At 41.9% G+C, this 288,358-nt stretch overlaps 4 protein-coding genes across 14 annotated transcripts in view; 3 read left to right on the top strand and 1 right to left on the bottom strand.

Annotated features, from left to right (window-relative positions):
• The first annotated feature begins 89,459 nt into the window (after positions 1-89,459).
• Positions 89,460-214,541, top strand: rxraa (retinoid X receptor, alpha a). Of its 2 annotated transcripts, none has more exons than XM_049603511.1 (11): positions 89,460-89,834; positions 120,123-120,236; positions 162,243-162,481; positions 182,763-182,913; positions 184,872-185,051; positions 193,045-193,229; positions 200,099-200,228; positions 202,238-202,370; positions 205,180-205,271; positions 208,417-208,522; positions 209,530-214,541. In XM_049603511.1, exons 1-11 carry the CDS (start codon positions 89,807-89,809, stop codon positions 209,675-209,677), a joined length of 1,506 nt encoding a protein of 501 aa, XP_049459468.1. In that variant the 5' UTR covers positions 89,460-89,806; the 3' UTR covers positions 209,678-214,541. The 2 variants fall into 2 exon arrangements, with proteins under 2 accessions (XP_049459468.1, XP_049459469.1); XM_049603512.1 differs by having other exon boundaries at positions 89,462-89,834; positions 193,060-193,229; positions 209,530-214,540.
• A 1,237-nt stretch (positions 214,542-215,778) lies between these two features.
• wdr5 (WD repeat domain 5) lies at positions 215,779-223,006 on the bottom strand. The gene is made up of 14 exons (XM_049603521.1): positions 222,822-223,006; positions 221,135-221,244; positions 220,934-221,042; positions 220,469-220,542; positions 220,152-220,241; positions 219,651-219,740; positions 219,402-219,485; positions 219,257-219,312; positions 218,635-218,681; positions 217,778-217,853; positions 217,597-217,630; positions 217,378-217,452; positions 217,166-217,253; positions 215,779-216,987 (listed from the first exon to the last, which is right to left on the bottom strand). The coding sequence occupies exons 2-14, from the start codon at positions 221,210-221,212 to the stop codon at positions 216,887-216,889; spliced, it is 1,002 nt and encodes a 333-aa protein (XP_049459478.1). The 5' UTR covers positions 221,213-221,244; positions 222,822-223,006; the 3' UTR covers positions 215,779-216,886.
• Positions 223,007-225,677: 2,671 nt separating this feature from the next.
• LOC125905512 (bromodomain-containing protein 3-like) lies at positions 225,678-235,690 on the top strand. Of its 6 annotated transcripts, none has more exons than XM_049603504.1 (11): positions 225,678-225,773; positions 227,524-227,854; positions 230,017-230,154; positions 230,239-230,374; positions 231,808-231,932; positions 232,026-232,352; positions 232,441-232,569; positions 232,661-232,858; positions 233,611-233,735; positions 233,821-234,095; positions 234,232-235,690. In XM_049603504.1, exons 2-11 carry the CDS (start codon positions 227,660-227,662, stop codon positions 234,345-234,347), a joined length of 1,764 nt encoding a protein of 587 aa, XP_049459461.1. In that variant the 5' UTR covers positions 225,678-225,773; positions 227,524-227,659; the 3' UTR covers positions 234,348-235,690. The 6 variants fall into 6 exon arrangements, with proteins under 6 accessions (XP_049459461.1, XP_049459465.1, XP_049459463.1 ...); XM_049603508.1 differs by lacking the exon at positions 225,678-225,773 and adding an exon at positions 225,782-226,025 and having other exon boundaries at positions 232,029-232,352; positions 232,661-232,843; XM_049603506.1 differs by lacking the exon at positions 225,678-225,773 and adding an exon at positions 225,782-226,025 and having other exon boundaries at positions 232,029-232,352.
• Positions 235,691-243,660: 7,970 nt separating this feature from the next.
• The window catches only part of vav2 (vav 2 guanine nucleotide exchange factor), a 291,900-nt gene continuing 247,202 nt past the window's right edge, over positions 243,661-288,358 (top strand). For 4 of the 5 annotated variants that reach the window (XM_049603491.1, XM_049603489.1, XM_049603490.1 and 1 more), the window contains exon 1: positions 243,662-244,939. In XM_049603491.1, the coding sequence (XP_049459448.1) occupies positions 244,736-244,939 (204 nt within the window). In that variant the 5' untranslated portion in view covers positions 243,662-244,735. Of the gene's footprint in view, positions 244,940-288,358 lie in introns of all 5 variants that reach the window. The other variant, XM_049603492.1, reaches the window with a different exon arrangement.

Genomic DNA, 288,358 nt, shown 5'->3' with positions numbered 1-288,358 from the left:
CAGTTCCCAACCCAAGTCCCTATGGACTGAGCTACTGCCGCCCCAATACAAACATGTCATCAGCACTGCTTCAGGCATCAGAAATTATATTTGCTAATAAAATTCAAGAGTTTTATCTGTGTTCTAGCTTAGTATTTCACAAATTAATGGTACAAAATAGCACCACATTCATATTTATTAGAGCATATTGTCACCGTGGAATTGAAGGTCTAGCTCACATTTTTGTTAAAATTGAGTTATTCATGTATTATTATTCTGTGATGACTTGTTAATATAGTGTGAGGTGTTTTTATCATCATTTATGCTATTAAAATGCAAAACTTTGCAGTTCAATATCTCAAAACTGCTCAGAATGCAGATAAAACCTTGTACTTCTGAGGTAGCAATAAGTGGACCCACCTCTGCGATTGTGAAGATGATATACACACTCCAGATAGAAGTAAAGACTTTCAAGATGCTGTCAACACTTTCCTCTGCTTTGTACTTTTCCATCTACCCCTGAAAATGACTTGAAATTATGTGACTGCAAAATATATTTATACATATACATTCAGCGGTTATGATCTCTGTTGGAGGAATCCTTTCTGTTTATGTTGAATGCAGCAACATGTACGGTCGATCTTAATGCTGATCTTGGTACAAAGCCACGCTGGTCAGGAACTGGGCCATAACACAGGCCCTGTTTACGCTACAGAAAAATGGGGCATTTTATCTTTGGCTTTCAAGATGATGAAACATTTTATTAAAGTAAACACAAAAATGGCAAAGAAGCACCATTTCAGTGGACTAAAGCTGGATTTAAAGGCACATCCCATTTGTTTACACAGGTTGTTTACTCTGGACAAATGGACCATTGGTCACTAAAGCTCCCTGCACAGCTGTATGTGGCACTGCTTCAGCGCACAGCTGTGGGATGATACATGTTTATGAATGGGGTACTTTATACAATATACTCTGTATTTCTTTCATTATGATGAAATTTAATTGTTCTTGTCCTCATCCTCAATATACTAATTGTGTATATACTCAATGTACTCAGTGTTCAGTAGCTGGATAGAGTTAAGGAATATCATGCTAAATGGCAAGAAGATTCAGATTAAGTTATGATTAGGTTATACGTTTGTGTCTGTGGTCGTCTTATGCTAAACTTAAATATTACATTTTTTTGGGTGGAGGGTTGAGATGTGGTTGAGATTCTCCCAATGTCACTGAGAATCAGAAATGGAGAGCAACCTTATTGTCGACATCTGTGGTCACCCAGAGCTCTACCGCTTAATGTCGGTACTATGTAGAGACAGAACAAAAAAGGAGAGGGCTTAGAGAAAAGTGAACATAGCCATAGGACTACATGTCATGTTCTGAAAATATGCATTCGTCACTTGTGTATGTTATTTTGTTGAGTTGCCTCTTAGCTAAATTTAAAGTGGAAAACCATCTAAATTAAGAATTCCAATATGTTATTTCCACGGCCTATGAAAGTTCAACATATGTGAACATGAGCTATCGCCTCTTAAAGCCAGTAACCAGAGAAGTTAGTCTCAAGCTTGTGATGTCATAGGGTAAAGTCTAGCGCTGCTCCATAGACAATGAAACTGAATAGACCAACAGAAAGTTTGTTTTCCTTTTAAAACACAAATGAGCTTTATTGTATTTTAGTAGTCTCAATTCTGAAACAGAAAATGTACCCATATACTCAGAACATTCCCCTGAGTGATCTCAGTGTCATCTAGAACAGTCCCAACTGGTCCAGCCACAGGGTGCAGATTTCTCCTTTGTCGTTAGTTCAAGGTCAACACTGTTTATTATTTTTTAGCGTCATACTTGCATTTGGCCATGTCATCAAGCTAGTTTGCTGTCTCCATAGAGTGCCGAAGTCACGCCCCTTCCGGTAGAGCTCATGGGGCCTTAGATCGGAAAAAATATGAATGGCAGTGAATGAGGAGAGCAATATTATCTTTTGTTCACGTTTGAGTTGCGACATGAAATCTAAATATGTTGTTAATGAATTTAAAACATAAATTTTAAGCTCAAGAAAGTCATACTTTGTGGTAAAACTGTTGAGATATGAGCTTTTTAATTAGATAGACTCAAGAGTTTTATGATTAATCGATTTATGATTGAAGATGTCTGTGTGTTTTGTGCCAGGCTGCAGTCGCTCCAAGCTGCAGGAAGCGAGCGAAAGCTATGACGTCACATACGCAACCGCCTCCTGTGTAGTTTTTCTAATTAAGTTTTTTTCAAAAGCTTGTCATTAATGACATATTTGGATTTCATGTCGCAACTCAAACGTGACCAAAAGATAACATTTCTCTCCTCATTCACTGCCATTCATATTTTTTCCGATCTAAGGTCCCATGAGCTTCACCGGAAGGGGCGTGACTTCGGCTCTCTATTAAGTAGCTGTCCAATATTCACTCACTCTACAGCAGGAAATGGGACTTCAAAATAAAAGCTTTGTGCTAATAATTCACTGTACGTTAGAATCAAGTGTGTTTTTTTTTTTTGTTTTGTTTTGTTTTGTTTTTTACAAACGTTAGCAAGTCACTTGCAGTCCATTCAAAATGGACTTGCGGCCCACCAGCTGGGCACAACTAATCTAGAACATCTTTCCAAATTAATTTTCTATGGAGCAGCTCCAGACTTTATACTCGATGACATTCCAAATTTGAGTTTTAGCACTCTCGTTGTGGGATTTTGGACCTGGTTTGGGATTTGTCCAAGTTTACTAATGACTGTGGGTTTCCTTAGACGGAAAAACATGTATTCATTTTGAAAATGGGCAAAGATCCCTTTAAAGGTGGTCTTTTATTTTTATTAAAGGTAAAGAAAAAGTACAGACACTGGTTCAGAGCACAGGGCCTCCGTTTTCACCATGTTCATATCACTTGATTCCAGCTGTCAGTTGTACTTTACTATGAACCAAGTTAATATTAATGTTAGCGTTAGCTGCCTTCCCCAGTTAGTTAGCACAACTGTTAGCACAGCTGTTGAGGGCGAATAGTTGAGAGTTTCAACACACTCAGCCGTATCCGCATGAGTAAAGCAAGGCCAAAATTCGTTTAGCATTTTGTGTGAACACAGCATAACTCAACCTTATAACTATGGCTACATGAACACAATCTTTCCTTAACCTCCATCATACCATAGTTGATATGCAGATATTGTGGGAATCGAGAATTTGTAAAACACTAGCACTGGACTTAACACAGGGTTTTGCAACATTGATCAATATTGACCTTCTTGTCTGAGAATAGATTTCAAGTGAGCCTCAGCCAACGGAGCATCATTGCGTCTCCATCCTCCGTGTTCTGTCTTCTCTCCCACTTCCTCAGTTGCTAGCTCGTTCATATATTCACTCACTAGATACATTTCCATCCACTAGTTTTTAGGCCCATCTGGAATTTGCACATAAACTAGGCTTATTTGTGCAGGTACATTAGTGTTGCAACCATGAAAGTGTCTTTTTTCAAACTGAAATGTGGAAATAAACAAAACATAAAAACCTTCACAAAAACAGCAGAAAAGATTTTTTTGAAAGGCAGAAATATTGGGGGAAAAAAGAGGAGGATGTGATAAATAAAGGCTGATGGAAAGAGATTTTCCATCAGTAACAAGAGAGCCTCATTGCACCGAGCTCTTTATCACCATAGCAGCTGATGAAAAAAACAACAGGGTAGAGATGAATCAGAAGAGAGAAATTTGTTCATAGGAAAAGAAAAACACACATATTAAGTGCTTTTCAATATATTGGCACAGAGGAAGTTTGATGGATACATGCAAGGATTTTATTCTGCTTAAAACCCAGAGCGCAGTGCATCTGGTAGCCTGCATCATAGCGCCAAACACATTGTGGATTTCTATGAATGCTAATTATCCATGCTCCTCCTTAAGAGCCTTAGTGGGATGTCATTTCTGAATGCACACAGACCCCCCTCCTTCCCATGCTCTAATCTCAATAATGTCTCATGTATTTGATGCCAGTGCTTGTAAGTGCAGCTCCTCAGGGGGGTGGATGTCAGCTCCCCAACACTCTGCCCTACATTTGTTGAGAAAACAAACATTTACCATGGGGAGCAGGGAGCTGTCTGGGGGCATCGGAGGGTGGGCCGGGTGAAGGAGAATGATGATAACTTCATCAGCGTCTCGCAAGTAGGATGCTGTGAGAGGATGGATGGTGGTAAAATGAAATGAAAATAGATTGTGAGGATGGGAGACTGGAGGAAGAGACAGAACAAAGTAGTGCGACATGATCAGCAAGCCCGTCTATAGTATGGTCATGAATATGTGTACGTTGAAAATGATTTAAAAGTTAAAAGTTCTGGATTTGACACTCAAAACATTAATATAGCAGTACAATAATATTTGCTATGTAAATATATAGTGGAGTAATAGCATCCTGAGCAGTGATGAAGTCTGGCTACGTCTGTGTGTGTTGTAATTAGAGCTTCTCTGTGGGTTGCTGTGGTAAGCCAGTCTGGTCACGTGTGCATATTAGTGCATGTGTGTATCCCAGTGGCGAGCTCATAGCAGCTGCTTTGCGCATCATTTATAGGGCAGTTACTGCTGATATAGGGACAGTGTCACTGAAACATGGCATCCAACCTCCGGTTCCACCCCTGGATATCGAGCCTGGTCTCACTCCGAAGTCGTTGAAATCTGGTGCTTGGGCAGTGGCTTGCAGCGTAAGAAGCCAACGAAAAAGGGGTCCTTTAACGTCGGCATGATACATGGCTGCACACCGACTTTGACCCAAGAGAGCGTGTTCCCGTAAGATTCTAAAGCCAAACCCTGTTCTTTTTTTCCTAAACCTGACCACCGGATTTTGTTGCCTTAACCCATTCACTTGTGTTTCTTGTTGAAGCTAAAAAAAATGTCAGTTTGCAGTGTTGTACCGATGTAAATGTCCCTTGAAAACGGAAGTGTATCTTGAAAGAAGACAATGCATGTAACAGGCAGAACTTGACATGGTGTCACCATGGCCATGACCAAAGTCCATGACCAAAATATGTGATGAGGTTGAAGTGAGAAAGTGTTTGGTTAACACTGTCAGCTCTGTCGGCACAACACATTCTCACATCGACCTCGTCACATATCGACTTTCCATGCCCAGATATGGTGCACAAGGTACTGTGAGTGCATTGCTTGTTAACGTTCTGGGATGCTGTGTCGAGTTACATGCATTGCCTTTTTTCAAAATACACTTTGGTTTTCTCAGGAAATGTACCGTCTTTCAAAATTAACACCATACACTACACTGCCGCTACCACTGGGAATTGATGTGTTGTTTTTTTTTTCCTTTAACAACAAACGCACATGGATACGCTTTGCCAACACACACACACATGTGGTTGGGTTTAGGCAACAAAAGCTTAGCTGGGTTTAGGAAAAAATTACAGCATTTGGTTTTATAATCTTACAGGACACAAACACTGCTCTCCTGGGTGAAAGTCCATGATTTTTTTGGACCCATCTATCACCCCTTCTGCCTTTCCGACCCGGACTTTCGCCGCCTTAATTCTTGTCTTGCATTTCCCCTTGATACGGGAAGGGAACACCAGCCTCCCAGGTGATAGTAGTCTGTGGTTGTTGGACCCATACACCACCACTCCCACCCACCCACTATAGTTTAACAGTATCATGCTGACGTGAAAGGACACCTTTTTTGGTCGTTGTCTGACGCTGAAATTCACTGACCAAGCACCTGATTTTGACGACACCAGAGTGAGACCGAGTTGGTCAGCACTGTTAGACACTTGTGCTTTTTTGCATTGTATTTTTGCATTTTACAAAGAGCCTCTTTAATGAATTTATAAGTTAATCAACAGTAATTTAACTCAAAAATAAGTGTTCAACCATTTATAAAGGAAAAGTATTTGTTGGTACCAACTTCTTGAAAGTTAGGATTTGTGGATTCTTCTGTTTTATATCATGCTAACATAATTATTGGGAAGTCTGTAGCTGGGAAATTGCCAAACGCAATTCTCACAATCTCTGACATTCTGACACACCAAAAAATGAATGATTAGTAATAAAAATCAGTGATTGTAGGCTAACATTGGCAACAGATTATCTTTGTCTCACTGCAATTTGTTCTCATTCCCAGGTCGTGAAATACTGACGCTTTGTCAGGCACCCTTTAGCGTCTGTATGAGACACTCAGCTGTCTCCTGTGTGAAACGATTTTTTTCTAAACATAACCAAGTAGCTGTGTTTCCAAAACAACATTTGCTCTGGGATATGTGTTACTGGGTTAAGGTTAGACATAACCTACATGACTGAGTGACACAACAGCGTAACTGACTATGTAAAGCATGGGTATTTAATGACCTGGGAGTGAAACCAAGCTGTTCTTTCTCTTTTTTCCCTCCCACTCTCTTTTTCCGCCTTATATATTTTTGATTTCTTTGATCTGCTCTGCTCCTCTGTTTTGCCGTAGTTATTTTGCTTCCTGCTGTGAGACCAAGTCCCAGTGTTAACTGGCTGTGAGAATTATCAAATTAAAACTAACAAGGACAAAATAGCCTCATTCTGGTCAAGATGGCAATTAATCTCAATTTAAGATTTAAAAGAGATAATAACTGGGGAGCAACAAATACTCAGTAGAAGGGAAAAGTGGCCAATGTCTCATATTGTGCTTGTGCCTCGATTGCAAATTGGTTTTATGCACTCATTCTCCTGTGCACCTCTATGAATTTAAACAAAGGACTAAATTAAACAGTGAGTGTTGCTCTACCACTAAAACACAAAGTTCTCACATTCAACAAAAGCCTTTTAAGCTAAATTATTGAATTGAAATTTTGCAATAACCTCATAACCTACTCTTTGTAATGACAAGTTTAGGTCATGGAGGCACAGAGGAGTCTTGTTTTTCAGTGATGCGTAACAGCACATGAATCATTCAATCATAGTAATCAACCACAAAGCTTTGGCCATCCCTCCTTCAGCAAACCATCCATCCACTGAGTGAGAGCGTACGAGTCTGCCAGTCTGGTCCCATTGGCCAGTGTTTACTTATTCAAGTAACACTCGCGGTCCCGAAAGGTGTGTGACCTGGCATTGTGCCTTCATAAATTCATGCTGCATTCACATGGAATCAGGCAAACGGCAGACGGCAAACCAGATGTCATGTTAGTGGACGAGAGAAGGACGGTAAAACTTGGGCGAGGCCGGCAGAGAATACCCTCCACGGTAACGGTAGACGACAATGCCGTCCAAAGTTAAAATATTTTAACTTTTACCATTCACCAGCCACGGAATACTCAACCGGATGTGACGTAGTTCCAAAACAGAAAAGAAAACATGGCTGAACTCGACAACGAAAAGCTAGTGCTTTTGGTGCAGCAGCACCCAGAATTATATGACCAAACTTTAAAAGCCTACTGTGATACTTCCAAGAAGGTGTACATATGAGACGTGATTAGCGCAGAGCTGGGTGGAATACCAGGTACGTAATATGAAATGTAACGTTATGAATGGCTTTATTAGCTTAGCGAGCTATCTGGCTAACGTTAGCTTTCTGTAGCCCAGAAACATCGCCATAGCAACAATCACTTGTCACGAGTCACATGTGTCTCATTTTGCCGTTGTGCCGTTCCATCGGACCGCTTGTTTATTTCTCCCGTTCCGTCCAGCAGATGTCTCCCGTCTGCCGTCTGCCTGATTCCATGTGAATGCGGCATCAGTCTGACGCTCTACACTAAAATGAGAGCCCTGTTGGTCGAAGAAATGGAGGGTTCTATTTCTCCATGAATTAACGAACAATTAAGTCAATCACACATTCAGTCTGCTTGGTGCTCTGCTGCTGTCTCCACAGACAGCGTGGCCAGAGAGTGCGGTGCTCTGGATGACCTAACAGTACTTTCAAACAGCGCTCCGAATTTATGAACAATCTAGTTTGAGACCAGTGTGCTCCAGCACTTGGAATGAGTATTTCTGAATGAACCACTCATGTCATCTGCTTCCATTTTCTAAAACAAGCCAACAGAACTTGCTAGCTAGCAGCAGCTAACATCTGTGGAGAATTGTTTTGCCTCTGGCTAAGCCCCACCCACCAAAAAAACATCATACTGTTTACGAACAGTAAAAGGGTCTTTAGCATGAATGATAAAATTATAGTCCTTACAAACATTCTGGTAAATTACTATTTTCTTTTAGTAAATGCATTAATCATACTGTAAGTGTCGATACGTTAAAAGCAGAATACAGGCTGAACTGGTTCAGACTTGTTTAAACCCAGAGAAATAAAAAGACATGAGAGCTTTCTAAACAGAAAGTATAGCAGCGCTTTAACCCTCCTGCATTTGTACCTGTAACTTGACACTATATAAAGAGATGCAGGTGATGGTGCAGCGGCTGCAAACGTCAGTCCTTTGTAACACTTGCAGACTCCTCTCTGCTTGCACTGTAAAAGACGCAAGAGTATGAAAGGCAGAGAAGGAGAGGCTTTGCACCCAAGTGAGTTAGCTCTTTATTCACATTTTCACCCCACCCCATCAACCTCCCCTTTTTAATGTTTTTTTTTCTTCCAATCACTCTAGGGTGCTCAGGCTGTCACAGCCGCAGCATGGTAGGAATGAGGTTTTTCTTGGCAGCTTTTCTCATCCCTCTCAGCGCATCGGTCTCACTCTGCCATCACCTGCTCCAGCTTGTTGGTCTCCTTTATGTCTGCCCGCATGTCTGTCCGTCTGTCCTGTTTGTGCGTCTGTCAGTTTAAATCGCTCCCTTTCACTATCACTCTGTGTGCACACATTGAACTTTGGAAGCACAGCCTGTAATATGGGTACACCTGTAGAGAGAAGTTTCCAGAATGGGACACCTTTAAATAAATGAGAGGCTAGATTTTAGCTGCTTTTATGAATCATCCACAGAATAACAGCAGATACTTTGCTCCAATTACTCTCCTTACTACAGCCACCTCTCTAGTTTAACTCCTTTTGTGTCTCTTCTGTCTTGTGTGACCATCCTCTTCCTTCTCTCTCATTACCTTACCTATTTATTTTCCTTGATTCATCATTCAGTATAACCGCACCAAAATTACAGGCTTTCAGGATCGCTCCTGTCACGCTTTTGACATCCTAAATTGAAAATGTTATTAATGTGAACGTGAATAAACAAGACTTAAGGTCTACAGCCGTGCTAGGGGCTCTGTGCAGCTGTACTTTTAGCCAAGCGCTAACATCGGCATACTAACATGCTGAAATGATAATGCTTACAACTTAGTTAAGATGGTTACCATACAGCTAAGGGTTAGGAGGATGTCAGCAGTAGGCATAAGGTGAAAAGTTTAGGGATCACCAAAGTTATTACAATAAACGTCAACATTTATGACTGTCCATCCGCTCATTGTCAAGACATTGGTCTCTCAAGAGAAACAGTCAAAATAGTCATTGGGAGCCCTTTCACACCTACCTCATTTGGTTCAGACATTCAGACCAATTACAGGAAGTTGTGTCAGGCTGTCATCAAGTGATAAGAATAGTGTAGACCAATGTGCGTAGTGTGTGGTTAAGGGACACAGAAAGTGACAATGGCTGTGCTAGGAGCAGACAGGTGTTGGCAATCAGCAATTCAGTTTGTCCATGGACAATGCAACATAACAAAATGAGACGCAGTAGCACATGGGGAGAGTAGAAGACGACTTTATAAAGACTCAGCTCAGAAAAACTCACCAAGACTGATGCTTTTAAATTATTTTCCAAAAGGATGAGACAGAGAGGGTGTACAGGGGCATGGGAAAGCCTGTCTACAAACCAATCACTGTCAAGTACAAGGAGACGTAGCTCACATAGGCAATAAAAACAGACCTTAGGTATGTCATGTATAGTTCATTAGTGCATTGGTACGATTGCAATGTAAAATCAAAACTAACCAGATGAAATACAATGCACAAAAATGCAAATCTTGGTTCGGACTTTGGTGAAAATCCCCTAAGATTTATTTGATCGTGCCAATCCATGTTTTAGACTGGATAAATGGAAACTTTTACCTGCTGATGGCACGCAAGGAAAAGTCAGGGTTACCTGGTAGAAGGTGGAAGTTGGAAGACATTGTCCCCTGTGGATCACAAATCTCTGTACACAATGTCATGGTAATACGTCCAATACTTTCTCAGCTACTTCAGTCTGGACTGGTTGTCCAACAAACTAAAACTTGGAGAGAAAAGAATAGTAAAATACCAATAAAGATTGAGTTAATAGAGTGACTGATATACTGTGTCATGGAGGTCAATAGCCAAGTTTCCATTAAAGTTTAGCTCGAATTTAAAAATTATTTCAAGAAATTGGCCCGCATTATTAACTGAATAAAGCTTACAGTTGACTTTTTCGTGAACAGAGATTTGATGGTATTGTCTGTGGACATTTAGCTTGCATACTTTATGTTCATCATTATTCAGTTGTAAGTCTGTTTCAGTTGAAGTTGCTCACATTTTGCTTTGATCGATACAATAAACATTTTCACCTCAGCCAAGCGTAAAAGCATTTTTGCAGTGTAAAAGTCCATGGTACAGGCAGGCAGTCTAAAAATGCATCATGGATACATGGACAAAGCAACGCGGAAAAACGAATGAAGGACTTTTAACTACAGTCAGAGTGGCTCGAATGCATTTTTTGACTCCCATGGACTTTTACAGTGAGTGAGCTAGCCACTCGTTTTTTGTCTTTATGTGACTATTTGCCCCATCCCTGAAGAGCACCTGATCTTTTATACCTAACTACATAGTGCCTTAACCCAGTGCCGCACTCCCTATTTGTTCCTCATGATCAGCATTTTTGCACTATTAGACTTTTTTTTTTTTTTTTGTACGTTTCTGGCTTTTACACTTTTACACTCAAATTGAAAATGTGCCCCACAATGACAGTGACACCACAAGCAAAAAATTAAAGGTTCAACAACATCAATTTAGATGACTTAGTTTAGAATTTCAAATTAAATCTAGAAAGACAATAGGTAACCACTCCTAGCGTGAGGGTTGCAAAAACAGCAGTGACCCCTCCACCATGACATTTAATCACTTTAGTCTGTGTTTTCATATTAATAGGCAAAGCATCTAGGTAACACTGGATGAATTATAACATGATGATTAACTCTTCCCCTCTGTCCTACATTTGTATTTTGTCATCCCTCTGTCATTTTCCCCCTCTGCCCGGAGTTGGAGAGAGTCCAAACCCTGTAAAAAAGCCGGCTGCCTCACATGCAGAGATGACTGTTGGGGTGTTTGGAAAACAGCTAACTGGTGACGGATTAAGAGATTTTAGAAGTAATCTTCCAAAGAGGAAGCGCCTCAAGTCATGGATATGCTGTCATCACTGTTATTAATAAAGACACAAGGGATTAAATCAGCAAAAGTTGGGCTGCATTTCACTGCACAAAGCAAGCAGTTGTTCACACAGTATCCCCACCCTGAACAGTGCACCATTGTGTCACCTTTTTGTTCTCTAAAAGAGAAATGGAAACTTAGAAATGTTGTTACTTCCAGTTCAGTCGTTTGTTTAGTAGTGATTCTCCTTAAGACTGTACCAGTGACTACAGTGTATTTTTTACTTAACACTCTCCGTATGAACTAATAATGTTTAGTTGTTTTGATGTTGTGGTTTTTTCTAGTGGAGATGAATCGTAGGACACAGGAAGCAGCGTAGGAACCAGACCATTTGGAGAGCTATTTGTAGCTCATTATGTGTTCATTAGTGTTCACTAGACTCATCACGGTGTGCCCCCAGAGGAAAATGAAAGATTCACAGAACTTTGGCAGATGTTAAATTTTAATCAGAGAGGTCTAGACTTACACCGTGTAAGAGTCCTCCTGAGTTTGGGGAGGAAGAGGTTGGGGTGTGTGGTTTCAGTGTGTGAAAGTAGCAGAGACAGACCAATGGGAAAATGTGTCCTCATATAGTTGGTGTGAATGTGAATACATTTAGTGTTTAGACCAATAGAGACTATTTAACACACCAGATTACACCAAAACGATGATGTTGGTGGTTGTTGCTGAGCCCTGGTTTTGTTTACCACCGTCTGAGAGCGACATCTGGGTCTCACTGATATACTTTTATTTGTGTGCATGTTTGTTGTGTTGTGTTTTTAATTTTCATCACCAGCCACTTGTTTTTTCTGGTCTCAGCTAGGGGTGGGTAACTCAAACACATTCTCACTCCGATCTCAACACATCTCGATGTTTGGTCATGGACTTTCCACGTCCAGATACGATATGAAAGGTACCCTGGATCAGTTGGTCGTTGACGTTCTGGGACACTATGTCAAGTTATGCCTGGTGCATGCATTGTCTTTCAAAATACACTTGCGTTTCCAGGGGAAATTTACCATTTACATGCAGTGTCTTTCAAAATAAACGCACTACGTCTGTACAACACTGTATGTTGACTTTATTTTTCCTTCAACAACTAATGCACATGGCTGGGTTTAGGCAACAAAAGCATCTGGTTAGGTTTAAATAAACAAGGTTTGGCTTTATAATCTTACGGGACGCAAACACCGCTCTCCTGGTTGAAAGTTGGTGTTTGTTGCACCCATCCACCATCCCACCTGCCCACCCAACTTGGACATTCGTCACCTTAACCTTCGCATTAAAGAACAGCTTTTTTGCGTCAGTGTCTGATCCCACAAGTCAATGCCCAAGAGCCAGATTTCGACAACTTCTGAGTTAGACCAGGTTGGTGAATTCAGCCGCTTCTCATTACGAAGTTGTCAGGTATTTTGGTGTCAAGCCACCTCTTGTGGTGGATGCATGGGTGGCAGTATGTATTTGTTATGAAATGCCACTGCTTGGCCTGATGGCACCTGTCACAAGAGTATGATACACAGCTGGACAGTGTCAGGTTGAAACGCTGCCAGTAACAACGTAATATAAGGAGCTTGGTGTTAGCTTCACAAATGCCAATCTGAGATGTTTCTTTCTCAACCTAACCATGTGCTTTTGTTGACATCCCAGCGTTGGTTGCACGTCCTTGAGCGTCAACAACAGATGCAGAGGGTTACCTAGCACGCATTATGTAGACATGAAAGGCCACAGACAAAGCGGCAATATGTGACAACTTGGGATGAGAACATTTTGCATCATCAATCCCAAAGTATCAATACTAATAATCATAAGTATTGTTTTAATAATACCAACAATAGAATTAATGCCAAAAAAAGGACCCATCTCACATTGTTAGCACTCTTCGGTCTTCACACAATAAACATTTGGTCCTTGCCATTAGAACCTGTCTTGTGTTATAACATGCATGTGATTAAGTAATAAACAATTAATAGTAAAATAAAATGACTATCAATATCAACACTGATATTGGTGATTCTGGCCATGATATTGCTTGGTAATGGATCAAAATCAATTATTAGACCATGGGTGGATGATAAGACAATGGGCCCCACCACCTCTCCTACATGGCGGCAAGACAGACTTTATAGTTGTTAAGCCTCTGTTTTCAGTGTTGTTTTGCGTCTCTTTGAGGTCATCATGCATTTTGCAGTAGTCATTATGTGCGTCTTTGTGGTTTTGTTGCCCTTTGTAATAGTTATTGTGAGGCTCATTGTGTCTCTTTTTGCGGGTGATTTGCATCTTTTAGCAGTGTCTCTTTGTAGTCATTTGTTTCTTTGTGGTTCTATCAAATCTCTTCGTGGTTGGTATGTGTCTCTTTGAGTGGCATTTTGCAGGTGGAGGCCAATGGGCCAATGCTCAGAATCCAGATGGCTCACTGATGAATCCATCCATGTATTCTCTACTCCATCATACTTTGCAGGTAGCAAACAACCGACTAGTGTGAGTCTGTGAACTGGGAGCCAGCAAGTAAATATGGGTGCTGGTACAGAAGCAGTCAAAATCACACCCTGTATTCTTTCAACTCAGGATCAAACATTTGGAAGCTGGAGTGCGCATCCCTTTCTTCTGATGGAACCCCTCTACTTCCTCTTTCTGTTTGCATTGTCTATCTGCTCTGACTTGCAGCATACAGATTGAAAATGACAGGTGATTGTGCCCCGTCTTGAAGCCGGGATGGGGGCCATTACCCAGCTGTCCTTGGGTGGGAGGAATCCATCTCCAGTAAGAGGCGTGACATGGCCAAGTGAAGGTGATGATGTTATGAATGAGGCTGGCTGGCAGCACAAGGTAAAGCTGGCCACTCTGTCACTCAGGGCAAGAGTTGACAGGGTCTTTTGCACAAAGAGGGAGAGGGGCCTTGGGAATGCAGGCAAGGTTAACCTGACTGATATCTGGATCTGAGAGGAAAGTGACCATACTCTGAAAGGATGATAGATAAATGAGTGGTACGAGGCTAAGTCCGCTATGAAGTGACTGTGGAATTCTTGCAATGTGTGTTTACCTGTATGCCAACTGTGTGACAGGTCAATGCTTGTTTCACATTCCGTACCCTGGCCGTCATCTATTACAGATAATTGGCATGTGGGAGAGTCAGTAAGCAGGGAGATATCCCTCAGCAGAAAATCCTATTTTGCTTTGATGCCTCACAGGGAAGTAGATTTTAGTCACAGCAAAGCGGCGTTTGATCTGCTATGTCCATTCGTTTCAATGCTTCCTCTGCCAGGGGAGCTTAGATGAGCTAAACTGGTGATGATGCCACAGCAGGCCAGAATTTTTCACCAGCCTGTCCTGGAGAAAACTGCCCAATGATGGATGCCATCTGGATAAGAACAGGGTCATTCACTTCAGCAGCCAGTTCCCGACGTAAAACTGTATATTTAGGTCATATGGCAGGAGGAATTAGATGTCAAGAGTCTGCACTGTCAAACGCTCAGGGGACAGGCTCTTGCTTCTTCCCGTCAAATGTCCAGCACTAGAGGTCCTTTGAGGTTGGATTGCAACATCTGAATAGCTATCACGTGTTGGGTGTGGTGGATGGAGGCTAGTCTGAGGCAAAATGGGCAGACGGTGCCTGATTCTCTTTTCAGAGAGCCCGTGGCTGATGTAATTGAAGTGGGCAGAGTGAGGACGGGATGATCCCCCCTCGCAGAGACATACTCATCTCCCCAGCTCTTCTTCCCTCCGCTGGCCTGCTAGGCAATAGAGCTGTCGAGTAGTGAGTCTACTAATGGAACACCCAGCTGGCTAGAGACTTCATCACGCTGCAGTGAATTATTCAGCTTCCAGAGGGTTCTCCCCAAATTATTTAAAAGCCCGCTTTGGCGTTAGGAGGAACAAGGCAGGGCCCCAAAGAAGTGCTCAGAGTTTGTCTTATAGGTTTCCATGACTTTTTACCCAAGTCCTTTAAGGCCTGAAGGATAAACTGCAAGTCTGCCCTCAGCGAAAAATGATCTGATGATTCAAGCCTGTTTAATGAAGCTGCTCAGAATTCAGATTGCTGAGTAAACCACCACTATGCATATTACTTAAGTGTTGACTTATTCTCATGAGATCATGCAGTTGGCACTGCAAAGTTTAGCACTTAACGTTTCAACAAGGCACAGTTGCTTTTTGCAGAGAAAACAAGCAGTGCATGGCAGTTGAACTCAAATAGATTCACTGCTGTCTTAACTTTCATGTCACTGGGTCTGAATGATGTCAGACACTTTGGGTGAGGACAGAAACCAATCTGCATATACAGTCGTTCATAGTGAAATATCTTTTCTAATGCAGGATGTGAGGCACACTTTCATCCTGTTGCAGGAGACAGCCCAGATTCATCAGTCCTTCTGGGTAGGTGTCCTGGCAAGGATGACTGATAGGAATTCCATGTCCATATACATCACACTCGATCCTCGTCCACTCAGCAAAGAGTGGATAAATCACTCCGTCTGGGCCGTCCCTCAGCAGGCCCCAGAAAGCCTTTAATAACAGGCTCAAGCTGCCTGCAGTGCCGGCCCCTGATTGTTTTGAGTGAAAACAGATGTGGTTGCTTGCTTCACAGCACAGCACAGCCTGCTTGACAGAGGTTCTGAACAGACCTCTGTCACAAGGCCCTCGCCGCCATGTTGTCTTACTAAAACATCCGGCACCAATAGGAGGCCACCTGAATTCCCTCCCCACTCCCTATGGCCTCCGTTATTCCAGCAACCTCCCCGTTTCCGCGCCCCATTGCAAGAAAGGAAGAAAAAAAGTATTTCAAACAAGGTGGAAACAGGCTTCCCTCTCCACCCTCGTAAAGCCCACTTGAGAGTCTGGGTGAACACATTCATGCCCCGAGGCCCTGATGAAATAAAACACCAGCGCCATGCCCTTTATGTGAGCCAAAAACACTGGCCATGTTTATTACATCTGACCATCTGGGTTTTACATGTGCATGTCTGCTGGACACAGCTCCACACAGCCGTGCACTCACACATAGGTCAAAGGTCCTGCAGACAGCCGACAGCTTATTAGCTGCGTTTGACTTAAATGCCAGTGACATGATTGCCATCATTTTTTGCCAGAATGCTTTTATGCTCACAGCAATCATGCAGGTACTTTCCATCTTCTTGCGTTCAGAACCATCTCTCTTCCTTTCTGTCTTTTTACCGATGACAAAATGGTCTCTCAAGGGGAGACAAATGCCTCTGCAGCGGGGGAACAAACCAACAGCATCTCCCGCAGGGTCCTCGGTGACTGATATTCTTCACTGATTTGTTTAAACAGTCTCAAATGTCCCCCCCCAGCAGTCCCCATCCCCAACCCAATCTCCCCTCTCCCCCCTCCCCCATTTGCACATGTGGTGTGTGTCCTGCCAGAGCCCTGAGCGGTGGTCGAGTTCCCCTTCAGGCCAGAAGTTCTAATTAAAGCAGGATGGACCCGTATACTATCCCTGCCTTTTAAGATGATAGACATGTGGAGGCCCGGCTTGCCCTAATCGCCCCTCCCCCCTTCCTGGCACACATAAACCCACCAGCCAGCCCGTATTTCCCCTTTATTCTCTTCTTGTCTAATTTGTCTCTCACACCACGTCTTTCTTTCTGACTCAGCTGCTTGAATCCAAAGCTAGTCTGCCCCACCCAGCTCAGTGTGTTCTGTTAAATCAGGAAGGAAATATTTACCCAGTTCTGGTGTGAAGGGGTTGTGACCTCTGGGTCACACTGGAGGTCAGGATGTGGGCGGCATAGGTATGGAAATGTTTAAACACGTCACTCATGGGATGGCATAATGTAAGCAACAGGTTAGAGCGTGGGTTAATAAGATTCCTTGTGGTACTCTGAATCACTGTATTGTGTATTTATTGGTGTTAATGGTAATTTTGTGGTTACGTCACCTCATGGGGGAAAGAGAGAACTGGCTGCAGAGGCTCTTCTAAAAAGACTAAAAACTCCTAAGCCATCATGATGATATGGTGAAAAGAATAAATTGGTAGAAGCCACAAATTCTCTTAAATCACTCATACATGCCACTTAAGGAAAATCTGATCGTACGAGTGGTTCTTGCATGAAGCCCATTTTGCCTGATAACCACAGCCATTAGAGACCAAGTAATTATACTGACAGTTCAGACACTCAGGGTCAGAAACACAATTCCATATGTGAGCATGACAGTTATGGTACCATGAGGATTTTTAAGATCCATTTGCTAATTATTTTCATCTTTTCTTATGCATCCTACAGATCTGTCCAATGACATAAAAGGGAGACTGTTTAAGACAAGAGATATGGTACCACTTCGAGCTGTTTTTTGCTGCTATGATGTGCAATTTCGTGGTTTTTTTTGGGTTTGTCAATACACCATAGCCAACATGAAATTAATATAAATTCTGTGTGGCTTCTCACATGCCACACATTTGCAACAGTGGAAGGTGAGGACCTCGTTCAGTGTAAACTGCGATGAAAATGTCAAACAAACTCTTGCATGTTGACATTAAATCCTTTTTTTTTTTGGATCACATTTTTCAAGAAATCATACTTCTGTTGTACAAAATGTTGCAGCTCACTGGTTACCTAGAACATGAATATAACATAGCGCATATTTTGCATTTACGTACGTCATATTAACAATGATAGTCCATTACAAAGATAATTGGTCAGCAGGAAATGGCCATGACCAAAAGGTTAGGTTGACTGAACCACCAATCTATTTTTTTTCCCCTTTGTGTGAATGAGTTCTGGAAACAAATTTCTCCATCAACACACACACATAAAAACTTGGTTCTGAAAATGAGCAGTACAACAATGAACATGAGCTCCAAAAAGACATTATGAACTCAGTGAATTGGCCCATTACAGTCCAGCAACTGAACTGCTAACCCTGAGATGTCTAAATATCAGATAGGTTCATATATGTCCATGGCCTCGTGTCACAGTGTGGAATGATGTTATAGATCTCTCCTTGGCTGCAAATTCATCTGACAAATGTCCTGCTCAGAGGCTCAATAACAGCAACACCGGCAGTTGACTTCTGTCAGTCTAAGCTGTGACTTTTGGTGTTGAACTGGTTATGAGCGATTTAGTAATATCTTTGTAAAGTTGCAGAATGGCTCAAATTTTGAGCTTTACTTGTAATTGGTTCTCCTGTATAGATTTGCACCGCCTCTCGTCTGCCAATCAAATCAATGCACATTGCTCTGAGCCAGTGGTTTCCAACTGATCAAGCCACAGATTCCAGATTTCTCCTGTCATTATTCAAGGTCCACACAGTTTAATATATTCAGGCTCATACTTGCATTTGGCCATGTTGTTGGGCAGTCTCTGTTAAGTAGCTGTCAGTCACTCACTCTGCAGCAGGAAACAGTACTTCAAAATGAAAGCTCTGTGTGGGAAATGCACTGTACTTCAAATTGAAGTGTGTTCTTTACAAACTTGACACATTCACAGGTCGCTTGCAGTCCATTCAAACTGAACCCAAGACCCACTTTTGGACCATGACCCACAAGTTGGGAACAACTGCTCTAAGCAACCTGAGTCAGCTGTGTATGTGACCAGCCAACCACACCAAGGCAGGTTGCCAGGTTGGACAAGACTGCCTTTTAGTGCTGAAAACACGACAACAATAGTACTTTTCTCAGGACGTTTCAGTTTTATTGGCCAGTTTAAAACATTTGTTAGAAAAGTACTTGAATGTCATAAGTGAGATTACTTTAATAAAGTAATTAAAATATTAAAATATTGCATTTTTAACAGGCTAACTTGTAATTTGTAATCTATTACATTTCAAAAGTCCTTCCCAACATATTTATCATAGAAAGTTTACGTGCATGGTGTTTTAAATGCTGTATGGGAACAGGTGTGTCATTTGGTCCAGACTGAGACTAGACCACAAGTCCTCCTACAAGTCCTCACACTCCTAGTCGCACCAGTATTATTTTGTGAAAGCAATTAAAGGAATACCTCACCAATTTTCAGCCAGGACCAATCTGGTCTCACCCCGAATTCATCGAAATCCAGCACTTGGGCAATGACTTGCCTTGTCAGACACTGTCGAAAAAGCCGTCCTTTAATGTCAGCATGACATGTGGCCCGTTGCCATTATAGTTTAATGGTGCTAGGCAGCATCAGGGGGAAACATGGTGGGACACAAACAAAAGTGAAGGCTATGAAAGTCAGAGAAAGGTGGGTGGGAGTGGTGGTGGAAGGGTCCACCAAACACCAACTTTGACCCGGGTGAGTGGTGTTTGCATCCCGTAAGATTCTAAAGCCGAACCCTGTTTGTTTTTTTTCCTAAACCTAACCACGTGCTTTTGTTGCCTAAACCCAACCACATGTGTTGATGTGAGTTGTTGAAGGCAAAAAAAACCCAACAATTTGTGGTGTTTTACCAGCATGGTGCGTTTATTTTGAAAGTGACTGTATGTAAACAGTAAATTTCCTGTGAAAACAATGCATGTAACAGGCAGAACTTGACACGGCGTCCCAGAACGTCAACAACCAACACACCCAGGGTACCATGACTAATCGTTGATGTGTGACGAGGTCAGAGTAAGACTGTTGCCAGGACACAGAGCTGGTTAAAAATCAGCAAAGGTTGCCTTTAACAGCGTCATGTTTGGGTGAAAAACTATATAACCTGCTAATAACAATACATGACTTTCATGAATGTCCATTGGTTCTCAGCTGTTTTTTTCCTCACTTCTAAATGTTATCATAGCTGGAGAAAATGAAACTTAAATTACATCACAAAATTAGCAATTTTACAAAAAATAGTTAGAACCAGTGGAATCCACAATAACAGTAATCTGTGAAATAATCTTTGTGTAGTGCTTATTGGCTTTTCCATTGTGATTATACGTATAGTGAAGCTATATATTGCACCTGTTCAAACAGAGATGGGGCTTGAATTATTCTAGTTATCACACCTGTGTCATACTTTTCATTAGACCAATTGTCTCCTCTTGCTGCACGAGATAAAATAATGGTGCTCAGTCAGTAAAAACCAAATATGAAACACAGTTTCAGGATTTATGCTCTGTCAGGCTAATGTTGCTCTTGCTACCTGCATGTGAAGCCCTGATAATATTCATATTCCTGCTTTTGAATAATTCCCTGCAAATCACAGCCATGAAACAAAGTAGTGTTGAAGCCTCCAAAACAGTAAAAACAAGCAGAAAACAAACCTCTAGCAGCAGTGGCATTGTCCTGGAAGGCACCAGCAGCATGAGAAAGTTCTGCTCAGGAGTTCAGCCATGCACTGCTCTCTTTCGATTGCCTTACAACAAAAGAAAGCCAGGATTTCCTAATGCCCAGAATGGGGAGCTCTCAACAGATTGATCTGCAACAGGGGACTGTCCATTCTTTGGAAGTGAGCTGGCTGGAAAAAAAAGAGGAAAAAAAAGTTTGGTGGGAGAATAGTCTGAGATAGACCTCGTCTGATCTCCAGGGCAAGTTGCACCTGACAGGGGGAAGACATAAATCTGTGGATCTGCCAGAGGTAACTCAAGATGGACCCCTTCTGTCTGGACGTTAGCATGGGTGAGTCAAACACATGTTTTTATTGTGAAACCGGTAAAACAATATACAATATTTCACTTAGTAGCTTTTTTTATTGTGGGCAGCTGTGCTTGTTATGTTAAAAGTAATAATAATAATGTTGGCTTGAAGAATTCACTTGTGACCATTGACAATATCACAGTTTATATTACTGGAATAAGAGACTCTTATTTCCATAATTTGGTTAATAGATGGCAGCTTTGAAAAACTGTGTGTTAAAGGTAGTACAGACGGGGCACAAGTGGTGTGGACCTGATCATAATTCAGATAAAATTTAATATATCTATAACTTTGCCTCAGTTCAAAATCTGAATCCAAAATAGTGAAATCACTAAATGTTCTGATACTTATGACTGACAGCATATTTTGGGATTGACCCATACACAGTTTTTGTGCTTTTGTAGATTTTGTAGATTCTGTATGGTAGAATCTGAAGGTACAGTGGAGCAAAGAAGGATTTATACTGTGTCTAAGCAATGTCATACCTTCGGCATAGGCTCTGCGTCAACGTATGCCGTAGCCTGACGTTCACCTCCCCAGAAATGTAACTACATGTCGCAGCGATGCAGACTTCCTGTCTATTTTTGTAAGATGAAACCATTTCCCTCAGTCGAAACAAAGCTTTTATTTACTTTAATGTTACAGATAAGAAACAATACATTGTGAAGACAATAAAGCCTCCACAAAAATAGCATTTTAAGTCCTGTGTGTGATTTATCCTCGCTTCATATGACCAGAGGAAATCTCCTCTCGTTGCTAGGCTAATTTAAGCAATTTAAAATGCCATAAGCTTGTGCTAATAACATTAGCATGTTATATTTGTGTGGAAAACATGTTTAGTGTAAGACAGTTGTTTTGTCAGTGAACCTTGTGAGCTGTAACGGAGCAGAATGTTGTAACGTTACCTTTGTTACATGTTGCTGTTGTCCCTGGCTTCATATGAGTAGAGGAAAAGTCTGCTAGCCGCTAGGCTAATTTATACAATGTAAAATGCCATTGGCTTGTGCTAATAACATTAGCATGTTGTATTTGTGGGGAAAATGTGTCCAGCAAAAGACACAATAACTCGCAACATTCACAAATGCTGTGAGTTATGATGAAGCCAATTTGTGTACTTGTGTTTGAAACTGTCACTACTGAGCCATGTTTAATGTGTGTTCTGGGTGTATTTTGAATCAACCAAACTTTACAGCACTTCACAGAAACCCTAACCCTGACTAATGTTTTGGAGGGGTAACTGCAGAGTGACACACACACCACTGCACAAGTACAAATGCTCACACCGCATAGGCATGTGTGTTGGTTATGGCATAAGCTCTGCCTGGAGCTGAACTTGGAGTTCCCCCTCCCCACTTAACACCATTAGCTTTGTCAATACTGTCGCTGTTGTTTAGCATTTATTGTGGAGATAGCTGCATTAGCTGCTAGCCACTGGCTTAGCCGCATCCATGTTCAGAGCTGCTCATACACAGCTCATACAGTCTGACTTTCACAAAGAGCCCCTTTGAAGATTCCAGTCCAGTGTTGTAAAGCTCTGCAGCTCCTACAGTATACCCACACTATACACATGTTTGTGTATGATGACTGAGGTCTGGTACCATACAAAGGCCCTGTAAGCAAACTCTTGAATTTCAGACATCAAAAAACAAAAAGTAGATTAAAGTTGATTCAATTTTGTACACAAGTCTCAGACCGAGTCTTGGCAGGACGGAAAACCCTCATACCACAGAGAGGCTCTGGTGTGTTTGTTTGTCAAGCAGAGCCGAAGATTATTGATTTTGTAAGTGTGACTGTGTGTGTTGTCTAACTGTATGTGTGTGTTTGAAGAGGGAGCTGGAACATACCCCTGGAAAGCAAGCAGTCGCTGTTGCAACAGCTATGGTGATTTAGAAGGCTGGCTAGACTACACCCGCCAACTTTTATGATTGTACTTTAGATTTCTTCATACATATTAAGTCTCCGCAGACACTTTGTACTGTAGGTCAAAGGTCTTTTTCACTTTTGTGCAGCAACTTCCATCCACATGTGTACTGTTGGGGGTGGTAACTTTTTGCCATTGATTTCCATCATTTTTCACCGTTTATCTGTCCTACCTTGTGCAGCTTTAGACTTTATTAACATACAAAACGGACAAATATTGACATCAGCGTCTAAAAATCATGATCTTATCTTATCAAAAAGGTCTCACCCATTGATCACCCAAAGTTCTGCTGTACTCACATGGGTTTGCCCAACTTCCAGCTCTTTGTGGAAAGAATCAATAAAGTGGTGAAGGCTCAACTCTGCTCCAGTGGTCCCTGCAGAAAAAGAGATACCAACACTTTCAAATAAAAACAGGGGTATTAATACTGATTTGTTGAGCTGGTCTCAGGCAGGAACGGTTTCATCAGCTTATAAATAATTCAAAATAAACTTGGCTCTGCTTTGTTTGAGACGTGGAGTGTGTAACTCAAAATAAGCAACCGAAATCATCCAAAATAAACCCATACTGAGCGTAAAAGAATCAGGATATCTACTGCTTTAAAGTACTGCATGGGCACATCAGTGTAATAACTAGTAAAGCACTGCAGTGTTGCATGTGTAGCATTTACTGTATAGACTCTGTGCCTGCGTTTCCTAAGTTGAGCTTTATTTCATAACTGTTTGGAAAGCCGTCAGCGTTCAAACTCCGAGATATAAATCATGGTCTGTGCAAGAGTTGCTGCAAGAACTTGTAACGCTTGCAAAATATCCCTGCTTAGCTGATGAGGGAAAATAAATGTTCCATTTGTGTGGCATCTTAGCTGAAAGGCATTTTTGAATTCTTAATTGTTGGAATTTGTGAGAGCAATTCATTGAGCAGAACACTGTTACAGAAAACTCTGAGTCTATTTAAAGTCCACACTGTGGCAAATATGATGTCAACAAAAGGGGAATAGATAGAAAGGTGTTCCTCGTCATAAAACCACATATTTACGTTCTTTGCTTTCTTTCTTCTGTCTTCCTTTTTGCGATTAAAGAGAGAGAGAGGAGTGTGTTACGCTAACACACTCTGTCAGGAGGCTGTAAGGTATTGATCGCAGGAGTGTGTGATGATGATGGGCTTTGACAGCACCGCTGCACAGACCTGAGCTGAGTCAGACGGAAGCCTGTTCCGTCTTCCGTCTGCAAGGGCCCGGGGTCACGTTGACGAGGGCCTGCATCCCTCTGTGCGCATGGATGCCCGCGGACATGAGCCGCAAGGCTGCGGGGAGATGAGAGCCCAAAAAAATATGCCTTCAATCTTTAACATTTAGATACGAGCATCAGCTAAATGTCGACCTCGCAGAGAGACGTAAAGCAAAAATAGTCTACCCTCAAGTCGTCTTACACTCTTAGATAGCAGCATTTGACGTGTGAATACATTTGGTTTTAGAAAATTAGATTGAAGTGTTGTTTACGTTTCTATGTCATGAACTTCTTCCTGATTTCTTTCACTTCCTAGATTTTCCCACACATCCCACAACACTTTTAACAGTTGAGAAAACTGGATGTCAGATGTGTGTAATTTTCTTGCTTGTGTACAAACAACCTAAAGATTTTCCACTTACAATTACATAAAATAGAAACATTTAAGACCAAAAAACATTTCTTGCTTGCAGCTCCACTGGAAACATCTCATTTTGGTCTCCATTTGTCCGGTTGTCTGTGGGGAAAAACGAGTGCGCGCCACAAAATAACTCTATACACCCAGACTTTGCCTCCGTAAACAGTTTTAATGGATTTTCAGAAACATCGGGAGCCTTTGGTTTCTGGGAAATTACCAGAAACCTGCTGTTGAGCGGACGTTAATGGCCTCTGACTGTAGTAAATGCATTTGGGTTTAGGCTTTTTCGTGGGCATTAATGGCAGCAGGAATAATCGTTCGTTGGGGAACAGCGTCCCTGCGATGACGATTATGGGCAGCATGGGGCCAGTGTTAGGACAGAGGTAGTCTTCAAGCGTCTATGCCCTGATGAGGTGTTTGTGAGCAACACGATGAAATGATTAATCTAATCTCTCTGCGGGAAAGCTGACAGAAAGTTTCCCTATTAGGATTTGGATATCACAGTTATAATAATGGCATTATTGTGAGGCGAAGGCTTGTGTGTGAAGCAACATAATGATCTATTGTATGTGAAATGTAGCATGGCAGAGTTTTTGAATGAGCTCTTATCTCGTACTCTCTGTTTTTGATCCTTGTTAAATATATCAGCTCTGTATTAATTCTTGCTCATATAAAATCCCCTTCTGGGTTTACAATGGACCACAGTGCTCTTTAAAGTAACAGAAAATTGCTTGTTTCTTATTTTTGCTTTCCATATCAGAAAAACATTTATGTTCTTTGATTTTTAAGAGGCATAGCAAAATGGATTTAAAAGTGCTTTCAGAGTATACCATTCTGGGTCCTTAATGTACTTGCATGTACTTCGCCTTCAGAACATATTTTCAAATCCTGTCCGTGTATTATTTCTCAAGCAGAAGGCTGACATTGTGGGCATGTGCTCAGCTCTCTGGACACATTATGTGTTCTGCTTTAGATTTGTGTTTCTACTGAGTGATTTATGTAGAAATAAATGAAAAGCAAACCTCCTGGCATTGGCAGCTCAGCGCAGGCCCACAGTGAGTAATCTCAGAATGTGTACTATCCAAGGCTCAAACTAATGAGCTGGACTGAATGAAAGCTTTCATCAAATCCACTTTAAACACTGTAAGCAGTGTTTCAGCCTGTAGGAGTCACTCAGCATGACTGACTCCGTAATGACCTCCAAATGTGTTTTGTGTGATTGCTGCCTCAGTCTCAGTCCCTCCCTCCTTTCTCTCACACCGACCTGATCTCACAGGAAATTTGTACTTATTTGTTTGAAGATAAATGTTGCAGGATGATCTGACTGACAGGTTAAAAAGGAAATGGGTCCGACAAGGTGCATTTTTTACATACAGTAGAACATGATGCAGTGTCCAAAACTTTACTTTAAACCTTTCTAAAACTATTTAACCTGAATTTTCCTGAAACAATTAGTAAATGACAAAGACCTCCTGACAAAAATCTAAAGGTCTAGTATTTCAGATACAGTGGCATCTAGCTGTGGGGTTGCAGAACTGAAAATTTACCTGTGTACCAAGCGTGTAGAAGTGTGTATAGTGGCTGGCGCTAATGCACGACTGGTCCTATCCAGAGTCGGTGTTTGATTTGTCCTATCTGGGCTACTGTGGAAACAACATGGTGGACTATTTGGGAAAGGATCCACTCTGTATGTGGATATAAACGTCTCTTTTTAAGGTAACAAAAACACAACAATTCTTATTTTCAGGTGATTTTAAACTAATAAAATCAGTTATGAACATTATATGCCGTTTCTGCCAATAAAGGCCCCTAAATCCTACACATGGGAGCTTTAAATAATCAGCTGATGTGTGGTGAGTATAATGGATCCAATGGTCACGATCGTAGTTGATCAAGTTAGCATGCGAACATTTGCTAAACCCAAACTAAAGCTAAGGGTAATGGGAATGTCATTAGTCTTACAGGACTTTGGTCATAAACCAAAATATCAGACACAATTTTGACTAGGTGATGTTGTTAGTCAGAGGATTAACAACATTATAATTCATCCTAAAATGGCCATGAATGTCTTAATCAAATTTCATGGCAATCCATCCAGTAGTTTACAGTAGAAATTTCACTCAAAATTACATATTTCAACTTCATGGTGGTATATAGAAAAAAAAGAGGGTGTCACCAAAGTTAGGATTAGGATAAATCCTCCAGCAACAATTAATGTCTGACCTATCATTGTGCCAATCCATACAGGAGACCAGGGCTGCCCCCTAATTGTTGACCAAATGTTCGTCGACCAGGAAGTGTCCACGCTCAGCAGTCAGACAGGAATCAGGTTAATTTCCACGCTGGTACCTGCGGTTATTCCACAGGCTAGTTAATAACATGTCGGGCAGGAAATCCAAAGTGTGGGATCATTTTGAGAAAGTGAAGGACGAACCCAAGGTGATATGTAAACTCATCTTCATTGGTCGACTACAAACATGACGTATCATCTGAAACATGGAAGTAGCTACATGCCCATTAGCCCACAGCGTCATTAACAGGCGGCTCGCTCAGTGTGTGACGTGCACTTGTAGATAAAATATAGGCCTATATTAATGAAGGTTCATTAGTACGGTTTGTATTTCTCTGTAATGTAGCACAGTGTTAACAATGTTACTGATACTATTCTTTCTCACACCTTCAACTCAAAACATTGTGTTGCCCCGCCCAAAATATATCATTAAATTAATATTGTTAACATGCAGGCGACTAGTCGACTAATGGCCCTAAATGACGATTGTTAGTTGATGAGGAAAATTCTTAGTCGGGGGCAGCCCTACAGTAGATGCTGACATACTTTACTTTTGATCCACTAAGGGCACTAGATGGAAGTTCAGGGGATCACTGCAGTTTGTAAGGTTCATCCGCTGGAGATCAGGAATGTCTGCACAAAATTTCATGATAATCCATCCAACAATTTTGAGATATATCAGGGGGTGAAACTATACCATGCAACTCTTTTTTAGTCCTATGACTGCCACAACATTTTACATAAATCCAGAGCAGCATGTGGATCAGCATCATCTAGTGTTGTTTGGTTTTATTGAATTGTAACTGCTTGTGATCAAAATGTCAAGGAAGGGGCAAGCAGGCAGTAAAGAAGTACCAGCCACAGTTAAATGGTTGCCCATCTTCAAGATTGGCCACACCTTTTATGTTTGTAATTTTATTAATCTACCTGTGGATTATTATTTGCAGTCAGAAAATAGTCATATAAAACATATCTTTGTAGCTTGATAAACTCAATCATTTGCAGTTTGAGCCTTTCAACAAACGTGATGGATTCAAAGTACAAGCAAAAGCAAGTTTTTGAAGAAACCAAACTGAGTTTAGTCCAAGAATAAACAATATGTCACTTTCAATAAAGATGCTCACTCAAGTAGAGTGTTAGTCTTTGACAAGATGTTATCGATCCATGAGAGGCCATCACGGCCGAGGCAAAACATACCGTATCTAGCTCTGCTGAAACTACCACCTCAAGGCTACAACACCCCTGCTCATGCTGTAAGTGATTATTGCAGCCGTGGCAAGTTGAGCAGAGAAAATAAAGAATATCATTCCAAACTGACAGCAATCAATAGCAATAATGGAGGTAAAGAGAAGTGAAGGACAGGCAGTTAATCCTGTCAATGGGCTTGATGAGGGGGATGTTTATTAGCTGATTTATGGCCTCTGTCTTTTTTGTCTTTCGGTATTTTTATTGGAATAGTGATAAATAATGCATTTTAGAAAATTAGACTGTGTCCTTGGCTTCTTTAGCCAGCTGGCAACCATTGTCACCACTTACAAAAAAAGGCCCAACTAAATTCTATATCCCTGTGCAACTATAGACAGAGATAAGGTCGTTAACACAGACTTTGTCCTGTCAGTCACTGACCCAGTGTTTGACATTGTTTGTCTAAATAGATTTTCTGCACAACCAGTGGATCTTTCCCCCAGCAACATCCAAATTTAGCTTCCTGTGGAAATGCAATATTATACACCTAACCAGGGATGATACATATCTTTTAATGACAAAACCCAAAGGGTGGAGAACTGGTTTTTCCTAATTTATCTCCCTGCCTCATCGGCAATGTGCGGTAAGGGTGGAGAGCTTTAAACCTTGACGAGAGAGAGAGGCATGAGGGTTGTTTGAAGGGGGAAACTTCCCATTGAACAAGTCCCACAGAGATTCACTGTATTCCCACAGAACCATGGAGCAATTAGTCACTGCTCATTAATGACTACAAGTCCCACATGGCACGCCCCAGCTGCCGCTACACCACTGATCCAATCTTTATTTGATTTAATAGCCTGACATTACAGGAATGTTGAAAATTCACCGAGCATAGCAAGGTGGAGACTTCTCTATGGGAATAACGTGTGGCAGCCTGGGAAGGGAAGAAGAAGAAGGAAAGGAGAAAATATTATATCCAAAGCACAGAACTGGAACCTGCTATCATTCCTAAATTCATAGATTGAGGATTAACTGTCAATAATAAACATTAACGTTACTATGGCAAGTCCTTAAAGGCATACTCCTCCATCCCACCGAATGACCATTTGTATTTCAGTTACTCACCCAGTGTTATACTGAATTCGTCAAGAATCCAAAAACTGCAAAATTTCTGGATGAATTAAAGTAAAGAAGGGCTGCATTTTACAGCAAAACTCCTCGTATGTCAAAACATCTGTTTACAAACTTTCACACAACTCAGGCATTATAATCCAAGTCTCATTTATAAAGCCATATGCTCAGTACTGTCCTAACACATGCATTTTCGCCAAAAACATACTCATCAAAATATTTCCACATTTACAGTCTCAGGCACGACTGAGTAGCACGCCTGTGCTGTTTATGCATAAGTATTTTAACCCTTTGTAACCCGAGCAAATTGGCTTGATTTCCTTAAAAACATAGGAAGAAGGCAAAACAGGAAATGACCCAAAGAAAGAAAGAAAGTAAAAAACAAACAACGAAATTAAAAGTACTTAAAAATGTTAACAATTATGTAACATAATTTTAGAATGCAATAATAATACTTATTGTTATTGTCATTATCATAATTAGTAGCAGTAGTATTATTATTAGAATTATTATAAATCTTTTTGTTTGTTTGTTTGTTTGTTTGTTTTTGTTTTTTTCCCTATTTTCCTGAGAACATTTTTGAATTTTTTTTGTTTTGTTTTTTTGTTTTTTTTTTTTTGTTTTTTTGTTTGTGTGTTCGCAATTTGTGGGGCATTTCTCATCAAATTGCTCATTGCCTTTTTCCCCCATGTTTTTGAAATAAATCACACCAAGGCTGCTCAGGGTTCAAAGTTCAGTTTAGGCAGTAGCTCAGTCCACAGGGACCGGAGGGTTGCCTGTTCAAGTCCCCGTCCGGACCAAATATGGAGCGTGGACTGGTGGCTGGAGATGTGCCAGTTCACCTCCTGGGCACTGCCGTATGTGTGTATTTCGGACTTGTGTGTAATTGACAACGGAGGGAAAACATTTAATTTCCCCTCAGGGGATTGGTAAAGTATATAAAATAAAAAATACATTTCAAAAAGACATCTGAAAGCTGCACAAAAAAAAAGTGATGTCGTCCCAGGTTTCAAAGTGTTAACTAGTAACGTTTTGGGGAAAATACATATGTTTGGAAAGTGCTGAGAAACAACTGGATAAATGAGACTTAGATTATACTGCACAAGTTGTGTGAGGGTTTGAAAACAGATGTTTTAAAATAGTTTAGTTGTTAAAGTCGTTCCCCTTTACTACAGTTCATTAAGAATTTTTGTCATTTTTGGATTCTTTCTTTACCATGGAAACATGTGAGAAAAACACATTTATCTTTACGAAGTCAGTGTAACATGGGGTAAGTAACTGATATGCAAATGATCATTTGGGGGTTGAAGCATTCCTGTAACTAGACTAAGAGAAATGTGTGACTGACTGTGCTTGCTGTGTGCAATATGCTTTCTGACTCGGGAATCTCAAAGAGCATCATAAAAGCCACTTGATTTGGCCAAATCAAAATGTCAAAGCCTAATATTAGCCAAGACCTGCGGGTTTTGTCCCACATCATTTACACTGGACTTACACAAATAAGGGCTCTGCATGGCCAGTATGCAGAAGAAGAATGGCTGACCAGAAAGATTTCAACAGCCCAGTATTGTAGGGATTCAGGTCCAGTGCCAAAGTAGGAGGTAGTCTTTACATGTAGTGACTTGGATGGACTTGTACAGTGACAAGTCAAATTGTCATGCAGAGAGACAAGACCTGCACTTAGTCGTTGCCTTTTAATTATTCGTAACCATGATTTTCCCAAGTGTTTAGCTGCCTGACCTCAACCATACCTCTACCATAGTTAAACTGTCGCAACCACAATCTTCCCCTGACCTTAAACGCACAGTAAAAAGGAAACATGATCAAAGAAATACACAAAACATGATACAGTTGTCAAACAAAGTCACTGCAGTATATCACTGCATTGTATTCAGTGTTTGAAAGTTCTCATTTCCTTCACACAGGTGAAGTTGGTGCATATACAACAGCAGCAGTTTTGCTAATGCCCAGTTTGGCAGAAAGATATTTAGATATTTAATCTACAACACTCCCATCTTTCCTCCTGTTAATGAGAAGATCTTAACATGAGACAATGAAACAGCCATACAAATCTGACAACACGTTTGTGACAACACGTACATAAGTCTATGCACGTTTTTTGTTCCCCTGTAAATCCTGCCTGGCTTTATTCCTGTTTGATCTGCTGTTTGAGAATACACCACGTAGGGACCACGTCTGTTAAATAAAGCAGTCCACGCCGTCTTTTAAGAAATGGGTCACCTTGAAAGTTTCTAGTTTTGTTACTTTCCCTTTTCTGCTCAGTCTCATGGGTCCTCGCAGCCTTTTTCCTGTTTCTGATCCTCTGTGAATGGAGCAGGCAGTAGGACACATGAGCACCTCTCCAGAGATCTACCCCCGGCGCTCTCAGGTGATCCGCCTCGCGTGGATCCGTTTACCAGCCGAGCAGCTGCCGCGGGAGGTTTGAGCCCTCTTAAAACTCCACGTCAGGCTATGGTTACAGTTTGCAAAGTCTGAGGCATTGGTGGAGAGAAGGGACAGCTTAGGGCCAGGGGGTGCTGCAGACCTCCTGCCGTGAGTTCAAAGAGAGGTCCCCAACAGCTGTGGCTCTCAGGGGAGGTTCAGAGGGCTGTTTGAGCCGTGAGGAGGGCGGGGGGTTAGGGTCACATGGCAACTCAATCTGACCTCAGAAACCAAGTAACTGTGTTTGTCTTGATTTCCACATTTTCAGAGAAATATAAACTCCTTTGATTTCGTCACAGGAGGAATACAGTTAGCCCTTTTCTCATGACACAATGTATTTACTACCTCTTGACGCCTTCTTGAAATTTAAAGTCTAAGCGGTTCTGGATTTGACATAAGTGGAAGATTTGCTCTGGCAATTCTCAAATTGATGATGTCGGGTTTGAAATTTTGGGTTGGAATTGATGCACAGCATTCCCTCTATATGAGCGCAGGCTCTGAGATGCAACCTGGCAGGATTCAAGGTTAGTTTAGCAGAGACAGGAACAGACTGTTAATGTGGCGCTGCAGAAAATGTTAATGAGCAACTGGGAACACAGCAGAGTTAAAACAGCCCAGTCTTGAGGGAAAGTTTTGCAAATTTTAACCCAATTTTCACTCAGTTCTGTGTATTAGTCATTGTGGCATTACTGTAACACCCACAGCACTTGCCAGTGTTCTCAGTATTGCTATATGGAGCTGTGTAGGGACTAGTTTACGTCTGTCACCCTCGGGATTTGACAGCATTTAAGATTTTCTAGAGGTTCAACTGGGGAACAAAACCTTACTAAGACCTCATGTTGAGGTTTTCTTGTAATTTGTCCTCCGTCTCTATGTCAGGATACACTACAGTATGTGACAAGAAATATTAGTTGTGTGCAACCTCAAAGCCACACTCTTTGCAGTGTCATTAATGCTGACCATTTCAAGATACAACCCCCACAGCACCTTTAATAAATGCTTCTGTCAGAGAAAAAACAAACTATAAGCATTATCATAATCCACAGCTCTCATCTCTCACACACTCCCAAAGGTCAGGACGATCCAAATCCAGTGAGATATTTAGTCCAAAGACGTTATTACATCTATAGGTATCTACAAACTGCTGTTGCATCATTTAAATCATTAATATTTCTCCATAAATACTCCATCATTTCTCTGTTATGCATGTAAACAAATTGGCCGAATGAGACCTCAGCTTCTGGGGTTTCCATAGATACCTCACTTTGGTCAATAGGAGCCTCCAGTGCTATTGATATGGGCTAATAACCAACCAGAGCCTGAGCTTAAGGGATGTACATCACTGAGATTTCCTGTAGTTTCAAGTTAGTTGAAGTGCCAGCGACTGGCCGAGGCTTATGGGTGTTGTAGCAAATGACGCTACTTACTTTCAGAGAAGAGTTTTGAACCTGATATTGTCATCATGGACTGTTATAAATGTACAGAAATTAGAGATGCACCGATCCAGCGATCCACCGACCCCGATGCTGTGGCTTTGAGGATCAGCTGATACCAGATACAGATCCGATACCATGGTTGCCCTAAAAAGTTATATACCTTTACATGTATAACAGAAAAGACTAGAGGCATCAGGCACTGATGACTACATAGTTCTTTCCTAAGATAAAATGAAACAAGATGAAACAGATTAATGCAATGATGAACTATCTTTAACAAAAATAAACAATTGTGCAACAGCAGTTGAAATAGTGTGAAATACCTCCACACAGCAGATTCTCTCCTTCGCTCCGTGACGTATGACGTAGCTCGCATCGCAGTAGATTTAAAGGGAAAGGATTGCCTCAGGTATAGGTTGCATTTTCCGATACCCGATCCATCTATTTTGATGATATCAGGGCCGATATTCGATCCAGATATCGGATTGGTGCATCCCTAACAGAAATGATAAACAAATGGCTCCTATGTTGTCTTGAGAGGGGAAAAACAGTCTTTCTAATCAATTTAGGTATTATGTGTTCTTATGTACAGTAAGCTCAGTGGCAGTAGCTCAGTCCATAGGGACTTGGGTTGGGAACCGGAGGGTTCCTCCTGTTCAAGTCCCTGTCTGGAGTGTGGACTGGTAGCTGGAGAGGTGCCAGTTCACCTCCTGGGCACTGCCGAGGTGCCCCTGGGCAAGGCACCGAACCCCCCAACCACTCGGAGCGCCTGGCAGCCCACTCTGACATTTCTCCACTTAGTGCATGTATAGGTCCAGTTTGTGCACGTGTGTGTTTGGACCTGTGTGTAATTGACAACAGAGTGAAAAATTGAATTTCCCCTCAGGGATTAATAAAGTATATGCAATTAAATTAAAATTAAATTTAAAAAAAATTAAAATTAAATAGATATTTCTGTCTGTGTTGTTTAAAAAGCATCTGCAGCATCTTTATTCAAGAAAATATTCAGGCAGGGATGAAAAAAAAAACTTATTACAGTGTGTTGAAACGTATATATAACTCAATGACAGAAGCAGTTACAGTGATTCTGACTGTTGGGGAAAAACTTCAATAACCTTTCAAATGAGATCGCGCACACATATATGTACATGTACTAAAAATGGAACAAGAACAGCTCTCTATTTATTTTGGGTATGCCTAGGAAAGGCGTTTTAGGGGAATTTAGGTGAATTTCACAGAACCCCTTAAATGTTGCTGGGAAGATTAACTGACATGTAGATGTTGGACTGTGAGACGGGCTGTCTAAACAAAGGACTGTCAGTTTCTATCATTTTTAATCAGTGTGGTCTGAGTTTTAACAGACTATCACCACCCGAGAGTGGATGGTCAAATACTTAACAACGTGTATTCAGGCAAGGGGACAAGTTTTCGTGTATAAAAGATGATTATTTGTGACAGCTTTGGAATAATTTACCCCACAGTTCGCACATGTTGCTTTTGTTACTCTCAAATCAAGGAATAGCTGTTTGTCAATGGTCAAACATTTTAAACTATGGAAAATCCTGAGATTTCAAAAAGCTAGTCCTTGGGATCATTGATACTTTTGCATGTTTTGGTTGTACATTGGTATTTGTTTAACCACAAATGTTGTGGAATGTGGAAACATATAGAGCTCCCAATGGAAGGGTTGAGGACACTAGTTTACATCCCTATGAAAAATGAGATGGGGATACCAGAGAGCAACAACTAAAAACTATTAATGCATGTTCAACGATGGGAGACAAAATCCAGGTTTAGGTTTACTTCCTTTGGTGTAGAAAACAAAAGTACAGGTTTAGAAAAAGTCATTGTGGTATGCCTTAACATACTTATTACGTAACAACATGTGAACTAGGCCACATACCTCACATGACATACATCTCAAGCATACCATGCAAGACGTACCAGCATGCTACAATACATAGCTTGGTTGACCTTTGGTTTACATGGGACACTAACAGTGGTCTCCAAGGAGTTTGTTTGACCCATCCACCTCCCCTTTCACCTTCGGGTGGCAGTAGCTCAGTCTATAGGGACTTGGCTTGGGAACTGAAGGGTCGCTGGTTCAAGTCCCCATCCAGACCAAACATGGAGCTTCGACTGGCAGCTGGAGACGTGTCAGTTCACCTCCTGGGCACTGCCGAGGCCCAACTGAGCAAGGTACCAAACCCCCAACTGCTCGCAGCCTTACTCTGATATCTTTCCATTTAATGCAGGTCCTGTTTGTGCATGTGTGTGTTTTTCGGGCTTGAGAATTGAATTTCCCCTTTGGGAATAATAAAGTATATCTTCTTCCACCTATCCTGTGCAGACTTCCTTGCCCTTTAGCACTCAGAGCGCAAAAAATGCCACCTTCCAGTGAGCCTCATACCAACACAGAAGGTGCCTTGGCGTGTCAGTATCTTAGGCCTAAGGGCGTCGGTATTTGACGAGTTGGGGGTGAGACCAAGTAGGAAAGATATCCTCTTGGACTGTCCAGCTCTGGACTATCGGATTTAGTTCCCAGTCACTTGATATGAAAGTACATTAGGAAGGCATCTTTAATGGCCAGTATGAACAGGAGGAACGACTACAGCAAGCAAAACCTGTTTCAAAGTCCATACGAGCACATTTGTTTTGAGACAGGCTTAAAAAATTGTGACCCTACCCATTAGTCCCTTGCAACAAACATAATTCTATCCAAGCTTTGGCAATCAAATTTTGACCAAAAGAAAATTAAATAAATGAATATTTGAATAGATTTTGGGTCACCCTTTTACCTTTAAACTGTGTCTAAGTTTAATTTCTAGATAGCATATTTTGATATTACAATATAAAATAAGTATAAGTATACGTATTGTAATAGAAGATTTTGCCCACCTCCCAATATTTACAAGTTTAACTGAAAATATTAGATACGTTTTAGAGAGTGAAATACTTCCAGAATTCATCATAGCATTTCAGAATTATATCTCTCTCAGCATCCGAAAAAAAATAAACACTCTTAAGTATGAGGAGCCCCTTTCATTATTGTATTTCCTGAGCTTTGATCAGCGAATGTTCCAATAGCAGATCCTGAGATAAAGTAGAAATGTAGTACATGTGTCTCCGACTTTTCAATCACCCTGCCTATTCTTGTCTCCTCTAGTTAGAATGTTCCAGTAACGTGACACTGTATAAATATTTGTCCGACATAACTGCAGACCCATTCAGCTGATCCTGTGGCTTCAGCTCCGGCACAATGGCCCCTTATCCCAACCAAGTAACTCGACACTCGCCTCCATGGTCATTATTGATGGCCTAGTAAGTGTTACAGTTACAAACCAATTACTCTACCATTAATGTTAGATGAGCTGCTCTACAAGTACAGCTTGATGCTTATCGGCTTTCCTCTGTTACGTGCCTTTTACTTTCACTAAATTGCACACCTTCTCCCCGCTCTTGGTTTCAGTCTGTTAATAAGCGGGAGGTGAGAATGACAGCTGGCAGTCTTAGCCCTACATCAGGGGAAATTTCTCTCAGTTCAAGAGGTAAAGAAGTCAAGAGGTGAGCAACATGTCCCCTCGGTGACTCTGGGAAATCTGGTGACCCAGTAAAGTGATATCACACCACCAAAGAGGAGGAACGAGGAGGGAAAAAAAAGAACAGCAGAGAGGTGTAGGGATCGAATGAGTCGTGCTGCCACCTCCACATGTGGTTTTTTTACCCGCACACAGAAACGGTGTGTCTTCAGGTCAATGAAAGGTAGAACATTTGAGTGACACACACACACGCTCACGCACAAACAGTAGTTTTCTCCCCACCAGATGGGTGTTTGAGATGTGCCAGACAGGTTTGCACGGAGGACAGAGAGGAGAGACAGTTCACAGATCAAGTCAACACCTTTCACATCTCCAGAAACAGCATCTGCTGAGGGACATCTATTAACACATCCTCTCAGAAACAGTTATCTTTCTCAGGAAGAAACTGAAACTGAGTATTCGGGTTTGGAAGTTTTGCACCTTTCTGGGCAAAATACTGATCTGTCTGTGCTTTGGATGTATAAAATATTTGAGGCTAAAAGGGATTTTTCGACATTTTTTGAAGGAGAAATACTAGTTTTTCGGGTTTTTTTTTATTTATTCATTTTTATTTATTTATTTTCCAAGCTGCATTGGATTCATAAGCTTGTTTTGCAAATTACAAGTAAGTCTCAAGTCTTTGCTCTCAAGTCCCAAGTCAAAACAGGCAAGTCCCAAGTCCTAAACTTTGAGTTTCAAGTCCGTAACAAGTCATAATGTACTCCTCACCACAAGAAATGCCATGCTAACGACAGATTAAAAATTTATTTAAAACAATTGTGGATGCTTATTTAAAATTTGAATTTATTTGTAAAAACAATTTCATTCAAAAAATGACGTAACTTTCAAGCTTACGTTAGCTAAGTGTAATTACTGCACACATTATGTTTTTTGGGTTACTTTCATTACTTAATGTCCGTGTTATTTATTAATGGGTTGATTATTTATGTTAGATTTTTTTTTTTTTTTAATTGCTGTTGTTGCTCTCTGTAAAGCGTTTTTGAGTATCCTGAAAAGCGCTATATAAATCCAATGTATTATTATTATTATTTAAGTAGTAATAGATTCAGCATTATTGAGTTACTGCTAAATTATTATTTCATTGTCATTTCGAGTACTTTATATATATTGTTTCATTTGTATTGTCATTTGCAGTGTTTAAGTGGAGCCATAGTGTTACCTTGGTTATGAGCTAATTGGTTCCTACCTGTGCTTGTTTGTGGGGAGAGGTATGAGCGATACACAGAGAGAGTGAGGGCCTCGTGCTTAACAGTGAAGAGAAGTTGGGATGTGTTAGTACTGTTTGTCATTTTAAGAGGAAGACACTAATGTTGTAGCCCGCTTATTAGCTTATTAGTGCGGAAGAACTGGGGAGCAGGAACAATCAATAAAAGATGGTTACATAAGCATCACCCCGCTAACCATGTTATATTACCCTCGACTTACCACTCTTCCTGCATCTTCAAATGTCAAACAAAGTTGTTGCATGTCAAACAAAGTTGTTGCATCCCTAGTTTTTGACTGGCACATTTTGCAAATTGCAATTCCTTTTCTGATGATTGGCTTTTGTACATGAGCAAAATTATCTTTGGTACCATTTTGCCAACTGGCGCTCAGTAATGTGATAATCTTCATGGCTCTCTTCTTCCTGCAACTTGATTGGATGCTCACAGATTGGTTCAAATAAAGTGGCTGATTCAGGAAATTATTGATTCTTGGCTCATTTTCGGAATTGTCGCACCATGTGTGCACATCACAGAGCATGAAGCTAGTTTGGAAGATGGAGACGCTTACCTTAGCGGCTGGAAATATTCCCATTACTGTGACTTTGTCAGAGGGAAAGACGATAAGAACATCATTGTTCAAGGTAATAGTGAAACTCTTTCCACTGCAAAAGTCACGTCCTCAAACCTCCAGTATGACCGACAGCACAACAACGGAAGGCTCCAGGAAATACACCCCACCAAAGTTGAGACCATAGAGAATGGTTGTAGCCCTGCACTGGCCCAGCAACCAAAACTAGATTTTAATCTTGGACTGCTGCAGGCTACACACGACAAAAAACTAGTGAAGCTTGTGGCTTGATATGTGGTGAATCAAATCTTTCTTATCTCTACGATTGACTCTCAGTTTTTTAAACAGATCCTTGGGAAAATACGAGTGACAAAAGACCTCAAGGTAAAACATAATTTGAAGCCATCCAGCCTTGGCTGCATTTACCAAAGATTACCCTAACATTAACACAGAGGGCAAATGTGAAGTCTGTATTGTGAGGGAAAAGGATACAACTACCAATTTCTTCTGAAAAGAGTAGCAAGTATTGAGTAGCTTAATATATTACATTTTTGGAGTAATAAGCCTGACACTGGTCACACGTGAGTGGTGTTAAAGTCTAAGCCAAATCGTCAAGTCATTTTGGATTTTGTCAAGTCAGAAGTAATGTCACCAGATTTGTGTTTGGAAAATCACAGCTATGTTACTGACTGCAGTGTTACTCTCCAATTTCCCACACTGGAGAGACAGTTTCTTTTCTCTTTCCCACACAAACACACACAGACACACCTATGTCTCCGTAGGTGGCGGTGGTGCTGATTCCATACATCAGCAGCTTTGCAGAGGAGCATGTCCTCAAGAATATGATAAAGAGGAAGCAGGCATTTCCTCCTCAAGAGGGATGTTTTCCGTTGCACGTCCTGTCTGATTAGTGAGAACAGTGCTTCTTCCCCTGAACTGCACACCGCTAGACGATCCATGACTGCACACTCGCAGAAAAAAAAGGGGTTCATGTTATACAGCATGCTGTGAAAACGCTCTCCGTTGCATTGAGACGGAAAGTGTCTCTATTATTCATAACCCCGCTCCAGCTCGCACTCGATCATGAAACTGTCATAAGGCTTTGTATTGACTCTCACGTTTCAACACAGCTGATACATCATATGCTTCTTTTTAAAATGGCTTCTTTTGGTTTGCAGATTTACATAAACACCGAGCAATATAAATGGGTAATGTTGCCAAAACCAGAAAAACCCATGGTCATAACATTTTTTTGCAGCCCATAAGTATGGCACCATGAGTCATGGCCTTGACTGCAAAGGAACTTTGAGAAGGAGCTGCTCAGTTGTGGGAAATAAGGGGATCGACTTGTCTCCTCTGGAGCCCGTCTGGGAGCTGTTGAGAAGGAGATGCATTATCTGAGTGTCCAGCGAAAGTGGGGGGAGAGTGGCTCGCTGAAGTTTATGGAGATTTATGGCTCCTTCTCCAGGCCTTAATTGCCTCCTCCTCTGTGGGTAGTCCTGGGAGGCCCGCGGTGAGCAGTGACCAGCACCGGGGCTCCTGCAGGTGGGCCCACCAAAACGCTGTTTACTGAGACTTGTTATGGAGACAAATGGTGTCACGGAGCGCCCCGAAAAGCAGATGACAAACAAAGAGGAGGAAGAGAAAAAAGCCAAGAGACAGACAGCTGGTCACTGAAAGGGTTCACGACTTCAACTTGGCCTTCAGAGACACAAAAAAAAGAGTTATGGGAGTCTTGGCTTTACTGGCACCAATTAAATATCCATCAGTGAGGAGTGCAGTGATTAAATCATGACAGAAAGAAACATTTGAACTTGATCTGTAGACATTAATTTTGTGATGACAAGTCCAAAACCAGAAATGGGTCTTTGTCTTTGATGAATAAATCTTTGATGAAGATTAAAATGTCTTCCTCGAGAGAGACCTGGCCAGAAGGCAGCATAAAGGCATTGTTACAATAATAATGCTTAGAAATACTCTAAGCCCAGTTATGATGCCTTTCCAAGTACATCATTTTTCAAGAACCATCCATTGAGGTATCATCCAAGTGCTCCAGCTCCAGTTCTCCAACTAAATCATGAGTATTTTGATATTTTTGGCTGCATAAGGGAAAAAGCAACATCAAATAATTTCAAAACTAGACCTTACTTTTTACTTATCAGGGTATTCATAAAAGTGCCAGTTAATAACAGAGTTGTGGACTCAAGTCAGAGGTTTGACAACTTAAGACTCTACTCAACAAAATCAAAACGGACCAATGACTTGTGAGTTCACTTGGACTTGAGTCTTTTGACTTAAAAATACTTGATATCTTCCCCTAAGCCCCTAAAGAAAAAACTTATTGAAAAAGTGTGCTATGAATCAATTAGGCCTACATACCCTTTATTTCTTGATTTCGGCTAACATTAACGCAGTTCATTCCCTATAAGTCAACGCTTAATTCTCCAGATCCACTCTGTTTGGACAAATCTGACAGCTTCCAACCAAGTTGCAGAAGAAAACCAATGTACTGTTAGCAGTTGCAAAAAAGTATTTAAAAAACATACCAAAAATAATTTTATTTACATGCAAAAACTACACATGGACAACCTGCAGATCAAAAATTATAAACAAGGATGCAACAACTTCCAATTTGTTTTAACAAAAAGGTACAAATTTTAAAAAATTTTGTCAATTAAAGATATTATTCTGTTGCTAAAAAGTGGCTTTACGTTTAGTGAAGAACGCAGTTTGACTCGTTTAGGACTCAAATCTCTGAGTTTAGGCGTTGGGACCTGACTTGAGGTTTGACAACACATTCTCTCTCATCACATAGTGAAGCGTGGTCATGGACTTTCCACGTCCAGATACAACGTGCAAGGTACCCTGGGTCGTTGGTTGTTGAGGTCCTGGGACACTGAGTCAAGTTCTGCTTGTTACATGCAAAATACACTTCCATTTTCACAGGAAATTTAACATTCACATACAGTCTCTTTCAAAATACACGCACTATGTTGGTACAGCAATGCAAATTGACTTTTTTTCCCTTTAACAACTAACGTACATGGTTAGGTTTAGGAAAAAAGGATTATAGAGCCAAAAATGGATTTGGCTTTATAATCTTTTAGGACCTGAACACTGCTCTCCTGGGTGAAGGTCTGGGTTTGTTGGACCCATCGACCACCCCTCCCGCCTGCCCTATTCAGACTTTTGCCACCTTAATTTTTGTTTTTGTCCCGCTGTGTTTCCCCCTAACGCCGCCAAACTAGTGTTGTGTCGTTCGCAAACGAATCTGTCGAGTGAACATACTGAACTGAATCACTTCCGGAACTGAGTCGTTCATTTCTCAGTTCAGTTGAGCTCAGCAGCGAGCGTGCAGGCCAGGAGTGGAACTGTTCCTATAATTTGGTCCGTGCAAACAATGAATCACACGCGAGTCACGAGGCAGCCAGGGTGCAGGGAGGGCATGACGAATCACTATGTGAACGAATCACTCGTTGAATGAATCACTCGGTGAACGACATAACCCCGATCCCTGAGTGATTCATTTCTTCTCAGCGATACACTTTCACAAGGACCGTTTTCTCCAAACTAACGGCTAATGTAGCCAGGAGTCACCTCCCCATTGTTGTAACAGACTTAGTTTCCAGATAAACAAGCTTGAAACATTAGGTTGGCCAGTAATGAGACTCACCAGTGCAGGGCAGACACAGGGCTCCTCCCGCCAAGCACTGAGCAATTCGGTGAACGAATCTCTTGAACGAATCTTTTTAATGAACCGATTCTAGTGATTCAGTAACATATAAAGTATTGCTTTGCCCATCACTACGCCACCAATTTCATTGGTGTCGCAAGTCACTGCCCAAGCGCCAGATTTCAATGACTTTGGAGTGAGACTGGGTTGGACTTGAGTGCAAAAACGTGAAACTTACTTGTGACTTGCAAAACAATGACTTGGTCCCACCTCTGTTTGACATTGCAACAAACATACACAGCTGCTTCCTGATGCAATAAAAAGAAAGAAAAGAAAGAAAGAAAAACTGTTTACCATCACATATCAAGGATAGCTGTGTCAAAGCCTTGGTTGCTTTTAAAATCATTCTTTACCTGACTTGTTTATTGACATCCTCGCCTTGTGGCTGAGGCACATTTTATAGGTTCAATCAATACGATGATGACATTCACCTGGTTTCACCCCGTGAGTCAATGCCATACTCACAGCTTCACAGAGCATGCCGCTGCAGATTTTTTTTTTTTTTGCATCTAGACCTCTGCTTGTAGGTGTTACATTTTAACCAGCAACACCATGTTCCAGAGTTGCTTTTGAATAAAAGTTAGAAGTGCATTAATTATTTTATTTATTTATATGTTTGGTCTAAATATTCATGCAGTAGTACCTTGAATATTTGGAGTTTATAGCCAAGCAACTGCCACTGCTGAACCCTAATCACAGGTCAGTCAAAATATTCACAGCTTAACAAAGTCCTTATAGCACCTTTCTCAGTTTTAAGGAACTAGTAGATGAAAAAAAAACACTTCCTCGTCAGGTGCTGGGTTGCGTGGGGTGTCGGGACCGTTGCAAATGACAGCCTCATGTTTATTGCAGGGGAACACGTCTTGAGTGACTGGCTCTGTGATGAGCCTCGGAGTGAGACGGCAGAGAGGCAGTAAGTGCACTAATGACTGCGAACAGTCTGGCCACTCAAACCATGAATATTGGATATGTACTGTGTGGTAGCGCATTTACACCACGCCACACAACCCCCTTCCTGTTTCCTGTCGAGCTGGGGCTGCCGCTCGTTGAGCCAAGCTTACCTACAGAACACAGGGGACATATGTTGTCATGAGGAAGGTGTGAAGTGGGAGAGAGGATGGAAACTGTGACTGCGTTGTAAGCGAGGGAGAGGAGAAGCAACACGGCAAAGAACTGCAGCACCCAAATTACTGCTTAAACGCTGAAACCTGAATAAATGTATCAAATTAGGTAACGAGGAAAGCACTAATATGCAATATTTACCTTCATTTGAGCACGAATAACTGTGCTTTTTCTAATGATTACCATCTTTAACATTATTACTTTCCATCAGCTTTGTTCCACCGCCCACCTGCCCATTAAATCTCCAGCCCTGCGGGAACAGCACGCTATTTTGTGTTGCAAAATTCAGTAGAGTAGTCATTAGAAGATTAACCTCTGCCATTTTGTCATTATTGTGCAAAAAAACGTCCAGACCAGGTACCAGGCAACAGGCCACAATTAATAAATGCAGTAGGTTTTGTGAGCCATCTGGATACTTTTTTTTTTTCCATGTGCTTGGAGCTGGAGACACAACTGACGCTACTCCATTATTCTGTAGCCATTATTCTGTGGCTATCTTAGGTCATCATCTCAGGCCCATTTCATCAGTGACTCACCAGCTGCAAGAGACTCTTATTGTTTCCAAGTAAAAATGAATACTAATAGGAAAAATACATTAGATTTAGAATCATTAATTCATCTGTTTCCTAAAAGAAACATGTTTGTACCAAATATACCTCAGTCCTATTCATTATAATGATCTTTGTCTATGTTATGTAACTGTTATAGCTTTGCAATGATGACAGGCAGCGTAGAGTTAACTTTCTATGATCAGTGTCCGTGGATAACACCTCTCTTTAAAAGGAACATCTAAGCAAATTGACCAAACGCTGTGACCACTTCTGAGTGCAATATTGATTTTACTTGCTAGCTTTTTCCATTCGTCACCTTCAAGTGTTAAACCATATTTTCTGGAATATTCAGGCAAAAACACCTCTCAGCACTGTACTTCCTTGCCTTGCTGGTGTGTATAAATGTCAAACTACTTCCTGCATTGGTTCGGTTCAGACCACGACTTGTTGTCTTGATCACAAGTCCTTCGACTGTCAAATGTTCAGTCGAGAAATGAGACACCAATTCTTCCTGGGGTCTCATTTATACTTTAGAACAATGTGTAGGATCCATATTGAAAATGCACGTATGGACAAAAGCCAAAATAGGCTTCCAGCTTCTGGCATCCACCTCACCATCTGCACCACCAATTTATTGTCTCCAAAATGTTCATAAGCATGGGTCAAACTGTCTCCCATCAAGCCCAGTTGAGTCTAACTGCATTTCCCAAATCTTAATGGTCCCTAATGTTCAGATGTCACTTTCCTAAAGGCATCTGATTTGATTTTATTTGTGAGAAACGAAGAACAGTTGTTTGGTTCGGGGGTCTTGTTTTGCTACATGCACAGTTCAAAGCTTAGCTATAGGTGGAAACATTTGTGCTCGGAATACATGACATACTATGTGTGGTCTCATACATGCCAAACCATCTCTAAATCATCAGCTGTATTTCGAGTGCAGTCACATCATATTTAGAGCTTGTTCCATTTGTGATCAGAGTTTGGGTTTGACAGCATTCAATTGTCCACCCAAGAAAACGAGTCGGTCATTTTAGCAAATGCATGACGGTATTAGTTAAAGTGACAGAGCCCTCAAGTAGCCACAAGAATTAAGTGTCGGTTTGTCTGATCTGAGGAGCTAGTGCAACACTGTTTTAAAGCCACAAAGTGCTGAGGGAGGTCACAGTGGATGGAAGGGTGAACAAATTGATGGACTTTGTAGACCACTGATTCTGTTGACTTTGACCACAGTCTTTCCTTCACCTTAACTAAGTGGACGAATCTCCCCCATCTGTAATGACATAGTTATTTAAACTAAAACTGCAATATTTCCTGAACCGTAAAGGTGCAGTGTGCAAGATATGGCCAGGATTTTAGTTGATATCATTCAAAAAATGAACCAACATTATCAACAGAAAGGGAAGAAGTAACAGTCTGGGCATTATTTCATTATTAGAGACGTCCATGTATTGTATTGCAGAGACATCTACTGAATTGAGCATGCTAACCAGCTAGCCCCAGCCCGTCCTGTCTCGTAATACCAATTGTGCCTTGAGAGGCAATAGCAAGTCACTGTAGCATCCAGTCTGCCCACAGGCCAACATGAGAGGACCAAGAAGCCAGTTTGGTCTTTGTTGTTTTGAGATACCTAAGATTTCTTCCGACGTAAAGTTCAATGATGTTTTTATGTTCTAGACTTCCGATGTAATTGACAGTCGCACAATCAGACAATCCGAGGTTTGAATCCATGATACTGGTGCAGTATCCGAAATCTGTTGTTTTTAGGCAAAGGCTGTTGAGCACAGAGTGTGAAAGTAATGGCAACACACGTGCTGAAATACATTTCAAATGGCATATGGTTTCGATGTGGCGTCTTCTGCTCTGCTACTATGGTCTTGTTGAAACTTCCATCCATGAAGATGATTCAATAGATGTTATTCTGCGTGTACTTGCTCTGCATTTAGTCAGTAGTTGGCTTGGAGGTGAAATGCTGCTCACCATAAGTCTGGAGCATGAGGTCAGGTATCACAAATTGCACCTTTAACCAGTGGTTTATTTTAACCAAAACCACAATCTCTTCCAACCCCTAACCAAGTTGTTTTTGTGCCTCAATAGAATTAATCCTTAATCACAGCGGTGTCTGATCAGACAATGGCTTTATTTATGCGATAATGACTTGTTACGGTTTTGAAGTTACTGAAGAAGGCTGGGGTCCTGCTGACACTGTTTAAAGTTTTGTCTGTGTCTCTTTGCCAAGGAAAGAATAAAAAAGAACTGATGAGAGATTTGTTAAATTCAGCAACTGACAAATCCAGATGTTTGACCAGCTTGAAAAAATGAACTCACCCTGCTTGTGATTAGATCACCCGAGACACATTTTACTGCCAAGTGCAAACAGGACTTTCTCAGACCTTCAAATAGAAAAACACAGCAAACACTAGTGCACTGCTATGAATCAGGGCCCCTAATAATGTAATAATGTATACAGCAGGCCAGGGTTGCCAGCGGCTCCACTCTGCCTGACCCAGTTGCTGGGAAGTGGAGCTCGGAGCGCTGCAGTCTGCAGTGGTTACAAACCCCCTTGCCTTACCCCCATTCCTCCGTCTAATGAAGACCAGAGGAGAGGATATCAGCCCCTCAATCAGCCACAAGTCCACTTCACATATGTTTTGATGAATCTCCGCTCATGTGCCGAGCCCCTGCCAGCTCAGGGGATTGCGCCGCTGAGCCTTATCAGCATTCCTCAGAGGACACAGTCAACAGAACCACATGGGCAATCGCTGACAGGCAACGCCTTCACACAGACAGGCAACACCTCAGTGTTTGATCATGTGATATTCCAGGGAGCCGGGGGGCTGGATTGTTTGTGCAGTCATGATCACATACTGTAATTTGTCGTGAAGCCTGAACACTCCTCGAGAACTCAGCTGCTGCAGTGGAGTTAACTCAGAGCTTTGGGTATTGGGGGTTTTGCATGTGATTGACAGCAGGGTTTTCTAGAGTGGAGGGTGCAATGTGAGGCCACGCGAGGTCTTTTCCCTGTCAGCTCTGTAGTTGTACTGTATGTTCCTATCATGTGATCATCCTCTGTTGTTTATGAGCGGTGCAGCTGGTGGTATTGAGTTGAAATGCATGTGTGTATCTATAGTAGTGCTAATTATCTGGTTCCAGCTCCAAAACAAGAAGGATCTGATGTTTGTTTGTTTGTTTGGAGGGGTCTGTTTTATACTATTGTAAATTAAATGTCTTTGGGTTTTGGACTGCCGATTGGACAGAAAGAGCAATACAAAGATGTCACTGCTGGCTCTGTATGGAATTCCTGAGAGCATTTTTTTTTTTTTCTGGAGATCTTTTTTTTTCCATCTGTGAAAACAGGTATTTTTTTCAGGATAATTTTTTTTTTCTATTTTTTTTTTTTTTATTTTCACATGTGATAAAAGAAATAAATTCAGAAAAATAATCCTGAAATAATCCGTTTTCACATGTTTAAAAATAAATGTAAAAATTATCCAGAAAAAAAATGTCACCTATTTTCAGAGACTTTTTTTTTTTTTTTTTTTTAATTATCCTGATTTTTTTTTTTAACCCATTTTCACAGATGGGAAAAAAAAAGAAAAATAATCCAGTAAAATTTCTAAAAGTAAAAAAAATCCTCACCTCGTTTCTGTAGCTCTGGGAATTTGTGACAATTTACAAAACTTCTGGATTCTTTTAATTTATGATTAAATCAAATAACAATGAAACACCCAATCTTGCTCTGAAGTCGTTGAAATCTGACACTTGAACGAGACTTGCAGCATCAGGCACCGATGAAAAAAGACATCCTTAAACTTCGTAATATGCGGCCGGTCGCCGTTGTATTTTAACAGCCAACAAACAGCAACTTTCACCCGGGAGAGTGGCGATTGCAACCCATGAGATTGTAAATCCAAACCCTGTTCTTTGTTTCTCAACCCAACCAGGTGCTTTTGTTGTCCAAACAAAAAACGTCAATTTGCATTGTTCCGATGTAGTGCATTTATTTTGAAAGAGACTGTATGTTAACAGTAAATTTCATGTAAAAACAGAAGTGTATTTTGAAAGAAGACAATGCATGTAACAGGCAGAAGGTGACACGGTGTCCCAGAATGTCAACCACCAACACACCCAGGGTACCTACCTTGCACGTCATATCTGGACGTGGAGAGTCCATGACCAAACATCGACATGTGACGAGATCGGAGTGAAAATGTGTTGCAATGAAGGAACCAAAAAATGACTTTTTCACATGCATGCCATTTCTTTTTGAAGATTCATATCTCTGCCTTTGTGTTTTCATCCATGTATATTTGCTCTGTGCGTGTCTCATCAGTGTCTGTGTGTCCGTTGCTGTTTCTGAACTCACAAGCTAAATACATCATAGTCGGGAAGAGGAAAAACCAAAAAGCAGCCAGTGAGTGAACACACCAAATGATGATTTGCAGTGTGTGATGCAAGCACACAGTACAAGCTGTACTTCAGCGGTACACTGGGAAAGATGAACTAACACCATGTAGTCAGATGTTTTCGAAAGGGATTGAGTGTGCGTGTGTGCAGGTGTATATGTTCAGGTGGTGCTGCAGAGTATATTTTTTTAATCCCTTGAATCCTGTGGCTGTTACTGGAAAAAATGTACACACATATTTTTGTGGTTCATGTTTTCATTTCTCTGCAGCCTGAATGTGCTGCAAGTTCACATCCAGAGTTTTGACAAACTTATATAAGATTTTTTCTTCAAGACTGTTGTTTTGATCAAGTCTTTCACAGTCCATTGACTGGAGTCATGTTGTGAACGTTTCATTTTAACCTATTTAACTCAGATTTTTTGCTTTGAAGTCGCTTCACAGATCTTTTTTTTTCCTCTCTTGCTGCTTGACATCACATATATATTCTGTATCTACTTGTTCAAACTCTTTGCTGAAACTATATGATGCTACAGTCCTGCATGAAATATTCAAACACATGATATTCTGAGCATTTTATATACATTTCCCTGCAACCCAGCAAGACGTGTTTGGCATCTTATGAAACTCTGAACTTGCCAGAACATTCAACAAAAGTTTTGTTGAGGTTTGAGATATGCAGCGTGCATTTTCACTGAAGAGGTGAAGAGGTGGCTGGTGGTGTGTAAAGGGCATCATCAGAAAATCTGCGACAATGTGTTAATTGACATACACGCCAGTGTTTCATCTCACCGTGACGCACTTCAAACTAAACCCACAAGCTTTCACATTAACGCGATGATTTATATATTTCATCAGCAGTGTAATGGAGGGGTAATAAATAGGAGAAGAGAGCTATTAAGAGAATGATTGAGGCAAAATTGGGAGGATGAGAGGAAAATGCCGAGTACACACTTGAACTGCCGCTTCCAAACTTTCCTGGAAACGAGGGGCATGTTCTTTCTCATGAAATACTCAATATAGTTTCAAGCCATGTGAAAACACTAACTTTAAAAGCTCTCAGAGGTGCAATCCGCCGAAGCACCGACAGCGCACCACCACCAGCCGGTATACCTTTCCTAGGTAGGAATGAGACTGACGCTGGAGGGGGGGCGGACGAGGAAAAAACACACGCTTTTTACTGTTAGTTCCAAACCTGCCTGGAAAAAAGTGGCATTTTCTCTCTTGTGAAATACTCAATTTACTTTCTAGCCATGTAAAAACACACATAATGGCTTGAAGAGCTCTCAGGGGTGCATTTTGTTAAATCACCCATGTAACACCAGTGCAATATATACAGTATATATGTTTTTTTCTACTCTAAAGTAGCAGGCACCATATGAGAAAACAGGAAGTTGGCCAGCTGAGTGGTTTCTTTCTTTTGTCTGCACCGCACTTTAACCCATACACGGAAATAGTGCTATGGAAAGTGTGACTTCTGCCACACAGAAAAACAGACTGCTCAGAGCGGGTGAAAAAGATTTAGAAAATCGGCAACCTGCAAACAAGCTGAGTGTCTGGTGTGGGTGAGAGGTGAGGTGGCTTTCCTTTAATTCAACACATTGACTGAAAGGATAAAAAAAAACAAGGTTCATCACAGACACTTCGACCAGTCTGGAGGAGAGCTGAAGCGAAACCGCTGTCTCCAGCACTCTGCATGACTGTGTGCTGTTGTGCAACAGTCTTACACTATTTACTCGTGCTTCCTCTGCCAGCTTGTTGTTTTTACACTTTCAACATCCTGCACGCGGGGTGCCACGAGAGGCTGACACTGCTGTTTGACTACTGCTTCATTTACAGCATACACCTACAGCATGTGATAAAAAAAAGTACAGGCAGGGGGAAGTAAAACATGCTTTAAAATCACTTTTATTAATAGTAAGATCTCGTGTTGTTGCTGCCACATGCGATTATTCACCGTAGCAACACTGAGGTGGCAGTTTGATGATTATGTCACAGCGTAATAACCCACCACACGCACACACACACTCGGGGATAATAGGGATGAGCGCATAATGGAGAGTAAGGGTCCAGAGAAAGGTCAGACTCTTCTGTAAACAAGTGGCTATTTACCCACAAACAATTCACTGTGCCTTTAAGTGAGAGCACTGACGGATGTTACCTCAGGTGACATCTTTAAGTTGGTTTTACGTTTCCTTATACAAACAAAGCATTTATTATCTGTAATGTAGAGCCCAGTTATGGACTTCTAGTGTGAGGACACTTTCATCCACTCAGATTAACATATCGCCGCCAACTCTGTGTTCAGTTTGTCCTCTGTGAAAAATTTACTAAATTGCCTTTCTCAAAATTGCACACAGCTATTTACTCTCAGGCTGTAAAGAGTTACAGCACTTCCTGTGCAGCTTTGTGAAACATTTATGGACCAAAGTCACACAGACACGATTGTCACGATCTTAAAATAGTCCGCAGCAATATCCTGCGACTTCAGGGGAGTGGCGAGCGTGTTGAGTGACTCGGTTCCATCGCGTCCCACAGATGATGTCGTCTGCCGGCAGGATTTATAACTGTGCGTCTGCGGTCGTAAGTGTGCTCGTGGGGGTGTGGATTTGAATGAGGCAGCGCTGGTGGTTTTTCTGTGAATGGAGCAGTGAAAGGTTGAGGCTTGGAGCTGTGGTCACAGTGTATGTTTGCTGTTTATTTTGTTCTGCTTGACTTAGTGGACTCCTGGGTATGAAAGAGGGGAGGGGAGGGGGCCACGGGGTTAGGAGGTCAAACTGAAAAGCAACACCTACAAATGTAGTTAAATCCTTGCTTTGATTCTGAGGGTGTGAGCTGTAATGCAGAAAGAAACACGGTGGACAAGGCGACTATTTTACTTCACTGTTCAAAATTGCATGTCACATTCTTGTCCTGTGTGTCCCACGTCATCGTCTGAGAATCCACAAGAGGTCCGCTGATTTAAGAACAGTTAGTATGGCTATCAACTGTGATATACCATGTAATGTATTTTCTATATTTTCTACAGCTATCAGAGGAGAAAAGAAAGCTGCACATTCATAATTCTGATTTATTTAGACTTCTAAAGATGTACGTTTAGACGAATCTTCAGGATAAGAATGACAATCCTGCTGGCAATGTATTTATTTGTGTTACAAATCAAGGCAATCAACTTGAGACCAACTGGAGGCCTACTAAATGTCCACATTGTCCAGAATAGAAGCACAAAGCAGGACAGAAACAGGACAGAGGCCAAAACATAACATCAACATTTTTACAATCAGATTTTGTGGAAGAAGAAATCAAAGAAAGTCAAAATATCAGACAGTTTCAAAAGGTGCACAAAGTAATTTTTGCCATGTACAGAAATGAGGACAGAGAACGGAAAGCATGCTCATGGTGATATTGCTGTAACTGGTTTTCTTTTCACATTCTTGATTGGGTAGTGTTGCTGATTATATATGAAGAGCGTGAATAGAGTGGTTTAGTTGTGTGGATGGATGCTGGAGAGAAGAGTGTTGGGCTCTGTACCAATACGCTCACACTTTCCCTCAAAATTGGTCCTAGCCCTTGTTTTTGTGTGTTCCCGCAAAGGGCTAGGGTGTCCCAAACTTTAGGGAAGTGCTTTTAAGCTCTTAAAATCCCCACTTAATTTGAAAGGCCGTGCCATGCGCACTTACGAACCCATCTCAGCTGAGGGGAAGATTGAATTTCCCAGGATGAATTGCAAAGTCACGATGTAGCCGACATGAATATCTACAGAGTTCTCCATGCGAGATGTGATGTAGGTGAAGCTAATTTGCATAAAGTGGCGTCTCAGTTCGTAGGTAAAATTCTCTACCCCTCAACACTACCCCTTCGTCGTTGAGGGGAATCTATCTGGAGTGCACTTGAAACCAAGGGGTAAGGTTAAGGGAAGAGAAATGGGATTGGCCCTTGGTTTATGAGACTGATTACTTTTGTTTTGTTTTTTGCATTTACATCTTTAGAAAAAGTCAGTCAATGAACAGTTATTTTGATCCTAAAGACAGCTGCTTGCTGGAACGTTAGTCTTTATAAACTGGGCTTTAAATTATGACGTACAGGAAGCACACGTTCATGTCATCTTTTAAAATAAAGGCGGGGCCTCGGTGGCTTAGTGGATAGAGCAGGCGCCTAATGTACAAGGCTGTTGCCGCAGTGGCTTGGGTTCAACTCCAGCCTGTGGCCTCTTGCTGCATGCCTTTCCTTCTCTCTCTCTCTCTCTCTCTCTCTCTCTCTCTCTCTTCCCCTTCACACTTAGCTGTCCTATCAATTAAAGGCAGAAATGCCCCAAAAAATATCTTTAAATTAAAGGAATTAAAGGCCTTTGCTCACTGTTTTTTTTTTTTTTTTTTTTGGATGTGTTTTTTTTTTTAACCTGTCATTCCAAAAAAAAAAAAAAAAAAAAAAAAAAGGATTCGCACGAAATCTTGCACACTGACTGTGATGCGTTTTATTGTTCCATTCATTGTGAAAATTCACAACACATAACAAAATGAAAAGACACATTTCCTCCTTTGCCTCTCGCCACTGGAGTTACCTATCTGACTGTCATCACTTCCTCCCACTGCACTGCAGCTGCATGAAGGGGCGGAGCTGTCCTCCACATTCTGTGTGCTGTCCACATCCTCCCCTTCGTCATCATCATCATCTACCTGAATGTTTCTAACTGACCTGCTGAATGGTAGCTGTTTGAGTTATGAAATGCTTCTGTGCACCCTGCTCCTATGTCTTGCAACGGCTGTGTCCCACGCACACATTTTCTTCACTGATTCTTGGTCAAACGTCTCGAAAGGCTTGGACGAAAGTTTCGGACTCAGTGTGCAAATGTGAGTGACACAACGTGAGGTGGTATTTATTTTTAGACGTGAGACAATTTTGGATGAAAAAATGGACTCAGTGTGGAAAGGCCAGGGCTAAGTCTGAGCTAAGTGATGGCAATATAAGGAAACACATGTGACACTTTCTCATTTCAGTAACAAAAACTGAACATTGCCTGCTTGGATGACGTAATGTCAGATTCTTTTTCTTGTCTTTTGCACCACAAGAATATGAATTTTGTCTGGTGGTAGCCATCTGGTTATCCTGCAGTGATGTATACCACATTCATTTTTTGATTTGGCAGATTGTTTCAAGTCACATCTGGTGTGTCCTGCAAATAACTAGTCACATTTTTCTGTTTTAGGGATCTCTCTCGAGGGCTCTCTCTCCTCAGTTGATCCACCACTTTGGCTGAAGCTGAAATATCTCAAATAATGGATGGATTGCTATAAAATTTACAGCAGTTAGTCATAGTCCAAACTAGGGACAAGGGGGTACGTCATCGCCCTTGTTAGCAAAATGACCAAAACATGTTCTCCTTGTTAACCTGCCATCCCTCTCCATCCCCTGGGTCCAGACCTATAACCGATAAATTATTAATAGTTATTAAATTTTGACGAAGAGCCTCTATGTGTATTCATAGCATCGACAGCACTGGTTTTGAGACCAGAAACTTCACGGACACACTGCATGCATGAAATCATCTCACGTAAAGTTACTCATAAATTATCTAAACAAAATAGCTTAACAGGAGAAATGATTGTCCTTTGACTAAAATAACAGTACAATCTCAGACATCACTTCCTTCTTTAAATCACAGGGCTAAATAGACATTGAGAGCACATCTGGAAACATAACCTTTTCTCTGTGGCTGTGTTGTATAGTCTAGCCTGCGTTAGCTTGACACACTGAACCCATTGTTTTGACCTTGCAGAGGGGGAACACAGGCTGAGTACATATCTGCAATGTCATAGGAAGCTGAATCTGTCAAGCACTGCAGGTGTATGCAAACTTTCTTCAGGGTTAAGGTTGAGGCTGGTGAGGGAAGAAAACTTTTCTCTTTTTTTTTTTTTTTTTTTTTAAGGTAAACAATGTACTCATGCACAATACATTTCTTTTTAATTCTCTTTTGACTCTGGAAAAATAAATACTTTGGTGTCACCTCCCCGCTGGAATCTGTTCCTCCTGTATTTGCATTTTGTTGAGTTTTATGCTTCAAGCCCAAATATGTCCCCTTTAATTTTGGATAATCATATAATATTTATACTCCATAAACAAAAACAATAAAACGGAAAACAAACTCCGAGACCCCACCCCGGAGGTGTGGAATTAAACAGTAAACAATGAAAATATAGTTACCATGCTTCGCACTAATTTCTCCTTCAGGCAGTTTGCCAAGCCATGCTTGGCCCGCGTTCCGCATTGTCAGATGAAATGAGTGGGACGACACTGGCGCTGATATGACCGTGCCGCAGGTTTTTGCAGTCTACAACAACATCATGAATCAACCACCAGAACACTGAACAGTGAGAATTGTTGTCTAAGATTCCCACTCAGCCCCAGTTTTCCGCCTGTTATCGTATGTGTAAAAACATGCGTTGCTCAAGTGTGTGGGAGACGTGAATCAGTGCGACTACTGTCCAAAAGTCTGGGGGATGTTGTTGTTGTTGTTGTTGCTGTTGCAGTTTATGAAGGGTCTGTTCTTGGAGTAGTGCAGAAAGTAGAGAGGCACTAATGAAATGTTGTAAAATGAGCATGTGGTTTTGACACATATCTTGAGAACATGCTGGGAAACATGTTTCTCCACCTTAAAGGCATTGAAACAATCAGAAACAGGCTGGTATTTGTCAGTGAGATAGTAAAAGTAAATTGGTGATTATAATCCACAGACAATGCAACCCATCCTCATTCCCAGGTTGTCAAATATATCAGTGTTTTGTCACGCCCCTCTGAGTCTCATGGTGACCCATGTATATCAGGGACATAATAGCTAAAAATGTTCTTCAATTATTTCATAACTTACATGTTAAAAAGAAGCCAAGACTGTTGATAAGCAGGTTCCAGCAGGTGAAAGACAGACATTTAGTCAGCACAAGAGCAGCTAGCACAAGTGATTATGTTTTACCCAGGACTAGGCTTGTAACTGGTAAAAGGATGTTTTGTTTTCGTGCTGTGAAGTTATGGAATGGTTTACCTGATCTCATTAGGAATTTACCAGAAAAAAATATTTTAAACAAAACATTAGGGGTATTTTTAAGGAGTATTTGAAGTTTCATTGTAACTGTATGACTGTGATTGAGGGTATAGCTTCTATGTAATATTATCTGTATAGGCTTTGTTGTGTGTGTATAATACCATCCATGTGTTGTATGTATGTTTTTTGGTTTGTGTCTGTTCTATATTGTATTGTGTTTCAGTTATACTGTATTGTGTTTCTATTATATTTTGTAATGTTTTTATGCTATGGACTCTTGGAAGAATAGCCCAAGTGGGCTAAAAGAGATCCAAATAAACAAACAAACAAACCCACAGGGCATCCTGTAACGTAACACGCTGTAACTGTGGTTAGGTTTGGGCAACAAAACTTCTTGATTGGGGTTAGAAAAATACATGTTTGGGATGTAAATAAGTACGTTTGTTACATTATATCAGTTGATGTCGGTCATGAATGTAAATTACATAATGTTACACTTAAACAATGTCGACTTTTGATTTTAAATGGGACACAAACCTGGGTAAAAGTCTTGTTTTTTGGACTTTAAGAATGGCCACAATTGCCAGAAGATACAGAGAATATACTAGAAATCAGCATCAAGAAATCAACATCAGCAGTCACCTTGAGGCGTCCTGTTCTACATGTCTACCAAGTTCAGTAAAAATCAATATGGCGGTTAGGCCTAGATAAGAAATGAGCTCTCTAGCGCCCCCATTTTGTTTGATGGGGTCAGTAATGGAGGGGTCCCCTCAGATTATGTGTGGTCATATGCCTACAAAGTTGCGTGGTGATGGGTGAAACCCTTGAGATGTTATACACCTTTATGTGATGAGCCACGCCCTCCGCAATATTCATTGCCTTATAGAAGCTCAGTTTGAGTAAGTTTTCCAACTTTTGCCAAGAGGGAACTTTAGATATTGGTCCCTAGATTATGTTCAACCAGTTTCATGCAGATCGCTCAAACTTCTAGGAAGAGATCGATTTCAAGTGTTTTTCAAAAAATTCAAAATGTTGGAAAATCTATATAAGCGGAAGTTATGGGTTCTTGAGGCAAATGTGTTCCTCATGAAGAGAGGCATCTCTGTGCAAAGTTTCATGTCTCTACGACATACGGCGCATGAGATATGCCCATTCAAAGATTGCCATTTCAATCGGTTGCTATAGCGCCCCCCTTTGGCCAATTGATGTAATATCGCTTCATTGGCATCTTCCCATGACCCTCTACCACTGTGCCAAATTTCACATGGATTGACCAATTCAGTGAGGAGAAAAACGTGGAACAGACACACAGACAGAGTTTTTGTCATTATATAGTAAGATCCTAATAAGCAGATTAATCGATAATGAAAACCATTAGTTGCATAAAAGTTGTACAATACATGTAAAAAAGTAGAAAAAACTCTCTTGAAAGTAAGGGTGTGTCTCAGATCTTAAACCAGTTCCCTATAAATTATGCTCAGACTGCATCAGCGATTATGTTTCCCATCTAATAATGTTATGCATAATCACAGAACAGCAGCTTTTGTAGGCCCTTTTCCATGACTGTGTATGTGATGTGTCGATGGTGCTGACAACATGTAGGTTATATTCAACAGTTTATAAAATTCACTTCCATAATGCAGCGTTTATTCGAGCCATTTAAGTTTCCTAAATGTCACCATGCTTTTTGGAGGAACACATGGAAAACACTGGCTGTGACTATGATCCAAGTGGTATTTTTCCCAAACTGTAATTGCTGAAGTAAATTAGTTGCACTGCAAATGAATGCAATTTGTTCGGATACAGATGCATTTCCAGCATTTATTGAGGCACTTTCCATTGCACGTGGAGAATTGGGTCAAAAAGAGCTGAGCATGAGCAGTGGCAGGAAAGTTAAGTGAGCAGATGAGAAAGTAATTTATCCAATATGAATTCATCAGGAGCGAGAAGTTGACTGTTGTTGAATTTTGTTTTTTTCATTAATGAGTCAACCCACCAGAGATGTACACTCTTAAAACTTTTAAGCCATATTTTGTGTTTGCAGCTTCGAACCACATCTGTTGAGACTGTGTTATGAGCAATGGAGCCCATTCATATTCACATTCTGGATAAACTGACAGATTCTTAAGTGCTTCCAACGAGACTAATATTGAAATGAATACCACATTATCATGAAGCTAATCAAAGCCAGTGTATCACCACAAAAGATTCCAGTCGTTTCCTGAGCTGCAGCATGTACGTCTCTGATCTTACGACTTCTTTGAAAGAAAACATTTTTGCCATGAATCAATTATCGCTGGCACAGTATTGTGTCAACTTTTTATCTTTCTTTATCTCTCCACTGGGACGCTCTGTAATCACCATCCAATGAGGGCATTTTTCTTGGCACGGCTGCCTGATTATTGTTTGAGGCGGCAGTGCCACGTGTCAGAATGAGTCTGAATCATTAGAATAGTAAAGAAGATGAATGAAGGTCAAACAAACAGGTCGCTGCCTCTTGATCGTTCTCTCCGACCATAAATCTTTTCAGGACTAGAAAAAAAATAACACAAAGACAGTTTTTTGCGGAGATGTCTGTGTGATTTTCAGCTTCAGAATGATCTCCCCAGCTCCAAATAATTCATTTTGAAGATGAATGGAGATTAAAATAATGATCTTTATTCATTCATTCATTAAATGCACTTTTGGTAATATCCAGCTGTTTTTCATTCTGTCTTCAGTCTTATCCGTGTCGCAATTACATAATCGGAGCATGCTCAAATAACACTGCATATGAATGGTTGTTTTCATAGCACCAGGCTCATTTCTGGGGGAAGTGAGCTTCACATGAAGGTAATAAATGGAGTTTCCTTTCTGAAATCCACTCTATGCCGACCTGAGTGGATGACAACCCCTGATAAGGTTAAACAAACACCATGGCCTATCCGCTTCAACCCAAAGGGCTACTGGAACTCACATACTGTGCGCACACACACACACACACACACACACCATGTGCCATCATCTGTAACTGGTTGTATTCACTGCCACTTTCTATAATCTGCTTCAGTCCTGATAGTCATCGTTGTACTGCGGATCTCTGTTTACTGCACAGCCACAGGTGCCTTACGCACTGTGTGTGTAGATGTGAGCAAGCAGGCAGGAGCCAATACTGTAGCACACAGTGAAAGAATTTATCAGTTTAGCTACTCAGGAGGATGTGGTGTAGCTTGTTTTTCTCCTTCCTTTTGATTACTAGAAAATTTCTCAGCTGGTCTAATTATTGAGGAGAGAAATGTCCTTTAAATTGCTGGGATATGGTGTGTTCTAGCAAAAGGAAACATACTGTAGCAAACGTCTGTGTGAGGACGAAGAATCCTGATTTAGGTCTGTTTCTTTTTGAATAAATGGGTAGTTTTTGGTGAAAATCAGTAAAAAAAATTCTCAAAGTGAGTTTGTGCTACAAAAGTTTAGCGCTGATTTTTGACTCACCAACAGTTTTTGGAGAGGCTTTCACAGACGTGATCTGAGAGATGCATAAATTAGTGTGTGAAATTTGTTTGACTGGGAATGACTGCAGCGATGACCTAAACCCAATAAGAGCAAGATAAGGGGCGAGGGAAATATGAGAAGGAGTAGTCATAACACCTGCAACATAACGTCAGCTAGCATAGCTATGTGAAAGAGTCCTTTGATGTGCTTTAACCAAATAAATGGAGGAAAATTAACAACGTTTCTTGCAGACATCCATTTCTGGTGAAATGATTTGTCTTGCACTTGGTCTTATGTCTTTTCCCTTACCACTTCTCTTGTGTCTTGTTGACTAAACATAGTTTAGAAGCCAGACACACTTGTTTCAAACTCCTCCTTGTGAAATTTCTTGTAATGTATGAGCTCCTGTCGTCAGTTTCTCATGTAATATGCAAACTACAATAACCTCAAAATATCCCATTAAAAGGCAGACTATCACATATTGTGATTAGTACAGCATCTGGCAACGTTAAAAATCGTACAGTGAGTAGGGGACTTGTCTGTACTCGCTAACATCAGTATGCAAACATAATGACAACGACAATGCTAACTTGCATATGTCACTAGGTAATGTTAACCATGTTTGCCATCTTAGCTTAGCACATTAGCATCCTTACATGTGCTAATTTGCACTAAACACCTTGGTTCAATCGCACTCAAGTTCGTTTGCCCCCTAAGTGCGGTTTGTTTGGGCAGGTGTGAACACAGCAATCACACTTGAAAGCGCACCGAAACAACCAGAAAGAGACCTTCTTGAAGAGGTGGTCTTGGTCCGGTTGCAAATGAACTCTGGTGCGGTTCGTTTGTGGTGAGAAGGTGTTCAGACCTGGATCTGAACCACCTGCAGTCACATAACACATTGTTTGGGTTAAACATGAGCATGTTACAGTCCTGGAGGATTATTAATGTGCACCTCCTCCTGTACTGCCTTAATATGCACATTCAGCACATCCAATGCATCAAAACATTGTTTTCTAGTTGGTGCCGCGCCTCATTTTCAAACTGTATGCTTTGACTAAAATGAACAATGACAGCAATATAGTCCACGATGAGCAGCGCTAAAATCAACCTGCGTAGTTGTCCCTCCATTGTGACATTAGAAAGTGTCACATTTATCTTGCAAGTGTACTCTTCTTCAACATTTTGTTTAATTCCTGGATTTTTCCCACATGGAAATTCTGACCAATCAAGAGCAGCTTTCTTGTGCAGGCGTTTAATCTGGTCCACTAGTAAATGCTGCCGTGAGAACATGAACCAACTCTAGGCAATTATACAACTTTGTAACAAAATTAGTTCCTGATTCAGACCAAAGCAAGACAACTCTAGGTCTGAAAGCACCCTAAGAGTCACCAATTAACCTTGCCTGCATGTCTTTGGCTGGAAGAGCAGAGAGAAAACCCACACTGACACATGCAAACTTCACATAAGCCAGTGGATTTGAACTCTGAACTCTGCCTCTTGCTGGGAGGCAAAAATACTAACCACTGAAACACTGTACCGCCCATCACTGTTGCAATTCCTCCCAAAAATTCCATGACAAACATTTGCTGAGACATGTCATTGGATCAAAAACCTGCTAGTAGCACTGGCAGAAAAGTCAGAGCATTTCAGAAGTCATTAGGATTCATCCTCTACAAAGTAGGAATGTCTGTGCAAAATGTTTTGCCAATGAATCCATGATGTAGATGGTCAGATATTTCACAGAATAAGTGGAAAAGTTGCTGCTGGTGGCAATACAGGAAAAGCTCACCAGAGGCATTAAGTTTCATCCCTTTGGTACCATAGATATCTGCACCACATTGAATGGCAACCCATCCAATAGTTGTCAGGACATTAAAAGCCACAAATGTCAACTCCATGGTGGCACTAAAGAAAATGTCAGGGAATCACAAAAGTCTGTGGCTTTCATCCAGTGGTGAACATGAATATCTGATCAAAGTTTTATGGATATCCAATAGCTGTGCAGAGACCAGTATTGCTATCCTAGAGCCATGCTGCTGGCATGACTAAAAATGAAAATGTTTTATTTTGGTATAAGTTACTTTCGTGTGCAATTGCAGCAAGATTTCAGGTTACTTCCTTCCTGGTAACTGTTGTAAAAAGCCTCAGCAAATTGGTGGAAGTAATAGCCAGTACATAGTCACAGGAAGAGCCAGGATGGCAAGCATGGAAACATGAGGGAGATTTTGGCAACCCCACTTCTTCCCACCTCCTTCAGCACCGCAGCCTTCTTATAAACTATCACACCTTGTTGAGAGCCACTCCAATCTGGCACAGAGAAAGTTAGAAAGAGGAAGGGAGGGTGGGAGGGAGGGAGGAGGGGGAGGATGGGCAGAGGCTTCCTCACAAAGCCTGGAGCTGTGACTGTGAGAGAAGACGGTTACGCTATCTTCACAGAACCCCCTAGACCGAGGAGGGATTTTATCTCTCGGTCCTCTGGGACTGGAAAAGGCAATAGAAGGTTATTTCCTGAGAAGTGAAGCAAAGAGGAAGAGAGTAGGGAGAAAGAGAGAGAGAAGAAAAAGAGGGGAGAAAGAGGTGGGTGAGGAGACTTTCTGAGTTTGCCGGGATCCAGGAGGGGGGAATGAACAGGAGGAAAAGCAACAACCCAAAGCGACAAAAACACAAAGCAACAACAAAACACAAACACAGCCCATCGCGGTAACCCACCGTCCCACCTTTTCACACTGCGATTTCCACAACAAAAACATCCACACGGCATCTGAGGCGCCTCTTGGTCACAGTCAGCGATACACAGAGCAAGCCTCAGTGAAAGAGATACAGCACATAAAGCATTTGGAGACTTTAATGTCCTGCCTCCTTCATACACAGCTTTTTCCTTAGTCAAAGCCACACAGAACAAACAGCTATCAGAGGGGAGTTGGGAGGCAAAGGCATAACTCGGTGATTGAACGGGAGAGCACAAAGAGAGAAGAGCCATCAGAGAGACCTGTGTGAGGAGACCCTGCTCGGGATGTGGGTCAGGCAGGGGTTTTCACCCACTCCTCGATCACTCACTTCACAGAGAGCCAGTGGATTCAAAGAGGATCATTTTGTAGTTCATAATTAGCCACTCGTGCAGTGTTCATTAAGCTTCTCCGATAAGACTACACGATTTCACCCCTATTTGTTATACTTTCACGCTTGGGCAGCCTTTTGCATCATATCTTGACGCAAAGGGGCCAGCAGTTGGGTTTAGCCAACAAAATTACTTGGTTAGGGTTAGGAAAAGACTCTGGTTGATGTAAATCATGTCAGTTGACTGACGACTCACGTGGCCAACGACTTACATGACCAAATAACTCAACATTGACTTTTCGGGCATTTTCATATTTGGTACAACTGACTTGTACCCTGCCAAAGTACGATTACCTCCCATCCACTCCCACAATGCTCAGCTTTAAATTAGTAGCATTGATCTGTGCCCAAGTTCACTTGCGTCGTAATCTTGTGACATTTTTGTTGCCCTACAGGGAGAAATAGGTGTAGCAGACGAACACTGCTGCCTTGGGGATCGTCGTCAGCGGCGAGACAAAGCTCTGCTCCTGGACTACGAAGAAGCCACTGCTGGTGGATGTGAAGCTCTCTGACTGTAGGTTGAAGGTGGCAGCGAAGCCGGATCTGGGTTTGTCCATAGTGGGCTGCGCTCTTGTCTGATAAAGATGCATTAGTATTAAATCGTAAGTGCTATACCGTAGGCAACTGGACTTGCTTGCGTTTCTTGAAGATGTTTCGCCTCTCATCCAAGAAGCTTCTTCAGTTCTGAATGTCATCTCATCTCAAGTGAGCTCTGAACTGAAGAAGCTTCTTGGATGAGAGGCGAAACGTCTTCAAGAAACCCAAGAAAGTCCAGTCGCCTACGATATAGCACTTACGATTACCATGACCTGGATGACTGAGAATCTTCACCGACAAATCAGTATTAAATCAAGAGTTTCACAACCAGTTAAAAACTCCCTGTAGTTGCATTAAATAGCGGTTTAATTCCATGTTATGGTACACCTGGTGTTCACACCTAATGCGTGTTGTACCAGAGTACACATGAACTATACAAGAGACCACCCTTCCAAGTGCACTCTGGCATAGATCAGCGTACTAGTGTTTACACTATTCAAACAAACTGGACTTTGGGGTCAAGTATGCTCGGATCCAGGCCCAGGTCCTGTGAAAGCCCCTTTAGTTTAAAATAGGACACCAAAACCAGTCTCCTGGGTCAAAGTCCAATGCTTGTTGTACCCTCCCGCCCTAAGCGGACTTTCTTTCCCTTTGTACTATCCATTGCTCTGACCACCTAATAATGATGGGAATGGGTTCACACTGGGGTTGGTTTAAAGTGCATTTCATAAAGACGCTTAAGGGTGCATTGTGCGTCCATATCTGATGCCAAGGGCCACTGCCCAAGCATCATTTTTTGATGCCCAAGGAGAGAGCAGGCTGGATTAGAAAGCATGTCCTAGCTGAACTCTTGCCTCTGAACATTGAGTAAACAAATAATAGTTTTTATTACAGAATATTCTCTCAAACACAGACTTTCAGACTTTCATTGATCATTGAATCAATGGATTGATCCAGATTGATGGATTGTAACACATGCTTCATATGAAATTGCATTGCCCCTAAAATTCACTTTCTCACATTCTCCCTGGTAGCTCATAGCATAGAGTTCATCCCATTACAGCTGACTCCTCACCGCAGTGACCCAGGTTTGAGTCAAGCCCACGGCCCCTTACTGCCAGTCCTCTTCTTTCATATCTGTTTCTCAATAAAGCATGAAAAACGCCCAAAAATATCTCCACCAAGAAGAATCGCTCCACATTCAGTATAAACACTGTCAAAGTAATACATATTGGTGCTTCTTTTACGTTTAGAGGTATCATCTTTCTTAATCCATTGTTGTCAGTGCACCTCCTCCATTGATTTATAGTATCTGAAGAGCTTTTCTAACCTGTCTCCAGCAGGTTAATGATAGAACAAACACGCACCAGTGACATTTTAGGTGATAAAACATAGACGGTAGAATGTTCATTTAATTCCCCGATGTGTTTAATCATGGAAATACTTCATAATTGAAAGAATCCAAGACCTTGCACCTCGTTTGCAAAATGTCATGTGTGCTGACATTTTTAAACTGCTGGCACCTGTGGAGGTTATTTTGCTTGTTCCTCAATCTTCTCTCACTCTGAAACATGATGCTGAAATGCAAAGAGCAAGACAAACCACTGTTTTCGACATGAGTTGCACTATTCCCCAACACGAACCACTTGTTTACCCAGCATGTTGTGAACTCAATGTCCCAGGCCCAAAATATGACATCAAAAATCCCCTTCGAGCGTTTTTTTTTTTTTTTTTTTTAATTATTAGATTTAAACTTCTTGTGACCGATTTTGTCACTTGATCTTAAACCGTGCCCACTTTGTGGAACACAGTCTATCTTCTGTGTCCTAAACAAGGAAAAACTGTTTCTGAGAAAAGAGCTACAAGACGCCATAAATTTTATTTTACAGTGCTGAGCGTCCCAAAACACTGACGACATTCACTCTCAAAGAACTGAACAACATGTCCTCTGGGGTATCTTTGTGCCAAATGTAGTTGATGCCTCTGCTTTTAATGTCACAATTAGGAATAATGTTGAAATGCTTGAGATATTTTGCAACACCATTTTGTTTATTCACTTAGAAGAGCGACAGAGAAGTGAGAACGAAATACTCCACAGTGTGGTATATTCCCATGTGGTAGAATCTACAGCAGTGTAGGTCATGTGTGTATGTGAATGTGCTCGGAGGGGGGAAGCACCTATCGAGTCCACAACCTTCCCCCTTCCATCTCACCACACGCCTCCCCTTGCCATCTCGAAGCAAGGGTGACTTTGAGCGGGAGATTTACTGTTGCCGGCGGTAGCACGGCAGCAGATGACAGGGTGCTGTCTCTCTCCTCGTTCATCAGAAAGAAAAATGGACTGGGAGCAGTTGGGCGCGGACAGTGACTGAGCCATCCATCTCGGGCTGTAATTATGCACAAAGCCGCTGACATGTCTTGTTGTCGTACTTCCTGCTGTGCTGGGACCACGGACTCGCGAGATGGACAGAGTTTATGCTGTGGGTCACCTCTTTTTCAAACATGACGTGAACCCCTCCCCTCTGCATAACTGATCGGTCATTAATTAGATAACAGAGGTGGAAAATGGATATGATGGATGGATCTCAGCTCTAATTACCTGCTCTACGATATCTATTACAGGGCGAATTTTCATGTCTCACGCAGGACTACAACTAACAGATATCAATCAGTCAATTGATTAATTGTTTAGTGCATGAACTGTCATAAAATACTGAAAAAAGGCACAACACAATGTCCTGGAGCCGAGGAAGGCGTTTTCAAATTGTTCATTTTGTCCAACCAACACTCCAAACCGAAACATATTTCATCTACAATGATATAAAACAAAGAAATACAGCTTATCCTCACATTTTAGGAGCTGGAGCAACCAAATGTTTCAAGGATCTAAGCTCCTCTCAATATGTCTTTTTGTTTTATTGTGTAAGAAATGCAACCAAAAGCTTTGCCTTTCCTTGAAAACAACTCGCTGTGACACTTTCCTTTCTCTGTCCTTGAAAAATTGCCTTTTTTTCTGTGAGATGCATGAGGTGGTGGGCACCCAAAAACTCCCCTCCCTGCCCCCCTTCCCCTTATGTATACTGTACTATATGTGACAAGAGGCTTTAAAGGCTCCCGGACAAGCAGTTTTTACAAGACCGAGACACCGCGCTGCTTCACGAGGGCCTCCGCCTCTGCACACACTGCTCTGTCTGTGCCCCATTCATTGGTGCAGGCTTGCTGGCCATTTATATGTCTTCTGTCACACTTTGGAGGAATTTTCCATATGTTCGACGTGTGATTGCAGAGAAAAAAAAAAAAAAGAACGGAAAGGCTCTTTCTGCGTGGCTGCTTTTTTTTTTCTTCACACAAACTTGCTCCATAGGTTGTTACATGCGAACAATGAGCAGACGCCGTGCAGCAGCAGACAAAGGCCCGAGTCAAACTGTATAGGAATTTAAATAGAGCAATCCCATAGGGTCCGTTCTCTGTTCAACCCCCACCCCCCCACCCCCCTCCGAAGCACAGTGTTTGGAAAGAGGAGAGCGGGAGAAAGAAAACGAGTTAGAATTCTGTCATGCGGTTCTGCTCTCCATCCCACTGTGGAAAACATGATTAGTTTTTGTCCAGAAGTCCTTGTGCATACATTATTGTTCCTCTGTATTATGGCTGAACTTCTTTTTCCACTTCCCACCATTCTTTCAAGACATGGGAACAAAGGGAGCATGATGTAAAAACTATTTTTTTTATTTCTGCACTTTACATTTGTGTTACAGAGGAGTCTTTTGAAATTCTAAGAAATTTAGAGGTTAAAAGCAGGTGCTGTTCTTGTCATCATTTTACAACTGAATCGTGTTGCTGGGGAAAAAATGTGGATGCACGTACACATACGTTGACGGAGATGGGTGGAGGTGGGGATGTAAAGGCAGCCCCAGGCTTCCAAGGGTTTGAGTCATCATCAGTGCACAGAAAATGGCTACAGAGGCTCATTCCAACCAATAAAGGGGAAATTGCACGTAAAGAGTGCTGTAAATAATCCATTTATCCAATAGCAGACGTACATTTTGAAGTACATACATGTGTATGAGTCTCTAACTTCCAGTATGCCACCAGCCTAACAAGAAAAGTGGAAATAAATTATGCAAGCAAATACAGTTGTTGGTATAGCAAAAAAAAGACCACAAAGAACTCCAGCCCTGTTAGAATATCTCTACAGTCTCTGACTAATTTCATTGTTTCCAGACAAACCAAAACAAAATATAAGAATAAGTCCGACTCCCTCCCATGTGCACACAGCAGGCGAGCACGAGAGAACCAGCAGCGAGCCGTGGCCTCCCTGACACTTTTTTTTTTCATCTTTTAAAATTAAATATTCTCTCTCATCCTCGGTGTGGAGCTATAAGCGCTTCAGGTTGGGAGGGGGGGAGGAAGAGAGAGAGAGAGAGAGAGAAAAGAGTGTGCTTTTTTTTCTTCCTCTCTTTAGGAAACTAGATATATTTAGAAATAGGCACATTAAAGAATAAAACCCCCAACCACTAAAGACACAACGAAGAAGAAGAAGAAGGGGAAAAAACACTAAAGACCCAAATCCCACCCCTGATAAATCACATTATGAGAAAACAGTAAGAGGAAAGAAAATGAGGAAGGATAGTGATACACAGATGGACCGGTTAGTCCATAACTGTTGAAATATTTACAGCAATGTCTGTGCAGATGGTTCAATTATGACTTGTTCTCTGAGAGCCACTGACAGAGCGTTTGTCATTTATATCACCTTGCTTCAGAGTGAATCTGCAGATAACTGCTCGCCGTTTGAGCTGAAATCATTTGGGGGTCACAATGCAGTTGTGTGTAATGGATACCTCCCTTTGTGTTTCTTTTTTTTTTCTTTTGTCCTAAAATGACTGCTGAATATATTTATCCACCTTGTACACATGAAACTGACTGGTGTAGTGACAAGCTCAATAAATTCAAAACAGCCCTCTGATCTACCTGCACGGGTGAAACAACTTACAAAGAAATATGATCACATTTAACAATATTGTTGCTTTTTTAAAAAAAAAAAAAAAAAATTAGAGCATTGTTTTTTGCATATAATTCATTTGTAGTGTTTGGTACCATGCCAACAGTGAGTACAGACTGAAGTTGTCATTTGTGTTGCATAAGGTTATGTAAGTCTGTAACAGGGCTATGTCTGTGATTTGTTTCACTCCACCATACACCATTTTACACTTCTACGTCTTGGTGAAATAACATACAGAGACAGAGCCCATCCATCCATCCCTTCATTTTCAACCGCTTATCCAAAGTCGGGTCGCAGGGGCAGCAGGCCGAGCAAAGCATTCCAGACATCCCTCTCCCCAGCAACGTTTTCCAGTTCCTCCTGGAGCGTTCCCAGGCCAGATGAGATATGTAACCCCTCCAGTGTGGGTCTACCCAGGGCCTCCTACCAGTAGGGCGTGCCCTGAACACCTCATACAGGAGGTGCTGAGGAGGCATCTTGATCAGATGCCCGAACCATCTCAACTGGCCCCTTTCGACGTTAAGTAGCAGCAGCTCTACTCCAAGCTCCTTACCCTACCTCTAAGGCTGAGCCCAGCCACCCCAAAGGGCAAACTCATTTCAGCCACTTGTATCCACAACCTCATTCTTTCAGTCATTACCCAGAGCTCATGACCATAGGTGAGGGTGTGAACGTAGATGGACCAGTAAGTCGAAAGCTTTGCCTTCCGGCTCAGCTCTCTCTTCACCATGATGGTCTGGACACTACATCAAACCGCCAGTCCATCTCATGCTCCATCCTACCCTCACTCGTGAACTGTCCCTTGTCCGTTCTCTCCGACTGGGGACCTCAGAATCACATCTCCGCTTTTTGCAGGTGATGTGGTTCTGTTGCCTTCATCACACCATGACCTCCAGCATGCACTGGGGCGGTTTGCAGCCAAGTGTGAAGCAGTTGGGATGAGAGTCAGTACCTCCAAGTCTGAGGCCATGGTTCTCTGCCAGAAAACGGTGGATTGCCCCCTCCGGGTTGGGAGTGAGTTACTGCCCCAGGCAAGGGAGTTCAAGTATTTGGGGTAATGTGCTCATGATACTGCTGAATATGTAATGGTGCACTAATAAAGTCCATCATCCATTTTTTTAAAGGTCCAGTGTGTAGGATTGAGGGGGAAATACTGACAGAATTGGAATACAACATGTTTTTTTTAGTGTATAATCACCTGAAAATAACAATCATGTTTTGCTAAAACGTGGGCTAATGGCCCATCTCGGACATGCCTAACAGTGTCAGGAAAACAAAGATTTTTGACATAAAACTGCATCAGTCACTGGATCTGTTTGTTTAAGAGAGGAAGAAACCTCTGTGGATAATTTGGCTTATGAGCTGCCCCTCTGCGACACGCCAAATAGCATGGGAGAAACACTGAATTGTAATATGAAACAGCTTTATTCAGTGTTTTTATTGCTTGTAATTACCTGCTCTGTTTGTTTAGGAGAGGAAGAGACCTCTGCAAATAACTCAGCTTTCGGTAAAAGTCTCCCAAATAGCAAATACTGAAGGAATTCTAATTGGGAGAAGTTTCAGCTGGTTGAAATCTGCAATCCTCTCCTCTACACACCACTGACTCCCCCTTTTTCTTGCACACTGTTCCTTTAAACTTGACATTTTTGTCAAATAAAGACTAAAGTTACTCACTTATACTTAAGTTCATTATAACATGTTAAGTTAGCATTTGTTTTTTTGTTACTGTTAAAATGTTGTGCAAGGCCAACTACTGCAAAAAATCTGCCAGAAAAACAAACATACATGCTTTCTGATACATAACACAAGACTCTACAGAAAGAGACATGACAGAAGCAACTCTCGGCTGGTGGACATGCTCCACTGTGGACATATTTGTCCTCTGGCAGCCCTTATTTGCTTTCTATTAAAAATCCTGCATCTAAAGAGTTGGGGGATGACCTATCACATTACATAATTCATGCATGGAGCTTGTGAATAATGAATGTTTTCTGCCCCAGTTGACGCGGTGCCAGAGGTGGAACAACACTGCTCTGTGTCCAGCTTTTGCATCTCTACAAACTGAATACTGATGCAACAGGTAGTCATTTTTTTTGTCCTGCATGCCTGAGTTGCACAGCACAAGCATTAAATAATGAGGCATCAACGCGACAGCATGCTGTTTTTCATTAATGTCTTGTTGTTTTTCTCTGTGAGGACTTTTTTAAAGCGAGAAATCATGACAATGAATTTTGCCTCACAAAAAAATTGTGCGTCATCTTTTAATCTGTGCGGCTCTTCCCATCGGACCAACTGTCCATGTTAATGTTTTATCAAGCCTTTTAGGCTCATTCATCACCCTCCTTTGTGTGGATGCCAATGAGGCATCAGGCCATGGGAACCCAGTGTGTCTAAAGAGCCAGCAGCTACTTGCTGCTGGTGACTGCATGAACCTGAGCTTTATTAATAAACAAAAGCTGACGTGTTTGTGGCCTGAGAACCTACGAGTGATGAGACCCACATTAGAAACATACCAAGGCAGGAGCCTGAGAGTCCAAGCCACAGTTGGTGTCATTAGCAGCAGAGCAGTGGACCCCAAACCAGCCTGGGGCTGCTCATCAGTACTTGTCACCAGGCTGGCTTCATTAGTCACTGTCCAGATGACAGGGGCTCTTGTAAAGGATATCTCACCCCCTGTGGAGAGCCAAGTGTCCTCGCAAATAGGCTGCTGACCTCCGGAGCGTCTCTGGTCTTGAGGGGGCAGAGTGGGGGAAGCCGAAGATGAGGACAGGCCAAGAGTGGGATGAGGGTGTGCAGACCGCAGGGCATAGCCAGGCCAGGGCCTCTCTCTTCTGGAGAATCCTGAGAGCCGACCTGCCCCTGACCTCATCTGTACAATGAAGTTAGCCGACTGGTGACTCCTGCACGCTCTGATGAAATGGCAGATTCCCCAGAAAAAGAGAGAGAGAAAAAAAAGAGAAAAAATAGTCTGGGGCCCCTCTGAAGGAGAATGGGATACCCAGCAGTGACATGCTAATCCGCTTGGTTGATGATTAGGAGTTGGAGGGGGATGGAGAGGTTGGAAAGGCAGAAATGAAATGATGAGAAAAAAAAATTCTTGGCAGCTTTTTGATGTCTCTGCCTTTTGATTCTGTCTCTCTGCTGTGCTATGTAAATGACAGCAGCTCTGTCAGAGTGGAGGTATCCGTCCAACATGCGGACGTGTGATGGGTGATTACGCTTTGATGTTGTGGTTCTGCCTGGATCGTCAGTGAGACACGATACACAGGCGCTTTTTGATATTCATTTAATGCATCTCTTTATACGCAAATTCACTGACACTGAATTAGAAACACTTTGATGATTAGATAAAATCAACAGCTTTTGAAAATAAGTGGGTTTGAGGGTGCTCACTTGTAAATCATAAATCCCACTCACAACGAAGCCAAGTTTTTTCTGTTTTTTTTTTTTATACATTGTATCTTGACCTGTGTCAGAGACTTTTAATGTTCAGAAACACGTCTTATATTTGACCAAACAACCGAACAAATACGATTTTCTGTTTTGTTATGTATGTGAAATGGCATACACAAAACAAGTTTCTGAAAATAAAGTGAAATAAAATCTGCTGCTGAGTTAGAATAGCTCAATGGAAGGAGGAAGAGTAATACTTTAAGAGCCGATCAAAAATGTGTCCTTGGAGCAAAGTATTGAAAAATGTCAAATAACAAAAACATTGAACGCTTGGTCAGATTCAGATCCCAGATTCGAGTTGGTCACAGTCAGCTTCGGTGATTATTTAAATTCCTGCCGTGTCTTGGCTGGGAGACATGTCAATTTACAGGTTAAGCCATGACCAATCATAGCCGTGCAATGGTGATTGGGCAGAAGGGTCCAGAGACAGACTACGATCTGGAATCAGTGTCACAGAGAATATTGCAGACATTGTTAAACTATTGACAAAAGTAGCACAAAATAAATGAAAGTGCTATTATTACAACTGGCCTGATTTGATCAAATTGGGCTGTTACTGTAGCATTAGTCTTGATTGAATATTTTGCCATCAGATATTTTCAGATTTAAAGCTGCTAATCAGTATTTTTACACTTCAATGGCCCAAATCAGTCAAAGTGACTGTCCTCCAAAGTACGACCACATAGTTTGTTTTTACAAACAGAAATTACAACACATATTCACTTTTTAATGTTGCTGTTGTTAGGTGCCAACCTCTAGTGGCCTTAGTAATTTTTACTGAAGCAAAAGAGGAAATTGTGCGATGTCATATAAAGAGCAACAAAGTCCGCCAAGGGTGGGAGGGAGGAGAGTGGGTGGACAGACAAACAACCACAGGACTTGCATCCAAGAGACCAGTGTTTGTGTCACATGTGAAACCAAAAGTCACTTGTGAGTAACTTCACAATATACTGTAATATAGTATGGTGTGGTTTGTCATATCACGTATATCATGCAATGAACATAATGTCACGTAACGTGTGTACTTATTTGAAGCCAAACTTGGGTCTTTTTTTTCTAAACCTAAAAACATAGTTTTGGTGTAATTGCAACCATTTCACAACATTAATCATGTGTTTAAAACTGCCTCCATAAACAAGAGCTATTCCGTCATCCACTGGTCTACAGAGAATTGAGATACTGCGCAACCCGGTCTCACTCCGAAGTCGTCGAAATCTGGGACTTGGGCAGTGACTTGCGGCGCCAGACACAGATGCAAAAAGCCACCCTGAAGCGTTGGCATTATACGCAGCCAGTAGTCGTTATATTTTAACGCAGCATCAGGAGGAAACATGGTGGGACAAGAGTGACAGTTTCCTAAACCTTACCACGTGTTTTTCTTGCCTAAACAAAAAACACCATGAGCAAAAACATGTGCGACATATTGCATTTATTTTGAAAGAGACTGTATGTAAACAACAAATTTCCTGTGAAAACGGAAGTGTATTTTGAAAGAAGACAATGCATGTCACAGGCATTGTTATTTCAGCCAAAGCTAAAAGTGTAAATATTGGACTTACAGTAAACTCATTAGGTGGCTTAAATCACAGCTCCAAATAAATCCCCCATATCCTCTACATGTATAAACGAGCCACTGTTTGCGAGCAAATTTGCCATGTTGAGGTAAAAAGGTAAAAATTAGTCACTGTTGTGTTTACAGCTTGTTTCTGCTGCCCCCATTGCAGGTTTTATTGACAATGTTTATTTATTTAGCGTCTTTATCCGCTGTTTTTTTGTTAAGACCATATTAACACATGTTTAAATTCTTCAAGGACGGTATCAAATAAAGTATTGCTTTAGCATCAGGGGTGAAACATGATACCAGTCCAACATGAAATACTACCATTGGTTGTTTGGTTGATACAGTAAGACATTTATGAAGGACAAAATTAATTAAATCCTCAGGGATTCCAAAGGAAGTTGCGTAGGAAGTATTGTCTTCTACACAGGAGATAATCCATATTTAGGAGATAAAATCGGCAAACATTACCCAAAAAAAATTCACCTAGCCTTTCAGGTCTTCCAGAGACTTCTCGCTGCATGCTGGGTAACTTATGCATCACAGTGTGAAGCAAACAATGGCGAGTGAGAGTGACACAATGTATGCAATAAATACCACATGTTGACAGCGATCCATCAGCTACACTCATACATCACGGCAGTACAATAGCTGACTTCACCCACTGAAGACTTCCATATGGTGTGTGATCCATTCACACACACACACACACACACACACACACACACACAGCAGATTTTACTCTTTCCATGAGGTACAACATAATGTATCTACTATATGAGCCTGGGGAGAAGGAGGCTGGTCCTCCTGATCATTCGCACTTTAACACCAAACCTCCTCTCGTTCATGTGCCCCTTTGTGCGCGGCACAAACAGTGTGCTCAATCGCATTATCATTACAGAGCAAATCAGTCATATTAAGCCTCTGCCGCTGTCACTTGCCCCGCAATCTCAGCTGTGCACTGCCAAGAAAGCGTGGCAGGACATAAGACGCATGTGAAATGAGATTTGCATAAACAGTGTTGCTCCATCACTTATTTATTTTCTCCCCTCAGCTTAAAAAAAAAAAAAAACTAAATGAAAGATGCCGACTGCTTGCTGAATACATCCCTGTGGTTGCGTCAAACAGGTGTCGTTACCGCAGTCGGGACTTCATTAATGGGATTATTGTAATAATGACATAATGACCTCATCGTGCTGATCATCCTCATCATGGGAGGGGAATTGAGGGCAAAAAGAGCACAGGAGCAGGTGGCAGCTCCGTCACAGGTCTTTCTAGTGTAAATCATTACATGGGTAATGGCCTCATGACATCAGTGTTTTTCTAATAGGTGGTAAAGTTGGGGGAAGGGTGAGTCTCGTCTGAATAATTTCTGATCACACACCCAGCCGGCGGAGGAACATGTCTCTGCCACCCACAACACACAGAACCGAGACCTGTTTACAAAGAAAACAGGACATGAGGATTAGTCATCAGGATGTCTGCGTGACACATAGAGTACTATTGGCTTTCACCTTCTGCGTGGTTGTTGACTTTCTATTTTGGTGTGCTATTAATATCTCTAAAACCTGGAATATTTGATTTGCTGGAGTGCATTCATTAGAGGCCTCTGTAGCTTGAGAGCCAGTAGAAACACACACTTCAGTTTCTGTTTTAGTACTTATAATGTTATTTTATCAGTGCATGTAACACTGTATAATTAAGTTTATTCTGGCCATGCATTAACTTATATCTGCAAGAAGCTAACATTTAGGAGTGCTAGGCGAATTGTATACATACCCTGTGCGTTCTCACAGTATATACAGGATTTCCCTTGTTGATGCAGGATGCAGATGCATCATCATTTAGCAGGCATATAGACACAACTGTCGCTTCACAGCTACTTCACATTTCAAATGCAATTTTATGGACATATTTCAGAATTGCAAGAAGTTCAGCATATGCCCGCACCATGAATTACTGTAATCTCACAATCTTATTAGGGGAAGTCAGAATGTCAACAGATACAGGAAATGGAACCAACAATGCAGTATTTCAGCTATGAAATGAAACATGCACACGTGTTTAGTCCCAGCTGGCACCTGACATCAACATGGTGTGATGTCAGGAGGATGATGGACCCTTACATCATTAAATTTTGGTTGGAAAGAAAATCTGGTTAGCGATATTTTAAATGTCTTAAGGTGTTAGAAATTCAACTGATATATCAACTGATATTGATACTTGATATGTATTTTGAACGTGTAAAAAAGACTTGAACATACAAGCAAGCAGACAGACAGCAGGAGAGTCTTTGATTTACACATTCAACAAGGAGTGGGAGGAAGTATAACCTTCATACCCCTTCTCCATAAGTCACTGAGTGAAATGAAACTTATAGCTTCCTTTTATAGATAAACCTATACCTATGACTTTTCTAAATATACCATTATTACGAAAAAAACTACAAAAGTAATTACTGAATATCTGTCTTACAAACCTATCTTAGTATGTAATAGAAATTACCAGTTATCTATGACTTACAAGTATAAACCAGTCCAAATGTATGATATATGATTCCAAGTGTTTTTGCCCTACATGAAAAACATTAATATTGCATATATATCCACAGCAACTTGTCCTGCTATCGTTTTATATTTAAATAAATGAATATATGAATTATACAAAGTATGAATATATATAATTCTACCAACATGTGTGTGCACCCACATACTCATAAATTAATAATTAATTATTTACATATTAATACACTCTTAATTACAGAAAATATTGGATATACACACACACACACACACACACACACACAAACATATATGTATATATATAAATATGTACGTCAAGGGGCGGCACGGTGGTGTGGTGGTTAGCACTCTTGCCTCACAGCAAGAGGGTTGCCGGTTCGATCCCGGGCGTGGGAGCCCTTCTGTGTGGAGTTTGCATGTGGCACTCCAGCTTCCTCCCACAGTCCAAAGACATGCAGATTGGGGACTAGGTTAATTGGTAACTCTAAATTGTCCGTAGGTGTGAATGTGAGCGTGAATGGTTGTTTGTCTCTATGTGTCAGCCCTGTGATAGTCTGGTGACCTGTCCAGGGTGTACCCTGCCTCTCACCCGATGTAGCTGGGATAGGCTCCAGCCCCCCCGCGACCCTCAAGAGGATGAAGCGGTTAGAAGATGAATGAATGAATGTACGTCAAGATGATGTCGGCGTGATATGTCGAAAAGACAGTGGATTTTAGTTACTAAACAACACAACCTGAAACTAATTAAAAATGAACATTATCAGACCTCAATATTCTACATCATTTTGAAGTTGGTATTGGACGTCGTCCTGATGTGACACCCCAATGTAAATATAATCAAATTTCAATGCCAAACACTGTGGTGGCCAGCTGGGGTTATTAATCAAGTCTTAAGTTCAGGACTACACGACCTGCATCGTCAGCGCTTATTCATAATTTTTATTTTACTATAGGAAATTATAGCTACAAAAACAAAGTGAGTGGTTGGCCAAATGGGTTATCTTGATAGCACGGTCCTCATGTTCCTCTTTTCTTATATTTTCTTAAAAAAATAATAATAATAATAATTAATTAATTTAATTTAATTTAATTTGTTTAATTAATTCTAATTTTAATTTTTAATTCTATATACTTTATTAATCCCCCTTCACTCTTTTTGTCATTAACACACAGGTCCAAAAGACACACACATGCACAAACAGGACCTATGCATGCACAAAGTGGAGAGCTGTCAGGGTGACACTGGTTGGGCGCCCCGAGCGGTTGGGGGGTTCTGCGCCTTGCTCAAGGGCACCTCGCAGTGCCCAGGAGGTGAACCATCACCTCTTCAGCCACCAGTCCATGCTCCATATTTGGGCTGGACAGGGACTCTAACAGACGGTTCCCAACACAAGCTACCCGAGCTACTGCCACCCCAGAGGTCAAACTCCTTCACGTCATGCTATCAACATGATTTACCAGCCAACCAGTCGCATCACTTGAAATAGTTCAACACTCTGTATGAAAATGTCTTTTTTGCATCGACACTCAAAGAATTTGACTGGCTCGGCTTGATTGGCCATGTAAAGTTTTTCAGACAACGTTACATCAGTGTCCTCAGCTGGAACCTAGAATAAGAGCCTGACTGAGAGCGAGGAGATCAAGCATCTGTGTTTCTCCGTGTGTGTGTGTGTGTGTGTGTGTGTGTGTGTGTGTGTAGGATTGTTTTTTGTGTCTATGCCTATGCCTGTGTCTTTGTGTATGTGTGTGTGCACGTGCATGCTTATGCTCGTGTCTGTTTATAGAAGTGTGCGCAAGTAAGCAGGTTGATAGATATGCAAGACTGCATGTCCTTTTGTGTGCATGTGAGTGATTATGGGTGCGTGTTTGTGTGTTTCGAGTGTGTGTGTGTGTTTCCACCGGGCAGGAGCAGACTGTACAGGCTGGGGCTCCAGCTGAAGGCTCATGTTATAGTCTGCTGCCACAGTTCACTGAAGGACCCGCTCTCCACTGACAGCACACCTCCCCACCCCTCCACACCCCCCCTTTTTCATCTGAAATTTCATAGATGCATTCAGGCAGCTCAATGACAACACGTCTCTATTGCTGCTCTAAACCTCCCAGCACCAAGCAAACTTCCTTACTAAGCTGCAAATTGGCATTCTGGGACTATCGCTTCACTCATCTTGAACGAGTCTTTTGTGGTTTGAAAGCCTTTTGAAAACTTTTTTCTTACTTTGTCATTGGGAGGAGTGAGGCACTTTCATAAAAACTTGAAGAAAAAAGCGGCAGCGTTTGTACTTAGCATATTGTGGGGGTGGAATACTGTAACTCCTCGCATGAACTGTTTTGTTTACTTTCACACTGTTTTTAATTTTTTTATTTATATACGTTGTAATACAAAGTCGAGGTTACATTTTATTAGTTATTTCCTGTGTGGGGAAGGAATGGTAAATCTCCTGGTAAAGCTCCTTGCCTCGGAGGTGTGAAGGAGGTGCTGTTTTTTTTCCCCCTGCAGCATGGCCTCTTGTTGGGGGGGAAGGAGGCTGGTGGTTGGAGGGTGTGCGCAGGGGGTTGTGGACAGAGAGGAAGAGGGTTAATCATGTTTGCAACAGGACAGGCTTCCCCTTGAAGTGGGAGACAGTGGTAGGAAGTGTCCAGATTTATGGTTCTTCGTAGCCGGCCATTGTAGCCGCCTTCACCATGGCAGTTGACCAGCAGACAGAAGGGGAGAGTGTGAGAGGAGCTGTAAATCACAGCGAGAGTGTGGCTCAGACACACACACCCACATACACAAACACATCCAAGCCCTATGCTCTCAGTTCACAGGCAGATAATGTGTGAAGGAAGGGCGGCTGTCTGGTAGGCTGCTGACAAGATAGAGCTGTTCTGGCATGAAAGGTTTGGCAAGGAGTTTTTCTCTCTTTTGTTCACTTTGCGTGACTTTTAAAAGTTTGGAATTCAAAAGATCTTGAGATGTGTTGAGTACGTTACATGTCCCCAGTGCAACAATGACTTCTTTTGAAATACATCCTTTGATTTTTGAAAAAACAATCCATGGTCATCCATCAAATAGAAAATAAAGAACTAAGAGGTAACTAGATAGTGCCGATGTTTTTATTCTAAATGTAATTAATAGAAAGCGTTTAATTTTTCTGCATTACAACACGTACACGACAACCAATCACACGGATTGGCATATGGAAAACACAGAAATCCTGTCTGAGAGAATTACGATAAATTGTGCAAATTTTTAGGTTAGTCGGACTCATGGCTGCTGACTGACTTCACATATTTGCAAAATTCTATCAGCTTTTGCAGAAAGGCTTGTGTACATGTGTCATCAGACTTTGCTTGCAAGGGTACAATGCTTTTGAGATTTGTGGTAGTTTATGTAAAATGAGTCACAAACCAGAAGACTTTGGCCATGACTCCATGAACATGTGAGGCAGATGTTCATGTCTTGTTTCCCATTGACAGTCATTGTAATGACAGCAATAGCCATATTCTTGTTATCGTAACCACACGGAGCACCCCAAAGTTTAACATGGTACTTACTAAGGCTTTGTCTACACATATACAGAGATGTTTGAAACTCTACTCATCCGCAACAATCCCACTCTCAAAATTGTCCCACCGTCTGCTGATTTGACCAGGCCTGATCCAAAATCGTTTGTGAAGTGGTGCAGCAATACAAAGTTTAAGTGCATAGTAATCAGACCGAGCAGTGCTAACAAAACAAACTGGTAGTCCACTATTTTAATTGTTGCCGGCACATGCTCATTGCAAAGCAACAATGGGCATGTGCCAGTTGAGGAGATGATATTATTGTTTCCCAAATGTTCCATTTTACATGTCCAAACAACCTGGTCTCACTCTGAAGTCGTCGAAATCTAGCACTTGGGCAGTGACTTCCAGCATCAGACACCAATGAAAAAAGCTGTCCTTTCATGTCAGCATGATGCGCGGCCGGTAGCCGTTATTATTTAATGGCACCTGGCAACGTCAGGGGGACAACAACCAAAGTTAAGGTGGTGAAAGTCCATGTAGAGTGGGTGGGAGTGGTGGTGGACAACCACGACTTTAAGCAAGGAGGCTAGTGTTCGCATGCTGTGAGATTGTATGGCCAAACCCTGTTCTTTTTTCTGAAACCCAACCACATGCTTTTGTAGTCTCAACCCAACCGTGTGTGTGTGTTGGCTAAATATCACCACAAGCCTTTGCTGTTGAAGGAAAAAAGATAACGGTACATTTCCTGTGTATTTTGAAAAAGGACAATGCATGTAACAGGCAGAGCTTGACTTGGCGTCCCAGAACATCAACAACCAACACACCCAGGGTACCTTTCATGTTGTATCTGGACATGGAAAGTCCACGACCAATCGTCAATATGTGACGAGGTCGAGTGAGAACGTGTTGGTCGAAACACAACCTTAACCAAAACCATGATCTCTCCCTAAACCTCACCGAGTTGTTTTTGTGGCTGAGCCCAACTAAACTGTGACCATAGCACTGTGATGCCATCATATCTTTTTTGTAACAGTTTTGGGAGACGGAGACATATGTCATCCTGCTAATAAGGGTGTCAGATCAGGAAATGCTTCCAGTGTAATCTAGAGAGAAAACAGTGTACTTAATTGTTTTATTTTGAGGATTTGTTTTTGGCAAAAGTCAAAGTGGAAGCCAAATTGGTTTTGGTAGGAATGGAATTGGCGTGTAATGTCTTTAATTGCATCCGTTCCACGAATACCAGGAGTCATGGGTCAAAATAAAAGCACTTTATAGGTGCTCACATGACGGGGCTGTCTGCACCTAAAACGAGACTCTGTATTTCTGGCCAATGGACTAATGTTCACCCAATTTTAGTTCTATAAAAGATGGAGAATGTGGGATGTCTGACTGGCACCAACATGAGCTCCTGTGAAGATGGGTTAATACAGACAAATGGCATCACTGTGGCTCTCTGCATCCCCTGAGCTAACTGGGCCTCGCACACATGCGCATTAATGTCTAATCCTGATATCTCCATAGACATCCTTTCACATACAGGAAAAATGACTTTGATATCAGCGAAGGAAAAATGTATTATCTCCATCTCGTCCGCCATGTCTGACCCACAAAGGTTTATTATTAGCTACGCTCTTGCATGCATGTGTGTGCGACTGTCACCGCCGGTCTGCAGGTGTCCTGTTACTCCACTTCACTCTAATGTTCCTCTCAGTGAAATGACTCTCAGGCTCTTTCAAGCACCATTGAGTCTATTTCCCTCACAGGCGGTCTGAGGGTTGCTTAACATACAGCGCGTGTGCATCTTTGTGAGGCACATGTGTGGAAACACAACACAGCCACAGCCTAAACCAGACTGGTATCTGTTCATCAGAGCTTAATGGTTTCAGCAGATGGGGTGGTCTCTTGTCATATTTCGACTGCTGTGCCCACATGGACTCTGGCCTGGTTAGACCATCCATCCTTGTGGCGGCTGTGAGGCCCCCCTCGCTGAACGTGCGCAGTGCCCTGTGTGTACACAAGATCTCTGGCCTCAGTGGGGAATGTTTACCCAGCTGAAGTCCAACAGCCTTGCGCTTTCAGCTGTACTGTACCGACTGGAGAGGAAGTCACTTAGGACACATCTATTGACCAATATCAGATATGTCCAGGCTTATCTGAGGTTTATAGCTGTATTAAAGCTCCTAATGTGTCATTAAAACAAGTAAGTTCCAGTTATAGACCGATATATTATTGCATTTTCTACCTTTATTATTTTTTATTAGTAATGTGTCTTAATCTTAATGATCTCAATCACTCTAAATGCACAATGTGCAGCCCACTCACAAGAAGAAATGTTGCCACTGTATACGTTTCCGCAGTTAACGAATACATTACATTTGGTGCATTTCATACATTTTAAATAAGCATTTCTAAGTGACATAGGAAATGAGCTGGCTTTGTCTTAGGGAGGTGGAGGGGGTGGTCCATAGTGTAACAGCTAGGCAGGATGCCAAGCCGCAGAACACTATTCAAGACCAAACAACAAAAACAGTTATTTTTTAAAGACCCATTGCTGTTCTCCCTGCAGCATCTTAGCCCCCACATATAGGTGTTTTCTTTGCATCCCATTGCTGTTTTTCCTGCAGCTTTTTAGCCCCAATGTGTTCGTTAGGAACCTGTAGGTCTGTTTGCAGCTGCTTTTCGGGCACTGAACGTGGTTGTGTTTTAGGGATTCATGCCTCTTTTTCCAGTACGAATAATGCTATGAATAATCTCTTTATTGGTTTTTGTGCTTAAACCTTACCACACATTAACCACAGTGTACATAACAACATGCACATGTAACATTTTTGCAGAAACATTCAATGCCAACATTTCTTCTGGTGATTGGATTAGCATTTGCAGCTGAAGCAAATTTAAGATTCCGGGGCATTTATACAGAAGCAACCCACTAAAGATGTAGGAGAGTAATGGCAGAGAATGAAGTAACACTACCTCAGTAATCCGAGCTTCTCTGTGGTTTGTTGTGGTAAGCCAGTACGGCTCAGTTCCCCCACGTTAACACCTTTAGCTCTGACAACTCTGGTGCATTCTTTAGTGCTGTTTATGGGGTTAGCACCGTTAGCAGCTAGCCACCAGCTCAGTCACTTCAACCTGGTCTCACTCCAGAGTTGTTGAAATCCAGCGCTTTGGCAGTGACTTCCAGTGAAAAGCCATCTTTTTACATCTGCATCATACATGGCCGGTCATTGTTGTAGTGTGATGGCGTCTGGTGGCGTAAGGGGGAAATGCGGGAAAAGTGAAGGTGGCCAAAGTCCTATCAAGGTAGGTGGGAGGTGTGGTGGATGAGTCCAACAAGCACAGACTTTCCCCCACGTGTCCAATGTTCGCTTCCTGTAAGATTGCAAAGCCAAACCCTGTTCTTTTTTCCTTAACCCAACCAAGTGCTTTTGTTGCCTAAACCCAACCACGTGTGTTTGTTGGCAAAATGAAACCATGTGTGTTTGTTGTTGAAGGAAAAAAGACACGATTTGCGGGGTTGTACCAACGTAATGTGTTTATTTTGAAAGAGACTGTATGCATTTGTATTGTGTATTTTAAAAAAAGACAATGCATGTAACAGGCAGAACTTGACACGGCATCCCAGACCGTCAACAACCAACCTTGCATGTCGTATCTGGACATGGAAAGTCCATGACCAAACGTCCACATGTCCAGATAACTCATACGCTCTGAATTCGCTTGTCAGTTATCCCACCTCCAAATCTTTCAGCCTGTGGGATTGTATTGGGACCACTGTTTTGTTGCAAGATGCGTTCTGATTGCAAGTCACAATGCTGCAAAGCAGAGCAGGATTAGGAAGCAGGATCAGCAACAATGCAGCACAAAGCAGCTGAGCTTTGCATGGGAGAACTGCAAGCCAAAAATATGCCTTCTGTAAAATGTAAATGAGTGACTCAAATGAATCTAGACAGTTTTTGGCACATTTTGGCCTAAAATATCTGCACAGAAATGTGTAACATTCAGGATACAATGGGAAAATCAATAGAACTAATAGTTCGTCTGTCATTTCAAAACAGACAAAAATGGCTGTGGGAATGGGGGCTCGGGATAAGACAGATCTTATGTAATATGCTGTAGACCTACTTAAATTTAAGTCTGTGGAGGGACCGATCACGTGTAATGGTATTGCAAGAATTTAATAATAAAAAGTGTGATCAGGCAAGTGTATTTTGTTACTACATGCAGATTTTTCTACAAATTTTGGTGCAAAAATAATTAGAACTCATTATAATCTGAAAACAAAACTGAACTGAGAAATATTCTGCAAACGGTTCATCCCCAAATTAAATCAGTTACATAAATTCAATCCCACTCTCAACTTTCCAACATGAACTTTTGTCAGCCGCCCTCTCTCAACTCCAGACCAAAAAAAAAAAAAGAAATGTCTGACTACACCTTCAACCCTTTGCGCTGCCATAATTCAGCCCCTCAATCTGTCGGCTCTGGCAGCACAGTAGCTCCATCATCGTGCAATAATGCTGGACTCAATCGTAGGTAAGAAGATGATGCTCTGCAGGGACGGTGATTCTCCCCTCCACGATAAAAGCAGCTTCTGCCAAGTGCCGGCGAGATTTATCGCCGCGTCTGTTTAAATGTAGCCAATTTCACTTTAATATGATATTAAAGAATGATGCATGCCTGGGCTTCAGATGTTCTCATTCAGGGAGTCTCGTCTGCCCATGGCAGCATTCAAAACCCAGCAGATACAGCTGATGTAATGTTCAATATTGATAACAGCCCTGAGCGGAATGGGCTCTGATCATTTAGGAAAATATTGTGCAGGGGTTTTTTTTGTTTTTTTTCCTCCTCTTTTTTAAACTACCATTTCCTGGCCCTGCGCCTAGATTCATGTCATCCATCAGTCGGATTTGATGGGCAGATATCCAGAAAGCTCTTATCACCTCCGATGAAATGAACTCTATCTGTGAAAACAGAGCCGAGCAAAGTGGTGCCGTGCATGTGAGGTGAGATGTGCTTCACGGGCACTTCGTTGGAAACCAGGAATTGTTTCTGAGATCTTTATTTAATAGGTTTATGTTTTCATTTTTACTGTGTGGAATAAGAAAGAAATGCCAGAAGCCCTGAAGAAAGATGTAATCTAAGACATGGCTGCTGTCAGTGAGAGTGTTTTAGTGGATCATACCAGTGGGGCTGCACGTTTTAGCCCATTAAATACAACTCACTTTTAAAAGATTTTGAAATATGCATGTATTTTTTTTAATGATTACACAACCTAAGACTCTAATATTTGACTTCTACACTGTACAGAAATGCAGGGGTGTAGGTTTCATTTCGATACTGAGGGGAAAAGATATGAAACGGAAGAAAATTTTGAGCGTCAAACACTTAATTTCCTCCATTCTGGTGATTTTTTAATGCACCGATTTATGCCCCCTCTGCATCAATTTATGGTGTTACATCTGCTACAAATACTGAAGAGGATGTGTCACCTGCATTCCCCCAAAATCAGCGCCAGTGCAGAAATGAATGGAAATCAATGGCTGTCTTAAACAGATGGAAAAATACACCTAAAAAAATCTAAATCTGTACAGCATACACTGGTCAGCAATGTATGAAAATTGTATTTAATGCACTATAAGCACATACACTTGCACAGTGCTTTTATAGTTTCATCGCTTTTCAGACAAAATAGCTGTGTTTATGACCATGTGTGCGGTGGTCCCTTTTCCTGCCTCTGTGTGCGTCTCCAGCGTTCAGTGTGTCAGCTCTTGTTGATTTCCGCAGGGGAAGTTGCCTCAGTGCTATCCTCAGACAAAGCCCTGACCCCAGGGTTAAGGAATGTGAACCCAGGGCTGTGACGATCAAGACTTTCCCTCGGGGCGGACAATGCCGAACACCTCAGCAAACGCCCTAATGATCTCACACGCTTTTGTGTTCCTCGCTGTAGCACACCTTCTTCCTCGGACCTCAATCATGTCCACATTGAAGTGGAATAAGATAGGGTGAAAAAAACAGAAACTTCAGGTATTTCCTCTGAATAAAAGCCAACACAGCCAAGTGTCTGACCACTTGCTTTGAGCAGTTTCCTTTATTTCGTTAAGAGGGTTGACTTAATATGGAATTAGTCCTTTAACCTACAACAATTTTGATAATAGTCATTTATGAAGCAACAAGGTCATTTTTTTGCTGGATCCAAATTCTCAAATTTGAAAATAAGCTGTTTTCCTCCATTTCATATGCTTGTAAATTGAATACCTTTAAATTTAGAGCCTTTGATTGGAATCAACAAGCTATCTGATGCTGTCAACCAGACCCTGGGAAATCAAAATGAGCTTTTTTTTTTTTTGCTGTCTTCTGGCATTGTATTGATTGTTTACGTGCCTCAGTAAATCTTCAGTAGCTCGGCTTCAACTTGCACAGACTGCTGCAGCTTGTATTTTAACTGGGACAAATCGTAGGTCACGTATCACCCCAATTCTCGCCTTCCTCCATTTGTTCCCAGTTAACTTCAGAATTGATTTTAAGATTCTTTTCATTGGTTACATAGCTGAGCGTCTGACTATCTATGCTCCAAATTGTGACCTGAGATCTTCAAGCCTACGCTTACTAGTCATCCCGAGATCAAGTCTGGTAACTAAAGGTGACTGGGCTTTTGCCATCAAGGCCCCGAAGCTCTGGAATTTATATTTTTATAGGAAAGATTTTCATTTTAATGCTTGATTTGTACTTTTGTGATTTGTAACGTTTGTGTTTTATTAACTTTTGTTCTATTTTTGCCTCTGTACGCACTATTTTCTTAGCTTTTACTTAAGGATGGTATTATTTTTATACACTTTGTGAAGCATTTCGTGACATTGTTAAGATAATTGCATCATAATTTCTACAAACATTTAATCAAGAAAAAAAAAATGATTCCAGTGTATATTTGTCCGTACATTCCTCAGGATTGGACACCATTGTCATTGCCACTGAAAGAGGCCATAATCGCTTTTACGGATAGGCTTGTTGTGAATGGTCAAAGTACAAAGGAGACCAAAAGGCCCTTGTCTCATTTATCACCCACTTTAAGAGAGGGCGAAAGAGGAGGAGGCTGGTTGTCAAAGCAAACCATAGCAGAGTGTATCGTAACGGTGGTCTCCCATCCCTTGAGGCCCAAACATGTTGCCCAGAGTGGAGAAAAAAGAAAACGCAGCAAAAGAGTAAGAAGGAGGAGAATAAAGCGAGCCAAGAGATATAACAATTTAGAGTTTGATTCTAGGCCTGTGCCAGCAGAGGTGTGAGGTGCTGAAGACAACCAAAACAGCCTCTAGAGAATTTATATGGATGGAGGTGAAGGGTCAGACCGCTATTAATCATGGCGTGGGATTAAATAGCTCGGTGTAGCGGGCAGATGAGAGAAGCCGGCCTGATCGAGGTGTTTAAAAAGGCCGTGTTGTGTCTGTCTTCTATTACAGAGCGAAGGCCTAAGGCAAAACAGCCAAACAGGATGAATAGGATGTCCAGTCGCTGCTCTTCCCTCCTTCCCCCTCCTCTGATGAACATTTACCAAGCCAATTAAGTCACTTAACATCATCACGCTAACACGACACCGTTGGACAATTGATAAGTGTTTACTCGGAAGGACGTAGTCACAACAACAGCAAAGCCTTGAATGGAATAATCAGACGTTTTTTTCCTCTCCTCATCTGCACACCTAACACTCACACATAAAACGCACGCACTCTCACACACCTTGAAACAGTGCCCAGTCAGACTTAACTTTTTCTTTTTTTTTTTGCACAACTGCCTTTGATCTTTGATGTGCCATGCATTGCATTAATTATGTATCTCGCCTCAGTACAAACGTGGCGAACACCTCCAAATGCTTAATAGGAGCAGGCTCATCACAGGGGCCTGGAGGATGGCTGCAGGAGGCGTATGTATACCCTACACCGCTCCTATAATGCACCGCATAAGGGATTTTTTTGACAGTATGTAAAGCCTGCATCTGTGGTACTCTCCTTCAATCTGGGCCGGAGACGGGACATTTTTCACTCTCCTGAAACATGTGTTCTCCTCTGTGTGAGCAGGGCTGTGTGTTGAAGGGGAGGAGGTGCACACAAGATGGATATGGCTTGGATTAGGCATTTAGCTGTCATGTCCAGAGCAGATAGCAGCGAGAACAATCACAGAGATCTAGATCTAGCAGTGAGAGTTATGTTAATTGAGCGTGCTGTAAAGCTGGCTGTGGGGCGCTTACGTGAATCTGCCCCAAACTTTTACGCATCTGCAATAAATTCATAGATGTTTCTTCTTTTGTGTCGCAATGGCAGATCACAGTGTGAGTTTAGTAAACATTAGCAGATGCAGAGTGGGGACTTTTGGGAAAATTATTGATACAGTGACTGTGTAGCATTTGGCCCGCACAACTTTGTTGGTCTGGGTTTACTTTTGTTGTTGTTGCTGTTGTTTTATGCAGTGTAAACACAATATCTCATTGTTAGCAGCGGAGGCAGATTATGAGACAATGGGCCCCTGGACACAGACATGTAAAAGGGCCCCTCCACATCTCCTCCGCAGACTTTGCTCTGTTGTTTTTTTTGTTTGTTTGTTTTTTTTTTGCATCTCTTCATAGTTATTTTGTGCCTTTTTTGGTCATTTTGTGTCTCTTTGAAGTAATTTTGTGTCTTTAATTGTCGTTTATTTGTCTCTTAATGGTTTTTTTGTGTCCCTTTGGTTGTTTTGCCCATTTTGTAGTTATTTTGTGTCTCTTTGAGGTAATGTTGTGTGTTTCTCTGATGTCATGTGGTGTCTCTTTGTGGTCATTTTGTGTCTTTAATGGTCATTTTTTTGTCTCTTAATGGTTATTTTGTGTCCCTTTGGTTTTTTGCCCCTTTTTTTGTAGTTATTCTGTGTCTCTTTGAGGTAATTTTGTGTGTTTCTCTGCTGTCATTTGGTGTCTTTTAAGGTCGTTTGGTGTCTCTTTGTGGTTATTTTGTGATTTTCTTTTGTTGTTTTGCACCTTTTTGTAGTTATTTTGCATGTCCTTTAAGTCATTTGTGACTTTTTTTGGTCGTTTGGTGTCTCTTTGTGGTAATTTTGTGTCTCTTTTAGTTTCTTTGCCCCCTTTTGTAGTTTTCTTGTGTCTCCGTGCGTCTTTTTTTGGTCATTTTTTGTGTCTTTTTGGTTGTTCTGCCCCCTTTTTTTTTTTTTACTTGTCTTGTGTTTCCTTGAGGTCATGTGTCTTTTTTTGTTGTTATGCACCTTTTTGTAGTTATTTTGCATGTCCTTTAAGTCATTTTGTGTCTTTTTTGGTCGTTTGGTGTCTCTTTGTGGTCATTTTGAATCTCTTTTGGGGGATTTTTGCCCCCTTTGTAGTTTTCTTGTGTCTCCTTGATGTTATTTTGTCTCGTTTTTTGGTCATTTTGTGTCTCTATTTGGTTCTTTTGCCTCTCTTTGTAGTTGTGTTGTGTTGTGTTTCCTTGAGGTCATGTTGTGTCTTTTTTGTTGGTATGCATCTTTTTGTAGTTATTTTGTGTCTCTTGGTTGTTGTTTTGTGTCTTTGAGTTTTTCTTTGATGTCACTTTGTTTCTTTTTTGGTCTTCTTCTGTTTCTATGTTGCCTTTTTGTGTTGTTTTTTGTTGTTTTGTGCCTTTTTGTAGTTATCTTGTGTCTTCTTGAGGTTATTTGTGTCTTTTTTGTCTTTCTATGTTGTCTTTTTGTGTGATTTTTGTTATTTTGCACCTTTTTTGGTCATTTTGTGTGTCTTTGTAGTCATTTTTTGCTACTGTTTTTAGTTGTTTTGCACCTTTTTCTAGCTATCTTATGTCTCCCTGAGTTTATTTTGTGTCTTTTTTACATCTATGTAGTCTTTTTTGTCGTTTTATTGTTGTTTTGCCCCTTATTATTGTTGTCTTTATGTGGTTCTTTTGGTGTCTCTTTGGTCATTTTTTGTGTCTCTTTGTAATCATGTTGCGATTGTTTTTAGTTGTCGTGCGCCCTATTGTGGTTATTTTGTGTCTCTTAGTTGTTTTGTGTCTCTTTGAGGTAATTTTGTGTTTTTGTGGATGTCATTTTGTGTCTCTTTGTAGTCATTTTGCGATTGCTTTTAGTTGTTTTGCACCTTTTTGTAGTTATCTTGTGTCTTCTTGACGTCATTATGTGTCTTTTTTTTGTCTTTGTCTTTTGTCTCTTTGCATCTGTTAGTCTTTCTGTTTTCTCCACTTTTCACATCATCTCGTATCTCCTTGCTATCATTTTGCATCTTTTTTGGTTGTTTTGTGTCTCTGTAATCATTTTGTGTCCTTTTTAGTTGTTGTTTAGACCCCTTTTAGTTATTTAGTGTGTCTTTGCAGTTTCTTTGCATCTGTTTGAGGTTTATTTGTTTCTCCTCCTGGTGGGCATGAGTTAATGTGAGTGACATTTTGCAGGTGAAGGCCAGAAGGGGCCCTGACACTTTGAGCCCCTGGGCCTGTGCCCGGTTGGCCCGTTTAGTAATCCATCAGTGGGTAGGAATAAGTTGTGATAAACAGTTTCTTTTTAAATGTGGCTACAAGTTGGTAAAGTGTACATTTTTTTATCTTACTTGTTTTGTTAGAATATAGCAATGCAGTGTTTTTTCTTAGAAACTCATTTGTGATGCCCAAGGTTGAACAACAATTGATCTGAATGTGCATTCAGGTAGTTATAGTCAGGTAAACTTGAATGCCAGCCTTGGATTTGTATTCATTTATTTAGTCTGTGTCAGACTCACTAAATGTATTTGATACCAGATTCAGACTGGATAAAATGATATAAAATCCAAACACCTCTGTGCAGATCAGTGTGTTTATTTGATTTTTTTCCATGTTGTAGCAGCTTCTAGAAATCGAGAGAGATATAGGCTAATTGCTAATGCAGTCGAAACATCTATCTACTGAGCCAACAGCCGTGGTTCAACAGATGTGACCAGGTTAAAATAACAGGAGATAAGCAGTGGAAAGAATAAGTAGGCTGACTGCTGCTCAGCTGAAGGGGCTCCGTACGATGTGGAAAAACCTCCACCTCAGGGAAACTTGACTTTATTTAATAATCCGCGATCAAATGCGCTGCGTGTTTGTCTTTTTGCGTCGTTAATTTCAAAGTTCACGATAAGACTCCCCGCGTGTGCGTCTGCGGTGTCGCTGCAGCCCGGCCTACGTTGGTGGGAGTACCCCCTGCACAGGTCCCCTTTGCAGTGCAGATCCAGTAGTTGGAGTTGTTGTACACCGAGCGCGAGAGGGAGAGGAGAGGAGCGCGAGCGCAGCAGCTGAGTGAGCAAACAAGAGGTAGAAACATTAGGTTATCTATCTGAGACTACCACGCGTCGACCTGTCACTTTTTACCGCTTCGTGCCGACACTCTACTTGAAGAGGACCCCAGCAGCAGCAGCAGCAGCAGCAGCAGGACCAGCAGCAGCAGCCCCGGCACCAGGACCAGCAGCAGCAGCAGCGCCCTGGTCTGGTCTGGTCTGCTCGAGCAGCCGCCTGTGAGAAAACTCCCAAACGCGGTCGTCTCAGCTGGCATGAGCTAACCTACCAGGCAGACATGGAAACCAAACCGTTCCTGTCATTGGGTAAGTTTGTTTGTTTAATGACTGAGCCATGTTCTGGTATAAGCGCGAGGGGGTTATGATAGTGTGAAACGTGTCCTCGCGCTCCTCTTTGCCATCTTTTTCTCTTTGACAGCGCGTGCAGCGAGTTGCCAAACGCATCAACATGTTTGGAGCTGTCGACGAGCCTCAGCGGACGTTGTCTTCTTTCGTTTTCCCACTGAAATAAAAGCAGATAATGTCGTCTTTATGTTGCCAGTGTGGTGTTGCTGTTCGAGCCGGTGACATTTGGCTTTGATACGGTGTGACACCTCGCTTGGGATACGCCGTGCGCTGTGCTCGCGTGCGCTGCAGTTCAATGTAGTTGCTTTAACTTTGCTTGAAAGTTTAATTTGCGTCGGTTACATAAGGAAAAGTGTATTTTAAGCGTGTGCTACGACAAAACTGGACTAAAACAGTAGTGAAGCAGCTGGAAGAATTTTAATTTGTACAAAGAGTTCTTTTTTTTACTTTGTGAGCACGTGTTTGCATTAAGTCAGGCTTTTTTAAACTATATGGTGTTTCACGTGACTTGGTTTAAGTTGCTTCCGTTTGACTTGTGCAGCAAGTGTTCCTAAATGAACCCAAGCAGCATAAAAATTTGATTTAAACTTGGCTGAGTTGCATGCCTGCATGTGAGAGACTGTTGGTCTCCATAAAACTGCACTCAAGTTAGGATCAAGTCAGAAAAAGTGACACAGGTGTGCAGGATGTTTGTGCTGAAGCCTGTTTTTGTGCATGGAAATGATGCAGGGGTCACAGGTCATCGAGGACACTTGATGAAGGAAGTGAATTTGGCACTTTGTGTGTTTTTAAGGAGACAGAAGAGCAACTTTAATATGAATTTTTCATGCTGCGTTCCCCCCAGAAAGTCTTCAAGGAAAAAGAGGGCATTTACACAGCTGTCATAATTTTAAATAGCAACGCAGGATGTGTTTGAATTTCCAGAGCAAGTTCAACAATCATTTGAATAATGTTTATGACTCTTGTTTTGAAGCCATTCATCTTAGGCTGGAGTTTAATCTTCATTAAGCACTCCTTTTAATTTCCACTTTAAACACACGCTGTCACACACAAGCACACCACACTGTAAATTATTAATGCCGAAGCCGCTACTGTGAGTTTGTCAAAGTGAACAGAGCAGACCCTTGTCCCCTGCAGCAGAGCCAGAGACGCAGCACAGAGCTGTAGGCGAGCCCTGTTATTGTGTCTGCTGCTCTTTCATGAGGGCGTCGTGTTACACCTCGACACGTATCATCAGCTGCCTGGATGCACCGAGGAGATTCACGGGGACTTCTGAGACACCGGGGCGGCTTTCTTCTGTTACAGGGGCCCCGTTTGCTGACACTGTCGCCACAGCGCCCTTTATGTGGCTTCCCAGAAATACTCCAAACCGCCAGTGTTACACACACACTGACAGGCTGTTATTACAGGTGCACCGTATTGTGTGTCCACGCTGAAAGTGATTCAAGTTTCACTTGCCTAAATGTGCACCAGAGGAGCTCATGCAGACACTTGACAGCGTATACAAGCCTTATCTGAAAGCCCCTTTGGTTGGTGTAAGGCTTAATTGTTTAAATGAGGAGGAACACTTCTCCAGCAGTGTTGGATGTCATCTTTTACCTCCCAGCCACACCACATGCTGCATCAGCAGCTTTCTCATTGCCTATAGTCCTAATCTGCGGGGCCCCTTAAATCGCCATTTATATTTAAACTTGCTCCATCAAAGGTCCACTTGAGTGCTGATTGGTAATTGGCCGCTTCAAGGACGCCGCTATCTGTGAAGTCCTTGAACGTATCGATTAGCCGCTTACTCAGTGTAATTATCTGTCGTGCTGCATTAGAAATTCTGACATGCAACTGTTTGAAATGACAGCAGTACATTTTTCAATTATAGATTGGTTGTTGGCTGTGATGACGACACCCCCCCTTCTCCTCCTCCTCCTCCTTTGGCACCGTACGCTCTGTACTGTATGGTGATGTGCTGCCTGATCTCACTATCAACCCCCCCAACCCTGCCGCCATATCTGACACTAAGCTATGAAGACTGAAAGGATGACATTGAAAGGAGAATGTGTCCTTTTGTCACAGCAGTATGAGGCTGATCATGACGGTCTGTCAGTGGGATAAACAGTGCGGCTGTGAAAGGAGAGTGTGGAGAGTGTAATGTGGAAAGCTCTCCCTATAAGTCAGTCAAATGATAAGATAATCATTTACTATTCGGTGTATCATTTTGTGTCACCTAAATAAGGTACCCCTAGGTGATTTTTGCAAGTCTTTTTTTCTTATCTACGATGAGAGGACAGTGTGTTGTGGGGATTGTAAACCCCTTAGAGACAAATTTGAGCAATTTAGATCAAATCGACGAGACTGAGACGACCATGTGAGATGCACAGCCATCATTTGTGATTAATAAAACCTTTTATGTTCACGTGATTTGTTTCCGGAATGATTTACATGACTTTTTAGGGAAGTGAAACCAGTTTTTCTTTTGAAATGAGAGCAAATGATTTGATATTTACACATTAAATAATCTGATTTTAAAGATTTTTTTGCTCAATTTCAGCCTGTGTTTAAGTAAACTTGACTGAAGTTGTCACGATTTAGAGCTCTGTGAATTAATTTAAAACAATTGAGCTCTCCCCAAAGGCCTGTTTAACCACCTGCGATGTGTGTGTGTTGATTTTCCTGAATCCACTGGATGTGAACTCTGGTGTATTCTGTTTGAGGGGACTATAAAGTACCCCACAGCACAGACACACACTCCCAAAATCAATGAAGTTCATGGTCTTTGATGGGAAAGTGAGATTCATGGTGGTGTGTGTGTGCGTGTGTTTGTGTGTGGGAGAAACTGACATTCCTTTTCTGGCAGTAACTTGGGAACAAAGGTAATACAGGGAGAGGGTGTGTGTCTGCCGGGAGGGTTGTGTATGTGTGTGTGTGTGTGTGTGTGGTGGGAGTGGGCTGGTGGAATTACACCGCCAAAAGCATTTGGCCAAGTTTGTCTTTTACGGCCGTCCAGTTTTGTGTTCCTGATGTGATGCCTTTGCTCCCCTTTTGAGAAAAGGGGGCTGCAGCTGTCATTTTTATTGGAGGAGTTTTATAGCGAGACTTAATGGCTTAAAGTGACAGCTCTCTCTCTCCCCCTCTCTTTTTTTTCTCCTCTCTCTCTCTCTCAATCTTACCCACGAGGCCTTTTACTCGAGCAAATCAAAGAAAATTTGCCTTCCATGTGCCCACCCTCCACTTTCTCACCCCTCACCCCTGCCAATATCCAAACCAAACTGTACTGGAGAAAAAAAAAAGATTTATGCTCCAATTATGAGCACAGCGGGAGTGTGTGTTTTTTTGATTACAGTAAACTGGGATGAAGTGTAGACCAGTGCTTTCCCCCCGTCCTATATCTCTGCTGATCAGTATAAATCATTAAGCATTGGCTTCAGATAAAACAGGGAATATTTTAGCCTGTCAAGCTTTCTCTCCCCTCTCCTCCGCAGCCCACGCTTGATAGCGATCTAAATAGTACGAATCAGAAACTGCTGGAAGGCTCTTCGATGCCCGAATCATGGAGTGACTCCAAGGCTCGTTAATTATTTGTGCGAGGAGCTCCTCGCCAGCGTGAGGTCTTTATTGATAACGGATGCGCTGAACTTTGCACCTTAAACCTTGACCTTTGCTCCTCGTATGCTCAATCATTTCAGGAATTTGCCTTTGGCGTTCAATCTGTTGTTTGGAGTGTTTAAAGACAGTAGCGTGTCGTTTTTCTCTATCGATATGTTGCTTTCCTTTTTTCTATCCTGTCTCATTCCACTTTATGTCTACATTGTGGGATTTGTGATGCGAAAATCAGGGAAAATGGCGTTCACAAGTCAGAGCCCTGGGTGACATCTGTACATTGCTTGTTAGATCTGATCCCAAATATTCAGTTTACAATACTATAAAACAGAAAAGCTGCAAATCTGAGAATTTTCAAAGCTGTACCAAGGACTGTTTACACTTTTTACTTGATGAAATTGAAAATGAACCCGTCTTTTCAGCAGTAATTTACACTCACATTTTGGATTTGCCGAAGCTCGGTTGTTGCTGTGAGCACTTTCACCACTCAGTGTTGGAATCATCTGAGCACTATTAGTCTCAGGGTTTATTGCAGGTCCTCTGAGTGTCTGAATGGCTTTTCTGTGGGCTGGCAGTATTCAGGGTGCGTACAGCCACTCTTTTGAAGTGGAAACGTAGTCTCTGTGGGGATTTGACCAGATCACACTCATAATTCGCATTGAGATGAAGGTCGTTTTGCCCTACTCGAGCCAGAATGCTGTGTGCTGTGTGCTCTGTGTTCTGCGCGCATCACCACGCAACACGGGGAAGGACTGAGAAAGAAGAGCGACACTGAGATAGAGAGAAATTATATGAGTGAGAAAGAACACAGCGTATTGTGTTGTGAAATTAAACACTTGCCAAGACACCGAAAGAAACAGTACAGACGTGAACTACCCTCATGTTGGCATGTTTTCAATAATAAAACCAACTGCCATATCTTCTTCTGTGATCGTGGTAATGCGTGAAAGAATCTCGGCTGTTTGGCGGTTATGATGTGTTTTGTAATTAAGTTATGAGCACACAGGCTTTGATGGGTATTCGCTGGAGAGCGTTGACGAATCGAGAGAATCCTAGATATGCTACGCTCCTTCATGTCATTATGTTTCCTTATGCCCACATTTTTTTTCCACGCTAATTATAATTGGCCACATGAGAATCACAGACGTAAAAAAAAATGTTGATTTATTTCACATAAAGTGTTGAGCGATGCAGCAGGAGTGAATATAACGCTATTTTCTGCATCCGGATGATAGGTCACGGAAGTGAGATTAGACTACAGTGGATCATTGCTTTACATGTTGTAATAATATGTATCTGTTACACTGGCTGTGATATCATCAGTGTGTAACATGATCAAAAGCCGGGATGATTTGTTTGATGTTTCTGCGCTCCTCAGAGAAAGCAGAAGAATTAGATTATGCGACTCCAACTGTGAGGTTGTTTTTAATAAAACTGTATATTCAGGTGCACACACAGTCCTCTCCCTGTCTGTTCCACACACACACATACTGAAAACACCCCACATGTGCCTGCGTGTATGTACATGTAAACACTGGCCGCCGCAGCAGAAACAGAGTGAGGTAATTAAGACGGTGTCTCTCGCTGCTCCATCACAGTTTCTTTTTGAGGTCAGGGGGAACAAGAGGTGTCCCAGTGTGCCCCACGCCTTCCTCCCTCCCTCCCTCCCTCCTCCGCACCACCACCGCTGCTGCCGCCCCGCCGCCGTTATGTTTGTCTGTCACCTTGCCAGATGCCGGGGGGGTGGGGCTTCCACACACTGCTGGGCACAGGGCCACGGAAATCCCACAGCATGCAAAACACCTTGGTTATGTTCTGTGTGTGTGCATGTGTGACTGTGTTTGAGTGGGTGGGTGTTTGGGTGTAAGCAGAAGGCAGCAGTTGTGAGAGCAGAGGGTGAAGGGTTACGTGCATTAACACCTGCACGCCAACAAATGCATATCTTGGCTTTATATTTTCACGTAATAAAAATGATTACTAGCTCCCATTTTTAAATACCCATGATTAAATGCTTTATGTGCGCATGCTGGTGTTTTTAAGATTAAATGAAAGCAGTGTGGTGGAGCAATAAAAAGAGTATTTCTATTAATACTGTGGCTTTCACTGTTAAATGGAAGAGCTGTCATTATGTTGGTGCATGTTAAGCCAATTTTGAATGTTTTTTTATATCTGTAGAGGAAAGAAGATTTCGAAAAACCTAGTGGTGTGCCAAGATATACTCAAAACTGGCTCCCCGTATGTCTTACCCCGCTCAGGTAGAGGTTTGCACAGGCATGAAAGTGAGGTCTGACCCCTGTGAGTCGGCCTCACACCGTCAAATCTGAGACCAGTCCCTGGTCAGTGTCAACTCAGAGCTGAAATGTAGTTATTCCCCTTTCAGAGCAACAGAAATATGCTTGCTTTGGACACACAGAAAAGCTTTTATACCCAGAAAAATAACTTGAGAACAGCCGTAATTTAAATCAGACTACAATCAGACATGGTGGCCCGTGGGCACAAAACAAAAGTAGCTTGTAATAGCCAGTTACTCACTTCTCTCAGTTATGTTTTTACACTACACACACTTTCAGTCAACCTACAGATGTGATAAAAATATTTGTTCATTTCAAGCTTAATGAATTACCCAATAACAAGCTCGCATTTGCCAGTATCGGCCAGATAAACCTGTCACGATCGTTGGTCGTAATGTTCCTGGAATGAGCATCACATCCATTGTCTTTTAATGGAAGTCAAGGTGTGTATATCTGGAGGGAATTAAATAAAGTCTTCAGTTGTAAAATAGCATTAATGACATAATAGTGTTGATTCATTTAGTGTGTAACGCAATCATAGCTCTGATGAGATCACATTCAGCTATAAATATCAAATCTGCAGCGACTCTGATTCATCATTTGCAAAACTTCCCCCCTTCATCCATTTCCTGCAGCTATTTTCTCCCCTGCTTAAGAAACTCCTAAGCTCCACGAAAAGTCCCTCTCCCTACTTTAAACACTTCTTCACCTTAGGAGCTCCGGCTAAGATGCTTTGTGAATTGCTTTTATTAGGATTTAATAGGGGAAATTGTAATGGCATCACGTTAAGAATCTCCTAGCGTTTAACCGCTCCAACCAATGGGAGCAGTAGAGAAGTTTGTGCATACTGCTCTTCACCTCCAAGGACATGCCATTGATACCCGTGCTTGTTAAGGGTAAATAACACGCCAGCTGTGTCGGAGCAAGTGTTTCTGTTTACCTGACAAATGTAAGCCATGTAATCATGGCTGCTTTGTGTGGGCTCGGAAGCGGCATGTTGTTTCCGTTGTTAAATCTGCTAATAACGAATGCCATTAAGGAATACACTCTGCATTTATAGCAACCATAACTAGAAAATTGCCACATCGCTGATAATAACACTCATACAGTAGCCACCCTTTTATCTTGTTCCTGTTTCTATAGTGACCGTTGGGTTCTGCATATGTTTGTACAAGTTTCAAACCCCTTATTCCCACACACCAGGTTTCCATATTTGCATTAGCGTCTGTCCTGTTGTTCAGTATCCCTGAATATCTCATCGCGGCATAAGTTTGACAGAATTAAAACAAATTGTCTCCTGTTATCCCGCACATTCCCGGTTGCTTTCATTTCAGCTGTTGAGCCGTTTTCAGTTTTCCCTTCCTCGGAGTCAGCCCTGCAGGGATTGAGGACCAGATATCAGTGAGAGTATTTCTAGATCCTATAAGAGCAAGCTGTCAAGACACAGGCATTGGAAAGTTTGTCCGACTTTTACGTCCTTCTCACAATAAAACGGCAGGATTCTGGCTCAACTTTGGCGAAGCAGCCTTTTGATTAGAGGCTACGACTGCAATTATGATAAACAGGAACTCCATTAAAGGAGCTACCAAACTGATGAGATGAGGGATATGGAAGGACGTTAGCAGATACCAAAGTATTGACGCAGGTCACCTCAGAAACATACACGGCATGAATAAACATGTGCTTAACGAGTTGTAACTGTCAAATTATTTCCACAAATTACCATGCATGAGAGAAAAGAGGGATAATATGTGAGATAACAGGGTTCCTCTGTGGGTTTTTCCTCCGCCTGCAGTAGAGAAAGAGTGATTAACTCTTTGTTGACGCCTGCAGGTCTAGCATGTTCATACATCCGCCCAGACTGTACGGCCCCTCGGCCCTCTGCGCACACACACCTGTATGCATGTGCACACACGGGTTAGACATGCGTACATACAGAAAGTCTGCACAGAAGTCTGGAGGGCTTTGTCACCTATGCTTAGACACCTTGCAGCAGCTGTCTGGTTTTCGGGAATGTTCTCAACGGCAGGAAGGGTGTTAAGAATAGAGACAGGGAGGGGCTTTCAATCTGGAAAAACAACACCGGCAACTTGGAGGCTCTTACCCTTGATATTGTTAGATGAAGAGTTTAACAAGCACCGTAAACAGCTAAAATTAAAATTCTGGCGCGACATCCTGCTACATTTAATCTATATGAGTTCAACGTTTTATTGCACAGTGAGGGAAATTTGCTTTGCAGACACTGAGTGCAGTAAAATGGCACAGTAGGGCCATGTACAAAACAACGAGGCACCATACCAATAAACAACAATGAAACACATAATAAACTGCTCCAATATAACCCAATTTTGACCATGGTAAGACCAGAAAGCAGGGTATCTTTTTTATTAACTTAGCACCACTACTTAGTCACTGAAAGTAAGAGGACTGTGTGAATACAGAAAGCGCATTAAGCAGCCACTTTCTTTCATATTGGCTATAGAACGTGTTAACCTGCTTATTAGGCTGAGAAAACCCTCGCATTGTGCCTCCAAGGAAAATGTTCCCAGAGTCATGTAAATGGATTACACACATGGCTTTGTATCACAGTTCCATGACAGTGTAATTTCGCCTTGACTCTCCACCGTAATGACTTTCAGTGCAGATGCAACCCTGCCCGTCTTGTCCATATAAATCTGTTGTTCACGAGAAGAAAGTTGAGCAACCAGGTTTACTAGACAGACAGAGACAGGCAGGCGCGCAGGTGCCGGCCATGTCTTTGTCATCAGCGCTCCGCATACCAAAGCGCTGACAGTTGCCTGCGCGAACGGCTCTGACAAGTTCAAGTGTCACATTTAGGATGCTTTCTTCTGTTTCAGCTCCGAGTGGGAAACAGGAGACGGGTGCAGATTAAACGGGACAGATCTGAGCGCAGAGTTGTTGGCGGAACAGGGCCGTTATTGGCAGGACTGAGTGCAGCTGTGTGGATTTATGTGTTTGTGTGTGCGAGCATTCACTAGAGCTGCAGATATCTGTGACTTTCACAATGGTGTAATGTGTTTTTGTATTTATCGGTTTATTATTTCATCTATTAAATGCCAGAAAATACTGAAAAAGGCGTAAAACAATTTCAGGGGCCAAGGTGATTTCTTAAGATTGGTTGCCTTGTGTAATATTCAGTTTACAATGACACAAATTTCCACCTTTGAGGAGGCATTTTTGCTCAATGAATGACACACAGTTATTCGGTAAGCCAAAAGGAATGTTGATTAATATTCTTGTGATCAAATAAATGATCTATCCTCTAACTGTTTCAGCGCTTATAGGCACATTTGCATGTATTTGACTATCAGATGGCCGTGTGTGTGTGTGCCTGGGCGTGCATATATGTCAGCGTGTACAGACCTACACATGTATGCTTTCATGTGCCATGTGCACGATTAGCTGATGCTTCAACATGTATGTTCTGAACCGCTGGTGGTGGCAGTGGTGGCGTTGGTGGTTGGGAGTACCCGGCACGCTGATTCATGAAGCGGCGTATCTGGAGCAGTGTTGAGCGGAGCAGCTGAGAATCAGCGCGCTGTCTGGGAGAGGGAGGGTCAGGGGTTGTGGCTGGGTCACGCTCTGTGGGAGAGAGGAGCGGCGTTTGTACGGGAGGTGAGGAGCAGCGATGGAAAAGGGGGTTGAAAACAAAACTGGATCATGGTGGAGGCTTGCGAAAAAGGAAGCAGGAAGCATGTTGTTTTCATTTAGGTCTTGCTTCACTGTGTGCGCCGCTTCTTTTTTTTCTCCCCTCATTGCATCAGTGCAGCTATTGTTAGTAACAGAGTTAATTGTTAATTGATCCAAAGAGCGATAAAACAAGGCACCTAATCTCCCTCTCTCTGACACACACACACACACACACACTCTTACACACACATGTGTGCTGTGGAGAATGAGAGTGGATGTTTATTACAGGATCCTGGTGGATGCTAAGGTGCCCTGGGGGCTATTAAAGCCCTCACTTAAAAGGCACTATCAGGGAACACTGATGTGGGCTGCCTCAAGGAGGGGGGGCTGTAGAAAGAGAAAGAGAGAGTGAAGGAAAAGAAAGGGAAGAAAGAGAGGTCCTTGGACCAGCGAGCAGAAGGAGGGAATAAACAGAGTGAGCACATCTGGATTGCCTCAGCAGAATATTTGTGCAACATCTGGAAAAATTCCCTGGAATTTAAGGGTCCCCTCCTTTCATTTCGGTTATTTTTTCTCCCGTCTTTTCACTTCTTTGTCGTCTCCGTCCTGTTTTCTGCATCTTCAAAGTCTCTTGCCCTGGTGCGGCAGGCACGTAAATACTCCTGTAGTAATGCATGTTGAGCCCTCGCAGACTTTATAGCGGGCCAAATTGGGCCCATGTGACCAACTCCCCTTTGTGCGGGGCCGGGCTAATTAAGTGGCACAGAAGTGAGAGGGCACCCGGCTGTGGACCCAGACCTCGACCAGTCCTGGGCCAAACACAACCCCTCATAAAAACAGCAAAAAAAAAAAAAAAAAAAAGAGCGAGAGAAAGAATTCCTGCACTTTCTGCAGACAGTAAACTTTAAATCATAGCATGGAAAATAACCTCTTTGTTTTGTTTTCAGCAGAACCAACACAGACGTTTCTTGTACAGCATGAAAGAGCCATTGTATATGATGATTAAAACAGGCCACCTTTGGGCTATTTCAAAAAGAATTTTAAGCTTTTTTATGTATTATTTTGTTGTCTCTGAAAGGCACGTACAAAGAGTGTGTTCATGAGCCTCCCTTTGAGATCTAAAGTCCCATGAGGGTTAAGAAAGCCTCCGTATTGAATCAACACCTTCAATCAATTTGTATCAGTCAGCTTTCACAGGGAGCACAGCGCTGCGCTCGGCTACGGGGGCCCTTACAGTACATTACAGATGTACAGCGAGGCTTTTGTCCGTCTCTGTAGTGAGATCACGAGCACAGCTCTCACTCCTCTCATCAGCGAGCTGGCGTTCATTAGCGATTAAGATTCGGACGAGCTCCCAGCGCCTTCTGTCTTACCTGGGCGAGGCTCCTCGCGGGGCGGCAGCGCTGACAGGCAGGTAGCTCACTTGGAGCAGAGGGGAGAGCACAGAGAGCGCAGAGGTACATGCTAATGCGGCGACTGCGCTGATCAAAAGAGATGCATCACGGTCTCCCTCTGATGGGCTTACTGATGCCGGGCCCCCCTGAGAGCTACAGTACGCACGGGCAGGAGTAGGGCAGCGATCAGAGGGAGAAGGCGAGGGGAGTGAGAGAAAGAGAGGAGGGAGGAGGAGGGGAAGAAAGACATCCTCGCACAGAAGGAGATAGATAGATGACAGTGAATGAGAGACACATTAAACATTATTTGTCAAACAAAAATTGCCAAACATCACAAGTTTCCAATCTAGTCTCCCTCATTATCTGCTTATCTGACTGAGTCAGTCAATCATCTCTCTTTCTGTGAGGACACCGAGCTGATTTATTTTTTCCCATGTTGCTCTGCAGTTGGCCTACATCTTTCTGCATGGCTGAACTGACAAGTTGGACTCCTTTCTAGGAATGCTGATGTTGATGATATAGTTCGCTGTGTGTGTGTGTGTGTGTGTGTGTGTGTGTGTGTGTGTGTGTGTGTTGCTTGCTCATGTATATACAGCCTGTTTACCTGTACGAGGATGTTTGCTAGTATCTGTTCAGGTCAGCTGAGTCTATGTGGGCTGGCATGCAACCATGATTTCTTTATTTTATTTAGATAAAAAAATCCAGCTGACAGAAACAGAATTTGCAGCAGAAGCATCAAACTAAAACATAAAAAAGATATTAGAGCTGCTACTAACATGACTTTTTTCATAATCAATTCTTATAATATATTATTCGTTTGATCAGTTAATCAGTGCCTTTTCTCTACATGGCTGCACACCGCTGCATATGCTCTCTCCTCATGGGAACAGTTGATAAAAGACGCCAGTGCTGAGGGAAAAAAAAAAAAAAAACACTGTGTGGACACAGGCCTTAAGTCCTGCACCTTATCATGGCTAGACGGAGGGAGAACTCAAATATATATATATTGTGCAGCGTAACACCATTTTAGTGCCATATATCGTCAAAAGAAAAAAATGCAAGTTAAATTCCTTGGATCCAACAAAAAATTGTCTGCTCCATGTAAACAGGTTTTGCTTTCACTCTCGTCACATGGCTGTCGGTCTCAGCCGAATCATTCATGTCAGTGTTTTTAGCAGGATCTGGTTATTGCATATGGTTTATTTTAGGGAAAATCTTTAATGAGACAAAAGTAACTGTGATTACATATCGCTATTTTAAGCTTAGATTTATATTTTTGTTTGTTTGTTGTTGCGAAATCCAACAACAAATTCTGTTTTTACAGTTTCTGGCAAGGAATAATGGGGATTTCTGGCTTTTTTTTTTAAGAAAACATGCTTTTAAAACCCACCAGCTGGTTTTGAAGTTCAGATTAAATCAATAAAATGTTAGAATATAGTGAAAAAAAAAAAATAAAATGAAGGCCAATATAGTTTTCCAGAGCCCGTGTTGTTGTTTTCAGATGTTTAGTTGTGTGCGAGCAACAGTTCGGAACCCAGAAATATTCAGTTTAGATAATAAAAAACAGAAACGAACAGAAAGTCTTTTATTTGAGAAGCTGGAACCACTTCTGGATAAATGACTTCAATGATTATTGATGATAAATTTTATGTCTGTCTTGTTTCAGCAGATTCACACACCAGCACAAAAGAGGATGTACACTGGCACAGTTTGATGCAGATGCATGCCGGATTATTAATATTTGCATTCTTAGAAAGAGCTCTCTCACAGCCAGGCTTTGTACTAAAATCAGATTATGACGGCGTAGGTCTTGCTGCCTTTTAAAATGTGAATCCGAGAGCCCGAGGGCCGTGTAATACCCCCGACCTCTACACCGTGCTGCACTGTGAAGCATTTTCCCTGTGCCTTTAGGTTATTGTGTATGCAGACATCTCTGCGCGGCCCTGCAGAATGACCTTGCTCCGGCTCGTCCTCTTGCCTGTCCCTTGATCCAAATTAACTTTGCTGTTTTGGACTCTACTTTCTGAGAGGATGCACCATTGCTCAGCGCTAAGCCGATCTGACGGTCTGTCTCTCTTGGTCAGTAATTGTTATTTGAGATAAGAGTTTTTGCCCTGGAAGGCAGATTTAGTATTTTTGGAGCAGTCTTATGCTTCGCTGGCTCATCTTATCTCGGGGCATCTGCAGGTAGACGTGCGGTGATGTCATCAATGTCATTTTGGTGGAAGGAGTATGCTGCGAGTCCTCGAAAGGTGCCTCACCTCTTGACCTAGACCTCGATAGAGTATCAAAATAAACCAGATTCTCATAGCTGTAGTTATTTGGCTTTTATGCACCCTAGGGCTTGTGCTCTCACTCCAGGTCTGCACAGTAAAACTCAAATAAATCTCTATTCATATTTTACCTTGTAAATGCCTCTAATAAATACCAAGCCAAGTAACTGTTTACATTTGAGGCAAGAAAATGGTCATAAATCTTAAATTCTGAGACTGCACACACAGTAAGACCATGACGAAATGCCCTAAAAATTAACAACTCCAGTTATATTCAAAGAAATCAGTATCTGACACATAACTATGGTGAATGTAGCTAGGTTTAAATCAGTGATAATCATCATCATCATAAACCGGCTGTTGGCAGCTACACATATAAACAAATTACCTTTACACTTGTCTATAATGCTTGAATAAAAAAAAGGAACAAAAATCAGTGTTAAATTTAGTTTAAAATGATCTAAAAAAGGTCTTAATAAGCGTTAAATATAAGTGTCTGATACCGAGGGCTCTGTAGATCTGATCTTCACTGCAGCAGCTTCCTAGTTTATCTGCACTCTAAAAACACAATGATCTAAATGCACTGTGGTGGGCCCCGTGACCCTGAAAGCCCCAGGGTCAAACTGATTGGAGAGAGGAGCCACGTGTTGGTCTGGGTCTCCAGTGGCATTACATCACATTGATTGGCTCATATCCGGAGAGAGATCTCCACTTATTGAAATGACGAGTAGCGGGCGACGGATTTCGGTGCGGTGACCAGCGCTGTAACAATCATACACTGACACACACACATATACATTTCCTGTGTGTGTGTGTATCTCGGTCTCAGCTGTGAATGAATGATTGATATTCCTCTTGTCGGGCTCCAGTGGGTTTACTGAGCTTATTACCAGTTTAGCCTGTAGTCGTCCGCTTGATTGACAGCTATAGTTTCCTCTTTCGATGGGACAGGGTGGGTGGCGGGGGAAGGGGTTGTGGCTTTTTGCATCTTATGACATGTTGCCCTGATTTATGCTCAGTCATTCATTTGATATTTCACTCAGATGGACGTTGAGTCACAGGAAGAGTTATCAGTCACAGGCACCAATGAACTGCCTCATTGTCAGCTAATTTTTACCATTCAGTGCCTTGCCTATATTTAATTGATTTGTTTGTATAGTAATATATATTTTTTAAATTTTGACCACTGTTGTAGTGTTGACTTCTACACTGTTACCACTCCTCACAGTATCTGACAGTATACAGGCATGGTATTTTATGGCAGCACAAAACATGACACAGGTTTTCATATATATTGAAAAATGAAATGATTGAAGGAACATGGCGGCCTGTCTGCATGTGCTTCTTGGCAATAACAAGGCAGCAAAGTTATTAATTAGGAGTTTAAGAAAACATTAATACACTTTAGGACTGCAGCAATTAGTCAACTAATCGATGACTAATCGACTATTACAATAATCGCTGACTATTTTAGTCGTCGACTAATCGCTTTGAGTCATGTTTCATAGAAAAGTACTATAAAAGTACCCCAAAATACTCTTATCGCAGCTTCTTACGTTCAGATACTGGCAGCTTTACACACTCTCCCATGACGATGAACTAAAACCCTTTGGCGTGAGTATGAAACAAGACATTAGATGATATAATTTTGGGGTTTGGGAGAGACAGACCGACATTTAACAACATTTAACACATTTTTTGGTAAAATGATTGTCGACTAATCAAAGAAATAATCGACAATGAAAATAACTGTTATTTGCAGCCCTAATACACTTATGTATTGCGATGTTATGTTTTCTGATACTGTATTGGCTCTCAAAAACAGTTTCATGCAAATATTTGGTGGTTCAGTTTGTGTTGTGTTTTCACCCCCAACTGTTACATAGCAGTGTTGTAATCTATATTCAGCAGTTTGAATCTTATGCTCCTGCGTAACACAACGCTAGTAGGGCTGCCTTCTAATAGTTGACAAAACGTTCGTCTACCAGAAAGGTCATTAGCCAGGCAAGATTCATTGGTCGCAGAAAAAAACAAACAAACGTGAAACTCTATAAGGAGCTGCACCTTATAAAAATAAGTCAAAACCTTTATGACTGGATCATGTGGGATTTTAATTTGATAGGACAGACAGGAAGTGGCCATGGGTTAATTTCCAGGGCTGGTACCTGTGGTTATTCCACAGGCTAGTTAATAACATGTCGGGCAGGAAATCCAAAGTGTGGGATCATTTTGAGAAGGTGAAGGATGAACCCAAGGTGATATGTAAACTCATCTTCATTGGTCAACTACAAACATGACGTATCATCTGAAACATGGAAGTAGCTACATGCCCATTAGCCCACAGCGTCATTAACAGGCGGCTCGCTCAGTGTGTGACGTGCACTTGTAGATAAAATATAGGCCTATATTAATGAAGGTTCATTAGTACGGTTTGTATTTCTCTGTAATGTAGCACAGTGTTAACAATTTTACTGATACTATTCTTTCTCACACCTTCAACTCAAACCATTGTGTTGCCCCGCCCAAAATATATAATATAATAATTAAATTAATATCGTAAACATGCAGGCGACTAGTCGACTAATGGCCCTAAATGACGACTATTGGTCGACTAGGAAAATTCTGAGTCGGGGGCAGCCATTGTGACATTTGACATATCATGACATCATTATCAGGAAATAAAGGCCTAGTCGCACAGTAGCGCTCTACTGCCCAGACATTACGGCACACTTTTCCTGTCACTTTGTAAGAAGTTCAAATGTGACATCTTTGGTTTTTTTTTTACCATTTCCCTGTCCTCTGCTTTCACTGAGGATAATGGACAGTGTATGATACAGCCATTAGCCTGTCACAATGGAGCTATCTCATACTGGAACCGTGTTCCCTCCTGTTATGATCATTTTCATGCTATCTCAGGCTCCGGCTTTGTTTCCTGTCTCAGAGGGAACGGCTCGCTCGAGTCTTTAATGCTTCGTTTTTGTGCTCACTGAAAAGCCTCGCTTCCAAGCAGAATACAGCGTAGCATCACACTCGCTATGCCGAGCCTCATCCCCCCCGTGGAAGAGAAATAATTTATAAAATGAAAAGTACATTTGTTGTGTAAATGACCACATGCTGTAGGATATTTAATCCTGCCTGCAGTCGATCCCAGTCATGTGACTTGACCTAGTTTTGTCTGCCTCCGTCTGTCTCTCCTCTTTTTCTCTCTATCACTCTTTCTCGCTCTCCCTCTCTCCCACAGTCTCCAAGCGTTGCTTTGCTGTCCTCTTCTTCCTCTATCCCTCTTTCACTCTCATTTCTCCCTCTCCATTCTTCTCCTTTTTGTTCGCCCCCATGCTGGCTGCTGTCAGTATTTCTGTTCCTTTTTTTTATGACTGATCCAAGGATTTGTCTTCTTCCTCCTGGTGTGTTCATATCTGTAACAGTGTGGCCAATAACTCTGTCCTTGATTATGTACTGAACACAGACCAATCTCAGAAATAAAGTTGTCTTTCATATGAAGGAAGTGACATTCACTCACAGAATGCCAGCAGAATGTGCTTTATTTCCGAAGTCATGAGTCATCTCGTCATCCTTGGCTTGCGCAAAACTTTAACCCACGACTTATAAAATGACAGTTACGCAGAAATGTCTCTGCACAGCTTTTGCAAGCGCCTTTTTATTTTTGTTTTCATTAAGCAACAGTTTGAGATATTTCACAAAGATTGTTAGCTTCCACTATTCTTTTCTTCTCTGCTTTGTTCAGGCTCCATACTGTGGTCCTGACTCGTGAGCCAACACTTCTTTTTTCAGTCTGTTTACTGATTCCTCGGTGTTGTAAAAGACACAGCATGAGGTACATATTCAGTAATATAAGCGTCATAATCCTGAAATGCAATTAAAGATGGATCATTTTGATTATTTCAGTGATTAGATTATATGTTATGGGTATGATTCTACACAGATTAGTGTGATTGGGTTCAGTTACAGCACAGTTTTTGTTGTGGTGTCTTAAAAAGACATGCCAGATATGAAGATAAAATATTACCCAATCAAGTGCATTTTACTGTCACATGTTGGCCTTGGTTTGAGTTTGCTCTGGTGTTTGATAGCATATTGTCCTCTTTATTTTACATTGATTGAGGATTGTGAATGCTATGAATAACCCACTGAAAATCAAAACAGGTTAACAGGGCTAACGCTCCAAGTGTAAAGTAGTGCATCTGAAAGGAGCCTCATTCTCTAACTGTGTCAACCAAAGACTTAAGTTGCATATTCACACTCAAAGACATCTGATCTGAAAAGACTTATTTTAAATGTAGATGTCTGACATAGACATCAGATTTATTTCTGATTATTTTCCTGGCAATTTGAAGAATGTTTGGTAACATTTTACTTGAAGGTATCTACATAAGAGTGACATGACACTGTCGTAACTATGACATGACACGGTCATGAACCTGTCATGAACATTATGTACATGTCATAAACGTCTGTGACTGCTGTCATTAAGTGTCATTAGGTTTCTGTAATGACCTGTTGATATTGTTTGGGTTGTCTTGATTATGACAACTTGACATTAATCAAAGTGACATTACCAGAAGTTGTCTTTGTCATGACAAGTTGACATTAAATTTGTTTGGGATGTCCTTATCATGACAACTTGACATTAACCAGGATGACATTACCAGAAGATGTCCTTATCATGACAACTTGACATTAACCAGGGTGACATTACCAGAAGATGTCTTTGTCATAGCGACTTGACATTAACAAGAAATGCACCTCTTTTTGTGTTAATGACAAGTTGATGTAATGATTATTCTTATTATGACAAAGACATCTTCTGGTAATGTCATCCTGGTTAATGTCAAGTTGTCACAATCAAGACAACTCAAACAATGTCAACTTGTCATGACAAAGACAACATCTGGTAATGTCAATTTGATTAATGTCAAGTTGTCATAATCAAGACAACCCAAACAATGTCAGCTTGTCATGACAAAGACAACTTCTGGTAATGTCATCCTGGTTAATGTCAAGTTGTCACAATCAAGACAACTCAAACAATGTCAACTTGTCATGACAAAGACAACATCTGGTAATGTCAATTTGATTAATGTCAAGTTGTCATAATCAAGACAACCCAAACAATGTCAGCTTGTCATGACAAAGACAACATCTGGTAATGTCAATTTGATTAATGTCAAGTTGTCATAATCAAGACAACCCAAACAATGTCAGCTTGTCATGACAAAGACAACATCTGGTAATGTCAATTTGATTAATGTCAAGTTGTCACAATCAAGACAACTCAAACAATGTCAACTTGTCATGACAAAGACAACTTCTGGTAATGTCAATTTGATTAATGTCAAGTTGTCATAATCAAGACAACCCAAACAATGTCAGCTTGTCATTACAAAAACTGAATGCCATGTCACCCTTATGTAGATACCTTCAAGTAAAGTGTTACCGAATGTTTTTACTTGCATCTGAGTAGAGGAGAGATTTTGAGTTATTCTGTGCTTATTTAAGAGTGCTTCCTCAACTTTTTGTGTTTGGTAGTCATGATGCCACTTGCCACAGCCACCGTGTCTTTGACATACCTTGCAGGAAGATCAGAGGAGCCAGGCTAAGTATTGCTGTCACATATGCTCATAAAGAGAAAAGAAAGGGGAGTATTTTTTGTGCGATGCAAAATATAGCCTTTTAGGACATGATAAACGGTGAAAGAGATAGGTAAATAGCTATGGATGTCCCTGTAAGAGCAGCTGCAGCCTGCTTGGCAGAGTCTCAAGTGTAACGATTTGGTCGCCTCTTGGAATGCGTGGCATGTATCCATTCCTGAAGAGCACAAGAGAGATCACTCAGGCTTTGGAATAAGACTGTAACCCATAACAAGCCTCAGCCTCAGCTGTCTCACTCTCCCAGCGAGCACTGTACACTCCACATGTGGGTGATTTTTACACATTTTATATTTGTATCCGCACAAGCCATTCGATGTGTCGCCATAACAAGTGGTTTATAGGCTGTTACTGGCTATTATCTCTCTGCAAATACTAATTAGCAGTGAAGCCTGGGTGTTGAATCTTTCGGTGTCAAGGCTTTCTGTAAAAGAACCCGTTGTTCAGTGCGCGGTTGCTTTTTCTGAACAAATTATAATGAAGATGTCACTTCTTTTTTTGAATTATTTTCCTCTTCTCTAAATGTAGAACTGCGGCACCAGAGCCGAAGCACATCGTGATCACATACAGTAGCACTATATGCAAAGTATTACCTTCACAATTCAAGGTTGGACAGCTACATTACCATGGAGAACAAAGTGTTTTTCCCTCGCTGAATGGCATTTTAGAGGTGAAAAAAAAAATGTATGCAAGATTGATTATTATAATCATCCCTGTACAGTTTTTGAAAGTACGACTCATAAAGTTTAATGAAGGTCTATTATCATTAACATTTTTGCAGGATTGGCCCATCTTAAGAGTCATTATTTTACTGCTGACTTAAAAGGCGCAGCGATGTCTGGCTCCTTCTTGTTGTATTTCATAATTTTTACTTAACAATCATAAAGAGCCAAAAAGCAAGTTGAGATATGTAGCCAGAGCTTTCCTTACACCTTCTCAAGCCCGTGCTAAAGACCTAAGCATTAATTAGGCCTTTGCTTTTCCACAACCACCTCAGATGTTAAGTTTTGGGAGGAATATCAATGTCATCTCCAAGGTTATTTTTTAAAATAACATGTTTATGGATAGAAATTTATGTAACAGTCTAATTTGGATTCCCTCAGTCCTCACTTTCTTTATATTTTAAAACACCCTGGGTAAATAAATACAGTGCACTGGGGAAAAAAAACTGTTTACACCAAGGAACAAAATGTGTTCTACCTTCATTCTCACACAAATAGACGAAATGCACTGCTGAGTTTCCTTCACAAAGGATTTGCGTGGAGCTTAGGTGCCAGGTTGAGGTTTGTTTATTTTCAAGAGTTAGTATGAAAAACAGCTCCTTTTCAAGGTACAGCAGTCTCAAGCCATGTCATTAATACGGGACCCGAAACGCTGATACTTGAAGGTTTATTCAGTGAGAGAGCCCTGTTGTCTCCATTCATTATCTTGGCCCAAACTCTTCATTCCAAAGCTTGACTTTGCTCTGTAAGCACCGTTTTCCTGTCCAAGTCCTTCGCGGTCCAGCCTGGCTCGATGTCACACAGTGATACTGAATCAGAGGTGTGCACTTTACAACCAATTTACTGTAGATTTGAAATCCCGGGCAGGATTATTTCAATATTTTCCCCTTCTGGAGTCTACTCCCTAATGGAGCTTTGCAGTCAACAGGCTGGAATGAACATTACTGATTTTAAAATCCCCCTATTCATATTTAATGCCTCCAACTTTAAGAGGAATTTCAGCCAAAGAGTGCACTTAATCCCTGTTTTTAAAACTGTCCTGCGAGTGGTCTGTCTTGTGTAATTCTTATTCGACTGTATTATGAATTTTAGTGTTTTTATTGTCGTTCTGCTGCACAGTGCACACCCATGCACAGCAGCTGCCGCTCCAGATGTTTTTAATTCAGGTTTTGAATTATGTACCACTTCATAATGATGTTTCACAGAACAGTCTGAAACACACTGTTTCCCATGATGTGTATGTCTGTGTCTGTGTTTTAATCAAGCGTTTAAAATGTAACAGTATTTCCATTTTAGGAATGACACGTAATTACCCAAAAAATATTTATTGGTGTCGAGAAATGTATTAATTACTTTGATTTTTATATTACAACATTTTTCATAATCAGTGCTCAACGTTTGCTGGTTCCACCTTCTGAAATGGATTTAAATTTGATTGTCATTTTCCCAATTTTCGTAAAATTGAAAGTGCTATGTAGGCTATCGTGCATTTCATAGATGACCAAACATATATTACACAAGCACAGGCCTGCATTTTCCCATAAAAGCCAAAAATAACAATACTCGAGCCCCTTTTTCACTGCATGAAACAACCACTAATACCCGCCAACATCTAGACTCACAAGTCAGTCTTTAGACTCTTTGCTTAACTAAAGACTGATGACTTTCTCCCTGATTTTGTGTTTAGATGGGCAGATACAATTTCAGAGTTTAAAAAAACTCCCTGCGTTGCAGAATCAATAGTAAATCTGCAGGGCGGTCCTTCGGTGGCTCGCTGAGCTGTTGTGCTCCTAAACATAGTCCGACTGCATTAAAAGTTTTAAACAAAGCGCTGTAAGTCCTTCATTTCCACAAACTTGTGGACTGAGCACACGTTTGATAAAACGGAGTTAAATGTCTCGGCATCCATTTTCTTGCGGACGAGAAAAGGGGGAGCGCACATTTCTGGGAGGGCATGTCCTTTTTTAAAATGCAAGGGGCGTTGCTTTGTTGCCAGCCGTTTTCTCTGGTGTGTTAAACACACTTTAGAAAGGAGTGTCCCCAGACTGTCAGAAGGCGGAGATCTCTGATTGTCTGGTGGCGAGACCAGCTAACATCCAACTTTTTTATTTAATGGGAAAGGTTTTAATCTGCATTCACCCCGAGGTCAAATGACTGCAGTAGTTATGAGTGTAAATCAGCTCTAGCTCCAATCGCCTTCGATCGGCAGTGATGGAAATACAACACCAGGGTCAACGCACTAATTTTAGCCCTTTTGCCAATGACAGACAACCACAAGATGGCGTCCCTCTCAGTTCAAGCAGTGCTCAAACATTGTCCCTAATGTGTCTGCACCCATTGTAAGAGGGATTTAGTAAGAAATATAAAAAAAGAAGTAACTTCTGTGACATTTTCACTGGCCTCCATGCTGCTTTCTACTGTTTACTAACCTATTTTCTAACCAGTCTGTGACGTTGAATGTGACATACAAGAACACAGAGAGGCATACTGGTCTGCTGCAGATTTTTTTTTTACACAGCTCTGGTCTATTGGCAAGGGAAAAGGATTCTATCACTTATTTTAATGTGTTTTCTTATTATTCAAAAGTGCATACCTGCCACTTTTGGTGGAAAAAGAGTATTGTAGAGACTAGGCTTTTAAAGTTGAGTGGTTTGAGCATTTGTATATATACCCTGCTGGCTCGTGTGAGAGTATGTATGCAGAAGGTCTGACAACAACAAAGCCAGAGTGAGCATGCCTTGACTTTGTCATGTGTTGACCTTGATTGGTGAATCTGGGGCAGAGTTACAGGACAAATTGTTCGGAAGAGAAGAACAGAGGATGTGGGTGGCAGCACAAGTCCTTCGTCCTGTTTTGTCCTTGGCTGTTTGTACATATTTACATCCTCAGTTCGTGGATTCAACATGTACTACGCTGAGGCTGCAGGAGGAGGTTAATGGGAGACTGTGCTCCTGTAGAGATGGGAGCGTGGGCGTGTGGAGTTAATTTAGCAGGCTAACAGGAAGCGTGCTCGGGGACCTTCCACCAGGACTCAGGCAGCCTGCGAGTGGGGCACAGGTCACCATGCTGTACTGTACCACACCTCACTTTATGCCTCGGAGCCCCTCTGCACTGCTCTTGATGCATTAGATTTCCCCCCGCAGAATATTCATCTCCATACTGTGAAGCCAAGCTTTATTTTAACATCAGACACTGGAGGTAATTCTCTTTGATCACTCCAAAATGTCAGCTACGATCAAGGAAAATCGAGGCCATGAACTTAGGCCAGAACCGTATCCGATTGCAACCATTAATCAAGGCTAAAAATAGCAGTTTTGACGCAAGATTGAAGCAGTGCAATCTTGGTTGAATCCTACAAAATATTGTATGAATTTCCTCCCGAGATCCATTAGAGGAAGCCCATAAAACAAAGTTTTATCTCTCCCTTTCTGAGGGTGATAATTCACTGCCGAGAAAGGGCCAGTGTGCGCTGTGCCAAGGGCTGTTGGCGTGTGCAGATAGTCCGTCATGTGAACGGCTACTGTAAAGATCGGCAGAGGGATAGTAGATTTTTAAATGCTTCCTTGTGTCCGTTCCTGGGTGAAAGGAGCCTCTTTTAGCCTCGCAGCTCTTTCTGAGTCCAATCACACAAATTTGATTAGAGTCGTTTGCCCAAGGAGCTGCTGTGGCTGCTGGGCTGCAGTGAGGCCCTTGTTCCCCTATTTGCCCCGGAGAAAGGTTCTGACGTGCACAAGCAGCCTTTGAACCGGCCCCTTCTTTTCTTCCCCTTTAACCTCATTTACCACACTCTTTTAGTTTCTCTCCCCCACCCCACCCCTCTCCGTCTGTGGCTGCTCACTAGCGGCCTGCCTTTGGCTTCATCACATCACAGCAAGTGAGACAAATGACTGTTATAAATTAAGAGGAACCGCTGCTTTGGTGTCGTCTCAGCTTAACCCCAGCACTGCGTAATGTTTTATACAATGCTTCGCGAGTGGGCAGTACATCTCTGTGGGAAAGGTGAACCTGAGCCACAGTCAAAATACATCCATCTGTCATTAAGTATTGAATACTCCAAACAGACTTTATCCATAACCTCTACTTTACAGCCATTATGTTTGCAGGTGTACTGTATGTCTGGAAGCCGTCGAATTTCGTTTTTGCAAAGAAGCGTGTCTGTGGGGGAGAAATCAAACCAAGACTGAAAATTTCTATGCCAACCAATCGAGTGACTCGTGGAGGTGGTGGGGTTGGTTATTCACACCAGCAGTTGCAACGGAATTGAAAGGAAGTGGGCGGAGCTTTGACAGCGGCAGATTTTGCCACAACCACAACCACAATTTCAGCTAGTTGTCTCCAGACGTGTGTCCTCTTTACAATGTGACAGAGTTATGTCTGGCTTTGCGAGAGTAGTCATAACCTCAATGTCAACAAGGGCAGTGGAGCAGCAGCGTTGTTTAATAATGATATCTTTTTTCTTTTTTTTTAACTGAGAGGCACATGAGTCAAGGTTTTGTAGTTATGCAAAACTGTATCAAATAGGGTTGAGTTGATGGTGTGTCTGTTTGTTGTCTCTTGCTGCCATTTATCAAGAAATCCATGCTTTCCATTTTTCACAACCTTTATGTTGCTTAAAGTTAACTTAAATTCAGCATGAATTAAAGTTTTAAAATTTGTCTAATAAGGTCTAAAAGAAAGTTGTGAGAACTGCCCATGGTTTGTAGACGTAGAACATGTGTTGCTCAATAATAACAGTCTAAAAGTTACGGTTTTTACAAAGGTCATCTTTGTCAGCTCTACCTTTTCTACAGATGCCTTGCAGCCTCAAATGCCACACCAGGGCAACTGCTACTTTCATTATCCTGAGACTGTGTGAAAGTGCAGACTCAATTTCAGACAAAGTAGGAAGGCAAGGTTCTTTTTTTGTTGGTGTTGAAAGAGCCGTTACAGAAAGGTGCTCTTGTTCAATTCAAAAGCGCCTCAGTTTAGGTCTCGCAAAACACAGTGGCTTAATAAGTCATTCAATAAAGCTGTCCAGTTAACTTTTTATTGCCAGCCCAGACCTCAAACAGCGGTTGGTTTTGTGACTCACAACTTGAGTGACAAATGCAAGTTGCAGATTTTAGTCACTGTTTGTTTTCCAGTGTAGTGAGGACTACTCATAGCATCGACCTCCTTGTCATTTTGTTAACCTATTAAGGCAGGATGCAACGTATGTGTGTATAGGAAGTTTTGCAGCAAGTGTTCTGGTTTGTTGTGGCTGAACCTGAGAATTATGTCTTCCAGTCAAGGTCTTCATGGGTATCTGTTTCTGCAGAATTTGTCTAATCTTCCATTAGGGTTGAAAGAAGCCCTCAGGTGGCTGATTTTGCCCCAATTCATCCAAGGCAGAGGCAACTTACGGCTCTTAAGAATCTGTAGCTACAGCAAAACGGTTAGCATTTAGTTTCACTACGTATAAGCCACGTTCCTGGTTTGGTTTGTTTGACACAACATACCAAAATTGAATATGCAACATACTGCAGAGTCCTGAAGCCCTTGTTTATCTGAAGGGTTGTCTTATGTCTTCGGACTTGGTTCACCTGCTTTCATTGACCAGTCTTGTATCTGGTTTGGCTGCTTAGGGACCCTTAAGGTCTCAGTAATGGGGTCTAACTTCAGGTGGAATTTCAACCCAAGGATTGTGTTTCTGAGAGCAAAAGAAGGCGTGTAATCAATCCACATAGGCTTAGAAACATGTAAACAACAACAAAAGGATTTACATGTGTGTAAAATAAGTCTATTTTTCCGCAGCAAGTATAATAGTATGATCAGCATCTAGGTATTGCCTCCAGTTATCTTCATGAGGTTTGCTTTGTTGTGGTGATAGATCTGCTCAAGCTTTGTTCTGGTTGAGATAAATAAGAGCTTAGAGGCATGTTTAAATTTGGCTCTTTTCCTCAATGGGTATCAACGAGGGGGTGGGAAGACAGTTTGCTGATGGGGCAGATATGCTCAGGAGCAGGTTTGGACGCTCTCCATGCTGTTGATCGGGATCAGAGAGGGATGCAGCGCTCAGATGAGAAGTGTTTGATTGTCAGCTGATGGGTCCTGAAGTGTCTCTTCGCTCCACACTGAGAGCTCACTGAAGTGAAGAACAGGGCGAGTTGTTTCAGCACATAGGCTCTGTCAGAGTGGTAATTGTTGGTGTAATGAGACGGTGCTGCATGGGATTAGCTCTCTTTAGGGTAAAGCAAACATCAGAGGATCATTAAGTCTTCTACGTGATGCCTTTCATTTATAGGAAAGCGACATTGCATGCATGGACAGAATGTGCTCGACGTAGTTGCAGAAAGCATTGACGTAGTGGTGATTAGGGCTGCGACTGATTATTTTCATTATTGCTTGTTGTGTCTGAATAGTTAAAAGAAATCTGTCCAATGATTTAAAGCAGAAAAAGCAGCAAAAGTAACTGGAAACAAATGGAAGGCATTTTTGCTCGATGTTTCAGTGGTGAAACAATTATCTTGAAATCATTGTCATGTCTGATTCAATGTCATAGATATATCAAGAACATGTGGGCAAGCACTTGAGGAACACACTGGAGTCTTCAAGGTCATGTCAGAGGACGGGCAGGAGGAGGGGAGAGAGTATTGAACTGTCAGAATCATGATCGGCTTTATTGGCAGAGCACGTGAAAACACACAAGGAATATGATCCTGGTTTTTTTGCATTGCTCTTACATACTTAGACAGAAAAATACATTACAGCTAGGAGCAAGGACAAGAAAGCTGGACAAATAAAGGTGAAGAATATGTCTTACATAAGTTTCCTTTTTCTTCTGTGGGGTTCACAAGGGTGACCCTGGCGATTGATGGCTCCTCTGCTGGTCCGTCCTTCTGCGCACTCTACCAGGACCTTAGCCCCTGGAGTCACATGTGGGAAAGGCTTTTTTTATTGCACCTGGGAGATGCATTAAAGGCACAATGATCTTTGACCTTGGGCTTCATCACCCTGGCAACACGGGACACGAACAATCGTCACACTTAAAGAGAGCTGGGCTGCGTTCCCTTAAACTCTCGTAAACGCTTGATTGTATTTCATTCAAAAGGCTCGAGTTTGTGGGATCTTGTAAAGTTGGAAAGCGCTGTCACTGATGCATCTGTGATAAATGAGAATCGTCCGTTAATGAAAATACTTCTGCTCTTATCAGTGAGGTTTGTTATAATGGCAAATTTACACACCTTTGTTTCATTAGAACCTTGTCATTAGGCCTTTCTTTTATTAGCCTTATATCAATAAAAACCCTTCTTTCATTAGCGGAACATCTCAAAGGCTTGCCTTCATTAGCACAAGGTTGTAAATGCTGGATGCGATTTCATTAGCAGCCTATCTTTAATGAGGAAACCCCCAGCGTGTTTACGTTGCTCTGATCCCCCATGATCACTGGTAAGGATAATGCTGATTGGCTCCAAGTGGGGGGAAGGTTTGAGCTTGTCCCCCGAAGATTGGAGCATACACTTATTAAAGCCAATGAGATCCTTGCTGCTTAGAAGTGAAGAGCAAGATCAAACATTCCTGTAATCAAGGTCCTACTAAAGTATACGTGCCAAGACGTATCGATGCAGTGCGATAGGGAAGATTTAATGACAAGACATGTACCAACCTTACCACTCATGACAGCGGATCCTGAACCTGCACGTACATGTCTGAGCTGCTGCTGCCACACTTTCATCATTTAGTTCAAGGCCTGAAAAGTAAAGCCCTTCACTGAAAATGATTTATGCTGCCAATAGGAAAAAGACACGTACATGCCTCTGAAATCCATAGCTTCTCAAATATTTGTACAACTGTCAAGTGGCTGAATGTTTGATTCATTTTTCATAGCTTGATTTCTCTGAAAATGACAAAATGTAAATTACCAATCTATGTATTTACTTTGAAAATAAAAAAAGGATAAAGTGTCTTTTTCTTCAGGTGAAATTCCGAGTGTTTGAACACCATATTTGAGTATCGCTGCATCCCGTGGGAACATAACTCCAGTGGATGGCTCGCAGTGTTGCGCTCTTTTCTGGGGGGGGAGCTGCTGTCTGCTCAGTTTACTCCTGATTTTGGAAAAGTCCAGCTTGACTGGGAGCCTGGGCTCATATGTTAATGCCTTAATCTTCAGTGACATTGCTCAGAGCTTTATACCATGTGTCATTGTTTGCCCTTTAACCCCTTTGTACAACCAGGAATGTGCTGTGTTACTGGAGAATTGATTCGCTTGGTAAAGGTGGGGGGAAATGCCGCTGATTGTAATAGATTGAGCAGGACTTTGAAGCGGAGTTTTACAAGATTCTAACAAGAAGAAACCAGAGTTCATGGACCTCATACAGGAGTACTGAAAGAACTCCTTCTGCAATGAGATACTCGAGCAGGAGCAGTACTTTTTAGTGTAAGTTCTTGAGGATAGCAAAGCATCTTTAAATATTCTGGTGTACTGATGGAATAGTTGATTGATTTTGATTTTATTTGTCTTTTAACGTTTGGGAAATTAGGCAAGATGGACTATTTAATTAGTATTTCTTCAATAGTTGACAATTGCAAATGGTCTATCTGTCATTTATAGTCTTTGTGTAGACATAAATGTCAGTTATATGAATTGGTATTGTTTTTTGTACCTTTTGAAGCATCATTTGAAATGTGTTCACGACATTCTGGATCTGGATATCATTTATTACGTTAATACTAGCTATTTGCATGTACGACACTGTTAAGCATCATCATCACCATCTCCATCATCGCCATTGAGCTCTTGTATTGGAGTCGATGACTGAAATGATCTCAACTGACAAATTGCACCCAAGCTAAGAGGAAAAACATGTTTATTAGTGTTTTTGAACTAATCCCTTAAAATTGACAACAAAGTTTTTCAGAACTTAATCACACACACAGTCTTGACTCAAAGCCAGTCATCTCTTAAGCTGTCATTATGTAGAATCAAGCATAGAAACATAAATTGTCATTACGCTTAGCTAATGCCCTTCCAACGTCTTTACACTTAATGATACCCATAAAAAGAGAGTTTTAGAGTCGCCGCTATTGTTTTCTGTTGACTTTTCCCAACGTCTGATAACAACAATCGCATTATTGTTCAGCAAACAATGAGATATGGCGTACAAGGAGAAATATGTTTACTTCTAGTTTAATGAGACAGTCAAAATGCCCTGCGCATCTGTTTTATTTAATTCACAATGTTCAGGATGATCTCAGTCTGCCTGCGTTTGCTCCTGCTGGTCCAGACTTGCTTTGCCCTGTCAGTCCCTGCTTCATCCATAATGCTAATCAAAGCTTTGAAGGATGCATCGGACATGTATTTGCCGCCCACCCCCCCCCACTCCTTCCTCACACGTCCACGTATCTGCACACGCACATGGCACACACTCACATTTGCACACCCTTATAAGCAGAACGTATCAGCATCCCAGACAGCTTATCATGGGGAACTAATTCAATATCCCTTTGCCTGTTTTAAATGTCATTCTCTGAGCTCATCCGGAGTGACATGTTTTTCATGGTGGAAATAAAGGCGCTTTATTGAGCTCAGAACGCAGAGATGTGTGTGGGGGGGGCGGGGGTCCTCCGCCTGCTGCTCTTGATGTTTGCTGGAAATCTAAAGGTCCTCATGAGGAATGAATAAAGTTTGGATTTGCAGAGATGTGCTGATGCCAATGAGATCCGCATGAGCTACCCAGTCGATAAAGACGGAGAGAATCCTCCTCTGACTGAGGAAAGTGAGGTTCACACAGAAGTTTCTACTCTGGCGAGAGGCAGAGTATCAGTCATGAAATGAAAGGCCACCCATATGCCACTTTAAGCCAACAGTATTCAAGGGATATTCAGGAAGGTTGTTCGTGTTAGGGTTAGTGCTACAGGATTAGAGTTTGGAACATATTTGCAATTCATGGTTTGATTTATGGTGCATTTGGTTCCACCTTTACGTATTTTATACATCCTGCTCCAATGTTGAATATTAGAGTACTGTTATTCAAGAAATATTTCAGCAAAACATTTCTGCTGTAGGTTTATTTGTTGCTCTTCCTCTTTGCTGGATAATATCAGTGACGAGTGAATGCTGGTCTGGAGGGGGTACAGCCTACTCAGTTGCTTCATTGTGCCGGATAATGACTTCCCTATTGAAAATGACCCCTGTGACCCCCAGAGACAGACAGTAAGACGGCCCCGTCCAGCCCCTCGAGGCACCTCGGCCCGATCTGGCCGTTTGCCCACACAGAGCTGGTAACCTCAGTCCCCTGCCCAGGCCGCTTTTTGCCTTCCTCCGGGCCAGCTTTGCCCAGTATTCTGCAGGCTCTGTCCGCCCTCTGAAGCCCTCGCCCTGGGTACAGCCACAGGGCTGACATGAGCAGTGAGCTGGTGAGGAGGTTAGAGTGAGGGCCAGCCGGCCACAGAACTGTAAATGTGAGAGGTTGGCAGGGTCTGATGGTGGCACGATGTTGGCAGGAATACATTTTTAACTCTCTCCTCACCCAAAGAGCATCAAACAAGGATTCCCTAAAGGCATAATCCCATTTTTGGCATTTGCAGGCCTTTGTTTCACCAGTGATGTATGCTCACAAGAGTCCCGTTCATTGTCCACCGGACGCCATATTTCCAATCTATTTCTTTCTGTGTCTAATTTTTCCTCATGTTTTCCATTTCAGGGTTCCTGAAGCCCCAGTGCTCGTTGGCTCCTCCCATGCAGCGAGGTCGCTCGGGCGATGCCTGTTCCTGTTTCAGTGGCATGTGTCCCCTCCACCAGCGTCGCCTATCCTCAGGTAACACTGACTGTATAAACAGACCTGATGTACTTGTCCTTTCTTGAGTGAAATGTAGGAGAATGTTTGCCTTGCACTTGCAATAGATCTTGTTAGCTTCAAGTCATGCATTTGTGTCAGACCAGTCAGCATCCTATGAGGAACGACTGGCAGCTGCGGGCGTGGTTTAGGTGTGTGTGTGACGAGAGATGGTGGATTCTAAAGAGGTTAGAATAGATGCTGCAATAGATGCTCCATCGTTAATGGAAAAGATGCTTCGCTCTTTTCCTGTCCCGACTGTCTTAGGCTTCTGTGATTGACGGGTAAAGACAGACGGCTCATCTAATCACCTGCTAAGTGTATTTTTTGAAGTGCCTGCCCGTTTCTAAACAGTTTGAATGACTGGAAATGTGGCGTGTCAGATTAGGAGTATGCACTTGTCCTCGGTGAACCACCAGGTGGGGAATGGTTTTGGTAGTATTGTTAGGTAACTCGGATTTGCAACAGCAAAATGAGGATCTGTTTTTTAAAAGTGCATCTCATCTTATTTAATTTAATCTGTGTCAAGACATCAAAGGCAGATCAAAATATTTTTCAGAGACCAGTATATAGTTGCATAGTTTTAGTTTATTAGTTTCGAGAGATAGTTGAAATAGTTGTCGTGTCAAAGTAAACAATGATATTTTAGGAAAACAAACAGACAAACCCTTTCTAAACACATATATTTTCATTGCATTAGTTTGAACTGGTTTTGCCATACAGTGGAAATTTTTGCTCTCTGACAAACACACATGTAAATGCCAGTGCCTCCAGCAGAGGTGTGGCTGGGGGCCTTTTTGGAAGCAGTGTTCAGTCTGTTTTTCATGCTTAATGGTATCTTTGCATGTTACGGACATGTCAACAGTGACAGTGTGAGACCAGCCCCTTCCTCCAAAACACCTCGGATCTCCCGCCCCCCAGCAGGGTCTGACATCAGTGGACATTCTGAACGAAACTGTCTGGTACTGTATGTGCGTAATGAATAGGGGACGAAGCTGTGCAGAACATGTGGCTGCTGCTAATACATTTATCACTCTATCCCTGAGGCTCGCTCCCTCTGCCGTGTCAGTGCTGTGACCAGCTGAGCTGCCTGTCATGTGAGGAGAGCATGACTCGTATGGCAAGACAAAGTCACATAAACATGTAAACAGCTCAACGAGAGCAGTCGTTTTATTTTAAAGTTTGATGCTTTTGTGTATATATTTATCCTTGAACCAGAACCTCTCAGTACATGAAGGATGTAGGCGTTCATTCAGGCTTATTTTTAATGTTTTGTGTTAGTTCTGAAAAGATGTCTTTGAGCAGAGCATTAGTGCACATAAATATAGAAGTCCTTTTCTTCATTTATTTTTGGAGAACACAAGCATTTCCTAATAAAAACCGAGTGCTTTTCCTCTTTGTCTTGTTCTGAATTAGCTTGGAGTTTTGTCTCTTTGTTCCATTTTGCACAGCACTACAAACTAATCACTCCTTTCTGGTCTGCTTTATTAAATTCATTTCTACCCTACTTGAAGTGCTCTTAGCTGCATCAGTGTAATTGCTCGTTGAAGCGGTTCGTTGGATTTGAAAAGGTACAAGTAAATATTATTAAGTGTTCTGTTCAGTCAGCCCTCCAGTGCTCACGAAATTTCGTAATCTGTTTTCTAAACCAGGGCAAATTAGGGAAAACACTTCAAATATTGAAGAGAAGACATGGAAAATTTTAGCAAAGAGGTGCAAATACAACCAAAAAAATTCAATACTCTGTCTCATAACCCTGTTCAGAATCTGGTTATAAGCAGAGTATCTGCATTTGATAAGCAAACAGAATCCATGCATGTTTATTTTTTGTCTTTATCAAGTCTGCCTTGAGGTCCATAATTGAAATCATTAAATTTTACCTGCCAGTATGTGATTAAATATGGTTTCTAGGGGTCATTGAAATCCTCATAAGTTGGAGGATTTAAGGTAAAAAAAAAAAAAAAAAAATCAAGGCTTTTTAAAGTGCTTGAATTTATATTAATGTGCACGAATAGAAATTGCAGTTATTTTGTTTTTTTTTTTTTACTTAAAATTAAATCAGCTGTTTTTAATTGTTGTCCATAAACTTCTGTTAAACCTGCCAGTTCTCAATATAAAAAATTGTCACTGTTGTAACAATAACTAATCTTTATCCAGGTCTCAAACGTTGCCATTATGGATCCTTGAATTTAAGGGAAGTGGGCCTGGAAAGTCTTTGAAACGTCATTGAATTTAATGCACAAGAAGGTGTGGGAACCCTGGTTTAAAAAAAGATGTAATGAAATTTACCAACATGATTGCACTGATCACATCCGTCACTGGAAGCATGTATTAGTCATTTCAGAAACATGGCCTTGATACTTTGAAAGAGGTAATCGAAAGGGAAAGTGAATTGAAATGGATAGTACTGGTATATAATATATGTTATTCAGACAGTGTAAGTATTTTTGGTTACATTGCCTTTTTATTGCATGAACCATTCTATAAATGCAAAGTGAAAGTTCAGAACAGGACACCAACCACTGAGGCACATGGGAATTATGTCCCTGCTGCAGGTTCAGACGTCTCCAGGGAAACAACATGTACATGTCTAACAATTATGAAGAAGCAATTCTGTTGTACTGTTTTCTACGCTTAAAAGAAAACAGTGTAATTCTGTATATCTTATTGTTGTCTTTGGAACAGTAAGGGTTTTTAATGCTTGGTGGAGTCAAAATAAGAACCCACTACCCTCTCTTTCACAGGCATACTATTTCACGGACAAGTTTCAGCACGATCGACGAGGTGCACAATTTTTTCCACCAACCTCACCCCCATCTTTGTGTATTTTACAGAGCTATCTTGATTGATTGCAGCATTTTTTACTGTCACAGCCTGCAGTAAGGGTGTACGTGTTTCCTGAACAATTAGGAGCATCTGGATTAGAAGTATAGTCTTGCTGAAGTATGTCGAAGGTTTTCCTTCTTTGTGTTGTGGCTATTTTAGGAGCTGGAGCGTGCTAGGATAGGAGGCGCAGTGGATTATTTTGTCTACCTCAGATCCAGGGGCAAATGGAGAGGACAGGAGGAGCGAAAGTGTTGAAAAAGGTGCAATAAGCTATCTTCTGTTGTTGTAGTTTTGCTACAGGAGATGTTAAACAAATTCAGTGGTGTGTTAAGAGCTCCCTGAGCAGCCAAGAGCAGAGTGTACTTGTACAGAAAGTGAAGTAACTGTTAAGTCATAGCTGCAGAGGTTGGACAGCCGCTCTGGAGTCTGAAGTTTATAGACCCTGTAATAATCATGGGTCTAATTATGGAACGTGTTACTATAAATCCACCAGTGTCCCCAGATCGTGTGATTGTCCTCCAATCTCGATGTTCCAGCCGGCCGGCTACGGCCACAATGACAAGCTGCTGTGGGAGGTGCGAGGCGTGTAGCGGTGACCAAGCAGGAGGTTTCTGGGAAGGCTTGCTAGCCTCGCCCGGGGAGCCGTATTCAGCAGCGATCTGCTGAACTCCAGGCCGCACACTGATGTGGCCAGGCTCCGGTTTCAGTGGTTTTACATTGTTTGGGCTTTTCAAAAACAAACTTACTGGAATGGGACTGTGAGAAACGCAGCGTTCGGGACCTCGCTTTTCCGCAGGAGCATTTCAAAAAGGCAATCATTTAGTGTTTTTTATGAGAAAACGGAGTCATGATGGGAAAAACATTTTTTTCTTTTTTGGAATTGTGGTGTATGAGGTGAGAGAGAGGGAAAGCATAAAAGAGAGACGGCATTGAAAACAGGGCTTTTTGAAAAGGCCCTCACAATGCAGGCCTTGTGCTGTGATTTGGTCTGTCCTCACCGAGCTGAGCAGAGGAATGGAAAAGATTATCCGCAGGAATGTCTGGGGTGCCCTCAAACGGAGCGGGCCGCGTGACTGGCCAATGGGAGCGAGGCCTGCAGAGCGGCGGGCTAATTTTTTCCTGATGAACTCAGCCGCCTGCTCCACAATGCAGTCTGATTGCCAGGGCTGAACCCACATATGGTCTGTGTTTGGAGGGTCCAAATGACAGGACCAATTCTGCTTGGAGAGAAAAGGGGGTGGGGGTGTTGGACGTAGATGATTATTACTGGCTCCCCCTCTTTTTTATTTCATTAGCTTTGGATGTGGCTGAGCGGTGTGCCGGAAACCCACCGACATGATCTGACTGTCCCACCCGTTGTTTCTCACTACCTGCTGTGGTTAACCCACCAGGTGTTTTTGTGATTCATCATCTCTTTACTGATGGTGTTTTGTACAAATAAGTAGCAATTATGCCCAAAGCCAAGCCACATAGTGTTCACGGCCGTCCCACTTCATTACCATGCCTCAGAATTATCTCACTGCCTCACAAATCCTGCCAATTAATTTGGAACCCATTTACTATTCGGAGGACTTGGACAGCGGCTCCATAGCCCGTCCACCTCGACCAGGGCCAGAGTAAACTACAGGGAAATGCAAGTGACACAGCTCCAGCTCCGTGCAAGGAATGTGTGCGCGCTCACTGTTTTTCTGTGTGGCGCTTTTTAGCATCAATGCGGCAGTAAAAAGCCATGTGGTGGGCCTCCGGAGAAAGGCAGCATGTGTTTGCAGACCTTGTGGTCACACAGCAGGGTTTGAGTGTAGAAATTGGGGTAGGGAGACGAAGGAGGCTAAAGAGAGAGGTTGAAGGAGGGGGTTAAAGTGGCTCCCGGCTCCTCATATTTCCCATCGCGGGGTCCTGCAGAGGTGAGGAGGGTCACAGAGAGGGAGCTCGTTAGCCTCAGCGTGCTCCATGCTCCTAGCGCTCTAATTGGCTGACCGGAGTCAGCACTCTTGCTGGCTGCTTCCTGTTAGGTCAGGAGCCAGAGGGGCCGGAGGACGGCAAGCTGCCGATTATTGGCCCTGGCCCCCATTCATTCAGGACACTACATGGTTTTTTTAACGCACAAACTCCCAACTTTCCAGACTCATCTTGAGCAGCAACCAGCCAATCTCTGCAGTTGTTTAAAGGAGAGGGGGTTTACTGGAGGCCAGAGGACTGGCGTTTGTCATAACTGGGATAAGAACTGCCAAACTCTTCGGTTAATTGGCTTTTTTAATTTATATTAAACTAACCAGATACTGTTAGAAGTGAAATTTGATTCCTAAGATATACAAGCTCTTCATGCTGCTCTTTGAAATCGCTGACACTTGAAGAGGGTTTGTACATTGCAAAAAAATGAAATGGGATGGGACACAGAAATGTAGCCAAATGAGGAGATTTGAATGCCTTTCCTGGTCCCTGAAATGGAAACACGAGAACAATGATAGCGTGATAAAATCTGGCCTGGTTAGTATCTCTCCCTAATGTGATTTAACAGAAGAGGGCTCATTGTTGAGAAATCTGTCATCTAATTGAAAACAACTTTGTTGTAGCATATTTACAACCTCACAGCTGTTGTTGCTTGGTGTCAGATGATGGATGTTATTTAATACAAATGATGGTATGTTGTGAAGGATGATTGATTTGTGAAATTCAAAAATTGAGGACAATATCTGTGTGTGTTAATATAACAAAATTCAATTCAGTGTTAAACTAAAAGTGCATGGTGGTGCAGTGGTTAGCATTGTTGCGTCACAGCAAGAGGGCTCCAGGTTCGGGTGTCTGGGGTCCGTCTGTGTGAAGTTGTTCTCCCCACGTTAGTGTGAGTTTTCTCCGGAGTCTTCAGCTTTCTCCTCGGTCCAAACACATACAGGTTAGGTGAACTGGCGACTGTCTTTATGGGTTGATCCCAATACCTGGGCTCGCATCCACATTTCCCTCACATAGGCTTACGAGTCTTTGACATTGATGGCTTTATTAAACATTTGAAATTCAGTAACCCATCAACCTGACATGCAGGATTATAAGCCTCACATGTGGCTGAATGGAAATGATGATCACTGATGTAGTGTTTCTTGCAGGCAGACAGACTCTCTCTGACTTTAACTGTATCAATAGTGAAGTTGATGAGGGAAGTAACAGATCGTGGAGAGACATTTTTTTTCTAATGAAGAAAGAAAGTCGTTTGTGAACCTTTTCTTGCTCCAATTTTTTAACTAGATGGTGGTGAATTAGAAAGCAAATAAGATATAAATTTGGAAGTGACACACTAGTATGAAACTCCAGTGACGTTATACTGTATTAGATCAAGTCTGATCGGCTGTCCAGTCAATAACCTGCTCCTTGAGATGTCCCACAAGGTGCCGAGTCTTGATAGATTTCTGGGTCAAGTGATTGAGGACAGGGGATGGAGGAGTTCAGGGGGGATATTGGGATGAACCCTACGTGTTAGCCCTGTGATAGTCTTTTGACCTCTCCAGGGGTGTATCTCCCCACTTGCGCAGTTTCGGCTTGGATAGGCTCCAGCCTCCCTGCAACCCTGGAAAGGATAAGCAGTTAGGGATAAAAAATAATATGAATAGGCCTAAATAAAATAAGATACGAGCCTCCCTAACACCATTACATGATGACACACACACAAGGAAATAATGTGATTAAATCGCACATGAACTGTTAAACTGAACCACAGCAGTAAAGTTGTGGACTGTAAACTTGACAGACTTCATAGATTGAGTTTGTATGTCTTGATTTGTCTAATAATAGGAGTTTTACTGTATCTTCACATTCTTTTTTGTGTCTATTGGCACTGTTCTCTGAACAACAAGTCCTTTTATCTAATGGGGATTCACTGAATACCCATAATACCATCCATCATATCTGCCAATGGGATTCCCCCAAGCGACACAGCCCCTGGTGGCCAGCTGCCACCGCAGCAGCAGCAGCAGCAGCAGCAGCAGCGACGAGGATGCATCTGCAGAGATGGAGGTCTCCGTGCTGGCACAGAGTGACGGCAGCCATCCACGGCAGGTCACTAGAAATCAGAGCGACTAAGCCTTTGATAACTCTCTGAGCCTATAATCCCCCAGCAGCACCATCAGAGTGAAATGCTATCTCATTGTTACAGCTCAAACTCAGCGGAGAGCGAGGTGAGCAGGCAGCCAGGGGCACCAGGGACAGGCAGGAAGTGGTCGTATCTCTGTCACTGTCATCTCCCTGGTGTAATCCGGGGTGGTAGAGTTGAGGGTTGAGAGTTGAACTTGAATTTTTAAGTGAGCTCAAATTCTCAAAGGCTATCATTACGAGGTTAAATTTGAATCATGGTAGCGCAAAGGAAACAACATTTAGATTTAAATTATCAGGAGTACAGCATAATTTAATGCCTAATGAATTTGTGAGCTGAATACAAATTTACCCATTGTTCCTTCGCCTCTTAAAATCAGAGAGAGCTCTTTGTCTTATTTCAAGCGGAAAACAGTCGCTTTTGTTTTAAACTCACTCTCTGTCCCGTCCTTAGTTATATTTAGCTCGTCGATAATGTATTCTCTCACAGGCAGTTTACGCAGATGAGGTGAAATTTCTCTCTGCCACAGATTACAGCTCTCCCCGGAGTTGATCCTGACCCCTTGAGTGAGGTTTACAGTACAGTGTGTTTGAGTCTTTGCATCTGGAAAGAAGAAAAAAAAAAAAAGATCCTGCATTTTTTATTAACATCAATTAAACATGAATAAGCAAGTTCTCATTCTTCAGGCCCCATGTTGCCTAACACAGAACAGTATGTTAATCACAGCGAAGCACATCGGGTATGCCGCTGAAATATATGGGCAAATTAACGAAAAGCCATGAATATAAATGAATGTGTACGTCTTAACCCAGATACTGCGGTCCCGGTTCTATCTCGGCGACGGGCTCGCGCCAGCTTTCCTGTCTGCTTAAGCTTGATCTCAAGTGCCGTGTTTATATCAGTGAGGCTGACTAAGTGTTGACGATCACTGGCCTCCTCTAACCGCAGATAAACATCAGAGGATTGGGATGTGAAAAAAACTGCACATGTGTCACATTTGCTAAATAATAGCTAGGTTGGCTCATGACACACTGAACTTCACTGTGCAAACAAACAGTGGGGGAATGTGTTCTTCATGTGCGGAAAAATACACCGCAGGCAGTGATAAATCATGGGAATAAAAGAGGGAGAAAATTATTTACTCTCAATTTAAAAAAACACCCATAAGTGTTGTGATAGATGAAGATGATGAAGAGCAAGAGTGCAAAGTAAGATGTGATTTTTGGTAAACGCCATCAGTTACGGTGCCTCTTTTGTTTTTCCTCTTCTCACTGAAATGATGGAGGATCCCAAAAAGTTTGAACATCTGGATCGGCTAACGGCAGCAAGGCCAGATATTTGGACAAGGCCAGACCAAAGGAAGAGGCCAATTTCTGTGATTTATTTATCGTGTCTTATTTCTCTCGGAACCATGCGTTTCCTGGTCGTTATGCTTCGCTTGCAACATCCGATGCTGCTTTGGTAACTATGAAAAACAGCAGCACAAGAATGCCGGAACATTTTTCTTGGCCTTGGTAGCTTGTAGTGTCACTTCAGCGGTTTGGATATTGGGTCACAATGTTTAATCACATGGCATCCTTATTTGCTTTATTATGTTGTCCCCCTCTAAACTACAGTGTCAGCACAGTTTTTAATGTCCACCTTAGTCCTCTTCTTGTTTGTTCATTGGCCTGTGTGTTAAGTGGGTGGTAAGGGAGCTCAGGTGTCCTTTCAGAGTGGCCTGGGAGCTTGATGCTGTCAGCGGCAGTTCTGGCTGTTCCTCTTCTCACTATGGTCAGTTGCCTCTGTCCTCGTCGATGGGAATTTGAAGGGCAATGGCAGCTACAGATCATCAGACTGTGCGCGTCCCGTCTGCCCCAGGAGGAGGAGAAGCAGGAGAGGGAAAGAGAGAGCCGCACAGTCAGGGATGTTGGACAGACAGACAGACAGACAGACAGACAGACAGACAGACAGACAGAGATGGGGTGAGGACTTAGCAGAGGAGAGGGGAGGGGGGTTGGGATGTTGGAATTTTGATACTAAAGTGATTCGACACGCTTGGCATTATAGCTGGCTTGGCGATGAAGGGGAGGGAGAGGTAGCGCACCAGAGCCCTCATCCGAATGTCACCAAAGCCGATCTCATGAAGTGGAAGGTCAGAAACGTAGCACCTGCCACCCCAGCTTGTAACAGGCTCCGCCCCGTGTGCTTCCGCAAAGGGCAGACAAGGAATTGAGGGGCGTAGGGGTTGAGGAGGAAGGGTCAAAGAGGAAAATGTAGACATGAGTATGGTTGGGGGGGGGGAGGCAGGGTGCAGGGTGGCAGAGTCCTGACCTCTCAATGTCACATGTCTCTGCTGCACAGCAACAGGCCCACCCGAGTGTGCTAATGCAGGCCAGTACATGCTGGGATGTGAGAGTTGGAAGTGGGGGAGAAGTGTTTGCAACTCCCACGTGCTTTCTCCTCAGAGAGCTGCTTCTTGAGGTGCACGGAGAAAGAGAAGGGGGGGTGAGTGATGGTAATTCAGCAGCTAATGGAAATATCTTGTCAGGACTCGGTGTTGGTTTGAGAAGCTGGCAGCCCTGGAGGAACTGGCTGCGGCTGCTGTGGTGACACTTTAAAGCTTTAGAGCCTGTTTTACCAAACAAACAAGACGACAGTTGAGAAGCAGGAAGTCTCATCGTCTATGTCAGGAGCGTAGTGTTTGTTTTAGGTAGGGGAAAAATGAGAAATGTATAATTGTAGTCGTTTTACTACAACTTAGATCTTGTCATCACCATTTTTTGCAGTTATGATAGCATAGAGATCACAAATCTTAAGCTGGGATTCTTCAAGTCGAGTGGTATTTTGGCTTCTAGGGACGTTTTGGTCCCCACATTTAGCTGTAGAACAAGCGCTCCTCGCTTTCATGCTGCTCTCTGGTACAGGCAGATGTGGATCCAGACCTAGGGTGAGTCTGAGTGAGACAGAGGCAGCTGCTCAGAGGAAGAGAGACTTTGCCCAGTCAGGCTCTGAGATAACACTATCTTCTACCCTCTGCTTCGAAGTGGTGAATTTACAGCTCATAGCACTGAAATACAATACAGTCTGTGGTTCTTGTTTGATATCTAGTGTCTGCAAAAAATGTTGCTCATTTCTAATCTGTCATCAGTTGGGATGGGTACTGAAACCTGGTATTCAACGAGCCCTGGGGCGACATTATCAAAGACAGTAGTATCAATAAGCTCTGACATGTTGGTGAAGGTTGTCAGACATCTAGGTCATGCTCCTAAAAGTGCTATATTGTAAGCAACACGTATTAGCTTAGAGGGCTGACTTGGTTTGTGTACTATATTAAGTGAATGTTACTGTCACGCTGGAAGTTCTGCCAAACCCTGCTCAAACCCTATATAAGAAAAAAGGGAACAGATAATCAAATATTCAATTCGATTGACATAATTCTGAGTCGGATACAGGCCTAATTACCAACATAAATGGACTGGAATCATCCTTTAACCCAGCCACTCTCCACTGGCTCCCGGCGCAGGGAGGCCTGGGGCGTTGGCGGGGGGAACTGTTGCAGAAAGTTGACCTTTAGTTGTCTGCCCATGCAGACGGCTTAGTCAATGGGCCTGTGTGATGGAGTAGAGCCTCTGTGAAAGAGCGCACCAAACGCCACAGGGGCATCATGTCCACAAGTCCATTACAGTCACTGACATTGAGCTAATTGACTATCGTGTTTGTGCAGCAGTGGTGGCTCGACTTTGAAATGAGGATGGGGAAAGAGTGAGTTATATCCAGAGAGGGTGGTGTGGACACTACGAGATTGCAGAGGGGGGGAGGGCTCAAAGTCAAAGTCGAAACTTAATGGGTCAGCATTGACACAGTATCTCTGGTTGTTATTTATCAGGCAGTTTGGGCCAGTGTGGTTCAGTTCACCAGACCTTTATGAATCATACTGGTAAGATTTCTTGCTTCACAAACCTTTGAGGTGACCAGAGGGGCAGCGTGATGTCAACAAGTACTTTAAACATGTGAAGCCAAACAGAGCAGGACACAGTGCTGACAGGTGTTTCATTTAGAGTATTGCTGAACTGAGCAGAAAACCACTAACTGTGATTATTGATTGATAAGTTGAAAGAAGTCACTCATTGAGCCAAAATGCAAACAACAAGCTATTTGAAGACATCACCTTGACCTCTGTGAAATTGTCCCAGACATGTTTCTCTGTCATTTATGTATGTCGCTCACACTCACCTGCCTTGCTGGCTTCCCTGCGAGGCAGCAGGAGGCTCGCCCAGGAAGGAGTTAATCAGTTACGTGACAGTTTTGCACTAAATATTATGAAACCGTCTGGAGGCCCTGGAACATTTAGTTCCTATCTGTTAACGCTCTTCAAGTTAAGATCTCATATCCCAGGGAGACAATGGCATCAGGACCAGGGCTTAATGCCACAAACCATCATGGGGCCTAATGTCTTTTGCTTTTTGCAGGAGCAATCTTTGTATGGTTAAGTGTGTAAGTGTGTGTGTGTGTGTGTGTGTGTGTGTTTGCTAAAATCTGCATGCATGCATCTGTGTAGGCTGTGATCTCTTCATCAGAGTCCTGCAAGGATACGCATTTATATATTTTTTACCAATTAATTTACTTTTCTGGGGCACGGGACTCCACTTTTCATCTCTGCCCTTCATGATAGTGGTTATGATTAAGCATTAACCCCCCTCCCGACCCCCCGAAAATGACTTGGGCTTGGTTTCTGCTCTGTGATTTGTTTTCCACCCTCCTATGTAAAGACTTCATCAGGGTGTGATTTTATAGAACGTCTATGTCAAAGGCAAAGGAGCAGCAGCAGCTGGCTGTAACCCAAGCTGATTATGAGCATGTATTTATGTTTATTAAACACCCTCCCTGCCATCTGTTCCATGTATTGTGATACACAGGCAGGGCACGTGTGTATGAGCCTGATGATTACACAACAGCCGGGCCAGTTTTGTGGTGGCGGCGGTGGCAGCAGTGGCGGCGTCTCACCCGACACCATTGCGCCGCCGGCTCCATTATTCAGACTTTGCCCAGCGGCAGGGTGCGGGAATCGAAACGAGACAGGCAGACAGACACTATCGAGTGTCAAATACACATGTATCAACAGAGAGTGACACAGAGGGGCTCTGCACAGTGTCATATCTGTTGTTGATATGTGTGCAGATGCACACACAGCACTTAGAGGAACGTGATTAACATGTGAACTGAGGCATACGTAGAGGATGGCGCCTGTTGTCATCATTATGCTTAATACAACAAGAGATTGCCATGTTTTTCTGCCCTCCATCTGTCTGCCAAAGGTCACAGAGGTTAAAAGAGCATTTACAGCTTGTGGAAAAACAAACAAGTCTGTTATCACTGATGATACCTGGGTGTTACGTGATAATTAAGCATTTGTTGATTTGCCTCTCACTACTTGTCTGCATAATCGCTGTTTGTGAACCCAACACATTTAGTATGTGGGAGTGCAAAAATTAATGCCCGAACACAGCAGCGCTGCAGATTACATAATGATCATAACCTGAGAAGTACACCATTCTCCAAGCAGGGCGCTAAAAACAGTATCATAACACAGCTTTACAGCGCCTTGTTATCTGACTGCATGAGTTATCGCTTAAGATGTTGATACTATCTGAAGAAAAGAGACGGAGGAGTTGACTTTGGCCTGTTTTAATGGCTGGGAAAATGTCTGATTGATCTTTTATCTCTCAGAATGTTACCCAATGTTTAACCACATTGTCGGCAAGTAATGTTTGCATGTCAGCAACATTCAAAACAGAGATATCGATTTTTCAGGGGTTCTTACACAACCTGTGAATATGTACTTTTTTTTAATGATGGTTATGTTCAAAAAAAGATGTACTTCTTGCATCTCTGTAAACACCAACTGATACACTGTGCCTCAACTTGGTTAATATCCTTGATAGATATATAAAGAGGAAGACGACAAGTTACAAGGTACTAAAAGCTATGGGAACACTATGCCTGATAACATGATTGTGGAGGTGCACAGAGAACTACAGATCCATTCAGTGCTTACATTTCCTTAAAAGGGGTTCTCCACTGATGTATAATTGCACCTCTGTAAAAACGGGTGACCCACAAGAGACACATTAAAAACAAAATGGACAAACAAAGTCATAGGATAGGATGCAAAGATTCTGTTAAAGTCAGAAAACACTGGATCCTACAGGTGACAAAATGCACTAGAACAGTGTCTCTCATGATGCCCCCTCTTCCTCCTAAATGACCACTGCTTTCAAACCCTACCCCATGTTTTTACTACAGGATTTCTGTAAAATAAACAGGCTAAGTAGTACTTCTTGTAACAAGTAAACTGTCTAAGTTTCCTTTTAATTAGCAGCTGCTAACAGAAAGAAAACAGGAAACTGCAAATCTGAACAATCAAACTTTGGCTGCACACATTAAAACATTACACATTAAACATTTTTAACCTCACCTTTCCAGCTCATTTCACTTGTAAAAAATATTTTGATTGGCTTGGATTTCTTGCAGTTCCATGCATTGATTTGTGAAGGGGAGCTCAAGCCAAGTGCTGATTTTCCCTCCAATGGTCTGTGGGGACTACTTGTCAAGCCATGTCTTGTCTGTACAGGGGTGATGTGATTATTGCGACTGTAGTACTTTATGGATGGGCAGGGCGATATGGCCCATATGGTTAATTGTGGTTTTAACTAGTATTTATTGTGCGAGCATGACAATCATTTGCCAAACAGCAGGACATTTCACAAATCTGAGGTAGATTCAAAACTACTCAAAAATAGGGCTTGTCCCAATACCGACACATCCCCAAGAAATACCCACTTGCACTTGGTTGTGCGTGTTCACGCTTAGGTTAGTGGTGTCCCAAAACAGAACTGAGGTAGTGGAAGTGGTTTCCAACACTTTAAACCCACCCTAGATTACAAGGGAGCCCCAACCCACACTTTCAACGAAGTGGAAGATGAAATTTCCCAAAACACCTTGCGAAGTCAGCAACTTCGGCAAGTTTTGGAAAACAATTTGAGATTTAAGGGGTAGAAATGGGACAGGCCCATAGATAAAGAAATCTCAATTCTGGTTGGTTTAAAACACTTTGTAAGTAAATAGCTGAAGTCTCAACTGTGGTCAGTATTTTCTGTACAAGTTTTAAATGCATAGCATGTAATTTCTGCCATTTCTCAATCAATACAGTACCAAAAGACCAACTTTGATGATGTCATGAAGTAACGTGTGGTCATTTATTTTGGATGAAATCAAGTTTACAGATGTTAAAATGAATTAAAGTTTTATTCACGTCCCATTTAGTCATGTCACATTACGTCATTTCATTTCAGTGAAACAGCCACAAGTCAGTTACATTAGCTTGCTAATTTATCATTAGCTTTGAATGAGTCGACTACACAGAGCTACGTGGCAACTTGGACCATGCAGTAGCCTCACTGTGCTCATTAACTTGGTGGCTGGTCTAGTCTTCTTCTACCTCTACTACTTTTTCTGTTTAATGACAGGTGGCAAACAATCGTACAGGGTGTATTAGCACCCTCCTCTACTGGTGTGTGGGTGGTTTAGTGATGTTGAACATTTGTTATATTTCTATTGAGGGAAAATATATCAAGGTGTTATTTTTTAGCACTGCTTTTGAGTTATTTGATCATAAAATTCAAGGATTTCTAAAGGCCCTTTTGGACACCAAAATTCTATAAAACTTTAGAATGACTGATGGATGTACAAAATTTTTGACAGGATGATGGGCTGGACACCTGGCCCCAGAGATCCTCCAGTTTGATCTCCTCCATCTCAGTCTGCCTGTGACATGCTGTTAAAATGAAAGCAAAAAACAGTTAAATTATGAACGTGTATTTATGAGTCTGAAAATGATACAGCCTCCGATGACAGCTGTCGAGATTTGGGCTCTCTGTCTGCCCTGCAAAGCTCCCCTAGTCCCCACAAGAACAAAGTCAGCTACATCAAAACAGTATTAGACATTACTCAGAACAATAACATGCCTGTCAGATCTGAAACACTCTCCCATCGGCCATCAAAAACGGAATCTGACGGGTGCCAGGATGGACACAGCAGCGGTAACATATCAGGACAAGCAGGACCACATAACGCCTACTTGGCCGTGTGTCCTCAAAGTTCTTTTTCACGTCTGGATGACATTAACAACAGCAGGGGAGTTTTCACAGACGGTGCCATATCAAATATTGAAAGATTCCAGGAAAAATTCACATACAAGAGCATGCGGGGAGGCAGAGCAGCGTCCGGGTTACGGGCGGAACAGATTTTGCTGAATAAACAGGGAAATCTAAGACCCAGCGCGAGGAGAGACTCTCCTGTATTGAGGATCTTTGTCAAAATATTCTGCGAAGATGCAATAACTGTGGGGCAGTGGCTTCAAGAGGAGGAAAAGGTCTACATGAAAGTGACTGTAAACAACATCCTCATGTTTTTGCCTCACCAGCAGCATTTGCTGACACTCATAAATCCTTCAGGATGTTTTATCAGCTACATCATACTGTACATCAGACTGCACTTACAGTCTGAGTGATGCAAGCCGTTTCCTTCCTTTCATCTCTGTCAGAGGAGGAGGAGGAATGTGTGGAGGACTGTCTGGTCTCATTGATTAATGTGGATGTCAATTTTGTGTTGCGTGTGTCTTACTAAAAGCTTCAGTCTTTCATTTCGTGCACTTACAGCATCTATGTTCTGTTGTTGACTCACTCTTATTTGATTTTTTAAACTTCATTGAGTTTCAATTGTAGCTGAGTTTAGGGGAATTTAAGGCCACCTGTAATTTCAGATACATTTTGCTGGAGTTAAACACAATATTTATTTAATTTAGTCATTTTGGATGCTATTTGTTTGGCAGATATAGGTGTGCTGCAGCTTCGATTATTCAAACTTAATGGATACATGTGTGTTACATAGGGCTCGGTATCCATACTCCATACACTCCAACAGATTATCTCTTCGACTGCCATTTGGTCTTCTTCTCATCACTTATTAGATTCAAATCAGGAACATCTACACCTTCAAGGTATCGACCAAAATAGCCCTAGTATTGGTAGTATCAAAGTCAAATGATACCTGTATTCAATCGGTTTTGTACCCAGATCTCGTAAAAACGACTATTTGTATGGTTGTACCCGCAGCTAATCACTGCAAGTGTTCTTGAACTTAATGTGACATGTGATCAGCCCACTACCACAGCAGCTACAATCCGCAGTCTTTGATGTGGTGAGTTGGCAGTCCAATGCCACCAAATTGTTTGAAAGTATGGCTGTACTACACGACTATCTGGTTTTTGGTGGCAATGTCTACACAACTGACTGCTTTCACTCTCATGATGGAGTATTGAATGAAGTAGAAAAAGAGAGCATCAAATCAAGTGCTCTAGTGGTGTTGTTATCACTTTAAGGGTACTGGTATTGGTACTGGTGTCATCCTAGCCCTAGTGTTATGTAGTCCAAGCTCAAACCTGTACCCAGAGCTGGGCATCGGCACTTGATACCTTCAAATTACTTCGACTTCTCCAGTCAAATGATACATGCATTCGATCCTTTTTGTACCCAGATCTTGAAAAAGTAATGGTTTTGCTTGCAGCCAATCACTACAAGCATTCTTTAACTTAATGTGACATATGATGTACCCACTACCACCGTAGCTACGACCTATAAAGACTGTGGTATGGTGAAGTCGGGTGTGGCGTATTTGAAGAAGTTGGCAGTTTAGAGTGCCATGATGCTGCCAAAAAGTAGTTAAATGAACCATTCACAAGATGGATGTTGAATGAAGAAGAAGAAAAACTATCAAAGTATTCTATTCAGCAGACAAATTCATTTGATATCAGTAGTGTCTACTGCACTGATATTGTTACTTTTACTGTCATTTTTCGAAACGATTCCCAGCCCTACCCGTACCTGTGTACAGGATAAGACAGTGTGACAAAGTTGTAGTTCCCCTGCATGTTTATTTCCATGATCTATATTACAAGTCCCTTAGCGCAACAAACCAGGAAGGCAAAGGGCCCTGCCTTCCTGTTTGTGTGCTGCTGGGAAGTCGAAAGGGAAGGCATGCCTAAGAAATGAAGGGAAATTAGAAGAACACACAGTGAGCATACGTCAGAACGTGCAAACCTGGAAATCATACATGACAAGAAACCTTTGTGTTATTTATCTTCTTTTGTACCTGCTTTCGGTCTCATGTTTTCACATCTCCAAGTGCCAATTCTGTGAAGTGTGGAGTGGTTGATCGTCCCTCCTGTTTTTTGTGAATTGCAGAGCAGTTTTTCGCTGTAACTAAGAGGCCAGACTGCTGATAAGGTGCATCAACCTGATCTCTTGCTTCTCCTCTTTCATGGTCTTTTTCCCGAGTTGTATTCCCATGGAAATGTTCCCTAAGTGGGATGCAAATTCGTAACATTTCTGCAAAATAAAATCTGAATGGCTGCATTTTAATCAACTACATTTTCTGTGAAAATAGTCAAGAGGACAAACCAAGATTCTAGTCAATCGAATGCTAGTAATTCTCATACATTGTGGCAGTTCCCCACCTGGAATGAATTGTAATATTCTGCCTTTTTTAAATCAAATTTCTGGCAGTTCTGCTTTGGGATAAATTGAAATTATGCACAAAAAAAGATGGATAGAAAACACTTCCCTCCCATTTCCCGCTTTTCCCATCTTTTTTCTCTCAGTGTTTGACTTCAGTTTCCTTTTCCCTCCTCTTTTTCTCCACACGATTAGTCCCAAATCATGTCCCAGCAGATGTACTTCTTAGGCCAACTAAGCCAATAAATACGATTGATCCTTCTGCCTGTCTTGTTTACACAGTCTGTGCTTGCCTGCGCCCAAAAGAGACACTGACCTTTCACGCCCAGGGCAGCTCACCCTCTTTATCTCATGTCATTGTGCAGCTGAAGATTCAATCGCAGCTGATCGTGTGGGGAAGGTTCCACTGACGACAGCGGGGAGAAACACTCAGGTCCGTGAGTGGGGATGATGAGGGAACATGGGATGTTTTCCTCTGATGTTCATGTTCATATAGTTTCATCGCCTGTGGCGGAGGGCTTATTTATTGAAGGGGGCCATGTGTGCGAGACAGAGGCGGCTTTTTGTAGCCACTGTCTCATGAATCAACTGCTCTGGTGATCTTGTGACCCGCTGCTCCAACCCGTTCAACTCTGTAGGTCAAAGGTTGTCTCTGAAGCTTGTCTGTAATATGCACTTCAGCATAATAGAGGAAAGGTGTAAATTGGCCCTCTATTGGTGGTAGACTGGACACGCATGCCCTGGATCATGTTTTGTTAAGTGTTGTGCTTTGCACATCTGATATCTCTCAATGTTTGGAGCGTCAGCACTTTTATTTTCAGCTGTTCATCTCTTTACTTAGTTCATAGTGTTGGGTTGTGATTTGACATTTTCTATTGGCTTTTCAAGCGTGAGGATTTACTGTTTTTATCAGTGGAACTTCAAGGCATCATCTTGGCTTCTGTAGGCATCTTACATTGTTTTATTGTCCAAACCAGAGGTTGCATCAGACTTTCTCGGTTGTAAAAATTCTGTCATAATCTATTGTTACCCGACATTGTAAGTTTAGCTGCCGTTGGCTAATACATGTTATTAGTAGCTTGTTATCTGCTTGCCCTTTACCCTTAATGTGGCTCAGGAGGTAGAGCGGGTCGTCTATTAATCAGAAGTTTGGCGGTTCGATCCCCAACTACTCCAGTCTGCATGTCGAAGTATCCTTGAGCAAAATTCTAAACCCCAAATCACTCCCGATGGCTGTTCAATTGGTGTGTTCAGGAAAAAACTGAGTGGCCTCAGCCACCTGTGTGTGTGTGTGTGTGTGTGTGTGTGGGTGGCTGAATGTGACTTGCAGAACATTTACCATTTAATCCCTCTTTGTTCTATTTTTTTAGGCTCTGTATCTTTGGTAACTTTAGCAATCAACAGTGAATGTTCGACGCTTTAGCTGTGGAGGTATTGTTGAACATGACTCCTCTTTTTTTAACTATTTAAAAGTGGGTATAATCTTATCATCATTATCTAATCATTTTGCCCATCCTTGCCCAGCTTTGCTCTGTTTATCACGAGACTGCTGCAGGAGTGTGAGCGCTGCACCAGGAAAAGCCTGTGAGAATCTGCCCGCACACACGGTGACAAGGCTAACTGTTAGCAACACATGGCTAACATCACCTAATGGTTATTAATGGATTTAACAACAGAATTGAGCCTTTTCGATGTTGGTTTGAGTTTGTTTGGAAAATTTGATGGTTCACCGTATAATGTTAGCCGCTGCTGCTGTGTTTGCTCATGCAAATATTTAACTGACAACGTCTTCTACTTTTCTCACCTTGTTTGTTAACGCCGTCACAATTATTAAATGTACGACACCCAGCTGCTGTGATATTTTGCAATGGTTTGTAGCGATAAAGCCAACCATTGTGATGGCTAAAACGTCTTTGGCTAAAGCCAGTTACACAACAACGTCATGTACGGGAGATCAAAGACAAGTCTCAACAATAACTAATTAATATGCAGACGCCACCAACTGGAGAGGGGTGTGAATGACATAACGTCACAGTAGGTCACCCTCAGTGCTCAAAGCCTTCAAATTCTTTTTCAAGTAATCAATAAATCAGTTATAGATTGTGTTTACTAATTGTAAACACAACCTGAAGTGTCCCACTTAAGTGCATAAGTGGTCAGACCATGGGTGCTGCCAAAACATTTGTGAGAACACAGCACTTCTCTGGCTGAACAGATCCTTTGTAGCAACTGAATGATAACTGCAGCTGCTGTTAACACGCTGCTTTCAGTGTAGACAAAGAGTTAACCTCTATGATCATGTGATGCTTCCCTCACTTTTCTCTCCACTCTCTGTAGATGACGACCAGTTGACCCTGTGGCCCCTGACAGCCTATCCCGTTCACCTGCTAACTAATCTCCCCTTCCATAATGAACTTTTGTGCTTGGCTTATTATAACCACAAGGATGACTGGTCTGGATAGTTTGCCGCTATGCTGTCGAGCAGCGGAGTTGTGAAAGGAGTTGACCTCCTGCTCGTGGCCCTGTCCATTAGCGTACTTGTTCAACTATGTTTTCCCATCTTTTCTACCATCCTCCATCATTCTCTTTTGCTTCTCTCTTTTTTTCCTCCCAGCGCTCCCTGAGGAAAAGGGGAACTGGAAAGAGGGAGTGGAGCAAAAAAAGAAAAAAAACAAAAAGGAGAAAGAGCTGAGATACTCTACAGGGGATTGTGGGAACCCACTGATAAAGGCTTGCATCTTAATCCATCCTAAGGCCTGTCTTACGGTGTACTATGAGCTTTTATGTGATCATTAAGAGTGTGAGCTCGCACGCACATCAACGTGCACCCTTTAGGTATGAGCGTGTGTATGTGGGTTTGCGTATTTGATATGTTAATGTTTTCTTTTTGTGCAATCACTGATGCAGAAGTTCAGTCCTTTGAATCTCGCATTTCAAGGCTCTTAGAGATATCTTCAGTGGAAACACGGCACACCTCCTCACTTTGACAACAAGGCAACGCTACTACACAGTGAGTGCATAACGTCTTGTTTTATGACTCATAAGTGTATTAAAAGCACTAATTAATGCGCCGCCATTCTCCCTCTAATGCAGTACACTAGGTAGGGATCTCTCTGTCTCTCTCTCTCTCTCTCTCTCTCTCTCTCTCTCTCTCCGAGCTTATGCCTTCATCTCCCTCGCTCCTCCTTGAGCTTTAGTGGAATTTGGCTGATGTGCGCCGAGGGGAGGAGAGGAGGGAGGCGCTCATCTTGTTTCAGTGCTTTATGAGTCTGACGTGTACGTCTGTAATTGCGGTTATGGGTGATTAAACTCCCGATGCCCCTCAGGATCCACAGCCAGCTATCAGTCAGCGCCAGGCCAAGCCGCTGCTTTCAGAGCTCAGATTGGCTCCTGTGAGTGTCTGTCCCTCAGATGACGCTGCTGCATGTCACTCTGTACCATATTCCATAGTGGAGCTGCAACTGCGATTATGATCACAATCAGCGGGCCGACTGAATATTTTTGTTTTGATGTTTTTTGTTTACTATTTTCAGACTTTATAATAACAATTATTAAAATACTGAATTGATTCTTGTAAATCGACAAATATTCTCTGCGTAGCATCCTGCATGGCTATATGTTTCGGATGCTCAGTTACAGGAAGCAAATAAGTGGTGAATCATATTTATTATTTACGTGCATGTAAATATGTATGTTGTGTGTGGGTGTAGGAACTGTGTATAGGAATGAGGAATGATCCATGGTATCTGTGTGTTTATGCATTCATCCCTGTGCGCGATGTGCTTTCATGCATGCCGTTGTATCTGTACGGTGTGTTTGCATGTGTTTGAATTCTATTTACGGCTACAAAAAAGGCGGGGGGGAGGCCTTGAGGCCCGCTGTTTCCTGGTCTAATTGGCATGTTAATCATGTCTCTGTGGGTGGGAGATCAGTTTGTATGTGTGTTTGCGAAAGATCCATGACTTATCTCCAGAGGCAACATGCGACCGCGGGAGTCCTGTCCTCCTCACCGTCCTACTTTGACACTCCCATGGCAAGAGTTTGTCTCGGCTGAAGGGAGAGAATCTGAGCCTCGGCCTATCACATGGGTTTGAGTCCAAATAAAACACTTCAGCATGTGTGTGGTAATGAGGAGCTGTGTATTTGTGTGCGAGTTATCTGTCAGTGGCCTCCTCCCATTAGTTTGCTGACTTGGCTGAGCCTTTCTCCTCTGTTGATGTTTGGATGTTTTCTCTTGTTCCCCCCGCCGCCGCCGCCACCGCCACTGCCGCCCCCACGCTGTACCCTTGAAGGAAATAAGGAAGAGAGGAATCCCACACCCTCTTTACCCTAAGGACCCCTGTTAGTCATGGCAGAATGACCTCATAGAGGAGGAAGCAGGGTCATGAGGGCAGGAAAATAAGTTATGTTAAAACACAGCAAGACAGAGACGTCAAAAAAAAGGGCTGAAGATTAGAGGAGAAGGGAAGAAAAAGACTTAAGTGGAGATATAACTCTTGTTGCACCACATCTGAAGCCTTTGCCTTGATTTAACTGAGGCTGAGTGTCTGGGTCAGCCCAGGTCAGCCCTGCTCTGTAATGTAAAAGGCCCAGTCAGGAGGCCAGGGAGGAATGACAGAAGCTAGGGGCTGATTAATGTGTGACAGCCCACGTGGACCATAAACGGCACGAATACACTGAACGCTTTCAACGCTGCCATGCTTCTTCACACACTTTTAGAAACACAAACTCCATTTTGTCCCAAAAGTTTTTGTTTGTCTGCACTGAGTCATTTTGGTAACGAGGCTTTTAAGTGTTCTTTAAGGTTAATGTAACCTGTTTCCAGTTAAGAACAACTTGTACAGTAAGTGTTTAAAATTAGGTTTCAGTTACATAATTGCAGTGCCACATTCTTTATTTTAAGACACAGCAAATCATTTCTAAAAAATCCTTGGACATTTTTTTTCCTCCTTGGATTTTTACGTCTCCGTTATAGACCAAGATGACTCAGTGAGATGTTTGTTTTTTTCTTTCCTGAGGTTTGCAACCTCAGTTGCTCCTATATTAGTTTCGTCAAGTAACAACTGAACATGACAAAGTCCCCTGAAGGACCAAAAATCTTTCCATTCTTGGTGCTTTGAGCCGTGCAATGTACTGAATTTTTACACTGGACAGCCCCCTTAACGTGATTGAAAAACCCAAACTGAAGCTTCTTTTGGAAGTTGTGCAGACTTTTGGGTGACTCTCCTCACCATCCACCTGTGTTCCATTATTCAATCAAGACACAGCACCAACTTCAGGATGTTTAAAAATGGTCAAACGTCTGTATTTTTTTCTTTGATATACCCTCATAAGGACCTACAAAGGTCAAAACTAGCGATTTTTCAATTGTTTCATTAGCAAGCTGTGTAACTACTTACGGCTATTTATCGTAACTTCAAAACTGCAACCCTGTTTTCTTCAAGAGCAATGTTTGTTTCTTGAGTGCATCCTTTGATCACACAACTATTTTTTCCGACTTAATTATGATTCTTGACTATTCTTGGTGTGTTTGAGCCTTTTGATCTACTTTCTCTTTTCACTGGGCAGAGTAAAGAAAAAAAAATCCCCCTAAGTTGGTGGAAAAACCCGAGCTGAAGCTCCTTTAGAAAGTTTTGCTGGACGGCGTGTGTTTGTTGGAAAGCTGCCAGTGAAAATGCAAGAGAGGGGAAGTCAGCAGACTGGCTGTCTTCTGTTCACTGTTGTTCAGATTGACTCTGTCAGGCCAGCCTTTGAGGCCCGTGATCCAGGTGGTCTGTTCTCCGCAGCGCCCCTCTCCTCCTCCTCTTCACCCTCCCTCAGCCACGGCCATCCTGTGCCCACAAACATGCCCCGGCATCAGCAGCTTCCTCCCAGAGTGGTGGTGTCTTCCCTCCACCAATCGCGAGCCTCTGCAGCTATGGGCACATCGGTGTGAGCCAATGAACAACACCTGTTTCTCTCGAGCATGGCTGTCCATGCCAATCATAACACCCACTTTATTTGGCCTCTGTCGTGAAGCCAATCCCAACACGCAATTCTAGGGCATCCAGGCCATGAGAGGCGCAGGCAAAAAGAAATATGGATTTTATCGCTGGGGGAACGAACCTTCCAGAAAATGACTTTCCCAGCACAAATGTCACAGCAAGTGTGCGTTGTGTCATTGCATCATTGGAAAAAAGTATCTCGCTTTAAAGCAACCTTTTGATAGGACTGAGGGATCATTGTTCGCCGGTGAGACTGTGGAAAAATGACTCATTTTGTTGCCTTTTAAAAGTGTGAAAGCTTTGACTGTGTTTTGTACATGCAGCATGGAATTGTGGACAGAATCATGTGTAACTTCTTCACCCACATATATACTGTACATACAGTGCTGTATCTTGCATTATATCATGTAGCAGGTGTAGTCTTTTTATAGCGCGTTCTTGTTAGAAACATAAGAGGACCTGTTGCAGTGATGTCCGTTGCATCCAGACATCTCTTGAAACAGGTTCTATGGCAAGAAACTAATGAATGAATGCATCACTTTGCCAGAAATAAAAGCAATTATTTGACTTTTTCTTCAAGGATAATATCTGCAGTCACAAGTTTATTCAATGTCTGTTTTTATAAGATAACTTGATTTAGCATTTTCCTCTAAAAGTAAGACAACTGGAATGCATTAAAACTCTGATATGCCTCTGATGGTGTGTTTGTGTATGTGATTCAGCCTTAGTGCAGATGTTTGAGCATGTCTGTGAATAAGCCAGCTGCTTGACAAGAAGTGTGTTTTCTAATGTATTAAGTTTTGGTCTGATTCAAAGAAGGTCCCCAGTTACTTTTGTCTGAGTAAGTCAAAAGGAGGAGTTTATTTGATTAGGTGTAGAAGTCGGGTTGCAGGTCAGGTCTGCAACTGATTTAGAAATAATTGCAAGCAAGAGGTTGACTCTTGGATGCACAAGGGCAGGTTGTTGAGGTCCATTCCTTGACCGTCTTTTGAAAAATAATACGTCCTTTACGAGCACGCTGGATGTCAAAACGTTTTGGCTGCAGAGTAACTTGTTGTTTTGGGGATCTGCAGTGCGCTCGTCTGAAGCTGCCGTCCTCCCGGGACTCTTCAGAAGCATCCAGTGCATACAAAAAAGCGGAGCAGCAGTCAGTGCTGCTGTTTAGCCTCAACACCTGGAGATAGATCCACTCCCAGGTGTTTGTGTTGCGTATGCACTGTCTAAACACAAGGTAGTAGTGTTAGTCACATCCCCGGCAGAACCGATGGGCTTCATAATGAAGGAGAACATAAACACAGGTGAAAATACAAGCACAGTAAGTAAAAGAAAAGGAGGGGGAAGAGAGAGACACAGCAAGGCTGGGAAGCTGATGCAGGTATCTGTGGAGAGGAAAGGGAGCTGGCAGCACTCTCGGCAGCATGTCTTCCCAGGACATGAAAGACTCGCTGCTCCGAACTGGGATTATCCTCCACCTCTGGGGAGTCCCTCTGATGAACAGAAGAGGCAGAAGGAAAGACGTGGAGAGAAATTGAAGGAAACAGGGACAGAGAAGGGGGAGGATTGGAAAAAATGAAACGTGAGAGCACGGACACAAGGGAGAGATAAAGAGACATACATTCATAGGCTCACATCCACATGGATGCCAACTCCTCTTAAGGGCCTGCTGATGCTCACGATGCTTCAGTTGACCACCTTTGTGCTTTTTTTTTTTTCAAAACGTGCCTCCAACCCCCTGAAGAATGGCCAGCACTGCTAATTCACTAGAGAGCCATGTCCTTGTTTCATCTGACTCCATCCTGAAAATCATCTCTGCAGGCTCAGACAGTTTGAATCAGTTGTGATCATTCTTCTCTGACAGAGAAGACTCACGCAGCAGATGCAGTAACGAAGATAGGCACTGCAAAAATCCCTATCCTGCTAAGTACAAATCAATGTGTTTCATTTTCTGGAATCAGTTGCCATTTTTCATTGCTCTAGTGCAGCCATCAAACACAAGCCCCAGAAGCTCAGGCATGTGAAACCCATATTTACGCCCAATCATGATCTTTTATTGAACCTAACCACGTCGGCCCTCTGAACCTACCAGCATGTAGCAGGGCTCGACTGACCAAACAGCAGCCTTCAAACCCGAAAAATGAAGCCACTCTGGAGGTGCCAGAAACTGTAGTTCCTCAAATGGCCACTTGAGGCTAGCTTCTAAAGTGACACCCATGTTAAAATGCACAACTTAACAGCAGAAATAAACAGTTTACAGCCTGTTTTTGGTCTCTGTAGTTAATTCCCAGTACATGAAAGCTGTACAGGGGGTGAATTTTTATCAAAGTTAAGCATAATTAAGGGTGCAGCTTTAAGTGACAGGCTGTCTGCAAGGTGTCATCACAGTCTGCAAGTCAGATCCACCCCTCGCTCTTCCACAGCTCCACCCTCTCATCCAAATATGGCTAGTTCTGGCTCCAAAAATCAAAGGTAGGAACCACCAAAATGCCAGACTCAAGGCTTTGGTGGCTATGTCCATTATTTTTATACAATCTGTGCTTCTGACCCATATCTACGAGGCTTATAACCACAAATAGTGACCTTTTAATGAACTGATGATATCCTGAAAATCAACAAGTTATTTTGCAAGTTGATTTGGAAACTGCTGAAACAAGGAGACCATTTAGTGTTTAGTCAAGTGACAGAATCATTTAAGACATTTATCAAACCACATGCCAAGTATTTTGTGTTTTAAGGCTTTTCAAGTGTGAAGATCTGCTGCTTTGCTCTAGACCATTGGTTGGACAAAACAAGCTTGTCATTTGTGATGGCTTCTTTCACTATTTGCTGGGAGACTCATCAGTGAATTGGAAAAATAAATACATGAATACCTGAAAGATAAATCAAGTCTGAAAGTAATTGTCGTTGCAGCCCACAATCAATTTCAATCAGGAATTTTTTTTGTGTATTTTTTATAGGTGAATTGATTTGCTTTACTCACTCTTAATACAAGATACTGTCGCTCTTTTCTCATGTATTTAAGTTTGTATTAAATGCATACATGTTTAGATTTTTCCACTTCATTTAAGAAAACATAACTGACTAAAACTTGCTGAGGATGAAGATTTATTTGCAGTGCAGCAGTAAGGAGCTCATTTGAAACTTGCCAGCTGAGTGAAATATGCGTTTGAAACAGAGCATTCAGGGGAATACGGTTACGCTGTTGACATAAGCTGTTTGAGTTGTCCATGTGACTTATTTTGTTGATAACGGGCCAAAAGGTAATTGATTTTGTGCGTACTGGACAGACTGTCTGTGTGCACTGGAGCAACAGAAGGGGGCGGATGAAGGGGGCGGGGGTGGTCAGGTCGGGCCTCATCAGTCAGTGCAACTATATTTTCATGATTTTGTTTATTTATCTTGGATACAGCGTCCCTCCGATCCTTCGCCTCCGCCCTGAAGGATTTTGTGTTATTTGTTTGCTGTGTGTCGATGCACAGATCCAAAGTACACTCCTCTGGTGACAATCACACACAGAACACACACATACACACACACCGTCAGGACATACACCCCCCCACCCCCACCCACCTCTTATTGAGGCGCGTGTCCCCTTCACTCCCACCCCCCGGCTTGGTAGGCCTCTTCCTGCAGCACGTACACGCATAGTTTCCCATCTCATCCCCTCCGACTGGCCCCCAGGGTCTCCAGCTTTCTCTGAGACTTTCTTCCGCTTTCTCTTCCTTCCCCTCTTCCCATTTGAATCCCTCTTATCTATATATGAATCTCTGTATCTCTCCATCTACGTGTCCATCTATTGATCCATCTACCCCATCCTCCCCTTTCCCTTTATCTGAGGCTTGTTCCCCAGAGGGAGAAAGAGAACAAGGGGGGCAGTTCCAGTTTAGGGCCAGGAGCCAGAACCTTCTCCATTTGGATTTCATTACAAACAGACCAGCACGTCACAGAAGAATAATAATCAGAGTGGGGGGGGATGAAAGAAAGGCTTGTAATATAGTCAATAAATTCAAGCATTCTGCTGAAAAAGGGGCTCTGATATTAATTCTGCGTCTCAAAACCTAAATGTGAACCAGCTTCTTTTTCTTAGCCGACGCTAATTGAAAAGGATCTGTTATCCTAAATCACGTGTAAACACGCCCAGCTTTGTGCAGGAGAACAGTAACCATTTTTATGGGCCGGGATACTGCTCTCCAAATCCACCTGAGGTGTGGGGGGGGTTGCACATGAGGCGCCATGTTCACGAACATCTGCCATGGGCTCAATCCAGGTGTTGCGCAGGATCAAACACGCACACATGCTGTACACACAGTTTTGATGTGTTGCAGTGCTTCCTCGATACAAATGGAAATCGTCCATCACCTGCTGCCTCTGAACAAGTCATCAGGCGGCAAATTCCTCATTCTGATGTCACCGGAGGGAAGGGACAGTTTGTTTTTCTTCCTTAGTAATTGGCATAATTAGTCTCCACAGACTGATGGCTTTATGACTACTGAGTCATAGCGAGACACTTAAAAAGCGAGCGGACACACCTTGCAGATTAATTCCTCTTCCCCTCCTTCACATCAGTGGCTGTTTTTCTCTCCTCCTCATTTACATGTCAGTGTATTTGTTTCATTTTGAGTAGAACCTAAATCAACCTTTTTGGTTTTAGAAGGAGAACTTTAATCAGCTGGGCTGAACTGCAGATATCACCAACAGATTCTCCTTGTCATTTTTTGAATACATTAATAGGCAAGCAGGGGCACCAGTCTGCGGTGCGACCTCCTGCTATGTTCCCATACCAGGCTGCAGAAGTAGAACCTGGGCCTGGACAATAAAGCTATACCATGATAAATCATTAAAGATTTTTGGTCTGGACTGGGAGCTTATTGGTTGGTTAGATGCCACTGGTTGTTGTAACTTTCCTCAGTTTATTTATACGCGATTCACTTAATCTTTTTAAATTATTATTTTTTTAATTATTTCCCTGCCTATCTAAGACAAAGGCGGGCCGCCTGGGTGATTTTGGCCGCCGCCTTGGTTAAAGCATGTGTGTATGTGCATGGGGGCGTGCAGATGTAGCGTCTTTTGCACACACAAACCCATTACTTTCAATGTAGACGCGCATCATGCGAAAGGAGAAGGAAGCCCGTACGTGGAAAGACGTCGCCTCTGAGGTGTAGAATGTGTATTATAGAAGAGAAACACACATGGACCACTGACTTGTATCATCAGAACAGACATGTCCTGTGATTTTCAGCCTCCTTTCATATTTAATAGAGGGGGGACAATACCTGACAGTAATATTCTCAGCGGTCAGGATGTGCCTGCTGTAAAGGGTAAATATAATCATAGAAGGCTGAAAATCACAGGACTTGTCTTTTCTGATTATACAAGTCAGCAGTGTAAAGCTCAAGCATGTGGGGGCCTCCTTTCATATTTAATAGAGGGGGGGACGGTATCTAAAAGTACAGCTGTCAAGATGCCCATTAGGTTTTTGGGTTGTCCGTATGTGTATCCGTCATTTTCTCGTGAACCCAATATCTCAGGAATGCCTTGAGGGAATTCCTTGAAATACGGCATGAACACCCACTTGGACTAAAGAATGAGCTAATTAGAACTTGTTGGTCAAAGGTCAAGGTCACTGTGACCACACAAACACATTTTTGGCAAGAGATATCCAAATGGTCAAAGGTCGGCTTCACTGTGATATCATGATGTTTTACAAAACACTTTCTGGCCATTATTCAACGCCATAATCTTTGGTGCCCACCTTGAAACTGTGCTGATTTTATAGATCTTGAGTGCCGCTAGGTTGCAGATGTGTGTAAAGCCTCCACATATATAAGAAATACACTTAATACCTTCTGTTAAACTCCCTCACATTTCTGACTACTGTATATTAGAGTCTGAGTAGATATGGATGCGAACTGCAACGTGACTTGTTGACGGAGGCTTACAAACGTGATGTGGTAATTTTAGTTATTTCTACAGAATTTGACCTCACTGACTTCACAGCAAAGTTTGGTTTGTGTGGTTGCCCAGTTCATGACAGATAAGGACTTTTTGTGGTAGCAGATTAAATTTTCCAAAGCATGCTAAGTGTTTTTGAATGTGTCCCTCCCGACCTTTAAAACACAGAAGAAGGCATTTGTTTTCTTTTTTGCAGAAACTTGACACTTGCTCGGCAGAGGCAATGCATCATCATGCCTGGTTTAATGTTGTCAAACTTACGATAACATGACTGTCTAAAATGTGAAGCAGTTATCAGATTCCTCGCAGCTGCTGTTGTTAAATTACACTCAATCTTGTGTGTTGCAGTCAGGTTATTATCTCTCTGTGTTTGTGTGTATATGTATATACTCGGCCATGTGCCTTCAAGTGTGTTTTGGCAGTGAGCGAGCCAGATAAGGGCCTCTGTTGTGATTTTCATCTCTGGGTGCAACAAGAGAGGAAGCTCGATGAATCATGGCTTCCTGGCTTGCCTTGCATTTCCCCGGTTACTGGGATTCATATAGCAGTCTCCGATATGACAGCTCAGAGGATCTTAACAGGACAAACATCAGAATATTTTTTAGCTTAATCTATAACAGAGACAAATGATAACCCATTTACTTAATGGCAGGGGTTCTGCAAGGATAGGAGGACGAGTAGTGTTGAAGCTCTCACATAACCGCCAGACTCCAAAAATCAATTTTTACTTCATCTTGGTTAAGGTCATTCACAATGCCTGTTGTTCTTTAACATGTTGGAGTTTATTAACTTACTTTCCCCTCGCTATTTGCTAAGCTGCCATGTTGCTGAAAGGGTAACAGGTCCTCAATAAGACTCGAAGCACATCAGTTGCAAATGTAATCTCCCTCTGCTGAAGGCAGCTCCGCAGGTTGCAGTGGTAATTATCGCTCCACGCCATGTCTTTGATCAGCTGCCATTGTCAGTTGCCGCACCTCATGTAAGCTACCGAGCGAAGGACAGCCAGCGTGATGCATTCGCCGTGCTGGCTGTCCTTCATCTGTATATTACATCTGCTACTCAGTGGTCTTTTTGCTCTCTTTGTGTGCCGTCTCTCCACTTGTTGCTCTTTGACAATTTCAGATGTAGCAATAGTTGAAGCGAGGGAAAGGTGCATATTTGTGGCACAGTTGAAGCAGAGGAGATACTTTCAGTGGAGACCACCACTTTGCTCCAAGGTCATTTGGTCTACATTGACTTTCTGTATAATATTATATGTATGTAGTATTTTAATGTGATACTATGATACCTTAAAGAGCTTGTATCGTAATTTCCATAATTATTTGGACAACAGTGGATACCAGAACTTTGAATTCGGTAACTAAAGGATTTCAATGGTGACAATCTTTCAAGGCAGGGAGAAAAAAGTACAGAACAACTACTTGACTGCTGTGACACAAAATGAAAAACAAAATAAACTCATCCACTTCCTGAATGGTCAGTATGTTGCACACCGTCATTGTCTTCCCAAAACATGGTTAAATACTAGTGCCAACACCTGGTCAGTTTGTCGACTGGTTAGTCGATACAGTCTGGTCCAACCAAATTCTCACTGGTGGAACAATCACTAGTGTTTTGCTAGAGTGTTTAGGAGGTTTAAATTGTGGTGCTTTGGTTGTGTCTGGTTGCTATAATTCGGGAAATCTGCCAAAGTAAAAATGTCGGCACAAAGGAGAGCACTTACTATGGCCCTTGCTCTGGATGAAGGGGAGAATGAAGGATGCTAGGAGAAAGGACGGATCTGCTGGTCTATGTGGCTAGCATTGTCATTGTTCTGCAATGTGATGGTTGGTCTTTGCCATATTTTTCCTGCCCCTACTACACTGTGATTTGACGGCATAGTGACAGTGGTGCAGCGTCTACCTCAAGTTGAACATTTTTCATCTCTAAGCAACCAGGGAAAAAATGGCAATCCTCTAACACTTGGCACAGAAAAGACACCCAGCACCTCGTCATACCGCTGCCATTTGTAGCACAGTGTAATAATATGGCATTCCCTTTGCAAAGAATTCTATCAATATGCTGACCTCAAGAAAAAAAGCTTTGGTGTATACACAAAGCTACCGGGTAGAGTGCACTTAGTACCCTGTGGCCAATTTAGTTAATCAAGAGATAACGGGCAGATTTTATTTTCTCCATCGACCCATCGATTGGTTGAGGAGTAGGTAGAATTTCAGTCAACCAAGTTTTTAATAGGTTGACTACAGTCCTATTAAATACGCTACTATTGTCAGAGCTTTGGAACATCCAGGAGGCGATGCCACCAGTTTATTCAAAACAATTTTAATATCAGGGTGTTGATGGCTTAGTGGATAGAGCAGGCGCCCCATGTACAAGGCTGTTGCCGCAGTCAACTCCAGCCTGTGGCCATTTCCTGCATGTCATTTCCCCTCTCTCTCCCCTTCACACTTGTCTGTCCTGTTGATTAAAGGCTAAAATGCCCAAAAAAAAGACATAATAATTGATCCCTTATGCCGGATTTCCACTGGATGCGTGTCCGCTGCAGAACGGCAGCGCTGGTTATCCGCTGCGTGCTACGCCGTCTGTCAATACCCACCGGCTGCGTTTGCTGTGCGGAGCGGTGCAGCTCCACCGGAAGACATCTCGGTGCACTGCCATGATTAATATCTCCTCGTCCATGGTGTTCACGGGGTGAAATGACGTCTGAAAACCTCTGACCTGTTGACTTCAGGCCTGCCTCTGCCCATTATGTAGTTTTCAAGGTGTAGTGCAGGGAAATATGATCCGCTGTGAACACTGTGTAGGCCCTACTTTATTTTGAAAATTAACTGGATGTTTTATTGTGTTTCTGTGCACGACTTTCTGCCCCGCACGATCTGCTCTGTGCTGAATTGCTGCGTTGTGCTCTGGCATCCGGCAAAAATAGAAGTCCTGCGTATCTGTTGCGGAGGGCTCCGGAGTGCCGCAGCTGAGACGGAGCCGGAACGCAGCACAGCCGCAGCCGGTGGAAACACACACATTGACTAGAATGGAATCCTATTGGCTCCGCTGCCGTGCCGGAGCGCAGACGCAACCAACACGCATCTGGTGGAAATTGGCCTTTACACTACTACCAGATTGCTTTCTCTCCATATTTTTTTTTAGATCAGCCTTATCTATAAGTTCGGCTAGAACATGAGGAATAGTACATCAGATATGTTGAACTGAAGTATTGCGTGCTGCTGCTTTTAGCAGCATTAGCTCAGACTTCGTCTTGCGCAACTCCGCTTGCAAGCTGGCCGTGCGCTCCCAGGGAGAGATGGTATATCACCTCTGAGCTAAAGAGAACAATTAGGCCATATCAGCAGATCAGAGTGTTGGCAGTCGGGACGCAGCCAGCAATAGCGCCAGTAATCTGTGGCTTAGCTGGAACCTAGCCACGGCCAGCCACGGCTCCATGGCCTCTTCAGACACTTAAGAGTCACCGAGGGCAGCGGCATGCCCCAGGAGCTGGCGCTTTCATCCACATGATATCAGCGCAATGAATTGAAATGGGAGGAAAATAAAGGGAGCCCGCGAGAGGCAGAAAAGAGTAAAAGGGAGGTGGGAGGGAAAGAATTAAGTCTTTAATGAGGGCAGTTGTTTCAGCAGGCAAAAAGAATCGGGTTATATCAACACTGATACATCAAATGATGGTCGTTAGCAGCCCACCTACTGTGAAATTACGGGTGGCCTGTTTTGGGTCTTTCTGCCACTTATCCCGCATTAAGGCCTTGTTCTTTTGCTTTTACATTCTCTCTTTTATTTGGTCCAATGCCAGCAGATAGGGGCCTGAACAGATAGTTGGAAAAGAACTTTACAAGCCGTCACAAAGGTGCAGCTATAGTTGCAGCTGCACTGTAACTGATCATATCATATCATATCTCGCCTTGACAGGAGTTGTTAAAACAAACGCCCCCATCACTCCATGGCTTTTTGCACCTTCCTCAAGCCTTGTTTACAGTAATGAGGATGTATAATTCATAATAATAAAAGCGTAGGGGCAAAAAAACAGCATAATGCATGATTTTCTCCTGTAGTGTATCTTTGATTGTGCAGGGATTATAAAAAGCACAAAGACCACGGGGAACAAATGACTAAAAACAGGCATCCCTTGTGCATTAAGCAGGCTGTGATGTCATTTGCTTAGTTCCAGGTCTCAGGGTTGCTGATCAAATGCTACTATCTGCAGCTGTTCATTTCTCCTTGGATGTTTTTTGCATCGAGAGTTTTTCTGATCAGTCTCAGGTTTGCATATTTATCTTAAAAAATGGGGATATTTAGGGATTTTGTACCATGAGCCGAATTGTCCGCAGAGGTCTCTTCCTCTCCAAAACAAATTAGCCAGGTGATTTAAACCGGTAAAAACACTGAGTAAAGCAGTTTCAAGTTACAAATCGTCATTTTTCCTATGATGTGTGGTGTGCTTAAATCTATGATGTGTGGTGTGCTTAAATCCTTCACTCTGACCACGGTTCACTCCTTCACTCTGGACCTTAAGGTCATTTGTCAAGCAAAAACACCAAACATTCACTTGTTCCTGTTTTGTAAAAATGCAAAAAATTTGCCACTTTTCTCTGTTTTCTTTTCAACTTTTTGAAAATCTTTGAACAACTGAAAAACAATTGAAATATTTGGAGTATTTCAAAAGGTGCAGTGAAAAACCTTAGCTGGCGCTCATCATGTTTTATATCACCTGTTCACATATCATCTGCCAGTTATGGTCCCACCCCTGACACCAACTCCCACTCATTCTTAACACACACACACACACACACACACACACACACACACACACTCCCCCCCACACACACACACTCCTGCTATGTCTCCCCTATCCATTAGAGTAAACACATCAGATTGGGATATTTACTCTTTGGACCGTAACTGAAGGGTCCAGATTAGTCTGTTTATAGAGTGTAAAACAGTAGGGAGACATTGCCTGACTAATGAGCACACATGCATTCATGCACACAAATGCATGTGTCACTGAAATCACAGTGAGATGATAGCGTGATGCTGAAAACAAAAGGCTGATGAGTAATGATCTAATTGCTGAAACACACAGAAAGGTGCACAGGCAGAGCTTCATGGACGGTTGAGTAAAACATCATCCTGCTGTCGTCATGGTAATATAGACATCAGCGGTAAAAACTCTAAAAATGAAGCTGTTATACCGACTCCTGTGTTATTTTGGGTTCTGGGTTTTTACGCAACCGAGTGAATCTCTTGGGTTTTTTTTGTTGAATGTTTTTCCCCCCTTCTCTCTTCTTCCTCTGAACACATCCTGAGAAATGCTAATGACTAGCGTTTCATCCCGACTGTGCTCTGGTGCTCGGCGCGCTTCAATATCTGACTCACCTGCCTCTCCTAAAACGTCCCTGTGAATAATAAAAAATCTGCTTGTCGCCTCAAATCAACAGATGAACGAAAAAAAAAAAAGAGAATGGGGGCTGCCTTATTGTTGACAGGCCGCAGCTTCATCCAGATTTCTCTCTCTGAGGAGCCGCAGTTTGCTTATGTGCTGCGGTGTAGGTGCAAGTGACTCATGACTGCTTCATTTACGCCAGAGTCAATCCATGAAATGATCGTTTTTTTCCTGGCTGCTGTCTCGCCAATGGCATCATCCCCTGGCTGACCCACTGCCAGCAGGGTGGTATAGAAAACCCATTGTGTGCTCAAGGATCTGCATGGAGCCAGTCTGATTTTTTTCTATTTGTTTGTGAGTATTTGTGTGTGTTTGTGCTGCAGTGAAAGCTCTAACGAAGTCTCAGGAGAGTGCAGGATTGGACAGAGGCTATAGGGGTATTAACCTAAAACTGGCACTGCTCTATGCATCCTTTGTGAGAGAGTGAGAGACTATCCAAAGCATTATGATGTGACTATCGACAGTCAGTTCCACTGATCGTGAGAGGAGATTTAAAGGCAGAATTTCAACTGGACGTAAAATATGTGATTTACTGAGATTTATGAGCTCTCCTTTTCTGTTTTTGCTGCATCCCACGTCCTCGTGTTCCACTAAATCTCCCCTGTGGCACCAGTAGATAAATAATAGAGGAGGAGAGTTAGCCGCGAAGTGAAAAATGAGCATCTGTCTGCTTGTGCATAGGCACATGCTTATGACTGTAAATGTGTTTTGAGGAAGGGAAGACAAAACAGACTGGTGTCCAGACGTAAGGGGAAAGAGACATTGACAGGGAAAACACAGCAAGTGACAGGAGCCACTTGTGAATAAACAAGCCAGAGAAGGAAAAAAGACAGACTTAGAGGCTTCATCTGCTCTCGGGATGGTTCAGGCTATCGTGGGGGGTGTCGGGGTACACTCTCCATCTATAATGCATCATCCTTTGCTGCTGGTAGAGACAACAAGAGCTCATGGGCTAGTTAGGGAATGCAACCGTTTGTATTAGCTCTGCAGCCAGCCAAGTCATTTGTAGTCTTTATAAAAGCTGTGTGGAGGCAGTGGTTCTTATCTTTTTGGGTTGTAACACTTCAGCACAGGTTACGTGTGTATGAGCTGTTGACGTCTCAATCAGAGAGTGATTCTCCCTTCTAGATTGATTTATTTCAATCTCAAAGAGGTACATTAATCCAGCACATTCAAGTTGATTGATATAGTGCTTTAAGAACTTCATAAGTTTGTACCCTAGTGCTCCTCTGTAGATTTAGAAGGCATGGGCTAGATTTCATATATGTATGAACCAATTATAAAACTAGATTAAGCTTGTTATACCATGGTACTAAAAGAGGGAAAGCATACTTACAGTTAGAAGTTGGAACATTTGAATGCAACTTTTATAAAGGTAAAGATAATGTGGAGTAATGGCGTCCTGAGCTGGGAATGAAGTCAAACTCCCTCTGTGTCTGTGTCTCTGTCTCTGTGTTGTTTTCCGAGCTTCTCTGTGGTTTGTTGTGGTAAGCCGTTTCTGCCACGCGTGTATGTAAAGCCCATACACATTGAACCAACACCAAAGACACTAGCGGCGACGAAAGTCAACTGTTATGTCACCTCATGTCGCCTGTGTCTCAGCCAGAAAGTTGCACATAAACAGGCTGCAAAGACCATAGCCGACGGCTAACCAGCACCTACGTTCTTCGCCTGTGTGAGAGGAAATAACTCCATAACCATACCTGCAGATGGCCGTAGTCTGTAATTGTCTTTTAAAAAGGGACACTGGAAGACCGTCATGATGCTAGTTATCCAGTTAGCACATTAGCAGCAGAATCTAATATTGAAAGAACAAAGCATATTTCCTGTGCGCCAGTGAACAGTTACGCAAACCATCAGAAAAATTGTTTGTTTAGAAGCTGAATTGCTAAGGACAAATAATCTTACCTTATGTAACAAGTTTGTTCTGATCTCACCCCCTCTTGACTTTAGCTCTTTGTTTACTTTCCTCACTTCTGTTTCTCTTCTTGTGATTTCATTCACCGACTAGACACCAGCCTAACATGCTGAATCTGCGGGAAAAAAGCTAACAAGGGCCAACAAGCCCAACATTGACTGATGGCCGACTGAGGCATGGCGTGTCAGGGCCTGCAGTGCCTGAGTGTATCCCACTGGCTAGCTAATCACAGCTGTTCTGCACTGTGCTCAAAGGACGGCTACCACTGATAATGCTGTCCCGATCCACAGGTCGTCCCAGCACTGGTAGCTCTGTCAGCTGTTGTTAGCGCCTTTTAGCACCAGCAGCTACAAGTCGCTGGCTCAGCCACCTCCACCTTCTGAATTATAGGCAAGCTTTAAGTAACATATACAGCTTTAACGTTGGGGGTTGGTCACTTTAATGGGTAAAAGAAAACAGTGTTGACAGTTTGAGAGAGACTGCATGTGAACTGTAGCCTCCAGCATGCAAGTCAGGTGGTCTGTATTCCTCAACCATCATATCAGTGTTTATTGCAGCGACAAAAACTACATTTAAAGTTAAAATGCATTCTAGCCACTCTTCTGTAAAAAACATTTTCAACTTGTCCACCACACATCATGCTTCTTAAACTCACTCTTCATGATGATCATGGCACCTCTTAACTTCATTTTGCTTTTATTCCCAACAAACATAAACACATTATCATAGGTATTTCCACCTTTGCTGTTGAACAAAAGACAGATGGAGTCATTTTTCTGGAAAGGACGACCATTAATCACAAGCGCAACAGATTGCCTGTCAGAAAACCGTAAACACAGGTTGTGTCGAGCGTCTGGATGAACGCCACACGCTGTCGTTTGTCTGTTTAGCACTGTCACCTTTCATCTCATCATCCATCCTCATCTCAATCGTCCATTTATCATATTCAAAATGCACGAGCCAGCTACAGCCAGAACGCAAATTGGCAAATTTCCTCTGTGTAATCACACCCAACGGCAGAACAAAAGAGCGAGAAAGGCGAGAGCGAGGGAGGGGAGCATTGTTTAGAAATAGGAGATGCTTGTATGGAGTACAGAAGTGATAAGTGGAGAACTCCATCTGCGCCTGCCCGTAAGATGGGCCCTAATTTGCTTATTTGTAGCTGTCAGTTGTGCTTTTGTGTGCCCAGCGATCGAGGCCTATTGACAGGCCGAGGCTGCGGACGACAACACTCAGAAGCACTGTAACCTCTATCTAAACACGAGTCTCAACTGCCACTTGTTTCGTGAATGCTTCAGTCATTATTTCCCTCTCCTCTCCTCTCCTCTCCTCTCCTCTCCTCTCCTCTCCTGTCCCTTCTCTCCTCTCCTGTCCTCTACTGCCCTTCCCTCGCTCACTGCCTCTCTTTTTTTACACTCTCTTATCTCATCTTGCGAGCATGTTTATTTTATGCTTTTTGCAGACCGCCTCAGCTTGCCGTGTTTTCTCTGCTGGTAAACCATGTTTCACTTTCCACTTCAACAGGTTGGGATGAAAAGGGTGTATGTAGAAATACAGGCAGTAGTGTAAATCACACTGTTAAACTGTATGGAAAAAAAACTTTCATAATTTTCCTGCTTGTCTTTTGTTTGACTTTCCTGTCTCTCTCTTCACCTAGTTTCCTTTCCTCTCTTTTTCTGTGTGAATCTCTTCAGTTCCTCCCCTCATCCCTTTGTTTCCCCTCCTTGTGTTGTCTTTTTCCTCTTCCCGCTACTTTGCTTTACCTTTTTCTTAAATTGTCCTGATTGTCCTAACTCCTCTCCTCTCTTCTCCTTTCCTTGTTTTCTTTCCTCTTTTTCTTCTTGTACGTCTTTTCAGCTCCTTTCCTCATCCTCTCCTTGTTTCCTTTCCTCTCCTCTCCTTGTGCGTCTTTTCAGTTCTTTCTCAGCTTGTTGTACTGTCTCTCCCCTCTTTCTCTCCTTGTAGGTAATTTCAGCTCCTCCTCTCCTCTCCTCTCCTCTCCTCTCCTCTCCTCTCCTCTCTTTTCTGTGTGTATCTTTCCAGTTGCTCCTCTCCTCTCTTTCCCTTTTGTTTTCTTTCTTCCTCCTCTTCTTGTAGGTCTTTTCTGCTCCTCCCCATCCACTGCTTTCCTCTCCCCTCCTTGTTTCCTTTCCTCTTTTTTCTGTGTGCATCTTTTCAGTCCCTCCCCTCATCTCTTTGTTTCCTCTCCTCATGTTGTGTCTTCGCCACCCATCTCTTCTCCTTCCTTTCCTTTCCTCTCCTCTCCTCTCATCTCCTCGTTTCCTCTCCTCTCCTCTCCTCTCCTCTCCTCCCCTCTCTGGGGAGGATTAGGACAGAGTCCTTTTCATCCTGCTGTAATCCTACACTGGCAACCCAACTCCAACAAGAATAAACATACACACTCACACACTCACACACACACACACACACACACACACACACACACACACACACACACATTGTGCTGTGAGATATCTATATGTTCTGGGGGCTTTTCCCAAATAAGACCATTCACATACAATCCGACCACATAGCCATACAGTTTGCTTCATGTTCGTCTGGAAAAAGAGCATCAGAAAGGATGATGGAATATGTTGCAGTTAATTTTCTGCTCTGGTTGTTGCTCCTCTCCAAAAAAAGTGAAAGAGAGAGGCATAAGGCATGAATGAGAGAGGGAGATGTAAACAGTCTGATCTACCTCCCAGCCCGTCTCTGTCATCCCCCTCGAGGTGGGGCCTTGCTGGGACTCTTGTCAGCTGAGCTCCCCCCCTGCTGAGACCTACAATGGCAGATTGGCAACCCTAATACCACAGCTCTCTTTATCTGCCTGAATTAAAACCCAATTGGCAAAGGGTTATGGGAATTGCTGGCTCAGGAAGAGCGTTTTATTTATTTATTTTATTTTTCAGGAATTATGTGGGTGGGCGCATTTTAGGGAAAAAAAATGTAATCAGAGGGATAGAAGCTTGAGGGGTATCAGTCAGAGGATTAAACACTGAGCTAATACAGTGAGATGCAGAGCTGTTGTTAGCCCTTTATTAAGAAGGATGTGTGTTTGTTTTCAAAAGGATGGGGCCCATGTGTGTATGTGTGTGTACGTGCTTACAGGAAGTGCTTGCAAGGCAGGCAGGATGTACAGGAAGTGTTTGGTTTGGCTGAGCTGCCAGCTAGGTTGCTGCTCTGAGGATTGCTGATGCAGGGGACATAGATGCAAAGATTCCCCCTCTTTTGTCTTGCATTCAAACTTTGCAGCAGACACACAGCACAAAGAACACACACACTGAGAGAAAGGAAATCTTGTAGACTCAGCTGGGACAGAGACGAAGCACTCCAGGAAAATAGCTGTGAACTGAACTCGGTACTCTGGGGCTGTCAACTAATTGAACCATCCATCAGTTTTATTCCACTGCGCGGAAACAGGGGAACCTGGTCACTTATGAAACATGGGGGTGTGATGGACAAGCCACACTTATTACGTAACTAGTCCATGTCCCTGCTGCAGAGAGGGTGACGTTGTAGAGTCAAAATAGGACAGGGGATAAGAGGAGGGTATGTTAGGATGAAGGGCTCATCAGAGGTGAACCTAAGCTTTTTTATGTCAGCTGTAGGGGTGTGATATTGAAAGTGAATTGAGAAAAGACAGAATAAAAGATGATCAGGTTGGAATGGCTGCAGGTCTGTAAAATGCCTTACATTCAATTTTATAAATATTGGGCCTTAAAAGATGAACCTAACACAACCTAACACTGAACCCAGTACTGTATTTTACTTTATACTTTTGGCAAAAATATCCCTCTAATAACCATATTCCTATATAAAACTTTCCTCTGTACACGACATGTTTACCTATATAAGAAAAAGGTGATTTCTCCAAACTTAAGTCTTAAATTTACCTATAAATTATCTTAAAAGGGTCTTTAAAAGTACTTAATTTAAGTGTCTGATACCTGTAGACACCGTGGAAAAATGAAGCTGCTATATCACATGAATGCACATTGATGCACAGAACTGCTTATTGAGTCTGCTCATTATTATCTCACCTCCCATGGTTATACAGGTCAGCACAATTCATCTGCTGAGGTAAGGTAGAAGAATGATAAGGGCAGCAACTAACGATAATTTTGATTGTCGATTAATCAGCCAATTATTTTCTGAGTTAATCCGTTAATCTCAGAGTCCAAAATGTCGTTTTCAGATGTCTTATTTTGTCCAATAAACAGTCTATAACCCAAAGATATTAAATTAGTTTTGCAATATAATTATGAAATATAATTGTTCAAGAGTTGAATGAAGTAACACCCGCCACCCATAAGGAAAAACTGTAAAAAAGCAAAACAAAAATAGAAGTGCAAAAGTGCAGACTGGATAAAAGTAGCAGAGGGACAGAGATGGACGCAAATAGAAGGAAAGGCAGAGATAATCATGAATGCAAAGTAAGAGTGAAATGCGGCGTTGAAAGACGAGACGACAGGGAGGGAGCTGTTATCGGCGCACGACCCTGTCTGCAAAATCTCAGTGACATACCCCAGTACCCTCCGCCTGTGCTTGCACTCCCGCCTGCCCCATATCTTCTGTGTTGACAGCTGATGGGAAGATGGCCCGCTCAGTCAAGGTAACGAGTCGGACTGAGGCTAGGATGGAGAGGAAAGACAGAAAGAGCTTACGAACTCTTAATAGTGCATGAGCTTGTCCTTATCACTGCCTCTGATTTCAATCTCGCTGCAGGTTTCCCCTCAGCTCCGGCACAAGGTCGTATATTTAATTCTCTGAGGCCACAACTCCGCTCATCAACTCCATATATAGTACATCACAGATATACATCCTGTCCTCATAGATCTCTGAGGGAAGCACTTGGGATCAGATAAACTTTTCATTGAGGGACTGAACCAGTGAGAGAGAGCAAAGAAGCACTGTGTTGTAATCATATTCAGCCTCCACTGACTCAAATGTTAGGGTTGAGCTTTTTCACAGGAGCTATTGTTGGATTTAATTGTCTGAACTGTTTTTGCTGAATTGTCCATTTTCCTGGACCGCGCTCAGATTCAACAACTGGTCTCACACTTTACCAGATGTGCTGGATTCTTGGTGCCAACGACTTTGGACAGGACAAACTTAAATTAGCTCAAGTGTGAAAATGTCCTTTTAAATAAAATCTAAAGATGTACGTGCACAACATTTTTAAGATTTCAGTCTAAAGTCCCTCATTTTTTTTCTTTTCTTTTTCCAAACAGACTCGTCGGGCCAGGTGCCCTCGTCGCCCCTGGGCTCCCCCACGTCCCACCGGGGAATGCACCCGTCTCTGCTCAGCCCGACGTCCATGGGGCCCTCAGGCTCCCTCCACTCTCCCATCAGCACGCTGAGTTCGCCCATGAACGGCCTGGCCTCACCCTTCTCCGTCATCAGTTCGCCCATGGGCCCCCACTCCATGAACTCTCCTGGCATGGGCTACGGCCCCAGCGTTAGCCCCCAGGTGAGGCCTGTGACAGATTCCCAGATACGCACATGCACTTTTGCGTATTCAGACATAGTTTCCTCAAGGTTACTTTTATATACATTAAAGCAAACACTAACACAAACCTGGAACTACGTTGGCAAGGCAATGAGAGGTCAGTTTAAATCCAGTGTCCAAAGCTTGTGGTCTCTGTATGGGCCATGTTTCACTCGTTATGGAAAGACGGCATGTAGTTAAGTTTGTAATATGCATGTTAGTTTGAAGTTAGCGGTCTGTGCTCATGCACTGTGTGTCAAGCCTTACTAGTCCAGTTTGGGTGAAATTGAGGTTTTATTCCACATTTCCAGAGGCAATATACTTGCCAACCCTCTTGTTGTTCCCGGGAGACTCACGTTTCTCATTGCACTGTCCTGATTTCTTTCTGGAGTCCCAATTCTCCCGTATTTCTCCCAATTTATGAAAAATTGTCACACTTTTTTTCCCCCCCTTTTCGCTACCACAACCTGTTCCTGGCACTGTACAGCATGGACGAAGCTTTACAACTCACAGTGCACTGTTCACTACCTGTTGGCGCTTCTTCCTCTCCTCCTCCTTCTCCGACCCTGGAGAGTCTGAGAGGGGCACCCTTTGAGTCAGGCTTGGCTGCCAGTAGACACCTCGTCACGCACATAAGTCTGACAGGATGCTCTAGTGAGGGTTTTAGGGGTGCCTTTGGGGTTGGGGGAGACTCGGCTTGCGCTACTCCACCGCAATGGAGTACCCAGCTGTCTTCCAGAGACTATGAGCTTCCTATTCTGCCTCATTTAGGCATTTAGACCTAGGGGTGTGTGGCTTAGGGAGGACAGCCAGCTGTGGGTCTCTGGCGCAGGCCAAGCCTACAGCCTATGGCATCCCTCCTTCCTCCTGATACTTTTCTGGAGTACCAGGGTCACGAACCAAAAAGTAGACAAAATTCAATGTATTGCAGTGTAGTTAATATTTCAAAGTCACCAGGATCCATTGAACAAAGTTATTGAAACTCAGACATTTCAGGGGTAGGACCCCCAGACCCCACACCGAGGTTTCAAAATCTTTTTGAGGTCTTAAGAATGGCAAATATCTAGTCACAAATTTGTTCCTCCAGTACTTTGAAAACTTTGAGAGTTGTTGATTTCTGATTTGTTTGGGTTTCTAGTAAGTAAACATGTTCCCTGAATTACACTAAATCCTGCAAAGAAGTTTAATTAAGACGCCTGATATGTACCCATGTTACAACAAAGAGATTTAGCGGTGCTTGTAAGCTTTTTTATAATGTTTCTCCCTGTTTCCACTTCCTATGCTAAGCTAAGCTAGCCATCTCCTCACTGTAGCCTCATATCAAACAGACAGACACGAGAGCCAATTGATCATCTCATTTATCCCCTTGCCCAGAAAGTGAATGAGCAAATTGTTGAACTATTCCTTTTAATAAACAAGTAAGTCTTAGAAGTCACAGTGGATTTAGGGCCAAGCTACAGTCAGACACCAGAAAGTTTGATGTTCAGTAGCCTTCGCCATGGTGTCATGAGGTTTCTCTGTGTATTCACAAAGAAACACAATTGCCCTGTAAACTAACCAAACGGTTGAGTAGCATGTCTTACAAACTGTATTCACATGTCTCAGAAGTGCAAATTACAGTCGCTTACAGTTGCACGCACACACACACACCCACACGCATATAATTTCCCTAAGCCAGGCCCCAGCAGACAGAGGCCCTGCTTTGACCCCATGCCACAGTTAATCAAGGCCTATTCAACAGGGATTCCACACTACTTTGCTCTGTCACTCTGTCTTCCATATCTGAGGCATATTTGTCACTCTCTCCCACCATATTTTGCTTTCTTCTTTCGCCCTTCATTCTTCTTCTTCTCCGGCTGTCCTCTTTCCGCTCTTTTTTTTTTCCGCCTTTCTTGTTTTCTTACGCCTTGTCTCTTTCACACCATCTCTATTTCCTGTCTCTTCCTCTCTGTCTCCATCGTTTTTTTTTTTGTTCCATCAATAAGCCTTGGTTTCTTTGGTATTAAAAACACACACACACGCACACACACAATTAAGACATCAAAGCTTGCAGTGGCCCAGTTTCCGTCTCGAGCCATATCTAAAATTGAAATTGTTTCCCCCCAAAATGCAGTGGCTGCCCTTTTTTGTGTTTGTGAATAATTGTGTTTAAGTGTGTCGGCAATGTGATGCTATTTGGGATGGGCTCTCTTTGGCTATTGTTGGGCTTATCGTCAAAGTGTCCCACATGTAATGGAGTTAAGGGTGGATTAGGGGCACTTTCAGAAAGCGGCCAGAATCTTTCATTGCTCGAAAGCCCTCTCCCCACCACAGCCACCACCACTCCTCTCCTTCTGATTCCGCTACACTTTTTAATTCCAACACTTTCATCTGTGCTGCTGTTTCTGTCCCGGAGCGCCATACTTTGTATGCAGGTTGGGTGTTTAGGAAGCAAACGTTACAGTTGATTGTCTGTCTCAGTCTGTCTCATTGGGATGAACAGGAGCTTAAGTGGTCTTTTACTTTCTGAGTGTACATATTTACATCTTAAAAGTTATTGCTATCATGAAAAGTATCACATATTGTAGACAGGCTTTTTTACTAGCTGATCATTACTGCCTATTGGCCAATCCTGCTGTTTAAAGAGCAGATAACAGCTACTTCTGTCACTGGTGACAGTTTTAATACTGTATATACAGTAATTGCAGCTGTATTGACTTGTGTTACAGGTCATGTCTGGTTTCTAGTCGTTAACAGAGCTGCATAGTTTTGAATTTGGTTAAACAGCTGGCACATGGGTAAAGGCGCCATAAAAATGACCATCGGCACCACATTTTCCTCTTTGAGTTGTCGAATATAGACACCTGGATGTGACTAAGAATGGCAGCATATGTGAACCTGAAATTAGGGCTTGGCGTCGAAAAACGAAACTAGTTCTGATATGATGCCTAAATTTAAGTATCATGAAACAATATCTTCCTTTTAAAAACACACACGTTTTTCTGCACGACCCTTTCTTCATCGAGCAGCTATACGATGGATTAGTTTTGGTCAGGGTGGATGATAGAGTCCCACCCTCTTCGTCAAGGCTCTCCACCCGTTTCAAGATGCCAGCGTGTGTTTACCAGTGTTGTGCACGTTCACACTTCACAAGAACAAGCCTAAAGTTCAGGTCACAGAGATTTAAATGTAGTGGCTCACGTTCATGGTTCACAATTAGAATTTTGTATTTTTGAAGTTCATAGTCCAAAAAATTAACTAGTGTAAGTTACTTTCCATTTTTTTAGACTAAAATAAAATCTCTGGATCATTATTCACCCGCAGATATTTCCCAAGTCTGTTTGGATGCTTCAACTTAATGTGTCTTTTCGAATTCTTTGCTGGCATGATTTTTTTTTTCTCATTACAGTCAATTCTGACTGGTTCATAAAACTTCAGCAGTTCCGGTAACTGCATTGTCTGAATTGCCAGTTGCACTAGCCATGCAGCTGTTGAAATTTCTGCTCCCTCATCAAATAGTGTTTTCCTCCTGTTAATGCCTGCATAATGCCCCCCTCCATGGTTACGTGAAGGAAAATGGTTGGTTTAGATTTAACACAATGAGCAAACAGCCTTCAACACAAAAACGGCATGCCGGTGCATGTTCATGGACAACACTGGTGGTGAAGCAGAACCTCCCTTATCCTAGTTTCTATATACAGACTCTACATTCAGTAAATGTAGAGTCTGTAGGCAAACCCCGGAGATCTTGCCTCTGGAAGAAGAGTGGAAGAGCCCTGGTTTCCGGTTGTAGGCTGTTTGTAGTCCACGTGATATTGACCAATCACGTTTGAGCCGGCTGCAGTTGCTGCCAGGTTAAACGGTCCGTGTGCTGAACTAATGAGGCGGAACACAACTGGCGTCACTGCAAACTCTGAAACCATCGCAATGGTTCAGCATATTTACTTATATATAAATGGAAGTTGGAAACGGAAATTCGCCTCCTCCACCCAAATCAAACCAGAATGCCAAAAAATTGGGGGTCTGCCCCCAGAGGCTGTATCGCCGTCTGCCAGAAGACAGACGCTGAATACAACCGATGGGTTCTGAGAATGCCCTTATCCTGACTCCACATTGACCTTAAACCTCAATAGTTTTTCTGCAATAATTGAATTGTGTCTACCGCAACAAGTATTGCAAATACTGAGAGTTGGCATTGTTTGAGTTGACTTTTGTCTCCTTAATCTACTGTCCTTTTTTTAGATGCTTTTGTTTTGGTGCTTGTGTTTAACGAACATTAGAAACTGATACCATGGATAAGTTTGGCTGACTTTGTTGTATCTGCACTTAACTTAATTTAATTTATACACCAGCCTCCACTAAAAGGTGCCCACAGGAGTTCTGTTTCTTTACAAATAGGTTAACACTTAGACTGTACCTGTGTACAGCTGTTTTGTAGTGTGTTATTATAAAACAGTTCTTAAATGTTCATATTCAGCCTATAAATGCTAATAAGGGAATCTGAAGAAAGTAAAAATGATGAAAAAAAAGATTTTATCACTCAAAGCAAGGCATTAAAAAAAGTATTGTTTATTCCACCATAACTCCAGTGTCGTATTAGCGCCAGTGTAGAAACGTTTCAAATGGTACCCAGCCCTAAATCTGACAGGTACTCATGTTTGAGGATTTGAGCTGTTAACCGTGAACATTTGCATAACTGAGACTGCAGAAGCTGCCGACTGTTGCTCAGTGAGGGTGGGGGAACGGCGGTTTGATGCAAACAGCGCGGCTCAGAGGTTAAAGACGGTGTCAGGGCCCCGTGGTCGTGAGGCGCGGCACTTGTGATGAGACGTGATTTGAGTCAGACGGCGTATGCCACTTGCTCTTAACACTCGGCTGACTTGCTGTTTTCATGAGCAGTTGACTGGAACGGGGTCACAGCTCAGCCTCCTCCATACTTAACCACCCAGAGGCCAGTACAAGGCCCCCGCCTTTTGTTAACCACACACACACGCCTAAACACATAGGCATGGACACACACACACACACACACACACAAACTCATTATGCACCTATGACCACACACATTTTGCATTTCAATGTGTATTATTCTTAAAGAACTCACTGCACATGTACAGTATGTTATATAAGAAAGACGTCAGAGAAAAAAAAAAAAATTGTTTAAAACTGGCAACCACTATAGCTGTACCTTATATTCCAGTTTTCTGTTTTTATGCCTCCGCGCTAGCGATAGCCGTAGCCAGAGGCATCATGTTTTGGGATTGTCTGTCCACCCCTCTGTCCATCTGTTCGTCTGTCCCATTCTTGTGAATGTGTTTCAAGAACACTTTGAGGGAACTTTTCCAAATTTGTTGCAAAAGTACACTTGAAATTAGAGATGAACCGTTAACATTTTGTTGGTCATAGGTCAAAGGTCAAGTTCATTGTGACCTTGCATCCATCTCATTCTTTTTGAACGTGATATCCCATGAATGCTTTGAGGGAAATTCAGATTCGGCAGAAACATCCACTTGGACTCAACCATCAAACTGACTATATTTTAGTGGTCAAAGGTCAAGGTCACTGTGACCTTGCATCTGTATCATTCTTATGAACGCAATATCTCAAGAACACCCTTAGGGTATTTCTCAAATTTGACACAAACATCCTTGGACTGAAAAAATAAACTGATCAGAATTTGGTGGTTGTATGTCAAAGGTCATGTACAGTGTGACCTCACAAAACATGGTGTTGGCTGTAAATCAAGAATTCTTGCGCTAATTCTGACAAACTTCACACAGAGGTCTAATTAGATATAATGATGACATTTTACATCCAAAAGGTCAAAGGTCAGCTTCACTGTGACGACATAATATTCTGCATGAAACACACACAGGAACAGAAGAGGAGACATTCGGGCAGATACTGAAATGGTGGCACTAATCTTGGGTGCTCACCTTGAAACTCTGCTGATTGTATCAGTCTGTGCTGCTGCGGGAAAGATGTGTGTGAAGCATCCATGTTTTCACAGCCGTGGATGTAAACTGTAAGAGAAACTAGACCGGTGCCTGGAGGCATACAACTGGGGGGCATATTTTTCTAGTTTTTTACTGTCTTTTTAAGTCTCTCATCACAGGAAGACCTTGGTTACCGTAAACTGCAATCATCAGTGTCTTCTTTTAGCAGAAACCCAACTTTTCAATGCATGGGAATATAAAATCCAGGTGGAAATCTCATTAAATTGCTCTGGTTCTCATTAAAACCTGTGGGATTTCCAATGAAAACTGGTACAAACTGAAAACAATGAGCCTTAACTATCCCCTACTTCAAAGACGTAAATGACAACATGATGAAAGCAGAGAACGGGTTGGACAAAACTCCCATTCTTACTGGAATCTTACATCCTACGACAGCCAAACCACATGTAAAGAGAGAGACGGTCCTTTATCATCAGCCAATTCTTACATCTCAAACAACAATACTTCCCCTTGAGCTCTGTCCTAAACATCTAGACACACTGACATGCTGTGGTTGCATACTTCTTATATTGTTGCATCTATTCTGTGCATCCTGGCCATATACTGTGCATATTGTTGATCATCAGAAGAAACATCTGCATTGTTCTGTAGTGGCCCACACATGCAGTCGGCAAACAGAGTTTGACACAAAGACGTCGCCTCCAACGCAAAATGGATGCTTTGTCTTTCGTTAGGTGGTTTTGCCATTATTAGGTTTGTCATCTCTCTTTTTTTCTGGAGCTGTTTGATGGGAGATATGGCGAGACATCTCCCCTGGTATCTGGTCAGGGGGTGGAGCCACGCCACAGCAATGCCCAATAGGATCGGACCCATCAGTGGTTGTGTCTGTAGGCTTGAACTCACTTGCCATACAGACCATCTTTGGATCACAGACACCACAATTCTCCAAGCAGCTGGTAGAGATTATACGCAGGGTTGGAGTACATTTTACACTTCCAATGACAATGGAGAGAGTGTTGTTTTTTGTGGGAAAAAAGCGGTTCTTTATCTTCGGACCGCTGCCGACTCCCTCAGTCTGTGCCCCTCTGGCTTCTGCGCTCTCCCACTGAAACCTTCCTGAGAATCCTAAACCAACAACAGGCCTCCAGTGCCTCTCAATACGCCTTAGAAATCCATATAAAGCTCGAGTGTTTCTTGAGTGGAACACAGAAGAAACAGTAATGCAAAAAAGGTGTAAATGTTTTACAGGAGATGGAACACGCGCTTAATAAGTTATAAATGAACGGCGGTGGTGATGTCATGCGCTGGGTTTGGGTACGTTGTATTTAGGCGATGGTCGCTAGGAGACAGGGGCACAACACACTCAAGAGAAAGGAAGAAAGGGAGAGAGGGAGAGTAGTGGACCTCAGCCTTCTTCCTGTGTGGGAGTAATAAAGGTCCATTCCGCTGCTCTGGACTTTGATGGACCTTGCTGTAGTCGCTCTGCATGACATCATGGTTGCAGGGCTCTAATGGCTGCACAAAGGGGCTGTGTGTAGGGTCCCAGGAGAACAGTTAAGGCTCTCTAACGTCAATCAACCCTCAAATGGATGGGGGAGAAGAATTTTTTTTGCCAAAGCTGTCTCCAGGTAGCAATTACATGCAGTTTTAGAGGCCGCTTTTTTACCCCAGCAATGGTAGTTCAAGGAAATGTAACTAATGTGTAGAATTAATGTAGTTATGTTTCACTAGACATTTAGTGCACAGTTCTTTAGTTTCTTGTAGAGAAAATCTTTCATCTCTTAAAGACGGGCCTGTGTTTCAAAATGTGAATGTAATGTAGGTAAGAAGTTTCCCATTTCCCATGTTCATTTCCTGTTGTTGCTATTAATGCAAATGTCCTGCATCTGTTTCATATTTAGTGTTCAAGACGTTCTGGCGGCAAATTACCTTCCCTTCCCTGAAATGCTTTTATTCTGGAACATATGTGGGAGGTGTTGTTTTGTTAAAGAAGCTGATGATCATAAAGGCACAGGAAGTGCAGGAAGGGAATAAGAACATAACTATATTTTCATGAAACAGTAAAACTCGTCACAACTGTGTGGTAACTTTTGGAATTTGTTCAGCAGAAATGCAACAGGTACTTTCCAATGGAATTTCTTTTGTGACTTGTTATTTAGTCTAACAGATCATAGAACATCATTTGCAATCTGTGTGTTCTGACTTGTGTGGGGCCACACAGGAGACGAGCCATTTAGGAGGTGGCAGCTATAAGGGATAGAAACTGTAACATTAGGTTTAAGTTTCAGAGAGCAGCCCCCTAATGCCGGCTATATAATGTTGCAGTTTAAATGCCTCTGGGGCACACATTTATTTTAAAGCTTCAAATAATCCCTATAGGGCTTTAATTGCATCTGGTGGTGTGATCTTACTGCAACTAGACACTGGCTGTGGACAGACATGTGTGGTGAGGCATGTCTGTGTGTAAAGTGTAATGACACTAATTATATGACTAATTCTACTTTTTATATACCTGCAAAAGCTGTGCATGGAAAGTTGTTATGGACATAGTTTTTGTCACCTAGGGGTGGGATCATGTATTATTGTATCGCAGATTGTGATGAAAAAAAACTCACAATAGGTTGATAGTGGTGGATTTTAGGGCTCTCCCGAATACTAGTTTTAGGGTATCGAAGCTTCATTGAGAAATATTCACGATTAATTGAGCTTTGAAGCTTTTTATTAACAATTAGCCATCTTATTAGCATGCAGGTCATAGTAACATTATCCATAATAGCGCGGCAGTAGCTCAGTCCATAGGGACTTGGGTTGAGAACCGGAGGGTCGCCTGTTCGAGTCCCCGTCCGGACCAAATATGGAGCATGGACTGGTAGCTGGAGAGGTGCCAGTTCACCTCCTGGGCACTGCCGAGGTGCCCTTGAGCAAGGCACCAAACCCCCCAACCGCTCGGGGCGCCTCAACAAGGGCAGCCCCCTCACTCTGACATCTCTCCACTTTGTGCATGTATAGGTCCTGTTTGTGCATGTGTGTGTCTTTCGGACCTGTGTGTAATTGACAAGCAAGAGTGAAAACATTGAATTTCCCCTCAGGGGGATTAATAAAGTAATTAAACTTAAACTTAAACTTAAAATTAAACAATACATTGCAAGATGTCTGAGCTGTTATTTACAGTTTTAAGGTGATTTGCCAAGTTCGTTGTAGATTGGCGACACACCAGTTTCCTTCGGCATATCTGGTACTCGATGCTTGGGGGTGATGTCGTCAAACTGTCTCATTTTCAGTAGCGATATCCTGCTGATGATAGATGTTAGGTAAGAGCGAGTCAGAGTCACAAACAGTTTAAATGTCTTTGTCTTAGAATAACTTAAAACAATTAACGCTGGCAACAATCAAAGCTTCAAAGCATTCGGAACAATGGTTGTAGTGAATTTCGCGATTGTGATAATCCTAAATATCATGTACAACACCGACGGCTGACGCTGCTCTGGTGTGAGTATTTTTGCTCTCTAGAGAAACCTCCTGGTGCTCATGTGGAATTTTGAAGATAATTACAAGCATGGCCGTTCTTGGCTTTCAATGTCCAATAGTCCACCAGTAACATTTTCATCACGTCTTGTCTCGTCAACAAAAACGAAACATAGATTTTGTCTTAGTTAGCTCGTGATTTTGCCGTTTTAGTCATGGAAAAGAGGTAGATGACGAAACATTGTCGTCATAGTTTTTGTCAACGAAATTGACACTGCTCACCTTTTCCATCCACGTAACATGAAAACAGATTAGTAACATCAAGTTAAAGGTAGCGATCAAACCACATTCTGCCAGACTTGGTGTTAATCAGCCCCCACTTTTTGTGTGAAGAGTGAATCAGTTACTGACTGAATAACGCTGATTGGAACATTAATCAATAAAGTACCAGGTTAGTTGTTGTGGAAAATAGCAGAGAGTCAGTACCTCTGAAACGTGTTAATGAACAAGTAAAAACAGTCTTTAAAGAGCAGGGTGCTCTTGCTAGTGGATTTATCAGTCCATTATCTGCTGGATGGTGGACAATGGAAAAACCAGTGAATGACCTGCAGGATGTAATCAATCTAAATTTAAATGACTGCTGGATTGTGTGCTATTTAGCAAAAGAAATACCACTCAGTTAAGTTCCACGTCGCATACCAGAGGACACTAGTGTAATAAATGGCTTGATGATAATGGACACACCAGAGGATGAATCAAGCGATGGCTCTCATTTTGGCACTGAGAATGCTTCTTGATCCATCACTGAGTGATATGGAAGACAATCAACAATCTTTTCAATGACTTGCTGGAGGACATACCAGTGGACAGTGGGAACGCTAGTGGAATATACTCACAGGTTGATTTACAGTACAGTTGGAAAATGGAAATACTAATCGCTTTTTTGACAAAGGAAACTGATGGTCGGGTTAATTGCTGGAGAACTTACTAATGGACAATGGAAGCACGTCAATTAATCACTGAATAACCGACAGATGACACACATGAGCATGATCACATTCATATACAGACTTATTGGACATTTTTTTAAATCTGTGTTTTAAACTTATGAACCTGACCATCCCACATGGCAGTGTTCTACACAGTCAAATAAAATCTGGAAGTTTTCATAACCATTTAAACTGCACACAGACTACATTTTTGAAAGTACTTTATCAAACTTTTCACCCAGTCATTGAGTTTGATTGGGTTGGTGGGCATTATTTGCACTTCTTATTTGGAGGCTGCATGGCTGTTAGAAATTGATATGCATATCTGTAAAATCAGTCAGCTAATACTGTGGCTTCTTTGCTGATTAAAGTGGCAAAATGTATTATGTGGCTGACAAAAACTGGGCTAAAAGTAAAGTTTCTGTCAAATTGTTTATTGGATTAATGTAACACTTCATCACATGGCTGTGGTATTTGGTTGTTTTGGTCAGGCTGAAGGGGAAAAAATTATAGATTGTTGCCTTTTAGTTTTGATCCAGTTTGTGTTCACGCTGGCTTTTATAAACAAACCAAAAGCTGTAAATATGAAGTTGTATAGACGGAGAGGTGACTCTAGGGCTGCCCGCTAATAGTCGACCAAGCATTAGTCGACCAGAAAGGTCATTAGTCGGCAAGATTTCATTGGTTGCAGGTAAAAAAAACAAAACAAAACAAAACATGAATCTTTATTAGGAGCTGTGCCTTGTCAAAATAAATCAAAACCTATATGACTGCTCCATGTGGGGATTTAATTTGAAAGGACAGACACAGGAAGAGGCCACGCTCAGCAGTCAGACAGGAGTCAGGTTACAAACCAATCACAGCCGACAGATATCTTTCCCTTCTTCTGTAAATATTCAGTCTGATAAATACAGAAAAGTTGATCATGCTAGTGCAGGGCTACCCAGAGCTTTACATCTGTCCCACGGACGACAGGCCTACACACTTATAAACAGCTCCTGGAAGAAGATCAGCTCTAATTTCCAGGGCCGGTACCTGCGGTTATTCCACAGGCTAGTTAATAACATGTCGGGCAGGAAATCCAAAGTGTGGGATCATTTTGAGAAGGTGAAGGACGAACCCAAGCTGATATGTAAACTCATCTTCATTGGTCGACTACAAACATGACGTATCATCTGAAACATGGAAGTAGCTACATGCCCATTAGCCCATAGTGTCATTAACAGGCGGCTCGCTCAGTGTGTGACGTGCACTTGTAGATAAAATATAGGCCTATATTAATGAAGGTTCATTAGTACGGTTTTGTATTTCTCTGTAATGTAGCACAGTGTTAACAATGTTACTGATACTATTCTTTCTCACACCTTCAACTCAAACCATTGTGTTGTCGTATCGTAAACCTGCAGGCAACTAGTCCTAATGGCCCTAAATGATGACTATTGGTCAACTAGGAAAATTTTAGACAGGAGCAACCTTAATGAAATAAGATTACTATTAAACTCTGCTGAAATGACATATCTGCTATCATTAAATCCTGCCATTGGTCTGTTTTGCTGTCATACCACTTGGAATCTGATCAAACCATCTTTTTGTTGTTCTTTTAGTTAGTCAACATCTGAGTTTGATTGACAATTTTCACACCATCCCAAATGCGTCAGAGTTTGTTTAAACCAGTCCAAACAGTTTAGGTGCGAAAGTACCCCGAAAAGTGTGATTTATTTCTGAAAAGAGCAAAGGAACAAGAGAGAGAAGGTTGTCACAACTCAAACACTTTAAAGAATTTATAAAGCGAGGAGGAGATAAATAAGACAGAAATGTTGAAGAAGACCAGTGTGGAGGAGAGGAGAGTGACTCCAGGGTTATAGGAGCTGCTGTGTCAGTGGTAGGCAGTGCAGTGCCCACAGGAGCAGCACTGTTTCCTTTAAAAACAGCCCTTATGCTCATCCACCCACACACAAAGCCAGAAGGACACAGTTACACACACGCATGCTGATAAAACACACACACACCTGACGCAAAAAGTAAAAATACACATACAGTATGCATGCTGCACACCCAACCCCTATGTGCACACACTCCCACAGACGCCAAAAACACTTAGACAAACGCACACGCGCATACAGCCAAGCTAAGGTGAGACAGCAGCTGAAAGTCACTCTGCGTATTCCCACTCCGCTGCTGTAAGGCTCGCTGCCTTTCATGCCACTGATAGTCTTAATATCCTTTTTTTCACTGCAACAAAAGTTTCTGTCAAAACACACGCCTGCCCTCATAAGCGCCAGCAGTGCTTGCAATGATTCATTTTATCTGTTGTGGCACAGCATGGGGTGAGTGTTGGAAACCTCCGAGCTGTCGAGAATAATGTCTGCTTCTGCTGAATGGCATCCAGTGGGAGAAGAGAAAGTGTTTTATTAGAGCTGAGTGACAATAATCATGGAGCTGTTTCACAATAAGGCAGACCTCGTGTTGGCACTGAAGACTTTATTAATGGTTAATAAGTAATCGTATTCACTTAGAGATCATTAACAATCCATTAAAATGCATGAATTTGGGTTGCCAGGTTGTGTTTATTGATGTTTATTAATGTCCTTGAGGAGGTATACCCAACAAAAGGATTTGTGTGTTTACAAGAAAACTCCGTAGGGCACCTTTAAGTCACATGTTGGCACGTGAAATTTGTCTTTCCTTCCTGTTTCCATATCCAGAGTGTGACTTCACATTTGCAGATGACCCCTAAGCTCACCTGCAAATAACTGACCTGCACCCTGAACCATTCTGTGTATTGTGTGTGCTGGCATCCACGTGTCCGTTGATTAGTCCTTGTTTGCGAACTGTATGCGTTCAAACAGGTGTCTTTCAAACTCGTAACAGTGCTGTAATTGATCCCAAAGGGTGTCTTAGTGTGAATATACCCCGGGGGCTGCAGAAGAGCCGACCCATTAAACACACCACTGTGCGGAAACTCGATCCCCATCTCTGCCGATACGTGTCCAGATAAGACTCACACACTCACACTGCGGCGATGAGAAGAAAGTTGTTACCCATTCCTGCCATATTTGCACTGGGCGGCTTAGATAAGTTTGCTTTTAGAAGGAAGTGACTGTCACAAGGTGTCAGAGGTGAAAGGTGACACGGGGTTATCATGAGTTTACATCATGACCTGATCCCTGTCCTCACCTCTCAGGAGGCAGCTGGTTAGGTGTCAACACGAGATTTGTATCCTGTCCACTCACACCTCCGTGCTCTTTGGACATTCTTTCCCGCCTTGGAGCAAAAGTGAGTTAAAGTTACAGAAACGAGTCGTGGTTTAGGAAGTGATATTGGGGAATGAGATGTAGCCTATAACTGTAAAGTAGAGCATTCTGTTCCTGCCCGTGTTGTGCCACTGCAGAGTGGAAAAGCCTTATGAAGGAATTCTGTAAGGGTGTTGTGAAAGAATACTGTGAAGATAACTTTCTCCGTGTTAAAAAAAGGTGCCCTTGAACTGGAAAGCAACTGAAGCTCCACATGAGGGTTGTGCATTGAGGAGTGGTGCGCTAGGATTTGATGTCTCCTTTTGAAGTGTCTTTATGAGCAAAGTCTGTGCTCTGACTCTCTGAATCAAGCTAAGCCCGTCTTAAGCACAGGCCTCCACCGTCTCCGCTCTTCTTTCCTTTTCTCCTCTGTTCACTCGAGGGACGACTCCTTTCTTTCTGTTTCACCACCATGTGTGTTGTCATAGCATACTAATAGTTTAAAGGACTTGCTCTGCTGCCGGGATTGTTCTTTCTAATAAAAAGAATTAGGCTTGAGTAAGACACCTAAGCCAAGCTGACTCACAGCATTGATTGTGTAAGTTTTGGGTGCGATTATTTCTCATATTCCCTGTGTTTTGGTTTCTTATTTGCTGGTTTCAGCTTCAAATCAAAACATTTTCAGCTTTCTGCTCCTTCATGTTAATGCTAATTAAATAGGTTTGGGTTTTAAACTGTGCCTCAGAGCATATGATGGGCATCTTTTGAGTCTTTCTGAATTAAGAGATTAATTGAAACATACTTGGTAGATTCATCTGCAGGGCCAGATGTAGCATATTTGGCAAGCTTTGCCTGGCGCCCCCCTCCTCCCCAAAAAAAGTATTAATATCTTCTATATTATTGAATTTTCAAAATGAAAGACTGCATAGATGTAAGTGTGCGGAAATCTTTCCTACCCCATTTATTATATTTATTACTATCAAGAACAATAGCTATTGAAAATAAACACAAATAAACAACTTGGCTAAGAAACAATAATGATTTATTTATTTATTTTTTTTGTACTGCATGCCTGACGACTTTTGCCTCTTCCGTGTGTCTTCTTAAATGCTCTTTACATACGCTCCACTCCAACACACCCATTATTGTTATTGTTTAAGCATTCTCTGGTTGTGATGATCACACACTGGTGAACACATTAGGGTGAGCTTCATTGCCCAAACTGGAGGTTGTACAGAGCATTACATTTTTTGGATAATTGAATCATTTTTCTGTTATGTTTTAATTTAATTTAATTTAATTTTTTTTATTTTATTTTATTTTATTTTTATTTTTATTTGTTTATTTAATTTATTTTAAATTGTTTATTTATTGTATGAACAACAATCATTAGTTGCAGCCCAAGCTTCCAGAAAATGTAGTTTATTGTACTGAGTTATGAAACCAAAACACCATTCTTTAATCTCTCCAGGCACAAAGTTGAAATTTGCGCATAATAATTAATACTATTTTAAGTTTTAAACAGGACTACCTTCATGCAGTGCCTCGTTTGGAGGCTTAGATCCACATTTTTCATAGGATTTACAATATAATATTATATATTATTGTGCTGTATGTTGCTTTGAAACCTAAGAAAAACAGCGCTTCTTTCATAAATTATTTATAGGAATATTTAAATATATACATATACATAACTCACTCTTAACATTAGATCCATGCATTCAGTAATCAGTGCAGCAACTCACCATGTCTGAAAACTTTCAGCTACACCTTCAGCTCCTTACAGCTAACACCCCTTAATTCATACCCTTTTACATGTTTGAACATCGCAGCATTACGCTGAAACCAGCGGGTGGCACAGGACATATAATCACATATATCAATTCTGTGCAGAATCTGACACCCACAAGCAGACAGAGACCCCCACTGTACTGGATGTACCAATCGAATGTCCTCCACAACATGTTACATAATACCTGCAGCACATGAAATAGTGTTATTCAGCCGGAGCATTTCAAGCGCTCGTGTTGTACATTGTACTGCAGGGAATCTTATGTCCTACATTTCCAGTCCTTGATGTTAAATGCCCCTCATTTGTTTCTCACCCGCAGCCTGTAAAAGTTTGAAGCCAAGCCTTCTACGCCTCAAAAAAAAAAAAAAAAAGAGAAAGAGAGGATTGATTGTCAAGGGGTTTCCCAAGACGATACGGCTGTACACACAGCTGGCATACCTCCCTGTGAAGGGTCACATGTATATGTTGTCGGGGAGGGCGCATGTATTCTATTTCCAGAACCAGTTCTGAGCTGCTTTAATCCCCCCCCGCCTTGCCTCCATTGCCATGGGCAGAAGAGAAAGAAAGGCCCCCCCAGCCTGCCCACCCCACTGTTGGGAGCAATGTTTCTGAGATTGAGTTGCAGGTTCCCTGAAAATAGATTGTGAGTGGAAGAGTCTTTTCTGTCAGGCAGACAGAGGGTTTGATAGAGACGATATCAGCAAAGGAGACAGCTCTGTTAGCGCTGCACTGCAGGGGAAAAGACTAGACTCAGGCGTTTAACTGAGGTAAGACCTCATGTTATGTGTGTGTTTGTGTGTGTGTGTGAGTGTGTATGTGGGTTCAGAGATGTGTGTGTGTGTGTGTGTGTGTGTGTGTGTGTGTGTGTGTGCGCACATGCCGCCAAAGCTGGCTCTAAACAAATGATGCAGCTGTTTTGTTGCCTTCGTGTCTTGGAGACACTCTCAAAAATCATCTTATGCAACATTTGCCAACATATAGTTTCATTAACAACAGTTTCGTCTGCACCAGTGTGTCTGCAGTTCATAATATAAATACTGCAATTTATTTAGGACACATTTAGTATCATCTCAGTATAAATAAGTGGCCATGTGGGTGACAGTCTGCAAATGATTACCTTTTTTTCTCTTGGTATTAAAGTTAAATAATGTATGAAACACCACATGGTAACCTCTGCAGCATAACAACCTAAAATAATGTTGTTGTTTTTTCCTTGAAGCTTAAAGAGGACCTATGCTGCTCATCTTCAGGTTCAGACATGTATTTTGGGTTTCTACTAGAACATGTTTCTATGCTTTAATGTTCAAAAAACACTTTATTTTCCTCATGCTGTCTGAATCAGAACACCTAGCCATCCTCTGTCTGAGATGCTATGTTTGAGCGCCTGTCTCTTTAAAGCGGCTCTGCAGCTCGGCGCCTCTTCACCGTGAACGCAGCAGCGTAATGACCGTAATGGAGAAAAGTGGCACTTCATACCGGGAAAATTAACAAATGAAAGCTTCTAAACCAAAGTCTTGACAACTGGACATGTTCCAGCAGGAGTATGATCTGAAAACGGGGAGAAATTAAAAACATCTGCAACTGAGATTACATGTTTCCCTGATGTTAGCATGTAGCTACATGTAGCAATGCATATGCAGCCAGGGAATGACTGTAACTGAGTTTAATGGCACTTTCTACCTTGAAGAATCACATATAGGAGCTTCTAAACCAAAGTCTTCACAACCGGACATGTTCCAGCAGGAATAAGTTCTGAAATCAGGGAGAAATAACAACATCTGCAACCAAGATTACATGCTTTCTTTGATTAGCATGTAGCTACATGTAGCAGCGTAATTGCAGCCATCATATGACTGTAACAGAGTATAGCCGTACTTTCTACCAGCACTGATCACCAATTACAGCTTTGAAACCAGTCTTCACAACTATACATGTACCAGCAAGAATATGTACTGAAATCAGTGAGAAATAAACAACATTTCCAACCAAGACTTTGTTTTCCTGATGTTAGCATGTAGCTACATGTAGCAGTGCGCATGCAGCCAGGGAATGACTATAACAGAGTTTAATGGCACTTTCTACCTTGAAGAATCACCAATAGAAGCTTCTAAACCAAAATCTTCACAACCGGACATGTTCCAGCAGGTATATGTTCTGAAATCAGAGAGAAATAACAACATCTGCAACCAAGCTGACTTGCTTTCTTGGATAAGCATGCAGCTACATGTAGCAGCGTACTTACAGCCATCATGACTGTAACTGAGAATAGCAGCACTTTCTTCCAGGACGAATCGCCAATTAAAGCTTCTAAAATAGTCCTCACAACCAGACATGTTCCAGCAGTAACATGTACTGAAATCAGGGAGAAATAAACAACATCTCCAGCCAAGATTACATGTTTTCCCGACATTAGCAAGTAGCTACGAATAGCAGTGTACATAATGTAAACATTTGCATTAGCATGCCTGGACCATATAAAGAAATTCGTCATGAGCTGAGCTGGCTTGTAGCCAGAGCACAAAAAACATTGAAAACAGATTATTCAGAACCATCTGAAACCTGAGGTTTTTGCTCACAGGGATTATTTCTACATGTTTATCTCATTATTTAAAACTTTGGCCATGTTTGATACAAACATCCAACACTGTAACATTATATACATCACAGAAAGTAAGGAAAAGCATAATTGATCTCCTGTAAGCTGTGTGTGTGTGTGTGTGTGTGTCAGTTCAGTGTGTATTTGTGTAAACAGAGTGTGAAGAGCAGGCCAGGGGTGTGTGTCAGGGTGTGAATTGAACATTTTCATGTGGCAGAGGGCTTTAACCTTTTCAACCCACTGAAACCCACCAGTGGATCCATCATTCAAATGCAGCCAAACCCACAGAAGCTTTATATTAGAAATTCTAGTCAGTTTCTCAAGTCAAGTTCCCATGACACCACATATGCCATGCTGAATTATGTGGAAAGTGTATAAAATGATGCAGAAGACATCTAGAATTTTCTATTTGATGTGACGGAAAAGCACCATGGTTTGGAATATTTCACTCAGTGTAAGCACTGTATATTGTAGCTTCAAGCAAGAACGTATATGGCTTTGCTGACTTTTTTCTAACTTTGAAGCTATTTAAGAAGAATCAGACATCAGAGTGTAAGGGGAAATGAGATGCCAGGAGCCACAGCAGCTCCGTGTACACGAGCCTATATGTGAATTCATGTAGTGTATCTGTGTCTATGTGCATGCAGACTTCTGTTATGGCGAACCTGTGCGTATATGCATACAAATGCTTTTCTGTGTGTGTGTGTGTGTGTGTGTGTGTGTGTCAGTGCAGCTGCTTCATCTTTATGGCATCACAATAGATGTTAAAGGTTAATATTCTCAGAGATTCGTACATCTCACCTGTGCACGTGTTCGCTATAGTGTTCTGTGTGTTAAAGAGAAGTGGCATACACCAAGGGTTGGCCTGTGTAAACGGTGATAAATCTTCAAAGATATTTAATACATTTACTCTATGTCGAGTTTTGGAGCCACATCATCAACATCCATAAGCACACTGTGTCTGTTTGGTTTATATACTGTGTGTTTGTGAAAGACATGTATACATCGCTGTGTTTTTCCAGTTCGTAGCTAATGTTCTCTGTCACATCTCTGTAAACACAGCTGAGGACATCAAACTCTCTTAGACTATCGTGTTCGTTTCATCACCATAAAAACGAAACGGTTCTTCTGTCCTGACCGATCCCTGCAGACAGAGACGGGGTATCTTTGCTAAATTTAGAGCCAAGACACGTTTGTGTGATCACACGTCTCATATGTGGTAACATAATGAAAACACGTTTGGCTATATGAGCCCGTGTGGCTGCTCTGCCAGCTCTGCTCTGTCTCTCACTCCTCTGCTGCAGGCGTGTTTGTCAGAGATCCACTTATCTGAATATATTCCCTTTTATTTCCCCCTTTCTTCCCCCAGTGTAATGTCATTTTCGTGTTAGCCTAGTCAAGCAGACTGGTGCTTTTACTTTTCGGATTCTTTCAGGAGATGGTGCTAATGGTTAGCTGCGCAGCTCCTGTTCCATCTAGTACATTTAGTGTTTTAGGATAATTTATATCCTGCCCCCCAACATTTATCTCCTCTTGAAACAGCGTGGTGCTAGTTATAATAATTAGCCTCCCCTTGCTCTCCACTTTTAGCACGAGGCGAAGAGAGGTCACTGTGAGATGATTTTTTTTTTTTTTTTTTTCCAGAGAGGGAGGGAGGCAGCAATTGAAGTTAGACTTAAGGCTGCAGTTGCACTGCTGCTAAAACAAATGCTGTCTCTTTATTCCGCTGTACTTTTAAATTTTGCAGAGGAGTTATGCTAGCGCTGAGCATTCGGGAGCCAGCGGGGCTTGTTGAGAGCATGAATAAAAGAGTTCCTGGGGTGGAGTGGTGCAGGATCCTGCTGCGCCAGATTTAGATCTGAAACAGAGGGGGGGAACAGCGGGGGGAGGAGAGAGACAGACGGAGCAATGAAAGAGGGCAAAAGAGCTGCTGCTGGGACTGCTGACCATCTGTATTGAGTATCAGAAGTCATAATATCCTTCTCACTTTCTGTAGTTAGCAAATTGCTCATGACAATCTTCCTGACATAACTCCACTTAGATTTATTTTCTCTGTTTGTATATGTAATCAAAACTTCTTTGTTTCCTTAGCAGGCCTGGCCCTTATTCAATAGATCATCAGCTAGCTATGCTGCACCAGCCAAAGTATTCACAGGCCTGTGTAATGGGGTGTGTGACGTTGCTGGTTTTGAGTTCAGGAGGGCTGCCTTGTAACCTGTCCGCATGTGTGTTTGGGTGTGTTGATGTTCCAGCTGAACTCTCCGATGAACTCAGTCAGCAGCACGGAGGACATCAAGCCCCCGCTGGGCCTTAACGGTGTGATGAAGGTGCCCGCCCAGCCCTCGGGCACTGTCCTGTCGCTCACCAAACACATCTGCGCCATCTGTGGTGACCGCTCCTCAGGTGAGTGACATCAGACTCGCACAGGATATTGCATGAGAAGAAATCATGGAATTTGAATGTTTAAAATAAAATGATGTGACTACTTGTGAGAAAATCGTGAGTTAAAAGTGCAGTGCCTTCAGGATGATTCAGCCTGCTTTCCCTTTTTCTACTGTCTGTGGTGTCATGGCTTACTTTTTTTTTTTGTTGTTGTTGAGTCATCTGTGCAGAATGAAACATTGTCAAACTACTTATAAATTATAAAGATCAAATGGACGGAGATGACTGTTTTAAAGTGCACATGAGTCAAAGCCTAACCAGGAATTTCAGGGAGTGTTATGTATAATTAAGGGAAGAATTGTGGGGAAAGGTATAAAAATAACGTCTCCACAGCTGGGAATACACAAGACTCCATTATTGCCGAATGAAAAGAAAGTGGGACTACCCAGCGTCTTACTAAAGTTGGTGTTCCGACCACACTAAGAAACCTCCAAAGATGAACTCTGGTCAGAGAACAGCCCCACGGACCGCTCTGGCAGTACTACACACTGCAGCTTCTTGCAGCGGGAGATCTTCCTGGAAGGACAACAGTCAGTGGAATCCTTCAGAAATCTGGGCTAAACGGCGAAGAAGCCAGAACGAAGCCTCTCCTGAGAAAATGCATATGAGGGCAGCAGCATAAAGGCACATAAAAGAAACTGACGTCATGAAGCAAAAGACCGTACGGTCTGATGAAACCAAACCTCAATACAGCTTCAACTGAAATAGAGAAGCTCTGTGTCGGAGGGAAACCAGGCACAGCCCATCACTCATGGGAAAGATTTTCAGCCCCGGGATGAAGCAGGATATCTAATTCACTGGACAGTTTCAGTGTCATCCTGCGTCATCGGTACTGCACGGACCCAGGGGGGGAATCAAAACAACGTTTAATAGCAAGTCATGCTTCATTTAAATGTGCTCTGAGGCTTTATTAATCTTCTCCGGTGGTCTGACCAGCAAGCGTCTAACAAAGAAACCCTGGTGCATGCAAATGGACTTCACCCATCATATATCACATCTATAAGACCTGTCAGGAACAGGGGAAAGAGAAGATTCTTCCTGTACTGAGACACGAAGTGAGAACAGTACCGTCATGCCAATCAATGAGGCCCCCTGCAGCTTACCTTCAGCAGGCCCCCTCATTTGTTCCTCAGCTACCTAAGCATAACCCCCACACACAGTCAGTCTACTTTCATAGGTCTCTGAACATAATTACTGTTTTGCTGCCCCAGAATCTGGTTCCTATACGCTGTTCATGTGGCTGCATGTTTCTTCAGACTCTAAAGGTTTTCATTCTCAGGTCTCTTGAAAAACCTTCTTATTAAAGTTGCAGACAAGTTACTATTTATAACAAGGGCAAACTGACGGCGACTAATGTGCCTGTTGATATCTAGGTGGTATATAGGTCCTTCATAATGTTTAAAAGTAGGTGTGTTTCTCCTCCGAGCAGAAACGTGGGCTTTCCTTTTGGGCATGCACCTGTACGCCACTCTTGTAAACTCAGGCAAGATGCTGTGTGTCTGAACATGCAGTATACATGTGCAAAGAACGCTCCTAACACCCAAATATCTGCAGCATATCCCAGGTTTTAATTGGAAAATGCTGAATTCGGAATAAGGCCTAAATCGGATTATCCAAATGGAGTATGCTGTTTACCTGACCATATCAAATTTGGAAAGACATTCAGAGTATCCATCCATCCATTTTTTGTCTGCTTATCTGGGGCTGGGTTGAAGGGGCAGCCAGCAGAGCACTCCAGATGCCCCTCTCCCCAACAGCGCTTTCCATCTTCTCCTTGGGGACCCCAAGGCATATATATGACATGGAATATTAGTGTGCATGTAAACGTAGTCACTGAGACAAAAATGAAAATATGATTTATATTTTATTTAATATGTACGCATCAGACGAACCATCTCTGCATCTCTGTCTCTCCTTAGGTAAACACTATGGGGTATACAGCTGTGAGGGCTGCAAAGGTTTTTTCAAAAGGACGGTGCGCAAAGACCTGACCTACACCTGTCGCGACAACAAGGACTGTGTCATTGATAAGCGCCAGAGGAACCGCTGCCAGTACTGCCGCTACCAGAAGTGTTTAGCCATGGGCATGAAGAGAGAAGGTACAGCACATACCGTAGAGGATAAAGTCCCACTTACCCATTCCCTCACATCTCAACTAATCCACATAGACACACATGGAGACACAGACAAGAGCACTATTTTAGGAAATGAAAGAGCGACGTAGTGCGCATGCCTTTACAGTAAAATAAAATTCAATTTAGTTTGACTTTTAGGGAACATGGTTACACATGCAGAGTTGCAAAGGGCGAAATAGAGCTCCTGAGAAGTGACGTCAAGGTTAGAAGATGTCCCATTTTGCCGCCTTCCCATCAGTAAAGCAGCTTGTTTCCCATCCTGCCTCGATCCAGTTTTACAGAAGCACTTGCCGCTGTAATTCTGCTCTGCGACACCATGCTGTGCATTGCAGCCATAGGCTCTACTGTATTTAAAAATGTTCTGCTTCAAGCACTACTTTTGGGCTGGGGGGGGGGGGGGATAATGCATTCAGCTGTTGCAGCCGCAGGAGCGCGGTACCACTGGATGTGGAAACAGAGTGAGGGTTTGTGAGAACAGGCAGTCCTTGGGGAGTTCACTGATGTAGACTGGAGAAATAAAAACATACCAACGTAGCTGTGTGAACCTCTGCTCCATCTGCATGCTCTGCATGTCACCATTTGTGCCCTTGTGCTTCTGATTATTTGTATAAACTTGGAAGTTGTCGGGACAGCCTACCTAGTTATTGTGAACCACCCTGTTTTCACAAACACAAATATTTTTTTGTGTTTAAGATACCCAATGTGCAGAATGTAATCAGAGTACTCAAATTGGATAATGCCTTGTAATTGCACGGCACGGTGAAAGCCTGTACCGCATTCCTCAAATTAGAGGCTACTGATGGAGTGCACATACTGCTCCTGCCTGCTTTAAGTGGATACAGGAATTTAATCAGTCCCATGGTGAAGCCATATATACAGAACATGTTGTTGTGGAGGACAGACCATTCATCAGGCTTTCACTTTAAAATCATATCTGTACTATCCATGTTAATGTGGTTAAAGAAATTATAACTGAAACCATAAACATAAGAAGACTTTATGTAAACCCTGCATGTGTCGGAGCATCTACTCTGGCAACCACAGCCCTAAAAATGAACAAAGAACACAATAGTTTTTGTACAGACGATACTACTGACAACAAACATCACATGTTCAGGAATCTACACCAACGCGTCATTTATGGTTGTAAGAGTCAGACAACATATCATCCTGATGTGGACAGGAAGGGCTTAGTCTCGCCATTAAAGGATTTATTCAAGGTGCAACAATCAAACATTCCTGCAAACTTAAATTACTCCTCCTCATATGCACAAACCCTGTCCTCCCTCAGTGGAGACCGGGGATTATAGAATCATCCACTGTGACATTTAAATGGTTAAGGTTTGAATACCATGAATGTCATTCTGAAGTCCGCCTCAGCTACAAGTCTGACTAAATATAGCTTCCACAAGCTCACACACTGCTGTTTAACTTTTATTTGCTGCTCACAGGTAGAGTGAGTAGAGGAAAAAGAGGCGGATCAACAAAATAAAATACTCTTAGATGTGATGTTCCTGCAGTAGTTGGCAAGGGAACACTAGTGGAGGCCAGCTGATGAAGACTTTCTGATGGAGTGACCTAAAATTTCTGCAGTTTAGTTAGGTTGCCCTCGCTGTAATAAATTTTCCTGAAATATTAATTAAATTAAATGGGAAACATTGCACAGTTGAATCCACTCTTGACTGGAGTTGTTCAGTACATGTGCGAATTCATCTTTAAAGGGACAGTTCACCCCCAAATCAAAAAATGCACATTTCTCCTCTTAACTACAGTGCCATTTATCGGTGTAGATGGGTCTGGTGTGAGTTGCAGAGTGTTGGAGATATCGCCCGTAGAGATGTCTGCCTTCTCTCCAATATAATGGAATTGGATGGCACTCAGCTTGTGGTGCTTGAAGTGCCCAAAAAATACATTTGAAAGACCTAACAGCAGTGTCTCTTTCTTAAAATCATGACCTGGTTACTCAGATAATCCACAGACCTAGGTATGAGCAGTTTCATGTAGGCACGGGTTTCTTTATAACAAACTACAGCCACCAACTGTATCACCATGCAGAAGGTAGCATGTATCCACTGCTGGCTTAGGGCCGTAATAGACTTGCCACTTGAACGAAAGTACGCGTACACAGTGCACCGTGTCTGTGTATATACTTGCTGCAGCACTATGCAGCCAAAACGTGGCGGTCTCCACTTGGGGCAGACAACAAAAATATAACCCGGATATCGGGTGGTGCATGGCGGTAAACAAAAATGGATGCCCTTGATTGTGACGGGGTGGAAACATCAGAGAGATGCGGGTAGTTCCACACCAGGTCTGTCAGCCTCTCTTCAAAAGTTTCCGCCATTGCTCCGACAGCGACTCTGTCTGGGCTGATCTCATGGTCACTGTGTTTATTCGCACAAGCGCCTCTAGCAGTCATGTCATTATTGCATCTCGCGCACACCTCACGGTACCTCATGTTGAGATGTGCGGCCAACGCATCAAACGAACGCAGATCACGCATGGCAGCCATGATGCAGTCGTGTTCATGCCCTCACCCAGCACTATTCAGCTAGCTTCTGTTACAGTGGAGGAGGATGCCATTAAGGTCTATATCTCTCACTGTCACAAGCACGAGCCTCTTGTCCATGAGTAGATGCACCATTCCTTCTGCACAGTGATATGGTTAGTGGTAGTAGCTTGGTAGACAGAAAATAGCAAGGTCACAACAAGGTCTGTGGATTATCTTGAGTAACCGGGACATGATTTCTGGAAAGAGACATTGCTGCTGAGATTCTCAAATTAATTTTTCCCTCCCTGGCACTTTGAGCACCACAAACTGAGTGCCATTTGGTGCCATTATATTGGAGCGAAGGCAGACATCTCTATGACCGATATCTCCAACACTCAACAACTTGCACCAAAACAGTCTATAGTGATAAATAGCATACGAGAAAGCAAAACAAAAAAATGAAATGCCCCTTTAGTGCAGAATCTTTAAACTGACTTGACTTAACTGAGTTACCACTGTCACTGAATTTACACTGTTGTTGACTCAGATGTGAATACTTCCTGGTTTAAAACTTACATAAAGACCACGAAATACACAAAAAAATTATTGTGATATAACTGTATCACGTGTGCGTGGCTGCTGAGCTATTAGCCTCATAAAATGTGACACGTAGGCCTAGTTTTGTGCTGATTGGAACATAACCATTCAGAGCAGCTACACACTAAACTGAAGATGGTGTGAATCAGCGCTGAATGTCGTGGCGTAATAACACATGTACTGAAGTACATTTGAACAGCGTCAGGTTAGAATCACAGAGAATGAACTGCAAATTGACTACAGCTCTTCAGCCCGTGAAAACTACTAATGCAGTGGAACAGCTGTGAGTGCAAATACTAAAAGACGCATGTGAAAGGAAAAAGAACACTTTTTGCTCATCACAGCCTTAACCATGTATCGTCATGGAAACAGGGCACAATGTTTATATATATATATATATATATATATATATGAAGACTGAAGCCTTTTCACACAGACGTTGCCTGTTAATGGATAGCGTGATTCATTGCATCCTCTTCATACTCAATAAACAGGACTGGCTCTTAAGTACCGGCATTGTTGCAAAAGGTTGTAATTGCTCTGCGCTCCATTCATCGCGCTCCCCGCTCTTTGAGGGTGACCCTGACGTGTAAACACAGAGTTGGCAAATACCTCCTGTGATTGTGGGGCAGTACAGTAAAGCACCTTTGAGGGAAGATTATAGAGCCGAAGAGACCAGGAAGAGTCGGGCTGTGCTGCGGGGAGGGGGGGGGGGGGGGGGGGGGTAAAAAAAACTGACAGTGAGGTGTGAATTTTAACACTTCATGAGGGTGTTGGAAATATTAGTGCTCTCACCATTGCTGTTAAGCACTCTTTCACACATTGACCAAATCAATCACTGCCTCTCATCGTTATGGTCACCACAGTTACAGAATACAGATATAGAGTGTGTAGATTATACTGAGATGTACAGCGTAGCCAGGGAAGCTGAGGAGTATAGCAGGTGTAAACTAGGTGTGTGTGTGTGTTGGATGTCACTGTTTAAAGGTGAAGAAGAATGCCTTTTTTTTTTTTTTTTTTTTTTTTTTTGATCAAGGAGGCTATTCTGTCCAAGGCCAATTTGTCTTGACCTTTACTTGGCCTCCCCTCCCCTACTTCTTGCTTTTATTTATATCATTGTTAGGCTCTTTACTCCTTTCAAGGATATTATCATTTACTGCCTTTCGCCTCACTCTCAGTGCTGCCTAAGCCTCCCCCCTGCACCCCGAGGGCTGTGGTTAGAGAACAAGGCAGCAGTAGCCCAAAAGGCTAAGCGAATCCACAGAAAAACAGGATTAAATGAATTTATGCTCTCCCAGTCAGGAGAGGAGAGGAGGAGGGGCGGTGGTGGTGGTGGTGGGGGAGAATAAAGCTAACATGATTTCAGCCCTCCTCACCTCTCCCTGACTCCAACACAAGTATTCTACCCTTGGGCTGACCTCCACTGCCAGACAGCAGTTCCTCTAAAATGGGGCCCCTTTCCCAGTCCTCCTTTAACAACCCTTGCTTCCCTTCACCCCCCCTGCAAGACCACGGCCTCTCTGATTCAGGACTTGGAATAGAAACCAGAGTAGAGGAAACATAAGAAGACAGATCATCCTGCAAACCCAGTGTGTGTGATATGTGTGTGTGTGTGTGTGTGTGTGTGTGTGAGGCAGGAGAGCTCTCCAGGTGTGTATGCAAGCTTGCATGCTGACATTGAATTTCCAAAAGTGCTTTATCATTCAGCGCTTTATATCCAAAACTTTTTATTAATCCTTGTGTGGAGGATAAACTTATAAAAAGCCACAGCACTTTTTTCTGTGGTGTCTTGAATTAAGTAAATTATAGCCTTTTGAAAAGACAACACACACACACACACACACACACGCATCTTTTCCATCCTTTACTTGAGGGTGGAGTTGCGGTTTCTCTTGCCTCGGCCACAGTGAGCCTCGGTGTCTGCTCAGCACACAAACCATTTCCTGTGTCTCCTTGCCAAGCCAATCAGATGACAGAATCAACTCGGTTTTTGCTTCGACCAGTTTTTACACACGACATGGAAAAAAAAAAATCTACAAGACAGAGTCTTCATTGATTTGTGTTCAGGCTTTTTTATTTAAGCTGTTCTGGCCACCACGCATGGCGCAGAGACGGAGTGACAGACCATACATTATTTATGTGTCTATGAATGATTTGTGTATAAAAGCAGCTGGCTATTTGTCATCGAGCACTACATTAAAAACACATCGCTTTGATAAGGAAGCTGTGAGAAGTCCTTGAACATTTCCACGCTACTGCGTTGTGCATAATGTAGGTCTAAGGTCGTAAATATATTCCTTCCGTACTGTCGAAGCAATTATTGATGATTGAACTCTCTTGGATATGTTTACTGGCATAATACATACAGGGTCATGCACTATTCAGTGGCATACAGATACACAATGACTGTGTCAGGCACTCAAACACGCAGACTTGACACATGCAAGCAATTGCTCACCCAAGCCTGCGCACATATATTGTATACAAGTTTGTGTGCGTCGATACAAACAAGGGACAACTATGTATTCAGTGTTCTACTGATGTGAAGCAGAGTATGGATGATTTGTTTTCTCAAAATCGGCAAGAATTCAAGCATTTAATCAAAGGGACGATTCAGTGTTGAAAGCTGTTCCCTATGCGTCTACAGCTTTGTTGCAAGACAAAAAAAATCTGTCATTTCGTCTCATATTCATCCAGCATAATTAAAAAAATAATCCACCAGTGTGGTTCCCAGTGCAGTTTCCCTTGCATGAGAATGTTCAGTATCTCAAACAAGTAAAGCAGACTGATGCACTAGAAACAAGAACGCTTGATCATAGAAACGGTTGGAATGACCTCACCACATCGGCAGATTAGCATATTTTTGTCTTTTAACCAGTGATAGGCAAAATGACTTGTTACAATCAGGATGTTGCAGTCCATTATAGTGGCTAAGAATTGGTATTGAACCCATTTAAATGAACTTGAATTAAAAGTTTTAAAAACTAGGTGGCAGACGTGACTAAAAACAAGATTAAAAACACATACTACTCACATCCCAATCTGGAAATCCATCGGTAAAAAAATCGGTTTTTCAACTAACGGAAGTGCAGGGGCCTCGGCGATTGCTCATGCCCTTCACTTCCGGCGGTGCCCCCAGGGAATCGCCGTATTGTTTACAAATACTTTGGGTAGAAAACCAGCAGAGTTTAGCTAGGCTATATATCACATTTTTCACGTCACTATATCACCATGTAGACTAATCTGATGTTTGTTAAGTCTATAAACACAATGACTGAACAAACGTTAATATTTCTGTGTGTTTTGTAATTAACATGGTTATTGTAGATTAGCTGGGCTAACCGTTAGCCGTTAGCGGTGTCTGTAATAACCATAGACTGTATAAAAATAAGGTAATAACTCAATAAACGGTCCGTGAATAAAATATTTTTTCCAGCAGATATCTTAGTTACAACATGATTGAGCTAGCAAAGCAGTTTTGTGTTGGGAAATCACGATGTCTAGAAAGCAGCAGTGGCTGCAGCTGATAGGGACAGTTAGCAAAGCTAACATCAGGACGTCATCTGTTAAAAGCCTCACGTTGTTGGATACGACATGAAACTACTCCAGTTAGCTCAATCATGTTGTAACTAAGACATCCGCTGGAAAAAGATATTTTTTTTCACATTGATGAGACGGCGTTTTGGGTGGACCGGTCGCTATGGACGCGGAGCTTGCTGTTTCTGTAGACACACATTTCCTGGGGACACCTGCATGTCTCGGCCCCGCCCCCTCCATTGTGATTGGCTAAAACGCAGCATGTTCATACTCAAAGCCCTGCCCTCCCCCCCTCTCTAGTCGTCTTTCACACAGGGCTGCTGACAGATCTACAGTGTAAATTGCAGAATCTGTCTTGAGAGATTACTCACATCCTGATCAATGTGAGTCCAATATTCACTCTTCTTTTAGCTCTTCTTTGGTCTCCACCAACTCTTGACGTTTTCCACTTTTTGTTATCAGCTAATTGCTAACATTTTCATAAAACCAAAACAATTGGCTCAAAGAAGCTAAAAGAACCCAAGAACTAGGTAATAATTCTCTGTGTACAAATGAAAACGTTCATAATTATCATTTGATTTGTTGTCAATATAAAAACCATTGACTGATGCAGTTTTACGTGCGAGCAAATTTATATGTTTCCTGTAAAACAGCAAAGTAGGGAGGGACTTGTCACATTAGCCAATAAAAATGTTGTAGCCAATCTGACGTTACATGCAAATATAGAGGTGGTTGAATTGAAACACAGCAACAGTGCTTCTGTAATGATGCTGTTCTGCCATTGTTGGTTTGGATGGCGTTATCAGCCATGGTTGGTTAGCACAACCAAAAAGACGACAACAAGCCACAACTTCGAGCTAGCTTGTACCGACTGTATGCCGGTCGGTAATTGGCAGAATTTATGGTATTGGGAGAGGTACACAACAATTTGAGAAAGCTTTTCTTTGGACTAGAAATGATACGCCCCCAAATGCAGGATGAGCCATCAACATATTTTGTTATTCCCAGACTTTTAATACCATTAGCAATGTCTACAAAGAGACTTATTTGACATTGTTGGGTCCGATACTGGCATAAAGGTGACAATCAGTGCAAGGCATATGTGCTTAAAAAACCCCACACATCTATTTCATATTAAAATTCATGTTAAATAACCACTTGACGTGTACTGTAATGAGTCATTTCACATAAAACCCTAAACTAAAGTCTTGCTAGTAATCCAAATTATGTTAGCTTGTAATCTTGAGTCTTTCTATGAACATAGATGTGCTCTTGAACACATGCAACACATAAAAAAACAAAACAAAAAACAGCAGTAGTGACCGGAACCAGTTTTGTTACATGCAGCCGTTCAGGAGGAGCGCCAGCGAGCCAAGGACAGAAATGAGAACGAGGTGGAGTCCACCAGCTGCGCCAACGAGGACATGCCCGTGGAGAAGATTCTTGAGGCCGAGCAGGCGGTGGAACCCAAAACCGAGACCTACATCGAGACCAACCTTGGTGTGCCATCCAACTCGGTGAGCTGGTATTTTTATACATTCCTTTGCAAACACTCACACACTGTGTCATCCTGCAACAAGTCATCACTTTGTGTACATGGTCATGCCCACGGGCACACACACACACACACACACACACACACACACGCAAGGGGTAATGTGTTTATATTTAACCTCGGGGCTGGTGGGGAGCATGTTTTCTCTCATATTTATTCCTGCTTTTGGGGTAAAATGGTTTCTATTCTCTATCTCACCATCTGTACCCCTAAAACTGGACTGCAAATGAACAGTAAAAAATGGATGACAGTTTGAAAACAGCGTCACAGTAGCCATTATACAGGCACAGTAGAAGACTTTGAGGTGTCCCGATGGGAAGAATAACAGGCTCACATTGATCACATGTTCGTTATTTCCAGAACACCTTATTTTGCATTATTATTGATATAGGAGAAGACAGTGTTTTTGCAGTTAGTATGGAAGAACTTAATGCATTATTTATCACTTTTACGTAATGATACAAGACAATCAAGCTGTAACTCTGCTCAACGCTACTGCCAGTAAAACTTCCAAAAGGGAAAGTTAAATGTTTTTCAGATTTATGCCTTATGGCTTATACTTTATTTTCTGCTTTCCAAAATCCCCCTGGAGCTGTCCCACCATTGTCCACATTTTTTTCAGCTGCATGTAGCTCTTATATCTCATTTTTACATTAAATTGCAGAGTCGAGAAACAGCACACTTTAAAATTGGTCTGCATTTTAAAATCTTGGTGCATACATATTTGTCATTTTTATGTGTAAATATAGTCCTCATCCAGTTAGAATTGTCACGCAGATTTGAATTGACAGACATACTGTTTGAAAAGCATTTCTTTTTTTTTTTCCAGTAAAAAAAAAACATTTTATAAAGCTTTTGAATGTTTGTGTTGTGGAGTCGAAGGCTGACAGCGAGGAGGTTTATCAACACTGCGCTGCCTGCTGTTAAAGATGGGTGTGATTACTGTTTGTCCTCCCTCTTTGAGTCCCTTTGGAGGTGACGGGTTTACCTGTTCAGCTCCTTCACTCAGCTGTGAGTTTCCTCATCTATCCCCTCAGTATCAGCTGGGCACGGTGGGCTGTCTTTGACACAGAGGAGACTAACAGTGATGAATAATGCAACAGGCAGACAGTTCCTGAAAGCATCCCACAAAGCCTCAGCTTCCTCAGGAATTCTGCTGGAACATGAGAAACAGAGGAGCTGTGCAGCAGCCTACCAAAGCAGGCAGTGGGGAAGGAGGGGACGGAGGGTGAGACTGAATGAGGGAGGGAAGGAGGGAGAGGGGGAGGGCGAGGGCTTCTTCTGGGATTCATCTGCTTCAGGGGAGGGAAATGTCTTATGAAGTAAAAGGTAGAAATGTGAGGGCTGTTATGTGAGTAAATGGGAGCTATTTTGGGGGGCCAGATGGAAACGTAGGAGATGAGCGTTGACATTAGGGAGAGGGAGAAGGAGTGGGGAGTCACGGGGGAGCGGCTGGCAGCTCAGACACACTAATGCACTGAGTGTGTTTGGGCTCAGCCATGGTGGGTCCCTTGATGCCTGCTGCCTGCCTGACACCAAGTAGAGGAGGTTTTCTAAAAGACTACAGAAGAGATGAAAACAGCACTGATATCTGGCTATACAGGGAGGAGAATTTTATATCATTAAGTGGAATCACATCAGGATTATATCATGATCAAATTCCTGACTCTGTTCAAGTTGTAATTACAGTACAAAACATAACTTAATTTGTAACAGAATTTGTTAATGTTTTACACACAGAGTACGAAACATTTAACAGTTTTTGTATATTTAAAGGGTCTGTTAACCAAATTCAGAGTATTTTTTTACTTACACAGAGAGGTCTTGCATCTAGCAGTGCAGATAATTGGGTTTTGTGCACTGAGGTTTTGAGATATTAGCTTCTGAAACTTTGGCTGTCATCCCAGCACAATAGAGCCGAAAGGAATGAAGATTTGAGTTTTTCAAATCTCGTATTTTGAGTGCTTTGAGTGCCACAAAAAAATGAATCTGTTCGCCTCCATTGTTGGCCATGTTGGGAAGCCGGTGAGGGTTTTTGTCCTTGGTTATGGCCTCGGGCTGATTTTCATCACTGGCAGGTGGAAACAAATGGCAAGCGATGCCAAGTGTCATGCAGCACATGGCTGTCTGCAGCAATGCACAATCCAGCAGCTGAGTTAGCGGTGACAAGGACAGCAGTGCACAAGGGATTTGACATTCCAACTAGAGAAAAGTGTGTGGTTGGGGGGGGGATGAATGGACAAAATTTAAGGAACTCACTGTATCTAGAATCTGGGCAATTCAAACATTGCTAGACACCAATAGGAGTGACTTTCACAGTCCAACAACAGAGGTAGCAGTGACAAGGACAGCAGTTCACCATTGGGACTGGGGAATCCCAATGATTTTAATTTTACATACTTACTGTATTTAAAACCTGGGCAAGTAAAACATTGATAGATACTGTACATCTCGAAGTGACAATCATAGTAAAACAGCAAAGTTAGCAGTGACAAGGACAGCAGTGTGCAGGGGATTGGGCATTCCAAATGTGGGTGGCACAATGGTACAATCGCGGAACATGGGGACAGAGTCGTCTTGCCTTTAAGGCGGCATTGGAGGTACTAACAGTGCCACATTGACGACTGTATAAAAGGGACAGTCTGCAGGACAGGATCATAGGCAGCACGGGTGTTGCAGTTAGCAGCTAACTCAAAGAAGAAGAACAGTAGCTGAAAATGTCCTCAAATTAGTGAGGTCCGGGAACTCCTTACCTTTGAAGCAGAGGACGAGATCAGTCACCATATAACAGGAACTGTAGAAGACTTGTATTGCCACGTTAATGTCTTTGTTATTGTTTAGAAAGTGTCGCCAATATGTATCTTATATGTCACACTAGTGGCCAACGCTGTTGTGTTACATGTCACGCCCCTCACACTGGAGCGACATGATGCCACCATTGTTTGGTCCTGAGTAAAAATCCAAAGGTGGGATGAAGAACAGACTTCGTAGCGGCCCTTTAGTGTGACCTCTGTGAAAAAAGGGCTAAGAACAGCAGCGCACAGGGGACTGGGTATTCCAAACTGAGAAAAGTGTGGAAAATTTTGGTTTCACTGTATCTAAAACCCAGGCAAGTAAAATGTTGCTAGATGCCACTAAGAGTGAGCAAGAAAGCATTACTTTAAACTAACCTTTTAACCAGAGTGGAGCCCAGGATGTTGGCAGAGTATCAGCATTCAGGCTGTCCTGACCACAAGGACTCCCCTTCTCTCTGAGTCCTTCCCCCCTTGTGAGGTCTCCATTGAGAACCACTGCCCCGTGCTATAATTAATCACAGGGCCCAGGTCATGAGCATACACCGTCAATAGGCCACCGCCACTGTCTAATGGCCGGGGTCTGGCAAACCTGAATAAAGTGTGTTTATCTCATGGTGACCTAGAACAGGAGTTAAACAGGCGTTAGTAATGTGCCTTCAGTCAGACGGGGAGAGGGCTTTTCCTAAGGAGGAGGGGGAGAGGAGAAGACGCTATCGTTCACTAATCCCAGGGGGGTTTCTTTACCTCTATTCTATGTAATTCTCCCTTCTATCTTCCTGTCTTTGCATTATTTCTAGATGACTGTTCCACCGCCTATGTGTTAATTTATATAAAGGTTTAGTTTCTTATCTTTTCCTGAGCTTAAGGCAGGAAGTGTTGCTGTTATTTAGATGATAATTAGCTGATGATTCATCCCCGCTCCAGCATGTGAGGACAGTTTCTTTTTTCAATCTAAAAAAAGTGGGACACTTGAGTAATTCATTTTCATACTGATCTGTATGAGTACCCAAGTTTCCCTCTGTTGTCACGCTAGTATAGTCTGGTTCAAGCTGAATAATGAAAAATTGAAAGGCAAATCTTTCGTCTCCCCTCCTCAAGTGATGAAAATTTCATAGGACAGTATGCAAGCCTGGCATTTCTCTAAGATGCCGGAATGATCGACCATGGCGGGGGAAGCATGTGTGGCTATAAACCCTTTGATTTGCTGAAAATGAAGACAATATTGTTTTGTGTTTTTGTTTGTTTGTTTGTTTTTGTCTTTTGATTTGTGGCAAGCATTTAAAAAATCCGCTAATATCCAGCGGCTAACATCCAGTAACGTAGAATATCTTCGCTTGTTTTCTGTCTCAAGTTCAGTTTTTGTCCAAGTGTATTTGCCTCCTTCTCAGAGCTGTGATCTCCACAGTACAAGAAGAGGAAGCAGCTCGAACAGTCGAACCGTGAGATATTCCCAGGTGCACTTTTGTACTTAAACATGGAGGTTAATGGTATTCCCTCGCAGGTCACAGCGGGCTCCTCCATTGTGGCCTGATCACATCCTAAATGCTGTTCTGTGACTTGAACAGTAAGTACAGTAATGTGATGCCAGAGGATTGTTGCAGGAAAGTGTAAGCTCCTCTCCCCTGTCATCTCCACAGACATGGGCAAAGAAACCAGGTCAGTGTAAACACGGCTAAGATAGCCATACAACATTCATGAGGCTTGCCATGTTTAACGAGAACCCTGGGACTTGTATTTGTACGAGGAGGGGTGGCTGGACCGTGGCGCACACTGAAGCCCCTTTTTGTTGCTCTTTGTTTTGGCTGGAGCTGCTTCTTTGGAATGAATTAGCTGAATCTGTTTAGGTGTTTTTAAGGGGAAGCGCAGCTCACGAAAAACTGTCGCGCTGAGCCGCGCCGTCCACGTCTCCCACGGAGATCAGATGCTGAAATATTCATAAGATGCCTGTTTTCTTTCTCCCCCTAAAGAAAAAAAAGACGACTTTTAGTTTTCAAAACAGTGTAGGCTTTGTGTCTGGTTTAAGTTTTTCATATCTGTGATACTGTACAGTCAGTGTGAGTTTCACACCGTGGGGAGAGAACGTGGAGGAGAGGGAGGGATAGTCTTTGGCCCGCGTGTTAGAAAAGGAGAGTGTGAGTGGAGGGATGTTTTCTTCTTCATCTTGAACTAATCTTCTCCTGAGAGCTGCAGTTGATGTCGGGATCCTCCGAGCTTTTAGCATCGATCGGTGGGATTTGGTAGAAGGAAGTTGGGGAGAAGTTGCTGACTGTTTTTGTCGGGAGTGCGAGTTCACACAGGGATACTTAGAATTTCAGGATGTTTACTTGATTTTAAATTATGCACAAAACTGTGTGCACAAAGCCTTTGTTTACACACACGTACTGTACATATCAAGGGTATGTGCTCCTGGGATGATGGTAAATTACTCGTCAGAGAATTAAAGTATTGTTTCGGATTTTTTTTTCCTTTCTCTCCCCAGATGGATTTACATTTTGGGGAAGTAGTCACACTGTATGTGTGTGGTATTAGTATTCCACTACTGCTCATGAATTCCCTGTTGGTCAAAGAAAAATGTCTCCCAATCTGATGTATCAGGACAGTTAAGGACGAGCAGTCCTTGTCTCTGGACCGGCACTTAAATTGCACGCAGAAATAATCATCTTTATACATGTTCAGCAAGGTAACTAACATAACGGACAAAGCGAACGTAGAGCCAGCTCTCCTAGGATGACATCAGTGTTCTATAGACGTTCTTAAAATCCAACAAGAAAATAAACATTATGAATAGACACACTAATTCAATGTTAAGCACCTGAATTCCTGGTGTAGAGAAATGTTTTACAAGACCATAATTGATGTAGTAAATCTTATCTGCAGCCTTGTTCAATTGTAAATGTGTGTTGAATTGATTCAAGAGGAACAGGAAGTCTTTTCATCGAGCGTAACCGATTTTGTAAAGAGGTAGATTGTTGTGCAATTCAAGTCATTTTACTTGCTCTCGCAGCAACAGTAAATGTACGACATTCATCACAGCTGAGATTACACCTGACACTATTTAGCATCCCAAGTGAAGAGAGGGTTACTAAAAGCATACGCACTATGACTTACATAAAGTGCATTAAAATAACAGATATGTCCGTGAAAGATCCTTCTCCGGTCTTTCTTCCGGCTTTTATGCTCATCTCTCTTTAAGGCTGAAATATATCTAATTTAGTGAAATCAATGAAGGATTGGAGCTTTCTCCTTGGTTCACCTTTAATTTCATGTGGGACCCAGTCAGTATTCCTATTTTGGGCACTAAATGGACAATGTACAGAGACGTCCATTAGCCACTACCACTACCGAGAACTGCTTGTTTTTATCATTCATTAGAATCGTGATTTTTCTTCCCACTCAGAAACGTTAAATAGCAATTAATCTTTTGAAAATGTATTAACAACTTCAAATTGAAAACATTTGTTTCAGGCATGCGGCCTGGAGAGAAGTCACACACTCATCATTTTACATTTTACAGTGTACAAATACAAATAATCACTACACATAATCATTTGCTGAGTTTTCTCAAGGCCTGCCCAGCCTGATAACTAAGTCACATTTGAGCTCCTAAGCGCTTGTTATGTTGTGAAGTGTCAGTGGAGTGTCATGAGGGGCCTCTTGAGCTCAACTAGCTGTCTGAGGGCTGATTTGTGTGTCGGCTAAAAGGTCCCCGTAGAAAAAGCCTACTTGGTGAAAGTCATTTTTTTTTTTTCTTCCTTTTTTTGCACCAGCAGCTCTCTGCGGGTATTTCCTCCACAAGCTGGGACAGAATCACTGTTTGTTTTGTCTTCCTACTTGCTCCTCTTTAGAGGATATTACTCATAGCATAGTACTCATGTAAGTGTGATATGTGTGTGTTGATAGGTGGCTCAACCTGACACCCGGCTCTCAGCCAAAGGAGAGACACAGGCTGAAACAAAAACATGACACCTTTTTTTAACTCGTGCATTACCTGAATTACTAACTTCCAGTGTGTTTGTCCCTCTCTGCTTTCCTGCAGCCTAACGACCCAGTGACAAATATCTGTCAGGCGGCTGACAAACAGCTCTTTACCCTGGTGGAGTGGGCCAAGAGGATCCCCCACTTCTCGGAGCTGCCACTGGACGACCAGGTCATCCTCCTACGAGCAGGTCTGTCAATGAGGGGCTTATAGGGATACTTCAGATCTTTTGAAGTGGGGTTGTATAAGGGAACTTATCCATAGCGAGGATATTACATAGAGTAGATGTCCATACGGGCGCCCTGAGTTTGGAGAAGCAGGCTGGAGACCACTAAATGTTTAGAATATTTTCACTGCTTTACTGACAGAGAAGCTTTAACAGCCTCAGTTCCCCATCTACGCTCTTGTCAAAGCCACCAGACTCCATTGACAAAAACAGTCATTTTAGCTTGCTGAACACAGGAGCTGCTGGTCTGCCTCGATCTCTTATTTTGTGTTTTTGTGTGACTTTGGTGAATCTGAAAGAACCCTTTTAAACACTGACGTCACACAGTAACACAAAGAACTTAACTGATGGAGGCAGCAGTGGACGAGCAGTTCCTGTGTTCAGCTATGCTAAATTACTGTTTTTATCAATGGAGTCTGGTTTTGAAGAGAACAACATAACGGCTTAATTTTCCGGTTGGAAATCACTGTCTGACATTAAGGTAAAGCATTGAAAATACTCTAAACATAGCGTACACTTATACTGATATTGATTTCTTTAGGTGGGACTTTTTTGGATGGCTACAATACGTTGTGTTGCAGACCCCATCCACAACAGTGCATTGCTTAGCTTCCATTTCAGTACACCTGTCTGCTTCTCCAAACTGTGGCCGTGCTTACTGACATCTGTTGTAGGTCATACACTGATTATGGACATGTAACTCATACAACCTGACTTAAAGAGATCTGAATGAGTCCTTTAAACAGTGTCATATGTGCCATAGTGTCATGTTTTATTAACATTCAGCAGCAACAGCTTCCATAAGACTTTAACAGCCTGCTAACCAGAACCATGCTGTTGAGTGCTAGCTTAATAACCATTGTTTTATCTTAAAATAAGAGGTTTGTAATTCGTATGATCCTGAACAACAGTAGATACGATGTTCAACTATAGGCAGATGAACCCAGAAACATGTTAAGAAACCCTCTATAAGGAAACACACTGCATAACAGATGCTGGTGCTGGCTCTCTATCTGTATCTAGGTAGAAGAATCTAAGCGAGACAGAACTTAAATAAACTGCTCTGGCCATAACCGTAATTAACTGTCTTGGTCATGTGACTGGAAACGAGTAAGACCCTCCAAGGTCATTACAGCTCATTGTGTGTATCTCCTGTATGTGCAAAAGCAAGCTAACCGCGCGGGATCACAGAGAAAGCCACAGTAAAACACAGAGTGAATCATCTGTCACCTCTCTTACATTCACTAACATCACATGCGCGAAAGTCTTTTGGGTTCTTTCAACACATGGCCCTTGTTGCCTGCCTGTCGCTCCAAATTACACCATTATATTCAAAATCCACCTTGAGGGAAAGAAAACGCTATTACACACCCATCCTTGAAAAAAAAAAAAAACTCCCATCACTCCTTATCCTTCGCACATACAATGATGGAGAGACTTCAGCCGAGCAGAGAGAGACATTATTCTGGAGAGCTCGTCTCTTCTCGGCTCTCAGGTTTTCTATAAATAACCGCTTTAGTTCTGCTGTATCACAGATAAAAGCATCCCGGCTCCTCTCATACCCAACTCTGGGGGAGAAGAGGCGAGTGTTGCCAGGCAGAACAGTTAAAGGAGCCCTGTCACTCAAAAGGCAGCGTCTTGTGTCTTCAGTGCTCCCCGTGTCAAGCCCCTGCTTTGGCACATCAAGCCTGTTGTCTTTATTATGATGGCAGGCGCAGTTCATCCCTTTTACACGCTTGTCTCTTCAGAACGCATGATTCAAATGTCTTCGTAATAACCTGATGCCTGTGTCTGAGAAAGCTGCACGCTTTTACTGCGCAGCTTAATTGATTCATTGGAACCCCCCCCCCCCCTTTGTTGTCAGTTTCATTTTGCTTGAATGCTGTGTGAACTTTTGTACTGGGATTTGCCTGTTTTTTGTTTTTTTTTTTCCTCATACTTTCCCTCGATCCTTCTTCCCGTCTCTGCCGCAGGTTGGAATGAACTCCTCATTGCATCATTTTCGCACCGCTCGATAGCGATTAAAGACGGTATCCTGTTGGCGACGGGGCTGCACGTCCACCGCAACAGCGCCCATAGTGCCGGAGTGGGAGCCATCTTTGACAGGTTGGTATTAGCATATTATTAAACTCTCTGCAACCTACGGCTACCCCTTTAAATAATATTAAAAACATTTTTTTAACAAGTGGCTTATAAATTGTAACAAATGGCTTTATTAGTGGTTAATAAACCATTTCTAATTTTTTATAGGTCAGTAATAAGCCATGAATAGCAACAACTTGTGAAAAAATGCTGGCAGCATAACTTTGGGTTATATGAGTTTATTAATGGCTTATTACTGATCTGTTAAGCAATAATAAATCATCTGTTAACTATTAAAACCTTAAGCACACCTTTGTGTGAGTGTTTTAAACGTGGTAACATTTTGGGCATACTTCTGCAATTGTAAATGATGCTTTGTTAATGTTAATAAATCACTCTTAAATGTTTTACCAATCAATAACAAGCCATTGATAATAAGTAGTTTCTGAGTAGCATAAGTTTAAGTTATTAATGCCTTATTACTGATCTATAAAGCCTTAATAAATCATTCGTTAACCATTGTAAACTTATACACCCCTAGAAATAATGTCTTTGGAAATGAAATTAATATTTTAATTAATATTTTATCAGTCAGTAATAAGCCATTAGTAACCACTTTACACTTGCCAGGTTGTAAAAAAGTCTTCCAGCAGCATGACTTGCACTGTGATTTCAAGTAGCATCGGCTTAAGTTATTAATGCCTTATTATTGATCTATAAAGCCTTAAAGCCTTAACTGTGTTTTAAATAGCTTAAGCTTAAGTTATCAATGCCTAATTACTGATCTATAAAGCCCTAATAAATGATTTGTTAACTTATAAACCGCAATAAATAATGTCTTAGAAAGTTTTAACATTTAAGGCATATTTTAGATGTAAGTAATGTTTTGTTAATGCTAATAAATCATTCATTAATGTTTTATTAATCAGTAATAAGCCATTAATAACAATGTTACACTTGCGAAGTTGTGAAGTCTTTTTAGCAGCATAACTTGCATTTTTTTTGAAGTAGCTTGAGTTTAAGTTACTAATGCCTTATTACTGATAAATAAAGCCTTAATAAATAATTTGTTAATTGTGTTAAATTTAAGCCATATTTTAGATGTAAGTAATGCTTTGTTAATGTTAATAAATCATTCATTAATGTTATTTCAATCAGTGATAAGTTATTAATAATAAAGGGTCGTGAAAAGTCTCCTTCAGCAGCATGACTTACTTTGTCTTTATAAGGAGCTTAAGTTATTAACTCCTTATTACTGCTCTATAAAGCCTTAATTAATCATGTATTAACCACTAATAAAGCATTAATTACAGCTGCAATCACCCTTGAATAAGTTTGTCTTATTAGCAAGTGGTTTCATATTTTGCAGCATATGGCATTTTGGCTTCTTCCACTGAAATATTACACCCACACTTGAGGTCATGAAAGGCAAGGCAGCACAGGAACTATTGATTTACCCTAGTATATTAAATATGTACACCTGTACGCATCAGGGGTCTTACAGAAACACTGAACTGCTCAGTAAAAATGTCAAAATCGAAAAAATCCATGCACGACTCCCTGACAGGGAAGTCGAGCGTGCGCAGGAATCACCCTGGTGACTGTTATTGACATTCCAGCTGTCTGACAGACAGAAACCTCGCAGGACTCTGCAGCGTCTTGTTCTGCAGCATCACGCCTTGAGCTCAGCTGTGAAACACTATTTGGGAAGTTACAGAAGATACAAGCAAAACATATTGTGTGTAGATGTGTTTTTATCTATCAGTATTATTTGTTAGCAGGTGATTGGCACGGTTTTTGAAAATGAAAATTGCAGTAGTAGCGTACATGCCCCTGAGGAATCAGATATCAGACGCACCTGGCAGTTACAGGTGCTGTCATCAGACTTGTATTAACAGCAGTCTCTCTTTTGAATATCCGTCTCTTATTCTTCCCTTTTCGTGTGCCTCTGCCCCTGTGATCACCAAGCCGCTGTGCTCAATCATCGGCGTTCACAGCCACAGGACATATTCCATCTCTGGTATTAACTGTGGCAAGCATTAAGATGCAGAGAACTGATAGTGTTTCTTTATCTACTCCCCTCTCTCTTCACCATACAAATGAAGACACTGATTAACTTAAACACTTGAGTCTCTTCTTTTTTCCTTTTTTTTTTTTTTTTTTTGTTCTAGCCCTGTTGTTCCTCCTTGGAACAAATTGAATTAGAATGAGCTAAGAGCCACAATTGACTTTACTATCCGAGAGAGAGGGAGAGCGTGAAGGGGGGCGGGATGGGGGTGAAAGAAACGGAGTGAGAGGGAAAATAAAAAGCGCCACGGAGAGGGTGTGACCGAGTCAAAGAGGGGTGAGGAGTTCGAGCGACTCCACGCACCGGCACTCCCACCAGTGATGTCACACACAGACAGTGGGAGTGCTGGTGTTAGATTACAACTTGTGTTTACTCTGTGGCTTTCCTTTTATGAAAACCTTGTACTAAATATAATTGCTTTGCAGGGTTGTAAACTTTTCCACTGATTTAACTGTGCATATGTGGGCCGAGCACACGCTTGTGTGTATTTGTTTTTTAAATAGATTTGAGCTGGATAGTATTTAAAACATATTTTTAATGTCCCAGTCTGGATCTGGGTAATTCACATTAAGCATAGTGTGTCATTTGCAAAAAAAATGTACCAATTAGAATCAAATGGTTTCCTGTGATCTTAACTTTTTCTGGCACTTTCTGGTTGTCTGATATAACACAGAAATACTGTAGTAGCCAAGAAGGATTAAAAACTGTGCCTGACTTGGAATGAGCCACATCTCTGACTTTCTTTTTTTTATCTCTTTTGTGCAGAGTGCTCACAGAACTGGTGTCAAAGATGAGGGACATGCAGATGGATAAGACAGAACTGGGGTGCCTTCGAGCTATAGTCCTTTTCAACCCAGGTAACTATAAAAATATGTGCGGTGGATGTGCATTTGCTGTGGCAGTTGAAAGGAGCTGTGAATTAGGTGTTTGGTCTTTTTATTCTAGTTTCAATTTCACTTTGAAGCAAAACAATCAGCTGACAATCAGAATACAACACATCAGGTATATGTTTACAAGCTGCTGTAGGAGGGGAAGGAGAAAAGTAGTCTAACTGGTGATGATTTGACTTTAAATTATTCGCACAAAGCCACATGTATCCACAACAATTTTGACATGCTCCCAATGTGTGATTGTTCTCTCAAAGCAGTACTTGTTTAACACCAATATGTTTTGGTGCAGTGGGGCTTTTATTAAAAGATCCATATGGGCTGTAGGACTGCTGCTGTTGCTGATTACAACCAAGAAAAACAATCACCTGACACTATTAATGCTAAAATAAAATATGACTCATTAAGGACTCGAAGCTTATGATACCTAAAATTTGTATTTGAGTATCAAACTCTCCTCCAGTATTATGCCTCACAGATGCTGTAAGAAGTTGGCAGTTTCTGTATTGACTGAGTCGGGATTCGGTTACAACCGATTCCAATGGCAACAACTTATCACAGTAGGCAGAAAACTGTCAAAACATCCAGAGAAACTTCTTAAACCACCCTCACAGTATGACCCACTCTCTCCACTGCCTATCAGGTCTCTAACTATTTAGCAAACGTTCATATTTTCACTACAGTGTGGATGAAAATACGAAGTGGAGCTTTATGGCTTCGATAGCGGGCACCGAAGCTGTGTAGTCAGCCATATGTTCGGAATGTGCTGAGCATATGGAGCAAGAAGAATTATGCTGAAGAGAAAATAATAAAAATATGACACCAGTGGGATCCTTTGAAAATGATTGAATCTGAGGTGATTTCTGGAGTGAGGAAACTATATATGTTTTACATCAACCTTTCAAGCCAGAGAGTTTTGATACCGTTAGATTTTGGGTGGAGTGTCGCTTGAAGTTTCGGGCTCGTGACTCAGCTTGACCTCATAAATGTAATTTGAGAATTGGGAACTGGATTTTGACTTTGCCTGTGTTTTCTTTGAACTTGACTTTGGACTTCTCTTGATAAATTGAGACTTGTAAAATGGATGTGCTTCCACTTCTGCACAGCGCTGAGGGAGAGTGCCCAAAATAAAAGCTGATACAGTGCATATTTGATCGAGAAAAAAAACAGTAAAAATGTAGTTACAGTGATGAAAACAATGACAAGAACTAAGAAAAACAGTGTGCAGAAAGGCAAATAGAACAAAGGGAAATACAACTATTCAAAAACTAGAAATAAGTTTGAAATATTGATTTAAAAACAGGTAATGTGCTGGCAAGCCTAATCTCCTTAGGCAGAGAATTCCAGAGCCTAGGGGCCCTGATGGGGAAAAAGCCTGGGCACCCTTGGTCACCAGCCTTGACCTAGGGCCAACTAGCAAGGGTAGGCTTGAATATCTCAGGTTAAAACTTGGAGCATAGGTAGTCAGAAGTTTGGTAATATAACTGGGGGCCAAACTGTGTTATTAAAAGAATCAGTGGGGTGATATGAGATACGAGTACGAGGAGCGGCATTCTGCACCAGCTGAAGGCGTGTAAACAATGCATTGAAATAGTCAAGATGCAAAAAGACGATCCATAAATTAGCTTTTCTAAGTCAGGAAAAGGTTAAGTTGATTTGATTTTGATATTATTTTTTAAGGTGGAAGTAGCAGTATTTATTGAGATTGTTGACATGTGCCTCAAGGTTCAATTAAATGTGATAACCTAGATTTCTGGCTGGAGATTTTATAGTAGTTGCCAGTGGCCCAATGAACTGTTGTAATTAGCTTGCAACATCACATTACAAGTCCTCATTTCCTTAGTAGCAGTTCAGCACTCTATTAAACTTCCTAGGCAGCTAACATTATCTAGCTTAAAGTACAAGTAGATTTGCGTGTCATCAGCATAATAGTGAAAAACAAAATGGGACCAAGGATAGATCCCTGTGGTACCCCGCACATCACTGCAGCTGAAGATGAAACATAATGACTGAAAAGAAAGAGAACTTCTATTTCAGAGGTCTGAATTAAGCCCTTTAAGTGCACTTAGAGATATATCTACACTCTGATTTAGTCTATAGCTTGATAATAGATCAATAGTGTCAAAAGCAGCAATGAGGTCTAAAGCAATGAAATAGAACATTTACAAGTATCACCACAAATCAGACTGTTGTTTGTGACCCTTATGAGAGACTGGAATTTATCAAAAATGTTATTATAACACAACTAAGAGTTGATAACACATCCTTCTGTGTTTTTTTATGGAATTTCCCACAAATATCTGGTCAAAGAAGACAGAGAGTTCTCTTTAATTGAAGCCTATGTCTTGCCAAGGCATGTGTCACTCCTGCTCTCAGTGTGCTGTTCTTACTGTATTGAAACCTCATCCACATGGCACCAAAGTAAACTACACCAACCCATGAATGTGACCCAGGTTTTTAATGACTCAGTGTGGGAGCCTTCCGCCGTCCCTCTGGGGCCACTTTGGATCTGCTCACCCCAGACACACTGATCCTCTGTGTTCCACATTTTGTTCAGGCCACATCCAGGCCTACTGGCCCCCGGGTTCACGTCTCGTCCTGATTCCTTGTTAATTAGGGGTTCACAAGACTGGACTGACGAAAGAAAGCAACGGTGGGGGCGGTGGGCGGCGGGACTGCAAAGCTAAAAAGGCCCTCAGTCCTTCCTTTCCCACACTGTATGATTGAATTCAGCCATTAACAAATGTTCATTCATTGTTGATCAATTGTGTGACGCTTTGTTCATCAGAAATGTTTATCAATGAAGTGTTTGTGTTGTTAGAGTCCTCCAGTGAAGCTTAAATTAGCACAGTCCTAATTGGACTAACCCAGAATGTGGTGACACACGTCCACAATGAGCCTGCAAGGTTAAAACTCAACTTGTAAGTTAGTAAGGCTCTGCTCTCCCTTGTAAACAACTGCAAGGCCTTGAGCAAGGCATTTGCATTTGGTTTTACTTGCCAAAAGTAACAGCATTTAGCAAAGTTTGAGAAAGTGAAGAAGAATGTAAAAAAGGGGTGTAAACATGCAGAGTTGCTGTTAAGTATTTTTGTTTTTCATTTTTGTGTCTTCATAGACTCTAAAGGTCTGTCCAATCCAGGTGAGGTAGAAGCTCTGAGAGAGAAAGTGTATGCATCTTTAGAGGCCTACTGCAAACAGAAGTACCCCGACCAGCCTGGCAGGTATGAATACAAACACAAAGTGACTGAGCACATCCCGACACACGTACTCATTTGCTCTCTATTCATACAAAGTGGCTCCTCACTCTCGGCAGGTATTTTGGTTTGATCCATCTTCCTTTTTTGCGTAAACTCTCTGAACTGCACAAACGTAAATCAAGCATTTCAGAATTTTCTTCCATAGCAAAGAATGTGTGCATGCCACTTGAGAGTGACTTTGTCCATACAAGTAGTTCTTGCATGGTAAATGGACTAATGGACTGCAGTTCTATAGCGCTTTTCTGGTCGTACAACCACTCAAAGTGCTTTTACAATACATGTCACATTTAACTGACAGTCACACACTGGTGGCTGAGGATAACCTACACCTGCCACCTGCTACTCAGCACTCCCACACCAATGGAATAGCCATTGGGAGCAATTTTGAGTTCAGTATTTTGCCCAAGGATACTTAGACAATGGAACTAGAGGAGCTGGAGGTCTAAGCGCCGACGACCCGTTCTACCTCTGAGCCACAGCTGCCTCATTACTGGGGCCCAAAAGCTGGGTAAACTGGTCGCCAGTGGGTGTTACAGCAGCTCACATTACAACAACAACACAACAACATGACAAGTGACAATACAATGAATTGAAATAAAAATAGACATCTGAAACATTATTAAACAGATCAGTATGTTCTAAGTGTTTTTAGCATTAGAATGGCGATTTTAGTGGCAATTTTAATGAATTGTTGGGTCCATAAAATCTCTCTCTTGCCTCGGACATTCACTGAGCCAGGTCTGTAACATCTCGGGCACAGATGGGTACGGTCATATGTATTCTTTTAAGGAACTTGGAAGGAATTTCCCAAGTAGACCCAGGTCCACCTCTACCATATGTATATGTGGCAGGCATAAGTTTGTTCTGAGATTGTTTTGCCTCAGGATCATCTCCCCCGTCCCCTCCTCTTCTTGTCAGATGTACAGTGCTATTTTGGTCTTGCATCTAATTTGAGTCTTGTGTTGTGACAGATTTGCCAAACTGTTGCTGCGGTTACCAGCGCTTCGCTCCATCGGCCTCAAGTGTCTGGAGCACTTGTTCTTCTTCAAGCTCATCGGCGACACGCCCATCGACACGTTCCTCATGGAGATGCTAGAAGCCCCGCATCAAATGACATAATAGCAGAGAGGGTTGAGCCCTCCTCACCCTCTCCCTCCCCCCCTCAAACCCCAACATCTCCCACCAGCCCTGGATCGGGAGCAGGGTCCTTTTTGAAATCCCGTCTCCAGCAAGGGACAGATCACATGACGATTTTTGGATGGAGAACCTCTCCCTTCCTCCCATCCCTCCCTACCCCCTCTCCCTTTGATGTGTTTCAAAACAATGAATTCATCATGTCTATGGGTCTGTTTTATACCTTGTAAAAATATATAAATAAGAAATATATATATATGAAAATCACACAGCAACACGAGTGACAACAGCGGACTGAAATAAGGTCGGACAGAGGACAAAAGAAACAAATTGAGCCATCGTCTTCATCCTTGCTTTTCCTACACCTTGACGAGAAAAAGCAGAGATGATAAGGTTTTAACACCAACAGTTATGCTTGCAGGTATTTTGAAAAAAAAAAAAGAAAAAAAAAATAACGGCCGTGATGTCATATTTTGGACACTCAGCGTTGTGATCGGGACAATCGTGGACTGGGAGAGCCTCGGGCTGTCTAGACTTGGACCTGAGCCCTCTCTCGCTCTTTCAGGACTGAACTTACTTCGGGGAGGGACGGTGGGGGGACAGTAACGTCTGCTTCAAGAAACTCGTCTGTTCTGCCTGACTCGACTGAACACGTCAAGTCTTGCACTAGCTGTTTTTCAAGTGTGAGCTTTCTGGAGTAGAACTCAGAGGTGGGTTAACATGACTGCAAGTGCTCAAAAACCTCAGGTCTCTGCCCAATTCCAACAAATACAACCATGTCTTACACTATTAGCACTGTGCAACACCGGGGAGGACGACGTGTTAGTTCACTAATCAGCCCTTCAGTTAATGTTAATCGATTGGACGAGAGTTGGGAGAGCTTATTATGTACAATCTGTGCGGGCCCTCTGCACACATGAAGATGCAGGCTGTTGTCAAGTAGCCACACATTAGCTTTATGCTACATGATGCTCTGAACGGCTACCAGCAGGCACAGAAACAACCTCTGTCATCCTATTTTAAACATTTGGCCTTTGTTGCAACCTCACAGGTGATCACATGGAACGTGGACGGCTAGAAATTGAGTGCACGGTCTCATCTGTGGGGAAACGTCGTTGTTTCGCCAGTCTCTGAGCTCCTTTTTTGTCCCTTCTCCAACCTCTCCGCTTCTCATTTCATGTGAATTTCAGCACACCATTTACACCTCCACACTCAGAAATCCCTCCGCCTCCACGCGGCGGGTATTACAGTAGCCTTTTCAAGACACCTCATATCTACTTGTACAGAAAGTTACAACCGTATACAGTATTGACGTTATTTTCAGTTTTGATTTTAACAGCAATGCACAATTACCTCTGTTTCCATCCCTCCGACCTTCAGTTCTTGACATCCATTGAACCATCCACAGTGTGCGGGAGAAGTGCTCGCCGTCGCAGCAGAGCCATTATTTGTTTATTTGTTTGTTACTTGGCACTTAACCTCATGACAGTGGAGTCGGGTTCCTAAACGGAGAGCTGATGTTGATGTAACCGACCTCTGAGGTGGAATTTGGTCCAGGCTCCATCAGGGACGACCCAGTTGTTTTCCTCCTCAGAGAGACACACACACACTTGCTCTCTGTGCACTTCTCTGGACAACCAAGTGTCATACAAGTTGAACTGAAATGTTAGCTATCTCCATGTTATGTATAAATATGCTTTATGCCCATATTCTGCTTATTCTGTCCCTCCTCCTATCCTTTTCTCTAAATGCTGCAGCTGCTGCAAAACTATGCATTGAGTGCATTTCCAAAGATTGTCTACAGAGCGGGTGCATGTTAGTATGGCTTATTTAGGTTATATCCCCACTATTCAGAAAGGTAATAGTCATTTTATACTGGTTTATTCAGCCCTCAGTCGAAAGTGTGTTATGGGAAAGTGGAGCATAGCAGAGTTTAAGGACATTGAATCAAGAATTACCTTTCTATATCTGCTTATTCACCACTATTTCATAAACACCTTGACATTATCTGGACCTTAAAAAAAACCGAGCACTGTGTTTTCATCATTCTGTGACAAACTGAAATGATTAATGGTCTTAAGTGTATGGTGTCCTGAGTGTGCCACTTCAACAATCATTTTCCAGGGTTTATCAATAATTCATAATCTTCATTGAGATCTGATGTATGATTGAAGTGTTCCCTTAAATTAATTTTATTTTTTAGATTTTCCTTTATTAACATATGTTCAAATTACAAAAAAAAATGTGTCAGGCTTTCATTCATGCATTTGAAAATATTATTTTAGAAAGAAAAAAGTAAGTAAAGGGACGAAGATACTTATCCAAAAACATACAAAAAAAATGGAGGGAAAAAAACAACAACCAAAAAATAAAATTTAAAAATAAAAAACACACACATGCAAAGACAAAAAATATTTAAATTAAATACAATGAAGGTGTACTAAAATTAAATCCTAGGACATTTTGTAGCACAAACATATACATTTTTTTATTAATAAATTCACGAATGGATCAGAAATGGTCAAAGTTGATAAAGAAAAACAAGAAATTGTTCAGGATCAATCCCTCACCCCTATTTGGTTCTTCATCTTTTGCCATTTATTTGAATATAACAGATCACCAAAGTCAACATGAAAATTTAAGTTGAGGTTGGTCCAGCAAGAATTGCATCCCTGTGTTCCCTTAATTTTTTTAGCAGTGTATATCACTATGAATCTGCTAATTGCAGTTTGTGATTGCTTTGATTCAAAGTGTCACTCAAAAATAAAGTCTGACCCTCGAAGCAGCAGCAGGAGCTTTGATCCGCCCTTAAAGCTAATTTTATTTGTCAGTATATTCAAATGTTAATAATTAAGTAAGGAAAAGTCTTTAATTGTTCTAGTGGCACTGTGAGGACTCCATATCCTGTTGACACCAATGACCATGTATCATTTTATTTTAAACCATGATTTGGGTCCAGTTTCACAGAAGGGGTTAACTTTTCAAATGTTAATCCACCTCTGTGAAACTGATCCGCAGGTGCCCAATGATTTCTTTCCTTATGAGGAAAAACAAAGGATGGGTTCAGATGCCAGCTCTGAAATGTCACATACTGTACACTCGCCACAAGCAGGACAACACTAGTCACTCTCAGAGAGCAATTTGAGTAAGGACAGTGAGGGATGTGGCGGCTATTGAAGAGCTGCGAGCTCCCTCTAGTGGAAGAGAAGCAGCGTTGCAACATTACTTGAATTTTTCTACAAGTATTTAATCAGACAAAAAAAGATGGCACTTTCTCGCTGCGCTATTATCATCAGTGTTTGTTTCGATAAGACAAAACCTCAGTGTCTGTGCTTGTTAAAACTGAAAAAAAGAAGAAGAAGCAATAACTTCAGTATGACCTATTGGCTTGTGGTTTTATTCACGTAACAATTTCAGTGAGGTAGCCTGTATTATTACGAACTATCCAGGTGACAGTATTGACTGCCAGTTTGAGCTCAGTTTACAGTATTTATATTCTGGAAGAATTATACGTGTTTGTCTGTTAAAACAAAAGAAATCTTAATTTGTTTCAATGTGAGCGTTACGGCAAAGAGAAGCTTTACTCTTTTTGTAAGACTGGGCTAAATCTGCTGATTTTTTTTTTTTTAAAGGAACGTTGCAGAATTTAAACAAGAAAAGCAGATATTAATGAAGCAAACGTTTGTTTCTTGACTTGGTGACCCAATTTTAAAATGATTAACCTCCTGCTCCCTTAAGTCTGATGTCTCCTCCTCTTAGTTTACTGTGATTGGTGATCGCAGGTCTCTTAAAGCCATAAAATTGGATGATGTGAGCTCGGAATCCCCCCCCTGCCCCGCCCCTGCAGGAAATAGACAGACAAGGATCTTTTTGACGAGATAAAGAAAGGATCACCTACATGAAATGATCACCTACATGAATGCTTTATAACATAAAGCTATATTTTGTTAATATGTATATGTGTATATATTTATAAATATATATCGACAGATCTGTTCCTTGAGTATTTCCAGTATAGAAAGAGGGAGACAAGTCTTTCAGACCAAACTGTTCTACACGGTAAGACTCAGAGTTTTATGGTGTTTTTTTCCATACATATCTGAGGGGTTTTTTTGCATTTCGATCATGACTTTATAAAAAAAAAAATCAATCCTGATCAACCAGCAGAATCGCAGCAGTTTTAAACTCAAAAGAACCAGCTTCTAAGCAGTTTATGGGACCTCAAAAAACCATGAAAGAGAAAAAAAAAAACAAAAGGTTAAGACTTTAAACCCTCCAAAATGTATGTGTTGCTTGGCAATTGTATGTTCAAACAGTGTAATCAGGAAGAAGCTGAGCTTGTGACACAATCACTGCTTTCTTTGTTGCATAGACGGTAAAATGTTCAAGTAAGAAAAAAAGAAAAGGAAAAAAAAAACACTTGGAAAAAGATCTATTTTTGTACAAAGGTAATTTTATCCCTTGCTTGTGTACTCTGTTCTTTCCCTCTTTTTCTTCTGCGGGCTGTTGTATACGTTGTGGAAAAGCTTATTCAGCGAGGCAATTTTCAGATTGAAAATTTTAAGCTGCGAGGAATTGTTGGCTTCGGCACCTCAGTAACTGTGTCGCCTTTTTACTTTGCCATTTTTCAACCTGTCGCTGCAATGATGGGAATGTCTTCTTTCATTATATTTTTGTCGATTTTTAAAAGGAGATGGAATTTTGTCATCTGTTCTTTGTGGGTTGCTCTCTGATGTTCTATCTTTCATGGACAGAAAAAAAAAAGGTTATTAAAAAAACTCAAAGTGAGCTCGACTGATGGCGGATGATTCTGTGTAATGTTCAAAGTGCATGTTAAAGGAATAGTGTGGATGTTTTTGAAGTGGGGTCACATGAGGTCACATATCCATAGTGAGTTTATGACATATAGTAGATGTCAGTCAGCACGCCTCCAGTTTGGAGAAGCAGACTGGACTCCGACACGGAAGCGAAGCAATGTGCTGCTGTGGATGGGGTCCGCAACAAAACATATTTTAGTCACTTAAAAAAGAAGTCCTACCTTAAGAAATCAGTATTAGTTCAAGTGTATACCACATTTTTACCTTTCCATCAGACAGCAATTTCCGAAAGAAAGCTTCCTCTCTTCCAAACCAGACTCCATTGATAAAATCATGAATTTAACATCACTGATCACAGACACTGCTGGTCCACTGCTGCCTCCATCAGTTAAGTTGTTTGTCTTGCTGTATGGCTGTGGTGTTTAAAAGGGTTCGTTTGGATTCGCCAAAGTCACACAATAACACAAACTAAGTGATCAAGGTAGACCAGCAGCTCCTGTGTTCAGTGAGCTAAAATTAGGTTTTGTCAATGGAGTTTGGTTGCTTTGATGAGAGCATAGATGGGGAACTGAAGCTGTCTGCGGCAAGGTAAAGCAGTGAACATATCCTTAACGTAGTGTACACTTCAACCAATGGCCAACCAAGCTGTTAACAGCTTTAGTTGCTCATCCATGCTCTTGTGAGAACCACCAGACTCCATTGACAAAAACAGCAATTTTAGCTTGATGAACACAGGAGCTGCTGGTCTATCGCTATTTAGTTTGTGAAGTAGTGTGACTTTGGTGAATCCAGACTAACCCTTCTGAATGCCAAAGCCACTCAATGACACAAACAAAATAAATATCTGAGGCAGTGGTAGACCAGCAGCTCCTGTCCTCAGCAGTGTTAAATCAGTTTTTCTCAGTGGAGTCTGGCTTGGGAGAGAGCAATGTAACAGCTTCATTTTCCCATTGGAAATCACTCTGACGTTAAGGTAAAGCACTGAAAATACTCCCAACATAGCATACACTTAACTTTTTCACTTTTTTAGATGGCTACAATATGTTGTGTTGTGGACCCCATCCACAGCAGTACACTGATTAGCTTCCATGATGTACTCCTGTTTGCTTCTCCAAACTGGGGACGTACCAAGTGACATCTACTGTATGTAATACACCGTCTACGGCTAAGTACCCCATACAACCCCACCTCAAAAATATCTGACCCATTCCTTTAAGGTGGCAAAAACAGCCAGCATCACATTCACTCACGACTCGGTAACATGAAACATACAAAAACTGGTTTTATTAAGTCTCGGGGTTATAGCTGTCAAATGCAAACATGTATTCCACAAAAGTCCAGGTTAACTACAGAGAACAGATGCTGCTGGCTTTGTGTGCACAACTACAGTAAGAGCTAATCAAGCAGAAGAGACCATTAAAAAAAAAACAAAGACAGCTAAAATAATCAAAACACAATACGTCAATGTAATATGTACAAATCCTAGAACACAAAGTAACTGCATTTGGTCACTGTAAAATGTTAAAATTAGATATTTGGGGGGGGCTAAATATAATTATCCAACTGGATTGTATAAAATTCATAACATTTGGGTTTTCTGCCACTGTCACATTATGTGACATCATACGTCACATTTTCTTGAGGCAGTTTTGACTTGGCTCATGTACTTCCTAAACTTAAGATCCTTGTTTGCTGCCCGAATTGGACTCACAAACTTTGTAAATATATTCTGGCACACAGCGCACAACTGAGATCTGGCACTGGATATTAAGGAAAAGAAAGAGAAACACTACTTGAATAAATAACAGCCATACAGATCTGCAGATTTTTTTAATATCTAAAGCTTGATGTCAAAGTCACCTCTCCACCTCGGAGTCATTAAGACGGTACTACACAATTACACAGACAAATTAAAGGCAAAATAAATCATAGAAAGGCCAAATAAGCGTTACATTTATTGTACAAGACCAGAAATGCACAGGTGTGAGTGAACAGAGAAGCAGTGACATCGGGGTTAATGCAGTGTCAAAAATACTGAAGCACCAGAACAGAGAATTGGTGTTATTGTAAAGAATATCAAAAGTCTCCAGCGTCCCTGTGGAGACAACACAATGTGGCACGTTAACAGACACGTGGAATAGATGTCAGATGTGACATGAAGAACACGTCCGCTGTAGAACTGACTCGGCTGATACTGTGTGTGGCAGCGTCTCATTTGGTTCTCCTCGCTGAATTTCATTACCTGAAAGCCCTGTGCATCCCGCAGGAGCTCTCTGTTAGAAAAAAGTCCTCTTTTCTTACAACAAAACATAGAAAAAAATGTAGAAAAAAAAAATAAAGGAAAGAAATATGAATGGCCCAAAAGATCCAAAAGGGCTTAGCAGTCGCTTCTCCATAGCTTGATGGTTTTGTCATTTTCTAAAGCCGCGGATGCGATGATGTTCTCTGTCGGGTGGCAGGCGGTGGAGATGACGACGTCTGAAAAGAGGACGCGAGAAGGAAAATTGAAATAGTGCTCAGAACTGTGTGACAGTTTAATAAACATGTTGCACCACAGTCGCAAATATCTGGCTAACTGAAAGACAGCTGACACTGCGTTCAAAAAAAAGTGTCACATTTTAAGCGTATTAAGATTTAAACGGTGTGTGTCCTGTACCTGTGTGGCCCTGGAGCTTCTGCACGATCTCCTTCGTCTGCAGGTTCCAGATATAAACCATGTTGTCCTCCGAGCCCGACACGATCCACTGCGAGAGAGCAGACACTTAGCTTCAGTTACATTCAACTGCACGTGTCAATCATTTCAAAGCGTAGAATATAAATATACAAACTGCAAGTGAGACGTTAAACACCAGGTACAAACGTTCTTACCTTTCCACCGGTGACGGAGAAATTTGCAAATATGCAGTACTTCTCATTTTTGTGGCCTGTGTACGTTTTCAAGCACTGAAATATTGGAGGAATAAAAGTTAATTATGTGTATCAAACGGTCAAAACTATCAGCAGCAGATAAGTATTTACAACTTGCACTCTTTTAATAAAAAAAACCCTACAATTTGATTTCTGTATTTTCTTAGGTTGAATGCTCACCTTTCCTTTACTGTAGTCCCACAGCTTCAGCGTGCTGAAAGGTAAACACAAACACAGCAGTGCATCTGTTACACAACTCGCCTTGAAACACTAATGCTGAATGCTATAGAAATGATAATGTTACACTGCCCTCTGCTGGTGACACTTCTAAACTACATAATGGCCAATGGTTAATACTCACTTATCCAGTGTAGCAGCCAGGATGTATTTCCCATTGGGGGAGAACTTCACAAATGACACAGGAGGGTTGTCATCATCTGATATAAACACAACAACAGGAGCATGTCAGCACACAAACAGGGGGAAAAAATATCTAAATAATTAACCACCTTGACTTTTTCACACATTTTCTGAAGCTTAATTTGACTTAGGTGTGTTTCCAACCAACTTTTTTTGCACAGTTTCAACTTGTGTATTCAAAAAATGGAGTGAAAAGGCTAAAAATTTGAGGGGAAAAAATGGAAACACTGGGGGAAAAAAAAAATAAGTACGCTTGGGGGCGGTGGGAAAAGTTGGTATATCAATAAATGGTAAATGCAACTAAGTGCAATGGAAACAGATTCAGCTAAAAAATTCTGATGTACAGTCATAACATACTGTCACTGCATAGGCCACTGCAAGCTCTCTTCTTCATCTCTGGGTGGCTTCTAACAGCTTATGAATGGACACTGCGCTGTTACCAGAACTCTTCCAAGAACACATTGCTGTAATATTAGATTTAAAAACTCGTTTTCCATCGTCAAGTGTGCTCTCTCTTATTTTACATCCATTGTGTTCCTTCATTTGAGGTTTGACTGGTCCTCTTTTAATTACGTCATCTCATTGCGCCATCCTCTGCAGTGGTACACTGACTGGAGAATTAGCGCCACCTACTGCTTATCTTAACGAACCGACCGCAAATATTCGCATAACAGTAGAGGATGGAGAAGTGCATACATGTCTGAAAATGAGGCTAAAATTTGAGCTGCATTTGGATGGAAACCCAGCTAATGAGAGGACTGAAGGCCCGAAAGCAAAGCACACACACAGTAATCTTACCTATGAGTGTCTTTAAGCACTGCCCCGATGCCGTGTCCCAGATTCGGCTGGGAAAATTAAGAGAAAAATAATTAAATAATGGTTAAGACAGACAAATTGTCAGGTAACACCATGAAAAAAGCATGTGTATAGCATGTGTAATATTGTCACAACAAATCAGGAAGCAATAGAAATTTTGAAGCAGAACATTCGTAGCTCAGCTACACAAACGTACAGTGGGGAGTGTTGCCAGGTGAACCAGACCAGCTTGGTTTTTTTTTAAACGCCATCATAACTGTCTGCAAGTCAAAACCGCAGCCAGACACACAGATGGGCAGACGGCTCATCGACTCTGTGATGCAGTTGTCATGTGTGTTTAGATGCTTTGAGTAGGACACTGTATATTTGATACAGGGTGCTGTGCTAATGCTAACTCGCTAATCAGCTTTTGAAACCGCATAAACTGGTTTACATGAATACATAGTTGCATGTTGTACTGTGACAAATAGTTGACATGATACATTACTCTGCTAATGAGAACTTCAGCTTGACATTTTCTATTGTCACTTGTGTGAATGTAAACTTGTAATCTAGATAAGTGGATGTAAGACACAAAAGGAGAGTAGTGACAGTTTGTTCTCACCAAAGGCCGTCGTAGCTACTGGACACAATCAGGGAGCCGTCTCTGTTAAAATGAACCTGCGAGCGGAGACGGATCGTGTTATTACTGGCACTGTGTCAGTGTTACGTCTAGAAGTTTGAGTGTTGAGAATAAAAAAATAACTTACAGCCGAGACAGGGTCAGAATGAGCTGGCAATGTTTTCAAACACTTCCCAGTCTTCACATCCCATATCCTTACACTCTCATCAAACTAGAAGCACAAAAAAAAAAACACACTCATCAAGTTTTACTTTCTCCCAAACACACGCACAGACATGCTTACAATGCTCACAATGCTCACAGCGAGCGCTTCAGCAAAGGTTTAACATCTGCTTTCCATTTACTGCTTGTTTTACGCCAGGAGCTTCGTACTCACCGATCCCGACACGATGAGATTGGACTGGGGGTTGAAGTTGCAGCAGAAGACGTAGTTGCTGTGACCTTTTAGAGTTTTTAAGCATTTTCCCTAGATGAAAGAAAAATGGGCTGAAATGTCATATTCTCGCCGGTAACAGAAAGGAAGGAAAGAATTACTTCTCATTCAGTGCACGACCAGTGTTGGACTGGCGTCAGCGAGTTAGCGCTGGGAGTAAATGCAGCTTTAATGGGGATAAAAATTTTACTCCGACAGAAACCATGGATATGAATTTTAAGAGTTTGCTTGGATTTAATGTTCGTGCTCCATGAATTTATAACGCTACAAGACAGTCACTGCCGCAGCCTCTGTGTAGACTGGGTCCTTTACTTTTATAGCAGGGCATGTTCTGTTCAGTGATATTGTGAAGCCCCCTGGAAACGAAGCGTGATCTGATTGTACTGCTGTGATACAATAACTCATATTATTTAAGCAAGTTAGTCAATGAATCTGTTCTCTTACCGAGCTCACGTCCCAGATCTTGAGGGTTTTGTCATCCGATGCAGACACCAGGAGGTTGGAGTCAGAGGACCAGGCCACGTCAGATATACCCTGCAGGTTTATGGGCAACAAATTAGCAACATCAAGGATGGAACCAATGTAAGTACAGTGAGTAATAAAACCATGGCTCACTCATATTCTTCACTTTTAGTAGCCTTTTTTGAATTATATTTTTTGTGCTACAACCTCTCTGCATGGGTGGTAAAATTATGACAAGTACAATCCCATCATTAAAAACAAACGCTGCAGCGGTAAAACTGAGATTCTGTTAAACTCACGAGTTTGTGTCCAGATATGGTTTTCTCAAACTTGCCGTCGTATGCTCCCCAGATTTTGATGAGTTTATCAGCAGCTGCAAAGACAAAATGCACATGAAGTCAGTGTTGCAACAGCCTCTGAAAATCTAGACTCACTACTCTAAACAGATGTTTTATAATATGGCAAAATACTGATAGAGGCAAAAAACATAAAATATCGTATTTACAGTAGACTTGAGCAATGAGTTGATTAACCAATTAAGAACAAAATTAATTGGCAACCATTTAAAGGTTAATCATTTCAGCTCTGAGAAATCATGAATGCCTTTTTTTTCCACTATTGTTTAACATTTCTAAGACTAAACAATCAATAAAATAGTCTGCAGATTAAAAGATAATAAACTAATTGTTATTGCAGCACTAATACTCTGTGGCCCATATGTGGTTTAAAGGAAACATGCCAGAGAAAACGGGCAAAGAACTCACATGAGCTGGCGAGCCACTCTCCGCTCGGGCTGAATTTGACGGAGGACACGGCTTTAGTGTGACCAGCTAATGTGAATTTCAGGCTGTAGTTTGGCTTAGCAGGTGCAGACTGTAGAGGAAATAAAACATCACTTTGTGTGACAAACTGCAATAGAATGGGAAGCTGCAGGAAACAGTCAAGACATGGAGGGAAATCCAAACCTTGCTTTGACTGGCAGATGCCGATGGGACCACTGGAGGTTTCGTGTCGGTCTCTGGTTTCTTATCTTCTGTTGCCATGGTGAGGGAATGAGCATCTACTGAGCACGATACTGAAACAGAGGAAACAGATTTTGAGATAAGTTAAGAGTTACATTCTTTACAAGTTAGTGCAGTGGTTTTTAAACTTTTTTGTGCCCAAGGCGCACCAGAGGGCAAGACAAAATCTCAAGGCACACCTGTATGTATATCTGTGCACAACAGCTTCTATAACATGTGTTACAACTCTTATCAGTACGTAAGACAATAAAAATAATAAAGAATAAGCCTGTTAGCTTTCGTAAGTGTCTACTGACTGTTTGCTGGTGCTTTACTATCATTTACTCCATAGAGTAAAGCAATCCATCGTCCCACTCACAGGTTTCTCCTTTTAAATGTTATCATGCCTCACACTGGCTGCCAATCAGGGCTTTAATGTGTCACACAATAATAATTCCCACTGGCAAATGGTGACAAATAGGTTCCCTGTATACATTTTTTAAATGAAATGAAATGAAATTACATTTTTAGCTAGAGTTTGCCTCTTTATTAGGAAATGGGTACACACAACATAATGAATACTGCAGCAGTTGCGTGGCACACCTGGATTGGTGTCACTGCACACCTTACAAACTCAGTGGTTCTCACATGGTGCAAGTGCTGCTGCATTCACAGACAACTAAAGTGAAGCACTGTATAACCAATTGCATGCAGATTTTAGAAGACACAGCAACATGCAGGGATGATCTCTGCCATTGTTAGGAGGTGAACTAACTGAACAGTGTTTAAACGACTGCATTATAATGACAGAAAATGTGTGATTACAATAAATATTTGCAGTGGTTGGTGGTCAGAATGATTAAATGTTAAACACTGAATTCTCCAGTGGATGCAGACATCATTTTATTCAAGTGATTTCAACTGTACTGCACAGTATAAGCCAGATTAAACTGACAAAATGCTCAAACTGATATTAGTGCTAATCATGCAAGCTAACTCTGACAGCTATTTCAGCTATGTGCAGTCTGCACAGGAGGCAATTCAGAGCAATACAACCACTGGGAATGACACTGTATGTCTCAGTAACCGCTGTAATTACTGCTTTAGGAAGAATTTTATCGTCTTCAGCTGTTACAACAGCAAACTGCGTGGCTGCTTTTTACTTTAGCTTAGCATTACCTATAAATCCAGTTAGCTATTTGAGCTAGCAAGCAGCTAGCTATTATTAACTAGCACTTTTAGCGTTAAAGAGACTTAACAGAAATATTTTAAACAGTTAGCTAGGACAGTAAGAGTAGTTAGAGGGTGCCAGTTACAAAAACGTTCATGTTAATACGTATTTAAATGCAGTACTTTTGAAAAGAATAAATATGAAACAAAGGACGACACGCAATCCTTCCCTGGCAAGTTCATGTCTGACAGTAGCTTTCATCGTACTGTAAATATTTACTTCACCATTTAGGATTTGAAGCCCGACTGAGAGAGATACCAACTCAATCTTAAACCCAATGGTTTGATATCAAAGCTAACATCAGGCTGATCGTGGAGCCGTCTGCTTTAAACGCATTGATGCTGTTGACAAATTGGTTGAGCTGCCACGGAGGGGCCCTCCATTCAAACAATGAGGAATCAGACACGAGCCGATACTCACCGGGGTTTGATGCAGGGGGGATTCACACTGAGGATCCTCGGGAACACTGGAGGGAGAAATGAGCGCAGATTTATTCAGACGATCATGGAGAACCGCAGAAATCAAACGGCTCGCTCCTGGATGTTTGCCTGCGAGGAGAAGCGGGGAATGTGGTGTGGTGGTAATTCACTGTGCATGCGCGGTACCTTCAGGAGGAACGGAAGCTAATGAGGGACAAGAAGCGTCAAAGGCAAATAGACTTCTTTTAAATCAACATTATATTTTACGGATACATATATTTCATTTTATAACACTAGAAATTCTCATTTTAACATCATATATGAAATAAAAAAAAAATCACAAAAGACAAGAACATGAAACAAAACTAATAGACCTAGACAAAACTGTATGAGGGAGATGTAAACTTAGGCCTAATACACTTTATTTGTTTTTATAAGGCTACATAGAAATTTCCCAATTATTTGAGATGTGTAATAGCTTTCTTGTTTGTTGTTATATTTGCAACAGAGTCAAAGATATATTGTAGTTCAACACAAAACAGACAGATAGGCTATCTAGTGTAACCTGAAGAACTCCTTATGGATGTGATATTTGCCAACAAGACATATAAACCTGAGAGCACTGTATATGACTGTATATGCACTGAATATATGGGAAACTGATTCAATTCTGTTTTACAGAAAGAACATATTGGAAAAATATCTCCTTTAAATGTTTGTAATAATGTATTATATGGGTAGTATTTATGTAGCCTAATATCTTCAAGTGAACTTATTTTATTTTATTTGGAATGAGGAATTTATTTGGGTCTGACCAAACTTTCTCTACTAAGTTTCTGGAAAAGTTAGTTTTCATTAAAAAAAATGATTTGGAGCTCAGATGTGAGCTCAATATATTTCTGATATGCTGATTATTACACTTATGATCAGATAGGTCTTTCCCAACAATTAAGAATTTGTGGTTTTCTCCAATCAAAGGGCCATATAACAATGCATTTTGATGAAAAACACCATCTTTGGCTGTATACATTTTATAACACGGTTATATTCTTTCTGAGAAACATTTGTAGAGGCTGCCTCTATCAGTAAGTACATCTAAGAGGAAGATTACACATGTATCAGTCCATTCTTTATGTCTTTGGACTTGTTTCTAGACAATAGGCCTGCATACTGATCCCATATTACACATGAATGTAAAGAAAAATTATGATTGTAAAGAATCTCCCAAACTACAAGAGTGTGTTTGTGAAAATTACAAAGCTTTAGAGGCCGTTTGTTGTACTTATAATCACAAGATATTAGAAATCTTAAGCCACCACAAGTATCAAATACTAGATAAGGAATTGATAGTTATTGACAGTTATTTTTAGACGAAGGCAAACACTCTTATTTTGTCACTTTAGTTTTAATGGTGGTTTTTCTGTTTACTGTTCAAAACATCTGAGCTCAGTGAATGTGTGCCTAATGTTATCAGCATTTGATCGTGGTAATAAAAAGGCAAATACATGCCTTATTATAATGTATTAGTATGGCTCGAGTAGGGAATGCTAAGGCACAAAATGTAGGCCTATGAGATCTAAAACTAATCCCCAGTGTTCCATTATCAGCTATACCTCTGTGGAGATACATTATGCCATCAAGCCTACAAGTCTGCAACAGAAATTAAAAGAGGAAACTGAAATAAGAACCCCAGTGGACAATAGTGCAAAGCTATATTGATCATCACCAGTGCAGACCAGAGAGCGAGCGTGTAGGTGCTGTATTCTTCATGCCTCATTGTGAGACAGCAGTTAAAAAGAGAATCTCAGACCACCTGTCAGTGTACACGTCGGAATTAATTGCAGTATTATTAGCATTACAGTAGGTAGAAGAACATAACCAACTTTGTGTCAGCATGTCAGCATTTTTGAGCATTAAGTCTGAAAGTCCTCATGCAGCCAGGATACTGTGTATGAAATGTATCATGTGCTGCTCAGGCCACATTACAGGGGATTGAATATCTCCTTCCTTTGGGCTCCTGCTCATGTAGGGGTGGGAGGAAATGAGAAAGTAGACATATTGGCTAAACAATCATTAAAACGACAGTCAATTGACATGCAAGTAAGTAAAGCAGAGGTTAAACTATCATAAAGAACTGTATGCACAAAACCTGGCGGGAATTCTGAGACCTAAGTGACACAGGAAGACATCTTTTCAGTATTCAAATACATGTAGGTGGAATACTGAGTGGGAGCCCAAGGGAGGACATGGTCATTTCCTATCGAAGGATATGACAATCTACTAGACTATGTATGCGCTGTAACGAACTGGAAACAGTCAAGCATGTACTAGGAGATTGTAACAGATATGATGAAGACAGAAGGTGGTTAAAAGCAGGAGTAACTGAAGAAAAGCACAGTATTACTTTAAGGAAAGTATCTAAGGTTTTATTTGATTAATTAAGAGCAAGATGGAAAATTCAGAGAACTTATTTTATTCTATTCTTTCCATATTTTTTCTTTACTTTACTTTATTTATTTATATATTTTCAATTTTAATTATATTATTTTTATTTTATTTTATTATTATTATTTTTTTTATTTATTTATTTATTTATTTTTTTTTTTGAATGAGGAATTTATTAGGGTGTGACCAGACTTTCTCCGCTAAGTTTCTGGAAAATTATTAATTATTTTTATTTTATTTTATTTTACATTGCTTTATTTTATTTTATTTTATTTTATTTTATTTTATTTTATTTTATTTTATTTTATTTTATTTCCTGCCAAGCTACTCCTCCACACTCCAGTCCAGTGGGTGGCAAAGCTAGTTTGCAAACCGCTATTAATACTCGAAGAAGAAGAAGAAGAAGAAGAAGAAGAAGAAGAAGAAGAAGAAGACACCCTCCAGAACAGTAGATGGCAGTGTTCATCTTTATTTCCAATCCACTACCGGAGAAGGAAAGCTCGTCAAGGTTTGTTTCAGTAACAAAGTTTTCAGTTTCAAAGTTGGTCTAACGGTGCACTCGGGACTCAACTGCTCTTTCTAGTTGTGTTTCTGAGCTGTGTGTCGCCTCTTTTTAAGTTTATTAGCGTTTATACTCTCAACGTGTCTTGTTAGGATGAGTTCGTCATGAGTTATCGGTTAGTTTTGTGTTTTACCGTGACTATCCCTTCATCCCCTGCGCTATTGTTTCCGTTATTTGAGGACGACAGGTATTAGTGAGGTAATGCTCGTGTCGTCAAAGCTCTTTGTTAAAACTTTGTGCTGTAACTCGACCTCTTTAAAACAAAGCTGGACTGTTTCTGACTATTGTATGTCATATCCCAAGAAGGCAGTATGAAACTTAGTTTTGCTAACGTCTAACATTATTACTTATATTAAATGGCGACGTGTGCTTTTAAGTTAGCAGCACTGTGAGCTGACTTTCGCTAGCCAACGTTAGCTAGTTAATAATTGTACTTTAAAAATCCTGCCAGGCTAATTATTTGCAGTCTGTTCAGCATTAAGTCCGCTTTTAGAGTAACTCGTCAAGAGGTTAAAGCTAGTAGGTTTATTTATTGCTATAAACTTTATTGTAATACTGGTTATATGTGAAGCTATACTGTTTCTATGACCAAACAATAAAACAAAATACCTAAACATTACCATATATACAGACAACACCAAATAAGAATAGGGATATCTCAAATTAATTTTAAAATATCTAGTAATGATAACAGCTTTCTTGTCTTTAAAAAGTTTCAGTGACTTACGATAGAGTTTTAACTCATTCTTCCGGTGGTTCAGACAGGGTTTAGTCCTTAAGCATCTACATTTATGAATGAAAAACTTCCCCACATCCTTGTTTTCAATCTAAACACCAAATTTGACAAGTGTGACATGTCAGTCTCCCTGGACTGTAGCCAACACTGCACATCACTCCAGAAGGACTGCACTGGATCACAATAAAAAAGAGACGCATGTTGCAAACTTAAACTTTCTTGTCACAAAATGTACAGTTATTTGCATCAAAATTAAATCTCAACCTTAAGAATTCGTTTGCTGGATAAATCTCATTTAAGATATTGAAATTCACCCCTTTTTACCATAGAAGGAAGTGGAAATGAATTAATTTTTTCCTCACTTTCTTAACCTCTTCAAAATCGAATCCCTTACAAATACCAAACTGACAACTGTTTAGTAGCCATGTGTTAACGTTAAAATCTCCATGACTTTGGCCATTTTTTCTAATTTCCTGTGCAACGTGACAATAAAACACCCCAGAGTGTTAAAACAGAGAAAGCTACTATTTCAAACTTTTTAAAAAATGATTAAAATAACAATAATAATTGGAACAAACATTTCAGTCACCTCTGATATAATGTTAACAAAACAAAAAAGACTGAGTCACTCACAGCAGTTGAAAAACATGCTAACATAGCCCACTGTCATATAGCTGCAAATGTGGAGAACTGCCAGACAGAATAAACATCTTTGAAACTTCAGTTATGCTTTATATTGCATACAAATATTACAAGTTAAACTCTTGACAGTTTACCTTGGTATGGAGTCTGTTGTTCTCATCCAAATATAGACAATTTATTGTGCTTGTATATCCTGCCGTGACCTTTCATTATTGAGAGTCCATTGCAGAGGCTGTTTGTTGTATATCTCTGATTTCTGGACTGCAGGAATGATCTTTGACCTACCACACTCCCATAACTCTGTTTGTATATCAACAGATCACATTGCCTGGTATGAAAACTATGACTGAAGTGAGCGGCTCTCATGTAGCTGACAGAAGCTGCAGAAGATAACAGACACCCTCAGAGGTCGTGGTCATTCATTGAAGACCGGTCGCTTCCAGCTGCCCCTGCCATGTCAGCAGACACAGAGCCAGACCCCCCTCAGCTTGTGAATCCTCCACCTCCTGAGGTGACCAACCCCAACAAGCCAGGCCGGAGGACCAACCAGCTGCAGTACATGAAGAATGTAGTGATCAAATCCCTGTGGCGGCACGGGTTCGCCTGGCCTTTTTACACGCCTGTTGATGCAGTCCGTCTTGGGCTACCAGTGAGTAGTTTGCAAATGTTGTCAGTGCTATTTAAACTTTTAAAGATGCTTTCAATTCAGAATTTATCACAACACATTGCAGTGTGTCGTGTTTGTTGTATTTTTCTAAAAAAAATTCTATTTATTTATGTATGCAAAAACGAAGAAATGCATGTTTTGTAGACAGATTGTTCAAATTAAGTAGAATCTAAGTAAAACAAAAAATAATGTAGCTATTACCTGACCTGATTTTGCAAGCCAAAAACACATCAGAAAATGAATCCCTGAGGTAAGCCCACATCTGGCTTCCAAAGCGGCGTTTGAAAATTAGAAATCAGATCTTTGCCTGCTATTTTACTAACTAGCAATTTTGATAAATATTGTTGTTGTTTTTAGGGATGTGATGCACAACAACACAATGTTATTTTTCCACTATTTTGTCCACACAGACACTCCGCTGTGTACCTGTCTGTCATCTGTCTAAAATGTCTCCTGTGTTTGTCTTGCTGTGTTGGAAATGGTCTGTTTCCCTCTTTTCTTCCACTGAAGTAAAACAGCTTCTAAATCCTTAGCTTTCCTTTGTTCTTGTCATTCTTTCATGGCAGCTATTGTTGTCATTGTCTTAAGTTTTGTTCACCACTGTTTTTTGTCTCTCTCTTGGTTGTGGTTGCCTCCTAATCCTCATCCACATCCCATTTAAAACAACACAACACAGTGAGTATAGAGACACTGGAATGTGGCATCACACAGTCTCATCCAATATTTATGAATCCCATGCATATAACATAACAAATAACCCCAGAATTTTTACAATAACCTTGAATCAACAATACTGCATGTCCTTACATGGTAATTAATAAATTTAAGTAGGTGCTCTAATTATGGAATTTAACTAATTTAATTAACTAATTTAGAGTGACTATTTTTTTAAGTAGTCCCTACTGTAGCTCTTAATTAGTTCCAATTAAAAGGGTGGATAATTCAGTTATAATCCAGACACTGCTTTTGAATGAGATGAAACCAAAATTGTATGCAAAGCTTAATATCTTATGAGAGAATAATTCCAGTTTATTACACTTTGGGTGCTATCAGATGATAACACTAGGGATAGACCGATATGGACTTTTTAGGGCCGATGCCGATACTGATTTTTTTCCATCACCCTTAGCCGATGACCGATTATGGACTGCCGATTTTCTTGAGCCGATATTTGGGGCCGATACTGCTTTTGCTCCCCCAATTTACATCAAAAAAATGACACAATGATAACAAATATTACAGGTCTCAAGTTTAAAATAAGAAACATTTATTGAACAGTAAAAAATACTAAAACAAGATGGAAAGTTGAGGTAGAACAGGTAGAATATTATTATTATTATTATTATTATTATTATTATTATTATACATTCAAATAAAAAAAAGAGTTCAGTGCTCTTAAATCTTCCAGTAATGTCTTTATAAAATAAACATATTTAAGCTGAAGCATAAATAAAACAACAACTATGGTACACAGTAGGATTCGCTGCATGTGCGCTGCAGGGTCTTCCGGCAACACAGAGCTGCCTGTGGATGCCTGTCTGTAAATCATGCCAGGGAAAAATAAATCTGCGAACCCGCGCGCGTATCGGCCGATGCTGATACGCGTAAAAAACTCAAATATCGGCCCGATATATCGACCGGCCGATGTATTGGTCTATCCTTAGATAACACTGTACTCACCTTAATTAATAGTAGCATGGTGACATTGCTACTACAAGTGGTCAGACAATGAGACAAGTTTTAAACCAGCAAACATGTTTGTCAGGTTATCGAAAACACTTTGTAAGAAGGTAAAACTGAAAGTGAGCGCAACTGAAATGATCCCTCATTGCACAGGAAAACTGTTGGCCTTCATTTTGACTTTCAGTTCTACATAAATTTGGCTAATCTGATTGTTTGAAACCCTGGGTTTCTAGCTCCGTCTAATCTCAGTATAATAATTTTTGGAGTATTATGATTTTATGACTGGAAGTATGGCCAAAATAAGACCCGAATTGTAGTAAACTGGTATTGTCTTGGCAGTTGAAAACCTTAAAGAGATGCAGGACTTGTGCTCTTATTATCAGATTCTTTTAAAGATGTAGGACAAAAAAAAAAAAGCTAGGCTACATACATGTGACATGTTCACTCTCTTTCTCAACCAGGATTATCATACGATAATAACATCTCCCATGGACTTGGGAACCATCAAGCAACGACTGGAAAACAACTACTACTGGAGCGCAAGCGAATGTATGCAAGACTTTCACAAGATGTTCACCAACTGCTACTCTTATAACAAGGTGAGGAGCTTCATGATTGGAAATGCACCACACTGGTTAATCTCACAGAAACTAAACCCTCACGGATTCCCCTCTGTCCTCCAGCCTACAGATGACATAGTGCTGATGGCCCTCGCTTTGGAAAAGGTTTTCTTGCAAAAGGTTGCCCAGATGCCACAGAGGGAAAAGGAGGTGTTACCTCATGCTGCCAAAGGGAGGGGCAAAAAAGGTGGCGCTCCAGGTAATTAATTCACATGTTTGAACAAAGGTAATGCTGCGTCTGGTTACTTATTAGCCCTTTTTGAATAGCAGTTGTGCAAATTTGCAGGAAAGCCCAATCAGTCTTCTTTCAGCATTGGCAGTAGAAAAACAAAATCGGGGAGTGCAGCAAAATGCCGCCTACCTACTTTTGTTCATACAGAATGTGCCTTTTTCGGGGCAATGGGGGGCGTGAGCAAGTAACAAAACGTGTAGCTCAGCGTGTGACGTAAACAGTGACGTACTCAGAGGGCCCGTCCTTCACTGTCCCCGTCATTTGACGGTTAATGGCCTCTTCGTTCGTCCCAACATTCGCTGAAAATCTGGCAGTGTAAAAGGGACTTAAGATTCTGTTAATGTATCTCCTATTGCCTAAACTGTCTTCAGAAAAATATTTTAGTGCACTGTTTGGCTGTAAAATGAGAGTTTGTGAACAGGAACTGGCCGCCATAACAGTGCTGATAAAATATTAACCCAGATTCTGTTGCACGTTGCCTGTTTCTTGCGACAAATGTTTTCAGAAGCTTATTTAAGCTTACAGTTTAACTGTAACTTGAGATCATTTGTTACCAGCCAGCTTCTGTATTGTTTCCTGTGTCAAAATGGACGAGCTTGCATTACATCACCCACCAGTGGGAGTGTTTATTGGTCCAATGTGGCGCAGCGCATTCTGGTAGTTGTTGAGTTTTTACCTCTTGATTTCTCTGGCCATGTAGCACTACTTTCAAAGGTGAAGCAGTATAGACAGCCTAGTTTTATAAAAACGATCTCTCCAGCAACAAAATACTTCCTTAATAAAAGTCAAAAGATCTCCCTTAAAATAAGTTTCCTTAATTTAGTGATTAAAATTATAAAGATGTGTAAAAACACTGAATATCATTGCAGTCGTTTATCTTAGTGGCCTTATTGTGTGCATAAAAGCTGCATATTTCAGTCTGCATGAACGTCACCCAAACATTTGTGACAGTTTTGCCAGCAGCTGAGATTAGCTGCATCAGTGACCCTCAGCCTCTCTTCTTTTTTCATTTTGTTTGCAACGACACTACTCAGTGCTCCAAACTATAGACTTTGTACCCTGCGGGTCCTCTGGCGAGGTTAAATTTGTAATCAACTGAAATTGGGTTTCGTCCTTAAGCATGTTTTTCTCATTCCACCTAAATTATAATGCGCAGTGGAAACGTATACAGCTATTAACATGGTAATGGTGGGTGTTTCTCTAATCATTTATGTGTACATGCTGGAGATGCACTTGCACACATTCACTGCCACTAAGATAATCAGGCCTGTGTGTGTGCTCTTCAGATATTCGAGGCACCTTGAAACTTAGAAAATGGAAATAATAATGTTACTGCTTAAGATATATATTTAATGTTTATTCTCTTTTTCCTTTAACTTGTGTTTAATACATGTATACAGGTGGACAGACTGGAACTGTGACTCCATGTTCTCCGGTGACAGTACCCACATCTCAGCCAAGCCTCAGCTACACTCCCTCCAGCTCATCCCCAGTCCCCGAACACCCTTCACACACCGCCACAAAAGTGAGTCGCTGTTTATTTCTCTGACCCTTACTCATGTCATTTTAAAATCACAGAGCATTTTACCTTATTGTGGTGTCCTTTGTGCCAATGAAGAAGAAAGGGCTGAAACGGAAGGTAAACGCCACCACTGAATTGTCCTCAGCAGCCATAACCAGTTTGAGTGATTTATCAGGAAGCAAGAAGAGACGTGAGAGCGCAGGCCAAGTCAGCAGTCCCTCTGAGGAGCACTTTGAAGGAAAGGAGTCGCCACAGCAAGGAAGCGAGCAGCTCAAGTATTGCAACGAGATCCTGAAGGAATTGATGTCGAAGAAATACATAAGCTACGCCTGGCCTTTCTACAAGCCTGTCGACGCCGAGGCTCTGGAGTTGCACGATTACCATGACATCATCAAGTACCCCATGGACCTCGGCACTGTTAAAGTATAAACTATACATTTTCAAATACAAATTCATTTTTCTGTAATTGTCATGATTTGTGTTGTTTTTGTAACTTTGACTTCATTTGCAGAAAAAGATGGAGAGAGGAGAGTACCAGGATGCACAGAGCTTCGCTGCAGACATTAGGCTAATCTTTTCCAATTCATACAAATACAACCCTCCAAATCATTACGTCGTCACAAGGGCCAGAAAACTACAGGTGTGTTTTGAGTTATGAAATTTGATAATTAAAGAATTCTTTCCACTTGTTCTTCAGGCTCAGTTTTCTGTTTCACTTGTCTCTCCTTTAGGGTGTGTTCGAGCAGAGGTTTGCAAAGATGCCTGACGAACCAGTGGAGACTCTCTCGCCGATGAACGCTGGGTCCGCTAAGAGTGCAGGTTTTAGCGGGGTAGCTGCCAGCAGCTCCTCCAACTTCGACAAATCGGAGTTAGCAGAGGAGCGTGCCACCCGACTTGCTGAGTTGCAAGAACAGGTGGGTGCAGAACAGGTGGGTTTCTACTGATCTCTAACCCAGAGTTTTATTATTATTTCGCATCATCGCCTGCTGCTCCAAACCTGTTTTCATGACAAATAAACGGAGAGCAACCGTAGTTACAGCCTGCTCTCCTGATGGATTCATCGACCTTCTCCTTTGCCTTTCCTTTTAAATACTGGTAGACTATGCCCTCACTGTGCGTGCTGTAAAGTCATTTGTATACATTCAAATCACACACACAGCAAATCCAGTAGCCTCAGGTCTGCCCATTCATTTGCCAACAAGTAACAGGCACCATACTCTGTATAAACACAGTGGGATCACATGACTAGCAAATTCCTGCAATATTCAGGAAGCAGAATCTTTCAAAATGTTGAGAGGGATTTGGTGTGCGATCAGATCTGATTTGCTCCCACAACAACATATTTCTGTCACCTCATTTTCTGGTAACAGCAGGGAGAAATAGATGCATAAAGTATATCAGATGTTTTTGCTTTTCTGCAGCTCCTCATTGTTTGGAGAGGATATTGTTGACTGATTAGATCTCCTGCTGAGCCCGGTTCGGCCTGGCATACAGTAAATCACTCAGCAAAACTTCCTCGTCTTTATTCTTACACTTTATATTGCATTCCTGTCTGACTTGCCAGCACACAGCAACTAGTCTCCAGCTTGATTTCTCAGTGCTGCTACTTGTCTTGGCACTTATTATTTTAATGCTGCTATGTGGTACCACAAAAGCCCAATTCTGTTACCACTCTACCCAGCTTAAAGCTGTCCACGAACAGCTCTCTGCACTCTCTGAAGTCCCTGTGATTAAACCAAAGAAGAAAGACAGGGACAAGAAAGGGGACAGCAGGCAACAGAGAGGCAGCACAAATCCCAGCTCCAGGTAGGATGTTGTAACTGAAGGGCTCTATTTTTGTGCTATGTCACTCCCATATGGAGACCTTTGACTGCTTTGTGTTGAATTTCAGGCAGTCGTGGAAGGGAAGCAAAGACTGGGATTCGGATGATGAAACCCTGCAGATGACGTACGACGAGAAGCACCAGCTGAGCCTTGACATTAACCGGTTATCCGGCGTGAAGCTGGGCCGCGTGGTGCACATCATTCAAACACGAGAGCCCTCGATGCGCGACAGCAACCCGGACGAGATCGAGATCGACTTTGAGATACTGAAGCCGTCCACTCTGCGGGAGCTGGAGCAATATGTGAGGTCTTGTTTGTATAAGAAGTTCAAGAAATTTCAAAGTAAGTGTGATCCCTTGCTGCCTTCCTTCTTTGAATCTTTTGATATTAAAGTGCTTATTACCCAAAACATTTAAATTCCATCAGCCTCTGTGGCATTTAATTGGTGACGGTGCTTCCTTTACTTCCCTTCATCCAGAGAAAAGCAATCAAGCTGCACCTCATCATCACATCGGCTCCAGCAGTTCTTCGGATTCCACCACCAGCAACTCCAGTGACTCCAGTTCAGAAGACAGTGACTTGTGGCAGCTGTAATATTTAATTTATTTTGTCATTCGTGACCAAAAACTGTAAAACATCCTTATTTTTGTATTTTTTTCATTTGTTTAAATATTTGGAAAATTAAAGTTCCCACACAGTATTTTGTATTCAGTGTGGCTTCTCTCACTCCTCCTGTATAAGTCGCAATATCCGTGTCTGATTTTTCTTATCAGACACTATAAATTCGCAGCACAGCTGGATGACATTCTGCTGCGTCTGAGGGCACCTTTCATATTAGAGTTTCCACCAATATCCTGTCTCAGGCACTCAGTTTGTCCTTACTGTTTAATTACGGTATAGGCGGTTTTCAGATGTATCACAGGGATGTAATTATGTTCTTTTGAAGGGACAGTTCATCCCCAAATTAAAAACACATCATTTTTTCTCTTACTTGAAAAGCTGTTTTTCAATCTAGACTGTTTTGGTGTGAGTGTTAGAGTTATCAGCCATAGCTCGTTTTGGAGCTATGAGCACCACCAGCCGAGTGCCATCAAGTTTGTCTGACCTGCCATATGATGATTCATCATTTCAGTGATGAAAGTTGATGAGCTTTTCTTTGTGTTGTTCCTTAATGCACTTAATGCATGTAAAAATTCAAGTTCAACCTTTTATTTTTACAGTTAAATTGTTGTTTTTTTAATTTTTTGACCCCTTTTTAAGATTTCATAAACAATTTTTTTTGACATTCACCTTTCTGAGTGCCACCCGTGATTATTGTTCCAAGCACAGGAGTAAATGCACTGTTTTAAATCGACTGTTTTAACAACCCTGCTGAATGACCTTTGTGTAGGGCGACTTCAGTGTTTTGCATTTTGAAATGTTGGTAGTCCATTTGCTTTAAATTACCTATACTGAATATTTTCAGCATGGTTTCATGTTTTAAATGTGTTTTTCCATCCATCCAGGCTGCTTAACATCGTGATATGAGAGTCAACTTCTCTGTCTGCTGTTATTTATGTCTCCTGGAGGTTTGTTGCATGGTAATTCAGTGCAGACCTCTCAGATCAGTCTGCTCTTATAATCACGTTACCATGCAACAATGACGTAACCTAGACAAAAATAAGAAAGGAAATGATGGCTACCCAACTTTCAAGTCTCTGCAATCAGATTAGGTGCAGGAAATCGCGTTAGAAATTCTAAAACCCCGTGAAAAAAAAACAGCAGGAATGTCATTTGCTGTAAATGAACCACAGCATGAAAAAGCACTGAAATGGCCCCTTATTTAAGTTCTCTTTTTTTTTTTGGTAACTATTCAATGTTAATCGAAAGTTGCTTGTGATAAAATCCCAGTCTGGAATGAGGCTCCTCTGTTTATTTTTTTGTTAATAAAAGTAAAAGCACAAAGTTGGCCTTGTGTTTATTTAGCAGAGTAGGTGCAAAAGCCCTGAACATAATGCATTTTAGTAAACAGTATGCTCCACTGTGAAAGACAGCGCTCTTGCCTGAAACATTTACTCCACTTTCAGCTGGCCTGCCAAGTGCTCTGCAGAAACTGGCGCACACCCAGCTGACCAGTTCAAACAGCTGGTGCCTCCACCAGCTTTACGCTCCGTCGGATCTCGGTGCTTAACTCCTTTCAACGTGGGCTGGAAGCACAGGGAGACGTGTGGTTAGGATGTGTGTTTGAGGGCTGTGGTACTAAAGCACTGTGTCATACTGGCAGATAAGATTATGTGAGCTGGACTTGTGTGGCTCAACAGTGCATGCAGTTCAGAAATTAACCAGGAGATGGCGATCATGCACTACCACAAGCTTAATTAAGAAAACTTCATGGTTTAGCAGATGTGTTCAAGAAAATACTGCAGCTGGGATGGGTTATATAGACTTTATCCTATGCATTTCTTTAATTAGAGAAAAAAACATTTTAAAGAAAGAAAATTCAATTTAAAAAGCTACATTCTCTAAGTCCTCAAGTATACTATAGGCTATCCGTATGAAACAGCGTAAAAAGTGACATAACATATGCCTATATCAGTGCAGGGGAATAAAGAGGAAGCCCCCAACTGCATGCACAGTGTGGGGCCATTCATCATGTACACTGTTTGTTCTGTCCTTGCACTGTGCATGTCGCAGGGAGACGTGCTCTTTGTGACCCACGCGAAACCACACATGCCACACAAAACATGCCACTCAGCACCCGCCAACAACCTTGGGGCATGATTGATCAATGCCCCAACTTCAATGACAACTAGTCATGTCTGCCACTTCGGGCCATCGCTCACCACGCATGAATCCGATGCTAAAAAGACCACACACATGCAACTCTCCAGACGCATCACACAGCACTGTGTTTGCTTTGATTAATGGATCTCTGCTTTTCATTTTCCTTTCAGCACCTCGTAGAACATTCAGGAAAAAAGGGCTTAGTCAATTTGAATCAGGGTGCGAAGAATGACCTGCACATATATGCACTTCTGCACGGTAAACGATTTATGCTAATGTGACATAAGTCATGAATCTTAATTGCTGATTAGCTGATGCTGTTCTCAGTAAAGTGAGAACCTCTTTTTTATATGCTCAGTTATCAACAAAATATATGGTGCTTATTAATCTATTTCAAAACCGTTACTTATCCAAGAAGATTGCTGAGTATGTTACTCTGCAGCACTGCAATGCAACATATGCACATACAGTGCATACATACTGGGAGCTGCCCAAGACCTTATATAAGCCTATACTCAGCAGTATCACTGGATCAGCTAGGGCAGCCATATTCATAACCCTGTCTCTCTAACCATTTAGGTTACAGATGTCCCAAAGTTGCTCATGTTGGTATGCTTTGTGCTTTCCTTGAATGGTATTGGTTTTCAGTAGAGTGTACTGTTGTACTGACTTTATAGGAAAAGCCATGACATGATGTTCTGATCTTCAGTTATCAGTGTAGGCAGGAGAAGACATTCTTTCCCTTTAACAACAGTTTTTCAACTTGGATACAGCTTCACATATTGTCATAACTGACCACTAATCAGTAAAACCACAGTCTGGTATTGTTGCCGATTGAAAAGTTTCCCAGAAAGTGTCAAGGGTTAGCATCCTTTCTTTGCAGATGGGACTAAGCAACACTTTTTCTCCAAACTCTCAGCATGCTACCTTACAAATTTGCCTGAAAGCTGGTGTGAGCAAAGCAACACAGTTTCCCCCCAGAAAGAAAAGACCTTCGTAAAGATTTAAAAGCTATATTTTAGGCTGATGGGGCTGTTCAAAAGGCCTTTAAAGGTTAAGCGTTCTCATGGCTTTTTTGTACATCACAGAGTGAATTGTGCAAAGGATATTATCATTGCTCATTCACCCAGCTCCCTTTTTTTTACATACCCCAAGATTTCAGAAGTTTGTCAGAGTTAGGTAAGGTTTTAGTAAACTGTTAGGACTCCATGAATAGCTACCACTCACAATGAGCCCATGTCTGCTAACAACACACTTGGGACCAGTGAAAGTATAGGATCCTTACTGGTTTCAGATAAGGGAAACCACAAGGGATCCAATCTGTATATGCCCACGAACTGCATGCACTATATGTTCTGTAGATAAGGAAATGGCACACATGGAAACTGATCTTCAGATGATTCTGTGCTGACTTTTAGCCTGCTGGTAGTTGGTGTGATGAAATCCTGCGGCCCTGAAACCTGAGGCGAATTGGGAAACACAGAGACTGACCACATCCACAGTGTCTGAAAATGATGGCAAAACTGCCTCGGGCTCTCTAGCTGTCCTGTCAACCATTATCAGTAGATGTGTGAAACTGCAGGAGATGGGAAAGGGTCCTACAAGGTAAAAGTCAGAGTGCTCAAACCACTGCTCAGACATCTTGAAAGGTTCAGGGTCGAAGTTTGCTTACAAGCTCTCTATATGGGTCAAGTATGTCTTCCCATATGCCTGCAAACTCTGCAGCCAATGGGTAAGGCTTTTCTGCCCGGGTGTGAAAGACCCTGAATTGTTTGACTGTGAAACACTGCCTGTGTCAAGAGGACATCAGTTAGTTGTTGGTTTCTGATTGTTGAACTGCAGGCCTGGACCTCTGGGTCAGATATGATGGGCGGCAGTAATTATTTGAACAGTTGATGCCTAAGTGAAGCTGGGAACAGTCTGCAGTGGAGGTGCAGCTGGCGGCCAAAGGAAGAAAGAAAGGTCGAGCTCATATGAAGCCCCTGCTCTGCAGTCCGAGGTGTCTTCTGCCTCTTTTTCACTGCATGGTTCCCTTTTGCTTCCAGGGGTCTCATTACAGAAACTCCCTGAGTCTGAAATCCTATCTTATCTCAGTTTGGGATGACATTTAGGATTCCCTGCATGCAGGAAAAAATCCTATCTTATCTGAGGATAGGAATTTAGCTATTGCCGAACCACCCTAACATAGGGATTTCCCAAGCTAGGATCCTAAGATAGGATGACATAGACCTGGTTTTGAATCCAAAATATCTGCCCCAAGTGGCAGCAGCGCTGTTGTTCGGTGTGTATGGCAATGAGGGTGAACATACTAAACAACATGAACAAAATATGAGAATTGAAAGGCTACTCATCAGTATGATGATGCTTGGACAATATATTCATGGGTATATATTGGCTGTCAAGTGGATTCATTTTGATTTATTTTAACTATTAATTTATTTTTTTTTATTTTGTCTGACTCCTCATAGCTAAAGTTGTCAATGATAACAAGCTAGCTAGCCTATGAAGAGTGCGAGCTGTTGATATTATGGTTCGTCCATGTCAAGTGGCCTGCAAGTGCATTCTAATAAAGGCAGTCTTGTGTACATTCTAAACATAGATACAGGCATGGCAGGATGAGTGCTAATTGAATAATAATCAAATTTGCAGTCATGATTTGGATTTCTCAAGATAAAATAGGAGGTCTGATAGGATAGGGCACAGCACTGAGTTTACGAATTACTTCTGGAATTGGAAGATAGGACTGTTCCTATATTTGAAAATTCAGTTAAAATATTTATTCTATATATTCATCCTTTATTTAACCAGAAAGGTCTCACTGAGTACAGTATCTCTTCCGGCAGGGTGTCCTGGTCAAGATGGGTAACAAAATTGTAATGTGTGAAATAACAGGGACAGACTCAAAACCTATAGGAATCAGGGGCTAAAAAGAATAAAGGCAAATGATAGCACTTGTCAAGAACTGGTTTTAAAGTGCAGCAAGAGAGATTGGACAAACAGTTAGGATGTTTTTCTTTAATGGGGCCCCTGGTCTTTTTCTCCATTTAGTTTTCCATGACAGACAGTACCCCCACAGTGTAGGTGGGTTTCTCAGCTGATCACCATAGTGCTGCTGAGTGAAACTGCCATGACATCATCTTCAATGCGACACTTGCTGAATCATTTAATCAGTAACCAAACAGAGAATGTCTTCACTTTATCAATTGTATGGTATTGTGTTGGCTATGAAGTGTACGGTGTAGTTTTGCGGGCTGTCTTTTTTTAAATCTGAGTTGAGTGGATGAAAAATTGTGGTCCCTATTGGTGTAGCTTGGCAGTTTTACTTTCTAGTATTGTCTCAGCTACTTCCTGTGAGTGAGTTGCAAACTTCAAAAGGTGTGGATAATAACCATACTATCCACACCTTTTACTAATGGAAAACCAAAAAGGGAAAGTCGAGTTGAGCAGCGCTGCGCCGTACCATGCAGTGGAAATGTGGCATCAGTGGCGACAGGTTCACCAGAGAGTGGATGTACCGGCATACCTACTTTGGATGAATGCAGAGGAAAGAAAACTGTGTTTAAAATTCATCACCTCCAACAGCTCAGGGAGGACTGCATTAGTATGGGGTCATAGGCAGTGCAAAACTGCAGCTAACATTGTCTCTACACTACACTTGCAAATAGTTTGAATCCCCAGAGCCCCTGTCTCAGCTGTGCTGGTTGTTAGAGATGGCAAAAGATGGTAAATTCTTAGGTTCCACTGCTGTAGTTCTGTTGCATCATTCTTCAGACATATTGCGTGATGTATCTATGTACCCTCTTGACATTCAGTGGAATAATTATATTATTCCATTGAATGTCATATATATGTGTGTATACATATACATACATATATATATATATATATATATATATATATATGTATATATTCTACCACGCCACACAGGACCCCAGGTGCAGGCTGTGCAAGATGCTCCTGAGACAGTTCAGCACATGATAGCAGGGTGTAGGATGCAGGCAGGAACAGCGTACATGGGACGCCATAACCAAGTGGCTAACTCGGTGTACAGGAACATCTGCACTGAGGATAGGCTGAAAGTCCCAAGGTCACAATGGAAGACACCTCCTTAGGTGGTTGAGAGTGATGGAGCTAAGATCCTGTGGGAGTTTGGATCCAATCCGACAAAATGGTGATGGCTAACCAACCAGACATCGTGTTGATCGACAAACAGTAGAAGAAGGAAGTGGTGATAGATGCAGCAATCCCAAGCAAAAGGAACACACGAAGCTTGAAAGATACCAAGGGCTGATAGAGGAGCTAGAAACGATGTGGGGAATAAAGGCAACAGTGGTGCCAGAGATAATCGGAGCACTCGGAGTTGTGACCCCCAAGCTAGGAGGGTGGCTCCAGCAGATTCCAGGTATGACATCTGAGGTCTCTGTCCAGAAGAGTGCAGTCCTAGGAACAGCTATGATACTGCGCAGAACCCTTAAATTCCTGGGCCACTGGTAGAAGACCCAAGCTTGAGGAAGACACACCACCAACCCCCATGGTGGAGGGGTGAGAGGGGGATTATATATATATATATATATATATATATATATATGTCTTTATCTATTATATAGATAGACAGATAGACAGACAGACCATGGTCTAAATGCATAAATCCAGCTTTGCAATTGTAACAAAAAAAAAAAAAAGTCCTCTGTCAGATACAAAAGAAGCTCAGAACGTCAGAATTTGCTGTGCTGCTCTCTGCTGCTTTATACCTCAAAATAAATTAGCCAAATGTGTTACGTCCCTGTAGGAATCTGAAGGTGGAAAAGGACGATTATGACTGAGCCGAGAAAGTAATGAGACATGACAAAGAGGGTTTAACAAGAAACAGGTGGCGTATTGATTTTAGTGACAATTAAGTGATTAATTGACCAATTGTGATTATTTTATGAACAAGGGCTGACATTGGGAAATCTAGTGAGAAGAGACATTGGGGAAGGAACGGGGGAAGTGCGAAATTAAAGAGGAGAACAAAATAAAATCCAGAAGACTGTTAAAAAATAGAATGGCAACAGCTATCGGGAGTAATGGTGGCCAAGGATTAGGCCAGGATTCACAGAGTTGTAGAGGGCATATAAGATATCCGTGTGCACACGATTGCATCCAGACAGAATGACAGAACAAGCCTGAAAAAGTCTTGACCTGTTAGCTTGAAGCTGAAATGTTTCTTTTAACCTGCAGCAACTGATTTTTCAGCCACTTAGCTGTGGCAGCAGAAACAAGTCGTGAACACAACACTGACAAAACCTCTTTAATTGATCTTGCAAACTTGTTAGAAACTGCTGCTTATTTACAAATCAAGCAGGCATGGAGCAACATTAACATTCATTTGGAGTTGTGCGTCTAGCCACCTGATGGATCTAAGTCAAACATTCACTTTCCTTTTAGCTTTGTTTTGCCCTCTGTCAATTCCCCAGGGAAATATCTGGCTCTTTAGCTGCTTAATGCTCCACAAAACTCACCAGCTAGCCTCTAACTCTGTCTGTCTGTCTGTCTGTCTGCTGTTTGGTGATGGGGAGGAAGTGCACAGCAGCAAGGGCATAGGTTTCACTTCAGCATTCTGGGGACACATATTAAACGGGGAGTTTGGGGAGCCCAGGAGGCAAACTGACACCTCCCCAGCTACCAGTCCACGTATATGATTCTTCATGGCCTTTCTCCCAAGTATATCTCCGACCTCTTAGTGCCACACATGCCAGGACATGCTTTGAGGTCCTCGGGCAGAGGTCTTTTGTCTGTTCCAGAGGCCCTTCTGAAAACTAAAGGGGACAGAGTGTTTGCTGTCAGGGCCCCAAGGCTCTGGAACAGTCTGCCCGAGGAAATCAGGTCAGCTGAGTCACTGATCTCTCTTTAGTCCCTTCTTAAAACATACTTTTATCAGAGAGCCTTTCCTGATTTTACTTGAGTTTTAATTTAATTTATACTGCGTTTTATTTACTCAGTTTTTATACGCTTAAATATTTTTTATCAGTTTTTTCAAAAGTTGTTGTTTTCATGTCTTGTCTATTTTAATTGTTGACATGTAAAGCACTTTGTACCCCTATCTTGGAAAGTGCTTTGTAAGTAAATCTTCTTCTTCTTCTTCTTCTTGTTCTTTGTCGTCGTCCTTTCGGATGGGGGACTTGAGCTGGTGACCCTCAGGTTCCCAGCCAATGTTCCTATGGACTAAGCTACTGCTGCCTCAATAATAATAATAATAATTATAATACAAAAATATTGAAGGAATAGGCCATCAATAACTGCATTCTGAGTGGACTGTATACCTGTGAGTGTGTGGCTAGTGTGGGTCAAGCTCCAAATAAAACGGTGGATCCTACATTTCCCATAATGCAACTCGACAGTTAAATTTTTTCTTTGTCTTTTTTCATTTTCATTTAATTCTATTATTACTAATACTATTTCATTATTTACTATTTAATTTATTATGATTTATTTTTTTTTTCTGTTTGTGTTCATATTTACTTATTTTGTATGAATGTTTGTGAGTGTTTTTTTTTGTTTTTTTTTCAATTGCGTTAATGCAGCTTGTCACCATGCATGTATTTATTGTAAAGAAAAGGCAGGACTTTTGTAAACATCTATACATTTTGTATTCTATATCTTCATCTGTTTTTGTATAATGTTGACAGATTGTTGAAATGCAAATAACAACAACAACAACAACAATGAAGGAACAGGCCATCAATAACTGCATACTAAGTGGTCTGTATGTCTGTGAGTGTGTGTGGTGGCTAGTGGGGGGTCAAGCTTCAAATCAAACAATGGATCCTACATTTCCCATAATGCTGTTCGATAAGTACACAAAACCCCATGCCCCCAGTTTACACCCCTGCTTTTCTATTCTGCCTGTGTAGTACTTGATGTGACTAACCAACTGATTTTGAATAGTAAAATTGGTGGACTGCCCCTTTAATAATCTAGAGTTGTTTTTGATTTAATTAAATGAACAGTCGCAATAATCGACGTAACATTAGCTACTTCCTAGCAAAGCACACCTGCATAGTTTATCGCACCTGTGTTTTGATTGAACTGTACCTTTAATCCCCTTCTCTCAGTAGCACGCGCAGTGTGCGCTTCCTCCGTCAGAGGGCGCATCCACAGCCCCCTGTTCAAAAATATTCCCTGTAACTCGCATTCTTGGAGTCTGGAGCCACTTTCACCAAAGTGTGGACACTCTATTCAAGTTTTACCTTTGCGCGAGACACTCAGAGCGCACGAGCTCGTCTAACCCACCTGGGTCACCACCGCGCGAGCAGCCTTTCTCCTCAGGCTCGTGCAGCTCGGGTTTGTGGAGTTGGGACCGCTAAACATCTCCGTCCGAAAGGGAAACGAGGAGAGGGGAGACGGAAGGGAGGCAGGAATCACAGACAAACCGAGCTGGACACACGCGTAACGTTATTTTTGGGCGCCAAGCAAAGTAACGTTAACCGGATAAATGTAAACACCGTTTTTTATCCTTCCTTTGGGCATGTTTCCGCTGCCGGACAGGCTTGTTGTTTAGACTGTGTTGTGGAAAGAGGGATATCCCGACTGCTGTGTTGTATCATCTCCCTTTCTTTATTGTTTGCTGTGGAAATTACGGGAAGTTCTTGTTTCTAACTTCCGAGGAAACGTTAAATGCAAATACGGTGGGTGACTCCTGCTCTGGTTCAACAACTACACAGACCTGAGAGGCTGTTTTGTCCACATTGTGTAGCAGCCTGTGCTGTTTGGTTCACTGAAATGTGAGACACCAGTGAAGTCGCTACATGACAAACCGCTGCACCCAGCTGTTTCATTAGCCACCGCTGTAACCTCTCCATTCACGCCTTTTTGGATCGGATATGCGAAGCAAACTTTTTAAGAATGAAGAGGAGAAAATTCCCATAGCACGCCTCTGTTGTCTGCTTACACCGCCGCCGTCCTCTCAACTGGATCTGTGTTTTTATTTGAGTCTTTCCCAGGGCTTCATTTCCATGTTGTGGAGACAGGAGAGCTGACATGCGTCTGGGATGGGGATATAGCGCGGTGACATACAGTTGCGAAATTGCCTGATTATTGAGCTGATAGTGAATGATTAGGACTTCCGGAGCGGGTAGGGAGCCGACCGTAGTGCCTGTGTGTGCGCTGTGAAGCCAGCCCGGTGTGAAGCAGCTCGAGAACTCGGTTTTACTTTTGCGAGGAGAGTCTCCGGAGCCGATATGGAGGAGTGGAGACAATGCGGGCGGTGGTTGATAGACTGCAAGGTCCTGCCCCCGAACCACCGGGTCGTGTGGCCCTCGGCGGCCGTCTTCGACTTGGCACAGGCCCTGCGAGACGGGGTGCTCCTGTGCCAGATGTTGCACAACCTCTCGCCCGGATCAGTGGACCTGAAGGAGATTAACTTCAGACCCCAGATGTCACAGGTGAGTTGCAAAGTTGATTCACACCTCCAGACTATCTTGTATATGTACACACCCTCTTACATATGAACTGCTTCTCATTCACACCTTGGGGTTGCCTGGGTATCCATGCCCTATCCCTCCATGCATTGTTTGTAAAGCTGGATTGCAGCATCTTTGTCCTGGGTTTGCCCAGTTGGTCCACAGATTTTACACCTTCCTGCCACAACAAGCCCACTTCTTGGCCCCAGCCCAGTGCAAAGCCACGATCAGTATATCTGTGATAATACAGCAGTTCAGCAGATGTTCATGGTGCATACAGGTTTGCACAGGTGAAGGAGCAAGGTGCAATACCTGCACACAAGTGCCACACCTCAAGTTGATAGTGTCTCCAGAGCTGTTTTATTGGCTTGTATGGTTGAACATCTTATTCTTGCAGCACATGTTGCAGTGCAACACTTCCAAGGTTGCTCATTATCAGGTTAGCAAGACTGAAATGTGTCAGCTATTAATTAGTAGGTGCTCTGCAATGACAGCTACAGCATCATCAGATTTGCTTCGGTTTAGAGGGTGATAATTGATCCCTTGTCGGTCTAGAGTTCTGAGTTAAAGGGACCAAAGATAATTATCTGCTTTTACTTTTGTTCACCTTTTTGGAGTAGCTCTCCAGTGCAGTTTGGCAGTCCAATATGGAGTTGAACAAATAAAGTCAAGGATTATTTGGCTTTAAATTTTACCCACAACATAGAGCAGACAAGTCAGAGGGAAAAGAAAAGCTGTAGTTTACTATAAGTCCTTTGCGGAGAAACTCAAAGCGGAGTATAGTTAGACTCAAACGAAACATAAGCGTACATGGTGGTGTGATTAGAGGTTTGGATTGTGCATGTCACGTGCCTCCCTTTCTGTAAAGCTCCCTCTACACTTCAGCTCATTCATGTTTCCAAAGCCAATACGAGGAAGTGTCGAGTGCCACAGGAAGTTTACATGACCACAGCGGCGGGGTAAAAGTGTGCTGTGGCAAACGTTTCTATTGACTTTTATTCGCCCCGAAGTCTGCTCTGAAATACCGCTGAGCCTTCATTACTGTATGGTGGGAATTCTCTGGGAGTTGGCGCTGTGAATAGATCGGGGTTGCCCTCGTGCAGAATGTTTTTGGTTATTCTTTCTGTCATGCCCACAGAGGCCGAAAGAGCTATCACACCAGAGCAATTGCCCTCTGACAGCACATTTGTCTGATATTCTTGGCACACCTTCCGTGACCTGTTTCTGTCACAATAATGTGTGAATGTGTGAATGTGTGTGTGCGTTACGTCTGTCTGGTTGTCAGTCTGTGCTGCTGGCTGCCTCTTTTGTGTAAATATTCATTGTTCTTTTATATCATTGTATTAATACATCCACTAGTTGATTAACCTGGAACAAGCGCTAAATCTGACTTGATGATGTTGAACACAGAATATTTAACCTCCGGAAACATTTGATGAGCATTTATTTTTCTATTTTATTAAACTAAATGTTTAAAAATGTAATTGACAGATCAATATTTGGAAATAAATGCTAGTTGCAGCTCTAGTCTGTCCCTCTCTGCCTAGTAACCACCAGTAGCTCGAGCTTATCAGCTCCGGAGGCCACTGACTTCCGTGATTACAAGACGAGAGAGAGGTCTGGATGGCACGCTTTGATCCGCCCACTAATCCCATGCTCCCGGTCTCACTGTGTGAATCCGCAGCGAGGGTGGAAGGGGGTGTCTTCAGTGACAAATTGGGTTAAACAAAATCCTGGCAGCCGAACAGTAGTATGTGATTTATGATAAGGAAAAGGTCAGAGCGTGTGTGCTCTAACACTCAGAACACACGGAGTGAGTGGCTAAATGAAGACTAGGTGAAGCGTAGTGATTACATTATTTGCTCAGGACAGAAATGTCTCCTCAGCCCCCAATGGATCCACTTTCATAGTGATTAATAGTTTCAGAAATTGAGTTTTGTCTTGAATATGCCTCGCTCTAAACAGTTAGTTGCGGTATTATCGAGTGTGTTTGACACAGGGAGTAGGTGTTGAGTACGCTGTAATGCCGTGTGACCTGCATCAGAATGGGGCTTTTGGTGAAATGGTAACATTCAACCAAAAGGGATGTGCTTCTCCTTTTTCTACTGTCCCACTAATTCTATTCAGTTGCCGCTGTTAACAGACCCTAATCCTGATTTAAATGTTGGCATTGATCCCAGTTAGTGCTCCAGTGCATTAACATTGTTTTTAAGGGCATTCTGTAGAGCTCAAAGGGAAGTTATTGTAGCAACACTGAAGTCATGCTATATTGTTATTGTACTGTGAGGCATTTGTGATGAAAGCGGCCATAAAATAGCATACGAGCAGGCACTGAATCAGTGATCGTAAGGCCACATGTTGAGTGCACCAGCCATAGCTTTTAAAAGGGGGTTTTAAGTTTTACGATTTAAGACTTTAATGGTTTGTCGGTGGATGTTTTGGCAAGTATTTTGAGACTGTAAAGGGTTTGTTTGATTCGCCATACCTGTACTTGGCTGCAACAGTGATCAAACAAGACGATGCTCAGAGGGGGGTTTGCATGTTCTCCTCATGAGTACTTGGGTTTTAGTGCTTTGACACTTAAATAAGTTTATCGAATAGTCTTTTAACAGTTTGGTTTTGATCATCAATAAAATGTGAAAAGAAGTCATTTGTCATGCAAGAATGTCAAACATCTGCAGTTCCTGTTTCTGTATAACTAAGTACTGGAACATCCAATCTTGAGGCTTTATCCCCAGGGATTGTGGGATTTTTTGATAGTTTATGATAGGGATGCACCGAAATGAAAAATTGTGGCCGAAGCTGAATAATATTGAACGCTTGGCCGAATACCGAGTACTGAATACTGAATATCATTGTTTAGTTTTTCATTAGTTTTTGCAGATGAACCCCCTCTAGATTAGTGTTCTCACGGTACCAAAATTGGGACCCACTGTACGATACCAATGAAAATATCATGGTTCTGAGTAGTATCATGATACCACAGCGAAAATGAGGCAGATGTGCCTTTTGTCATTTATAAAAAGATAAATCACTTTTCTATAATACATCAATGATATTTCAATGGAATAAATTACTTATTGACTTATTCATACTTCAAAAACAGCATCAATCAGTGATTAACATAGGGGGGATCAAAATAAAATAAATAAATAAATAAAATAAAAATCAACCAGCCACCCTCCTCCCCTTCATAAGTAAAGAACAGTCCCTAAAGTGCGGTGAGGTTTGTGGGCTGTGAACGGCTCGTTTCTCCTCTGACACGTCACATACCTGTGTTCGGCTGGCTCGGCTGTTCAGGTACTTCTGGGCAGTCATGACGCCAAGAAGAGGATATTATTGGAGCCGACCTCTCCGTCGCCGGTAAGCCGATGGCCGCCGTATTTGACAGGAATACATTACTGTCTGTGTCTGTGACCCCCGTTCAACCCACAATCGGTGGGATTCGCCTTTTGTTTCTGCTGCTGGTTGAAATCTGTAGGCTGCTCGCACAGTGTGCTGAATGATTTAAACCTATTTTGCTCGCTCAAAACTATTTTTAGTCGCAAATGTGAGTGCGGTGACGGACGGATCGGCACACTGCCGTCATTTTACTCTGCCTGTCACGGCACGCTGTTTGATTGCGTTATCAAAATACACCGCTATTATTCGGCCTTGCTTTTAACTTATTCCACAGAATACCGAATGTGTGTTTTTTTGCAATATTCGGCCGAATATATCCGGTTACCGAATATTCGGTGCATCCCTAGTTTATGATGACTTTAAGCACTTCTCTGATATTTTATAGACAACATGTTTCTTGAGGAAAGAAGATCCTGCAAACTGCTCTTGCTCAACTTTATAATGTGTTGATAATTATGGCTGTCAAGCGGTTAGAAAAATTTAACTAATTGCACGCTCTGTGATTCATTATCTGAATAATTCGCAAACATCAATTTTTGCTGTTAAAGTATTGAAAAAAATTTGATTCAAATGAATTTTGGCAGATTTGACGTAGTTAAGTTGCTGGATTTTGGACACAATTGTCCCCCTGTCCCCACCGAAACTAGTCTGCAATCCATTTTGTAAGGGAGTTTTGTTAGTCGGTCACAGGTAGATTTACTCAGTTTGCGTCTTAACACCTGGTCAAGCGTGGCTTGACGATGCTGACTGCTAGCATCAGAGGCTGTGCTAGCATGGACCTCTAGGTTCACTGCAAAATGTGGTGAAGTAAAGTACTTCGATGGTACGAAAATTCCTTACTGCAGAAACTGCAGACGACAGTGCTTCTATCAACAGCTCCATCTGGGTGTTTTTAATTTATTATGTTCTATTCTTGTTGCCAAGCAGCGTCGTCTTGTCTGCCTCCATCATGTGACAAAGGCACTGTGGCCTTCAATGACGCACCAGGTCAAAGGGCACCACAGAGCGCGCTAAATTTTTTTATGCGTTATTTTTTTCTGTGATTAACTAATAGAAATTAACACGTTATTTTGACAGCCCTAATGATAAGACTTACATTTTGGTTCCTGTGGACTGTCAAGAGTATTTCTCTTGGCGAAGGTTCAGAATGATCGAAGCATTTCGCGGGATCTTCCTCTCTCAAGAATCTAGTGATACCTTTCCTACACACCTGCAACTGAGATAGTTGGATATGCAGATATCTACTTTGATAAAATAGACATTTGTCCTTGTGGGTTTCCTCCAGGTGCTTAAATTTCCTTCTGCTGTTGAAAGACATGTAGATAAGATGAACTGGCCCATGAGTTGCCCATAGGTGTTAATGTGAGTGAGGTTGCCTTTATGCACAAGCCTTGTGATAGCCTTCCTTTTGTCCAGTGTATGCTGGGATAGATCCAGCCCCCTATGATGCTTAAGAGGATAGAAAATGGATGAATACCTGCAACTGTGAATACACCATAGGATCAGAATCAGCAATTCAAGCAGCTTCATGAACATGCAGCATTTTCTATTAAGAGGTGATTGAAACGTCGAAGCTCCTCGGCGCCCTGTGAAAAAATAACAGTCATACCCTTGAACAAGAAACAAACATGATAGCGCCTACTTGAGCGGAGCTGAGAGGTGACTTACTGAGGTCTCTGCTTGACTTGCAGGTGTGAATGCAACTGTAATAATGGCATAAAAATGAGAAAGGGCACTGCAAAATCAGCACTCTCTCTAGAATCTGCTGAATAAATAATGGTTGAAAATGTGCATTAAAGTGGATAAAAAGGGAAACGTCCTTTCATGCATCTTTGCAGTTCACAGTGAGGAAGTTGCACAGTTAATTGTGGTATTCGTGAAGTGAATTGTAAGGCAATGAACTGTAAATACCCATAAAATAGTCATCCAAATGTGTCTGGCATCGCTCTGGTGATTCCCACCCCTAATATTTATGTTACAGAACTACAGCAAGCATGAAATTCATAAGCAGAAGAGGGAAAGAAGGGGGAATTTAGCCACTTTCATATGTCTTTGTCTGTTTGGTGTGGACAGTGAACATTTTTGAAATTGTGAGAAGTGGCTTTCTCATGTAAATTGTGCGTTCCGATGTATCTGCCTTGTTGTGGACAGGAGAGGAGGTGAAGCACCTCCTGCAAAGAAGCTGTCAAGATGACCTTCTTTTAGGTGGTCGAATAAATCCCCAGTTGTGTTTTGAAAGGATGGCGAGGCTGACGTCTTTACCTCAAGGTTGTAAATGGATGCTTAATGAGCACCGGTGTTTCGGAGCTCAAAGTGTACGTATCCAGAATCCAGCGCCTCAGGCTTCAAGACTGAGCTGTGCTCTCTGAAGCCTTTTGTGTGTTCTGTGGTGTGTTTTTTTTGCACTCAGTCTTCTCATTCTTTTTTTTCCTGTTAGTGAGATGGTTGTGAATGCCTTTGGGATGACTCAGGCGGATATGTGTGTGCCGCTGTGCTTTTGTTTCTGTGTGTGTGTGCACTTGTAATGTCTGTAAGTGTGAGTGAGAGGTGTTACAGTACCTGTGCTCATACTGAATCACTGTTGGCTGAGCCCAGAGGTCTCCTGGAGCTTCTCGGTGCTCCACAGGACTCCAGATCTCACACAGAGCCTGCCGCTTCCACTCACAGTAATTGAGGTTCTTCCTCTTTGTCCAGCTCCCACCAGAAATATTGGTTGCTGCTGGCAAGTAACAGGAGCTGATTTTTAATTCAGCTATTCCATACTTGGGCAGTGGCTATATACATAGCTACAAACCCGTTGCCTTTCGGTGAAATTTGCTGCTTTGATTAAAAAAGTCGCCACCCTTGTGATTGATAGGCATTATTTACAGCTATTTCATCACAGTTACGAAGGGGCCAGATGATTTGGCTGGACCACACTTGCAAATCCACACACAAGCTAATGTTAACTGGAAAAGCTGTTTTTTACACACAGTATGAATTTGTTGGGGGAAAAAAAATCACTTGTATTAACATTATATGCCAACAGTGGTATACATAGTAGGGCTGTAACTCCAGATTATTTTTATAGTCGATTCATCTGTCGATTATTTACAAAAGTCTTCTCGTCTATATTTTTCTGTTTCTGTAGTCAGTTGACTGCACAAGTATATAGTGGCTTAATCGCTGGTCACAAGCTCTGCAAGGTTAACAGTAATTCCTGGACAGCTGTATCGAGACCCCCAGTCACATAACAGTTTGATACGGTCTTGATTATAGCCACTTGATCACAGTGTACACTCTCTGTTCTCTGTAGGTCATAGGCGGCGACTTACCGGGCTTAAACCCTGACTGCTCAGCAAAACCCTCAATCTTTAACTTGTCATCATGTGTGGCATTTTTTGTACTGAATTCAGATCAAAGCTGTGTAGTGAGCCACTGTAGGTGTTTGCAAACAGAGTGCCCCATCGTAAAGAGCTCTGCAGGGTTTGAAATAAGATCAGAGAGCGTTTATAATCCAGAAAACGACATGGTAAATACCAGCGCACCAGCTATTCTGAAATCTCTTTTTGTGACCACTGCGAGGAGGGGGTCGGTGACTACTGTAGACATCCGCCCACCACTGCCTCCCTCAGGGGTAATTTAATCTCAGCGTTTGGTATACTGTTGACCCCATGACCCCCAGCGCGCGCCGGATGCAGGTAATACTGCTAATGGAGCTCGTTAGGGACACGTTCTGGGTTGCACAGCTGGGGCAGTGCCACTGGAAGCTAATGGGATTGACAAGGAGGGAATGGGTCTAGGCCAGGATTTCTCTAACCTTTTTGTGTGAGCTTGTCCTACTCCTAAGGTCACGAAAATCATTTTTAACTTTAACTTTTGATATTTCTAGGGGTTGTGTGTTGACATTTCCACAACTGGCCTAAAAATTATGTGTCATGTCTTCAGGGAGTGGAATAGCCTTTGTCTTAACCTGCCAATGTCACGGCAAGCAATGTGTCTTTCACACCGAGTTATGTTCAGTTGAGGGGCTTTTGGCTGTATTAAACTTTAACTAACTAACAACTCCAAACAGAAAACATGTTATGATATTCAGTATAGTACATTAATTTAATCTGTTTGATTTAGGTAACTTTGACCATAATTCCTGCTCATTATGATCAAAATTTAACTTACCAAAAATAATGAACCTAGTGATAAACAACAGGAACAATGGCCAAAGCACTGGTTGTAAAAATAATTGAATAAATATATAATATTCCTTTAATCCCAGGGATTATATCAGAGGACATACCGATATATGCATTGATCTGTACAGGGATCATACCCCTTTTCACACTAAGGTAAGATTGCACAGCTGAGTACAGACCAGTATTCCCGGAGCTGGTTGGAATTCAGTGTACTGTTCAAGGTCACTTCATTAGGGCGGATGAGTTGCAGCAGGAGGGAGCTTGAACTTTGTCAAGTTGAAGGACAGTCTTGGCCTAAAAATAAATATTCCCTTAGAAACAGAAGTAAAACAGACTAAAAAACAGCAGTGAAGGTTTCAAAAGCTTCTACCCAGCTGCTCATCTTCAAGATATGACATTTTCTTGTGAGCCGAATAAGAATTTATCCTCTTAAAATGAAGTTTATCCACAAGTCCGTGCCAGTACCCTTAACTGCATCCACGTTTCACCTCACGTTTCATACTTTTTTTCCTTGCATCCTCCCACTGAAGGTATGAGGAGGAATGCAGGAAAAGATGCAAAGAAACTGAGGAAACAAGGGTTTAGAGAAATGACACATGCTTTCCTCTGAACTGTCATCTTAGGCAATGTCTGTTTCTGATGACGACAGCAAAGCTGGATCTGCTGTCAGTCTGTTGTTTCAGCTCTGTGGCTTCTTTTGTTGGTTTTGTGTTTGTATTTGAATTCATATTCATGGTCAAAATGAAAGCAATAACACAAAACTGATGTTTTAAAAAGTGGTGGGTCAGTCAAGTAAAAGACTTCTGGGAAGGCTGGTCTCTTGTATCCTCACTCAGGCCTCCTCTGGGCAGCCTCCTTGATCCTCATTCATCCAAACAGAACTAAGAACACTGGAACAGTCTTCATGATGGTGGACAGGAACAATTTACTGGTTGGTGAACAGTTAAATAAGGGAACTGGCATGTACAGAACATCTGAATATCTTTTAATTGTGTCAAAAGAAATGCCCCAAGAACCGCCCTGAAAAGTGTTAGAACAGCTAAGGATTTGTTCATACCTTGATGGTTGTATGACTTGCAGCTTGTACATGAAAAGATTGGGTTAATAAAGGGAAAGAATATTTTTGGAATATTGTCACACCATCTAAGCTCTTTAATAAAAATTTGACTTTACCTCTTCATGTGTTTCATAAATACAAAAAGCTCTCACCCTCTAAACCCCCTGTTCATACTATAACAATAGTCTATTGTTGATATCCAGGTGTGAACATCTGTCTCTTTTTAAAACAGTTTAACACATTTAAAATTATAGCACGATGACGCACAGAGTATATCATTTAATTCAAGGAACTGAGGGCATCTTTGTGTTTCTGTGTAATAAATGTAGGAACAAGCCAAATTTTGGCAGCATCTGGCCAGACAAGTTTGAAAAGACAAACAGTGCCATTGAAACACAGTCGACAACCTGTTCTCATTCGTCAACTCGTCAAATTCCAAGGCTTGGTCAGTGGCCTTTGGCATCAGATACTGGTGCAGTGAGGCACCCTATCGTTGCACTTTGAGACACACTGGGCGGCGGCATTTTTTGACAATCCAAGCAACTGCCTTAATATAACGAGCAAGAAAGCATAGGGCACGTTGGTCAAACAAACTCAGGACTTTCACCCAGGAGATCGCCATTCCTGTCCCATGTGAAACCAAAAGTCAATCAAGATATTTTACTAATAATAAATGTAGTATGCTATATGTGTAGGATACTATGCCAGTGACTTATGTCACATGATGTTGCTTTACATAAGTAACACAGTAATTTTAAGACAGATTATGATGTTATTTTTTTGCCTAATCCCAAAAAAGTAAACCTAAAAATTGTTTCTTTTAATTTTTTTTAACCTATGCTCTAAGTTTACTTTAAAAAGAGACAGCATGTATATAATTAGCAGAAACTGTATATTTCCTGTAAAAACTGAAGTTTATTTTGAAAAGACAGAATACATGTAACAAGCAGAAATTGACATGTTGTCCCTGAGCATCCAAAACTGAAGCTGGAAGGGTACCTAGAGCATCACAATTTTACGTGTAGGGCAATTGTCAGTATTGCGAGTGGGAAGTGAGAATGTGTTGCAATTCAACCTTTTTACTTCCATGTTATTTTATCTTAGAGACAAGGAAATATGACATAAGCAATAACACCTTCCATAGAGTAAACTGATATTATATCTAACTTTACACTTCATTTCTGTTCATTATTTCTTTACTCTCACTTGCCTTTGCTTTTAAATCAACCAGTGGTTAACATCTCACGCCCACCACCCCAACACCGTGCTATATAGTCATTTAATAGATTCAACACATTAGAGACATATTGCTTATGTAATGACATTTTCTATCCATCGCCATACAATGCATGGCATGTAATCACTGATTTTAAAGCGATAAATGCTTCTCAGATGAAGACGTTCGCCTCTAAATGCAGCAGAACATAAGCTTTCAGCCTTCCTACACATTCATTAGTGAGATAACGTCTTACAGTCTGCCATAGGCCCTCATGAAATAAATAAATATGAGGCTGTAAAGGCGTACAGCTTGTAAAGAATACATAGCACAGACATAAATAGGACAATAGATAAGTACTTGTTGTATAATGCAGCAGTTGAATAAATCACAAAGCAGTTAAGGTTGATATTCATTAGGTGCAAATGAATGGTCAAGCATACACCACTGTTACTGTTAACTGCTGTACTGTTCTGCACGGCTGCTGCTTGTGTGATCAAGAAACAGGAAGTAAATCTGGATTTCAAATGAGCCCATTTATTTCTCACTTTCTGCATTAGGTAAATGCTTGGTACATTTGCATGTGCTGTATGTAACACTAACCACAGCTGCCACAAGATGTGGGACTGAAGCAGATTATAGATGCAATGCAACCACTTAAGTTCCCCTTAAATGTTTGCATTGTAAATAACCCAATATTTAAAAAAATCAGTGTAAATGCAGATTTAAGCATGGAATGTTAATCACTACGCTCAATAAATGATTCAAGAATTATTGAATAATAATGATTAAATGTTAATTATTACATCTTAATTGGTGACTTCTGGGGCTGTTGAATCCAGTTGTAAAGCCCTTCCCTTGATTAGTGCACAGCTTAACTCTTTCCACTCAGACCCGAGGGGTCCAAATGGTCTGCATCCAAATGCAAGCAGTGAGCACTCAGCTGCACATGCCCCAATTTGAATGTGGGCCATGTCGACCATGATGTGACAACTAAGGTGGAAAGGCCGCTGCAGTACAATGAAGGGTTGAGTTCTAAAATCACCAGAGTGCATGTTTTGTCGGGATGCGACCAAGTTTTATTATCACAGCTCAATTTGATTCTCGGGAGGACTGAAAAATTGGAAGAGTTTTATGGGCGGATCAGATTTTGGAGGAATTTATATCGGCTGACAAATCAATAGCAGATTTGATAGATTCTCAAATGTCTGTATCGGCCTGCAACATCCTAAATCGGTCGACTGCAAGACTGGATACGGTACAAATTAAGGAATTTATAGTGCCAGCATCTGTGGGGAAGAAATTAATTTGGGACCAGGCAAGATGGAAAGAACATTTCACTCCTGTGTTACTGGCTACTGATGAGTTTTGTATTATTTAACATCCAAAAAGCCAAACTAGCTTTGGCAGCAGCACCGTCAGAAGTCTAAAACAGAGTAATCACAGCTACAGCAGATAAAGCAAAGCATTTCTGATGTAACTTTTTAAACCACGTTGCAATATATGATATTGTTATGCATCATCTCACCCTCTTTTTCATTTGGTATTTGACAGTGGCTTGAACGTGACTCAGCCCGTCTGTAACAGACAACCAGAGCCATGCAGTTTATCATGTGTATTTAAAAAACACTCCCCCACCTAAAGCCTGTGGAACATCTATCTGCCTCTTCCCTCTTTCTCTTCCCTGCATTCCTCAGGGAATGCTGTTAGTCAGAAATGCAAGCACAGGGTTTATGTGGGGAACTCCACATTGACCTAATCTTTCAGACTGAAAGGAAGAATTTAAGTGATGTCATGTAAAGGCAGTTTACAGCTAGTCTAGGAAAGAGCATTTCACTGTCAAGAGGGGAGAGCATATTTTTTATAGCTGACAGTGGAATTACCTTAAATTCTTGCATGTGTGAAAACATCCATTGGAGCCTTGGCTCATTCTGTTAGCATCCTCTCATAATTATCTTACCTAACTAACCTCGGGGGACACATTACACATTGAGGAAACCGATCCACCGTTACAACACGCTGCCAGTTTTGCCATTCCACCAGAGATGGACAAAGAGATCATGAAGCCGTATGGACGCCGTCTGATTTCTAAAGAGGCTCCATCTGCATGGTGGTTGTTGGGGGTGATTAGCATGGGCATGCAGTGGAATGGCGCCTGAATCTTTCTGGAGCCAGATATGCTCTGCTGGGCGCCATCACTCCACAGAGAAATGAGAAAGAGGAGGCCACGGTCCCATCCCTGTTGTGGCGGGCCAGATGGCTGAGTCGCTCCCCTGCAGTTCTTCTCAAACCAGACCACGGAGTATCTTTCTTCCCCTTCCTTTTTAATTGATTTGGACTCTTTAGTTGTTAATCAGTAGTCAGTTTTGCTTTCAAGGCCTTGACTGGCATCTGTCTTCATCCACGACCGTCAGTAATGACACTCTGCCTGTTACATGGCGAGCTGTTGTCAGAACAGTACTGATGCTGAAAGTCTAATTCGAGTTGTTGTGGTGGTAGACTGATTGTGGCTGTTTCCTGCGGTAGAGAACAGATTAGGATCTGGATTGTGCTCCGGGGAGAGGCACAGCAGCCCCCCACCCCACCCCCATGGACACTTCCAACCCCAGCTGTACACACACACACACACACACACACACACACAGACATACAAACACACGCTCTAATACATTGGCAGCCTCTTTCTGGGGGAAAGATAAACAGCTTTATATTTTCTCTGTCTCTTTGCCAAAGGAAACAGATAATATGCACCCCTGTGACGCACTGCCTGGTGGCAGCTAAGTATAGTAGGAGTGTTTATGTTGCAGTAACCATGGATTTTTCAGGCCTTTGCCACAGAATCGGCAGAAGAAGTGCCAATATCCAATTACTGACTTGTATTGATCATATCACATAATTGGCTGTGGAAAAGGAAGGGCACAGAGGTAGGGTTGCAACGTTAGACTCAGTCCCATAAAAGGCCGGTACTTATTGATCTGCTCCACGGCTCAGTCCCTTGTTAATCATGCAAACAAAGTGGAACAGTGTGTTGCAGGTTACACAGGGTGGAAGAGGTCATTTCCCCATTCTTTACCTTCAGGTCAGGGTGCGCTGCCCTGTGATTTGTAATCTAAACTGATCCCAGTTGTCGTCTTGATGTTTTGTTACAGCATCAAAATACAGTGTCAAATATATTGTGTTTTTTATCGATATTATCTTCAAATTCATTGCATCATTTCAGTTATAAAAGAATTTGGGATCATTTTTAATACTGCATCTGCATCAGTCAGATAATTTTTATTTTTTCTTATAGTTGAAGTGATATTTTGTGGATTTTCCAGGGTTTGTGTGTGAGTGTGTATTTTGTATCGCTCATTGTCCCCTTTCTAAAATCTGAGGTTTTTGCAGGTCTGTGAATGCAGCGCAAGCAGAACCCTTTATGGGCTCTTTCTTTCCCTCAGCAGCAGATTGTAGAGTTTAAATTACAGGGTAGGTAATTGATCAGTTGATATGATCAGATCAGATCAATGGATAAGAGGAGCAGCTGCTGCAGCAGTGGGTGAAAGCAGACTTTAAGACCCAGCGCAATGAACGGTTCAGATTCACTCTCACTGCACAGAGTACGCTCTGCTAACTCTGAGGATGTAGTGCAAGGAATAATCAAACAGTATATATATATATATATATATGTTCCAGCTCCAAAATCAGAAAATAGATATGTGGCGGCAGATGTTGTTACTGTAGCAGGCCGATAACAATAAATAAATGTGTGCGAAACCCTGAATATAAACCAAGATTCTGTTACTGTATTGCCTTTCTCTTGCCTACAGTGTTTTCAGAAACACATTTTAGTGCACTGTTTAGCTGTGTTATGAGAGTTTGTGAACTAGAAGTGGGTGCCATACTATTTCCTGTATTATGCACTGTAAATGGAGGCTGAAAAAAAACTGGATCAAACTGTAAAACTAAGCAGTGCTGATAAAATATGAACCAAGATTCTGTTACTGTGTTGCCTGTTTCTTGCCTATAGCCTTATACCTTATCTTACTGTAATATGAGATTATTTGTTATCAGCAGGATGCCCCATTGCTTCCTCACAAGAACCTCACATATGTCACGCACCAATGGGAGCGTTTATTGGTCCAGTTCGGCGCAGGTTTTCTACATCTTGAACAACAGAGAATGCCATAGCTCTTTTTTTGTTTTCTGTTGTCACGTATCACAAATTTAGAAAGTATTTACATCTTTCTACTACATGACAGCCCAATTTTATGAAAAGGCCATCTCTCCACCACTGAAATACTTCATCAAGTGCTCATGGTTTTATTTTAATATCTCTTGCACAGTCAGATCAGCGAGTAAGAAACCTCAATGACATTAAAACAAAAGAAGAGCAAGTTAATCTCAGTATATTTTTAATGCCTTGACCAGCAAGTCTTTGCTGTTTTCATCTGACATTTCCCTAAAATGGTTAATCAAACTCATAACAGACCCGTGTATTGTTCAGTTAATCAACTGGTCTTTAAAACACTAATAAACTGCACAGCACTGGATCTGTGAATTCAATTCGCCTGTTGGGTATTTAATCCAGGTTCTCACATATGAAATGAATCAATGACTTATTATAGGCTTAGAGAAATAATCTCGACATAATGTGTTGCATTACTAGTTGGAAATACCCCTCACCAGCAGCTCCAGTATTTATCTCAAGGACACTTTAGCAGGGCAGAGCCTTGCCAGCAGGGAGTAAACCCAAGCTGTGCAGTTGAAGGTCGGCCTTCTTAACCACTGGACTGTCCTCACACTGAGAAACAAAACCACCTTGTCAGTCTTTAACAGACGTTCATTTGTATTCTGCAAGTTTCAAACCGAGCTCTTTTTTTCCCATTAATGTGTCTGAAATAAGCCACCTTCTTGCATACTAATGAAATTGTAATTGTCACTGTTAACAAAAGCCAAGGAAACCTACTTAAAGCTTTTATCAGCTTTGGAAGTTATCTTGCTAAATTTTCACAGCAATTAAAGAAATCATTTCTGGTGGACAGAAAGGATGAGACAGGAAAGTGGGGGGAGGGGGGGGTGTTCAGACAGCTCTGAGAATGCACATATTGTATTACGTCTGTGTAGGGTGTTGCAACACTTAAACAAATTCCTCAGAACTGTATATGTGTAGTTGTGCTTATATTTAGTCTACAGCACTGTGTGAGGGCCTGTTATCTTTCATCGTGGTGTGTCACTTTTGCATTGTGTAACTGTGTCTCATTGCAAAATTGCACTCATTTGTACTGTCGAGAACATTTGAAAAAATAATCTTTGTTGGATTACTTAAATGAAATAAGTTAGAACAAAGCTGCGTTGACATATTTAAACAAATCTGACAAACACTTATGTCTGACATTTGGAGCTTTAGTGTGGTTACATTGTCAATGTGTGATGATCTATTATGATCTATTGGTGATCCCAGTCTTTTCATTTAACGTCCATCTCATTTAGTGTTAAAGCTGCAGTTGTTTCAGCATTTGTCAGCACGCTCACCCCGTCAGACTTATGGTACAGCTGCTATTTTCTTTTCCCCCAGACAAAATTGACTATCTCTACAGTTTTCTGTAACGCAGACAAGTCGTCCCGTCCGTCTGTGATTGATGATATTTCTAAAAACCAATTTCTCATAAGTGCCAGCGAGAGGAAGGCAGGTGAGCTTCCTCAATCCAATTTCCCATCTAAAAAGGTGAAGAAAAACGGTAAACCTGCCACCAGTTTGGTGTTAGCATAATGAAAGCAACGGAGGGTGAAGACAGGAGAGCTAAACAATTTAGAATTAATGACGGAAGCTCCTGGGGAAAACAAAGACAGAAAAAAAACACACAGAAGGTGCATTCTCGGAGAATCTGATTGAGGGGAAGCTTTTAGTAGCTTTCTCCTGTGAAATTGAGCATGTCCCTCACACTGGCGTGCGCCACTCATCTGGTTCTCCGCAACAGACCCTCCATTAGCAGACAAAGACTTGCCTTAACTACTCAAGACAGTGATGACAAGCAGGATTTGCTGATGCCGTGGTGGTCTCTGGGTCAGCAAACCTGTCTTTTTGTACTTTCTTCATGCTCACTCTCATTTCTATTTGGAGTAAATAGGCTTGATAGTTTTCTTCTTGAAAAATGGACTTTGCTTTGTTATAAAGTTATCATCAATAATTAATGCATCTGTTTTTACAAATTGATTTCCTTCTTTTGGAAGTCATCCAAAATCATACCCAAACGTACTTTAATCAAGTTGTTAGTTATAGTCAATTATTGATACACTTGTTAAAACACAGTTATGTCCTTCTTACCTTTGGAAGTCTTCCTCAATTATTAACTAAAGAACTTTGATCAGTTGGTAACAGTTTATTATTGATCTTGTTCTTAACCTTTGGAGATCAAGTTGAATTTGCTTTCTTGCCGACACTTAAATAAGAAGATTGATTATGCTCTCATGTCTGTATGCCAAAGCAGACTCACTTTATTTTGGAGACTTGCTGTGGTAAATTTGCTTTGCTGCCACACACAAGCTTGATTGCTTGCATTGTTTCTGGGGGAGGGTCTTTAGGGTCAAAACAAGCTTGATTGACACCTTTTTGGAACAGTTATTTGAGAGAAGAGACACAGCGTCTGGACTACAGTAAATGCTCACAGTATTCCGGACATTTGCCGTTTTTACTCGCGGTATCCCAGACAGCAGGCATTTCTAATACTCTTAACACATTATATTGTTTCATCAAATGTCATTGAATACAGTATAATTCTTATTTCAAAACATTAAATGTAGTTATTCTCCATTTTTTGACAGCAGTCTGTCATGTCTGGCAGAGTAACATTACTTCTATACTAATTCTACTTTTAGAATTGAAAGGCTGAAAATGGGGGATTAGAGCTGAGTTTCAAGTCTCCTTCCGATCAAAAGTTATTTGCGAACATACCTTCCCGTATCTGGACCTGACTCCTTGAGTTTGAGTTCACCCACTTCCAGACGTCCTAGAAGGTCGACGCGGAAGGAGTAGAGCTTAGTTAAAACACTGTACAAGCATTACATTTTTAGAATATTTATTGAGTTTTATCATGATTAAAAACAGCCTGAAAATAGTACTTTGCAGACCCAGGCTCTCCCCACATCGGAGCTTCAGGTCACAAATCCTCCTCGCTGGCCATGCTGGTGTAGCTGCAGGCGCGCATTGGACACCCACCCGAATCTCTCTCAAATGAATAAAGTAGATGCTTTTTGGATGGTCAAGAGATAAAAAGGAGGCAAAAATGCAAATATATATTATTTTATTTGTGACCTGGGAGTATTTATTTAAATAATTCACGTCAAAAGGCAAGTGTCTAGAATACCGTGATGTCCGAAATACAGTGAGTCTACGTTAACTATGAAGCTATAAGCGAGCAGGTGGTTAGCTTCGCTTAGCTAAAAAGAAAGGAAAATACGTAGCCAGGCTCTGTCCAAAACAAAAACTGTGTCCAAAATAACTCCTGGTTCTCCTTCATGACTTAATGACTCGTCATTGTTACATTTGAAGAAACAGGATATACATGTTAAGTCGAATTTAGAGGTGCTGGTTGGCAAATTTTTCAGTTTTGTAGCTGTTTCCCCCCGCTTTGATTCTTTATGCTATGCTAAGCTAATCATCCGGTAGCTTCAATTTAATGTATAGACATGTAGGACTGTCCCGAATACCAGTTTTGTGCCATTGAAGCTTTAGTGAGAAAAATCTGCGATTAATCGAAAGGGGTATTGAGAGACGAGGGGACGTTTTTAGAAACATCAGTTTTTAGTCGATGCACTGGCATGACTTTTGCTCCTTTGTTTGACAAAACTAGGCCTATAACTAAGTTTAAATGTCCTTGTCAGAGAATAACAAGTAATTAGCACTGATTCATAATCAATCATGTTGGATGACTATTTCTGAATTTACGGGCTACTTGGCATTTGGGGGTAATGGTTTAGAAAACAATTATCATGGTAATGATCAAAGCTTTGATGCATTCAGGTCACCCATAGACATTAGAATGCTAATAAACTCTCTGCGAGTTATTCTTTCAAACAATTTTGAAATGGCTACCCACCATACTCGGCTAGAAGTAGCAAATTATCTTTTACTTTTGAATCATGGATGTGGGCAAGTTTTTTACCCATCGTGTTATGGCAAAAAAGTCTCTTCCTTGTTGATCTTTCACATCCTGGTTAGTGTCATTTTCCATTGCCCTGTGTACCACTTGAAAATAGCTTTTGTTGAGAATGTTTAACAAATATTGAATTGGCATGGTTTAAAAGCACAATACCTGACTTGCCATTCAAGGAGTCCTGTTAACAGTTTTACATGCAGGTCTGTTATATATCAATCGTTGTTAACGGGTAAAAGCACAGTTGAGAGTTTATTTCATAGCTAAAATGAATGCAGTCAAATGCAACACTCAAGCAATAAATCCCACCGTTATAACTGTCATAATGTTTTAGAGAAGTGTTGATTTAACTGCGTCAAGGTAGAATGAAACTGAAATCAATTCTCCTTGTTAAAGTAGCTGTAAAATGCAATTAGCAATGACAGGTTGATTCTTTCTCTGTCTGCTAAGTTTTCCCTTTCATTTTCCGAGGGTATTCACGGCTTCCCACTCCCTGCTTAGCATAAGCACTTGGTGGGTTAGAGAGTGAGTGAGAGAAAGAGTTGTGTAATCCCCTCTCCTCCCTTCCCCTGCACTTAGCCAGACAACAAGAAACATCTGGACGGAGAACAGAGAGTTCAGAACGCACCCATCCCCACCTTGGATGAGCAACAATGCTTGGCTCAGACCGTGCACTCCGAGTCTGGACACCACACTGTTATCCTACCAAACCCTGTGCATGTGCTGCATTCTTATGACTTTGCTGATTTTTCTGAGAAGAATGTGTGGGTGTATTCAAGTTGTTGAGTGCTTGCTGTGTGCAAAGTGTGTAATTTTCTCTCTCTGAGTGGGGTAAAAGGTGTTATTTTCCTCTCTACATTTCACTCCTGACAACCTGAAGCTGTTTTTTCCAGAGGTTTTAATACTGTGTATCTTCAGGTATGTTTTCTCACTAATTTTCCACATCTCAAGTGGTCTTTCACTTTCGGCCCCCATCATTTAAAGAATACATTCCAAAATCTTCTATGCCTGTGGATCTTGAGATCACAGTAAAAGTGTTGTAATGATCAGCTTCTGCGTTTCTCATATTTTAAGACTTTGTGCTGCAAATTTCATTATGTAACCATCCTGTATTAATGTCACACATAGGCTTTTTCTACATCATTGATCCCACGTGAGTTTGCAGTGCAGGTGCTGCAGCTAGAATTAGAACTGTGGAATAAAGCATGGTAACTTCTGCTTTTACAAGGCTTTAATATTTGCCTTTTCATTCAACTGTGTCTTTCAGTTTCCGTTCTTTCCCGCGTATGTGTGGTAAATTGGCACAGCCTGGCCCATCTGCTATGTCAGGACACGGTTGCTGGATGCAGAGGATATGTTTCCCCCAAACCCATGCAAATAATTTAACATGTCTGCTTTATTGGAGAAATGTGGTGGTAAATCAGTGGTTATAGTGGTACTCCGGTCCAAGACATCCATTTATAAAAAACATTTCATTTGCATGAAAGGAGCTGTACTTATATTGGGCTGAACAATTAACCATTTGATACTGAAATCACAACTTGCAGAGGTCATGTTTCAAATAGAAGGAGTTGCTCAGTTGTAATTATAATGCACATTAGTAATAGTACGGCAGAAACAAGATTTAAGCTGGCGACTGTTGATTCCGCTCTCTCACAGGCAAATTTACTCAGCTGTAGCTAATTTATGTCAGTCCTGTGAGTTGGCAAAACAAGAAGAAGGAAACTTACGGCTGCCATCTAAGTTAACTGTTGTGGTTCACTCTCACTGCCCTCATGGCATCGTTTTCGGCCGCAGCAGGCAGCAGTATCTGGAAAAAAAGGTTGTAAAAACCCACTGCACACTACACGCTCAGCACCAAACAGCAGACAGACACAGTTAGAGATGAACAGATGACCATTTTGGAGCATTTAGCAACTAAAGAGACAGATATTCCTCACAGGAGTTGGTAGAGACCAAAAACAGAGCTAAAACAGAGTGAATATTGAGTGAATTTTACATTGCCAGGTGGCCAGGAACACACACCAAAATGAGTGATAATGTTGCTTTGCAACTATTGGAGTTGGCCAAAATGAGTCATTGCAGGTTTAAGCACATCATTGTTAAAAGCTCATAGCTTTTAAAGAATCTGAATCAGGACCCTTGGGATTCAGAGCCACTCACAGCTCTTCCAGTGAGTCTGTGAAGCTCACGGTACTTTTAGCTTAAACAGCATTCCTGTGGAGCTTGAGACGGTATCAGTTGTCAGTCAGATGTCAAAACATTGTCGGACATGACTTACCCACAAGTGCTGTGAAGATGCAGCGTTATGTTTCCTCGACATATCCGGGTCAGGACCTCTAAATACATAAAGCTTTTAGGTGTTTCAGGTTGTTTGCATCACGCACATCCAAAGCCACAAGAGTGCAGGGTACGCCAACAGGATGAGCAACTATAGAATGGAGCATCGCAGTGGGTTTCTCTCTGACTGACTGGTTTAAAAAAAGAATTTGGGGAAGTCTTCAACAACAAGCCGCTACAATATTTTATTTGATTCTACTCGTATTAGTGTTGTTACTTTAAAGCCGCTACAAGGAACTTTTAACTGGATATGCAAAAGTCTCTTGTTTCTGCTGATGTCTGTGCGTGACCTACAACAGCAAATGAGACCGTCGGTGTGAAGATAAGCTATTTCTATATAGTGTATATCCATACCTTTAGGAAACTGTATCCGGGTCCGCCCCAGGTCGCTTCCAGGACGAAATGATTTACGGCACTCAGACGGCACACGTCATCTTACCTAGCTGCTTACATTTATAGTGACTCTGATAAATAGTCGCTATTCCTCCGCCGTGACCCGATGTCCACGGGGAGTTAAAATAGCAGCAATCATCGGGTAAAAGTTCTGTGTAAGCACTGGACTCACCAACAGTCAGCCACGTCTCAGTCACATAGAGAAAATCCAGTCCTCGGGAAGTCATGAAATCCTTCAGGATAAACATTTTGTTCGCTAGCGATCTAGCATTTACTAGCCCAATCCTGGGAGGAGCCGGTGGGTCCGCTCCTAGCTGTCCGGGGAGCCACACACAGAGGCCACAGGTTGCACAGATTCACCCCGCGCCAGCGGGGACGAGGAGAGCAGGGGCCGTGGGGCCGGAACACCTCATCTGGGCTGACGACAGGTACCAGCCAGGTGTCAACAGGGTCCAGCGAGTGCAGAGAAATAAAGAGGCGAGGCACCGCTCCATACTCAGTCCAAGAAGCCTTGGAAGTGCTCACCAAACAGGCCTTCAGCCTTACCAGCCGACCGCTGCGCTTACACCGGAGAGGTGGAGCTGGGGCACGGCAGAAGTGAGCTGGGATCCCCGATTGAAGCAGGGGCAAAGTTTTCCCGTCTTGCTGTTTCATTCATCCCCAAAACAAACACATGCGCGAGCCAGGTAAGCGTCTTTATGACAATATGCGCTAGAGCTCATGGGAAATGTAGGCTTCATTCCGGCAAAACACTACCGCTTTTGTCCACAGGGTTGCCAAAATCAACTCAAAATGAAAGTTCCTTGTTCCTTTAATGGAACCTCCAACTGCGATATTGGTATATCAACACTGCAGAAATTAAGTATTGAAACCAGATATTCAGAATTGATATGTATCGTTAAACCAAAATTTTGACGACACTAATTGATAGTTACAAGATATGTTTAGGATAATCCCTGATATGGAGCACACTGTGTTTAATACAATGTAGACCACAAATACGGGTCAGTAATTTGATCTGTAGATTATTTTTTAATCGTTCAGCTCTAGGTCATCATAAGACATAAGCTGGACAATGTGGAAACTGGACCCTTGTTGTTTTTGCCAGGCATTCGCACATTTGACCATCATGTCAAGATGACATTGTGACATTTTCGCTTCACATTTTTCACACAATAAAACAGGGTCTTTCCCTCCTTCGTGTTTTCCACCATATATCCATTAACTCATTGACAATAGGCTTCTCTCACAAGCAAAATTTCCTGTTAATTTGTGAAACCCTCCGCTGTCTCCAGAGTCCACCACCTTCCCTGCCATGGTCATAGCCTTTGGTATACAGTATATCGACACATGCGACTTTTTCCACTTTACTGGCTAACATTTAGCTGAGGGACTGAATGTGTGTTGAGTTTGACCTGCTCGTCTTTGCCCCTGGCAGTGCTCTTTCATTTCTTTCACCCTTACCTTGTTTTTCCAATATGACTTGACCTTGACAGAGGAGTAAAAGGGGGGAGTGCAGGATCGCATTTTCCCCTGACCGCCACCCTCAGATAGGCCCAACGAGATGATGAACTGCAGGGCCTGGTGACATTCATCTTTCCCACACACACACCTCCTCTTCTCTCAACAGCTCTCCCCTCACCTCTTTTCTCTTGGTCGCCTTTGTTCCGGTTAAGATGGGGGAGGAAATGAAAACCGTGCAGTTGGAAAATAATGAAACTCTTAAGAGATAGAGGACTTATTGTTCAAATGCAGTGCATTCTAAATTCTATTGAGAGACATTGAATGATGTTGAAGTACTCAAAGTTTTCTGAGGTTAGTGTCTTCTTACGTATTCCCATGCAAGCAGGACAGTAAAGCTTGATAGCATATGATGATGCACCCCATTAGAGGTTTGCTCCCAGTTAATCCACACAATGTATTGGTTTAGAGGCAGTGCACAGACATATTGCATCTCTTAGGTATTTAATTGTCTTTAAATGTCAGCACGAGTGATGATGCTGTTGGGAGATCATTACAGGCCTCACCGGCTTAAATGAGCTTACTTCGAACCAGACAGCTGAATGGCACTGGTGATTGGCTGTTTGAGTGGCAGAACTGATAAAAAATTTTCACGCTGGAATATAATTTGTGTAATCATGGAGGCAACCTTTCAGAAATCAGCATCACTGAACACTGGTTTGATTGATAACTACAAATCTGCTGTGGGCTTTGGTCCGTCAGTCATGCCTCTGTGTGAACAAAATAGTTACCTAATCAGAAATGAAACATTATTTTCTTTGAATGTTGTAAAGACAAATCGACATGCGTGTAGTTTATGATCTTTATTAATAATGATGAGGCTGATTAGTTGATTGTTATTTAATTATGGCAGTTAGAACGCCAGAGCGTCTCAATGCTCTGGTGCATCTTAATCTCATTTATGTCTGTTAATTTACATGTCTGGACTACTTGGCCATGTAAATGATGATATTATCAACATAGTGGAAATCCTGTTGTGTGTGTGTGTGTGTGTGTGTGTGTGTGTGTGTGTGTGTGTGGTTTTAACAGCCTTGAGCTGTTGTCTCCTTCCCATAAATGGTGCTGTGGCCTGTGGTGCTCTTAAACCACATTACATTATTATTTCTTTTTTACAACAGCATGCTGCTCACAGGTTGAGTGCTGGGGGTCATAGGATACCAGACAAAGCTTTATTTTGTATGACCTTTGCTTTCAGCCATGCTAGCGGCATGTTTCTAGCAGTGGCAGTGTTGGTCTGTGTTGTGGTCGGACGGTCCATTACTTTTCCAAACTTTAATATCTTAACAACTTTTGCATGGATTGCCATTGGATTTTGTGTAGACATTCATGATAAGTCCCAGGTCTAAGACTCAGTATCTTTAGAAGTAATCATATTTCCATCAGCTGCACTTTGTGCGTTGTCCTAATTAGTAGGGATCAGGGTTGTCATGAGAACCGATACTTCGGTACCAAGTCGATGCCAACACGCAAAAAATATGCCGGTACCTGTTTTTTTTTTTTCTGGTACCGTAAGAACCGGATACAACTTTGCCCTCAGTGGGCCGTGTCGATTCATCGGGACTGACGGGTTCAGTATATGCGCGCCAGTCAGTGGAGGACAAGCGCAGAAGAAAAATGCCTGTTCTCCATCGTCTTTGCTAGAAACAATGGCTTTTACAAGTGCTGCTGGAGCCACAACGCCTTGGCTTGTCAAAAAGTCAGGTAGTAGGGGTCGTGTGTGGAGGGGGTGGCCTCATGTATACGGCAAGCGATGCGTTCGCATAGCGCTCACGGAGCGGTCCACAAGCGTGGCAGCAGCACAGGTGTATTCACACCAAAACCGAACAGATGCGTCGTGCAGCGGCCGCAGCTATCCTGTCAACATACAAACCACACCTGAATAGTTGGTGGCGGTAGTGCACTGTGTTTGCAAATCTCCAATAAACCCCAAAGAAGAAGAAGTGATTTTGGACCCAAAGCCCATGGTGGACAGGTTCGTGCGCCAGTGATTATTCCAACGCTTGGAGAATTAATATTTAGCACTACAAATGGGTAAGTACATGAAACATGTACCTGTCAGGCCTCGCTTGGTCATGGGGGAGATGTCTGTGGTGGCCGAGAGTGTTTTTTGTTGAATACCGCGACCATTCGCTCGCAACTCGCGCGAATAATCGGTGTCTTCTATTTTTGAACTACTTTTTGAACTTTCGACTATTTTGACTCGAGCAGCGTGTAGAACGGATGCGGTGTGAATGCTCTAACCTGTTAACATGCTTGCCGAAATGAAACAGCGACTGTTCGCGAGCACGCATCACTTGCGGTGTAAAGTAGTGAATTTAGAAATACATGAGTTCTGCTTTTTTATTTTTATCATGGTATCGATTGAGTATCGAGAATCATGGAAATTCACTGGTATTGGTATCAACTACTGAAATTCTGGTATCGTGACAAGCCTAGAAGGGATGTAACTCGCTAGTTTTGTGACGATACAATATTATATCAATTCTTCAGAGAATGATACGACATTTGCTGATAGCATGAAATATGTCACAGTACGGTTTCGATTCCATACTATTCAGGGGACTGCGATCAATATGCGATATTAGTAAATATCCTCATTGTTTTTTTCTTGCCTGCTTACCATTGCCTGCCTGGCACTAGGCCACTAGCACTGTTGTTATTAGCAATGTTTAGGAAGGAGATGACCTTGGACAGAAATGTCCAATGTCCAAACGTACCATGGGAATTTCAAAATAAAGGCATATCGATTATGAAATACATCGATGTTTTCACTTTGCATAGATAATATTGGATCGTTTATCATTGATGTGTCATTACAACCCTACTAATTAGCTGATTTCAGCATGCTAACATCCTAAACTAAGGTGATGAACATGATGAACATTAAACCTGCTAGACATCAGCATGCTAGCATGTCATTGTGAGCGTGTTAGTTAGCAAGTACAGCCTCACCGAGAGGATAGCCTAGCTGTGTCTCCATTTGTCTCTTCACTTTCACCTACTGGAGGCATTTTCCGAGCTGCTCTGTCCACAAGAGGACCTTTACTGTAAATTGTAGCAGTCACCATGCATGGAGACAAAATAAATAAGGGTACAAATAACAGTTTAAACTGATCTGCTCCTCTTTAAAAATCCAGGTATTTAATTTTTAAATGAAAATAAGCACAACAATACATTATAGATTCTGCAGCTCACACTGTATCATTGGGTTCCCCTGAGCTATCTCATGGCCAAAGGGGTGTGTGTACGTGTGAGACATTATTAATGTGTGAAGTCCCTGAGGAAGTTGGGGTGAGGGTGAAGGTTCGGCTGTCACCCCATGTCTCTGAGATCACAACTGGAGCTACAGGGTTAAGGTTTTCAGGGCGACACAAAAGGAACTTCCACACGGAAGAAGAAGCCTCACAGCTGAATGTTACAGTCCTCTGACCCCTTGTACTCTCGCTTACACTCCTCTCATCCGTGCTTCCTCCTCTAATAATCAGAAGAGGCCCGGCTGGTAGAGGAAAGGCTACTGAAATATTTAGCTTGAGAACTTTTACATTAGGCTACCTCTGGTTAAGAACATCTGAGGGATTTTTTAAACATTTACAAATGTTCCCAAATGTACAGTTATCAAATATGAAAGTACTATAGAAGATGAGTTGATGGAGATATAAAGAAAAGGATAATTTAGTGGCATGGATTAAAACATGAAAATGATAATTGTTTTGAAATGTTTAATTTACAGTCAACCTTGTATTCATTCAGTGCTCCAGTGCTTTAGTCACTATTACATACATAACAGCTTCAAGACAGAGTCCTTCAATACATGGCAGCAATGGAGGTGGCTCAAGTGCAGCAAACAACTCTAAAGGATCTACAGTTCTTAGCAGCAACATCTATTTGTGACAGGTGTACTTTTATCAAGGTTATGAGACAACACAAATTATTATCTGCCCTACTTAGCGCCCCACTGAGATACAGAGGATAAAGCACAGAGGCAAGTGTGGGAACGCAAACACTTTAAAGCTGCTGTAACCTTGAAGCGCTTATTCCTAATTAAAACCCGAATCCACGAGGCTCTGAGAACAAACAGGATCCCACACAGAACATTTGTCTTCAGAAGCACAATCAAACCAGCGGAATAAAAAGAAGACGTTTCCTTTTTCTCATCTCCTTAATGACAGGTTCCTAACGCCTCAGGACAAACAGGAGTGCGGTAATGAGAAAAACAATAGGATGGCTTGCTTGACAACAAAATGTGATGGGAACACAGGATTCCCCGCCATTTCTTTTATACCGCCTTTAACGATACACTTGATTAATTGGCCATTTTGTTGTAATGCAGTTTGAGCAGCACCTTCTATCGCAGTGCCCCGGGCTGCTTCAAAACTTTTAGCTGACATCTCCAGGATAGCACGGCGTGTTTTCCAACAGCTGTGTCCCCAAACAGTCGATTGAGCCGGAATGGACTAGAAAGTTACCTCCTGCATGACTTCACTCTTCACTATGCCATCTGCTTCTTGAATTATTTAACTGCCTGAGATCATTAGGTCTGTTTGTGGTTTGCATAGCAGCGATCGCAACTGTCATTACAGCTGTATGAGACTCGCTTGTTATTGAATGGTCTGCATTGGGGAAAGCATACTTTAAAGAAGGCCCAGATTGCGGCTTCATTAATGCCTACACACAAACATATAATGCCTGGTTTACTGGGCAGTTGTGCTGTGAGCATGGAGTGTGGTGGCAAGAGTCACGTCAATAAAATTACGCTGTTTATTATTAATTATGTCACAGCTGCTGAAAATACTCTCTCTGATTGGCTGGCAGGTTTCCCTTATTAACAACCTTGAATGAAAATCTGACTGATATTAAACTAATCAGGAGTTAAACAGACTATAAACAAACTTATGGCTCTCCAAGGACACCCAGATGGATGTTGACTGTTTGCTATAGCTTTTACAATATTTGTTGTCTTTTAAAATCAGAGAATAGGTGGTGATCTCGGAGAAGAAAACAAATAAATTGATGATTCATTTTGTCGAGCCCACCCAAGGCTTTCAACAAGCAACGCAGTGCAACTCGCCAAGCAGTGAAGTTGTTTATACTGTGTCAGAAGTGCTTAACTCAAGGACGGGGAGAGAGGCAGTCTGCAGGACAGAGGAGTGGAATTATGAGTAAGATTTGCACAGACGTTCGTCAATGAGGAGAAAAAAAAATAAAAAATAAAAATTTAATAGGAAAGAAGAGTGACAATATAGTGCTTGCTTCAGCAGAGGCACATAATGGTTATTGATTGATTACTGCGATCTGAGAGTTAATGATTAATGTACAGTTCATGATCTGAGTTGATCTAAGATAACACATGCTCCATTATGAAAGCGTTGTTTGTTCTTTAAAATATGAAAATTAACTTCCACTTTTTTGTACAGAGACCTGATTGTTGGTGGGATGTGGGATGCAAAATGGAAACTTTATGTTCTTCTCCTTTTTGAATCCTTGTTATTTCCTTATTCACAGCAATTAAATGTGTCATTAATAGCACATTAGTGCTGACTGTGTGCTGGTTGTATCAGCACACAACACATATTAAGACAAAAATATGAATTGTATTGAATATGAAGTATTGAAAAAGAGAGTTTATACGTTTGCAGATGAAGACTTTCAGCTGTTAGGACTGAGTGGCTGAGCAGTCAGTAGCACTGTGGCCTAAGTAGTTGTGTAAGGTGGATGTCGGTCGATGTGTTGCCCTTGTTTTTGCAGTGTTCACTCACTATTAGCACAAGTCGGCCCTTGTCAGCTGTTTTCGGCCAATGCCACATGTTGAATCAGCATTTGAGATGCTGTAGCCTGTCTGTGAATGTAATCAATCTGATTGGCAGTTAATTTCAGCACGCGAGAAGAGAAATAGAAGTGAGGGAAGCAAACAAATGACTTAAGTCTTGAGGGCGTAAGACCGAAACATGTCCTTTTTCCATTGCGCTCATTAGCAGAAATAATTTTTAATTGTGTTATTGTTCTTTTTTTAACATCAGGTTGTGTTGTTAATGTGCTAACAGGCTAACTAGTGTCTTGAATCCGTCCTGTTGGTCTTCTGGTTTCCTGTCTTGAATGCTGAATGCAGACTACCGTGGCCTATGGAGAGTTATTTCCTCTCACACAGGTGCAGAGTGTACATGCTGTATTGCGGTGTGTTCAAGTGTAACTTTATGGCTGAGACACAGACGATGTGAGGTGACGCAACAGTCGTCCTTCGTTGCCTCTAGTTCTTTGATGTGTTGAATCTGTCTTGTCAATCCTCTGGTTCTCTCTTTTAATGACGATACAGACTACCGCCGCCTGCTGGCATAGAGAGTCATTTCCTCTCACGCAGGAACAGAACATACATGCTAGTTGGTCGTTGGCTGTAGTCTTTGTGGCGTGTTCAAGGGTAACTTTTTGGCCGAGACACAGGCGACATGAGGTGACACAACCGTTGCGCTTTGGTGCCTCTAGTTTTTCAGTGTCAGTTTGGTGTGTCTGGGCCCAAGGGAACAACCAGAATCTACAAAGTACCTGAAACTCATCACCCTCTCACACCTGGCATGAAAGAGAGCAACGGCTTGTTGGTTTTTGGAAACTTTCGTTAATTGCCTGACCCTGTTCCCTTCCTCCTTCATGACGTGCCCCGCTGTACTTTGTTTAAGGCAAACTGTAGCCTTTAGCAAATCAAAGAGCATCGGGTGTTTGCCTAGTTTGCATTTCTATCTCATTTGGCTTTGTCCGGAGTGCTCGCGTGAAAGATCCGACTGTTCATTTGCTGAATATTAAAGCCATCTGTTGGCGTTTGCTTCCTCCTCAGGACATCCCCCTGATGTGCTGTGTGTTTGCCATTCATTGCGGAGCACGTAAAGCACCCCAACAGTCTAATTAGATTAAAGCTGCAAAGTGACAAGACAGTGAGCGCACACACATCCAGCACATCAGCAGTGGAGGGTCGGGGTAGAGAGGTCTGACGTGCCCAGCCATGCACGGAGAGAGATGTGCACATATGCAAATTCACATGCACGTGCCATCTGTAAATCTTGACTCTAGTTAGTAAGTTCACAGTTAAACTTTAACTCTTTGCTAACCAGCTCCTGTGCAAGTTATCTTGTATTTATTAAGTAAAACACACCCGCATGCTGTAACAAAAACGACAATGTGTAACTACGTGATGGAGTAGTTGGCTTTGGTGCTTTAAAACCACACATTTCTTCAGCACTAGCCTTTTTTAATTCTGCATCATACATGTACCACTGGTTCTTCTCACAGTCATCTGCATACCTTGCCAGGGTGTGATGGATAGTTTCCAAGTGGAAAGCAAACGTGGTGATTGGTTGCTGCCGATGGAAGGAGGGAAAGTGTGAACAGGCCGATTGCCGCACTGTTACACAGAGAAATTGATCAGAAAGCTTAAGCGAGCGGATCCAGCTCAAGGTTTAATGAATAATTTAAATGTGGATGATGACTCAGCGTTAGTAGCGGCGTTTACCCCTCTGGAAATATATACAGTAAAATCCAATATAGTGTGTTTTGTTTAAGGGTGAAGGTTCAGAAAAGAAGGGAGAGTAATGCTGATTTCTCTGGTATTAAAATACATCCGTTCACTTTCTAACGTGATACTTCTGCAGGATTTATATTAACTTCCAGTAAGCATAGAAGCATGGAAGTTAAATTGCAAATATGTTTTGCAACTTCCCTCAGACTGCCTCTCTACTGATATCAGCTTTATGAACACAAAAAGTGTTTGGTGCAAAAAAAAAAAAAAAAAAAAAAGTTCATCACTCTGACAACCGGATGTTTTCTTCAGCCTACAAAGTGTTATTTATCTTCCCAAGGCCAGATGCCGGAGGAATGTTAAAATATACTTATTCAGCGCACTGTATCACATCCCAAAATAAATCACCAGTTTACATAACGTCTACTCACGGTCATCAGCCACAGCAACTTGCTCTGTACTGTCAGAAATGTCCAGGGCTGAAAGAGAATTCATTAACATCTAAAAACATGACTCTGGCAATTCTTGGACCTGCAACTATGTCTTTTTAATGATGGTGGCTGCCTGAAAGTTGTCTGGGAATGAAATGGGCTGCGGCGTGACACACTGAAATGATTTAATAGATGACCGACCAAAAGTGAACTGATAACAATTTTTAATTAATTTTTTGAGTCATTTGTCAAGTATTAGCTGATTTCAGCTTATTTTCTGTTTTCTTAAAGGAGCAGTATGTAGAATTTAGTGGCGCTTAGCAGCAAGGATTGCAGATTGCAACCAGCCGAAACTTTTTCCATGTAGGCTTGTTGCAATACCCCCCTGATGGCGCCACTGGCCGCGCACGTGAGTGATCGACGGTGACAATGTGTGTGTCGGCTTCGTTGAGTGTACCAAGTGCAGCAGGATGCTGGTATATGACAGCAAAAAGATGAGGACCTTGACACTTGGCACATGACGAAGGCTTGCCATGGAAAGAAAGACGAGAGTTAGCCTTCAGTGTCCACGTTTGTATCCTTAAAAAAAATGTCAGGTTTAAACCAGGCTCGGGCTCATAATTACAGTTAAAGGGACGGGACGGGCTCGGACACAACGTGCACAGGCTTGGGTGGGGTCGGGCTGGAATTTTTGGGCCCGATCTAAGCTCTAGCACTTGTAGAAGTCATTGTTTCTAGCAAAGATGATGGAGAACGGGTGTTCTTCTTCAGTGCTCGTCCTCGGACAGACTGGCGCGCGTATACTGCCCCCGTCAGTTCCGACAGCAGTCGACACGGCCTGCTGAGGGCAAAGTTGTATCTGGTACTTATGGTATCGAAAAAAAAACGGGTACCATCGTATTTTTTGCATGTTGACATCGACTTGGTACCGAAGTATCGGTTCTCATGACAACCCTAATCCCATGTGCTAAGGTTGAACTCCTGGTTAGGATTTCTTCAGTGTCTATTGCTTAGGAGGTTTTTACAGTGAGCCAAATTATCTGCAGAGGTCTCCTCCTCTCCAAAACAAATTGACCAAGTGATTAAAACTGGTAGAAACACTGAATGAAGCAATTCATGTAACAAATCAGTGCCTCTTTTACGCAGTTCGGCACGTCATAGACGGGCTGCTAGCTCAGCACCTGCTACTGTATGTATGCACACCTTTTTTCTCCAATAACATAATATCCAGACATTGAGGATGTTTTTAAAAGGAGCCGAATTGTCCCAGAGGTCTCTTGATCTCCAAACAAACGAGAGACATTCAAAATGATAAGGGCACTGAATTAAGCAGTATCAAGTTAAAAAAAAAAAAAATAATAAAAAAAGTGAAAATGCTAATGGCCCCATCTTGAGTCAGTGTTTGGTTTGTCTGTTCTGGGCTAGTGTAGAAACATAGCATACTCCATGGACGAGGACCCACTCCCTATGTAGATATAAACGGCTCATTCTGAGGTAATGGAAACACAGGAATTCCTGTTTTCAGGTGATTGTACACTAGAGAAAACACACTCAATATATTATATTCCATTTCTGCCAGTATATCCCCCTAAATCCTACACACTGGACCTTTAAATTGGTTATAAATTTGGACAGTTACTAGGAGAAAGCATACAATCTCAAGATGTAAATTAGGTCCCTGGGAAAATTTAATAGACTAAGAAATCATTCAACTCATCAAAAACTATAATCAGCTCATAAATACTGTAGATAACTCGATCATTAGTTTCAGGCCTGAAACACATCACTTTAAGGAGCCTGAATCATCCATTACTGCTCCGTGTTCCCAGCGTAACCTCACCCCAGGTAATGATAAGATCCTTACAGACAAAGGCAGAGCCTCAGATCCCTTCATTTCTATTAAGAAGGCCCTTCATGCTATATTGAGATATGAGTTATGGAGTTCCCAAATCTCTGCGCTCTCTGTGTGTGGCAGAGTGGTGGCTCTAATTTAATGCAAGGAACTGTGAGTCCCTGCCTCTCCAATCCAGTCCACCGCTGCAGGCCGAGCCTCTAATGGATGTGAGGAGGAAACAAGCTTGTCTGTCTAATGGCCAGGCTTCTAATGCAATGCTAAAATAATCAGGAACAGGGAGGTGGGGGTGGAGGGGTGGTTTCCGGTTTGTGGGGTTGCAGAGGTTGACGTGCCGGAGCACAGGCTTGGAATCTGGGAGGGAAAAACCCCCCACTGAGTGACCAAAGGGACTGTTGACCCCGCCGAGAGGAAGTTGTGATGTAACTCCTCCTGGACGAGCACGAGATTAGATTAGAAGTGATGTTGATGAATGTGGGCTTGATGTTTCCTTTGGTAGAAAGGGTGAGGAGTGGTTTTCAGCAAGATGAACAAAGTAAAGCAGACGCAAGATGATGACAAGCAAGATCTGGTATTTGAAGATGACAAAATGAAAACTAATATGATTTGTAGTGCATCATTTTTCATTTATTTTTTGCTTTATCTCCAAAAGTTCCATCTTCAGCTGCAATGGAGCTGAAACGATTAGTCCATTAATGAATTTGTGGGTCGATAGAAAGATAATTGACAAGTATTTTGAACATTTATTAATAATTTGAGTCATTTTCAAGCCAAAAATACCCCAAATTTCTGCTACTCTAATATGAGGATTTCCAGTTTTTCTCTTTTTCATATTATTGCAAACTGGATATCTTTAGGTTTTAACTGCTGATTGGACAGATAAGACATTTAAATTCATCACTGGGATACTGTGATGGACGTTTTTCATCATTTAATGACAGTATATAGACTGAGCAACTGCTGTGAAATGTAAAAATGAATCAACAATCTAAGCTGTAATGTCTTGGCATCAGAAAACACAAGAAAGTTTAAAGAAAAGTCATTGAAATCAATCTGTTCTTTTCGAATAAATTGTGGTATTTTGTATTTTCTGGTGACGTCTCATCCTTTACACCATCTTCAGGAAATGTTTACGGAAAAAGTCGGCCTTGGTGTAACACTAGATTCTCTGACCTCATATTTCAGAAGTTTACAGAACATAACTGATGCAGTGGCATCCAGGCCACATGTCTTTACAACCGTTTTATTAGAGGTGAGGACACATTGGCCCTATTACTCATTAACAGCAGCCCGATGTCGTTCTTTACTCTTACATCTTTCTTTCAGGCATGATTAACCGAGCGTGTCCCCAACGTTATGTAAGTTCATTGGTCAGCCACGAGTTTCGGCGCCGCAGACAGGTCTTTGTAATGCTCCTGCTTGCATGGGCGCAGAGGAAGTCAGGACAGAGTGCTGTTTATTTATAGGGCAGGGAGGTCTTTTCCCTTCTCTGTGAAACTCTCCGAGTCAACCAAACAGCCAGAGGAAGCCTCATAAATGATTTCATGTCTAGGCCTGTGACTCATATTACAGATTCATATGTAGCTTAGTATACCAAAGTCCTGCCTGTTAAAGTTTGCATTGCTTTCTTGCTGTGGGAAAACCCCTGCTGCAGCTGAGGTCATCAGCACTGGCTGGATTTTCATTTGTGTTTTTTGATGACACTGTTACCGGCTGCCCTGGAACTGCCCTCGTGTTTTTATGTTTTTTATGATAAGGAACTTTGCTCTGTGTTTGCCATTACACATCATTAGAGCACTAAAAATTGAACCCTCACGTGCTTCTTATAAAAAAAGAGTCTGTCCAAAATAATATGCTCTGCCTGGGATGGAAAATCCTGAAAGAGCTTCAAGGCAAGCGAGTGGACTTGATTCTCATTTTTCCTCCTCTGTGATGAGATCAGGGAGTTCACGTTGGCAGTTCTGCGTGCTCAAATTGAGGTTACCACATAGGCAGTCACGCCTTGAGAGGACTGCTCCAGCTCCCGCAACCATCACCGTGACAACAACACCCACTGTGTTTACAATTAGCATTCAGTCCATAGCTGATTAGCAGCGTGGTGTATAGTGGACCGCGGAGACCTCTGAAAGACAGACTGACAGACATACACTGAAAAGGTTTTTCAGTCGTGATTTATTTCCCCTCGGGGCATTTCCGTTGATGTGTGCTTTACTGTATATTAACGATAATGCAGGTGTGCATCATCTGGGCCTATAAACCAAATCAGGTGGAAACTATTTGAACCAAGTTGGCCTTTATGAAACCATTTGCTCTGCTTTACTGCTCTGCTTTATTGTGCAAACAAAGGCCCACACACAACCGCACACACACACACCCCCAGTCGTGACACACACATAGACGCACACATACACTATAAACGCTTTGTTGGCACTGCTTGCCTATGGGCTATAACGGATGATATTTACATAGCAGTTTGGATAAGAGAGTGGTACCATTAGCAAGATGGATCGTTGCAAAGTGAATGGGGATTTATCACAAAGCCAAAGCCCTGTGTGAAAAATGAGGGATGTCTGTTTTCCGATCCTCACGTTTCCATTCATTCTCTTTGACTCTCTGCACTTTGCATACGCTTGTTCTTCCTGGGCGTGGTCGTCGCCGCTCTGTCACGCCTGGGCTCTCGGCCCTTCCTCCAGCAGATGGAAAAGCTCTTCTATTATCACAGCTCTCCAGCGCACCTCTGAGACCTCATCATCCTCATATCTCCTGCCTCATAGAGGCCTCGGACGGCCCCGTGTTGTGCCGCTGCCAAGCTCTTTGCATCATTAAGATCATGTGCGTGTGTGTGTGTGTGTGTATGTGTGTGTGAAAGAGAGAGGGAGGTTATCACTCTTATGCTTATCTGGTCGTTTGCATTATCTGGGCACAGCGGCTGCATTGTGTTGGATTTACCGATCGCTGGTAGTGAGATGTTACTGTTGTTATTCCACATGGATGGGTACAGTGCAAAGGGACAGGGAGGAGGAGGAGGAGGAGGAGGAGGCACAGGCCAAACCATTGTCATGGATCAAAGATCAAAGATTGTCTATGTGATGATGGAGAAGCAGTTAAAGCAAACAGGCAAATGAAAATTCAGTGAGCAGCCCTGCCTTGCCTGAGGCTTTGAGGCAAGTTGTGTGTGTATGTGTGTGAGAGATGAGTATGGGTTTTTCCAGTGCTGCTGTATCAGACTTGGTTTTATTATTTCTCCAAATCCTGTTTGCAAGGAGTGAATGGTCGATTTAAGAGCAGGCTGGTTAAGAATGGCTAGTTTATACCCTTCAAACTTAAATCAATTTATTTAGTTAGTTTGTATTTGGAAACTTTAACACCCTCACAAGAGAGAAGACACGTGCATAATCCCTAACCATTTAATAATGTTGACACTTGGGCCTGAATTGGTTGCTGACGCTGATCCACCGCCTTGTCAATATGTGCACTGATAACGGTGAAAGCAGCTCTAGGGTTAGATCTATTGCTATTGATCAACGAGTTGAATAGAGACACAGCTGCTTCTGCCAGCCGAAGGAACGATAATGTGGAAGAGTTGAGAATCTCTGTTGAGCCCGACTTCTTTCTCTCCACTAAGTATTACTCAGCCAGAAACAACAGGTGAGGTTTGGCTGAATTTTCCAATTACTGGCTGCGTGTTGACAGTGTGGTGCTCAGAGATACTGGTCCTTTGAAAATGATTTTAGATTTTAAAATTGTTGTCATTAGTGCTGAAATGATTGGGCGATTATTTCATTTGCTCATCAAGAAATAAAGGCATTTGTGATGAAACGAAAATGAATCCTTAACTATTTTAATAGTTGGTTAATTGTTTTAGTCTGCTGAAAATGTCCGCCCTGTAAACATGTGTTGTTTTTTGTTTGTTTGTTTTTTGTGTGTTGGTTAATGGATTTTAATTTATTTAATGTTAATTTATTTTGTTTTATTTTGTTTTCATTTATTTTTATTTTATTTTGTTTTGTTTTGTTTTATTTTTATTGTATTTTGATTTGATTTGATTTGATTTGATTTGATTATTTTAAATTTATTTATGTAGTTTTTTTAGTCCAGCCCAATTGAATTTGGATTCCTGACAGATAAGCGAATAATTTGTGGTTTCGGACTGTCGGCCGGGGAAAAACAAGTAACAATGATCTACATCACCCTCAGCTTTACGATTCATTTTGTCACAATTTTCTGACATGTTACAGAATGGCTAATGGATTAATTGAGAAAATTTGGGGATATATTTTAGATCTATGGTAACCTATGCATGGGCGGTTGTCAAGTATTCTGGGCTTTTAAACCAAATGATTTATTTCAAATAATCATTAGAATCACCAACAGCAACGGGTCTCCTCTCACCTGTGATCTAGACAGTCATTTTTACTCATATCCACTCATCCTATCATTTACACTCGAACCACTGAGGAGCACTTGTCACATAGACCTATTTTCCAACTTGTCAAAGCCTCCTGGCCTCCATCACTCTCCTCCCATCTCATGGTCACTTCTTCAATCCTCTGGTGCACTCTGATGCAGCAGAGGGGAAGGTGTTGCACTGCTGATGTTACCTGAGGTACTGAATCGCCCTACATGTGATTGCTATTTTCACCCTCCTACCCCGCAGAGTGTTTCTGTAGCCAAATGAGAACTGGCTGCTTTGACCAGGTGGGGAAACTGTCCCATTAAGCTGAGTGAAGAGCCTCTCGGGAATTCTTTGTAAAGCTGTCTGGGGTGAATTGTGCAAACTCTCCTCGCCTCCAGAGCATCTTTGACCTAAAATTGGTTATACGAAAGGGGTTATGTTTGAAAAAGGAATGAGGATTGGACCAGCAGGCCCATTCAAAGCCCATTGAGTTTGCCATGATATAAAACAGAAAAGCAGGACATTTGGAAAGCTGAACCCAGCGAAAATCTGCCACTGTTGCTTCATAAATGGCTAAAATTATTAATGGATTATTGTCAATTTCTGATGATTTCATCACTATGCCAATGAGCAATTCCACTAGGGAAGCTTTGGGTTTGGGCCCTCGCTCTCAGCTGCATTCATTGCATGCCATTCATTTACTTCTACCAGCCAGAAAATCTCATTTCGTCTGCAGATTCAGTTTGATAACTGTCTCATCACACTACCTCGTCTAAAAAAAGGCAGACAGAGGCATTTGGGTGGAAAGTACAAGCGCTTAACAGACTATGAGCAGAGTAGAAGTAATGGCAAAGAAACATGCTTTGGGATAAAGCACTAAGCTCTCCAAGAAGTGAGATGTATCTGTTTGACCAGGATGATTTCCTTCCCTGGCGGCACACCTTTCTATTTGCCTCCTGACATAGGACTGGAGCAGTCCAGCCGGGTGCCAGAGAGAGAGACGTGGAGACACACAGAAATAGGGAAGTCACGGCAGTGCACACGGCAATTTAAATTTTAATTGCCTAGATTTATCTTCCCCATACAGTGTGACGGGCTGATAACTAGGGCTGATAGCACAGGGAGCCTGTTTGTTAAAGCTCGGCAACATCCAGATATCTGGGCAGGAGCCACAAGAAAGAGCAGAATGGATTTACTGCAACATTTCTTAACCTCCGACAAACAGCCGCGTTCACAGTACAATGCGCAGTTCAGCCAAGGCTTAAGTGCTGAGCATACCCTGAAAGCCTGGCAAATTGGCCGATTTCAGTCCGTCTGTGACACTACATCACCTACACTCAGGAACACAGTATACTGCTGCAGCACTCAGTTCATACAGTGAACAGCTGGGGTGTGCCAAGTTAATCTTTCCTTGAGTTGTGTTGTCGCATTTTAAAAGTCACTCTGTTGGTTTGTTGGCCAGTCCTGCAAAGTTTTTTAAAAAGAAAAACCTTATCTCACAAAGTACCATGGCACTATTATTGGAGAAAGCTGGCATTTACAGTTTGTACATGCTGTTAGCAGTGTCTGAGTCTATGTGCAATACAGTTTTCATGATACACTCTGGCATTTTAGTTAGAAATAACATGACTTGAAAGGTAAAATGATAAAAATAAAAAAAAGACTATATCCTCATCATCTGTTAATGTTGTTACCAACTCAGTCTGATCGATTTTTTTAGGGTCTCTGCATATAGATTCAAGCCCTGGACTATGCAGTATAATTCCTGTTTGTATGTACTATAGTTTTTGAGCTTGATATCCATCCCAGGAATCTGATTTTAAAAAGCACTGATCCAGTTGCCTCTACTGTCCTGCCAGCCCAGATTTTTAACCTCAGCACTACTACTATATATTTCTCTGTGATTCAGTTCCTTCACCAGTTTTCTTACCTGCTATCCAGCAGCGGGTTGCACATTCAAAGATATATTTTCTGACGCAATAGATGTATGTCCCTGCAACAAAAGAGCAGAGCAGTGCAGCCTGTGGATTTAAACTTTAGTTTTACCCTGGGAAAAGATCATATCACTCATGGAAGATCATGACACATAGAAGATGCACTACTGGGAAAAAAAGGCAAAAAATTACTTTATCTCTAAGGTTTGCTGTGGCTATGCTCTGGTCTCATACGTAATAATGAGGTCACACAAATTCAGCAACTGTTGTGCTAACAAAGCTAAAAAAAAAAAAAAAAAAGGTTACACAGCTCCACACAGCTCCATCACATAAACAGTATGTCATTGCAGTGTGCATTGTGGTAATCATGTTATGGGGAAGTTAAGCCGTAGGGTATAGCAGCTTAAATTTGTTAGCGTAGTAGTGCTAGGTTGCGTCAAAGTTAGCCAAAAAATCTCACCACCTGTAGGTAGTTTTTTGTAGAAAATAGCACCAAGTATAGCATTAAGCTTTGTAACTACCATCAGAATATGGAGGAAGCATTAAAGACAGACATACGAAGCATGGTGGTGAGGAAAAATACTGTCACTAAGGTGTTTTGTTTCATTTTATATATGCGACATAAAGTAACGCACGTAAAGACTTAAAGACTTATAATGATGTGCTGATCACTGGCACTAGACTTGATTGTAGAAAACAAGTGTCACACTCTCTGGCTCCATATGCATTTCTTTATTTCGATGACATTTCAGCCTTTGGGCCTTCTTCAAGATGCTTTTTGATCTTGAAGAAGGCCCAAAGGCCGAAACGTTATCAAAATAAAAGCAATGCATATGGAGCCAGAGTGTGTGACACTTGTTTTCTACAATCACTTTATAATTGCAACAGACTCTGGTAACATATAAGCAAGTTGTTGTTTTTGTTGTCGCAGTGCCTTTTTGATCACACCTACGTCACTGCAGACAGCCGTTTTGTTTTTTCAGAAAAATGCAAATCAATTTGCATTTTCTGCTGAAATCATAATATACAGTATTTTTATCTTCATCACTATCCTGTATCTGTCAGGTTAATGTCCAAACCAGCTGCTTTCTTTTGACCTACATCCCCTGCTTCCCCTCAGATGAAGTCTGATTAAACATTAAAACTTTAAAAGTTTTGAAAGTGCATATTGGCTCCACTGGTTTACTTACCAAAGCTAATAATTCAGGGATTCTCTCCTGAGATCCTGAGAGCTGGTTAATATGCTCATGCCAGTGCAGATCCAGTTCATAGTTAAGAGCATGTTGCCATGAGGTACTGAGGCGACATCCACACTAATACTTTTTTGTTTTAAAGCGCAGAACTATTGCTATTGGCATTTTTGAACCCCTAAATTGAAGTGTTTAGAAAATGATGCTGACCCTGTTTTTGCTTGAAAATTCCAGGGTTGCATTTTAGTTTGGACGAGTGGAAACAGAGAATTTTGAAGCCATGCCAACAGCCAGGTTCACTTCCAATAGGGTCTTATCAAATCAAAACAGTATAGCTCGGCCTGCATACCTTTTTTGATTTCACCCTTCATGTGGGAACTCCTTTCTCATTGCCATGACTCGTTCTGGCAATGGATAATGCTCCCACTTCTGCTCTGTGTTGCCGCATTTGCTTTGCAAGGACTCCTAATTTGTTCCCCTTGACTACATTATACTCATGTTACTTTTGGTAACAGTTCCACCTCTTTTTAAAGATATATTTTTTTGGCCGTTTTGCCTTTAATGGACAGGATAGCCAAGTGTGAAAGGGGGAGAAAGAGAGAGGGGATGACATGCAGCAAAGGGCCACAGGCTGGACTCGAACCCAAGCCGCTGCAGCAACAGCCTTGTACATGGGGCGCCTGCACTATCCACTAAGCCACCGACGCCCCACAGTTCCACCTCTTTGATGGTCCAAGCAAACACATTTCTGGTCTCACTTTTAACCATCTCTGTAGTATTTCCTGCAACTAAGCAACCAACTGCAGACAAGACAATCTGCTTATGGTTTACGTTGTCACAAGCATGCCCAGTGAATGGTTGTCTAATTTGCGTTTTAGACGTGTTAGTATGTACAGAGATTATTTCTGAAACGGTGCTGAAATGCTTGTTTATATAGAGATTGTTTTCAATAAAAAATACAAACATATTAGTGTGGATGTGGCCTGAGATTAGGAGGTAAACATCCAGTGTTGCCAACTTAGCGACTTTGTCGCTATATTTAGTGACTTTTAAGACTCCTCTAGCGACTCTTTTTCAAAAAAGCGAGTAGCGACAAATCTAGCAACCTTTTCTGATGTTACTGGAGACTTTTGGAGACTCTGACGTGAAAGCACGTATCGTTGTTATTCTTCTCAACGAGCAGCGGATGCTGCCGTGGGCTCTTCCCTCGCCCCAAAGCACTCACAGACGTCCCAGTCCTCCGTCCCAGCTGCAGTCAGAGCAGGAGATGTTAACCCCTCCACGTCCAGACTGCAAGTGAATCACGCATGCACGGAACTGCCATTGGCTGATTCCGACCTGGTTTACAGTCAGGGCGGGATGTAAATGTAAAATTTTCTTTGTCTAATATAAATCACTGAAAGAAGGTTTATTTGTAGTTCTAAACATATTCAGGGTGTTTTTTTTACTCAGTTTTTGTCTCTCCCACGACGTTATTCCTCTCTCCTACAGCATCCATTACAGTTACATCCCCTCTTTGACTCTCCTGCCTCTTTCTCAGTGTCTGTCCCGTCTCACACATCCATCTTTCCTTATCATTCTCCAGCCCCTTCTGCAAGTGTATGCTTGACTTATTTTTCCACATCTTTCACCATGCTGTGAGTATCTCTACTCGGGTCATATTTTATAAACCAGCATCAAAATAAAGATGCTTGACCTCCATCTGTGCATTAGTTCCCCTCCTCTTTCTTTCCATCTGTTAATGCTCTATTCCCAACAGCCATTTAGATTCATTTTCAGGCAAACGCGCGTCAACAAATCCAATGAAAGTGTAATTGAAAAATCTTCTTATGGGACACAGCGGCATAATGTGTAATTTCCTCAGTAAACACTGTGCCACCATGCTGTTTTGTAATATGCTTGCACTCAATAGGCATTGTGCCCTGGAGTTGCATCTCAAATTGCACAATATGAAACAACAACCCAAGTGGGCGAAGGTGAGGAATATGAGCAATCGTATCTTTTGTTTCTCTTCATATTTCCCCTGATTTTCTTCCCCTCCTGCCAATATCCCAACAATTAAAACCTTACAAATGTACTTAATTAACTATAACATTCATTTAACTATCTGTTATTGGAAGTGTAATGAACCTTGTCTGCGCTCCAAAAGATGTAACAAAGTCCGTTTTAATGCCTTGGTTATCTCCACTTTTTTGCTTGTGGGCAGCTGAGGCAAAGGCAGGCAGACGGCGGAAAGGAGGGATTGTGGTTCATTTAGATGACAGCTGCATGAGCTCGTCTGGTGATTGAGGGCTCATCAGGTAGTTAATTTGCTAGTGAACGTCGTGACTCCTGTGAGTGATGCCGTTTGGATGATATGCGCAACACTGAGCGGAATAACGACTGCGGCTGCCGCTGAGAAAACTTGTTATCTGACTGTCACGAGATGGATAGACCTCATTTATAATTAGCATCAGGGTAGGAATTGACACAGAAAAAAAAAAAACATGGCGATTGTTAGCTTTGAGTGCTGGTCGTTATATGTTAATGAATGCTGCTTGCTCGTTTGATAGTTGGAGTTTTATTTTCAGCGAAAAAGAAATGTTGACAGGATGCACTTTATGAGTTCAGCAATAATCCATAGCAAACATTATGCCTCAGTCATCAAAAGATGTTGCACCGGATGTATATTTTTTATGGCACACATCAGCAGCAGAGTCCTGGGATCACTGCAGGAGTGTAATCATCAAAATTTGTTGCCTTGATCCAAACATTATCCTCCTCCTGCTCTCCCTCAGCACGCGCACTATAACCACTTAAATCACTTTATATGAGATTTTGTGTTTGTGTGTGTCTTAGGGAAAGAGGACAAACTCATAGAGTAGAGGGCTCAGTGTCCCACTCCCCTGCCGTGTGATGGATGGCTGGACAGTAGTATATGTCTAATTATCATTAGCCTCCTGGAGAGAAAAGCCTGCTGTAATGGGGACTCTTATTACTGTAACGCCTTTATCAGCAAATAGCTGTTCTCCTGCTGTTATGCTGCTAAGCCAATGTGGAGATGACCGTCTGTCTTTCACAGAGGTCTAGATATGAGCTTTGCAATGCCATTACTGCGATGGCACCGCACTTGTACACCTACATATATCACTGTAAGGTATGTAAAGAGTTTCAAGTCAGTTCTTTTGCACAGAAATCATGTCCAGCCTCCTAAATTTTGAAATTACAGTCATCAAAATAAAACGAATGCTCTAAAAAATGTAAACTTCACCCCCAGAAATCATTTAATGTGATGTCATTCAACTACAAAAGCATGTTTACCACAAACCTGAGGCCAGATGCACAAGTATGCACATTCAGTAGTTTAAAGGACAAGTGTGTAGGATTTAGTGGCATCTAGTGGTGAGGATTGCAGATTGCAACCATATGAAACTTCTCCCACGTGCCACATGTTAACTCCCGATTTGGATTTTTACAATGTATGTTGTTTAGGAGGTTTTTACTGGGAGCTGAATTATCCACAGAGGCCTCTTCCTCTCCAAAACAAAGAGTACAGTCTCACTCCAAAGTTGTCGAAATCTGGCACTTGGGCAGTGATTTGCGGCGTCAGAAATCAATGGAAATTTAACACTGGTATGATTCACAGCTGGTTGCCGTTTTAGTTTTATGTTGCCCGGTGGTGTCAGGGGGAAACGTGGTGGGACAAGGATGAAAGTTAAGGGAGCGAAAGTCGGAGTGGGACCGGGGGTGGTGGATGGGTCCAACCAACACCGACTTTCACTCAAGAGAGTGGTGTTTGTGTCCTGTAAGATTCTAAAGCCAAACCCAGTTCTTTTTTCCTAAACGTAACCACTTCCTTTTGTTGCCTAAACCTGACCGTGTCTT

Source organism: Epinephelus fuscoguttatus, linkage group LG18 (assembly GCF_011397635.1).
Source record: "Epinephelus fuscoguttatus linkage group LG18, E.fuscoguttatus.final_Chr_v1".
Taxonomy (NCBI): domain Eukaryota; kingdom Metazoa; phylum Chordata; class Actinopteri; order Perciformes; family Serranidae; genus Epinephelus; species Epinephelus fuscoguttatus.
Note: the sequence above shows the minus strand (reverse complement) of the source record. Positions and strands in the feature narration are given on the sequence as shown.

Coding starts and splice junctions, on each gene's coding strand:
- wdr5 (XM_049603521.1), bottom strand. CDS start 221,212: ATGGCAACAGAAGATAAGAAACCAGAGACCGACACGAAACCTCCAGTG. Junction 219,486..219,650: donor ATCTCATCGTGTCGGGATCG/GTGAGTACGAAG, acceptor TTGTGCTTCTAG/TTTGATGAGAGTGTAAGGAT. Junction 216,988..217,165: donor GAAGCTCCAGGGCCACACAG/GTACAGGACACA, acceptor TCCTCTTTTCAG/ACGTCGTCATCTCCACCGCC.
- LOC125905512 (XM_049603504.1), top strand. CDS start 227,660: ATGTCAGCAGACACAGAGCCAGACCCCCCTCAGCTTGTGAATCCTCCA. Junction 233,736..233,820: donor AGCACAAATCCCAGCTCCAG/GTAGGATGTTGT, acceptor GTTGAATTTCAG/GCAGTCGTGGAAGGGAAGCA. Junction 234,096..234,231: donor GAAGTTCAAGAAATTTCAAA/GTAAGTGTGATC, acceptor CCCTTCATCCAG/AGAAAAGCAATCAAGCTGCA.
- rxraa (XM_049603511.1), top strand. CDS start 89,807: ATGGAAACCAAACCGTTCCTGTCATTGG. Junction 162,482..182,762: donor GCCCCAGCGTTAGCCCCCAG/GTGAGGCCTGTG, acceptor TTGATGTTCCAG/CTGAACTCTCCGATGAACTC. Junction 208,523..209,529: donor TACCCCGACCAGCCTGGCAG/GTATGAATACAA, acceptor GTGTTGTGACAG/ATTTGCCAAACTGTTGCTGC.